The sequence below is a fragment of the Aptenodytes patagonicus genome, chromosome Z, assembly GCF_965638725.1.
Source record: "Aptenodytes patagonicus chromosome Z, bAptPat1.pri.cur, whole genome shotgun sequence".
In the NCBI taxonomy this organism is placed as follows: Eukaryota; Metazoa; Chordata; class Aves; order Sphenisciformes; family Spheniscidae; genus Aptenodytes; species Aptenodytes patagonicus.
Window position 1 is genome coordinate 15,279,198 of NC_134982.1, and position 281,643 is coordinate 15,560,840.

At 42.2% G+C, this 281,643-nt stretch overlaps 2 protein-coding genes across 5 annotated transcripts; one reads left to right on the forward strand and one right to left on the reverse strand.

Moving 5' to 3' along the window:
- Positions 1-53,192: 53,192 nt before the first annotated feature.
- On the forward strand, positions 53,193-132,556 carry EGFLAM (EGF like, fibronectin type III and laminin G domains). The gene is made up of 23 exons (XM_076362830.1): positions 53,193-53,307; positions 74,550-74,659; positions 76,677-76,760; positions 78,432-78,458; positions 82,831-82,948; positions 83,213-83,348; positions 89,662-89,828; positions 98,345-98,460; positions 98,705-99,041; positions 101,585-101,685; positions 103,143-103,243; positions 104,356-104,500; positions 106,991-107,180; positions 111,414-111,539; positions 112,297-112,540; positions 116,907-117,018; positions 117,849-117,965; positions 120,740-120,920; positions 125,444-125,522; positions 126,634-126,777; positions 129,455-129,538; positions 130,624-130,727; positions 131,272-132,556. Exons 1-23 carry the CDS (start codon positions 53,193-53,195, stop codon positions 131,424-131,426), a joined length of 3,093 nt encoding a protein of 1,030 aa, XP_076218945.1. The 3' UTR covers positions 131,427-132,556.
- A 6,982-nt stretch (positions 132,557-139,538) lies between these two features.
- LOC143173025 (leukemia inhibitory factor receptor-like) lies at positions 139,539-227,971 on the reverse strand. 4 transcript variants are annotated; one of them, XM_076362983.1, is made up of 21 exons: positions 227,633-227,971; positions 186,249-186,357; positions 172,958-173,112; positions 172,123-172,243; positions 169,966-170,117; positions 168,025-168,188; positions 167,034-167,208; positions 166,483-166,752; positions 164,257-164,386; positions 162,256-162,419; positions 160,648-160,793; positions 157,732-157,897; positions 157,482-157,552; positions 156,872-157,085; positions 153,808-153,987; positions 152,097-152,198; positions 150,308-150,475; positions 149,511-149,672; positions 148,361-148,454; positions 147,755-147,833; positions 139,539-147,077 (listed from the first exon to the last, which is right to left on the reverse strand). In XM_076362983.1, the coding sequence occupies exons 3-21, from the start codon at positions 173,037-173,039 to the stop codon at positions 146,439-146,441; spliced, it is 3,279 nt and encodes a 1,092-aa protein (XP_076219098.1). In that variant the 5' UTR covers positions 173,040-173,112; positions 186,249-186,357; positions 227,633-227,971; the 3' UTR covers positions 139,539-146,438. The 4 variants fall into 4 exon arrangements, with proteins under 4 accessions (XP_076219098.1, XP_076219097.1, XP_076219099.1 ...); XM_076362982.1 differs by lacking the exon at positions 227,633-227,971 and adding an exon at positions 194,795-194,860; XM_076362984.1 differs by lacking the exon at positions 227,633-227,971 and adding an exon at positions 194,326-194,385.
- Between the last annotated feature and the right edge of the window lie 53,672 nt (positions 227,972-281,643).

A 281,643-nucleotide genomic window follows, 5' to 3' on the forward strand; every position in this document is an offset into this window, starting at 1 on the left:
AATGTTTGGGTAATGGGCTTTTTTAAAGGCTCCAGTAATAACTCTCATGAGCAAAGACTTCTGCGCAGCCTTAGATATGTGTAGGCAAGAGAAGGTCACTGACATGCTGGGAAAATCTGCTGTCTCTTCACAGAGGGCAGTCAAAAAATAGTATCCTAACTGGTCTGTATTATCTCTTTAATGTCCTCATCCCTTGTCTTGTGCATGTGCTTGGACTGCCTATTTCAACTGAGTGGACAGCCTGTTTTCTCTTTGAACATCTCAGAAATGTGTGATCTGTTGCCTCATGGATTTTACCATGTTTAGTCATGCACTGGAGTGCAACACTTGATAAAGAGCCATCACAGATGTTATTGCGGGAAGACAGGCTCTGAAATATTCATGCTTTGAATTCAAACACCCTCAGCACAGTAAGCTGTGGTCAGAGTCCTCCAGTGCCCAGAAACAGGACAAGGTGAGGAGAGTGGAGAGGTGTGTCTCCTTCTCTCTCCCAGAGGACTGGTGGGTAAAGGCTGGGCCTTTGGGCAATCTCTCTTGCCCTCCTAATGTCTTGCACACCCATAGCTAGGAGAGAGGAACAGCAGTACAGCAGCACACCTCGAAGGTCCTGCTGGGAGGTGACAGTACACAGCAAACATCCTGTTGAGGTTGGCACAGTTCCACGCTTTGACTGGGGTTCACCTTAGGCAAATGTGACCCTGGCATCAGGAAAAGGAGCTGCTCCAGGCTGTGCATGGCAGGAGTGTCACACTGCAGGCTTTTCTCAGGTTGATCAGCAGGCACCTGGTTCTGCCCCGTGGTGTCTTGCTGGGCTGCTCTGCAAATGGTAAATGGCTTCTCTGAGGGCTAGTCCTAGGGGGAACTGTCCAAACAAAGTACACTCAGTCTATACCCCAAGGCTGTGCTACGTCTAGCTGATAGTTCATGTTTCTGGCACTGCTGATGGCCCATACCTGTGGCCAGCCTGTCTTTCATTCACAGTATGAAAATATTTTCCCATCAAAGACGCCTTCAGCAGCTGCTGCTTTTCAGCTGATACAGTTTGGAGAAAGCAAAACCTTTTTCCCCTGACTGCTTCGAGGGTACAAGAGAAATGCCCAGCTCTACTATGAGTTATGTCATTTTAGAAATGATGCACGGATTTCTGGCTGCTTCCTCTTGTGAAACTCTTCCTTTTGGCATTAGAAGGGCTGGGAGGGCCAAATTTCCTCTTGGTGGGAGCAGGGACTTTGATTGTAGGTGAAGGGGGTAGTAAACCCAAAGTATTATAAGGTCAAATTAAGATCACAGATTCAACTTTTCTGACATAAGTTGTGGGGAAAGTTTACCAGTCATCCCAGCTGTATCCCCTTCAGCCTCTACAGCACAAAGCAAGAAAAAGGACATGATCCACAAAGAACGGACATGATCACGCATTTCTTAGATTGCTGCTAACAACAGTTTTATTAAACAACAGATATATCTTGCAGCACAAGGCATTACTGTGCATGCTGAACTGAGAGTATGAAGGTCACTTATGTGAAAAATGCATGGTAAATACTTATTGATAAGTTTCAGGCAACTACAGAGAAGAGTGAAAAGCTTTATGTGCTACTAGCATAAAACAGAGTTTTCAATCCAGTGACAGCATTAACTCTTTTGAAACCCCTCAGGGTCAATCCTGTAAGTGTGTCCTCATATGCCCAGGATTCATGTGTCTCTCTCCATCTGGCTCTTCTCTCAAAACAGTTTTATATTGTTCTACCAACTGCAGTGCATATATCTCCCTGCTCAGATCTCCATGAGAGTAGAACTGAGTCAAGGGACTTCAAGATGAGCTTAGTAAAGTTTTGAGTGAGACCAGGTGACAGGAAAGCATTTGAAAATTAGCATTTTAAAGGGAGTTAGGGAAGAAGTTTGGGCAAGAGGAAAACATTAGCAGGGCAGAGAAAAATGAATAGTTGTTTCGAGGATCCAGAATTAAGTCAGTATAGAGAAAGGTAAAATTACATCCTTAAAAATGATGTAGAGCATAAAAGCAAGTGCTTGTGGTTTACAAGTTCTAGGTAGGGAAAGGGGAGAAGGGAAGTGGTTTATCTAGGATTGCTAGTGGGCTACTAGCTGTGATCATTGAAAATGGGCTACTATTGATCATTTTAAAAGCTGGATGGGCTTTTTGGATATGTGTTAACCCAGAGATTGACTCCATATGAATGGTGTGTGAGTGACAATTTGCTGATTCCAATCCTAGCTGTGTGTGTGACATGGTCTCACTGCCTTTTGACCTTTAGTGCACTGGAGCTGTTTGCTCTGGATTAAAATGTGGCTTAAAGCTTATGGAGAGTTTAAGACCTGTCATATAGCAAGAAAGCAGGAAATGGAAAGGGGCCATAAAAGCCAGTGGAATCTGTGTTATATTGGTCTGATATACCTGGGAAGCATTTGGATACAGCTCTGCTGTACTGTGTCCACAGACATAAACAGGGGATGCTGAGCTCTGATGTTTAAAAGAAAAGGCTTTTTGTCCCAATGGAGCCAAAATCTCTTGTTGTCTCCTGGCTGAAACTCAATTTTTGGGTTTTAAGGGATGAGCCCACAGGGCCAGATCAGCAGCCATGACATTGCTATTTTGCCTGTGGATGGGCAGAGTCGGCATCGTCAGGCAGGGTTGATCAAACCCTGAGGAGCAGAGGATGTGGGCTTTGATGTGTTGGAGAAGGGCATCAGAGCTGTCCTTTCTTGAGAATCAAACCACCACAAGTCTGAGAAAAAGTTGCTTTTCAACCAGCTGGGTTATTAATAATGGGTGATAGGTAGTTGAGTGTGTTGTTTGGATTTCTCTTCCCTTTCTTTAGCTATCTGGTTTTAATGAAGGGGTACTTATCCTCTATCAGCCCTTTGGTGCCTTTTTGCCCATTCCTACCTTCCAGATGGTAAGGAGCTGCTCACAACTGTTATATTTCACTCTCTTTGGGGAGTTCTCCTTTTCCTCAAGACAGGGCACATCCCTGTCCTGCAAAGAAATGGTGGTACATAGGAGATGCACACAGGGCCGTCACGGTGCCACAGAAACGGACCCTCATGTTTGTTCATCCTTTTTGTAATAAAGCAAATTCTATTTGACTTTTGTAGCCGTAGTGCTTATGTTCTCTTTGCCTCCCACTTCAGCATAGCAATTCTCGGTCGGGTACGGCATCAGATTGCAGCGGGGTTAGCATGTGGTAGCAAGAATGATGCTGGGGGGCCTGAAGGAGGGAGAGCATTGCTCTAATTTTAAATCACTGAACTGGCAGCTTCATCTTAGATCAGCTTACCCAGACTCAAAGGATATCGCTGTGATCTATTTAACTGAAATTAACCTCTACTGATATGAGGCAATTACATTCCAAAATCAGCAGTGAACTTCTGCTAATCGGTCCCTATTTGACACTGTCCCTAGGTTTAAGAGCATTACTTTCAAGCTGTGAGAACAGGTTTTTAAACCCAGCTTTTGGACTTCCTGAGTCCCAGCCAACTTGTGGGCAGCTGAGTGTGTGTTGCACAGTTTTTAATTTAATATATTCTGCCATGAGATGGTTTTGCAGGGCAGGCTGAGCCTGGCTTGTGACTAAGCTCACCTGGCTCCTGGGCACTCTTGTCCTCAGGAGGGAAGAGTAAGGTAAGAAGCCTTCTTGTGTGTCCTTTTCCTGTGTGCAGTGAGATCACCCACCTCTCACAATCTCTTCCCTGTGTAGTGCCAGCACCAGCATGGCCTCCACAGTCCTGCTCTAAAAGAAGGCAGGAAGAGACTGGGAGAGACCAGCGCTGGGGACACCTATTTCTGGAAAAGGGCTGAATCAGCCATCAAAGCAATTCTTGTTCATGGGTTATGAAGGAGGACAGAAATAGGAAGCCACCTTGTTCACATCCTCATTTAACAACAACTTATGGACACAGGAGAGCAAACAGTTACTGAATGGCAACAGCAGATGCCAAGTCAGGTTACTCTGCTGTCTGAATAGGTAAAACCCAGTGGTTATCTTCAGAGGGTGGTAGAGCGTCCTAGAGAAAGGATATGTGGAGGAAAAGAATAAGCAGCTCTGCTTCTCACCCCACACCCTTTCCCACAAGCCTCTGTAAAGAGACCTTCCTAAAGAGTGACAGTTGGACATGAGGATGTCTGGTCACTGAGAATCTTGTGGGTTTGAGGAATCAGCCAAACTTATTGATATTTAACTATATCTAAATGTCCAGAAGCTCTATATTTAGGCAGTCATCTGGGGACACAGGTGAGTCAGGACCCACATGTTAGTGTCCACATGGCCTCCTGTTTTATTGTAATGGTTTTCCAGACTGGCAGCTCTTCTGAAGATACTTTCGGATTGAAGCTATGTTTACCTTTGCTAATGTTCACATTGCTGTGATCCTTTTCCTTCTTTTAATATCCTGTGACAATCTACAAACTTGTAAGTTTTCTTTATGTGGCCTTAGAGTCTGTGTGGAAGATTTCCTGTTGCATCTTGTTTTCTGATTGTCATCAGTGGTGTTTCTTAAACGGTATTTATTGAGGGCTTAGTGCAACAAACTCTACTGTACATTCAAGTAAAGACCCTGCACGACTATAAGGGAAGGTAAGTGGGAGGAGAAGGTAGGTATTGCCTATTTAAACTTAAGCACAGCTGAGCTGCTAAGCCATCTCCAGTTCACCTCATTCCAACACGTTCACTCTCACCATCAGACCTTACAGGTACTGGTGGTGGTCAGTGCTTCTCAGGGTTCTCTCTGGGCTGCTTCAAAACACTTGCTTTTCCCTTTGAAGTTTCCTCGGAAGTCCCCCTACAAAGTGGGTCTGAGCAAATCTGCTTCTGCTTGTGTCATCTTGAGTCCAGGTTCAGATTGTGTCCAGAAGCAGCTCAGCATTTTGTGTGCCTCAGCCCATATATAGAGGAAAGCAGCTTACTGAAGTCAAGACCAATAACTAGACCTCTGTATTTCTACAGAAATAGAAATGATGTGGGAAAAGATCAGGCTTTGTTTATTCAGGGCAGAGAAAAGATTCTGTTATGGCTGAGACATAAGGCAGCAGGATATATACATCTAAATGTAATGCTACTAAGGTGCTTGTAGAAGCTCAGAGCTGCCAAGCGTCCTGATTGCATTCTAGTGTCTAAACCAAACAGAGTGGAAAAGTGCCTCTGTGCTTTAATGACCTTTCCTGGGGTCAAATTCTAGTCCCATTCATTTGGGGATTGAATCCTTTTTTTTTTTTTCTCCCTTCAGCAAATGTTTAAACGTTAAAGTTCATCGTGAGTCTCGGATGAATTTCTGTACCCTTCCCAAAGCCCTCTGCAGCACTCCCACCTCTCTGCTCCCTGTCTGCTAATGCTGACCTGCTACATACCTTATTTTGTATGAGCTCTCAAATAATGTTTCGGGCTGCATGCCAATGTTCCCCATAAAAAAAGCTTTAAGAATCACAAGACCCTGGGTAGTAAATATAGTAGAACTATTGCTCTTGTAGGACGCAACTCCTGTGTTCTCAGCCCAGTTTGCTCATTGACTCATTGGATGACCTTGGAGAAAGTGTACTGGAACAGGGATTGACTTCATCAGGCTGGTGACTAACTCATCTCAGCCTTGTACTGGTAAAAGAAGGGCTTCTGTGTCAAAGAGATACCCCCACCCAGGCCCTATTCAGCTCTTTTCAGTGCTCGTTGGACTTTACTCAGAGTTTTCTTTGAAGAAAACAATGCCATCTTTTATGGATGAGAGGAGCAGAGTTTGTCAGAACAGAGTGATATAACAGAGAGGCTTCCATCTGCCAAAGATTCAATCCAAAACTGATGGGAAAATCTAAATGAAGCTCCTCCAAATGTTACTGATTCATGTTGTAATATTATTTGAAACCAGAAATATCTGCATGTTCATCTCCGTGCTTGTTCGTAAGGGACTACCCCAAAAGCTCACATCTCTTACCCTCAATTATGAAAGAAATATCTAGTAGCTCTTTTCTATGCCATATTTTGATAGTGAGCTTGGAGAGTGCTTGCATTGGAAAACTGCCCAGAGAGCATTTTATTGGTCACATTCAATTTTAAAATGGTTTACATCTCCCTAAACCGCAGGTTTACAGTATTTAATATTACTAATGGGATGGTAAGATTGCCAAGCATTCATCAGCATAGAGATATCAAAATGGAAATAGTAAAATGACACATTAATCTTTGAGCTCTCAATACGTCGCCACAGAAACACCCGCTGTCCATTATCCAGCTGTTATGAAAATACCAAGTTCTTAATAACAGACACGTTGGAAGAGAGGTAGAAGTGCTGGGGAATTAATATTGCAATTGGCTCAAACCTCCCTTTCCTAGTTCAGCTTCAGTCACAACCAGTTTAGTTTTGCAGGCAGCGCTGCCTGCCTCCCATGGAGATAGGTCATTGCCAAGCTGTATTTAAAAGTGAATATAGGAGACAGCTTGTATTTTTTTTTTCTTTTTTTTAAAATAAAGCCACACTAAGTAGTCTTATGCAGGACACTTGGTCTGTAATGACAGCAGAGCTCCCACTGGCTTCACTGGCACTAGGTGAAACTCTCAGGGACCTGACATTTATTGTGAACACTGGTTACAGTTTTAAGGGTGAGCAGGGGACCAAATCGCGGGCTGCCTGTGATTTGCAAGGCTGTAATTTTGCAGCTAACACCACTTCTAGGCTTGGCCCCCTCCCCATTGCTCCAGGTCCTGACAATACCCATAGCCTATTCTCCAGGGTATGAATTAAAAAATGGAGCAACTGTGCATATGAAATTCCTGGCTGACATCTTTATCTGATGAGGGGAGAGTTAGCATCAGCAGCATTTGCACCTGAGCCTGTATGAGCCTAAATCCTCCTGCCTCTCAAACTGCTTTCCACAGGCTTTACTGGGTAAGCAAAGTTTAGTTAACTGTCACCTCATTAAACAGCCTCTTCTCTCCTTCCTCCAGTAAAGGAACTGGAACGGAATAATACATGTGTGAAGGTGCTTCTGCCTTTTACTACAAGCAAAAATAATTGGTCTCTTTGTAACAAGCAAATTCAAAGGAAATTTTTTCCCTTATGTCTGGGGAGGCGGAAAAATTTGTCTGGCACCAAATCTGCTTGGATCTATTGGGGTGATAATCTTTCCTTAGAAAGAAGGCCCCTCTGGTAGGTTCTCTGGCATACTCAGGAACAGGCAGTCCAACCTGAGTAACTCAGCTGTTTTTGGCTCCGTTTACTCCTTCAAACTAACCCCTAGTAAAGAAGAAACAACTGTTCCCCAGCTGGGGTCATCCCACTGCCCTTGCTTGGATCAGGAACTGTGCTGGATAGAGTAGTGCACCGTGCAGGCTGATGGCTCTGGGCAGAAGCACCATCTTATCCATAGGTTATGGTACCAGTGTTTTCCAGAGGCTTTTAATGAGCAATGAAACTGCTGCTTTATAACTTGTCTTCATGCAAGTGGTGATGATTTTATTTGTGGAATAGGCAATGGGGTAAAACAGAGATTCTTTCTTTTAATCCAAATGTTCTCAGAAATAGAGAGCAAAGGAAGCTATATGTGGGTTTTGTCTGCTTTAATAGGCAGCCCTGCTTTTTTATGAGTGCACACATGCACTTTCCCTCATGAACAAGGGATTTGATATTAACTGGTACATCTTCAGGCTTACAGTTCTTTGGCATGTCTCTCTAATAGCACTGTTGGCCCATCTCTTCCACAATCAGATCCCACACGCAAAAGTGTGTTTTAGTCAAACTTTCTCTGTGAGACACTTATTTTAAGCTCCACAGAGGCTTTGCAGGTGTGTCAGAAAAGAACAGAGCTCACATAGCTGCAGGGAAAATAAAAGCTCTATTTATTCACTTAGTGATCTGGCCGCTTGTGTCATCCACGATCTCAGACAAAAAGTCAACACCCCTGTTTAACTCGTGTTTCCACTTTTCACAGACCTGATATCCTTAAGTACAACTGATATCTCCTGTATATCTTACAAAGAGTCAGGAGACATGTCTGAAAATCACAGCAGCAGTTCTATAAGAGACCAAAGCATTCATTCAGTGCCTGTCCATTAACTTTACCAGTCGGGGGCTATCCCACACAAGCATGTGTACAGATAGTAATGATCCTTTGGGTGCATTTTAGAATGGAAAAAAGCCCCAACTACCAGCCTTGTAGATTCTTTGATTGTACTTGCCCAGAGCATTTTATTCAACCAGAATAAACACTGTGCTGGGATGATGACCTAGAGGAGCACACTGCAGGGGAAATCATTAATGCCCACGCATTTGTTCTGTTGGGCACCATGGCCTAAGAATAAAAAGTCATCCGTGGTGATGCATGTGCACTTTGCAGGGATTAGCCCATCTGTATCTTTCCATTTTTTAATAAAATGCCAGCTACATGAGTGTTTCAGCACTCGTGATGATTACTGTATTGTGCGTCTGCTAAAACTAACAATGCAAGGAATTTTGAAAGTTCAAACACTTTCTTCATTTCCTAAAGCTCAAAGCTAGAACACTTCTGGGAACTGAATGAAAATTTATGATTTGAATTAGGAGGAAAATTAGATTAGGAGGGTTTTTTTTCATGTTCTAAGAAATGAGAGTTACGTGTCCTACCACATTAAGACTACACACAGTAGACCACGCATAGTAATAATTCAGAACTAGATAAACAAAAGGCTTGATTTATATTTATTTTTGGATGCACAGAATGAGTCAGAGCCTCATCCTCTCACTGAAATGAATGGAGTTCTGTTTGTTTTTTTTTTTATACTGGGGATGCGGTACCTGTTTTTCTCTGAAATAATCCAGTCCATTGTTGTATATATGTTGTTTTTTTTTTAATTTAATAAGGATTAAACTTGCATTCTAAGCATACATCTCTGTCTAGACCTGTCTCTAGCTAAGGACTAGGCTGCTCTTGCCAGCTCTGTAGTCAGCCAGCTTGTTTTCCTGTCCTGATCACCTTTTCTAACATAAGCTAACTGCTGAGGCTGACTGCAGCAAGGCATCCATTTCAGCAGAGGGCTTGTCTAGGCAGGGAAGATACTGCATATTGAGGTAGTGTGTGATTTATGTTGCATTCCTGTTCTGCATTAGCTGTCCATGGAAATGCACTCAGTGAGCAGGTGATATGGAGAAAACTCCACTCTGAAAGTGGCAAACATCATCTGGCTTTGAAAGTGAAGGAATTTCCTTGTGTTGGCAACTGCAGGGTCTCACTAGGGCTGATTTTTTTCTTGGGAAGAAAAAAGTAACTGCTCCCTGTCACAGTACCCTAAAGCAAACTCTTACCCATCCATCAGCTGACCATTCCTCTGTGGTGTCCAATAATAGGTGGTATGGCCCAAAGATCCCAGACTCTATAGCTGCTTGGCTGTTTTCAGAATCTAATTCCCAGTCCAGAAAATCTCCTCATTCTAACTCACTCTTGGGAAAGGTTAAATTTTGGGATTGCTCCACCTCTTAAGGGAAGGCAGTGCCCCAGAGAGCTGAGGCTTAGACCAAGTTGGGTTGGATAGGTTAAAAGGAGCACCTTGCACACCCGCACAGAGGAAGTAACGTCAGCCACTGTAATTGCAGTAATGTGATCCTCCCTGGTTAATACCGTCTTACAGAGGTTCAGCCACAGCTGGATAAAAAGAGATTTTGGCTAGGCATAGCATTTGAAACTTTAGGAACAGTTGCTGAATAAAAGACATCCCAAAATACTTTGCTTCCCCTCAGTGAGTACAGTGCAGTTTCAGTAATCATCAGAGGTAACTTCCTGATGTCCCCAACTCCTCCCCTCTGCTTTCTCACTCACCTTCAGCTTTCAGCTTTCCTCTCCGTATCCACATCTCACCTACGGCCAGCACTAGAAAACCTGCATGGCTGTCTCTGGGAATGGTGGAACCGCAGTCTGAAGTATCTGAAGGTAAAACCTGCTCATTTTGGAAGCTCATATAGTTTCATATTCTTTTCCCTTCCAATAGGGTGGTGCAAAGTATGATATAGGGCGAATGAAGCTGGACAAAAAATTGAATCACTATCTTACAGTATTCGCTTTTCTGAAATATAAGTCCTAACTAAAGAGAATCCTGCAAACTTCTGTAGGAATATATTCTTAATAATGTGAATTTTCCACTTAGTTTCAGCAGTGCATCCAATGGTAGCAGGCACAAAGCTGAGTAATAACACATTTCTGGGTCATGCCCTATGTTGAGAAGAAGTTTGCCCTACACTTAGGAACATCTGGAATGATGTGGTGAGATTGTCACAGTACTCCCATGTCTCTAAGGAAATAGCTTGTCCAGTTCTCTTGGCAGAAGGAATATCTGAAGGATCTTAAGGCAGGGAGCTCTGTGCCTGTGGTGCAGCTTCACCTTGCTCAGTGGTGTCTCCCCACCACAGCTTTACTCTGCCCTGGCAGGCAAGAGCATTGCAATTCTATACAATGTTCTATAAAGCAGCCTCTAAAGTCCTGGGACAGCTTGAGAAGAAAATCAGGATTTACAAGACCTAAATAGGACCCTGAATGGAGATTAGCCATGGCTCCTTCAGCCTTGCAGGCATTGCTGCAGAGAATTTGTTCATCTGCATTTCCAAGCTTGTGGTGTACATGTTGACAGCCGGCTGAACATGAGCCGGCAGTGTGCCCAGGTGGCCAAGAAGGCCAATGGCATCCTGGCCTGTATCAGAAATAGTGTGGCCAGCAGGAGTAGGGAAGCGATCGTGCCCCTGTACTCGGCACTGGTAAGGCCGCATCTCGAATACTGTGTTCAGTTTTGGGCCCCTCACTACAAGAAGGATGTTGAGGTGCTGGAGCGTGTCCAGAGAAGGGCAACAAGGCTGGTGAGGGGTCTGGGGTTGTTTAGCCTGGAGAAAAGGAGGCTGAGGGGAGACCTCATCGCTCTCTACAACTCCCTGAAAGAAGGTTGTAGCAAGGTGGGTGTCGATCTCTTCTCCCAAGTGAGAAGCGATAGGACGAGAGGAAATGGCCTCAAGTTGTGCCAGGGGAGGTTTAGATTGGACATGTGGAAAAATTTCTTTACTGAAAGAGTGGTTAAACATTGGAAGAGGCTGCCCAGGGAAGTGGTTGAGTCCCCATCCCTGGAGGTATTTAAAAGACGAGTAGATGAGGCACTTAGGGACATGGTTTAGTGGGCATAGAATCATAGAATCATTGAGGTTGGAAAAGACCTCATGGCATGGTGGTGTTGGGTCGACGGTTGGACTCGATGATCTTAGAGGTCTTTTTCAACGTCAATGATTCTATGATTCTATGTTTTTAATGGTCTGGGTTGCATTATAGACTGGATGTCTGAACTGAGACCCAGATTGGCATGTCTGACTGCATAACAACAGACAGACGTGCCCCTGTTCCAGAGGGCACACTGTCCTGTGTTTGGAGGTGGCTGCCATGTCTCTATGGACCACTTCGGTAGCAGGCTGCCACGTGGGCAGAACAGGTGGTTGTGGGTGGCAGTATCATTTACCCACTGCCATCGGGATGGAGTCACCACACCATACAGTGAACAGTGTCAGTAGCAGTTGTCTGCCCAAGATTATGATCCACACAGGCATGGGATTAGAGCAGATTGCTGGTCACAGCCACCTGAGTCTGTAAGCTGCTCAAACGTGAGTGATACTTTGCTAGGAAATGGGCTGCTGGTTTTGCCTTCTCTCTAAAAATATTTGTATTCAGTATGGTTCATTTAGCACAACACAGCAGAATACAGGCTGGTAGTGAGGAAGAAACCTAAGGAAATGCTTTTAACGTGCTAATAAATACATATACCCTGGAAAGGAAATAAAAGGAATTTCAGGGCCAGCGCAGATTGCTCTGCAAACATCTTTAAGACAACCAAACCTGAAAATATTTTCCATATAAAATTCTTTAAAGATGGAAGGGAATAAATTAAATACATCTTTCCTGCAGGAAGGAGCTCTGTTCCATGTATTTCAGCACACTGCAATCTTCTGTTGACTGCAGATGTAAAAGCAAAGCTGGTGGCTGGGATGTACCCAAGCTCTGGAGCTGTGCTGGGCAGGCATAGAGGTAGCCTAAGAGCAAGAGACATCAGGAAGAGGCAGTGCTGCCTGGTAGCGCTGCAACTCCTCGGTGTGGGCATCACTGCTGTAACTCCAGGACCACATGACCAGGGATTTTTGTGAGGCCAAATCTTCTGTTCACACAACTTCACAGAAGATTCAGTTTAGCTAAATCTGTCAACTTGTAAACTCATCCTTCCATCTCTCAGAGTGCTGCTGACAGTCTTTCAGTTTGAATCCTATAAATGCAACCCATCAAGTGATGGTCACTGGGAAAAGCCGATGTTTTGCAATCGGCTACATGTGTTTACTATGAACATCAACTGAAATGTTACAAGTACAGGATGTTGTAGTACCAACCTGCTTTTTCTCCGCAGGGAACCTCTAACTATGTTTCTCTCCATCTTGGGTCTGACAGTATGTGACTGTTTCATTAGGAACCGTGTGATAAGACACAAACCGGTCCTTTTAAAGTTTTAAATGGAATTTAAAGGTGTCTATACACGACCCTGGTACAACTTTAATTATCCTTGAGTAGTACAACACCGATTTCGGTTCACAGGTTTAACTTAACTCAATAATTTTCCATGATGCTTTATGGAGGAACCACTTTGACAGGTGAATTCAGCTTTGCTTTATTCCATTTTTATAAAGAGATTAGCACTTAAAGTGCTTTTTGTAGGAGCTCAATTTTACAAGGGGCCAAGAATCTCTGGCAGGCTACTGAATACCATCAACTCTGATTTAACTATAGGTTTCCAGTAAATAGACAATACCTTGCAGAATTGAGCTCAAAATGAATCTTATCAGGGAACACAGCATGTTGGCTCTGAACCTGTAATTTATGTGAATTTTTGCTACTTTCAGTGAACAGAATGATGCTCAGCACCTTCCAGTATTGAACATTAAAGAAGAGTCTGGCCAATCCTGTCAAAAGTATTTCATTATAACAGCAGTCTTTCTCTATCAGAGATTAAGGATACCAAGTAAATTGCAGAACTGACCCTGAACATAGATTTATTTCATAGAGCCTTAAAAGATATCAGTGACACTTAACAGCCTTGTTTACTGCATAAACTATTTCAAATGAACACTTACCTAAATGCATTTGTTCTTGAAGGTCAGCACAGGGAAAGGAACAATATGTCCACTAATGATACTTCTCAGATATGTTTTCTGCTGTTGATTTTTGCCTCCTCTGGATACTGTGCCTTGTATTAGTGGTGAACCACAAGAGAAAAGCTTTTCAGAAGCAGTGAGTGATCTAGCAGCCTCCCTCACTGTTCTAGGACTGCACAGCTGGTTGCTGGTGCCGACACAGGCATCTGCAAAGATGGTCACAGGGTTAAATGCTACCCTTGGATAAATAGTCTAAAAACCCAGACAGTGACAGAACCACTTGACATTCAGCAGAGCTTCCATGGTTAAGCTAAAAGATTTTAGCCCATTTATTTGTGGTAGGTAGTAGAGCTTGAGGATAACTACAAAATCAGCGCCAGCTGTCAGCAGAATGAACACTGCCATTTAAATGCTCTGTTTGGACCTGCCTTTAAGTTCTGGCCCAGAAGAAAAGCAGGCATGCTATCTCAGTATTTATGGCTTAACAGCAGCAGAAATGCAGGTAATGCACAGAAACCTGTTGTGATGCCATGTATTGCAAGAGTTGTGTCAGTTTTGAAGGCTTTGGGGATTCCTGAGAACTGCCAGAAGTGAAGTGCTTCAGCCTCCAAACTGCTGCTCTTCCTCTCCATTTATCATATATGCAGAGGGCCAAATTCAGAACTGATGCAGTTCTCCTGATTTTTTGGGATGTGGCTGAGACAAACTTTGCCCTTTTAACTCTTGTTTTTCTTTCCAAGCTGTGTTGAAATATTTTGGTCCTGTGTAGTTTTTTATTACAAGGAAAACATATTTGCTCTGCGCCTCTTCGTGTCACCGTTTTGACATACCAACCCCTTCTTTTCTCTCCGGGCAGTCTCTGGAGAGCCTGGAAGAGCGTAACAGCTCATTGACTTGCAATGTGATTAATCCTTGGATTAGTCAAAATATGATGCAAACAGATCCTGACCCAGTGCTGAATGCTGTTCTTGCCTGTGCATGCAGTGTTAGGTACCTTGCAACTGTCTCAAATTGATCAGGACATCCGGATTTTGTAACCTCATTTTATAACTGTTCCTCTCTCTCTAATTCCATCCTGTGAAGTTCTGAGGATATGTAACAAGAAGCCACCCAGTTACTATTCCTTGCAGCTATCTGCCAGTGTCACCTGCTTCTCTGGCATCATCATGCAAGCATGCACTGTCACACTCCCCGCTGGAATCTCAGCTCGCGGGATGGAGATTCACACCATCACTCAGCCTGACGAGAGTGTTGACTCCTGGAGCCAGAGCTGTGTTTGGGAGCACATAAAAGCACCGGAGTCCCCTACGTCTTGGCAGGACTTCAAGGACTACCCCAACGAAGAGATCTTGACAGCATAGTTGTAAACTCCACAGGCCCCAAGGGCTCAAACACCATGATATTTATGCTGCAGACTGGATTGCCAAGATAGTATCGCTGTTATGCAGACATCGGTCTCTGGGTAAGAAGTACCATTTCTCACACCTGTTAATTGGCATTTGAAAAAATTGAGACTGACTGGAGTGGGCAGTGTAGCTGAGAAAGACAATGCATGCAAAGGCTGTATCCAGTGTTTCTTCTGTTCTCTGTTCAAAGAGTCTTCAGCTGCATGGGTACCACAAATATTTGTGAAAGCCAGTATTAACTGAAGGAATTACATACTGCATTATTGAAATTCCTGATATATTTAGGACCGTGCTTTTACACTCCTGTCATTCTTTATTACAACCTCAATCTCTGCAAAAAGGTAAGAAGTCCAGAGCTCTTAAATTAGAAACAGGTTTAGGAGGCACCTAATTGTATGATAAACTACTGTGAGATTACATGCAGGCTTTCAAATAAAGCATAATCCTTCGTACTTTGCTCAGCTCTATCCCTGATGGAAATACTATATCTAAGGTAGGTTCTCCACAATGTTTCACCAGACTGGTCTGATTGTAGTAGTGAGCCCAGGTATTTTTGTATTAGAAGGCAGTAACTAGAACATTAAAGATGGAGAGGTGAAGCTGGAGACGTTTTGGCAGGTAGTGCTTCTGGCACTTCAGGCAGTGTGAGGTTAAGTGTAGCAGCACTGAAATTAGTTCATGAAGTCAAGTGTTGACAGCAGGTTTCAGACTCAACCTGTTGAAGTAAATAGGGCAATTAACACCTTTGATAACTAATTTTTAAGTTCACTTGTGGGGAAAAATCCTTAAGAACTTCCAAAGACATCATGGCATTACTGAGCTCTGATCTTCAGTATCTTTTTCCTGGGAATTGCAAGGGTTATATATTAACATAACATTTAAAAAACATTGGACCATAAAGGGCATAATTCTATGACCCAGACAGACAGCTCCATAAGCAGAACAGCAGAACAGAATACACAAAATCCTGCTAATAACTTTTAACTCTATTTTTCTGGTCTAAAGACCTGATTTTCTTTCTGAACAAACTCATTTTAATTTGGAACAATTCCATTAATTTCAAATAAGTTATAATGAAAATAAAGCCCATGTCAGTAATATGAGAATCTCGACCATGGGAAGTCAAACCCGAAACCATCTTGAAATTATTCAGCCTCATGTAAAATATCTGGAAAGTGCTCCCGTCTAGTAGTCGGCAGCAATTCATGAGATTCTTACAAAAAATCTCTCCTAATGCATCTAAGGAAAATGAGAACAAAGGGTAAAATTTTTACAAGTAGCTGAAAACAGGCATCCTAAAACTTAACATCTGCAAGAATTCTGTAATAATACTCCTAGTTTTGTCTTTATTTCTAGTGAGAGTGGAGAAAACAGTACTCTAGGCTAAACTGCTGTTGTGCTTGTTCACCCCTCCACCCCCGTTCTGGATGTGCCCTTGGACTTCTTGCTCTTTTTGACCGTTTTATTTCAGGCTCTACCCTTCTACTTTTCTCATATTGCCGTTTTTATATGGCTTCTCCCACCTCACGTAGCCTTCTGTCTTGCGAGGGAACGTCTCTAGAATTTGAAACCAGCACAAACAGATCCTCCCTGTTAAGTAAAAGTGCTCAGGAAAGGGGGGGGGGGGGGGGGGGGGGCGGGAGCAGAAGCGGGAACGCTGAGATGAGAGGGGGCCGGGGAAGGACCGAGCGAGGCCAGGAGGGGACCGCGGGCCAGCGGCACCCTCTGGCGGCCACCGCACCGCCCGACCCCCGCGCCGGCCCCGGCGCCCGGGGCTGGCAGCTCACGCACTGCAGGTCCCTGCGACCGCGGCATGCAAAGGAGAAGCCCAACCTCGAGCTGGTTCTGCTCGCTTTAGTTGAGTGCTGCGGTCCTCAGGATGGTTTTGGTCACGCAGTGTTATAAAGCTGCGTGGGCGCAAAGCTGCTTACGCGTCTCTTTTTGCTTCTTTGGCATAACAATTTTCGGTTGTCAAACTCATTTTCCATTTCTTTGTTAAGTCTGGTACTTATCCTGTGTTATATTAGTGGCTTGAAAAAATGTTAGCTGCATTAACGGCCAAACGCCTGACATCAGAATTTAAAGTGCAAAAACATTTACATAATGCTAGCCTACTATTTCAGCCAGTGCTATTTTAACTTACAAATCCCCATTTATTGACTGAAAATTCTTGCCATAGCACACTTGTGTAGATTTTTACAGAGAAGGGAAGTGCTGAGGGCACCTCTGGTCAAAGCTGTAGCCAGTGCAACCCAAATTCTGAATGCTGATTTGAATTTCCTAGGCAGCTCATATCTTTTTAGAAATTGCTGCAAATTTGTGTTGAGCCAAAACCTGGGATACTGAACACTGGAAATGTTGACCTTGATCTGAATTTTTGCTCCTGGGCAAATCAAATTTGAAATTTTGCAGAAGTGAAGTTGGAGCTGGTTCTAAAAGAATTGTGTTTGAAGAGAGATTTAGGGGCAGGAGAACTGGGAGAGGAGAACTGGGATATACAAGACTGAAAGGAGAATTGTGCAAGGTCAAGAACAGAAACAAGTCTCTCATTTTACCGTGCTCTCATTTACCTGTGTTTCACCTGATGTAAGTTTTATGAGCTCACTGAAATTGGAAAAAGCTCCTGTCCTGAGCTGGGATTGTTCCTAGTGGTCATTGATACTGGTTTGGTAATATGTTATTTGGGGGTTTTCAGCCTTTTCTGATAGGTGGAACCTCTCACTTGCAACTTAAACCCACTGGCAACAGGCCTGCTTTCCTTAGCCGTCTTTCAGTGAACTGCAGGTCTGAACTCCTGCACTTGCTGTGATTGAAGTGGTCATATTGTACAGATGGGTCTTCTCGCTTCTCCAAATCATATACTTTGTGAATTTACAAGTTTTGATACCATAGTAGTGCATAAAACCATTTCAATTTCTTCCAAAGCATTATAAGAGAGCTCTTATTTTCCGTTCTTGCTGAAGCTTTATTAGTGAGAAGTGTCCTCTGCACAGGGCTCTAGGCAAGGACCTCACCATAGTTATTTGAATTCATCTCAAGGTTGAACATAAAATATTAGAGAGATTCCTTTAGCAGTGTTGAAATAGCATAAGTGAGCATATCTGATGCTGACCATGCATATGATATTCCCAGCAACCGACTGACATGCCTTCAAAAGATCAAATTCAGCCTTCCTTGCATGATGTAAGATAAAAATCTGGCCTAGGATTTAACTGTACCTGGTAATTAAGTTTAAAGAACAATAATGCCTCACAAACCTCTCCAGGCCTACAGTAAGCATGCTGGAATCTTGGTTGCCATTTCTGCAAACTGTTTACAATTCACATACCTCTGCAAATCCAATCCTGATCTCAAATTGCTGCTCATAAACAACATAGCAGAGATTTGATGTATGACGGCATGTTCTGAATTCCCCTTCGCTAGCAGTAGCATGGCGAACTTCTAGCGTTAAAAATCCCTCTTATGTGTCTTCTTATTACAAGCAGTGCTCCGTTAACTACTTGAATACATCTCTCAGCCAATTTTTTTTTTGTGACTGGTGGCAAGAAGGTAGATGTAACATGCTTTATTCTCCTCTTCTTCTGCTAGCTCTCTGTAAGTGAGTATTTTTCACAGCTGTAGGCAGGGCAGCCTCTGTTAACCATCCCAGAAGTTCTCTGGCAGCCCATCAAAGCCAGATGTTGTTAACCTTCAAAGCGTGACACAAAGCTGATCTTTCAGGCTGTGCTCTTGCTTAACCTTAACACATCACTGTTTATTAGTGAACCTCGGTAGTGCAGTGATAATTAAAAATGAGGTAAACTCTCCTGTTTCATGAACTGTATTTTTAAGGGGGGGGAGGAAGGTCTTTGCAGGACATATTGTTCAAATAAGAAAGAAATAAATTACTTGCCTACATTTACTTGACTTAACAACATACACAAAATTAAGGGCTCTATCCTAAATTATTAGCTGTTTCATGGAGGCAGGTGAGCATCCCAACATGTATGTTACCCTGGGGAATTCAAGAAATTTTGCAGAAGTGAAGTTGGAGCTGGTTCTAAAAGAATTGTGTTTGAAGAGAGATTTAGGGGCAGGAGAACTGGGAGAGGAGAACTGGGATATACAAGACTGAAAGGAGAATTGTGCAAGGTCAAGAACAGAAACAAGTCTCTCTCATTTTACCGTGCTCTCATTTACCTGTGTTTCACCTGATGTAAGTTTTATGAGCTCACTGAAATTGGAAAAAGCTCCTGTCCTGAGCTGGGATTGTTCCCAGTGGTCATTGATTTAATGGTAAGTTATTTCTAAGAGACAAGGGATGGGCGCCTTAAAAAGGACCAGAGGTATCTATCAAATATGCATTCAGACAGGAATACCCATCTTTAACGTAGCCTAGTCTCAGGGCTGTAGAAACTGGTTGTTGTTGGCCCTCTATTCTTGGATTGTTATGTCCCCCAAGGGTGGGTTTGCTCTTGCCTGGGGCAACCACTGGGGATGAGGGGTGATACGAAAGAGCGTGACAGAACAGAGAGTGCAGGGGACCTCAGCCCGGGCTCTGTGGCACCACTGCAAAATGGCCTTCCTGTTATTTCTTCTTCACAAGAACGATGCTATAAAGGCAGACTTTTTCATCTTCATTATGTTTCTCATGTTCAAGTCAAACTCATTTTAGCATAATGGACACGAAGCTTACACTTGCAGGTGCTTGGGAGGTGGGTCATTACCAATACTTTATGGGATATGTGCATCTGGCATTTGGGAAGCATGTTAGCAGCACAGCACAGGAACTAAGCAACAACAGACTAGTGAGTCTTAATAAGACTTATTGTAAACATTGGTAGAAGCTGGGTTAAAAAATTAGATCTGGTAGAGACATGGATTTATATGCCATAGTGGAGAAGGATGGGTGTGACTTTACAGGAAGAAAATAGCTCCTCAGGAATGTGTTGGAACTCTTTGCAGAAACTGTTGGTTATGTGAGCACGTGCTCATCTCCAGAAGACTTTTAAGAAGATTTCACAAAGTGTCAAAAAAACCCCTAATCTATGACAGAATGAGATTAAAGGTCGTTCATGGATTAATAACTGGTTACAGGTAGAAATAAAGAGTAGGAATAAAAGTCAGTTTTTTCAGTCCTCTGGGGATCCATCCTAGGACCTGTACTATTTGACATATTCATAAATGAGGTAGGAAAAGGGAGTGAGAAGGGGATGACAAATTTTGCATATGATAATAAATTACTCAGGACAGTAAACCCAAGAAGCAGCTATGAAGGATTACTTGCCTTGCAGAAAGATCTCATGCTGTTGGTAGGCTGGAAGATACAATACCTAGTGAACTCCAGTGCTGCCAAACATGAAATGATGCGTTTGGAGAAAAAAACAGGCACCGTGATGGATTCAGCACTAGTTGTTATCACCCAGGAAGGAGATTCATAACAGATTTCTGTGAAAATATCAGCTCACTTTGCAGTGGCAGTTAAGCATAGAATAGTAAGAGTTGCTAGGAAGGAAAAAGTAAGCAAAAAAGGAAATACCATTATGCTACTACAGAAATTCGTGGTGTGAGTGTATCCTGACCACTGTTTCCAGTTCAGAACTCCTGTTGCTGAGAGGACATAGCAGAACTAAAAAAAAAGATATTTCAAAGGGTGGCAAAGATGAGCAAAGATTTGCAACAGGATCTGTTCAAGGATCAACTAAACAGGCAAGGATTCTGCCGCCTGCAAAAAAGATACATTAGAGGGGTGAACAGAAGAGATGGCTATAAAACTGTGAGCGATACAGAGAAGGTATATAGAAAGAGGGTCCACGCTTTTTCATAATAGTACCAAAACTGGAATATGTTAAATGAAACAAGGTAGTGCCAGACTTGGTAGTCAAAAGGAGGTATTTCATCACAGGCACTGAAGTATGGAAGACATTGGCATAGGTTTGTGAATGCCAAAAGTTAGCATGGATTAAAAAGTATGATTAATTACTTGAATGGAAGAAAATGCTGTTTGACACAAAGGTAACATTTCTGGCAGAGGAGTTTCTGAGCCAGAAACTGCTGGAGGCTGGGAAGGTACTCTGGGAAGGCTTGTAACTCTTCAGGGGCTGTTTCTGGAGAGGAATGCTGAACTGGGTAAATCTATAGCGTGACCCACTATAGCTTACTTACAACCTTATGGCCAGGGGAACTAGCAATGGGAACAAAGAGGAAAAGGTGAGCGCAGAGTATGGGCTGTACAAGACCCTGGTAACATGCTGAAGCTGTCAGCCCATGCTGATATTTGGACTGCGCTACCTTCACTACTGTTTTTACTACGTAACAGCGCGCAAGATCACAGCTAGCAGATGGAATGCCTCTTTTACTGCACCTGTGCTGCCAGACTGCAATGGAAGAGCAGAAAGAGCTTATGCTCTGGGAAACACACTCGAAGTAGCAGATGACCTTTCTTCCAGTTGCTCAGGTGCAAGTACCCTTCTGTTTCTCACAAAAATTCTGCTTAATGTTGTTGTGTTCGTAGGATTATCTATCTCCTTGTATTAGTGTGTGTCCGAGTAACTGAATATCCATGACAATAGCCTTTTTTTCCACTAGATGTCTCACAAACCCAGTGATTGCAGTCATTCTGCTCAACTGGCACTTCTTTCAGCTACAGAAGTTTATCGTCTTTAAAATAAAGGGTTTTACTAAATATAAATGTTTTATTCATCTGTGTGCTGATGCTTGAGATAGTACTGCATAATAAGCTTAATATTCCAAAACACATTTATTAATCTAGATTTCAGTAAGAATTTATCGTTACAAGCTGGACTTTCTTCAAGGATCCAAGTCAAGCAAGTTGTAAATGTCTAACTGGACCACAGGGGACAGGAATGAACAAACCAGCTTAGGAGCTGGTGCTTCTCGGGCTGTAATGCGATTCTGCACAGCTCACAACACAGGGTTGTTTTCAAAGCCGGTCACATCTTGTTATTAATGGTGTTTGGGGTTTTTTGTTTCTTTTGTAAGGAAGGCTTTTGCTTTCAAACTTCCAACTCTTCCTTCTCTAAACTTATGTAAGATCAAATACAGAGATCCCCACATGCATACAAGTTACTCTGCTTAGGGTAGAAAAATCTGCTTATTAACTCTTCCACTGAGGATATGGAGATTTAGTTGCCTGAGTATCAGTATCTTTTTGTTATTCTACCCATAGCCAAGAGCTGCTGCTCCTGCTTCAGGAGAGATGACAGTGCTGGACGCATGAGCTAAAAGCTGTTGCAATTACTGACTCTACAGCTAGCACAGTGCCCTGGAATTCCCTTTCTGTGGTATCTAGGCAGCTAAATTTGGGAGCCCCTGCTCTAAATGTTGATAAACTATATCTACCATGAAAAGATGAATTTTGTTATTTTTGCTGTAGGAATACTGCTCAAGAAATGGCTTAATAAGTTGGTTTTTTTTTTTAATAGATGCGAAGAACCATAAGAACATTTTATCTGACATCCTTTACAATAGAGACCAGAGATACAGGCCATACAGTTGCTAATGCACGTATTCAGAAAGATCTCTAGAGCTGTTGAGTGGAGTGTTTGTTTGCCCAGAGTAGCATAGTTTCTAGAAAGATACCCCACATTCAGTGAAAGACTGCAAAATCCACTACGATCCCAGGTGTGTTGTTCTGATAACTAATTACTCTCATTGTTAAAAATGCGTGGGTTTCTCCACATTGAATTTGTCCAGCTTTACTTACACACTGGACCTTATTATGCCTTTCCATGTTAGGCTAAAGACTACCAGAACCATTATCAAGGCCTGGGAACAGGCTTACTGTATTTGCTCTACATGGTCATACACTTTAAGACCCATCATGGTATCTACATGGTACAAGTTTATAAAAAGATGTAGAAAAGAGACTGCGGGAACCAGATTGAGATTATTAGGAAGAAGCTTATGTTCAAGAGTCTTGACTATTACATCCTTTGGAATGGTTCTCCCTCCAAGTATCTGCTCAGTTAGAGCTTGAGAAAATAATAGAAAAATTATTTAGAGTAGCGTGTTTTAGTGGAAGGGGAAAAATCTGTGTTTTCACAGCCCTGCCTGGCAGAGCCTTTGGTAAAGTTCAAATTAAATGTGAGAGTTGTCTTCTCTAGCTGATGTATCTCTGAAATCAAAGTCTCTTTTTGGGGGGTGGGTGGCTGTGTAAACCCAAATAACCAGATAATTCCAGATAATCCAAAATAACTGCCCAAGAACTTTTATGGCTATTGCAGGTTAAAATAAAATAGACTAACAAAGCTTGTCTTCCTTGTTGGTAACAAGATTTTTAGTGCTCCCTTTTTTCTCCAAGCCTATCACAAAGTTGTCCTCCCTCTGGAGAATGAAAATACTTTCATATTTTCAGCACGTTCTCAGCAGCCGCTGCCAAAATCTGGAGTTCTTTGACTTCATACTTCTACTTATGCCATGTCTCAGGGGAGACTTTCTAGCAGGCCTGAGGTGAAAGAGGCACTAGAGACTTTGGCTGCACAATTTGTACTGAGGGGAGATTTGCCGTGTAGTGATAAGAAAGCAGTTGAGGAAGTGCTTGAGATACTGACCTTCGAGTTAGAAAGGAGAAAAATCTGGGACAGCAGAAGGAAATTCGGGAAACTGAAGGAAGTAAAGAGCTTGTGAAAGATGGTTGAGACTGGAATGGAAAGAAGATTTTCTTGAAGCTGGGAAGGTTTTGAATAGACCCAAGTGAGCTGGTTAGTTCAGCAGTATTTTAGGAAAGTGGGACAATGGCAGGAAGGGGCTTTCCTGGGCAGTAGGTCTGGCCTCCTGTGGGACACCATCTCACCTAGACCCAGCCCAGCTGCATCTGGAAACTACTTTATTCTTGCCCCGTGATTAGTCCGGTTGGAGGACTTGCTCAGACATTTAGTCCTTTGCTGATTACTAATGTTCTGATTTTCAGATTAAATTTGCTCTGATGCTGTTTGCAACCATTTTTTTATGTCAGCACTGCCCTTTATTTTAAATAACTTTTTTCTTTCTCTCATTTTTACCATCAGAATATAATAATAGACAGAAATAATTATCTTGGCCATCACTTTCTTAAAGTGTTTAGTCCAATCCTGTAAGATAGTATCTCTTTCTATTTTTATAAAAAATGCCTCTTCCTTACATGTTTTCTATTTAAATCTAGTACATTCATACATGTTTGAAAACCATTATTGATTATCTGTGAAACCAGCATAACACGTTTAAAAAGAAATGAGACTGTATTATTGTAATTTTCTTTTAAGTATCTGTAAACATACCTGTTCTGTCAGATAGAAAACAGAGTCTATCCCAAGCCTTTGTAAAGTAGATTTTGAAGCTGAAATACGTTAGTTTAAGGATAGTATTTTTACCACTTGTTTTTATTCTGCATTCTGCTGTGGTATCTCTCTGTGCAAGTATTTTGTTTGTTGTTTTCCACCATAACAGATTGTTCTTTTCTCATTGTATGTGGAGGACTTGAACTTCTATATCAGAAAAAAAAATGCCTAATGGAAGTAATATATCAATTAGTCACCTACCTCAGTTACTACATTTTGCATCTCAGAAGACCCTAATAGTTTCCTTTTTTCTTCCACTGAGTTTATTTTACAGTTTGAAAACACATTTTCTTCCAAGTATCTCATGAAATGACACCTGAGTAAAAAGTGCTAGAAAAGCATCAAGTTTACAGAGTTAAAAGAGTTTTTCTCTTTCTTTGGTGATTTATTGTCGTTGTTGAAAAAGGTCTTTCAGGGTTTTGTTCTTTTGATGTAGAGATCTAGATGAATAAAATAGATGTATATTATTGGTTTAATAAGTACTCTTAAGCCTGATCCAATACACAGTGAAAGCAAAAGACTTCCATCAGCTTTTATGAGCCTGATTTGATGACCTTTAAACATTAGCATATCCTCCAGTGCAGCAGTTGATGAACTGTTGCTGATTGTGGCCTTTGAAAATGGAGTATGTCAGGGCTTTTACCACTTCCAACAGGATTCCACCAAGTTAATCATTATGCACCAATATCCTTTTACAAAGCTAAGTAAGAGAAACATTTGCTCTATAGTATATTAGTTATGTTTTTCAGCTTGCCAGTACATCTTTAGTTGCACTTTCCCTTTCCTATTTATTATTTATCTCTGTAATTGTATTTTTTCAGTATGCATAACCTGTTGGGATATAGTTGGTATGAAAAACACTATAGGAAATAAAGTTTTATAGCATAAAGAATTGTTTTTAAATGTTGGACATATTGGCCATTGATTTCGTTGTTATTGCGCTCTGAAATAATAAGCCACTTCAACAGCAAACTCTCATATCCTTAACAGCAAATAAGCAAGGAAGAAATTAATAATACATTTTATTTATGTTGCTTCCTGCAAGTTCCATCTAAGCCCATTGGGCGAAGATTTAATTTTCATTGCACTGTGTAGCTAGCAGTTGCACATCTGTAATCTACCACAAAGTAAATAAGATATTTGTATTGCTGCATTAAAAAAAGGAAAGGTGAGGAACTGTGTTCCTGAATAAGGCCCTTCTTTTTGTTTTTGAGTTAAATTTTTACCGAGACATCCCACTACGGACAGGTATGATGAGTTATATATTCTAGTGGAAGTGGGTGAAATTAAATTGTATTTAGGCATCTAAGGAAGTGGTTTTGGATAGCCAGACCATTAATTTAGGTATCCAACTTAACTAGCTTTGACAATGAGGGTTGATGTGACTTCTTTGCAGATGACACACAAGTGTTAGAACAGCCTCTTGCTTACTCCTACCATAGTCATCAGATATATGTATGACGCAAGCCTTAAGAATTCAATTTGAGTGTCTTGCCAGCACTTGGATGGCTATCTGGATGTTAGTAAAATGAGATATCATTCTCCAGCACACTTCCTTTCCAATCCATCCTTCTCTTCCATGGCTCATTTCCTCCATTCTTGCTAGCAAAACTACACAGGGATAATTTGAGCTGGGTTTTTTAACAGATATGGTCTTGTCTAGCCTTTGCTGCCTTTGCTGAAAAGCAGATTTGAGGGGTTATTATCAAAGTAGTTATATGGTCAGTTTTAAAGGAGTAACAAGACAGAAAAAGGAGCAGGTATAGGATCAGGATAATGAACTGAAGCACTGTTGTGGCAGCTTTTCAGGCAGTAGAACCCTTCCACTAAGCTACAGCCAAACTCTTGTATTTACCCAAATGCTTATATTCACACTTTCCACTGCCTGTTTTGCCTTGACTTCATCCATGCTAAGGATGGGAAACCCACTGCAACGTAAGAAAGATTCAGAGGTGGCCTTTGTGATGCCTAGAACCACTCCCCAGACCTAGAAGACCCCAGAGATCTGGACTCTACTGAGTAGTTCTGACCCTGCATGGATGCGTGGCCTTCGGAAAGTCACTTCTCTATAGCTCAGTTTTCTCCTCAGCTATGCAGGTGTAACCCCTTCCTAGTAAAACTTTTTCAGCTCCACTGATGGCGGTCTAAGAGCTGGGGATTGTCAGTACTGTAATGCAGCATGAGGGTGTGTCCACCATATTCTAGTGACATTGCAGGTAGACACTGCATATAAAACAGCTCTGTGAAAATAGTCAAAGACATTCACCAACAGCTTAATGTTGAAACTGATCCGAGGGAGCTTTCTTCTACAGCCAAGTGACAGCGAGTAGAAAGGCTCTTCTAAACACAATATAACGTGTATAACAATTCCCTTTCTTTCAAAGGATTGACTTTGTGTCTATCATCTCTGATGCTGACAAAGGCAGAGCTGGACTCTTCGTAGCCAGTCCCCCCTGGTACCCAAGGAAGGTTGGTGTCATCACACTGAAGTGTTCTTCCATGGTTGCCTGTAATACCCAGGAAGAATGATACAGGAGACCTCTTGCAGTCCTATGAGCCTCTAACCTGGGGGCCCTTCTGAACTCTTTTTGTCCTACAGCACCCCAGGATGATTTTTCCTGCCACACCAGTGGGCTGAAGTAAGGGCTGTCACTGAAATACAAGGGTAGCTCATATGCTTCATTACTACAGTTTCCACCTATTTGTATCAGTTACCTTCAGTCGTGTTTATAAGCTTTCCTTCTTACTGCAAAGGCTAGGAACTTACTTATTTTCAATGGAAGCTGCACTGCTGGGTTAATCTCATGACTCTGGTACATGGGGCTCTCAATGAGGGATTGTAATGTTTATAATACAGGTTGAACCAGATACTCTTGAAGGACAAATGAAGACCAGATGAATTGGTAGTTAATTTGGGGGCAAGAAATTTCAGTGAGTTCTGTTTTTACTGGTACGGATCCTCCACCTGTGATCATTCCTTGCTAAGCTTAACCACTCTTCCAAAGGTTCCTTCTTGTTCACCACAATTAGTAATTTTAAAGGTCTCACCCCCACTTTGAAATAAATTCAAAGCTCAGCTCTTGCCTCATGGCTTCTCTATCTTTGTGCTCTGCTGCTCTTCTGACCTCCCAATGCCTTCCCCAGCCCATTGCTGTGGTCAGCTGCTGTCTTTTCCTCATCTCTCACAGAAGACTGACTTCTACAGCCTTAATCAGATTTGAACTGCAAAGGCGAGTGCCTTCTCAGCACTTGACATGATGTTCACAGAAAAGGAAATTAAAACTCTGAATTCTTCTAAATTTTCCTGTGCATCTTCTCCTTGGAAGGGGGTGAACTTTGCATCTCATACAGGACTCTGCCACTCACCAGCTCTTAAGCCACTGGGGATTTATTGCCAGGTTCCCTCGCTGACATACATGTTTCCCTTGAACGTTGTAGCAGAAGTTAGGATACAGCTTTGCCAATCAAGCAGAGATATTGAACAACAATAGCACTATACATGATCAGAAGTATTTTTCCGACAAGCAGCTCTTGGCAGCACAATGCCCCCTCACATCTGGCAATGCCTATGGATGTGCAGAATACAAAGTCAGACTGTGTGCAGGAGCTGTTTAACAGAACAACACTATGCACTTTACCAATTATAGGCAACAGTGGAAAGGGGGGCCGGGCAGGGAAAGTCAGACTGAGAACAAAACTTAGTTCTTAGACACAGAGTCCAAATCTCATAAAAGCTAAGCTCGTCATGCAAAGACCAGTTCAGTAAGAGCAGTCCCTCTGAAAATGCATTACAGGAAGTGTTCTGACACAGAAAGAATACGTGTCTACCCTATTTACCACGTGGTAAATTGGATACAGCACAGCTTTCAATCCTTCTGCAGTAGGGAGGCCCTGTGCAATAGGAGAAAGGATCATCATGTGACCCGCCTAGTGGATGAGGGAAAGGCTGTGGATGTGGTCTACCTGGACTTCAGCAAGGCCTTTGACACCGTCTCCCACAGCATTCTCCTCGAGAAGCTGGCGGCTCACGGCTTAGACAGGTGTACTCTGCGCTGGGTCAAAAACTGGCTGGACGGCCAGGCCCAGAGAGTTGTGGTGAATGGAGTTACATCCAGTTGGCGGCCGGTCATGAGCGGTGTTCCCCAGGGCTGAGTTTTGGGGCTGGTCTTGTTCAATATCTTGATCAATGATCTGGATGAGGGGATTGAGTGCACCCTCAGTAAGTTTGCAGACGACACCAAGTTGGGCGGGAGTGTTGATCTGCTCGAGGGTAGGAAGGCTCTGCAGAGGGACCTGGACAGGCTGGATCGATGGGCCGAGGCCAACTGTATGAGGTTCAACAAGGCCAAGTGCCGGGTCCTGCACTTCGGCCACAACAACCCCATGCAGCGCTACAGGCTTGGGGAAGAGTGGCTGGAAAGCTGCTTGTCGGAAAAGGACCTGGGGGTGCTGGTTGACAGCCGGCTGAACATGAGCCGGCAGTGTGCCCAGGCGGCCAAGAAGGCCAATGGTACCCTGGCCTGTATCAGAACTAGTGTGGCCAGCAGGAGTAGGGAAGTGATCGTGCCCCTCTACTCGGCACTGGTGAGGCTGCACCTCGACTACTGTGTTCAGTTTTGGGCCCCTCACTACAAGAAGGACGTTGAGGTGCTGGAGCGTGTCCAGAGAAGGGCAACGAGGCTGGTGAGGGGTCTGGAGAACAAGTCTTATGAGGGAACTGGGGTTGTTTAGCCTGGAGAAAAGGAGGCTGAGGGGAGACCTCATCGCTCTCTACAACTCCCTGAAAGGAGGTTGTAGCGAGGTGGGTGTCGGTCTCTTCTCCCAAGTAACTAGCGATAGGACAAGAGGAAATGGCCTCAAGTTGCGCCAGGGGAGGTTTAGATTGGACATGAGGAAAAATTTCATTACTGAAAGAGTGGTTAAACATTGGAAGAGGCTGCCCAGGGAAGTGGTTGAGTCCCCATCCCTGGAAGTATTTAAAAGATGTGTAGGTGAGGCTCTTAGGGACATGGTTTAGTGGGCATGGTGGTGTTGGGTCGACGGTTGGACTCGATGATCTTAGAGGTCTTTTCCAACCTTAATGATTCTATGATTCTATCATTCTATGATTCTATGATCAAGTAATGCCTGTGCAGAGATTTCTGAGAAATCAGCTCTGGAGCGATTGAAGGTTATAGAGCTGCTCAGAAGTGCCTTTCTCAGCAAAGGTGATCAATCCATGGGATATGCAAGGGTGTAATATAATGCCCTTATTTAACAACAGGTTTCTACACATACGCCACAGAAATCTCTTTTGCCTCTACACCAGTGCTACATAAACTGTGTGAGAAATGTATTTGGGGTTCTCCTTGTTTTTTCTCTAAGTCTGGGCTGAAGTCTGAGACTGAAGACCTCAGAGGCACCATCCTTCATAACAAATGCTCCTAAATTGCTGTTATTATTTGATGATTCACTTTCCACATGAGAATCAGTCTGGTAGACCCCATGGTCTTTCTGTTTCTCCCAAAGCTGGACTAGTTATCCAAAGGGCCCAAGGTGGGAGGTGGTGTGCAGAGTGGTTGTGAGATGTCCTCTGCTACTGATGGCAGCACGTCCAGCTGGGTGCCGCAGGGGTTTCTCTGCCCTGTGAGGCTGCATTGCAGTGACGAAGTGATAACCCATCAATGTGTTCTATCTCCTCCACAGGGAGTAAATGAGATGAGCACCCACAGGGGAATTAATGTGAGGTAACCACGATACTGCAATTCCCTCACCAGGCAGCGACCCTCCTGGGCAACCAAGCCTCTTCACAGTGTGATCTTAAACCAGTGCAGTGAAATGTGTGCTTAGGACTGCTTTGCTTTAAACCAGCTGTGTCTGCTGTCCCAGTAAATGAGGACTGCTTTAATTGCTTGTGTGGAACAAGCCTATCCTAGACTGAAATACAGGTGTCCACAGAGAAATTTGCTTGAGCTTGGCTGAAGAGGGTCTGTGTGTAGACAAGTCCAGGCAGCAAGGGACCCCTCTTGGGAGTCCTGGTACAGTGTGGCCGTACAGTGTCTTTGCTCAGCTGTAACAGCCGGGCTCCTCTGGGCAGAAGAGGAAAGAGACACATCTCCTGTGTGTCCAAAACCCCACTGGGACTCCTGGTCTGTGAAAGAAACTTCCATTTCCACATGCTGGGCTTTACATGCAGGTTTTTCTTTGTTGCTCATCATTATAGCGCAGGAACAGCTGCACACAGCAATTAATTCAGCCTCCCAGCATCTGTGTACAGGAGGGCAGGACCCTTCTGCTGCAGTACAGGGATGCAGCCCCAGGTTCATGCCTTGTATCTTTAGGAGAGCAGCAGGGAGAAGAGAGAGCGCAGATGTTTCCCCAAGTACTGAAGCTGCTTTTCATATACATTTTCCAGTAGTAACATTACGTGTTAACTTAGTGTATTTAAATGACTAGAAATTCAGAGAATATAACAATGATACACTGACAAAGACACTGACCAAAGATAGGGTGAGTCAGCTGGAGCTAGTACTGCTAATGCAGGAAGGTACCTTCATCCTTTATTGTTATCATACGCTGTTGTGTGTGTTTGTGTGTGTGTATTTTTAACAGCTTGGGGGTAGAATAAAACTAACTTTGATCCCTTGAAGAAAAATATTAACCATCTGTGACAGAAAGTATATGTTCAGCAATTGCATTCCACATCTATTTTCTTTGCTTTTTAAATTATTTATACAATTACACCACCCACAGCTTTGTGGCCCTTTGCACTCAATGAAAAAGTTTGTCTGTGGATAGGATTCACTCTTTTGTCTCTCTCACCTACTGTATGTGGGAATTGGAGAATCTAGTATATAAAATACAGTGCAATAACAAAAGAAATGGCAATCAATGGTATGAGAAAGATGAGATTTATATGGTATGAATACCTCAGATCAAAGAAGAAGAGAGTTCATTTCTGGGGAGAGGGAGGTAAAACAGAGAAATAGAGAACAATAATATAAATGCTCTAATAAAATGTGGAAATAGATCAAATTCCTAGGCTTTCTTTTCTGATTAATTCCTAATTAGAAAATACACAAGTTTTTCTAGTGTATTCAGTCACAATATCAGTTGCTTTTCACTGATGAATTCACAGTTTGATGGCCTGAATTTAAGAGAATGGTGGAATCTGCATATCCTGCGTCATCAGCTTGTGAATCAGGTGGTGTTCAAACACTCAGCTGAACCACACTGGTAAGGTAAAAATATAAAGGCAATGAACCTCAGGCTGCACCCTGTCCTTATCAATGCTGATAGCAAACTTCCCACTGGCTTTAATCTAAATCTGTGTTTGTCTGTTAGGTTGGAGAAATGATTATTAACGATGCTGTGTAATACAGATGTTAGAAGGGAAAAAAGAAATAACAAGGACTCAAATTTAAATGTGAAATCTAATAATTATATGTTACAGAAACAATAAGTAAGGTTCTTGAACAGTAAAATATCCTTACAGTTCACTCTTTAGCAGATTTCTGTAAAACTGAAGATCAAGAAAAGATTTACATTTTCTCTCTGGGAATTTCCTTGTTGCATTAAAGTAAATTAAGACAAATGAGTAACATGATTTTGAGTCTCGAAAGTTTTCCAAGGTTTGCAACAATACCATCAAATTTTAGACTGTTGCTGATAAATCTGTCCTTTGAAGGGTATGCCTTTCCCTCTAGTTGCTACCAACCCTCCTCCAGAAATGCTACTTTGGACTGAAACATTCTACTTTAAATTGATATTTCCTTGCACAGTGATATTTAAATGACAGTCTGAGTTAAAACAGCAATTCAAAACTAAGCATTGACATTTTGAAATTAAGCACTTCGGTTAGTTTCAAAATGTTTTTTTTTAAAATGGAAATACGTTCTCAAAATCGGTATTTTCCCAGGGGTGGACGGGACTCTTTAAATTAGAGAATGCAGGAAACTTTTCTCCTACACTAATTCATCTACTTGACTTCGGAATTTGACAACGAAGCTGAGGCAGGTCTTTGAAAGAAAACTGAGTGGCTGGAAAGAAGAATGAACTCCAGTGTATCTCTCCATCTGCACAATATTATTTCATATCGCACATTTTCTGCATTTTGCAAAGCTTTTCAGAGCAGGAATGGAAGCAGACTATACATCTGTGCAGTGTTAAGCATAAAGATATCCTGATTTCTGCCACAATGCAAACAAGAATCAAAATAGTTTTGTCCAGTTCACTGTAACATTTAATAAGCCGATGTATAGGGCTTCCACCCATGTCTAGGGAAGGTAGCTTAAAACACTCACTCTAGCCTACCATTTTTTTCTAAACACTTCTCAAGAAAGTACTAGGAGCTTCTGCTGCTCTATAGCATGTTCCAGGCTGCTGCAGTTGTAGCTGCATCCCTTACCTGTCTCAGAGCACGGATGTCTAACACATTTCAGCTCTTTCTTCAAGACCATCACTTCCCTGCACTGAGTCTGATTTTCTGCAAGTTTTCTTGAGGTGAAAAGAACTCATGCTCCAGACAAACTCAGCCCCCTTTTGCTGGATCCAGAGCTGATACTAATCTTGCTAAGCTTAGAAGCTCAGCTCTAATGTCTGATACGGTAAGTCATTCTCTTCCTGCTCCAGTTTCATAGCTAAAGATTTGGAATTTAACCTTACGTGATGGTTTTCATCTGGAGGAGCCACTTGTTTCTGCTGACAGTTAGACACTGGGATTACCTGTGTAGTAGTGACTGCACAAGGGCTGACTGTTTAAAAAAAAAAAAAAAAAAAAAGACAGACTAACTCAGGTCTTCCCAAACTACACTGGCCTGTGTCTCACCTCTTCCTAGTCTTGCCCTAGCAAGGAGATACAGGTAGCCATCAAACTTGGCTTTCCAGCCTGCTCCAGTGTCCTCCCCATCATGCTGCACTGGAATCTGCACCAGGCTTAGCCCACAGCACAAACAGCATGTGCTTTTGCTCATTCCTCTGCTTTTTAGCTCCTTGCCCTCTAAACCTGAACATGTTGATAGAAAAGCACAATCTGTCTCCATATATTATGCTCTGCTGTGCTTCACTGTCTGCTACAGCCAAGAAGCCACTACTGACTCTCTGGTGCACAGGAGAATCCAGATTTCCCCTGGGACCGTATGCCTCTTCCCTTCAGGTGCTAGCTTGCAAGCTTTGCACTGTCACAGCACGAAATCACAAGTCTGGACCTTATTTTGATTTTTTATTAGTAGCTGGTTGATGCTGGTAGCCAAGTAGAAAATAAGACTGTTATCCTGGAATATAGTGAAAAGCAAATTGAATTGACAGTTGCTGCAGATACCCCAAGTTAGCTTCTCATTTTCTCAGGGAATGAGAAAAGGTTCATTTTTCAGGACTTTGCTGTCATCTTGCCCTGTGAGCAAAAGCAGAGTGAGTACAGCCACGTCCAGCTGTACAGGTGCCAGACAGAGCACTCCAGGTCGCAGGGCTCCCTTACACAAGCTTAGTACAGCACTTGGACATCTCCTTTCTTCATTGCTCATTCTCTTTCAGTGATTTTGTGATAGCGCAAACACCTCCTTGTGAAGCCATAAGGCCTCCTGACTTGCTGGTAAGCACTAAGTTGTACTGGATAAGGGAGAACCCAACACTTGGACAACCCCTCACTTCCCCCCAGGCTTCAAAGCTGTGTGTGTGTGGTTTCTATCATGGTGCCCCCCCTCCTCACACTGAAAAAGTGGGGTAACCTCAGGAATACAAGTTCGTACATGGATGTCATGTTCAAAGAGGTTTTTTTTTAGCAGGGCCTGTTGCAATAGGACAGGGGGTAACGGTTTTAAACTAAAAGAGGGAAGATTCAGACTAGATACAAGGAAGAAATTTTTTACAAAGAGGGTGGTAAAACACTGGCACAGGTTGCCCAGAGAGGTGGTGGATGCTGCATCCCTGGAAGCATTCAAGGTCAGGTTGAATGGGGTTTTGAGCAATCTGATCTAGTTGAAGATGTCCTTGCTCATTGCAGGTAGGTGGCCTACATGACCTTCAAAGGTCCCTTCCAACCTAAGCGATTCTATGATTCTATGATTTTTACTAGGCTAATTCCTTTAAAATACTTATTTTCTGGTTCCAATGTAAAACACCATAACATTTATCTTTATAACATCAGGTGAGACTGCCACAGCCATTGCTGGGCTCTGAGGGGGTATAAACAGGACTGGAGAGGTTTCTCCTGACTCCACTGAATGGCTGTCCTCAAAGTGGGACTGGGGAGGCAGAGGGACTATGAATGTTCAGAAATAATATTATTGGCTTGAAAATCATGTAAAAAAATACCCGGAAGAATCAGTTTGCTTCCCACTGATTGCCTTTTGCTGTTGGATTTCTTAGGATTTGTGCAGAACATTTTTTTCTCCAATTTAAACTACAGCAAATGTGTCTTAAAATTAAATCCTTAATTCTTCACATGATCATGTAACTCCAGGAGCTGAAGCTTTACAATGAACATGAACAAGCCAGGTAAGCTGACAAACACACAAAGTGTACTTCATTAAAAAAGGGAAAATCCCTTCCTTCCTCTCTGGGCCAGGCAGCAGCAGAGTTGGGACTCAGCCTTGGGTAACAAGTTGGTCTCCAGTTTGTTCCTGGAGTAGCACAGCTGTTTCGTGCTTCCTACCCAGGAAAGAGGGATGGTAAAAAAGTAGCCCAGACAATGGTGTATTAAGAATGCTGTTATTAGGTCAAGGCATGAGAAATGTTAGAAGAGGCTCCCACAAAGAGTCTGTTGCCTCTCTACCTGAGTGTAGACTGGCACTGAGCCGTTCACTGTACCAAAGTACCCTCTCTTGGGTGGTTAATGCCCACCCTCCTGTCCTGAACATGCCGCTCTCTCTTCCCATCCAGACTGATCTCAGGTCAACCGCTGGATGCTGCTCTCTTCAGCAAGCAGAAAAATGTCACTTCAAACAAAATCTTTCACAGAAGCTGAGGGAAATATTAATTCATTGTACTGCATCTATTCCTTTGCTTTGCTGAAATAAGTATTAAGTCCACACCTTAAATCACTTTGATACTCAGGCTTTATGGTCACCCCAAATGTTTCCTTTAAAAATTGAGGGATCCAGAGCTCCTATAGCTTTTCAAGAGAACTGTAGTTCTGCTCTGAAGAGCTGGTTCTTTTACCTTCATCTTTGACTTCTATCTTTAGCACTCTCCCTAGTCTTGTTCCATGTCCTCTGACCTTACATACCCTGCATGCTTGCAGACTTGGCTCTAGTTTTTCCCCCCTGGAGTTTGCTCTTCACTGGTCCCACTCCATCTGGCACTCACTTCCTCTGTCTATCAAGATGCATCCTCTTTTTGAATGTGCCTCTCAAATCTTCCTGTTTGCAGTTATGCTAAACCCATTTCAGGACTGTATCCATGTACTTTCATCCTTGCCTTGCAAACAAAGTGGATTTTATCTTCTCTGTTAGTTTCTTTTCTCTTTTCTTTAATCCTCTGTATCTGTACAGTTTCTCTGTTTATAGGCAAGCCTGCGCTAAACTCTCTTGTACTTATCTCTGAGCAAGCCGTTTCTGACTCTCTGGGTGATAAAGCCATGATATTATGTTGTGAATGCTAGTACCACTTTTTTGCATGCAACCCTCACTAATATTTTTTTTCTGTTCTTTCTTCCTAGTGATTCATGTTGGGTATGCAATTACCTTGATTATGCATTGACCATGCACATGGTTAATTAAGCATATTTGCATACACCATTTTGGCAACTGCACGATATTAATCTTGTTTTGAAACGAGGGCTTTCACTATTTAATAGATTACCTCGTTACGCAGAGGATCATGTCATTCAGTCACTAGAAGTTATCCATTTCACATCTCCACCAACTGGAAATACGTCCATTTTTACCGAACAGTAGTTACTGAGCTACACAGACTTCCAAAGGAAGAAATGGAGAGCTGGGTCATCTGGGTGAGGTCAAGGACATCTCATAGACCTAACACCCTACAAGCATGGCAAAATTTGCAAGAGTCTGTGCCTAGTCTAAGTCATGGTTCTCCCTTGTTCTGGGGAGAAAGGGGGAACAATACAGCCACTCCTGGTATAGAGGCCTTTCTCCTTAGCACTTCCTTCAGTTCAAAGGTGAAAAGTTTAGCTGTGGTATCCTGTCTCTGCCCATACTTTCTCTGCCCAGTTGCATGGGAGGAGCAGCAACCGTCACAGGGAGTAGTTTTATCTCTCAGTCTGGGCTGCAGTGCTCCAGGGTGGAGGTAGGAAGGACAGCATCAGCTATACCTACCAGATAATGCCAGACTGTGAGGGAGGGGGAGAACTATAACCGCCCCTTTAATGTATTTACACAGATAGGAGTGAGTAGAAGGTTTCAGTCCCTTTGTTTATGAGAACTGCTCTTGAAAAGGCAAATGTCCCAGTTGCCTGCAGCTATCCTTCAATTTTGCTGATTGAATCTATGTGCATTTTCCCTTTCTGTGCTAGTCATTTTCTGGGGGTTATTTCCTCAGAGTTTTCCAGCCTTTTGATCCTCTCCAACATCTTCCAAGGTACAGCCTAACTGACCCATCAAATCTAAGAAAAGAGAGCAGTCCCATAAGGCTGGACTGTGAATCTCCAATCTAAGCTGAGCCGGACAGGAGGAGCAGCGTCACCGAGGGTGGAGATCAAAGTGTAGACTTTAGCCTTACCTCCTGCTCCCTCCCTTGCTCTGGAAAAACTCGCACCTCTAGCCTATGTAATTCTGCTCCCTCCCCACCCCCCATTTGCCATCAGCCCCTGACAGTGGCTGGCTTCCGCAGGAACGGGAGGAACTTGTTTTTCTGCACTCTACTGCTGCCCATTTCCTTATGTAAGGCACCACTTTCCTTCTCATGGTACGGGGAGAATGAAAGTCTTTGTATTTTCTTCATCTGCTAAGTTGGAGCAGTGTCAATTTAGTTCTCAGACAGCATGTCACACCAGCAAATAAATAAATAAACCCCAATGATCCCCTACAGCTTTCACAGGCCTGCACTTCAGCATTTGATTTCTGAGGCTCCCGCTGTAGCTAATTGAAAAGGTCTGTTTACATTTTGTTTCGAAGTGCTCTGCATGACATACAAACTATCTTGTGTACGTACAACATGGACAGGGAATTTAAATGCTTGTGACATGGCTAGGTATTCCTAAGTGTTTAAAGAGAAATAGAGTCCCTGAGGCCAAGCCCCCAGTGCATGGTTGCATTTCTGAGTCCCATTTTTTGTTTGAAAGCCTTCTTGTTCATAAGAAGACAATTAGACAATTTTTTTACCCCCTAAAACAATTTCGCTTTTTGTTTTTCTAGAGTTCATGAACAATGGGTTTGCAAACAGCAAGAGAAGTGGTTACAGCACGTGATTATAACCAGCAGCTGAGCACGTCTGGAAGGATTGTCACAGCCATAAGTGACACCAAGTCTTCTGCACTTGAAGGTGGCAGATCTGCCGATGGGGTTTAGATGTCCGTGCTATCATAACTGCTTCAAAGTTAGCAATTACAATAGCAGAACAGTTTACTATTGTGTGGGTGTGTTTGCGTGCAAGCTGGGGATTTTCTGGTGTGGGTTCTGGTCTCTGGCAGTGAGTGGTGCTGCAATGTGGCTGTGAGACACAGCCTGAAAGCCAGAGCATCCTGGGGAGATCAGAGGAGGAAGGGTACTGCAGACACCCTCTTCCTGCTGTGGCTTTTTGGCTGTGCTGGACAGAGAATATAGTAGTTATTTAAGAATTAAAGTCTGCATCAAGTCAGTATTAGTTTAATAGTGAGAGGAAAAGTTACAGTATTGGTTTTCAGCAGCAAATATTTATGTAATACCTCTCAAAATGAAGATGAAACCATTTTAGGCTCTTAATTATGTGCCACATGGGCATCACACAATAGATTTGGTTAATCAAGATCTTGATGAACTGACAGGCTGTGGAAGGGAAACATACAGTTTATTGGGCAGGGAGGTTAAAAGAGTGAGCCTGAAATAACTGAAGTTTTATTGCATGTAAAGAAGACAGCATTAGACAGATCCAAGTGTCTCTCTTAACAGAAAATAGCATGGCTTACTTCTGGGATTGGTATAGAAATAGAAATAAATCAAAGAAAAATTATTCCCAGAAAGCTACAGAACAGATTTCTTGAGGAAAGAGACCTAAATATGACACCGGCAAAACAGGGTTCAATACATTTTAAATTGGCTTAGTCCAAGCAGCAGCATGATGTCTCACAGATATGATACAACGGATGCAAGCTTCTGTTATTTCTGTTAACAAAGTGCATCTGGAAGCCTGCCTGTAAAAATCTGACAAGTTTTTATGGGCTTAAGTTTGTTCTGTACTTTTTTCTTTTGAAAATATTTTTTTTTTTTCCTGAAAGTAGCCAAAGGGAGGACAAACACACATATATTTTCTCTGTTTAAAATAAAAAGTCAAAATAGTTTGTAACACTAAATATCATGTTAGAATACTTTTAATTAATAGGAAGGCTCGATCATCATTGTCTTTCACCCAGAAGAGGTGAGGAAAAAAAGCATTGAAGATTTTGAGGAAGGGTTTGGAAAACACAGGCAACATCAACACTGGAATCTTATTTCATGAGTAGGCTGTTCATCTCTACTCCCCATGCTGCTGTAGGGTAACATGCTGGGGCCAGACCCTCAGTCACCGTAGGAGGCTGTGTTTTTCTGAAGCTGAGGCAGCCTCCAGGGAGCTTTCCTGACTTAAACCCACAGAGGATCTGACCTAATGTATTACAAAAGATAATATGGTTGATGTAAAGAGGACATACATTTATATCCTTATTGGCCATCTGTCTGTTTGGCAGCAGCGATGTTGACATCAGGAAAGGTGACTGCAAAACAAAGGCATTGGTGGCATTTGTTGCTATGGCAGGTCCAGATGAAGCCATGAGTTTAGAGTTACTTAGCAAAAAACGACTCACTATCTCCTTTTGATAACATCCTTGGATTTCCTGCACCCAGTGGCTATAAGATTTGATTCTTGTATGTGCAGGGTCATTTTGTGAAAAAATAAAAATAAAAAAAATATATAATACTGTCACTTAGTAACTAGAATACTGAAAAATAGCTCAGTTCATTCCACTTAATCTATAGTTATTTATATGCCCTTTATCACTGCTCTGTCTTGAGCCTGATTCTGAACTGAAAAATGGTAGTACAAATCCAGAATAGCTCCACTGATATGGGTAGAGGTGGATAGATTACTCTGAGTATAAAATGTTGTATTTTCATTTTTCCAACTGTGTAAAGGTCAGTATTTACTTCCTTCTCCAAAGAAGGTCATTTATCTAATTTTTTATAGAACTCATCACTTACTAGAACATAAACCTGAAGTAGGCTGTTATTCGCCATAGTTAGAGTAACCATTTGTCTGGGTTTTCTTGTTCCGTCTGGAAATTTTGTCTGGACAGAATTTAAGAACTTTTGCACATTTTCTAGGATTTCTGGGTATCAGCCCTAATGCAGCAGCAGATCTGATGACGCTGATTAAGTATCCACATCCCATCTAGTGCACATGCTCTTTATACAAACAAAGCAGGCACTACACAATGTACACGCAGAAGTGTTTCTGAAAGGAAAACCTGGACAAAACCAAAGCAGTACTAATGAAATTATAATATTACAGAGTACTGTAATCCAAAACAGTTTTAAAAAGATGTGGCATATTGTAAGGAAGTCCCTCAAAAATGTGAGGTTATTAATTCTTATAATATAGAACCTTAAAAAAAGAGAAACTTATTCTTTTTTTTTTCCCTTTAGCTCTTTATTTTCAATATTACAGCTGATTTAGTTCAGCCTTAACTTTACCCTTTGTTGCATCATATCTGTGCAGATACTAAGACTATATAGGAAATCCTATTAATTTGTAACGTGTGCACCTGAAGAACTAAAGAGAGCAGTCTCTAGGGGGCTGGGTCAATAGCTCCCTCTCTCACTTGTCTTGGTAAGCCAAAGCATAATTTGTTGCTTCTTAACTTTTTATTAGAAAGTAAATTTGGTCGGTTCTTCTTCCAGTGTCCACATGAGATTTCTGGACTCAGTAAGACTACGCAGAGTTTTGTTAGTTGTTGTGTTGAGAGCAGCGTAGCTCAGAGACCTTCATACTGTTTGGTAGCTGAATAGAAAGTCCTACATATGGGCATAGATCAGAAAATAGGAAGGGAAGTTTTGCAACTATAGCAGCTGCCCTTTCTGCCTTGAGTTCAACTGCAATAGGAACAGAGTGGTTGCAGCTTCATGTAGCCCCAGGCAGAGAGGTGCTATAAACTATGCCTAAATCCCTCAACATTCACCTGGCAAATGCAAAGTCCACTAAAGTCATTAAAAGTCTTTCTGTTGACTTTAACAGCTTTGGATCAAGCCCAGTAAGTCAATTGCATTAATAAGGTTTGCAGAACTATGTGCTTCAAATTACAAACAATGTGTCTTATTCATATCAGATCAATAATACAAATGCTAAGTCAGGTAAGGGAAGAACTCACATTCAAATTACAAGGTAAATATACCTTTCTTTTCACTTTCTCTGACAGAAAATAAATCAGTAGGTCCATGGCAAGGGGACAGCTGGCTCATCATGTCCTCCTTCATATCCTCACTAGGTGAGGAGGTCTTCAGCTGCGCTCGGTGGTGTCACGCTCTGCTGTGCAGTATGGGGATGGGCAGCAGGTTGATACCGGGTGGAGACTGCATGGTCTTCTCCAGGAATTTCATATGTAACTTCAAGTCCAAAACCACTATCTCACAGTGGCTTCACCCCTGCACTTGGGATGCCATGTTTCTCATCAGTGGGTAGCAGAGAAGCGAAAGGCACGATGGTCAGCATTGAAACTGGGGTGTTAATTTCGGGAAAATGAGCTCAAGATGGATAGCGGGACAGTAGCACACTGTCCTACACCCCATCCACCCTACAGCATGACGGGAACACTGAATGGAAATGCATGCATCAAAACTGATCCTTGGCGTTAGACAGCTGTGCTGGAAAACATCTGGCCTTGAATTTCAAAGTCAAAGGAAATTGAGATGCACGAACAGGCCAGAGGGCAGCACAGCTAACCAATACTTGAGGTAGCTTTAAATACACTAGCATGGATATCACATGTGATGCATGCGTACAGCTGCCCTGCACAGAAACCATCGGCCACCTTCACAGTTATGATTAAATTAACAGAATGGTACCCTCATCTTCTGAAACTGCATTACAGACCAGCACCATTTTCCTTGTAGTGTTTTGCAATCTGCCAAAACTGTTGAGACCTGAAATACGAATCCACTACATAGTCATTATGAATAAAAATGAAGCTGGATGATGACTTTTCCTAGTCCATAAAATCTGCTGCTCTATGACTACTTAAAAGTTCATTTGGTCTTGTGCTCTCTGAGAAACAAAGGGTCTCCCAGCTCCTGTATATTGACAGTCTGGGCAGTTCATGTGCCAGCAGTTGCCTCCAAACGATTGTGCTGGTTTTGCCTGGGATAGAGTTAATTTTCTTCTGGTATGGGGCTATGTTTTGGGTTTGTGCTGAAGACAGTGCTGATAACACAGGGATGTTTTCGTTGCTGCTGAGCAGTGCTGACACAGAGTCAAGGCCTTTTCTGCTTCTCACACCAACCCACCAGTGAGTAGGCTGTGGGTGCACAAGGAGTTGGGAGGGGACAGAGCTGGGACAGCTGACCCCGAACGACCAAAGGGATATTGCACACCATATGACGTCATGCTCAGTGTATAAAGCTGGGGGAAGAAGAAGGAAGCAGGGGACATTCGGAGTGATGGCGTTTGTCTTCCCAAGTAACCGTTACGCATGATGGAGCCCTGCTTTCCTGGACATGGCTGAACACCTGCCTGCCCATGGGAATCAGTACTGAATGAATTCCTTGTTCTGCTTTGCTTGTGCACATGGCTTTTGCTTTACCTGTTGAACTGTCTTTATCTCAACCCATGAGTTTTCTCACTTTTACTCTTCCGATTCTCTCCCCTATCCCACCAGGGGGGAGTGAGCAAGCAACTGCGTGGTGCTTTTTCTCCACCCCTTATTCCATACCATTTATGTCATGCTCAGGTCCCACACTATCCAATACATCCTCATTAACCCCCACCCCCCCTTCCCATCCTTTGATACAATACACAGATATAATTCCCTTAGTCTATGGACCACCCCTGCGAAATGTCTGTAAAATGTCCAGAAATGTCCACAAAATGTCCACTGAGTTCATTTAGTCCATGACTTGGGGCTCCATCTGTTATGGTGGTCACTCAGGACAGGAGAGGTGGTGTGTTGCGTAGAGTTACTGGGCACCAAAACCAGCTCAGGTTGGGTCACTGCTGCACTTGCACTGCTTCTTGTAAGGCTTGTCCTCCATTGGTTCAAGTGGCTCCTGCTATAGTAATTCCTATAACATGCAACTCAGATCATGGGTTACAACAATTTAAAGGTATTTCCATTACAATCTCCACCCCGGTCCCTTTGGGCCAGGTTATAGGGTTTAACATTGCAATGAACTCCTCCCCTTGCTCCTTGCCTGGCTAACAACAAGGGGTTCCTGCTATAGTGATTCCCGTAACGTGCAACTCAAATCCCAGGTTACAACAATTTAAAGGTATTTCCATTACAATCTCCACCCCTGGTCCCTTTGGACGAGACCACAGGGTTTAACATTGCAATGAACCCCTCCCCTTGCCCCTGCTCTGGCTTGGACTTATCCACAGACTGCAGTCCCTTAGGAGTGTACCTGCTCCAAGTGCAGCCTTATCTATGAGCCACAGCCTCTCCAAGGGTATACCTGCTGCGGTGTAGACTTATCCACAGCTGCAGTCGCTCTGAGATGCATCTGTTCGAGTGTGGCCTTCTCCATGGGCCACAATGCCTATATATCTCTATATATCTGCTCCAGTGTGGCCTTGCCCATGGCTGCAGTCCCTCCAGAGGTGTACCTGCTCTGTTGTGGGCTTATCCATGGCCACACACTTTAAGGTGCTCCAGCATGATGGCATGCACAGCCACTGATGCTTCAAGGTGTACCTGCTGCAGCATGGACTTATCCATAGCCACAGATGCTTCAAGGTGTACCTTCTCCAGCATGGACTTATCCTTGGGCCACAATCCCTTCAGAGGTATACCTGCTGTGGCACAGACATAACCACAGCCACAGATGCTTCGAGATGTACCTGCTCTGGCATGGGCTTACCCACAGCCACAGATGGTTCGGGGTGTCCTGCTCCTGCGTGGACTCATCCACAGGTCACAGTCCCTTCGACTCGAGTTCACACTGGAGTTCCAGCCTGTCCAGTACAGCAGCACAGGAACAGCAGCGATGCCCTGGCCATCTGCCAGCCCAGGCGCATCGCCATTGCTGTTATCAAAGTGTTCCCAGGCACAGCAGAGTAAGATGATAAGCAGCGCAGCAGTACAGCAAGCAGCGAAAGGAGAAAGCAGCCACTAACGAGCACTAGACTCTAATATACAGTGAGGCAAGCAAGCCCCATGGCAGGCACAGGAGCCTGCCAATTAATAGCTAAACAGCAGTAACAGCTATAAATTTGATCCAGCACATTCCAATCAAACCTGTTGTTATCTTGATCCCTTCGAGCCCCACGTTGGGTGCCAAAAAGGACTGTTGTGGTTTAACCCCAGCCAGCAACTAAGTGCCACACAGCCGCTCATTCACTCCCCCCCGGTGGGATGGGGGAGAGAATTGGAAGAGTAAAAGTGAGAAAATTTATGGGTTGAGATAAAGACAGTTCAACAGGTAAAGCAAAAGCCATGCGCACAAGCAAAGCAGAACAAGGAATTCATTCACTACTTCCCATGGGCAGGCAGGTGTTCAGCCATGTCCAGGAAAGCAGGGCTCCATCATGCGTAACGGTTACTTGGGAAGACAAACGCCATCACTCCTAACGTCCCCCCCTTCCTTCTTCTTCCCCCAGCTTTATATGCTGAGCATGACGTCATATGGTGTGGAACATCCCTTTGGTCAGTTGGGGTCAGCTGTCCCGGCTGTGTTCCCTCCCAACTCCTTGTGCACCCCCAGCCTGCTCGCTGGTGGGGTGGTGTGAGAAGCAGAAAAGGCCTTGACTCTGTGTCAGCGCTGCTCAGCAGTAACAAAAACGTCCCTGTGTTACCAACACTGTCTCCAGCACAAATCCAAAACATAGCCCCATACCAGTTGCTATGAAGAAAATTAACTCTATCCCAGGCAAAAGCAGCACAACAATCATGTTTAATAACCGCAGATGAAGTTGTCCCTCAAGAATTTGGTAGAACGTCAGTATTACCCTATGCAGGTGAAGCAAAGAGAAATTGCTATGTATTGTGTAAAACATCTTTCAGCCCAAAGAATAAGAATCCTGTTTTTTATGACAAAATGAGTATCTCACTAACGCACTAATTCTGTATTTATTAAATCAAGGGGCTTTTCTGATGATAAGAAAGATGTAAGATTATTTCAAGTTAGGCTTATGAAATAAACAGTGCAACTTTCTTGTGTTTTCTTGGCCAAAAATGAAAAAGTTAAAGGTTTCACAATTTCTTCATCATGTAATCCTATTTTGGTGCTGTCAGTATCTTAATGGTCTATTGATTGGATCTTGCTACCTGCTATTTTTAAAGAAGTATTATTACTCTGTTAGGGCAAACATGAAAAATTGCTTTTAAAGATCTTTAAAAGTTTTATGATTTTTCAACAGCTTCTTAGAGGCTTATCAAGCTCCAGAACAGCTGGAATTAACTCTACAGTATTCCCTCTGTGTTTCTGAGACAGTGGATTAATCTGTGGCAAGTGAAGTTTTCAGTGGAAACTTTGGAAAGAGACAGAGGAGGAACATCTTAGATCAATCAGTGCACAAAATTAGTTGGAGACCTCTTATCTTCTACATTCACATGCCTATAAATGGGACTTTTCATGTCAAGTCCCAGAGGTGAACTGATATGTGATGGAGTGTGTTGCATCCAGGGTGATCTGGTCAAATACTGAGTCTTCAGGAACATGACTGGGCTCCTACAAGGTATCTGGTGCTCATTCTGCAGTTTTCTCCTTGATCCTCCGACTTAGAAAGAAAAACTCAACTTTCTAAAACTTTTGCTATTTCCTCCAGTGCTTACATTTCCCTACAGAAGGAGCAGAAGAGACTGGCTGAGTGAACTAGCAGATCTTTTGGTCTTCTACTTCTCCTTCAATGGCCTTCCCAGAAGTGTCATTCCTTCTGCAAATCCATCCTTTACTGCTCTTGCTTACAAGTAAGGAGGGTGGAGAAATTCATGGAGAATCAGGTAATTCACTGGGGCACAATGAATAAGTATTAGTGAGTAAAGAAAATGAAGCTGCATATGTTCGTCCTTCTCCCTGTCACTTGCCTCACAGGAGTGTCATCAACATAAGGGGGAAGTGATAAAATTGGAGCAGTATTCCCCCTTTCAGATTGCACTTTTCCCTACCAGAGATTAATGAGAATCACATTCCTTCTGCGCACAGAACAGAAGCAGACAATAGTGCACTTGCCTCTAGTGTATGGTACTCTTTCCAACAGAATGGGAATTCACAGCAAATTTGAAAAAGCCATGAATTGCGGTACTTTTCATGTGTTATTTCTGCAGAATTCATCCCCTCTCCCCCTTATTCACTGTAGATAAACTATGCAAGTCCAAAGATGCATGCAGTGCACAGTAAAATCTGGATGGTTCTTTGTGATCCATCTCTTCTTTCCTCATTCTGAAATCCTGATCAGGAAAGTAGAGGAAATACCCCAGGAGATCATATCATAAGCAGGAGCTATGCACTGGTCTGTGAGGTTAACAGATGAAAGGATGGGAAGAGCTTACATATTACATTAAATAGAAAAACAATGAAAGTCAATCTTTGAAGTAATATTTTTTTGAGAGCAGCAGAAAGACTGAAATGGGAAAACGAATACAAAGATGATGCCCTCAAAGGACTGTGGATCATTCATTTTTCTTTATATCATCATCATAAACTGAAAAGAAACAAGAAAAGAAGCCTATATTGGGCAATACATCATTTCCTCAACACCTCCCACACTTGCAAATACTGAATATGTAATATTTGGTGCAAGCAAGTTTTATGAGTGTCTAAAGCAACACTTAGGTTTGTAAAAGAGCTCATTTCTTCCTTCTGCTGCTTTTCATTACATTTACCATAGGTCTGAAGTCTGGCAAGAATTGACTTGTTAACAAGAAGAGAAGAATGTGCTCCATTAAGTCACCAGGAACAAAACTGGCAAATATTGACCTATCTGAGATGAGACGGTGAGAGGTGAGAGAGATGCATAACAATATACTTAGATTCTTAGGTGAGAGGTTTTTGGAATTTGGGTCTCTGTGCTTCTGTTGTTTTTTTGTGAGCTGAATAAGGAACAATATAAAGAACTCTCTGAGCTCAAAATAATACTTTCTCCACCTTACCAAAACCTAGCCAAAGAAGATAAAAGGAGAAGGAAAACAAAGTTATTAAAACTGGAACCTATAAATCCACAAACAACTCTGATAGAAAGAATAACTCAACAAATTTCTCATAAACCACGAGTGTAAGGTTTGGCTTTTACAAGCTACCACTCATGTTGCTAGCCCTATTTCCAGGTGGCTCCTTGTGCTTATGAATCTGCCCATCTTGAGGTTAAATTTATTCAGATTGAGTGATCTTTGGAGCTTACCTTGGGCATTTGTAGCATACTGGCATCCTAATCCATGACCAAAGTGCTGTAAAATTATTTGCTATACAAGTAATAAACAGTACTATTTACAAAAAGAAGCTTGCAGGATAAAACTTTAGGATTAGAACACATAGACTACAACATCCATTTTGGAGTGCTGGCACAAATGAATGATTGTGCTCACTGCTAATCACATTTATTTTAAATTTTAAACAAAGTAATAAAGTTGGCCCACAAGTGGAAGAAAGGAACATTAACTGTTTATCCAGTATAATCCTATTGTTTTAACAGTGTAATGCATACTAATTCTTAATTATAACAATACTGTTGATGCTTGGCCAAGTGTTATCCTGTGACTAATAAAAATGTATAGCGTGCTAGGAAAGAGCACTTTATAACATGGTAAATACTAATCTGGCATAAAAGAGTGAAAATGAGTGAGGGCAAAAGAGTGAGACAACAATGACGAATGTAATGATTTATACTGGCCAGGTGACTGCAGGGCTATGACTATTATTTATCTGGTTGCTTATCATCCTCCCATTCTTCCCTTTTGTTCTCAGCATTTACTTGTTGCATGCTCGAAAGTTTTGGGCACAACAAGGATTTCTATGTTATCTATTTGCTTCTGTGTGTAGAACTACTAGTCTTGACTGGGGTTTGTAAGTCCTGATACAGTACAAGTAACTGGTGAAATGTAATTAATATATCCTGAAATACAGTAGGAAGCAGGGAGATTGGGGGACAGAGAAATAGCCTGGAATACAGTAGGAAGCAGGGAGATTGGGAGACAGAGCTGACAGCATAAAGAAAGAAGACTGTAAAGACTCTCATCTGATGCAGATGTGATCAGTAGAGGCCCTTCTTTGTAGCACAGTTACCACTTGCAGATGTATGGGCTGCTCATGTGTATTAACTTTCGAGCTATGCCACAGCCAATCCATATGAGAGACAATGGAGGAGAGAAAGACTCTGAGTCCTTGGAAAGTGTAATGGGCTTAAACTGTCAGTTTGGTGAATAAATATATGGCAAATATTTATTGATGTGACAAGACAGAAACTGATGCTGCTTTGTTTGGTTTTGTATTTTCAGCATTTAATATGTGTAAATGTGTAGTATGTCTCTGATGTATAGTTGTTTCTATGTTAAAATATGAGTAAATGGCAGGCAGAGTTTGTTTTGGTTTTTTGCCCCAAATGAATTAAATCTAGGCTCCATAGACTGTCTGATGGAAAACAAGGGGAGGACAAGAGCCTTGAAAGCTCAGTTCAGACACAGATCTAAAATAAGTAGATGGTGTCAGAAGTTAAGAACCTAATAGGATAAACTCATCCCTCCATCATTTCAAGGCAGTTTAAATTTACATTAACCTTTATGTGTTTCCTAATAATATCCTAAAGAAGAAACCCTGCCAACTCTGCAGGGAAACTAGAGTTTCCATGACCCTTGCTCCTTGAGTTTGTTGGGCAGCCTGAGATCCCTTCCTGACCTGTTCAGATGTACGCTGGCTGTAGGGCCACTTTTTCATGTGGATAAAGCTGCTCTAAGTATGTGTTGTAGACTTCTCTGGTGCCCTAGGCACCCAAATGCTCTTAAATACTCTCAATTACCATCCTCTGTGCAATCAGAAACAGGTCTATCCAAGACACTCTACTTAGTTAAGCCAGAGTGAAGCAGCGTATGCAGAAGAGTTACGACTATAGATGGCATATTGTAATATGCACTCCATGCACATCTATGACATTTTGTAAGTGATAAATAAAATAATAAATGTAAACAGCCATTATATTGCAAGGTAATTAATTATTTGGGTTTTTACCAGTTAGACAATTATTTATCATAATGATTAGTAGAAGCAACAATTATATGCATTCATGAAACATTACTGTTTTCTAATTAAATTATAACAAGATAGAAATTACTATGATTTGTTTGTTATTGCTATAAAACTAAACGTGACCCACTAAAATAAAGTTTGCTGGTTTTAAGTGACATTTACATTTATGAGGTTTGTATTTGAAAACTGGTAAGTAATGGTCCTTCTATTTTCCATAAATTTATGAAGTTACTAAAGTCAATAAAAAGATCCTCACTCCTATATAATTCTATATATCACATATATAGATTGGTATAACTCATAGTCAGTATCTCATGTTGGAATTAATATCAGGATGGTAAAACAGGTAGAGTGACCTTGGCATACTGAGAAGATCTTAAAAGGTCAAGAGTTTATGCACTTCTTTCAAGAGGAACCTATGAAAAATTCCTGACAAAAATCTATAGTGGATTATGGACGAATTAAAACAATGCCACATATTCAGAAATAGTCTTTTAAAAACTTGCAGATTATTAAGGAAAAGAAGAGGGAGAACAACAAAAATTTTGAGGCTTTAGTTTAAGAGAGAAAAATCCATTCTTCATAATTATGAAAATGTACAGATTCCTAATTTCCCAAACTGAGCCCTACACTGTCATCATAAAAAGAACTACAAATGTGTAAAATATCCCATTTCATCATAGATGCCTCCATTTTTATACTTCTACCTCAAAAGACTTCTTCACTGGTTTTTTTTTAAACTTATTCTGGACTAAGTGTGTCCACATATGGAGCTACTCTGGAAAATGCTATAAATTTACATGCTCCTTTTATCCCAAATATCTTCCAAGTGAAGACAAAGGCAAAGACGTGGCTTCCCCCCCCCCCCCCCCCCCCCATGAATCACAGTGGAAAAGCCTGCTAACCCCACTGGCCAGACTCCTACACTCTCCAGTCTGTCCATCTGCTCACTTAACTGCCCACAGAGAAAGGCTTCCTCTCTTTTACCAAATAGTTTTGGGGTAAACATCCTGCTTTAGCTCCTTCCACAGCAAACTGCTTCCTCGGTGATTTATTGTAAAATCAGGTGTTGAAAATAATTGTAGGGATCTATTTTTTGCTATGGATGAATAACAGTCTAGATATCTGCTAAAACCATGCTGTTTCGTCATGAGACTTGATGTTCCAACTATGAAATTTACCCAAAAAATGAAGTCACATTACACTGGACCTCCAAAACCTGAAAGGGAGGCTATGGCCATGTTTGAATATTTGGTGCTTTACGTTCATATCTATTTTTATCTTTTCAAAGAAAAAGGGTGGCTTTTGATTTCAGCACTTGAGAATCACATATGACATACCAGTGTAACACAGCTGCAAGCTGAATCGAGTCAACCCTTCTGGATGCAGAGCTTTTAGAGGGGTCTGGACATACAGAAGTATGAGACAGTGTTTCTCCTGCCTGCCCAGGACATCATTCCTTGCATTCCTGTTCCCATATGCACAGAGAGAGGCCATGTGTTGCCCCTTAGAGAATAGATATGAGGGAAAAACTCTGTGCTCTGTGTTGCATCCCTTTGCTTCCCAGAGTAAGAAACTATATGGACTAGAGCCCGATTCCCTCCCGTAACTACAGTATGGGAGAAAGGATGGAATATTTGACCTGAACACAGGTCTTGTATATCCAAATTCACGTGCTGGCTTAGTTAGCATCTTCCCCAGTGGAGTACGTTCAGCAGATAATGATGGAAAACCGCCTCCACCACCACTAGACTCCTGGGCTTATGGACTTGCGAAAGATTGTGTCTCAGTCCTTATCAACAACTGTATGCAACCACTGGTGAACCAAGCACATGATGGATAGTTTACAGATCTACGTACTCTCAATGGCAAAAAACTCTCATCGCTGGGATAGAGAAGGCATTGAGGCTGGATCCAATCACAGACCACTGATTAAAGCTGAATCCAGACAAAACAAGTTTCAGGTGAGGACAAGGAGAAGCACTGGATGAATACACAGCCATGGTGTGCCATTAGTAACAACTATGCCCCTCTGGCACAGCAGACTCCTCCACAATGAAGGGTTTTTTTCATCTGTAAGAGGATGATGTATCTCAGAAGCTGGTCTGAGACTGGCAAATGAATCCCTCCCAAAACTCAGCACTGTCAGAAGTACGTGGTACGCTTCACACATCCTGCCTTCTCCCAGAACAACGAGCAGCACATTTTTCTTTTAACCCTAAGTTTTAACTCTAGATACTCCACTAAAATGCTTCTCCCTCTGGAGGGAGGTTGCAATAACAAATGTGTGCCAAGCATTATTCATGTTAATCAGTATGCTACTGGAAGACAACCAGGGACTATGCCAATGAGGACAGTGTGAAAACCTTACCAGTGAGAAAGCCACTGTGATCTGTTCTGTTATTTAGAGGGAATTCAATTGGCTTGTGGTGGATCACCTTTGTTGGTAAGATTTTCAAGAAAAGCACCTGTCTGTACACCCAGAACTGAATATCCCACTCCATCCTAGCAGAAGGCAAGTTTCCAGCTTGCATGACTGCAGAGATAATCTTCCAAAACTGTAATTAAAATTACAAAATCTGTCTGAATCTTACAACTGCCTGAAACTCAGCGGTATGAACTTTTGTGATCCAATGCATTTGGCCTCAATATGTCCAACTACTACTTAATCACAGATTACTTTTGGTAGATAGGCGTATGTGAGAGAGAAGACAAACTACAGTGGCCTATATGAGTGCTTCCAGAAAAGAAAGTCAGAGGAAAGAAGACGTAGAGACAGAGGAGTGAAAGAAGGAAGGAAGGAGATCAAGGAAGAAGAAAAGCAGAGGTAGTAATGTATTTGATGACAGCACACTGTAGAAATAACAATTGCTTGGACCATATATAAAGGACAGACTTAGCTTTTCTCTACCCCTTGCCATGATCTTTCTGCCATCTTTTACTGATGAGTGAGCAGCCCCATGTGAATTGTGGGCAAATGTGGAGTCCAGCATTCATTCTCTGCCTTGTGAACTGCAGTTTCACAATGCACTGCAGTCCCTGACCCCGCCAGGAATTCCTGCCATGGGCCCTGCACTTCTCCCACACGTACTGCAATTCCTCCGGCTCTGCAAAGGCAGGCTGATAAGGGTGTAACAGAGACACCACTGGCATCTCAAATACTCTAACAGAACTTCTCCTCATCTCTAATTTCTGCAGCTTCAAGCGTGCTCTCCTGGCAGGGATCACTCTGAAACTCGCACGCTGCCCTTTCTAAGGAGACCAGGTTTCTGTCTCCTTGTTTTGTCCCTGGGGGATGCAAGGGCTGTCCTCTCCACCATCTCCTGTGAGGACTTTGATTTCCCCCTCCAACTTCTTCCTGAGGTACCTGCAGTGCTTTGACAGGATACGGGCTCCAACTCCCTTTCTCTGATCTTCTGTCCAAAAGGGCTTCATCACCATTTCCTTGTCTCCTCTCGTACCCTGAAAAGGGTACAGCTTTCCTTATTTTCCTGTCTCAGCATTGTTCCCACAGAGAGACAGCTTTTCTTCTGATCTCCTCCTGTTTTTTCCTCACATGTCATAAAATTACAGCCTGGAACTCATTGAACAGAGTATCAGTGTTACGAATTTAATAAAATTCAAAAAGAGACTGTATAAACATACATAATTTATATGGACATCAAACCCACTCGAAGTTATTAAAGTGAACAGCAAAACAAACAAATGAAGCTCATTTCCAAAACAAAGCCCACACAAACCCTCAAGACATAACAACTCTGATGTTTCAGGGTTTAAACTGATCTCTAACTAAGCGAGATTAGGATGAGACCTAAAGCAGAGGGCAGATAATCCCACATCTGCCTAATACAAAGTTTCTTGCACCTTTCTCTGTCTGTTAAATTTCAAACAGATTTGGTCTTTCGTCCCACCAATGCTATATTGCTCTGAAGAGATGCTTTGGGCTCCTTCTTGCTCGTCCCTTCCTGTTTTTTCATGGGATCCTCAAACTCCGCGGCTTCCCCCTGCCTTCTTTCCCCAGCCCTCCCCATCCCCTCTAATCTCCACAGGGGTTTCTATATTAGTCTGAGTGGCTGGATAGGTCTCAGCCTCCATCTGGGGGGATTAAACTTAATTTATCCTCTTAACTCAGCAGCAACTTCCTCACTGAATCTTCTCCCTAGCTTCGCCTTCGCCCCAGTGCTTGGCTACCACTTCAGCCCCGTCCCTCCCAGGGAAACCAGGGAAAAAACCGTGAACCCAAGTGTCAATGCCGATGCCCCCTGGGGAGAGGAGCAGCCGAGTTGGGGTCCCGCAGGGCGGGAGGGAGCCGAGGACATCCCCTTGCGCAGGGGGAGGGAAGGGATGGGCAGGGTGTGCCCGCTGACGAAGGGGTGACACACCGCCCCACGGTGCCCGGGGGGGTTCCCGAGTGTCCACCCTGCGGGCAGGGCCGGCCTGCCGAGAGGGCACCGCCGGCACGGGGGTCACCCGGCAGGGGACGCCCCGACCCCTCCACCAGGGCCGGGCGGGGGCCGGGGCTGCGGCGCGGCGGGCGGCGGCGGCGCCCCGCGGGGGAGGTGCTGAGCCGTGCCCAGCGCCGCCGCGGCCGCCCCACGGGCGGCGGTAATCCCATCAAAGGGCCGGACCCAGCCTCCTCCCCCCATCCCTTCCCTTCCTTTCCTTCCCTCCCCGTCCCTGCCCGGCGCGGGTACAAGCCCCGCCGCTCCGCTCCGCACCGGCCCCAGCCCCGCTGCCCGCCCGGCTGCCGCCCAGAGGGGACGCGCGGCGGCGGCGGCGCCCCTCGCCCGCGGCCACCGCCCCCACCTCCCCCGCTCGGGCGGCGGCGGGGGAACGCGGCGCACATGGAGGTGCCGGGCCGCTGCCACCGCCGCTGCCGCCGCCTCGCCTCGCTGCTGCTCCTGGCTTCGTGCATCGGGTGCGCGGCGGCGCCGCGGAGGAGCATCCCCCGCCGGCAAGGTAGGGCGGGCGGCCGTGCCAGGGTGGAGGGATCAGCGCCGCGCTTGCACCCAGCAAAGTTTCGCGTCCCTTTAAAACTGGCGCTGCCGCGGGCCGGCGGGGCGACGCCAGCGGGGCCGGGCGGGAGCTCCGCCGGCCGGGCAGCGGTGGCGGGGCAGTGCCCGCCGCCGGCCGCTCCTCGGGCGGCTGCCGGCGCTTGGGGTCAGGTCGCGGCGCTGCCGTGTGAAGTGAACTCGTCCCTGAGCTCCGGGCGGACCGAAGCCGCAGCGGGGGCGGCCGGGGTGCCCGGCGGGGCAGGCGCCGCTCCCCGCCCTTCCCTGCAAGCCCCTGCTTTGTCCTCCCACCCGCGGGTGGGAGAGGATGCCCAGGCAATGGCAGGGAATGTGCCATTGGAGCCGTGAGGTTGCAGAATCAGTGTACGATCCATTTTCTCTGGCATTTTACATCCAGTGCCGGTGGGTTCACGCAAGTTACAGAGCAGGACCCGACTGCTGCTGCTGCGGAAGGAATTGGCAAAAACTTTATCCGTTTCTTCCTGGAGCCCGTAACCTGTGGTGCTGCGTGAACAGAGTTAGGAGCCAGGTGAACCTCTGTGCCAGTCAGAGGTTTCCTGTCGGCAAGGCTGGGCTTTGGCTGTGACATTTAAGTGTGTGGTAGCGAGTAACGTAAGACATAGAGTAGCAAGCGTGAAAGAAAAATGGCTAGGGAAGCTATAATTTCATCAAAAAATGTGGTTATTCTGTGCCGAGCATGATGTGGGGTGCTTCAAAGTCCTGCTTCTGGCTGAGCATTACCTGTGACCTGCAGGAGAGTTCCCACGGCTGTCGGGGGGTTTTGCACGTTGATCAGGGTGGCGGTACGTGGTCCTTAGTGGTTGAAAGTTAAAAACCTGGACTCTCAGCAGCTTTTACAGCCCCTGCAGTCTGCAGCGTATGAGACAGTAAGGTAAAATGTAAACAGTGAGATGGGACACAGTGCGTGGTGAACTTTGACATTCTGCATACTTAAAAAATTGTGGTGCTAAGAGAAAATACTGGCACCCAGGATGGTTTCAAACACTGAGACTATCCTGGAGTCTTTGAGGCCAACACCGATTTTTATCACTAACTTCACTGGTGTCAGATCAATGGAAAATATAACAAGTTTAGTAAAATCTGCCTCAGCTCACAAAGTGTTTGCAGGATCAGACCCTTCTTATATGTATTCCCGTGTTAAAAGATTTGTATTGCTGTTTTTTAGAATCAGTATTGTGCATTCTCTTGCTCTTGTGAGAAAAAAAAAATGCCTGTACAGTTGGACACTTAATACTTAAATACAGCCTGAGCTTAAAGCCCTTACTGGACAGATGGCTAATTTTACTGGTCTGACCTTGTCTCTTAGGGATCTAGTCCCATCATCCCTGGTTATCGTAATAGCTACCATTAAGTACTTGAGGAAATTAGATAGACAGTAGTTGTGAATGAGATGATTAGTAGCTTGCGTTAAAATACTTGATATGTGAAGTTGGGGATGGAAATGTGTAAATGTTTTTAAAGATTCCTCTACTGTACTGGCGTACTTGTTTCCCCTAATCACGGCAGAATGACAGATCTAGTGGAAATGTATTCCTATGCATTGAATTAAAACAGTTTAAAACTTGGAAACAAATTATTTGTAGTACTGTGGAGGAGGTGAATTAATTTGATAACATTGTGTGTATGTTAGTTTTGTTAACCACACATTTTATGTCCTTTTTTTTATAACTTATGCTATTTCAGGTTCACTACTGATTCAGTCATTCCTTTTCTACTTTTTTTGCTATGTAAGAAGTAGCTGGTTTTATATGGGAACAATTTTTTCAAAATCTGTGCGAACATTTGAAAATCCACTTGTAGCAAGATTTGAAGAGGGAAATCCCCCAGACAGTTTCTGTGCAGCAGTATGTGATTTAAATCCCATCTGCATTCTGCCAAGAGCTATTGGAATTGCAGGCTTCCAAGAGTCTCGTGGCTGGGTGCCTACTGTGAAATGTTGCTGTCAAAACACTGAGAACAGGTATAGTTCCAGGTCGCTCACATCTCTGCCTTGTTCTGCGGCGTATCACATGCTGGGCGGTCAAGAGTGAAAGGGAACTGTCATTTACTCACATATCCAAAAGTAGTGGGTGAAGAAGACATAAGATAGTAAAAAGTTCTTTAAGATTTTTTTTTTCCTTTTACTTTGCCCTTTTAATAGCAATAGAAGTGAGACTTGTACAGGAATTGTAATTGAGGTGAAAGCAAAAGGTTGTATTGAGAGAGAAGTGATAAAACCAGTTCATCTTCAATAATGGGAGCTGACCGGCAGGTCCTGTGGGTCAAAAGGAAAAAAGATAGTCAAATGCATCTCCATTTTTCCAAGTTTTTCATTCAGGGCTCATCTTACAAAGATCAATTTTGTAATCCCAAGAAAGAAAGAGTGAGAAATCTGTCTGTGAGGTTAGAAATAAAGTATATAGTAAAATGGCCACAAATGCAACTTCTTAAATTAAACTTCAGGGAAGAAAGCTGTTGTGCTCAAATTCGAAACATCCTGATGGCTGCTAAACTCATTTGAACATTTATTTACAGTTACATGATACATTTGCTGGAGCCAAGGAAATGGGATGACAGACACTTTGGGAAGGGCTTAAAACAAATCCTTAGACACCGTGTGGTGAACAGTGTAGTTTGGAACAGATTAGGCTGGGATTCTCTAAATCTTGTACTCCCAGAAGTTGGCACTCATGATGCTGCTTTCACATTGTTTTCTTGCTTTTGCCTTCTGCAAAGACACAGATTTTTGCTACTTCTGTTTCAAGTTTCAGTCAACTGGTTGAAGGCTGGAAAGCCTAAACGTAGCCCCCAATGTGTAATACTGCTACTAATATAAACACAATAATATTGAATTTTAATGGTTCTATGATTTTAGAGGATTATAGGGGAAAGAGCTGATCACTCAGCTGATTTCCCATGGATGTTCATGGCGTGAACTTGTTGCACTATATTGCATTGTTACTGTTTTAGTATCAGAGTGTAAAGTTCCAATGCCCTGTGAAATATTGAAACTGTTGAGTTGGTCTGCATGGAGAAAATAAAATATTCATATCTAATGATTAGGAATCCTTTTTTTTTTTTTTTTTTACATTATGCTTGCCAACTAATATAAACAAAGAATTGGGCTTGTATTGTATCTATTTCCCAGATGTCCATAACGGTAGACATCACTGGCTTTGTGTGTAAAAGCTGGAGGAGTCAGACTGGTTTAAAGTCTGAAGACTTTACAAGAGTGTAGCACTCAATATCAGGGCCAGATTTTCAAAAGAGCCCAGCTCCCTGGTCAGCACTACAGTAAATGACTTTTTTCCCCGAAGAGCTTGGCACTGTGATACTTGAATTCTTTAGAAAATCTGGCTATAATAAGAGCTGCTGGATATGGAACACTTTTGAAAGTCTAGCGCTATTTGGGTGTCAAAATAGGTCAAACTACCTTGAAAATCATGTCTACAGATAGGGAAAATGTAGCCGTCTTTGGGAAGGAAGGTGCTTATTTGAGTTTTTTAAATATTACAATTTTTTTGGAACAACAATAGAATAAGTTGTAATTCACTGCCGTAAAGCGTGCAAGGGTAGGGTTGATCTGCTGCTGAATGTGAAGTGTCTGAGGAAAGGAATGAGTCCAAAGCTGAATGAGTCCTAACACGAGGGCTGCAGACCTGGCAGAGATGGTGTGTATCTGTGAGCTAAAACTAATAAAGAAGATGTGAATAATTTATTTGGGGGAAGATTAGTATCATTCTTTTATTATTTCAGATGTAGGCCAAAATGCGGGCTATCAGACTGCACTGTTCGATGCCTTCAACACCAATAAAATCAACCAAGCGCTAATTATGTATGTATGTTGTTTATCGCATTTGGGTGTCAGTTGTGTCACAATGTTGTGTGACGTTTTCATTTTGATTGGACTTGCTCTCGTACCTTTGGTGCCCATCTCCTGGTAAATCCTGCCAGCGCTGATCAGTCCCATCACCACCTCGTGCAGAGACGAGCATTCCCCGAACACCCTCCAAAGCAGCAATGGGACTGCACTAAATTATTTCACTTGAGCATGTTACTTCGATGCCACTGCTAATCACTCATTTTGAAGTATGTTTTCTCATTTTAGTTAGTATTATTCACAGCAAAATGTGTTCTGTCCTTTCCATCCTGAAATCACTATCTTCCTCTGTAAAAGGAAACTTTTGGTAAATGTTTTTCTTGGGCACCATTTTGCCAATGCCCCCTCTAAAACTACTACGCAGACTTCCACCAGTGTTCAGAAAGGTAAAATTAGCCAAAAAGTTTTTAAAAATCGGTGGAATTATACCTATACCAGATATTAGGGTTCCCAGTGATGCTTTGGAGAAGAGGGGTTGTTTTGGAGTTGAGGCACTAGAGTGAGCCTTGGGAAACCTTTCTGTCCTGAGGCTGTCACAGACTTGCTCTGAGGGTTTTCCAGTTCTTCCCAGGCCAGATTTTCAGTTCTCAAAATGGAGTTAGAGTGGTTTTGTGCTTTTATCATTTTCCAACCATGCCACATTAGACAGTAATAGGACTTCTGTAGGGTGCTCAGCACAGCTGTACCCCAATTTTAGTCAAGGCTGCTAGGCATTACGTTAGTAATAATACGTAGGTGAATGCCTCCATATCTTCCAGTGTGCCCTGCAGAAAAAAACACCCTCTTTTTCTCTGGCAGATACACAGTGACACTGGACTAGACAGGGCACAGCACTGTGTACTGTGTACAGCTTGTTAGGAGAGAGCACATCTGATGATCAGATTCACCTTCTTTAACTTAATGACAGGGATTCTGAGAGTCAGTCTCCCAAAAGACATCCTGAGGAGCGGGAGAGTACCCTGTTGTCTTAAATTGGAAAATGTCAGTGGATGAGTTCTCTTCAGTGCCCCACAAACTCATCAATTAGCTGAGAGTATACTTGGGAGTTTCCCGTTCCTCAGATCATGCTTATATTGGGACCCAACCTTATGCCCGATTCTGATTATATCCCTTTAATGTGATCTTACTGAAAAGAAAAAAAAAAAAAAAAAGGTGACTAACATTCTTGCTTCATGATGGAGACTCAAAACAGGACTGATAGGACCTTTTCCCAGCTTTTCCACCACAATGAAGTGAAACACTAAAATAAATGGTTATAGAAAGTTTTTCTCATATTAAAAAGTTATTAAAATATATCAAAGATGCCTGTAATCTGAGTAAATTACCATGAAGAGGTCTTTGCAGACTTTATTATTTCATATATTAAAGAGTGTACAATTTGGTGCCATATTTATCGGTGAATGTGCAACAGTGGTCTGTGATCATGTAATAAAAGACTTCCTAAACCACAGGCACACAGGAGACTATGTTAGCTATGTGATCTTGAATAAAATTTCCTGATGGTTTTCTGTGCAAACAAATTATCTATCTAAAAAAACCCCACAAACCAAACAAAACCCAAAACCTGTTCTTCATAACTAATTCCAACTGAAAGGAAATACTTTTGGGTAAGAATAGGCAAGATTTGATTTCCTTTTATTTTTTATTTTTAGTGAAGATGCTTACACATGGAAACCAAATTAGTTATTTCATATAATGTGAACATCCAAACCACAGCAAAAGATGAACATTATTTTTTCAGACTTTTCAGAGCCACTGAGCTGAGAATGAGCACAGACGAATTCATCTTTGAAAGTAACTGCTTCAGGATGGCATAAGCCACTGAAAATTGGAGGCTTAGGGGGAAGGCTCCATCACAACCAGGTAACTAACTCAAACCTAGGTAATGATACGGTGTGTGATGATCCATGAAATTCTCCAGGTGAGAGGTGTATAGTGTGAAATACACCAATTTTATACCAGTTCTTCTACCGAGCGCAGTGAAACTACACCCAGGAGTAAGGACTACTCATGAGGAAAGCTCCTCAGGATATTAGCCTCCAATGAAACAGAAATCCACACAATATTGACCCAGGGAGCCTTTTATTCGAAAGGAAGAGGACAGCTATGGGGCCGTGGGAGAAACCCTTTCTTCTGTTAGTGACTTGCTGGCCATGTAATTGGATGGTTAAAATACACCAGCTTTGTTTTCTTAAAAAGATCTTTCATTCGAGCATTGCCAGAACTTATCCTGGATAATTTTTAGACCTGGAAGAGACAAACCATGTGCAGGTGCTAACATATTCTGCACCTGGTTTTCTCGGTGTATCACCAAGTGGTGATGGTGTGTCTTTCCATTTATATATATTAACCTTATAGTTCATAAACACTTTTTAAAGAACAGTGCAGATAGCAGTCATGTTAAGAGTAGTTGTTCTGATAAGGGGACACCGAGCGGTTCTGAGTTTCCCTGTGTCCTCAGAGGATAGTCAGACTGTTGTAACTCACACAGAAAGATCTCTGAGGATGGAAGAATCCCGAGCCAAATTATTCTTCATACCTCTCTCGATTTTTAAAGTCACTTAAAGTTGCTGACACGTGTGAATATGATGGTACAGTTAAATATCGACACCTGTGTACATTTGGAATTTGCAATTTGAATCATGTTTCTAAATTGAGGGGAAGTGAGCATCTTGTGAATGTTGAGCATGCTGCTTTCAAATATAAAAATCATTCCGATTCTTCTCATGTGTTATTGTACATATAAAGTTTTAAACCAAGACTGGCTTTGTGTTGCTGAGCTCAAAAATCTTCTGAAAAAAATCCTAAGGGCAAAGATTATAGAGAATTTCACTCAAGTTAAGTTCTTTCATGCATGAGAAATTTCAACTAGAAGATCATTCTAGGAAAAAAACATGAACAAAACCTGTCAAACTGCAAATGATGGAAAGTAAGTATCTAGGACCAGAACTTTTGTGGTTTAATTAGAGATAGCAGAAGCCAGAATTTGTAACTTGGAACAGAAATGTTTCAGCTCTGTTTCATATTCTGCTTTCTAGATAATCACAGGAGAAACATGTTTCTAAAAATAAGCATGCTTTTCATGAAGATGACTATTTACAGAGATGGTGGCATTGCAGCTGGTACTCCAGCCACGAACACAGAGACCAACGTCCTGCTGGCATTTTTAGTTAACGTTCCCGTTCCTGCATGAACCCGTTGCACATGGGTTGCTACTGTTTTCATCTTAATTGAACAGTCATAATGGCAGTGCTATGGTATGGTGAACTATACAGTCAAGAACTGCAGCTCTCTCCATATGTATGCTAATGGACTTAGTAGGCTTGAGATGGGCGTGTTCGGGCCATTTGCCTCTGTGGAATCGTAAGATGTAGTGATCATGGGGAGGATGGAAGAAGAAACCTGTAGAATATAAGGGGAAGAAAGTCACTGCTGGACAAAAGACTAGACAGCACCTAAAAAGGGCAGAAAGGGGAAAAGAAAGAGCCATTTAACCCGCTGATGCCAAGAGAAGGGCATGGCTTGCATGGTGAGGCAGCCCTGGTATGGGTTTGGGCCAAAAGGTTGGACTCTGCAAGCTGTGGTGGAGCAGGGAACACTTTGAGAGGATTAGGGAGTATTAGATGCTAGCTTTGTGGACACTGTAACTGTGGCTGGGTTATTTGCAGTTTGTTCTCTTACATATCTGGTCTTTGTGCTGAGATATATTTCCATGTCTTGTTGTCTCTTGCAGCAAAGCAGGTTTCGTCCCTCCCAGTCACTCTCCCAGCTTTCACATCTCACTGCTTGTTACTGGCTCTTTGGATACGCAGCCGTGTCCCCCACTACATTAGTGCGGGGATTCAGGTTTAAAAAACACATCTATTTCTGTCACTTAATAGAGACAAAGAATTTCCTCTGTGGTTTTTACTGCTACTGATGATGAATGGAGAGACTTGCTGACTGCAGAAGGTAGTGAAATTATCCTGTTTCTTATGGAGGAACTGAGTCGGAGAAGAATTTCCTGCTCCTTGAGAAGATGCAGATTTCCTCCCTGACCTGGCCTTCAGCAGCCTTTAATAAAAGCAGCTGCAATTGAGCTGGTTTCTCCAGTCAGGTTAGGATCACTGTGCAGTGGCAGCCCTGGTGGATGTGCCCTTGCAGCAAAAAGGCCAGCAGCACCCTGGGCTGCATTAGGAGGAGTGTTGCCAGCAGGTCGAGGCAGGTTGACCTTCCTCTGTACTGAGCACTGGTGAGACACATCTGGAGGATTTGGTCCAGTTCTGGGCTGCCCAGTACAAAAGAGACATGGACATACTGGAGCGAGTACAGCAAAGGGCCACAAAGATAATTAAAGGACTGGAGCATCTTGGGGACAAGGAGAGACTGAGAGGAACAGTTCAGCCTGGAGGGTAAAAGACTCAAGGGGATCTTATCAATGTATATAAATATCTGATGGGGGAGTAATGAAGATGGAGCCAGGCTTTCCTCAGAGCTGCCCTGTGACAGGTCTGAAGGCAATGGGCACAAACTGAAACACAGGAAATTCCATTTAAACATAAGAAAAAACTTTTTTACAGCGAGGGTGGCTGAGCACTTGCCTGGAGAGGTTGTGGAGTCTCCATCCTTAGAGGTACTCAAAACCCAACTGGGCAAAGTTTTGAGCAACCTGCTGTAGTTGAGCCTGCTCTGAGCAGGGGTTTGGACTAGATGATCTCCAGAGGTGCCTTCCAACCTTATCCTCTCTGTGATTTTGCAAAGTGTCATAAGTATCTTCTGAAACTGTATTTCAGCTCTCGCATCTAGCTTCCTTCAAGCTGTCCTCTGTCCTGTCACGGTCTGAAAACACCAACTGGTCCAACTGTTCTACTTTCTACAGAGAAAGAGGGTGTTTGCTTTAGTTGTGATCAATACACATGTCAATGACCAGCTGGAGTGCATGGAGCTCTGCCTGGGAATGGATGAGGAGCCGACCGAGAGCTTGTGGGTCAGGATTAAAGGGAAGGCAGGGACAGGTGACATTACGGGGGGGTCAGCTACAGACCACCTGACCAGGAAGACCGAATGGATGAGGCCATCTATAGACAGACAGGAGCAGCCTCATGCTCACAAGCCCTGGTCCTCATGGGGGACTTCAACCACCCCGACATCTGTTGGAGGGACAACACGGCAGGGCATAAGCAATCCGGGAGGTTCCTGGAATGCGTTGATGATAACTTCCTTCTCCAAGTGGTAGAGGAGCCAACAAGGAGAGGTGCTGTGCTGGACCTTGTTCTCACCAACAAGGAGGGGCTGGTGGGGAATGTGAAGCTCAAGGGCAGCCTGGGCTGCAGTGACCACGAAATGGTGGAGTTCAAGATCCTTAGGGCACCGAGGAGGGCGCACAGCAAGCTCACTACCCTGGACTTCAGGAGAGCAGACTTTGCCCTCTTCAGGGATCTGCCTGGTAGAGTACCATGGGACAAAGCCCTGGAGGGAAGAGGGGCCCAAGAAAGCTGGGTAATATTCAAGGATCACCTCCTCCAAGCTCAGGAGCGATGCATCCCAACAAAGAGGAAGTCAGGCACAAACGCCAGGAGGCCTGCATGGATGAACAAGGAGCTCCTGGACAAACTCAGACACAAAAAGGAAGCCTACAGAGGGTGGAAGGAAGGACAGGTAGCCTGGGAGGAATACAGAGAAATTGTCCGAGCAGCCAGGGATCAGGTTAGGAAAGCTAAAGCCCTGATTGATAGAATTAAATCTGGCCAGGGACATCAAGGGCAACAAGAAAAGATTCTATAGGTATGTCGGAGATAAAAGGGAAACAAGGGAAAATGTGGGCCCTCTCCAGAAGGAAACGTGAGAGCTGGTTACTCGGGACACGGAGAAGGTGGAGGTACTCAATGACTTTTTTGCCTTGGTCTTCACTGACAAGTGCTCGAGCCTCACCACCCAAGCCTCAGAATGCAAAGGCAGGGACTGGGAGAATGAAGAGCCGCCCACTGTGGGAGAAGATCAGGTTCGAGACCAGCTAAGGCACCTGAGGGTGCACAGGTCCATGGGACCCGATGAGATCCAACTGTGGGTCCTGAAGGAACTGGTGGATGAAGTTGCTAAGCCACTATGCATCATATCTGAGAAGTCGTGGCAGTCTGGTGAAGTTCCCAGTGACTGGAAAAGGGGAAACATAACCCCCATTTTTAAAAAGGGAAAAAAGGAAGACCTGGGGAACTACAGGCCAGTCAGTGTCACATCTGTGCCTGGGAAGATCATGAAACAGGTCCTCCTGGAAGCTATGCTAAGGCACATGGAGGACAGGGAGGTGATTCGAGACAGCCAGCATGGCTTCACCAAGGGCAAGTCCTGCCTGACCAACCTAGTGGCCTTCTATGATGGAGTGACTACATCAGTGGACACAGGAAGGGCTACAGATGTCGTCTCTCTGGACCTCTGTAAGGCCTTTGACACAGTCCCCCATGACATCCTTCTCTCTAAACTGGAGAGGTATGGATTTGATGGGTGGACTGTCCGGTGGGTGAGGAATTGGTTAGGTGGTCACATCCAGAGGGTAGTGGTCAACGGCTCAACGTCCAGATGGAGATTGGTGACGAGTGGCGTCCCGCAAGGGTCTGTATTGGTACCGGTACTGTTTAATATCTTCATCAATGACATAGACAGTGGGATCGAGTGCACCCTCAGCAGGTTTGCAGATAACACCAAGCTGAGGGGTGCGGTCGACACACCAGAGGGGCAGGATGCCATCCAGAGGGACCTGGACAAGCTGGAGAAGTGGGCCCATGTGAACCTCATGAGGTTTAACAAGGCCAAGTGCAAGGTCCTGCAGCTTGGTCGGGGCAACCCCTGGTATCAATACAGGCTGGGGGATGAAGGGATTGAGAGCAGCCCTGCCGAGAAGGACTTGGGGGTACTGGTGGATGAAAAGCTGGACATGAGCCAGCAATGTGTGCTCGCAGCCCAGAAGGCCAATTGTATCCTGGGCTGCGTCCAAAGAAGGGTGGCCAGCAGGTCGAGGGAGGGGATTCTGCCCCTCTGCTCTGCTCTGGTGAGACCCCACCTGGAGTACTGTGTCCAGCTCTGGAGTTCTCAGCATAAGAAAGACACGGACCTGCTGGAGCGGGTCCAGAAGAGGGCCACAAAAATGATCAGGGGGATGGAACACCTCTCCTATGAGGAAAGGCTGAGAGAGTTGGGGTTGTTCAGCCTGGAGAAGAGAAGGCTTTGGGGAGACCTTCTTGCAGCCTATCAGCACTTAAAGGGGGCTTAGAAAAAAGATGGGGACAGACTTTTTAGCAGGGCCTGTTGCGACAGGACAAGGGGGAATGGCTTTAAACTAAAGGGGGGTAGATTTAGACTAGATATAAGGAAGAAATTTTTTTATGCTGAGGGTGGTGAAACACTGGCCCAGGTTGCCCAGAGAGGTGGTGGATGCCCCATCCCTGGAAACATTCCAGGTCAGGTTGGACGGGGCTCTGAGCAACCTGATCTAGTTGAAGATGTCCCTGGTCATGGCAGGGGGGTTGGACTAGATGACCTTTAGAGGTCCCTTCCAACCCAAACCATTCTATGATTCTGTGATTCTATGAATACGAAGATGTTTGGTGGGAGGTCTCTACCATTTGAGGTGGTGTAGCCGTATGAGGCCTGTGCCGAAACCTTGGGGAGAACCAACCCACACGTTTATTTGTGTGGTACTCTCTGGGGCATGGCCAGATTGTTTGTGTCCACCAATAATAAGCTTCAAAACAATTACTCAGGACTTGTAGGGATTGTGGGAACCCAAGATGCTGTGTGTCCTGTCCTCACCCTGCACATTTGTTGCTTGTCACATGGTCAGCTTTGTCCTCTTTATACTTTAATCTCTTTGTGTGTGTGTGTCCATAATACATGTATGATTGTCAGGTTTTTCTATCTGACCACTTTTCCAGAAGCTCCCCTTGAATTTTGTTTCTTATACCAAGTAAGCTATTTCTTCAAGAGCTCAGTTTTATATTGTGTACCAGCGAGAGAGAAATTTGTAGTAGGTAAAACAAACAGATTAAGAGACATCAAGGAGAACATTTTTCAAGTAGTATGAACAATTTTGCTGTGGTTCTCATTGAAGATAATAAGCTTTGGGTCGCGAACACCTGGAAAATATACCCTTAAGAGATATTGATTGATGGGAAAAGAAATTTTAAAGCTATTTGTTTGGCATTTTTATAGCTTAACTACCCTTTTTATTTAGTTATATATTTATATATATATAATGAATCTCTATTTTTTGATAATAAATACAAAGTCTTTGATATGTGGTTCTCTTTGTATTTTACCCATGTTATAAATGCTCAGAAAATGTAGCAGGCTGACTTTTATCCTTTTTTTTTCATCATTTCATTTCAGAACAGTAATAGCCTGCTTAGTAGAGTTTATTTTCACCAACAATACCTAAGACTCAGTTAGGAACTTTAAGCACTGTGTGATCAACTTTGTTAGTGTTTTCCTGTTTCTGCTTCCAGTAGTGTTTGGAGTGCCATGTTTTCTGGAGCTCCTCTGATGTTCGTGCTTCCTAACACCTCAGATGCATAGCCCACGAGAGGAAAGAGAACAGCCTTTTTTTTTCTGGTGGAAGTGGGTTGAATTCTCTTACATGACACCTGAATTGGTGCAAAAGGGGAGGGAGAAGCCCTGGGATAGGAAGATGGAGGTAAATGCCTGGAGGGAGAGGGATGGAGGAGTGGGGAGGTGGCAGGGCAGGAGAAGGCATGAGACCTTGCCCTTGCTGTTGGCAGTGAGCTGCTGCTTTTGCTCGGTGGTAGGATGAAACTGCACCTCTGGATGACACTGTTTTCCTCGGGTGCAGAGTTTTCTCTGTGGCTCACTGTGTCTGTCTCACCGGGGCAGCATGTGCAAACCCACTGGGGTGCCTGGCTGGAAAGCTGCTGCTGCTTGCTGCTGCTGCCCGTCAGCTGAGGTGTCTTTTTAATTGATCGCTGTTCCCAGTGTAGTCCCAATATAGAAAACCATGGAGGGAGACGGGGTCAGAGGGTATGCCAGGGGATGCGCTTGGCATGCCTATGCAGCCTGTCCTACGGCTTATTAAAGTCTGTTGCACAGACATGCTAACATGCTTTTGCTTGTTTTCAGCTACTTTCTAATACTTATGTTAAACCTCCCAGAGACTTTTTTTTTAAAGTTATTTGGAAAATGGTGAAGTAGCGGATGAGAAGGCAGGCAGTACGGGGCAGTCAGGGCCGTGGCAGCAGGCAGGGCCAGCCGCAGCCTGCTGGCTGCTGGACACATCCGCAGGGACAAGGTAGGTCCAAGCCCAGCCAGGAAATCCCAAGCCAGGAAAAATGCTGAGCTTTGCATTCAAGCAGCCTGTAGGCTGGAGCAGGGAGAGGTGAACCTCAGTGCTTCCCCTTCTCCGCGAATAGGGACCTGGCTACCATTTTCCTCTGCCAGGCCAAGATGCTGTGGAGACGTCAGGAATTAGGGCAGCCATGCCCCAGCACTGGGGCTTCAACAGCTGAAGTGCAAGCCTGGTTTTAGGGGCACGAGTGCTAGATTTTGACTCAGGCTTGCAGGAATGCACCTGAGGTAATGCAGGTGGACTATCTTGGTGGGGCTTTTTACAGGCATCTATACTATATTTATACTGGAAGTGGAAAGCACTTCCATTAAGAGAAATATTTCACCAAGTTATCTCAAATGTGGGTATAGTGTATGCACTTGTGTTAGTCAGACTGGCCTCTGATCAGTAATTATTAAAAACACAAGCCTGTAGGAGTTATCCAGAGTTGCCCTGTCTGTTTGTCTTGAGAAAGGCAGGACAGGTATAAACTAGACCTTTGCTCAGAGATAATGGTGTCCCCTGCTTTTAATAACCTTCAGCACCAGGAATTCCCCAAAAGTGGTTCCAGTGTGTAACCATCCACAGCTAGAAGTTTTTTTCTGTATCTAGCTCTTAAAAAGTTATTTAAGAAATCAGTTTCTGCTTTTCCTTCTCACCCCTGGAAGTCACTGTGCACTGTGCAAAGCTCCTTCATTCCTCTTCCTTGGGCTATAAATACCCCGATGACCATCACCTCAGATGTACCTGGGGCAGATAACAGATGCTATATACTGCATCAGAAAAACATCACACGGGTCCAAGCCTGCTATTATTATAATGTTGAGGGGTTTGGTTTTTTTTCATTGTGTTTATTACAGTATTTTTAAAGGACTAACCAAGATTGGGTTAGTCTCTCCAAAGATTTGTGCACCGTGGTCTGGGTCAAAAACCGTAATGCCTCTGTACAGCCATACTACCTGCAGCCTCTGCACCGGTGCTCACTGTGGCAGCGTGCAGGTGATCCAGCGGCTTTCCTCTTGTTGGGATCTAGTGCACTAGCAGTGGTAGGTGACTCATTCAGAGCAATGACTACCAAGATTTCTCCCTTTTTTGATGTTTTCCATGTAGATGTTGCTACTCAGAGTGCAGGACCAGGAGAGACCGGCTGAGATTTTCCAGTTTCAAGTCATCATCCTTTGTGGTTGTTGTGGCTGGGAGATTATTCCTCTCTTATGTAGTGCTGCTGGGCATTGGGAGCTGGAAAACACTTCAAAGAGATTAAAAGATGGCACATCTTTTTCATTTAGGATTTCCTGACCTTTGTCATTTTGTCATGCAGTCTTCATTCCATCATGGTGTTTGCATAACCTCGTTCAGTCTGTAAAAAGAAGGGAAACAAGAAAAGACCTTATTGCTGTTTATTATTTTACAAATGAGAATTTCACCAATATTTCAGTGAGAGAATGAATGGGCCCTAATACACTTTGTTTCACCTCTAGGAGTGGACAGACTGTTTTCTTAAAAACAGCTTTTTCAATGACAAAATGCTATTTCAATAAAACTCAGGGTTTTTTTGATGAATTAGTGAACTGTATTCAATAATGTTTGAAACAAAAGAAATCCAAAGGAATTTCTCTTTCTGGAAAATGTTTTGGTCTGAAAACTTTAATTTAGAATTAGTTTGAATTGTCTTTCATGAGGTTTTTTATTCTTGTTTCCTTATATTGTGACACGTTAGTAGTGACAGCCAGCATTTCATCAACAAATTTCTCTTGTTTCATGGGACACAAATAGGAGACACATCAACCTGGAAAATAAGGGGTCCTTCGATTACTACCTCTTAGCTGTTGCCCCCAGAGATTTAAAAGTAAAATAATGAAATGGTTATCTCATTTCATTGTCTTATGCCCTATCATTAATAGTAGTACAGAATATGTAGTATAAAGATTTTAATTTTCCAAACCACAAACTAGTAAAGATGAAATGAACCATCTGTTTTCCCTTAAATGAATTACCATATTATTGCATGTGGATTGTATCAGTGAATTATTTGTATATTATTTCAGGACCTGTAAGTACCTGTGACTACCTGCATGCCTTGAAACAGCATAAACATCTAAAAAGGAAAGAGAAGATGAAATGCAAAATATAATTAAAATTCTAAAAGAAAATTTTCCAACCCCAATCCTTTCAGATATCCCATTCATGGATATTTTTAAAAATACTGTTTTCAGTCAGTATTATTTTCATCTAATTTAAAATTTAAATCAATTTTGAAATTTCCTCTAAAATAGTAGTACCAACTGTGACGAGCTTTATCCAACTCATCCAAAGCGCTTCAGATGTGAAGCTTGTGAACATGAGAAATGTATTTGTTTTGAAGTTGTTTTTTTTTCTCATAACTATTCATCACTGTAGTAAGATTTTGGGGCCAGTTCATGACTGGAAGGAAGGAGGAACTTGCCTGTGTCTGCACGAGCAGTTTTCTTGCAGTAGCTGGAGGAAAATACCGAGCTGAAGTGGTTGCTCCTGAGCTCTGCATGAGGCCAGCATGGTTAGGCTGGGAGCAGTGGGTGGATTAATTTGAAGTGTTCCCATTAGGTACCCAGGCTAACTCTGCTTAAAATCTCAAGGGTAGACATGGAAGTGACATCTCTGCTGGTGGATTCAGTGATGGCAAGGAGCATCCTGAAGCACTAGTGCATCATTGTCTGGCCCAGGCTGGGGACCGTTCCCAGGAGGCACTTTGCCTGTGGTCACCTGGTGGTAGCCTATGGGTGTTTAATTTATGGGCAGAGGCTGTTGTATATGGCAGTGGGAGCCACAATGGAAACGGCACTTGTATTGATGGGATAAGCTTTTTTACCATTTTTAATTTGAGTTGCTTTTGTGAAGCAAAAATTTAAATAATGGTAATTATTTAAAAATGGTGACTTTAGCTCCATCTTAAGGAGAGGACTCATGTATTCTTCAGCTCACTTGGAGAGCTTGTTTGGTGACTTCTTCACTGGTTTAGCAGTTTTTGCATATTTTTAGAAGTACAGAACCAAAGAGATCTATAAACAAGAAACAAAATAGCTGTAAGCAGAAAAGTAAATACAATGTTGTCAGCTCAACATTGTTTATCTACAGCCGAATCCTCATTAACTTCGTGTATTTGATATGCTTTCACAATGTATAGTCATAATATGTGTAAGAGTGCTCCCCCTTGATTAATGGCTTCTTTGCAGGGGACCAAAGTCATTGCTTCCATTACCAGTTTCATCAAAGCATTTTGGACAATATCGAGCTTTCTGTGCCTGGCGGGCCAGAAAGGAGAATGACTGTGTTTGTACAAAATGTGTTTAATTTTATTTTTATATAAATTGGTTCCTTGTTCTTTATGATCAGAGCTAATCTCCATGCCTTCTTATCCGGTATTCACCGGATCCAGCTGCAGAGGACATTTGCAGGTGGGATCATCACTGAGGCACATCTTCAGCGTATGTACGAGGAGTAGATACATTGCACCTCCCTTGTCTGCAGGTTCCCATCCAGCAGGCTGCAGAGGGGAGTAGGCTCCGTTGTGGTTCTGCACTGTGCATGGTGCTACCAGATTCACAGAGATTTCATGCTGAATTTTGAGAAGAGAGGTATTTCAGACCTGAATTGTAGGAGGAACTACAAATATCCGAAGAGTTTTACCTTTGAAAACTATTTTTATTTTTTATAGTCTAAACATGACCTTTGACATAAAGACATAAACATTTAGACCAGTTTTAATATTCATTTTTAGTGTGCCTCATACATGATGTTCTGTAAAATCTTGTAAAATACCTCAAGTGCACATTTATCTCAAAGTAATTTGTTAGTAAAACAGCGATATGTATTGCAACAGTTGTGATTGGCTGACAAACGGCTTTGATATAGTGTTGCAGCATGACTGTTTGAAAGCCGTGACATCTCCTGCATCTCAGTGGCATAAACTTTGCTTGTGTCAGATCATGCAGTCACTTTGTCATGGTTGCGAAGGGAAAGTTCAGTCCAAAAATGGACATTTTTTACTTTCTGCCAGGCTGTGTGAAGTTCGGACACTGGCAACCAGAAGTGACTCTGAATCCCCAGACGCACATCAATAAGCTGCAAGGTCAGGAGCAGTGACAGCAGAGGACTCTGGGGACCGCCACACTGCATGAGATGCTCCTCTCTGCCTTGCCCTCTATTAACCCCAAGAAATAACTCTGTGCATGGGGCAGGGCTGGCCCAGGTTTTCCTTTTCCTCTTGGCTCCCGGTTTAACCAGGAGGCAGCACGTCCCTGGCAGGGTGAGCGCCGCATGCCTACTTGTCACACGGTTTTGTCAGTGGGAGGGCAGGATTCAGCGGTGCGGTGAGTAGATCATGCACACTCCCCAAACCATCGTTTGACTGCTGAGCATCATCTGAGGCTGCTTGCAAAGACAGTGCTAGGTGCCGATGGTGCTTACACCTGGTTCCCAAGCATGCCTCCTGCCACCGTCTTTGTTGTGTTAGGGGAATTCCCTGACTTGTAGGGAGAATGAAACAAGGAGGATGGAAATACAGACCTCTCTGGCTCCTGGCTCTCATTTTCCCTGGCTTAAGTTTGTATTTACTCCTCCAGTGACAATTTATAGGCCAGTGTAACTGAGGTCAGTATTTGGCTCTCTATGTCTCTCTCATCATCTGCAAACTGGAGATAGTAGTGTTTAGTAGGGCTGGGTGAATAATTCATGGCATGGCTCCTTATTAAACAGATGTTGCCTCTCTGTTTGCAGATAGTCTGCAAATGGACTGCATTTTTTTCAAATTTATTTGTTGTTCCAAATTATTCACCAAATACTTTCTGTAAATAATTTTATTGGCCTATAGTGCATTCAGAATATGAATTTGAAGCCTGCCTTATGTGAGTATTTGTCATTGCTGGTTAAAAGTTGTTATTTCAGCAACTGTGTATCCCAGCAAACTTGTCTCATAGAGCCTCCCCAGAAAGTAATACAAGGATGGCACGAATATGTTAAGAGTGAATGTTTAGGGGGGGTATTCTTTTTCCTTTACTACTGATGCAGCTCTAATACTAATCTGCTGCACTGGGTGTTGTGAAGATTGGAAAGGTGTTTTCTGAATGCGAAATGCTGCCTAAGTAGACAGCGATACTCCAGCCCTGGCTGTTCTTCCCTGCCTCTTCTTTCAGTAGCAGGTGGTACATGGTTGTGTATGGTCCAGCTACTGCTGAATGCAGGGCTGGAGGCGAGCACGAGAGGTGGTACTCTGCTGTGCTTAGAGCCCCTGAACCAAGCAGGGATCCATGAGACTAAGTCTGTGCTAATAAAGAAGATGGGTGAGGGCCCAGAGAGCAAGTAGCATGGCATGGTTTGGCTCTCATCCATATGGCTGAACTCCTTTCCTTCTCAGTACTGACCTAAAAGCCTACGGGTTGCTCAACAGCATTGCTCGAAGCACTGGGTGGTTATTTGTTTACTTGAAGATCCATTTAAGATATACTCAGCTCCTCCGTGCCCCTTCCCTAGGAGCTAGGGGAAAGGAGGCTGGCGGTGTCCCTGGAAGGGGCTGGGAGGGGATTGCAGCTCCCTGTTTTACACTCTGGGAAACATGACAGGCTGGGAGGGAAACTGGGAATCTGGCTGGTGGATTGTGTTTACGGAGTAGGAGCCTGTTATGGCAGACTGTAATTTTGTGCATGCTTCCCTTAACTCAGGTTAGATCATTGCAGATAATGAGGACAATTCATGCAAGTAGAGCTCAAAGTATGTTTTCCCTCCTTAATGTCTAAGTGCAGTCCTGTCCTGTTATGGCTACACAAACTTCTCAGGGATATAATAGTGCATTAGTCTTCAGAATTTCTTTCAAGTTGAACTGATAAGCAAGATCCTTGGGGTGTGTAGAAAATGCAAACCTCTAGCATACAATGGGTAGTCCCTTTTTCTGAAGGTATATTTGTTTTTTATCCCCCGTTGTGTTGTTTCAACAATAAAAGGAAAAAAAATTAAAAGTTCTTGGTGAGGAGCGCATCGCATGCAGTCCTTGTGCAGCCTTGCCCAGAAGACAGTCTGCTGGGAATTTTTTTAGGTAAGAATGGCTGAATCTTCAGGCATAGGGACCGAATGGTGAGAGAAGTTAGGATCTCGTAAACCTCATTTATATATTTATCCTTTCATGATTGCACCTAGCACTGTTCAGGATTTCTTTTAGTGCTGAAGAGAAATAAATAAAGGGCCAGGAAAACGCTGGCCCCTTAAAGGGGGCTTATAAAAAAGATGGCGGCAAACTTTTTAGCAGGGCCTGTTGCGACAGGACAAGGGGGAATGGCTTTAAACTAGAGAGGGGGTAGATTTAGATTAGATAGAAGGAAGAAATTTTTTACGCTGAGGGTGGTGAAAGACTGGCCCAGGTTGCCCAGAGAGGTGGTGGATGCCCCATCCCTGGAAACATTCCAGGTCAGGTTGGACGGGGCTCTGAGCAACCTGATCTAGTTGAAGATGTCCCTGCCCACGGCAGGGGGGTTGGACCAGATGACCTTTAGAAGTCCCTTCCAACCCAAACTATTCTATGATTCTGTGATAAAACAAAGAGTGATCGGTGTTAACCTAGAGATGTGGACCCCGACTGGCCACACTTGCTCACTCAAATTAAGAAACATAAGCCAAAAAGTTTCCTAGCAGTGGGAAAATGCAGGGTCAGTTTGAAAAGGACCAGAATATCAATTCTGCTCTTGTTTTAACTACTCAGGTATTGATGCTGATCGATACTGTGCAGAGTTTGCAAGCTGTTAAGTTTTGTATTTAGCTTCAAATCAAGTATGTTGGTGGAAGTGACAAGTGTAAATCTGATGTAGGCTTGCTTCACATCTAAAAATGACCTTTACAGTAACTTGTTTTCACTTGATATTTTGTCAGAGCTAGTGGAAAAAAAGGAAAAAAAAAAAGGGTTTCCTTAGCCTTTACTTAAAATTTTCATAGGTAAGAGCATGCAAAAAACTAAGTACAGTAAAACTGTCACCTTGAAAAAAATGAAGTTGTTGTTAAAGTGTCTGAATCAGTTCTCTATTACAGTTGTTTGTTAGGTGGGTTTGGTTTCAAAAGCATGGACGATGGTGGTTTGGGAAAGTTGTGTTAAAAATCTTGCTCGGGTTACAGAGCAGACACACTCCTCCACCGGCCCTTTCTCAGACAGTAAATGCAGTTGCTAACATGTTACTAGAGGCGTGGAGCTCAGGGTTTCCTTGTGCTCCAGCCTTTTTTTTTGCAGTAGTTGAATTAGCCATTGTGCTGAAATGCCAACCTGTACCATGGGAAGAGAAGGAGACAGATAGGTAGTGTGAGACCAGTATAGCTGTATAAAAATGCCCTCCTCCCACTGCAGATGGTGAGAGACGGGGTTGATTGTGGCAGCACCAAAAGCATGACGGCAAGAGATCCCATCACCGTAACCTGCATGTGGAGAGGGGCAGGCGGTCCTGCCCCTTTGAGCTCTTCTCATCAGGCTAAACTTGCTTCTTACTAAATCATTGCCCTTCCCATCCACAGCTGTCATGAAGAAATTGTGGTTGCAGAGGCTGGTGGTGATCAGGAGACCTCTTGGTGGCCCATGAAGGGGGTCTCTTGGCCTGTGCCAAAGCAGCAAAGGGCTGAAGAGGAGGCATGTTTTGGGTTTTCCTCACACCAGGGTGTTGCTGTTGGACGTGAAGCCTGCAGGGAGGGGGTGAGGGGGAGGCTGAAGGTGTGCATGAGGTGTCCTGAGCTGATCAACAGTTCCTTGGCACTGAGAGAGGGGACGTCCCCCTTCACCCTCTCTCTCCTGGTATCCCACAGCTGCCTTGGAGGGCAGAGGTGGAGATGGAAAAGATGCACCCAAGTCAAATCTAGGTAGTGGACTATGTTTGACAATTTGGAATGAAGGCAGCACACATCTATTCTTATTCAAAGCCATACCTGCCAGGTGGCTAAAGGAGAGGTTTTATGTCCTATGTCTTCTTACACAATGTCATTTTGCTTTGAGCAGATAGACTGGCGCCTCCTCTCGATATACTGCTGGATTCACTGAACTGCACAGCGTTCAGTGTGCAATGGAGGATGCCAAAGCAGCATGTGAGCACTATCACGGGATATACGGTAAGTGATCCTCTGTGCTGCTAGTAGAGGATTGCAGTACCCTACATGGCCTCAGACGACGCACCTGGCACGGCGAAGCAAGCAGGAGAGCCCGCTCTCGTAACAAATCGTGCCATTGCCCAAAATGTGGTCTGGGAACAGTGGGCTTGAACGGATCGAGCTGTAACTTTAAGAAACAAGCGGTTCATGTTTCAGAAGCAGGCTATGATGGGAATTTGGGTTGGATGCCAAGGGCTTGTAGTAGATATAGATTGCTTTTCTGTTGTGGTTTTCATGCAAGGATCTTGGTGCTCTCTGCAGCTGATAAAACAGTAAAGTAGAGCAGAGCAGGTCGATATTACACTGTGCAAGTGAAAGGAGATCCATGGTGATTTCAGGGCTGTTCAGATCCTCTGACTTGTACTTCCAGCCTGAGGATTGCTTTAGCAGGAATAGCTTTGCCAAACTACACTTCTAAACCTTGCCAGAGTGGCAGCAGGTACAGGGGAAGGAGAGTTTCGTGGTATATCTTCCCCTGATAGATACTGAACTGCATAGCATTCCTGGGAGCCCAGCCACAGCGTTAAATATCAAAAGAGACTTTTTTTTTATTCCCTCCTACCTCTGTGGTGAATAACCCTTGAAGAAGTCACGTGATTTTCCTGTTTTACCCAGCAATTTTTGTAGGGGAGGCTCTGACCCCCCCCCAGGCCTCTGCCACATTACCTTCTGCCTGTTGGGCAAAGCAGAGTGGCTAGCCTAAACTGGGTACAGTGTGCAAGCAGAAAAACAATGAGCACTAATCTGATGTTTATTCATGTTTGTTAGGTATTCCTTTAACAGGTATGCCATAGCAATGAAACTCAGTCCCAAAATGGAAGTTAGTCACTGGGGAATAGGGACCAAAGATACTGACTAGAATTGGTTGGTTTCCCCTTAACAAAAGACAAATAGCAGTTGGTTTTGTTAGTATTTTCTGTGGAAGGATTTGAAATTTCCAGAAAAAAAAAAAATTGAGTTTTCTGTAAAAAGGTGGAAAATAGAAAACTTCGGACTACCTTTATTATTAATGTACACTAAAAGAGTGAGAAAATTCCCTGAAATAGGTATTTCTGGTACGCATGCCCCTTCATCCCATGGTCTTGTAAATGACACTAATGCAGCCCAGCTGCAGGGTTGGTTTTATTGTTATGAAAGTGCTTGTCATCTAGGATACCGAGAAGCGCTTGCTGTGGCCAGAACCTGCCTCAGCTGGGCTCTGTGTGTAGTTGGGTCCATTCCTCTGTGTGAAAACAGGGGTGCAGTGAGTAAGTGGCTCTTCTATAGGTCATGATATTTTTCAAACAGTTGCAATACTTTATAGTCACAAATCATAAATAGTTTTCACTGTTCATTCAGTACAAGTTACTGAATGATCCAAGTCCCAGTTAATTTTTAAGCCTTGAGCTCCTGTGTGGCATGATGGTAAAACCAGTGACAAACAGCATTGATAGTGCTATACTCAAACCATCTTCACTTCATGTTAGCTTTTGACCTTCTGTCATCTCAGGGTCTCTGTGCACGGGAAATCAGACTCTTCCTGGCTCACTAGTCTCCAGTACATGGCAACAGGCATGGAGAGACGTTTATGATACAGCAGTTTTTATAATGACATAATCACGTAATGTCAATATCTTCCTTATATGAAGTAAAATGCCTAACTTGTGCAGACCAGTCCCACAGATCTTCAGCTGTGCAAGCTGACCATGGCCAAATGATGCCCAATTAAAGTTGTCAGTTCATGTCTGCCCTGAAAGCTAGGCTGTGTTTCACCTCAGTTTAGCGTATACACTGTAAGATGGTGTCCTTTGGTCATACTGACAACTTCTAGCAAATATGAAGGGAATGTTAAAGGGCGCTAGCTTTTCATGCTTTTGAAAAGGTAGGGGTTCATAGGCTCAAATGCTGTCTACAATGTGATAACAATGCACTTGTTTTTAAGTCATTCTGAAGCATTGCATTATTGCTGTAATGGGCTTGACTGTATCTTCTTCCCAAGGTCTTTTACTCGGAGGTCAAAGATGACAAAGCAGTTAAACAACTCTCACATGATGTTCCCCTGAGTTTGGATATGGTTAGCATGGTGAGTATTTCTTTTCATCAACAGTCAGAGCACTGGAGCGGAGCTCGCAAGTGGGAACTTGCAACTGTCTACTTGCTGCTGGTTTGTGAATTACACTGAGGATGTAAGCCACAGATCTGCTCTGGGTATTGAGCAAAAGGAAATCACAATGTTTTTCTGTAATCCAGTCAGTATGATACAGTTTTGCTCCTTGTTGTCTGACTAGTTTATCATGTAAAACTACTGGGATTTGCTTGCGTCTTCCAAGTACTGACCTTTGGCATCTACTAAAATAGAACTTTTAATTTTGAATATGCATTTTCTGTGCACTTCCACACATGGAAGGGGAATTGCATGACTCTATGCACAGTCAGAGTTGCAATATCAGTGTATGTGTATTGCAGTGTCTGACACAGGTAAGTGTGTGAGTTGAAGGAGACACAGTTTTCAGTGTATTTTTGTCTCTGTGTGAGACTGTGGCCTCCTGAAATACGGAAGTTAAAGTGTAATAGTGCTGCTTTAGTTGCAGTTGTGCAAGTCCATCTCCTGGAGGATTCCCTCAACTTCTGGTTTTTTTTGTTCTTGAAAGCACTACTTTTCCTCCTTAATTCCCATTTTCCCCCTTTCCTTTAGTTATGTTTTTCCTTTTAACTCTCCTTTGCTTTCTTATTTGTGTTATTTCACTCTCCCCTTCTCTTTCCTCCTTTCTTTTTTCTGTCCAATTTCCCCTTCCTTTTCCATTCACGAATGAACACCGCCCATCCTCTTCTGCTACATGGCTGAGCAATTAGTGCCAAGATGAAAGCAATTCCTTCATGCTTCTGTATGGTTTTAATACTGTCTGCTTTTAAAGGGTATTCTCAAAACATGCCAGTGCTTCCTCAGTGCAGAGAAGCTGCTTTTTGAGTTCAGCAAGGCAGAAACAGAGATTTTCCAGCCTCTGCTCAGGCAGAGAGTGAAGGAGTGTTGCAGGTTGGGTGCTGTGAGGGGAGCACTTTCATACCATGCTCTGCAAAGGGCAGTCCGTCCGCGAGACAGCAATGTTACCAGCACAGGAATCAAAGGCTTATGTGTGGTCACAGAGGAGCATTGCAGGCTTTCCAGTCTTTATTTTGTGATCCTTCTTCACAATTCAATTTTTTTCTCCTTTCTCTTCTACTCATCTTCATTCTCCTTTATTTCCTCACCCCTCTTCCTTCAGCCTCCCCACCTGATGTTCAATGATATGCATTCACTGGTATTTCCTGACTCCTGCTGGGCAGTGCTCAGAAACCTTCCCTGTGAGAAGCATGAGCGAGAGGGATGCTCAGATTTCCTGCAGTTTTCTGTCACTCTGATTGTTGGTTCTGACTCCTGCAGGTTTCTAGGATCATGGGAAATTAAAGAATTCCATTGCCGGGATATATTATTTCTTTATTTATGCACTATTTTCTCCCTTCTGATCTTTGTCTCTGTATTCCTCACCTTTTTTTTTTTTTTTTTTTTAATTTTAATCTTGACAGCAGTAATTCTTACTCACTGAGAGAACAGAGTCTGTATTCCAGTACTCACACAGATGAATAAGAGCCACATAGACTACTATATGCTGTGGCATTGGCCTTGTTTTAACTCCCTGACCTGTCATTTATGTGGTTTTGCTATCACTTTTTAGTATGTTACTTCATTAACAAGTCCTATTTTGCTTTTTCCCAGGGTCAACTTGAAGGACAAGCAATTTTTGTAAGTATTGTTTCACATGAAACTTGGTGGCAGCTGTGATTTAAAATGAAATTGAATGTTTCTGACCTGGTCTTTCCACAGATTCACACATAAAAGTTGATCTCAAATGTTGATTCTACTTAGCACTTATACAGCATCTTTTGTGGTCAAAATGTGGCAAATAGTAGCTAAAGCTCAAAATCCAGAGGTGGAGAAGGTGGACACGTGTAGGTATGGTGTAGGTATCCATTTAGCAATGGATAAACCTTCCTATCGGTCATCAAAAGCATTTATGGATGTCTCGTTTTGCTGGAGGAAATTTGTGTGAAAAATGAGCTATATCCGGGCAGTGAGGACTTACAGGGGACAGGGACAGCTGGGTAGTCAGACACAGAGTGATGGGGAAGAACAAAGCAGTCTGGTAGTGGGAGAGGAGACGGAGAGGAAAAACCCTGAGCCAGTCCAGCAAGAGCCGAGGCAGAGGAGGAGTGTGGGAAGAGGCCAGCCACGGAACACCCAGGAGGAAGGAGTGGGAGATTAACAACTAGTGTAAAACAGGTTTGAAAGAAATACCAACCCTCTTAATGGGTTTGCAGCTGGTGAATTATTCAGATTAATTATTTCCAGTCTTGCACTCGGTCCAGCCTGCTTCCTATGAGCAGTAAACAGGTCGGGCTTATTGTGAGGGAGAAAGCAAGCAGGAGGTGCTTGGGTTTGGGTAGGATGAGGGCAGCAATTTCAGTGTTTAACTGGAATCCCTAACATCAACAACCTCTTGCAAACTTTTTTCCTCTGAGATCTGTTCTAGGAATGGAGAAATCTCACAAAGTTGGTGGATCTCACGCAGCTTTCATGGTCTGAATTAAGGGAAGTTTGGTTGGACTGTAGGAGGCTGATGTCTGGATGAGACCTCAGGTTGTGCTTGAACTAGGACTATCTGGTTCGATCCCAGCTGAGCTGAGTTTGGATTATGGCATTTCAGAGTTGAGGTTCCACACGGGGCCCTTTTTTTCTGCTTCATAAAAATAACACTTCTGAGGCGTACTTGTTGAGAAGTATGACTGACTGGGATTAATCGGCTCCCAGCTGTCATTAATCCTCAGGAAGCGGTGTTCTTGCTGAAATGCTTTCTGTTACATTCATACCAAACCCAACAGAAATCTGCAATAGTTTTGTGGTTAAGTCTGCATAGTTCATGTTTCCGTCACTAAGACTCCTCTCCTGGTGCTCAGTACGACCATGCTGCTTTCTCAAGAGGCTTCTCTGGACTGTGCGAGACTGTCGTAGCAAGAGCTGAACTGGGTCGCCTGTTTCTGTGTGCGCGTGTGTGCATATGCCTGTGTGTTAGCAAAGTGGATAATGTATTATAGCTGTATTATGTCATCTTATAATAGAGAACGCATAAGTGAGAGCAGCCAGGAGAAGTGCAGATGCAGCACAATTTAATAAGGCAGTTGTTCTACTGGGCATAATATTCATGAAGTTGAGCACAAATATTAAAAAAAAGAAAAAAACCAAGAAAAATTAGCACGCTTTAAAGGTGGGAGGTTTTAGGTCAGGCACAGAGCCCTGGAGAGCAATAGTGCTCCCTATCAAATCACCAAACACAGCAGCACAAAATAGGGAGTGACCAGCTGAGACCAGTAGTGCAGGGAAGGAATTGTCAGGGGATCAAGTGTCAGCTTGAACCCAGCTCAGTTTCTGCAGCTGCGCTGTAGTCCAGGGTTTGATTTTTTTTTTTATTAAAACAAAACAAAAGAAAACAGAAAACAGGTTTTCTCTGGAAAATAATTTGTAATCCTGGTTTCTGTAAGGCGGCTTACTGCACAGCCTCACAAACAGTTTCAACATCGCTGTGTGGCAAGGCAGGGAGGTATATATGGTTTCTGCATACACCTGCCTCCTGTACCACAGAATAGGCATCACGTTGCTTCACCCCATTCAAGAATGTGAAATTGTAATGAAAATACCAAATGTCATTTTGCAGGGTTTTAGGAAGAGTGTTGTGTAAGACAAGAAAGTGAGGTTGGTGCCTAGTAAAGCCTCATTGGCAATGTAATGTCCAGTTTGGGGTATCATGCTTCAAAATATAGAGGCAATCTGAGTGGAGAGAAAGACTACAAAAATGATGGGGAGCTAACTCTTCCACATACCACCTAAATTCCTTATCTGTGAGGCCACTGTGTCTCTTCTGGGATGGAGAAAACTTCAGTTTAAGACTCTTCTCCTCAATACAAGCAAAAAGAGAGATGAAATATGTACTCCCAGGCTCCTGGACAATGGGGTACAAGGAAATGTGCCTCCAGAATCTCATTTGAAAGTGTTCTGGTGTGAGGTGGGTATTCCCTGAAATTGCCACGGGTCAGGGTAGCTTGATGATGTCCTGAATCTTTACCTATTCACTAATGTCTTGATCCTAGAAGATTAGAACATACTTGATCTCAAAGATACCCACTGTATGTCCAACAGCTGTGTTCATGGAGAGGACATTGCCACAAGAAAGAGGCCGATAGCCATGTGTGTAAGGCAAGAGAGCACCTTGCTAAGGTTTTGAGGGTACACATGTTGAACTTAAATACCTAAGTAGATACTAGGACTTTGATCTTGATTGGCCTTGCAGTCAATGAGAGTTGTTCTGTTTAGTTTATTGTAGACTTGAGCCTGGAGGTAATAATATGAGGCAAGTACATCAATATCCCACTCTCTGCAGAGGCCAAGTTCCGGAATAGTGTGAAAGCAATAAGACTCATGAAGGATTTTTTCCTCATAAGAATGAATGTAATAAAGAGGAATGCCGGCAGGAACAAATGCACACAGCTTAAATACAGATGGACAGTATGTATGGCATGGAGGATGGAATGGCAGGAGCAGGATCATCATTATTGTCATTGGGAGGAGGTGCTGGGTTTTCAGCAACTGGCTTTTCAGATCACGTTTTGAAAGATTTCAGTTACTTCAGCTATGAGACTGAAAGACCCAAATAAATCTTTTGGTTTGAGTGTTCTTGGTGCCTTTCTCTGGGCAGTTACTTTTCCAGCATTGTTATTATCTCTCTCAGATGAATCCGAATCATTCAAGCAGATCAAGGGTGAATGATGGAAAAACAGGATAATGGCCAGGTGGTCCATGTTAATAGGAAATCAGTGATGGAGCTCCAAAACTGTGGCTAAGAGAAATGACAGATGGCAGGGTGTTGCCAAACAATGTAGTAATAACGTAAGTTCCCCAAAGAATAGAGAGGGAGAGTCTGTCCAAAAGACCGTCATGAGGAAATTTAGCAGTTAATAAAATTTTGGGATTGTTTACTATTTTACTGCAACTGGAAATGCAGATTTAAAGTCTGTTCCAGTGTGAAGAGAAAGGAGATCTCTGCATTTTCACATGCACTGTGAATAATGTTTTTAATATCAGAGAATGAAAAACAGAAGAAAAATCTCTGTAAAAGAGTTTTTTTAAAAGTGCTTTTCTTCACAACAAAACAGTCTGTGGTGTAGAACTTGATATTTCTGTTTACTTGTATATGCTGTCAAAATTTGTAAATCTGGGGTTTGCATCTCTCTACACATAGGCTGCAGGTAAAGAACACCAAATTTCTATACATACATACACATGCTCCATTAAAGACCTAAATATCTGGAGCTGATCCATGCTATGTGCACCAGCCAGTGATAAAATGTAATATTTGGTGACGTTTGCTGATTTCTGGGAGATTTGAGCAGGGTCCTCTGAACAGTATTCAGCAGCACAAGCTCTTCACATAGAGGTTAGCATCGCCTCCCTTACAGTGGTTGTCTGTGGGTTAATCTTTCTGTGTTTATGGCAGAAGGACAAATAAGGGAAATGCTCGCTTCAGGTCAAGGCTGATAGCTAGGCTAGGAAAATTGTGAGAGGCGATGGAACTGGTCTATGCTCCATGAGAAATTAAAGACCATCAGTTCACACTGCGGCAACTTGCTTCGTTCCCAGGAGCTTCTACAGTCTCTGGATTTCAAAGAAAAACAAAACCAAAAAATAAAAAACAAACAAAAGAAAATGCACCAGACTGATACCAAATGCCAGCAATTGGCTCAAGAGAGGGAATAGTATGTGACTTTAACTTCACCAGCAAAAAAGCCAGACAGCGAATGCAAACGATCTGCAACCTTGTGAGTTATGCTGAGAAATGGGTCCAGGTCATCCCTGTGGATTCCCCCGGGGTGAAGCTGCAGCTTGAGAGGAAACACGTGGTGCTGTTTGTGTTTGTTGCTTTTGAGCTGGGCTGGGGACAATCCTCCTAGGAGGTTACATGGAAAATGCCGTGTAAGATCCCTGAATCCCAGCTCACAGCGCTGTCCCTAGTTACATGGAAGAGCTTTCACAATGTTCTTGTCTTGTCTTCTCTTGACTCTGGTAGGAGGTTGTTATTGGTGATCTAAAGCCAGGCACTCCACACCGCGTCAGTGTTGGAGCATACGGCTGGGCAGGGAAAGGACGACCCAGCATGCCCAGAGATGTGACAACCTTATCCCAAGGTAATGCTGTGTACGTGACTTTCTGTTGCAAAACTGGCAGGCCACACATCTGTAACACGGCAGGTCGCTCACACGTAAATCACTGTCATGTGCAATATCATAATATTTTACTACTACTTTTCCACAAATATGGGGTTTTAGAGGGGCAACAGGTAAAGGGAGAAGCCTCTAAATTTGATTCTCAAGTCTGTGGGTGTTGGGTTTAAGTGTGTGTAAGCCCATCCGCTTCTCTGATGCTGTTCCTTTGCATTTCTTCTGGCTTAGATAAGTGCATGCCCCCTGCACCGCCCTATCAGCCCCAGATCGTGGTAGTTTCTGATTCAGAAGTTGCGTTATCCTGGAAGCCCGGAGTGAGCGAAGGAAGTTCTCCCATCCAGTACTACATGGTGGAGTTTATCAGGCAAGTTTGCCAGTGCAGTCTGAATTTCAGTGTTTGTGCACTACAGGTTTTTTCTACCTAAACTGCACTATTAAACTGCTTATAGATGCTTCTCATGATTTGTTTACTTACTGTGCATAGTACACTTAGTTTTCCTCTTGATGTGTGTTGAATTACCATGAAAATTTAAAGACAAAACCAGAAATAATCTAATTTGTTATAAAATCACCAATAAGTCGTACCTTCTGATTGAAGAAAGTAAGGTTTCATTTGATCTGTTCCCTCTAATAAAGGCCTGGGTGAATGAAGTTTTAAGTTTCTCCTGTCATCAAATGCTGTCGAACCATGCTGAGAAAAGAGTGAGTGGCAGAGCAGTTCCCCTGAGCGGGATTACTCTGGGCTGCTACAGGAAATAATCCGGGGATTGCAAACTCAGTATGCTGGGTGGTTTTACCTGACAAAAGTCTTTTGGGTCTTGAGCTTGCAGGACTCAGACTTGCTTTGTTATCCTCATGCTAATCAAGTTTACATGAAATGTTGGCCTTTCTGTTTAGATTTTTTTGGGGGAGGTGGGGTGTTGTTTTTTTTTTTCTTCTTTTATGTTGAACTCTCTAAAATTTGCAGTAATAGAACTGAACTGTGAAAAGTTGCCAATCAAGTTGCTTTTATAAGATGCATATGAAGGGTCAAGTGGAGGTGGTTGTATCTGCATGCACAAACAAGTATTCATACCTGACTGTTCATATGCTTGTGTAAGCTAATATCTGCATACAAAGCTGTTTATTTTCATGTGCTTGCCCTATGTTTACCCTTACAGTGAATGCAAAATTCAACCTTTGGAAGTTTAATCCTTTGGGTGAACACTTGATGACAGATTTTAGTTGAGGTTCCTGGATAAGAAGAAAGAATTGCTTCTTTAACTACTCTGAACTGTAAAGGTCAAAAAATCATTCTTCAGAAAAACACATTCATTTTTAAAAAAGAATTGTTGTTGTTAAGACAGACAGAAAGAACTATTGGTTTTCAGTGCTCAAAGTATGGTTACAATCTAGAAGATATTGATATAATGAAAAGAATTCCCAGGCTGAAAGCCTGCTTGTGAACTTACGTTGCATTTTGTGTTTGAATCAGAATGCCCCATATTTAGCAGGAAGCCATCCAATGTTGATTGCACTGGGAGGCAGGACATGAGGGCTGAAGATACATTATGGCCATCATGTAAACTCTGAGGTAGCATTACCATGAAATTTCTCCAATATCTATTTTTTGAACACAATCATTATCTGAGCCTGTTTCTCTTCTCCCTATCTCTTCTCTCTCATTTGCTTGGTGGATGGGGAAAGGATTTTGTTGGGTTCTGATTGACCGCACTTCTGCCGCCTCCGTGCTTTTGTCAGAAAGTGGAGCCTGCAGGTTTATGTACACCTCTACATAGCACCAGGGGCCTGCTAATGGAAGAAGAAGTGGGTACCATCGTCTCCATCTGACACATTGAAAGTGCACCCTGGAATGTTTTGTTCAGCCAGAGAGTGGAAAGCTGCCTTCACTGTTTAAGTTGAACGATGGGAGTAATTGAAATTTCAGTGTTTCGTTCTTTTTAGACTTTGGGAAAGAATTTGCTAACAGCACAGTGTTTTGATTGCACTGTTTAGTTTGAGGTTTAAAGCTAAGCTTGAAGTGTATTTGTTAGTTTTGGGATTATGCTCTCTTAGACTCGGAAGCTTGATTATATATTTGGAGAAGGTTCAATGCACCATAAGCCCTAATGGCAATTAGAGGTAAAGATTTAACTTTGTTTCATTGTCTTTTGCTGCACATAGTTTTAATTGCTATAAAATGTATTAACATGAGTTAAAGCTGTTAAATTAAACCAGTGTGAAACCAAAACAAAACAGTGCAAGTAAATTTAGAATTAAGTCCTCTTATGTCAAAGAAATACAACATTATCTTGTGCTTTTGCAAAATTAATGACTTTCTTATGCAAATCTGTGATTTCTCCTGGGTGCAGCACAAACCTCTAAGAACTATTACATTTTTTAAATAATTTCAGTCCCCTTAGAACCAACTTTATGACTTTAACCCTAGAAAAACCATGTTAGGAGACTGAGTTGAGGGAAAAACACTCTTTTCATTTGCTCAACTGTGATACTGGGGATTAAAACCTCATGAAAATTCAATACATTAATTGTTTGCATATACCAGAATCTAATCAGAACCAGAGCTAACCTGCAGTCTGTTTCTGCTTGGGGTCTGAATTTGGGCCTTTATTTAGGCACTTGCATGGGTTTGCCTTGGGACCTTTTGGTTTGCTGTAGGCAGTGGAGGGCTGCAGGTGATTTCAGATGTAGGACGGACTGGGCTAACTCAGGCTCTGCTGTTGACTGTAAGAGGACGCTAAGGAGACCACAGTCCCAACTTGGCTAAATACTGAAAATCAGGAGGGCAAATGTAGGTCTACTGGTCACTGCACAGTTCATAGGGAATGTGTAAAAGAATGAGTTAAACCCAAAATAGCTAATGGAATCCATGGAAGATTGCAGGCTCAGTGTTAATAGTCTGTTGCTTTATGCTGAGAAATACTTTACGACAAACGGCATTCTTATGAAAGACCCTAAAGCGAGACCCTGGACTTAAACATACTAGTTCGGGTGTTTTGCCTAAAGATACTATAAAAAATTAATTCTCAAAAATGTCTTGGATATTTTCACTCGAATACTCCAAATACTCAAATTTTTAATCTGTTGAATGCCTACCCGATCTTCTAAACTTGGAGACTAACTTACCCAGATTTTTATAGTCAGCTAGGTTCTACAGAACCACACGTGTTTCAGCAGTGTATCCCTTAAAAGGAGGAGGTCACTTTCTTTTCATCTCCTTGGTACATAGATGGACTCAACAGCTTTCAATATTAATCTTGACATACAGGGGAAATTTTTCAGTATATCTGTAGTGACATAAAACTTCTGCTGCAATGAACTAGGTGGGTTCTGCCAATGAAACTGGGGAGATCTATCAGTATACAGATGTTAGGATGGAGCAGATTCAGCATAGTGTTGTGGGCAGATTTCTTGATTAGTTTGAAGCCTTCCCCTAAAAAAAAGGTGTATCCCTGCATCCATTCCGTGTTGAACTAGCTGTCCCTGGTGCTGCGCTGAACTGGGCATTCATATTTGGTTTTGTTTGCAAAAAACCCAAAACAACAGATCTGACCAGGGAGATGCCTCCTAATGCCCAGCAAAAATACCTTTAATACTGCTTTCCTGATTAATGCATGAAACAGATACATCTGCCTCAATATTTACCTCACTATTTGTGAGGTTTAAATAGTTGAAAAGTTAATTAATGAAGAAAGAGGAGTGGAAGATGTAGAAATTAGGGAGGAAATTCTTAACAACATTAGACAGCATCAGACTAATATTTAACAAAAGAACGAGGCTAGAAAATTGTCTACCTTTCCTTTCCTCAGAGTTGAACTGGCATATTGGTTGATATATTTTGTAGAAAGTGTCCCAATAAAGCTAAATAATAATAATTACTAAAAATAATATCCTATAGTGTGTTATTTTCTGCATTGAGTATTTTCCATAGCGAATAAGAATGTATTGTACTTGTCACCATATTTATTATTTGTAGGAATATTTTTTAAAAAATTTGGTAGAGCTGAATTTGCCACTTGAGTACAAACACGGCACAAAAGAACGATCAAAAACCATATAAAAATTGGATTGCTAGCAGGTGTTTCACTCTGTTAAATCATTTCCAGGTGATTTTAAGAGGAAGTTCAAGTGAGTATAAAATTGCTGTTCTCCGCATCAGAAAGATTTCCTTTCCTAAATTCAGTCAGCCCCCAGATTACAATGTAAAGCAATGATCCAAATATTTTGGGTGCGTTTGGGGCAGAATTCTGCCCTCGGTTTCTATCTGTCCAGTCCTATTGACTTTACCCATATGTTTATTATCTTAAAAACACTCTGACTTTGTCACTGGCCAGATTCTTACTGCATGGCCTTTCTGCATGGGAGATGCACAGCTGTAACTTTAAGAGCAGAAAATGACCGTGGAAGTTGTCTGATTTCTCCATGCACAGATACATCATCTGGAGGAGCCAGCCCTGCGAGGTCCTGGTTGGAGACAGAGAGATCTGTTCTGGTCCAGGGAATGTAGGTCTGCAGAAAGACAGGAAAAATGGCATCAAAATGAGTCCTTCTGGTGCAAAAGTTGACACAAACTGAATTTTGATGCAAAAAGCACCATGGAGACAGTTTTCAACAAAGTGTTCCCAGCTTAGAAAACACAGGCGCTGGCTGGCCCTGGATGCTGTCACCAGCTGAGTTTATTGTGTTTCTCTCCCCATCTGTTTGCCATTTTTTCATCTTGTACTGATTTGTTCACACAGGGAACGTTCTGGAGAAATAGCAAAGGTCAAGTGATAAATCTCACTCTTTCTCTCTCCTTCAGCTGTAGATGCTTACATGTTTGCATTTCCTTTATTATTCACTTCTGCAGAAGGAAGTCTTGTGAGAGATAGTCAGTGAAGGGGAAGGCTAGCCTATGGTTTGTGTTATCTCCTAAATCTTTGTCAGGTGCAATACCTCCTTTGGGTCCCTTCCTCAGAGGCATGTGTTTCCATTCGGGCACAGACATCGGCAGGGTCTGTTGCAAAGAGACTGTGAGGCAGCTCTTGAGCTAGCAGGAATTCCTTGGACTAGAATTAGAGCCAAAAAAGATGTGTACAGGAAAACTGAAAACACTACTAAGCAAGCATGTGGAAGGAAGCGATGTTAACAGCTTTCATATGGAAAACACTATGCATTTTCATTTTGGTCCAGGCTCAGAGAAGGGAAACAATGAAAGAGTAGCCAAAATAAATGCCCTCCTGTCTACAGGAAATGGTGGTGGAGGATCACTTAAGATGGTCTGTGTAGCTGTCATTGCCTCTTGTGCATTAATCTGATTTTATTTTTATTTTTAGCAAGACAATGAAATATTCGCGCCCTGTGTGCCATTGGGCACAGGAGCCAGGCAGCTGGGAGCTGCTGCTTTGTCACTGCATTGGCCTTCTGGCACAAAGCAATGAAACCTCAGTGATCAATAAATCTTGTATTGACTGGTAAAAGAAAACATACATTAACTTTGGCATTTCCTTCCAGCTGCAAATAAACAAATACAAAATGCCTGCCTTGTGCTATAATTTTCATTGGAAGACTGTTGGAGACATTTGCAGCTAGTCCTATGTAAACATTGGTAGATTCAGGGAGCACTTGGAGGTTATTTCCTGTAATAAATATCACAAGGACATCTTAGAAAAGGACACTGCAATATTTTCTCTGAAAGTAATTTCTGTCCCTGTTTTACTTTCATAGGCTTCGATTTGAATATTTTGGGTGGCCTAGACTTAATGTTTACAGTTTTATTTTGTTTGTATTTGTTTACCTTCTCATTCCATCCTCTCTTTGATAAGAAGAGACCACTTTTAGAGAGAGCAGAAATTGTGTGAAAGCATCAGAATACTCTCTCAAAGTATTTGAAGTAGCCCTCCCTTTTCTGGTGTCCCTCTGCATATGAACTTAAACATTTGACACCAAAGTGCCGTGTGAATGGTTGTACCGATTTCAGGTAGATTATAATGGCACTTAGAGCAAGTATTTATTGGCAGTTGGCTTCCAGTATGAATCAGGAGTTAACCAGGGATTTTCCAAAGGCAGACATGGGAATTTTGTTGCAAAATCCACATACATAGGCCAGGTTCTCTGCATTATTGTTTTTTTTTTTTTTTTCTTTTTTTTTCTGAAGAGAAGACTTTGGATCCAGATTTTCCAATGTGGATGGATTAACCTGATTGCCTGGGAGATCAAATGTTAGATTCTCATCCCGCTAATGCTTGTATATGTTTGAAGGGACTTAGTGGCATTAGAGCACAAACTGTTAGAAATAAATCAGGATCTTTCCCTCTATTGAGAAGTATTGCTTTATACAGCCAAATAGGAGATTGGGGAACTGCTAGTAATATACCTCCACTTGAAAACTGGGAACCCAAGATATCGTGAAAATGGATAAAGAGAACTTGATTTGTCAAACTGTCCTCTAAACAACCTCCTTGTTTATAAGCAAAATCTGAATATTGGTTTTGTATCACTGAATAGTTTTGATATCACAGGCTTTGCAGCTTAGTAATGGTTGCACAGTCTGGCCCCTTAAGAGTGAAGGATTTCAGTGATGATTTAGCAGGCTTCTATCTTATTTATTTTGTGTATTTCCCAGGAAGGTTTAAAGGCGTTTAATTTATACAGCCAGTTTTAATTCTTTATGATCTTGGCTTTTTTCGATCCTGAAGGCCAGACCTTGACAGCATTTGGACAGTAATAAGAGAGCAGATCCAGATGGAATCCATGGTTCTCAAGGGACTTCTCCCAAATACCAAGTATCAGTTTGCCGTCCGAGCAGCAAACACCTATGGATCCAGCCCCGCCAGTGCACCAAGTGATGTCATCCGAACATTCAGTGAGTAGAACCACCTTTTTGTAATTAAAGCTATATAAAAATAAAGTAGATCTGTAAATAAAGTGTATCTGGGGTAGCCTGTGGAGGGCTGCTGGTGGAAAGAGTTGCTCTGCAAGCACAGGCACCCCCAATCTGACACCTTTTGGTCCTATCCATGGAGCTTGCAGCATCCTGTGAAAGTCAAGCCACAGGCAAAGATTTGAAAAGCTCCAGGCAGAAGCACTCTCATGCCGTTTCTCTGCTCTGTAGGTCATTGCCAGATATTTTTGGATCTCTGCTTACTGACTCTTGTGCTGGCTTTGTGCAGAACTGATAAGTGAATATAATGGGGAGAAATGAGAGAGACAAGTCTATTGTTCATCTTTTTTTTCTGTTCTTTGAAACTGAACTGTACATATTACATTTATAATTTAAACAGCTCGGAAAGGCTAAAGCCAATCTATACTGTTTTCTGAGGAGTAAGGCTCTTAAACTATTAAGCACAATCATGAAAATAATGATATAAACAAGTAAGCATCCCTTTTTGATCAGAAGCTGCATAGCAAAAATATTAGGTGAAAATGCATTCAAACATACTTGAATAATCACGTTGTTTACAATTATATTCGCATTTGTGTAGCAATGTAGGCCATTGCAAGTAGGGGTAGATCCTGCGCACATCTTCTGATGGCCTTCCTTCGGCTATAATCCTCTGTCAGTGCTACTGTCTCCGTGGGCTGACTTTGAGGTGCTGTTTCTCCTCATCACCCCCAAAAGTCATAGCTGTATGTGAGAATCCCAATCAAGCCAACACAGAGCATGTTGGGAATCGTACAGATCACATCTCTTGCAGAGCGAAAAACCCAATGTCACAAAGAGAGTTGGTGCAGGAAGCAGAGCCAAGGCTGGCAGGGTATGGGGACTAACTGAGCTACATCCTTAATGTGCCAAACTTTTTACTGTGTTTAAAAGGTTTCAGTACTTCTAAGTTCCGGTTTTGAAAGCATTTATAGGGGACAGAATACCACGCAAGAAAAGGCGTGGATATAATTTTAGCAGATTAATGAACTATAAAAAAAGAGCAACAAAACTGACTTTTTTTCTTTTCCCACCTGCATGTTCTATTGCAAATCATCTTTAATTAACTGGTAGAAAATGATCAGCTGATATTCATGTAGGACTGTGAGCTCTGCAAAAAGAATTTGCATGCTGCAGAAATGTGGACCACGTTCTTAGTGATCCACCAATTTAACCTGCTAAGGATTTATTTCTAAATTGCCTCCTTTTCTTGGAATCTTTTGTTTTCATTGACTCTTACACACCAGTTTCCATTCTTTTTTCCCCTCTGTCATAAATTCAATCCCTTGAACAGTTTGCATGAAGTTTGTTATGGCTGATGAACTCATAAGTTTAACTTCTGAAGCAAATGTTTGTGAAAACCACAAAGGTGCAGTGTGCTCTGTGGTTCCTTGGCCCCTGGTTCCTCAAGGGTCAGCTCCTGCTGCCTCAGGCACACTTGTGTGCTCTTCGGTATCCTGTTTATCTTTGGATGTGAGTGGCTGCATTCTTTGGTCAGAAAAGATAAAGTGTTTAGCTCTGTTAATAAGGGTAGAGTAGTCTTCATGCTGCACTTATTACTGTGGTAGTCTAGGAAAGGCATTTTGCCTTTGGAAACCACCTGTTCTGCAGAGACCTGTCAAGATGGCTCTAAAACATGGATTTTTGTCAGTAGAGCTTGGAATCAAATTCACGCTCTGTGTATATAAACACTGATTTCTGGAGAGGTTCACAGGGGGCATAAGCTTGACCCTCTCTGCCTGGATCAGATCTGAAAAGTGAATGTATTACGCGTGTTGCACTGCTTTCTGAATAGGCTCAAAAGCTCTGTGCCGGTCCATGATAAGCACATAGGTGCCGCTGTGGCTGAGAGGTTGGTCTCACCGTGCCAAGGGGCTGGCAGTGCTTGGGGGAGACTCTCATGAGCGGGCAGAGCTCCCGCAGCCTGGGGCCACGTCATGTCCGTGATGTGCTCCAGCCCTGCACCAGGTCGCTTGTACGTAGGGCTACTTTAGCAAACTCTGGGTCCTTTGGCAAATGCAAATGTGGTTCCTTTGCCAGCCTGCTCTTAGTTTCCAGGGTGGATTTTGCAAATAGGCTTAAAAACTACATATAGCCACTATCCATGAAAGCCTGTGTTATCTTGTGTTGTCGTAACAACCAGCTTTTTGCAGAGCAAGGAGTGGTGTTCAAAGGCAGCAAAGGATGCGTGTCTTTAGAAATAAGTTCTGTGGCTTTCTGGAAGCAGGAGTGTAACTGAGTATAGCAGCTCTCACTTGGCTTTAGTGGTGATGTCTGTGTAAGAAACTAGTTTGATGTTAACCCGATACACAAGTACATTGTGCATTAGTAGAAAAGCTAAACTTCTGCTGTGAAAAAATTTCATGATTAAAGCCATGCATAGCCTGAGCATTTATTTTTCCCAAAAACACTAAAAACCTTGAGGAGTGATTTAAACCATTAACAAGTTTAATGTAACAAAAAAAATGCATGCTAAGCTTAAGGGCAACCAAGTAAAACTTACTCCTAGTTGACATTATGTATCTGCAGGTACCTCCCCCCTTCTAGTAGCCAGAAAGCCAATGGTTAGCTCCTTTGGCCCAGTTAATCATTCACTTCAGTTGCTCAGGTATAGACATGCGGTGGATTTGAGGTCCTCTAGGTCCTGTGGTTTTCAGCTGTCACTGCAGGAGGACATGTGCCTCCCATGCATCCCCCAAACACCTGACAGTCCTCTGGGGATGTCTCAGGTGCCGTAATGCATCTCAGATGGCACCAGATGCCTGAATCTCTCAAAGTGCCAGCAGACACCTCTTAGTCACCTATGATTGCTGTAAGGGTGTCAGACAGTTGGCAAGTCTGAAAATGATACACCTTTGCTCTTCAGAGTACGCATCATAGGAATTACTACCTTCATTATTAAAATGGTACCTCCTCCCCTGTAAACAGTGAAATATGCCACAAATATTTGATGCTATTTTCTGAGTGCCTGGATATTCCTCAGAAATACCTGAAATATCTTAGGAAGCTGGCAGAAGTCCGTACAATGTCTGGCTCCTTTGCATTACACTTAGTCCACGTAGTGCTGGCACTAAGGTTCTTAGTGTGTTTGGATTTTAAAAATTTGTAACTTTATGCCTGTATATCCTGGATTTTTATGCTTGTTTTGAAATAATTAATGCTTTTCTGATGCTTATTTTAACTGAAGAACAAATTCCCAGCATTACCTCAAATGCAGTGGACCTTCAGGGTCTGTGTTGCTTTGTGCAGAGTCTGTGGCAGCTCTTCTAGGCAGGCTGAGACAGAGATGAGTCCTGCAGACACTGAGTCCGTCCTACTTGGGGATGTTTTTTGCTGGGGTTTATCTCGTTCTCACACGTAATTCTCTCATTTTGGTTTTAAAAGGCGGCTGGCTTTGCAGTACTGTTGGCTGCATTTTTTCAGGTCAGCATAGGAAACGGTTGTCTTTGCTCAAATGTTCCTCTTAGGGGTTGCTGACGGTATCATCTAATGTGACAGACCTCCCAAGGCCTGTGCAAGTAAAACATGTGACCTTGCTTATAAGCAGTTACCCCCTTACCTAGTAAAAAATGCATGCTTGGTTTATGTTACATTGCTCCATTTTCAGGAAGGAAAGAGAGGGCAAGTTTCCCCAAGGGTTGTAATTTATTTGTGATTTCATTTCTTTTTTTTTTCTAGAGGCAAACGATGTAATAAATCAATTTTTGTTGCCTTTCTTAATTACAGATGCAGGTTGCAGGTATTTCACTTATGTGGTTGTTGGTTTTTTGGTATATCAAATCTTTCAATGTGTCATGGGCAATTTACTTGAAAAAAAGATTTCATATATCAAGTTTAGTAACAACAAAATAAACTGTCCTAAAGCATCAAACAAACAAAATGTCATCATCTGCATCGCTTAAATACCCTTCGTCTCCTGGGGAAACAGATGGGGTTTGCACTGTGCCTGGAAGGTCACCAGCCTTGGGCTTTGCCAGACCAACAGAGGAAGTGTATTCTGTTAAAAATACCCTCCTGCTTGTCTCCACAGCAAACGTGACAGAAGTGGCTGCTTAACCTGGGTACATCCCTTTCTCTGGTCCTGGCCATCACCACCAGGCTCATACTGAGCAAGGCATTGGCACAGGTGCTTAAATATTCTGTATGGTGCTTGAATGTGTCTGCTGAGGCTCAGGGACAGGAAAAGGGCAGTCCCTTGGGCCCAAACCTTGATGTAAAATAATGGTGATGTGTCTTGGAGATAGCAAATGGAGAAGGTTTTCCACAGAACTGTTTCCCACAGATCTCCAAAGGGTTTACAAAGGCAGCGTTCATATTTATATAGACAGGGACAAAAAGCAAGAGAAAGGCCAAGTGATATGCAGTGCCTCACGGTGCGTCACTGACAAGAATAAAACTCAGATTAAAATGCCCCTGATGTATTTTGGATTTAGACATGTGAGGGGTTCTGCACGAAGGCGATCAGTCTGTTAACACTTCCATTCAGTCTGCCCATCTTGCAGTGCCCAGTGGTCTACCTCCTACGCTCTCCTGTGTCTCCTGATCAGTATGCTGGTGGCCACCTAATCGGCAAAACAAAAGTTTGTGTGGCTTTCCGTTTGTTTTGAGAAAGATTTCTTTGGTATAACTTAATCCGTGATTATTTGGAAAGAAGCTGTCTAAAGTTCATGACCCCCTGCAGGTTTTCCAATTAATTATAAAACAGGATTATAGGACCTCGTAAAGGGTCTTAAACAGACTTCATCTCCTTGTACACTGAAACACCGATTTAATGAAATATAGCACACATAACCTCTGTAGTCATTATTTTGGTATTTGCAGAGTACCACTTTCCTTAACTGTCCCTGATTTGCCACCCATTATGAGATGAGCTCTCCACCAAAGCTACAAAGTGCTCTTAAGAGATGGGCTCGCATGGGGGTTTCTCTACAAAGTCGTGTTAACTTCTCTGCTTTCTGTTATTTTGCAGTTTTGTTGCATCACGTCACATGTAGGTATCGTGTCACATCCATTGAGCAAACACCAATTGCAAGGGCGAGCAAGGCGACTGAGAAGCCAGTGGGCTGCTAGATGGTCTCATCATTTGTGTGTGTACTCACCTGTATACTTTCAGGCATAGTTAGAAGAGAGTACATCTCCATGTCTTCATTGCTCCCACGTGCATTATGCGTTACCAAAACTGCTCACAGATCAGCAGGTAGAGTAATGTAGCATGTGCTGGCTTAAACTCAGATGAAGCTAGGGGGAGTGAAAGCAGAGATTTGGGGCCATATTAGAGACCAGCGGATATTAGGACCTTCCGAAGTTATACTTTTCCTGGTGATGCCAAACTTACATCCTGAAGGTCTTTGAAGAAGGGCCTCAATGCAGTCTTTTCTACCAGCCACAATAAGCCGTAACTTCTTTGCTCTCTTCAGGCTCTAATTCTTGTACCAGTTCAATAAGGTGAAAGGAATCATTGTCTGGTTTAAAATAGTGCGTACATTTCGTCTCCCAAGGTCTTCTGTTGGAAAAGCATGGAACATTTTGGTCTGCCAGATGAAAGAGGCACACCTTCTGCTTGGGGAACTGCCTGTCTCTCCTAAGTCACCAGGTCTCATTGCATGCTGGTGGTTATTGATGTAGTTTAGTAATAACTCCACTCAAATCAGGAGAGTTACACTTCTGTAAAAATGGCATGGCATTAAAATCATATCTATACATGTAAGCAAGTGTGCATATCTGAATGTGAATTCAAGACCTAACATTTTCCTATGTGTGAATATGAAGATACTTCATTCTCTGTATTGTTTCATTCCTGCCATCCTTATTGAACCTAAATCCCATTAAGCCAATAGAAAGTTTACTTGAGAAGAGAAAAAATGTGGCAGAATTTGGACTACAACAGAAGTTTATTTTGTAGCTTGTGATCTCTAAATTAGAAAATGGAGTTTGTGTATCATGGCTTGTTTGAATACGGATTAGATTGTTTTCCCTGACACATGATTGTGATTTTTCCTTTCCTTTTCCCAGCTTAGCTTTATGGCTTCTGTTACTCTTAGGTAAATTACAGTTTCATGCGTTAGAAGAACTAAATTAGTTCTGAAATAGTTTCAGACACACAGTATAAAGGCAATAAGTAATATTACAGACCTGACTTAAAAGCAACAGTATTCCAGTGAGCTGAAAATTGCTGCATTTGCTGGGAGCTGAGTTAGTGCTGGGCTCTGCTTTGTTCATATAATTTCTGTTAAACTGCAAGTCGCATTTACAATGTTTATGTTTGAGGTTTTGCGCACTGAAATTCTTTTGTAGAAAGGCATGTCGTATAAAATCACTGTTGCCAAAGAAGGAGATTCTGATGCAGTGATGGATGGAAGAGGTCAATCTTGCAGTTGGTCTAGATGATTGTTGTAGGTCCCTTCCAACTGAACTATTCCATTCCATTCCATTCCATTCCATTCCATTCCATTCCATTCCATTCCATTCTTCCTACCTGGAGTAAAATTATCCTATGATGGTGATTAACCTGAGTGACTATACAAATGAATACTAGGAGTAAGAGGTTTTGCCCACATTTTGATAATACCTATTGTTTTCCATAATGAATGCAGGATTGGGACCAGTTCATAAATGTGCAGTCTGTTTCTCCGGTAGTAATCCTTTGCCTGTGCATTCACAGTCACCAGCAGAAATAATCTGGATGTAGTTTGTCCAGTTGGCCTCATCTCATTACGAGTCATAAACCTATGAGTTCTCTGCTTAGCTCAGTTGGTAGAACTCTGTGCTGAATAATTCTGTTTAATATACAGTTAAAATGTATTATTTACAGATGATTAGGTATACATGTTAGAGTGGAAAGGTTTACACACATTATTTCCCGGCCTAGCATGTTGTTTTGGTTGCAAATGTGTATGCCTCATTACCTCTACTCATTTGCCTCTGATTTTTCTGTATGCTGATGTAACATGTAAAGCCCATTGATAAGTAACTCCCACAGAGTGTACGGCGGGCGGCCAATTAGCCAGCCAGGGCACGTGTTCGTATCCGGTGCACATACGCTTGATTTCATAACTGTATGCCAGGATTTCTGGGTTGCAGTCATGGCAAAGGAAGAGGGAGTACAATAAGGTTTAGACAAGCTGTCTCCTGCCTGAATCAGGTCAGCGAGATATTTTTCCTTTATTCTCCACTGAGGTGGGAGATGGTTGACCCCAGTTAGACTGGCTCAAATGGCCCGATAGCACCGTGCCCACACTGCTCCCTCTGAAAGTCTGCTGAACCTTGTTAGCTTTCGCTGGCTCCATCGGGTTGTTCGGTGGTGGTAGTGAAGCTCTCACTAGCATCGAGTGGCATTTTCTGGCTTGTCAGGACTCCTTTCCACAGACAGCCACTGTCCAGCAAGTCTTTGCGTCTCTGCATGTTGCAATGTGAAGGACCTGCTAACTTATGAGAAAATATGGGCGGCTTGTGGCTGCTAAAATAAACAAGCACACATGGTCAGCCTGTACAGAGGCTTTATAAAGCCAGGATTACCTGTGCTTTTTTTAAGTGACCACAAAATATTTTATGGAAAAGGCAAATGTATGAAGTCTGTTGTTTTAATGGTTATCAAATGTTTGTCTATTTTCAACCTTGCTGAAATGACAAGTAACGATAGTGATGCAGTTACCTGTATTAACTCTCTTCATGACTTCTGGTAAATTTTAATAGCTAAAAAGCATAAACCATTGTTTAAGCAGAATTTGCTGTGTAAAGTGCAGAAAAGCATAGATATTTTCTACGAGGACCCTCTTACTGTTTAAACTGGCTGTTCCCAGCCTGGAGTCCTTCACAGTGCAGTTCAGCGCTCCAGGGAGAGGCAGAAGCAGATTACGCACATGAAAAACACATGATGTTTGTGCATGTTTCATTTTCTGAGGTGCTAGATTGTGTTTTAAAAAATAGCCTAAAAGTATACTTAGGATGTTAATTTCAGAAGCATTGGAGCCAGTGGAGGCAGACAAAGTCCTAAGTAGAGTGTGCCAGAAAAGCCCTACCTAGATGCATCTCTTCTGCTGTTCCAGTTATTTGGTTGCCAGTAGGGCAGATATGGGACTGTGTATTTATAAAAGGGAAAAGTTTGATCTAAACCCAATACAGTTATTAAAATGTTGTCCACGCCGAAAAAGTTCAGAGCTTTTCTCCTGGAAGAATGATGGGTAAAAGTCAGTTTGCAGTGGGAGAACTGAGCTTTGCCTGCTTTGTTTGGGAATCACAGTAAGTGACTGAATGAAGGTCTTCACTTTGTTTTAAGTTGCATGTGTATCACTCAGACAGTGTCTCCCATCTTCAGGCTGACACTCGCATTGTCTGTACAGGATGAACATTAACACCACTTCAGATTTCAGTGCGGCGAATCAGGGGGTGGTAAGATCTGAGTTGCTGTGTGTAAAGAGAAAAAAATCTATGAACTGAATATGCCAGTTGTGTCTTTTTAGGCTCTGAGGAGTTAGGAAGTGGAAGCTCTGGGCATCGGTATGTCACAGACACAGTGACTGGTGATGGTGATGGATTTGATATTGATGACTCAGACTACGACATTTACATAGAAGAGGTAAATTTCAAGATTCCACTTTGGCATTTCTGTTTTCTTTATAGTCTCGGTACTTTAAAGTGTCTGATCTCATCAGGAAGTTTAGTATCTGATATTATATGCACAGATATAATAATGTGGTTGTTTCTTTTTCTTTGGTGAGGATGAATTTGCTACTTCAGATCTGTTTCTTGGAAGGTATTCATTTCATTTCCACATAGCATTTTAGGTTTTACTGAATTTGTGTTTCTTTATTTCCTTTCAGCTCAGACCTCTTCCTGCTATCAAAGGAGGCAACAGAAAATTTCTGGTTGAAACTAAGGTCACGCCAGGGTCTAGTTCCAGGCTCCTGTCACGGGTCCTTACAACCACTTCTGAACCTACTACTTCCACTCCCACCACCACACAGTCTTCAACCACAGTGAGGGCAACTACAGCTCGGGCAGCGAGGAGAGGCGGCACGTCTTCTGCAACGCGCCTCTTTGATCTCTCCTGTGATGAGGCCATCTGTTCTACAGACAGCTTTTGTGTCAACGACTACAACCGGGCCGGCTCACGCTGCCACTGCAACTTGGGAAAAGGAGGAGAGATGTGTGCAGAAGGTAGGTTTCTGTGTGCCCACTGCTGCTGGCTTCTCTTTGTCTGGGGCAAGGAGCAGCTTCGCAATGAACCAACCAAAGTGCGCTTTGGGAATAGCCGTCTGGGCTTAATGGATCCCTAAGGACAGTAGCAGCTTCCACATCCCAGTTCAGACATCGGCCCCTTTGCTTCTCTTCCCTCAGCTAGGTGTGAAGAAGTTATTCTTAAGTAAAGCTGAATGCAGACCCTGTGTGAAGGTGCACAGGGGAGGTTAATCCTCCTTCCCCCACCTAGGAGTGGGAGGGTAATGGAGCCAGGTATGTTGGTAGGCACCCAGGCCTGACAAGGTCCAGCCATGGCATCCACAGCTTCCAGCAGGGACGTTCAACCCTGCTTTGACCCTTGCCTTTTGCCTGCAGCTGAAGCCTTGAACCACCCACATTTCCAGCGTGGTCCATTGGATGATGCTGATCCCACAGCAGGGTTGTGAGACAGAGCCCCCATTGTAAAACCATCTCCAGAGGAGGCTTTCCCCGTGGTCTGCAGGGCAGAAAGGCTGGAGTGGTAGCCCCAGCACTTGTGTCAGGCAGCCTGGGACAAGGGAGGAACAAAACCCCCTCCCCAGTTCTGAAAGCATGACCTGAAGTCTGGGTCCATGTGAGGAGGTATGGTTGTCCCAGTCAGGACTTGCCATGCATCCTGTTGCCTCTCTGCAGGGCAGCTGAGCCAGGGCAAGAGCTTGCTGAGTTGAAAGAGGCTGTCCTGCTTCTCCTTCCCTTGCCACCTTCCTGTCCTCTCCCTCTGCAGACTAACCTTGCCCTTTCACTGTGTCTGATGTTGAGCTGATCACCTGGTGAGCCAGTCCAGCTCACTTACCAGGCCATAAGCAGGTCACTTTCCACCCCCCGCCCCCGGAGTTATTTTTCTTCTGGTTTCGTGACCAAGGGGTCAGATGAATGCCAGAGCTCATGCAAAGCACGTGTCCCATTGCTTGTAGTGGTGCTGTCTCACCAGCTAAGAAAGAGCTGATCTGTCCCTCTGCATGCTGACCTGATCTGCCAAGGCCCTGCCACACAGCAGAGCATCAGGGACACATGTTTCTTCTGCAGGCTTGTGTTAGACATTCATGATGCACAGTGTCATGCATCGGGGATACAGACACTGAGGGTGTTTGATCTTCTCCTCCCGGTGCTGGAGTAAAGAGAGCTCATTCTGAAAACAATCTGTTGTGACTCAGCCACATGGAACAGCTGCAGATGTGATTTTTGGCCTTGATCAAGTATGAAGAGCCAAGGATTTATTTGAACTGACATAACTGTATACAACTTGTAGAGTGGGTTTGTTAACGTCAGTCCAAAACCACCATTTTTCACAAGGGAGTGTGTTATTCCTTGGTAAGCAGTAGCATCATGTACCAATATTCCCTTGTACTGAATTTCTCCACAGCAGCCAGTATTGTTAAATAGTGTATTAATCTGAATGAAAACAGACTTTTCTTTACAATCAACAGCTGCATGGCACTCTGGTCCAGTCAGTTCTGCTTGTGATCAGGGCATGAGTTAATTGCTGTCTGCTGTAGTTGCATTCAGGTTTATAGCACCAGTTCTCTTCACCTCAGCCTAAAATGTATGCCTTGCAAACAAAAAAGCTGAGAGCGCTGTATCCAGATCCAAATATGTGAGAAAAACCCACTCAGTATTCAAATAGCAAAGAGGAACAGGACTTCTCATCCTTCCTTCCTCATTACTCTTAGATCCACTGCAAAAATAAGAATTCAGGCCTGAAACTGTCTGTCTGTCCTCAGTGCTTCTTAGGAAAACGAGCTGCAAAGGTAGCAGTAAAACGTCTCTCTGATTTTCTTTTTCTATGCTGAAGCCAGGATGGTCCTCTAACATAAGACAACAAAGGGTGAGGATTGATAACACCAGCTGGCAAGAGCAATATGAAGGGCCACTGTTGCAGCCAGGGGTGGAGAGATGCCTGCAGGGACTCTCTTCTCGCCATCACTCCCTTTACCTTCTGCCCTGAGCTGACTTGAGGGACGCGCTGGAAGCTCCTGGGGTCTTATGAGCCATCCAAGTATTCTGCAGATGCTGGATGCAGCAGCTATGGAGCAGCAGTGACTAATGCGTCGTGGAGTCTGGCCACGTTTCCCACATATGTTTTTATAATCCTGCAAAACGGAAAATTACTTTGTTGTCTCTGTGCTAAAAGAATTCTTAAAAGGAGATAAATATAAAGTAGATAGGTTCTGTGTTCTGTAACAAGGATGAAAATCTGGAGAAAGTTCCACTGAAGCCAGCGATTAAACTGTTGAGCAGTATTTGGCCCTCAGTGTTCTGTTTCTTTCCAAGTTCACCAGGTCCTTGGGAATAAAAGAATTATTTGTGAAAGGTGGTGGGAGGACAAGGCAATAGGTTAACTGATTGTTGACTGCTGCTGACTAATGGTTGCCTCTGGAGGAACTCTGCCTTGCATTTTCATCTGATGTTATCTAGTGCTAAACATGTATATTGATTTTTATATGGGAGAAAACTGCTAAAGACTAACTGTCTTTGCTTTTCAGATATTGTTATCCAGTATCCTCAGTTCTCTGGCTACTCATACATCACCTTTGAACCACTGAAAAACTCCTATCAGACGTTTCAAATTACCCTTGAATTCAGGGTAAGTTCAAGCAATTCCAAGCTCACATAGGAGCTTTAAATTTTATTCCCTTATTCTGATGATCATAGAATCATAGAATCATTAAGGTTGGAAAAGACCTCTAAGATCATCGAGTCCAACCGTCGACCCAGCACCACCATGTCCACTAAACCATGTCCCTGAGCGCCTCATCTACATGTCTTTTAAATACCTCCAGGGATGATGTGGACAATGGAACAATAACTTAGCTTCAGTATAACTTATAATGTAATTGTGGTGAAGCTATACATAATCTTCATCTCTAAAGATCTGGCTTCACCTTCAATGAATGCAAATGAAGTTGGTAAATTGAGCTAAAATGTTTGCATCTGTTATTGGTAGGCAGCGCATGAGAAAATCTGTGGGACTAGTAATACTGGCATTGCAGACTATCAGCAACGTACATTGGCAAGGTTATAGCCATGTGAGTGAGCTACAGGCTGAAGTACACCTGGAATTTTTGTGAATTACAGTTTGGAAGAGGCATGCATTATCTTTGCATGTAAGAAACTGTGATCTTGTTGTACTGAGCAAAATCCTGCCCTATATCCAGAGTTTCTTTCCTATCCTGCAGGATTTAAGTAGGCGTTATTTTCCACCTCTGAAGTTTGGGACACCGGCTACTAATACATGCAAGATACTACTTGATACTACTTAATACTTTAAGATACTACAAGATACTACTTGATACTACAAGATACTACTTAAACTACAGTTATGAAGTGTAGATCCCACAGTGACTTGTGTTAATGCTGTCTGTGTGTTACGGACAGAGCTGGTAGGGCTGCCTGTAGGGAAGGTGGCCAAGCTCTCGGATGCCCCCCTGCTCCCACCTAAGGTGGACTTGCCAGCCTCACAGCCTAGGTATGAGACTGTCACTAGAGCAGCAGCAGTCTGTTGCCTCACGTGGTGATCTGACACTCCCCCGGCAATTTGTCAGCTTAAAATGCAGGATGGCTGCAAAGAGCCACTGTGTCAGCTGCTATGCACACATGGAGAAATCCTGCCTGCGCAGGTTGTTTGGCTTGAAAAGTGTCAGGCTCACTGATCGTGTGAAGCAGGGTGTGTGTATTCATGTGCAGTAAGTCTGATGTGTCTACACTTAACAGGCTTGCTAGGGCATCCTTGCTAGACTTTGTGCTCAGAGGTCTCATATGGGACATGTCTGGAAGTCTTTAATGCTTTTAAGCTTGTTTTTAGGTCTAGTAGTATCATACTGTAAGTAGAAGAGATGCCATTTAAGCATTAAGGCAATGTTTTTCTAGGTTCTTCAAATGCAGGATTCAAAATTGATCAACCAATTTCTGATTCTGCAAGTTAAAAACTCCATCTGAAAAATGCTGTCCCTTTTCTGGAGAAAAGTCCCCCAGCGCTGCTTGCATTTATCTGTCACTGTGAGGCTTAGACTTTGATTTTTCATGTTGATGCTGTGATTGCAGGCTGAATCAGGAGATGGTTTGCTGCTATACTGTGGAGAAAATGAACACGGTCGTGGTGATTTTATGTCACTAGCAATCGTCCGACGCAGCATGCAGTTCAGGTAAAATCTCCACCCTAAATCTGATGTAAAGAGAAGGGACCATTGCTGCCTGCTGGGACTCGCTATATGTGATGAATATCTGTAGTGTCTTTGACTTCTGTCCCATGCAGTGCACAAAATGGACAGTATTACTTCATTTAACAGTTCTTCAATGTTTTTTTCTCTCATCCTTCTTTAGTGTGTGTACATGTGCCCTGTTGATGTCTTTTTACTCAGACCTTGGTGTAAAGGCAAAATAATCAGGTTTCTTCATGGCATTACTCCGGGGCTCATTGCTATGTTATCAGAAATGCTAGTGAGCCACTGCATTTGCTAAGCTTATGCATATAGCATAATCGAGCTATGCATAGTCAACGTTTTTGCTTCACAGCAAAAGGAACTGCAGATGACATAACAAAATAAAGGATTTAATGCCTGCAAGGGGCCTGGAACTTCATCTTATATTATCCCTTGTTTAGATGGGAGTTGCAGGTTTTTTAAATGAAGATGGAGGGGGTTTCTTGCAGTCCCATAGATAGGAAGCATGTGAAAGAGTATCTCAAGGATCTCCTTACTTGGGAGGGTCAGTCCTTTGAAAGTGGGGAATTACAAAGTGGGTGATGTGCCTTAGTTGTGTTTCTGTTCACCCGCACTGAACGGCAGTCAGAGAAAACGGCACATTTTGTGCCCATTCAGCTCCGCAGAGACTCTTCTGGAGGTCTCCGTGTCAATCAGTACTGAATTTCATATAGAATCGCAGAGTTATTAATGTAGCACTGCCTTTCACCAGGGAGCTAGAAAAATTCCCAAGAGAAATTACTGTGATAGCAGGAACTCAGATTGTAATACCCTCCGTCTTGAAACAGTTTCAGATGTTGACAAGCTTTGCAATGCACTTGGTATGGCCAGAGGATGCAAAGTCTTCTCCATGGGAGAAAGACAGATAATGACATTTGAAACTTAGAACAGATCGTATGTAGACCTGCTGTCTAATTTTCCTGTGGTCTGCTAATATGCAATGTGAAACAGAGAGGTTTCCAGGAGCAACGGGAATATTTGGAGACTAAAAATTACTTTCAGTTATTTGGTTAATGTAAGATTATTACCTTGCCCTCTCTGTCTCACGCTCCCAGGTTCAACTGTGGCACTGGAGTTGCAGTCATAACAAGTGAAAACAAAATCAAGCTGGAGAACTGGCACAGCGTCACATTGTTCAGAGATGGGATGAATGGCTGGCTCAGGTTGGACAACAATGCTCCAGTGACAGGAAAATCTCAGGTAGGTAGTCCCGCACCTGCAGCTCAACCTTGGGGTCTCTCAGGATTATGACATTTTTTCTTGCCAGCAGAAGTCTGATCAGATTTAAAAGGTACACTTTTATTTATCAGTGTTCAGGCATTTAGTGAACCAAGATCAGTGTACAGATTACTCTTCCACATACGTAGTCTAGAAATCACATAGATAAATATCCCAGCGCTGAATCCCATCACAGTTTCCCTGTTGTCCTCCATGCTTGCTCCTTCTGCTACACTTCGCTAGTCTCAGATACAGACTGCTGTTAAAAGTTTGCCAGGTTTTACAGCTGCTGTCCCTGATTGCTTTCTTTTTTCAAGCTTCAGAGAATTGCTCTGCTTCCCCAGCCAGAAAAAATAGATGCATATGTGTATATGTGTATGTATTATGTATAATATGCATATAGCCCCACAAAGTTTGTATACAGAAGTGTAATTACATGTATACCATGGACATAGATTTAAGCACAGTAATGGAGACAGACATTCTGTCCTGACTTATGTTAACACCAACAATTTCATATGAGGACGCCAGGATAAAGTATAATGTAGGAAGATGTCTTGACTTGCTTATCTTGCCAGGCCAGAAAACAGAAGTGAAATTAAGGGACTGAAAAAAAGACAGCTGCAAATTGTTTCAGATGTCTTTCCTCTTCCCTTTGATAGCCACTGTTAGCATGCCATCCCTAGCCCTGAAAAAAGGGGCTTCAGACATCTTACTACTTTACACTTTCATGTGCAGGCACTGAAGGGAAAAAAATGATGCACGTTGAGTTCTCATTAGCTGTAAATGAGAGGAAAGGATTTCAATGTCTATGATGTGTCGCTATGTGTTACCAATGCTATGAGGCCATGCAAAGGGCAAATGTGAATCCAGAGAGATATGTCCAGTAAAGACTAATGCCCTTGTGCAGCACTTTTTGGTAAGACTGCATCTGGCTACGCGTGGCTATGATCACCCATAGCCAAGAAAGATGAAGTCAAAGAAATGAAGGTGCAACAAAGGGCTAGTAGGAGGGTTATGGTCCACAGAGTCTATTACAAGAAGAGTTTGACAGTGGACAGACGTTTTTCTAGCTGCAGCTATACCAGAAAAAAAAGTTAATTGCACCAGGTGCTGCTCTCCACCAGAACTTGCTGCTCCTGTAGTATTGTTGCTCCAGTGAGTCCTCCTCAGCCCTTCCTAGTTAGAATGACCTGGATTAGTCTCAGCAGAGCAGTAGTCTTTTCTGACCTGGTTCATTTTGACTTGAACAGTCTTAGAGAGTGCTCACAATAGAAGTGGAGCTTGACAGACCAAGGAGGGCAGGAGCATCAAAGGCGATGGAAGATGGCAAGCGGTTGGAGACCGGCTGGAGAGTTGTAGGTCCACAGCCCTGGCATATGCCCACCATGAAACCCTGTGGACATCTGAACTCTCTTTAGCTTCTTTAGCTCTTCAGGCTCCACCTGAATTATTTTCCCCTCCTGAAATTGAGATCCGTTTGATGTGTTTCTGCAGTGCACTGTGCAGTGAACACCTGTAGACTCAATAACCTTGGCTTATTTAACCTGGCAAAATACAAGCTGTGGAGATACAATTTATTGTTATAAATACCAGGGAGGCAGGGCAGGGGTGAAAAATCCAGAGACCTTTTAGGCTAAAGGTCATCGCTGGCAGAAGGACACATTGGTAAAAACTGGCCCTGAATAAATGTGGGAATTTTGAATGTTTTCTTCCAAAGGGCAGTGAGGTTTTGAAACAGCCTTTGAGTAGGAGGCAAAAGACGTATATTTTGATCAATTTATGGAAGGAATCGTGACTGCGTTGCCCACAATAGCATGGAGTTTGATTCAATGGTCCAGAAAGTTCTGTTTAGTTTTTTTGTTTTGTTTTGTTCCTTCCTGTGCTCTGTAACAGTGGTAGTAAACTTGTGTATGTACGTTTCTATAGGCAGGTTAAGGTAAAAAAAAAAGATGGAGAGTAAATTTAGTGCTGGCAAAGTGAGCAGAACCCCACTGAAGTTATAGTTCTGTCAGTTTATGCCTTGTCTTGGTTTTTACTGTTGATTTTTGTCATTTTATTATTATTCAACACTAAGAACTTGCTGGCTTCTGTCCAAAAGGCAATATCCCATTGGTCTGTGTCCCACAGGGCTTAGAGTTTAGAAGACAAACAATTTTGGCAAAGGTAAAGGAAGAAATTGCAGCAAAAGACAGATCACAATCCCTTCTCAGAACATAGTGATTTTTAAGCTTTTTGTTTTGCATTAAATAGTCCATGTTATCATGATGGATGCGGGTGCAAAAAGTAACATTTAAAGTGATAGACTGAGTAGATGAATGACTAATGGAAAGGAATTACCAATGAGCAACCTGCACATCCCCTGACACAGTTCTTTGTGGAGAAAAAAAATTGATTATACACAGTGTGGCTTAATTAGTTATCCTGTTTTGTATCTGTTCTACATCATGTCATCCTCTGTTTTCCCTTCAGGGCCAATATAGTAAAATTACATTCCGGACTCCCTTCTACGTTGGCGGTGCCCCCAGCGTGTACTGGCTGGTCAGAGCTGCCGGCACCAACCGTGGGTTTCAGGGCTGCGTTCAGGCACTCAGCGTCAACGGAAAGATAATTGATATGAGACCCTGGCCGTTAGGGAAAGCTCTCAGTGGTGCTGATGTCGGTAAGTGTAATGGTATGGGGTCTTTAATCAGTGATAAACCAGGGCTTACTTTTTTTGCCTGTTGAAAAAAATTGAGCAATGGTCCAGGTTTGAGACATGGAAGGTGTGGTCTCTATTTTTGGCATGGAATTTCTCTGTGCCTTTGCACATTGCTTTTGCTGCGTCTGTAGTAGGAGTGTTTTATCACGTTGTACAAGTAAACATCACTGTGGTATACCAAAAACCCTTGTGGACGCAGTTATGCAGCACAATAGTAAAACCAGTTCTCATGAGCAAACAGGAAACTCAGTGTTGCCAATATAATTACATCTGCACCAGTATTTCTGCCAACATCTCTCAGGATGTCTCTTCATGCTCCTGACTGACACAGTCATATCATCAGAAATCAACAGTATGCACGCCGTGTTTGTATTTAAAACACTATGGACACAACAAAATGTGTTTTGCCTAAAGGCATCATTGCACTTATCCAAAGCAATGCAGGGATCTTTCAGACCCACAGCAGTGCTGTGGCCATTACAAAGGGCTTTTCCCCATGAAACACCATTACTGCTGGCAAATAGACTTTCTTGTCGACCATCCATTGTTTTCATTTCCAGTATGTTTTAAAAATACCATGGAATAAATTCCTTCAACAGCTTTATGAAGAGGTGTTATAACATTATCTCCCCTTCACAGATTAAAAGATAGAGAAGTAGGGAAGTTAATTAACTAGTCCTGTCTTATTCATCTCTCTTTCATCCACGTAATGAGCACTTGAAAAAAAGACAGGGCAACAAAATCCTTGCTTTAATGACCTCCCAATCTAAACCATTTAAGAGTAAGAGTAAACCCAAGTCAGAAAGTGAGTGGTAAAGGCAGGAAATAGATCCCGTATCACTGCAGTCTCTGTGCCATGCTTCAGCCACAAAGTCATCTTTCTTCTTTTCTATAGCTGTGCATTTGGCATCCCAAGAAGGAAGTGATTAATGAGAAACTTCCTAACAATCACTCTGTAGTCTCTAGATAACATGACCAAACTTCTGTGCAATACAGAGGGGGAACCGAGTGGCCCAAGAAACAGATGCTGAAAAGAATAAGACTTTGGAAGCAGAGAGTAATTTCATGATAGAATGAGAATCTATGGCATTTAGATAGATAGATGAAAGCCCCGCTGAAGTTCTCCGAGCCCTAATCTCTGTTGCCTTTTGGGTTGCAGCTAGCTTCATCCCATCCACGAATGCTCCACATACTACTGCATTAACAATCAACATCAATGAAAATAAATGCTGGGTTCTGCCATGTGTGACTCGAAACCGAGTGATAGAGACTTACTGTCTTTATGTGGCTGCACACACTTTTATGAAACTGTAGCAGGAGAGACTTGCAAACAATATGCCATATAAGTTAAGCGTAAAATAAATAAATTGCAAGTGAACTCTACTAGGGTTTAGGGGTGGTTTTTGCTAGCCAGTCTTGTTTGTTTCCTGTTGGCACAGTGTAAAAATCAGGGGTGCTGTGGTACATGGACCGCAGAATTGAGGATGGGGAAGAGAGGGGTCCATCCTGCCCCTGCTCCATCTGTGTCAGCTGCAGTAGGAGTCCCACCAGACCATGAGCTCAGGGGCTTAGGGGGGAGGCAGCAGGTGGAGCTGGAGCAGGCGTGGCAGGACCCTGCACTCCTGTTGCAGCTTCCTCCTTCCTCATGTGCCACTGCACTGAAGCAGATGCAGCCATCAGACCTGTGATTTGCCTTTTTGGTGTAGTCAACTGTGCCGGCCCGAAGGCTGTGATAAGTCACTGAGACATTGCGAGAGCAGCCTGTCCTTAAATACCAAGACTGCTCCAGTTCAAGCTGTCCCTCAAGCCACTGAACCTGTGACTTGTCCCATTATTGTTATCTTCCTTGTCCTTTTCTGTTTCTCAAAGACTTTGTTTAACTTTCATCTGTTTGAACATACTGCCAGCATTGACTAACGGTGCAGCAGATGCAGTAAAGATGAGCATTGTCTTAGTTTTCTGTTTGTGTCTCAAGCTCGATACATCTAGATCCTTGTTTACCCACATGGCTCGGCTCTGTCTCCTCATCTGTAAAGTAGAGCTAGTGCTACTCATTTCTGTCACTGTCGCAATAATTAGTGAGTATGTGAGCCATTGCAATGCAGCCAGAAGGGGAAAAGATGGCTCAATGAGCACTGTGAGCACCCCTGCTCCCATGGCTGGGCGTGGGGCAGCTGTTTGAAGGGGTAATTGTCCCCTTCCATGTAGAAGGAGAATTTGTTCCCTTCCGGGTGACTTGTATATTTTGCTTATGCTCCTTGGGTTAGCCCTGGAGCCCTGTGTTATGACTGCTGTACTCAGACCTTCCCTCTCTACAATGAAAAATGGGCCTGGCAGGAGATTTGTAGATGTGCAATACAAGACAAGTCTGGTCTGGCAGAGAGTTGTACGAGATGACCCGAGAGTTATTACTGCCTCTGTCCTGAGTTGGTGAGAAAAGGTTATTTTCCACCATGGACAGCAGAATGATCGGGATGAACCAGCACATCAGCCATTTACATCTGCATACTTCTCTGTGCTTTTCTTTCTGGCTATGGGATGGGAAATCAAACTGTAAAGCTGAGGCTGTACTAATGCCAGTACCTTATTGAAGATTTGTAGAGCCCTGGTCTGGAAACCGTCTTTACAATCGGAGTGCTGTATTTAAACAAAACAAAAAAGGCATATCCCCTTCTCGCAGTAGTTTTGCAAGACTTCTCTCAGTCATCTCAGATAACAAAACTGTTCTCCAGTGTTTACTGTCAGAGCTGCCTCATGACATCTGTGTCATCTCAGAGGTGGTATTTCAATATGCCTCAAAATAAATGTGCAATTCTTAGTTTGTCATAAACACTTTGCCCATCCAAATGACTTGCTTACACTTGTACACCACAAATGGCTTATTTGGGCTTTCTTAATGTATAAGATCAGTATCAACGAGGGGAGAATTATTTAATCAGAAACTAAAATAAATGAGAAAGTAAACAAAATCAGCAAGAACTTCATCAGATGTACATTTGACCATTGCATAATCTAACTTTATAGGTATCAGTTTTAAGAAGTAAATGAGTAAATTATTTGTTCTACAACAATTTCAGCTTAATTGCAGCAAGAAGAAATCATCGCCTTGTCATTTTAGTTGATGTGCCAGCATAGTAGAAATGCTTCTTAAAAAGTCCATATGCTGATGATATGGATCCCTTTTAGTTCAGACAAGAGGTCTGACTACCTCATTTTAGTTAATAAGATTAGTTGGTGATGATTAACACCTTCCATGCTTACCATGGCATGAATTTACAGTGAACAAAGAAGCACTTAAGGTAATTGAAATTAAACAAGTCACAGTGCTTGTAAACAATCTAGAGAGATTTCTGTTTTATGAGAAAATAAAGATAGGAACAAAGGCAGAGGTGTCCTGGTTTCGGCAGGGATAGAGTTAATTTCCTTCCTAGTAGCTGGTACAGTGCTGTGTTTTGGATTTAGGATGAGAACAAAGTTGATAAGGCACCCATGTTTTAGTTGTTGCTAGGTAATGCTTACACTAGCCAAGGACTTTTTAGTTTCCCATGCTCTACCGACTGAGAAGGCTGGAGGTGCACAAGAAGCTGGGAGGGGGCACAGCCAAACTGGCCAAAGGGACATTCCATACCATGTGACGTCATGCTCAGTACATAAACTGGGGAAAGCTGGGGGGGGGGCCACTGCTCGGGGACTGGCTGGGCATCGGTCGGCGGGTGGTGAGCAATTGTACTGTGCATCACTTGCTTTGCGTATTATTATTATTATTATCATTTCAATTATTAAACTGTTTTTATCTCAACCCACGAGTTTTTCTCACTTGTGCTCTTCCAATTCTTTCCCCCATCCCACCGGGTGGGGGGGGGGAGGGGAGTGAGCGAGTGGCTGCATGGTGCTTAGCTGCTGACTGACGTTAAACCACGACGAGGAAAAGTAATTCAGGGAATGATTGAAAGCTACAACTGTCATGGTTTGTTAGTAAAGGCAATTTTTTTGCTGTTTTTAAGTCTATTGCTGGTCTGGTACTATAAAAAAAATGCTAAAAATTGTTACCTTGTCTAAATTGCACACCATTTGACAAATTGGGAAAGAATCTAGGCAGGAGAGCAAATTGTATTGGTTAGTAGCAATGATCAACAGCCAAATAAATCTTTGACAAACTTCTCTGATAAATCAATGTTCTGGCTCTGTGTTCAGGTGAGTGTAGCAGTGGCGTCTGTGATGAGGCATCCTGCATCAACAGTGGTACCTGTACTGCGAGCAAAGCAGATTCGTACATTTGCCTTTGCCCTCTTGGATTTAAAGGTCATCATTGTGAAGAAGGTGAGAGGATGCTGGGCTGCTTATATTTCTTTGTTTGTGTTATTTAGTGCTCAATGTGTTTTCCACATAGTGACATCCAAGGAGGTCTTATGCTATTACACTGACAGAAGAGAGTACTTGTTACTTCATCTTTCTAAAATTACATAGTGAAACCCTCCCCCACCATTCACTTTGGGGCTACATCCAGCTCCTACATAATCAGTGATTCTCAAACCTCTTTGCTTATTTAAACTAGCTATATTTAGGCATCTCAAACTTACTTTTCAGAAGTTAAAATAATGTACCACTCCACAGCTGCACATTAAGTCTAAAAAAAAATCCCACTTTTCTCTTAAAACCAGTGTCAGTTGTATATCCTGAAATGTAAAGGACCCAATATCAATTTCCTGCTGAAATCACAGAGATACAAACAAACAGTCAAATACATACAGCATTATTTTCTGTGCTGCAGAACTTTTCATGCCACCACCCACTGTGTGCATGCTTGCTAGTTTGAAAAACACTATGGTGAATCACTAAAGAAAAGGATCACAAAGCTTTATAGTACAAATACATCCCTGGAAAAAGAAGGGATTAAGAAGGGAAGCAGTGTTGGCTAGGATAAAAAAATATTTTTAATTTGGAAGACAAAATTTTTAGGTTGTTTTTCTTAATGTTATCTTTAAGTACCTAACAAAGGGAACTGACATGGGTTGGTAGGAGTCACTCCCTTACCTTTGAGCATCAAGTGACCTGCTTGTGTATTCTGGATTTCCAGCACTCACCTTGGCCATACCTCAGTTCAACGAGTCCTTAAAGTCATTTGCTAGCACACCCTGGCCCTTGGAACCACAGAATTACCTTTCCTTCATGGAGTTTGAGATGACATTTCGTCCAGATTTAGAGACTGGTGTCCTTTTGTACAGCTACGACACAGACAGCAAGGACTTTCTCTCCATTAACATGGTGGCTGGTTACGTGGAGTTCAGGTTCGACTGTGGCTCAGGAACGGCTGTTATCAGGTAAACAGCGTTGCTTGTGTTTCCTTTCCAACAGTGCCATGGTGCTGATCCAGGAGAAGAGTGGGCTGGAAAGAGTAATAGCCTATAATGAGGTATGCGAGCCCATCCATCTCTAGTGCCTGCTTCTTCTAAGGAAGCACAGAAATACTAGAAATGTATTCAAGGGGACAGGATTTTCTTCTTACATAAGTTTATGTTTCAAAGCTTTTATCAGTGTTACCATGTCATGCCACCATCTTACAGCAGATGTTACTTTTGTTTCTGTACAGTATTGCAGAAATTCCCTTCTTGCCCCCGTGACATTGTACCATAACTAATTAGGGGATCTATAAAAATTTTATGCATATACTTTCTAGCCACAGGATTGCACAATATTGGCACTTTTGTGAGCATCCTCCTCCCTGGTCTCCAGTTCCAGGCATTAAGTACCGGGCTGGAGGTGTCGCAAGAAGATACACCTCCAGGTGCCCTCTTTTCCAATAGTGCTGTTTTCTGAGGGATCTGAGGCTAATATCCAATCAGCATTCTAAAAGATCAATACGTGGTTTAAATGAGTCACCCAGGCTCCCAGACAAAGACAGACCTTCTGAGACTGATTCATCACATCCTGAAATTAAAGTTTAGGATAGGAGCAATAAAATGCCTCAAAAAGGGCTGCTCGCTCTCTCTTTCTGTAACTGAGAGCTCAGTCTCTGGGCAGCTGTTCCCTGGGCTCTTCTGAAAAGGCAATGGGCTGAACAGAGGCACTCAGCACCTTGGATGTGGTCCAAGAAGCTGCCAGTTTGACCAGGCTGGCCTAATATTTAGAACTAATCTATATAAAGCTTATGCAAAATGTGCAAGTCTTGCATACCATATGTTTCCTGTGGATGGACATCAGGAATTTTGGCTATACTGCGATTAGGAGAAATGTACTGATTTTCCACTGAATGAAGACTCAAGCAAACAAACCCATTCAGATAACAAAGTGAGAGATGAAATTTCAAGAGAGCAAATGCAAAATAATGCACAACCCTAACAATGCACAGCTGTGGCAACACAGTTAGTGTTGTCAGACAGAGAAAGATCCTGGAGTCATCATGGATATTTCTGTGAAAGCAACAGCTAACTGTGTAGAGACAAATACAGAAATGTAAGTGCAATGCAGAGAGTTATTAGGAATGGAATAAGGAACAATGCCTCTGCAAAAATCCACAATGCACCCTGTCTTGAAAACTTGCTGCCATTCCGGTCACTTCATTTCAGAAGAAATTAGCAAAATTAAAAAAGAAGAGTAGTGTTGATATCCAGGGGAGGGAAAGAAACAGCTTTTACAAATACAGCAGGACCCTTCAACCTGGAAAAGAAAGAGTTTGGTGGAAGTATGATAAAGGTTTTTAAATTGTGAATGACATGGAGATAAATAAGGAATGATTATTCTGTGTTTTTTCAATATGGAAGAATTAGAAGGAGCCCGGTGAAACTGCAAACCAAAAAACCAGCAAACAAAGACTTTTTTTTTTTTTTTCCAGACAGCACATAAGTAAGTTGTGGAAACTAATTGTCACAGCATGTTACAGATGCCAGAACTATAAATAGGTTAAAAAAACCCAACATGAGACAAATTTGAAGAAAGCTCCATTGAGGGAGATCAAACACAATTGTACGGATGCAGCCTCTGACTCAGGAAATTGCTAAATGACAAGTTGCCAGAAGCCGGGAGGAATCAAGGGAAGAATCACTCCATACTTGCCCTGTTCTTTTCTGTTGCTGAAAAGTGGCAGAAATAGCTAATGTCGGAGACCTTTGCTCCAACCCAAAATGACCCTTCTTACAACAGCCTTCAATCTTTTTCTGATTACAGCCATCTAATTCCCATTACTGGCAACCATAAGACATTAAAGTAGACATCGTTTTTTTCCCCCCAAGAATGTTGTAGCGCTTCAAAACACCTTGGACTAAAGTTTAACCGAGATGTAGGCTTGTAAAATGTGGCAAGAGCCACAAGTGCGTGCCTGGGAGTGGAAACGGCCCCTTTCTATTGGAAAGCAGAAGAGCGAGCAGGACACCAGCTAGCACCGGGTTCATGTGCACTGGGGAAAAAGAGTGTGGTGTGATAGCTGGGTAATGGCAGGGGACCCATGAGATCGGCAGGCTTCATTGAAAGTTGTCAGGATGTCCTTGTTCAGCTCCTTTTTCTAGATAACGTGTGCAACTCGCACCCTGTCATCAGCTCTGTTGGTGATTAAATAGGATAAGTAGATTCCCTATTTTTTGTGCCTGCTTAGACAATATCCACTTAAAAGTCTGCCTTGATATTCATCATACCGCTTTATGCCTACCCTTTGTCCTAAACAGGGATATAACTCTGGTCATCCTGACTCATAGGACCAGGCTGTTAAATATTGTAATATAATCAGAACACAATTATAATGTCTGTATAATTAAGGGTGAGGCAAGCTCATTTATGTATATCAGCAGCAGCAGTAGGAAAGCTGATGTTGGTGAAGCTTGGGTTTTGCCTGAAGTGTCCCGGGATGGAAGCAGCACGGTGTGCGCAGGGGGCTCGGGAGGGAGCAGGGATGCCGAGCAGATGGATGGATGCAGAACCTGAGCTATTTACCAAAATGTCTCAGAGGAAAACTTGTTGTCCCCTGGGATTTCCCTTGGCCAGGCATTTGCAGGATCACTTCATTATTTGGTGTATTTTTTAAGGTTCAGTTTATGCAGGGAAAAGTAATCCTTAACCCCACAGCACATGAAGAGCCAGAAGTGTTCAAATGCCTGCAGAAAGTGTTACCAAACTCATGCTGGTTTCAAAAAGCCTGTGAATCCAAGAAATAGCTTGTAAGTCTGAAGTGATGACTCTGCAAGGCTTAATCATCCCTAATTGTAATTAAATCTAGCAGAGCAGGAGGGTTAGCATGATGATGGCCTGATCAGCAGAGGAGGTAAAATGTATGTATTGCTACTTATTAGGTAGCCAAACCTATCTGGTTCCTTTATATGTATATATTGACTTCTTCAAGGTGATTAAATTCTGTTACGTATTGATTTACCAAAGGTAGTTAAACCCTAAAAGCTACTACATAAGAAAAAGGACAAGTGAATGGCATTGCTCGATGCTATTTTTTATGGAGGTTTTCTGAACGAAGTGTCAATGTAATATTGCCAGCATTGTCCAAAGAGATGAAAATGGGCTTTGAGAAAATTTGGAGGAGCAAAATAGATACAACAAAAAGATTTCAAAGCTCATGTTGATTGTTCAGAAAAAAAGAAAAAAATGAAATTGTTATTTTCACATTTTCAAAATTATATACCTTTTTTATATACCTTCAGCATTTGAATCACTATTGACTCACTATTTCAAATCACAATTTTTTTCAGTTCTTTCATTTTGAAATGTATCTCTTTTTCATTTTCAAATGTAAGTAGCCTGAAAATACAAAAAATTATTTCATCCAAAACAATTTTGTATTTTTTCCTTGAAAGCTTGAATGTCTTCAGGTGTCCTAGATAACACGGTTTCTGATTTTTCCAATTTGATCAGTGAATCAAACACAAGTTTTCATTGCTCCTGGAGGAAAGGCTGCAAGATAGCATTTAGACATAAAATGCTTTAACCAGTGTAGTAAAATGACATTTGAAAACAAGGTACAAAGTTCTGTAGAACTTGAAAAGGGGAATGTGGTTTTGCCCTTTATGCAGGCTGCTATTCATATTACTGCTGAACTAATAAAGATTGTAAGAACAGTTTTAAAATGCTTCCTTTGAGACTGGTGAATACTTTGCACAACTGGGGATTATTGTTCCTAGCCAGGATCTCATCATATCATTAGGATCATATTTTAGTTACTTCCCCTTAATGTACAGCAGCCAGGCTGTGTGTGTGTGTGTAGATGTCACTGTAACAGGCTGCATAAATGGAGCTGATAAGCCAACACAAAGTAGTTCTGTTTTAAAAGAGGACGAAGAATGTGGGACTAGACTGACCATTAAGTGGGAAGCTTTGTCTCCAGGCTTATGTCATTGTGAAATGAGGATGTACAGCTGAGACAAAAATTTGTCTTTATGTATTATAAATGACTGAGCAGAAAAATTAGCTCAGAGGTAGATGAAATGCGTGTTTATTATAGAAATGTTTCATTTATAAATAAAAGTAGAGTGCTTGTTATTTGCTGTAGGAACACGGTCTTATTTTCCTTTGCTGATGGGGCTCAGAAATTATGTCACTTCCTTATAAGGAAAAAACCACAGTGATTTATTTTTATTTTTTATTTAGAAAATCATCCCAGAGGACTTGACTTTTTAACATCACAACAATATTTGAAAATATCAGAAAGGCAAAAGCATAAAATACTTGAAAGTTTTCTTCCCCTTAAAACAGGAGTGAAGAACCTGTCAGTCTGGGTCAATGGCATGAGTTGCGAGTGTCTCGCACAGCGAAGAATGGTATCCTACAAGTGGACAAACAAAAGCCAGTGGAAGGGATGGCAGAGGTGAGCATGTGGCATGGCTTGTCATGAATACAGCTGTTAAACTATAAAGTGATTGCATGGTAAACTACACAGGCTGCTCTCAAAGCTCTTATAAGCTCAAAAAAGTATACACGTTAGGGCAACATGTTCTTAAGCCCAAAATAGGAAATTTGCACATGAAGTCTTCCCTCTGAGCACAGGGATCCTTGTCAAGGCATCTGAAATCACAACCTTACCTGCTCTTGCCATGTAACTGGACTCACATTTTTGACTTTCCAGCTTCTGCAGGACTGGAATTACACAGTTATCCTGTCCTTAGCTGTTAAACATCTTTCAGTTCACTGCAGGACCCTGACTAGTCCCATCAGTTATCTTGAGCAACTGCTTCTGGTAACTAATGCAAACTCAATGTTTCTTTCATTTAGTCCTGTGACTTGCTATGGATTATCTTTGTAGATGGTGGAAACGTTAAATGAGTCTTTGTTGCATGGACTTTGCTCTGATTTTAACTTTATGAACCTCCTTCTGGTTCTAGGTTTACATCAATGTACCTCAAGTCATTGCAAATAGAGCTAGATGTGCTAGTCAGAAATCACGATGAGTCAGTCTCCTTTCTTTCTTCCTTCAGTATTCCCATTTTGAAATACTTGACATTTTTCAGCTAGTTCTGATTAGGATAAAGCACAGTCAGTAGAGTGTCCTACAGTGGCTTTCTTGAGAGAATTGTGCAAAGAAATGCAATTAACAGAAGAGACATTAAGGTAAGCTATAACATCTAATGTAGGCTAATCTGAAGATACAAGCATGGTTCCAGCTACTCTAATAAAATGTTATTCTTATGTTTCTTGCAGGGGGCTTTCACACAGATTAAGTGCAGCTCTGAAATATTTATTGGCGGAGTCCCTAGTTATGATGCTGTGAAGAAGAACTCTGGGATCCTCAGACCCTTCAGTGGGAGCATCCAGAAGGTATGGGCCCAGAGAAACACACTGGAGACATCTATTTCCATCTCATACAGTGCACATTTTAGGTGGAAATCTGCCCTTATACTGGCAATATTCAAAATAATCCAAAATTTCACCTCAGGAGCCCACCACAAAGTGCTTAAACACATATTTCACAGTGAAAAGTTATTCTAACTTTAATAGCCAGTAAGTATTACCACTGCCAGTCTCCCTATTCATTTCCATACTGTACTAATAAATGAGCAGAAGCATATGGGATCGAGTTCAGAATGACGCACAAAGCTATGTCAAGATTAGAGTCCTCAGAGTGCCCTGTAGCATGTATGCACACTGAGGCAGCTAAATGTCTGATGTAACCAATACAGTAATGAGTGAAAAAGAAGGTGCAAATTAATGTGGATCCCAGTCCAGCTAGCGTATTCTTATACCACACAGCAGTTGCACGCCTCACTGCCTTCCCCTCTTACGATTTTACATGGGGCACATGAATGGAAGAGATCTTTTTCATTGTTGGCAGACATTAGGGATGATGTTTCAGTGAGGTCAGCTGTGCATGGGTGCAGTTCTCTTCTGTAAATTCATAGTAAGTTCTAATAAGTAATCAAAAGAAAGTTCAAACTGAAGTAACATTTGCTCTTTCTAGGCATACTTAAAATAATTTGGATAAAGCTGAAAGGTTGGCCCTGAATCCTCAGAGTTTTAAATGAGTGAATTATTGCATCAGATTTACTTAACAAATAAAAACTCTTAATAGTGCATCTCATAACAATTGATCAAGGGCAGAAAGGTAATTGCAATTCAGTATAAATGGTTTCATGACTTGGTCCAACATTTTTCACTGTCTTTGTCATCTGTCTAGCAGAAAACATGAAGTTCAAGAAAACTGGGGGAGTGTGTAATAGTGATGGGAACAGGTCAGTTACACGAACATCATTGGAAAGGTGGGCTTGACTAAATACAGTGCATTTTGGAGTGCAAGGTAGGAAGCCTAGGAGCAATTAACATAGGTCACACTTACAAGGTGAGGGGTTGTACCCTAGAGTACAGAGGCACTGACAAAGGATTGAGAAATGCTGAGCGTGAGCCCTTACTTCTGTGATGTAGTTAGGAAGGTGGATTTGCCTTCTCAGGGGCATGAGTGGGATGTCAAGGAAGAGTATCACCTGCCTTTTACGCACTGGGAGACTGTTAGTTGACTGCTGTGTTTACACATAGTAGGATTTTAGAGAATTGTATAGAAATAAAGCTACAAACATCACCAAGTACTGGAAAACATGCCATGTATAGAAAGACCTAAGATCTCAATCTATTTAGTTTACTCAGATAAGAATCATAGAATCATTGAGGTTGGAAAAGACCTCTAAGATCATCGAGTCCAACCGTTGACCCAACACCACCACCACCCACTAAACCATGTCCCTAGGTGCCTCATCTACACGTCTTTTAAATACCTCCAGAGATGGTGACTCAACCACTTCCCTGGGCAGCCTGTTCCAATGTTTCACCACTCTTTCAGTAAAGAAATTTTTCCTCATGTCCAATCTAAACCTCCCCTGGCGCAACTTGAGGCCATTTCCTCTTGTCCTATCGCTAGTTACTTGGGAGAAGAGACCGACACCCACCTCGCTACAACCTCCTTTCAGGTGGTTAATAAGTTACAAGGTTAATAAGTGAATCTATTGTGGTCTGCTAGTTCCTACATGAGGGTGAGATTTCTTTGAGTACTTGGCTCTGAAATGTTGCAGAAAAAGGCATGATGAGAAACAATGGCTGGAAGCTGAAGATAAGTTTAAGCCCAGAAATAAGAGACACATTTTTAAGAGTGGGGGCATGTTAACCTCTGGAACAACGTAGCCAGAAGTTAGAAAGAAGCTGAAAAGGTAGTGGAGTCTTCACTGGTCCATCTTTACGACAGGACTGGATGTTATTCTGCTGTTGGAGTTGTTTAGTGCTGTTTCAAACAGACTACGTATGCTTGATACAACCCCTTCTTGCAGTAGGACCCCGTAAGGTGCATTGTCTGAGTGATGCAGGAACCAGAGTAACTATTACCATTCTCACTTCTGGCCTTAAAATCTATTTGTTTGTGAAAATGGACTTCTTATTTTGATGTAGCTGAGATCAGAAGCTGCAATCTCTCTGCCAAGATTATACAAATGTCCGTTTATATTGGAGAACATATGTTGCTGACACATTGGAAAAATTCCAACATTTAACAATTCTCTTCAGTTTATATGCGAACAGTTTTGTGAAGTCATTAATTATGTTTTTCATCCATCTTAACTCCAGCTTCTTTCAGGCAACATGAGATACTAGAAAGCAGTAGAAAATGTGAAAAACAAGTTGTTATGCTTAGTATTTCTGTTGTCAACACTCATCTCCTGGAGGTTTTCCTGATCTCAGAAACACTTTTCCTCAGCAGTGCTCATCTAATTTTACTGTCCTAGCTCACGGCTCAGCTACAAAACATTGTGCCAGTGTTCAGACACAAGACTGGTAAATCCCACACAGCTTCACCCCATATGGGGGTTGCCTAAGGCTGTGTCACAAAGCACAAAAGAAATTCATCTCCAGTGGGTTAGGGTGAGCAACGGAATGAGTTGGACCTCTGCGACTGGAAAACACACATTACAAGAAATAGCTTTTTGGCCAAGTTTTGACGGTTACGTTTCTCTGAAGTCTTTTAGAGAAGTCTTCCGACTAGCAGTACAATACTGGGAATTTGGGAGGTTTTAGCATGTGTTTTCCTCCCTTTTTTTTTTTTTTTTAACACACAGATTATCTTGAATGACCGGACAATTGATGTGAAACAAGATTTCACTTTTGGAATCAACCTAGCGAATGCTGCCCACCCCTGCGTGAGCTCACCATGTGCAAATGGAGGCACCTGCGTTCCCAAGAAGGACAGCTATGAATGTGACTGTCCCCTGGGCTTCGATGGGCAACACTGCCAAAAAGGTAACGATGGCTGCATTTAAATCCAGAGATCCGGAGTTGATCACAAAAATAAGAGAGATTTAGCATCTACAACTGCTGTTGTACACTTCCCTTGAAATAGAAACCCAGGAGGCCAGAGCTCCCTTTGCATCCGTGCACATCCCATGCACCCAGGGAAGAATTCGTTTTGTTATTTAGGAGCATGGTAACTCTTATCCCAGCACAGAGCTATGATCCATAGATAGCAGCCTGGAATCTGGTTGCTTGTGGTGGCCAACACTGAACACTTCATACACCTCCCTAATTACAGTGCTATACAAAGGGGGAATTCCTGCCAACATCCTCCAGCCAGTGATTATGTTACATCCTGAAGCATGAGCATTGATAACCCTTGTAATTTTATCCTCCCTAGGGCTCACAACAAACGCTGTTCTCATATACAGAAATGTCTAGTCCTTTTTTAGACACTGACTACTCTGATGGTAATTTCACCATCTGCACAAACCCTACCTTAGTACAGCAATGGAGACCACCAAGGAGGAAAACCTGCCCAGATGCACATTATTCTTCTTTCCTCAGACCCACTGTAATAGTTCAAACCTTAGATTCAGGAAAGTGTTCAGATTGCATGAAAAGTGTTTAAAAAATGTGCTTTGGGTTATTCCGCTAGATGGAGATGTTTCCCTTCTGTCAGGCTTGATCTTGGAAAAATTTCTAAGGGAAGGTTTTGTAATGTAACAGCAAACTCAGTTCAAAAGAGCTGACTGACATTATTGTCTTCACCCACTCCTTCATTTCTCACAGGCACAAACTTCAAAGTTAAAAGTAGTGGTTTTGGTTAAATCATGATGAATAGATTGGCCTTTTCTTCCAAAAAAGACAATATCTTAGAACAAAAACATTTTATTAAAATACAATGCAAGAAACCCCTTTGCTTACGTTGTTGTGGTCTAACTAATAGCTGGAGCAACGTCATTTGTCCTGGCTTCTCTGTGGGGAGGAGGGAGAATTGCGATTTTGGCTTTCTAGGTATGTGCAGGGTGCTAAGCTCCTGACTTCAAGATGGTATCTGCAGCAGTACCGAGGTCTCCAGGGGGAGTCAAGGCAAGTGAATGCTTTGCAGCTTGGGTGTGCGATTGCCTGCCTGTTCAGTGAGCTCCTGTGCATTGCTCGGGCCACGGCTCCTCACTGCTCGCCTGCTTTCGACCTGTGCTAAGCCCCGAGAGCAGTGTGCCGAGCTGCGCACCGCTGCACCAGCCTCGTGGCACCAGCAGTGCTGCTGCTCAGCTGGCTTGCCGCCACTCTCCTCCCTGTCATAACCTGAATGGGTGTCCAGGCTTTCAGAGACAGTCTGAAGCGCCTTGCACCTTTGGCTTAGACTGGATCCTGGGTGTTACTTCCTCTGTGAATCCAACCTTAATTCATTTTTAAGAGTGTCCAAAAGCACGAGTCACTTGTCTTCTGTTCCTGCTGCCTTGGCTGCTGTTCAGGTGCCTCTCAACCCTCCCTGCACTTGTGCAGCCTCAGCTGCCACCAAAAATCCAAGGTTTTGCTGATGGATGTGCAGAGAGCGTGGAGGTCCCTCCTGAACCTCAGTCCACAACAGCCTTGATGAACCCGGGGCAGATTTCTCAAAATAACCCTTACCTGTGTCTCTTCAGTAGGGTGTAGACATGGCTAAGGCAGGATGCACGTGAGTGTCCGCTTCTATTTCAGCACGGGGTTTTGGTTAGTGCACTCAGCTGGTGTGTGAGAGGCTGAAGGTGCAGTCTCCATCCTGCTTGCTGGTGGGCTGCTGTAACCCCAGGCCCTGAAAAAACGAAGTGCTTGTGAGGGACTGCGCCTCATTCTCCAAAATTATACATGCCACTTATAAAACTCAACTTAAATGATGCTGGTATGAGGTATATGAGATATTGATTCATATCATAATGGATCGTTGGCCGAGGATTCAATAGAGTTTCTGCTGGCATTGCTGGGTTATATATCTTCTGTTCAAGCTGTGGGGAGTGTTAAAGGTATTTTTATACTTAATTGTAAGATGGAGTAGAACAGTGCACTGTTGCTTTCCCCTGGTTAGAGCTGATCCCTGGGTAAACCATGGTGAGCCACTGGGATTTGAAAACTAGGACTAGCAGAGGGGTTTGGTGCTGGTCCTACCTGTCTGCACCTTTGTGTGTTTTGAGCAGGCAAATGTAAGTACTTGGGGCAAAACAATAATAAAAGAGTGCTACCTTCATAGGTGATTATAGTTGCTTATGCAAATGGGAAGCATTTGCAGAAAGGTGGGCATGAAACTGGACAAAGGGAGATTTTTATGCTACAGAAAAATAAAGTGAGAATGTTCTTGTTTTGTTTTGTGCTGACTCACTGCAGAGTGTGGAAGTTACTGCCTAAACAGTAAGTACTGCAAATGATGTGAAAACTGCTCTGTCATTGTGCGTCTGTGTCTGCTCTAGCAAGCTGGATGCTGGATTTCCATTAAGCCTTGCAAGCTTCTGTCAATAAGCCAAAATATTTTCTGGGGTTATACAGTACTTCCTTAAACCTCATCCTGTTGATATTTTAAACTGCATCCAGAGCACCTGCCGAGCGCAGAGCGGTGGCTGTAGAGCTGGTCCCCGTATTCGCAAAGCAGTGGGGCCAGGCAGCTGGCTGAGTGCTTTGTAGGGGTAGGTGCTACGTCAGGCTGCTCTGCAGTTCAGAGCTCATTCCTGCTTGTCATGAGAGCTTTGGTGCCTCTCTGCCAAATAGTGATGAGCAGAGAGTGAAGGTGTTTAGTCCTAGATCTCCTTACTGGCCCTGTTCCCTTCCAGTTGCAAAGATCCTGCATGCATCAAGGGCATTGCTAAAATTTACTTGGTTTTCTGCAGTCAAATTCAGCACAACAATTGAAGAGCATACAGAAGAGCAAGCAGAGATAAATGACAATCAAGGTCCATAGAGGAAATCAGAGTGCTAGAGCAAGGGCAAGGGCTGCTGTATGGCATGGGCACCTTCCCCTGCTGAAGGCAAGAGGAGCGGGACTCTAGTGCTGGTGCGGGACGTGACGGGGGAAGGGCAGCTCCTTTCACGCTCTGCTGCCATCCGCCATGGTCAGAGACTGTCCAGTGCAGAAAGCGTCAGACCTGGCGAAAAATGTCTGGCTGAGTGTAACATGTCTTTTGCAATCTTCCAACGATGCTGGCAGGCTGCAGGCTGTGGACCGCCTGTGGTGGTTTCTTTAGACACATTAGGCAGCTTTCCTGATTTCACTAGGGATGAAAACAGGCGTTTGTCACTATCTAAAATTCTCAGTCTTGGCACTTAGAGGTAAATTTCATATTGCTGTTGTTGGCTGCCGGACTACACCAATTGTTGCATATCTGTGTTACAGTGAGCTCTTAAAGCCCAGCCAGCCTCTGCATTGCACAAAGAAAGCAAGCATCCATGCCCTGAAAAGCTTGAAATTTATATAGATGGGATTAGCTGTGGGTTGAAGGGACTGGTTCTCAAGAATAAAATAGGATGAAGGCAGCTATTTTAAGGAGTTTATAAAACTGGCTTATATTAATGCAGCAGTCAGTTATGAGAGATCAGCAGCAAACTGTAGGATGTTCACTCGAAAGAAAATCTGTTCAGGCCAGTGCTCACAGCCTACCGAAGGCTGTGTATCAGGGATGTTCAGTGATTTATACAACACATCTGAGTTATTTTGCCAGTCTTCTCCATGGACAGCAGTACACCAGCTCCAGGTCTGGTTGCAATGAGTGCTGCTGTCCCAGCAGCTGTACGCCGCAGCTGTACCAGGGGCTGGCCCTAGAGAAATGAGAGGTGCTGTGTGTGGGACACAAGTGAGCTCTGAGCAAAACACCCTCCATGGCAGCACTGCAGCGTGTCAAATGCATGCACCAAGAGGCTTTGCAGCCTCTGTCATACAGCCTTTAGCATAGTCTCAGTTGCTTTCAATAGACCTAAAGTGATTAGGGGCACCCTGAAGTCCTCCCCAGAGTTAGCCTCTCCCTGCACTGCTCCCCAGGGGTAAGCCCTGTGTGGCAGCAGCCACTCTGTGCAAAGTCACATACATGAAAGGAGAAGATGGGAAGCTCACAAGTTGCCTGTGCTGTCCCACAGCCTTGCTTTGCAGGGGTGCACACGGTGCTCCATTAGGAGCTGGGAGGAGTTTCTTAGATTAAGAACAAAGGGTGGTTAATGCATAAGCTTTGGCAGGAGGGTGGCTTGAACCGTATGGAGAATCAAGGAACGTGGAAATGGATAAAAATAAAATTTACAATGTTTTCCCAATACTTCATATTTTCCTGCGCTAACATTTATGGTGGAGCAATACATTAGGCCCATGACATGAAGGCCATAAGTAGCGGCACTGTCGGCTGTTTAAACTGCCTCAACTACTGCCCCTACATGAGTTCAGCTCAGTTCTGTGCCACAGGCAGGTACCTGCCAATGCGGGTGTAAATCAATAAAACAGTCTTGTCTGTTTTTTTTTCTTCCATTTCCATGTCAGCTAACTGACATTCATCTTAGTTTTTTTATTTACTTTTCAGCCATTACAGAAGCAATTGAAATCCCACAATTTATTGGTCGCAGTTACCTCACATATGATAATCCAGATATCCTGAAAAGGTAACGTGTCCCCTGCGAACATAAATGTGCTGTTTGTTAACCATTATAATGCTAGGAGCCTCATGTGGGAGGATGTTGTATATTTAAGTGTTTTAAGCTGTATTTGCCATATTTCTAAATTTCAGGAAAAAAAAACATTTTCTATGCATATGCTTATGGCTCAGTTTGTTATAATCATAGAATCACAGAATCATAGAATAGTTTGGGTCAGAAGGGACCTCTAAAGGTCATCTAGTCCAACCCCCCTGCCATGACCAGGGACATCTTCAACTAAATCAGGTTGCTCAGAGCCCCGTCCAACCTGACCTGGAATGTTTCCAGGGATGGGGCATCCACCACCTCTCTGGGCAACCTGTGACAGTCTTTCACCACCCTCAGCCTAAAAAATTTCTTCTGAAAAATAGTATCTGAGCATCTTGCAACCTTTAAAGAAGTAGTATGCACAGGGTACGTCTGACATGGAGAAGGACTGGTGTGCACTTTCTGAGAGCAAAGAACAGACATACAGAGCCAGTACCCATGAAGAGGCTAAGGATTTTAACTCCTGCTTTAGCCTAGAATTTTGGTCTTCAAACTTCTTTTTGACTGCTCTGTACCCTAGAAGATGCCCAAATTCCAGAAAATTTTGGGTTGTTATAACAAAATAACATCTCCTGTATTTCAGCCACTGGCTAGGGGAGGCTTCGCAAATGCCCTCACCTGCAGCTCGGTACCTCTGACCTGTCAGGACTTTCTGATTTGCCCTTTCTTATGCTTCTTCCACTGGCTTCTGAGGGCAGCAAACCTACTGGATGTTCTCAAAATTTGCTTGTTGGACTGGATTTCATGCTAGGCTTGGGGAGAAAAAGTATTTTCTCTTACTTATGTGGAGTAACCCAGTAGCTATTGCATTCGGGATTCTGGAGGACCAAGTTCAATTCCCCCACTTTGAAATGCTGGAAATGGGGATGTGAACTGGAGTCACTCACACATGAGCACGTAGGCAAGTTGCAAGACAGTAACCAGCAAGACCAGTGGAGAAGAAATAGTGCTATCATCTTTTAGGTTTGTTTGAAAGAAGACTGTCCCAGTTCAATATTTTACTACTATTTCCTTCTTCTACATTAAACAGGGTATCAGGATCAAGAACAAACGTGTTCATGAGGTTTAAAACCACAATGAAGGAAGGTCTTTTGATGTGGAGGGGAGACAGTCCCATGCGACCTAACAGTGATTTCATTTCTCTAGGCCTTCAAGAAGGAGCACTAAAATTCAGGTAAACTATCACTCCCGTATTTTTGTTGCATGCAGTACAATCAGTGCTGGAAGGAATCTCCACAACACATTCAGTGCACTTGTCCTTCAGTATAGTGTGAGACAATTACATCCTCAAGGTTTTGTTCAGTGATGGGTCCCGTTGTTGCCTGGAAAAGGATGTGAGTTGAAGAGGTAATGTGCTGCCAGCTTTGCATCATTCCCACTCCCTCCCTCCCAATTCTTAAAACATCAGATTTTTAGCTTGGTTTTCTAAAAGTCACCCTATGAGGATACGAGTACTGTCAGTAACTCCCCCCCATGCCTCTTGAGGCCCGTGGCATCTCAGCTAAGCAGAGCAGGTGTAGGGTGTGAGGAGAGAGCAGGGGTCAAGGAAGGAAGCCCTGCTGGCACCCATGCTGACTGCAGGCTCACTCTTCACCAGAGAGTGCACATGGGAGCAGGACTCCCACCTTCTCAAACCCCCAAATATCCAACCCTGTGACACAAACCCAGGTGGCACCAGGCATTGCTACTGCCAACATCCACAGAACCACTTGTTTAAGAAACAAATAATATTACTGTCAAAAAGCTGAAACTGGGGAGTGTTGGGAAATGGCTGAACTCGTGTTCTCTCTATCCAGAATCGCTTTCTCCCTTGCAGACACTTAGGCAGAATCTGTGCAACTTTTTGCACGGTGCTTTTTGGGACTCCTGCCTTTTGAAAGCCATATCTTTCCTCATTATACCCTTTTAGGTTGTGTAAGACAAATATTGAAACAGCAAACTACAAATGCCATCATTTTTATGGACTGTTGTGAGACGCTGTTGATTAAATGACAAAGATTTCGTTAATCATTTAAGCTAATGTGAAGCCATCTTTTACCTGGTTGTTGTTTGCTACCATGGACGCATAGACAAAGTTGCACATTTCTATTTACATTAATTTCTTTAAAGCTTTTTTTGACGTGGTTTTCTGTGGTTAACTTTGCAAAAACTCTTAGCTTCCTCACTGACTCTGCAGAAATGGTGCATTTTTTAAATGTCTTTGTGAGAGCCTGTCTTTCCAAAATGCTGTAAGTGTGATGTAAGTGGCCAGTCTATCCTGTCTGTTTTGTAGGCACAGTGCATTTTTATTAGGGTTGTTGCTATCCCCAAAAGATGAAGATACACAAAAGTTTTAGACTGAAACAGCTGAATTTTATTGAGATATCTGTACCTTATGCACGCATTTAGGAAGGTGTAAAATTTAAGATGCCAAATGAAAACTCTTATAAACACTCACTGCATACTGAAAGAGAGCACTGAAGAAGATGGTGAAAGAACAAATGCAGAAAAGAAAGTATCATCTTCTTTCACAAAGAGTGAACCTCATGCTACTTTTGCAACTTTTGGCAGGTGAGGTCAGGAGAATATCCAGGGCTGTGAATTGATCAGAGGTATTTTCCTGCAGCCCAAAATTAGATATCTGAGTTCTGGTCCAGTTTGAAATTCAAAACACACCTTTTATTTCCCCATTTCCTATGGCCTAGCAGACTAGGTTCCCTGTACAGTGTAGCTGCTGCTACAAATCCTTTCTGTTGCTCCCTGCTTCTGTAGAAGGTTATATCACTATTGTAGGGGATCCCCATTCATTAGGCATATGATTCTCATTTTTGTAACCAAAGGTCTAATACTTAGATACAATCCTAAACACCCAAATCCTTCTGTAGCTCTCAACCTAGACTAGTATCTGCATCCTGAGTGAAAGGAGATGCTTGTTTGAGACTCACTTAAGCCTCTGGGGGGGAGTCAAATTTAGGACAACCATTTTGCTCTGGGCAGCTGACAACTTAACGTGCTGTTCTCAAGTACCTAACCCTGGCCATGAATTTAATTCCCAGTTCAGTCTTTTCTGAAGAGATAATGATGTTGGCTTTAAACTCTCAAGCTTGGTACAGGCAGAAGGCCAGCAGCGGCAGCTCAGGCTAATTCATCTTGCTTATTTAGGCAGCTGAGCACCCAGTAGCTCACTGTGTTGTAGCATCTATGTCCCCTTCGTGAAGGTTGGCCCAATTTTCTGGGACCCAGAAATTAAGATGCCTAAAGTGTAAACATAATGGGGACATTATATCTGCTGAATAATTTTAGTAGCAGAAAACACAAGGAAATAGTCAGAGCTTCAACTGAAACAGGGAACCTCATGATTATCTCTGCTTTTATTTATTGGGCTTCGTCCTTTCTAACATCACAGGTCTCAAACCTTCCCTATAATTCAGATGATTTGTAGATCTGTTATAGATCATATGCTTATTTGCTTTTGTAATAGTTTATTTATTAACTGTGTTTGCAACCTCCCACTGCTCTCTCCCATTAGGCCAAAGATCTGTAGGTCACTGACCTTCATAACCTCCTGTTTCGGGGAGGAACTGCCATGCAGAAGCCCCCTCCTTGCACCCATGGGATGGTGGTGATGGTACCCACTCTGACCTGGGCAGGAGGGAGTTTTGCCTGTTCCTCCGTGAGCCTGACTTTGCAAAATAAGTGCATCACTGCTGGGCTTCCTAAGGACTCTACTAGTCCCTCCAAAGTCTGAGGCGTAGGGGTTGCTCTCTGGGCTGAGCAGGTGAATGGGGCACAGAGTAAGGACATCTGGCATTTGGCAGGCAGACAGTCTTTGCAAGGGAGGCAATAACATTTTAATTTTTTTTTAATTGTAGCTACAATTTGGGCAGCGGCATTGCTTCCATCATGGTGAATGGCTCTTTCAGCGACGGACGGTGGCACAGAGTCAAGGCTGTTCGGTAAGTGGCCATGCTTCATCTGGGAGGCGTTTTGGAGCCACCCTGCCATTAAAGATGCTGGCTGGTGTGTCTGGATGCTGGTTGGGTGTGAATCACTGCGGCTCCACGCTCTCACATCGCTTAGGAGTTGAACTGTTAGCAACTTGGCTGTTTCAGGACAACGTACACAAAGATTATTGTATTAGAGGTGACAGTGCCAACTCTGAAACTCAGCACAGCTCAAGGCAGGCTGCCAAAGTCACGCAGGGCTATTCTGGGGCTTTAACAGACATTCTCTTAAACCCGTGCCATTTGGGTTAAGAGTATTTTTCTTTAATGTCTGCATTTTGAAATTCCCTAGTGAGCACTTTGTGGGCTGGCACAAGCACTGGAGCACAGTCAGTGTATGCCTACTTTTTCTATTTGGAGGAGGTGCAGACATTTTGCAGTGTACATATAACTCATATTTATAACTCATTACCTCATGGGAGGCAAGTGTGCCCAGCAGGGAAAACATGCATTCCTCTCTTCATGGGATGTCAGTTCCCTGGAAATGGCAGGCTAACATTAGCACAACTTGTCACCAAATTCAGTGAGAATAGGAGCCCAGCAAGTGGCTCTTCTGTCAATGCGGTTATTGACCATATATACAATGGAAGTGGCCTAAAAGCTCTAGTAAGAAACAAAACTGCTTATAAGTATGTTTTACCTTAGCTTGCCTATTTCTTCCCTTCTGTTGAAGCTTCTGCTGCTTACTTTTTATATTACATCTGATTTTTAACAACACATCAGAACCTGTCCATCTTCCCCTCTTCCCCATCTGTGCAATTTACTTCTTTCCCAGTTTTTTCTCCTTGGCAAATGTGCCCCCCACCCTTTGCAGGTCTCTGACACCTTAGTCCCTGGAAAAAATACACCCTGAAGGGTCTGGATTGCCATAGCACACTGCTGTCTGTGGGGCTCCCCAACATAGGTCCCAAAACTTCGCCATAAACCCTGCCAAGCACTAAGTTGTCCTGGTCTCCTGGTGAGGGGGAGATGCTGCTGCTCCTCCTCCCGCCCGGTTGTAGGCTGAATGCATGAGAGCAGTTTGGTTTTCCTTTCAGGGATGGACAGTCTGGCAAAGTAACTGTGGACGATTACGGTGCCAGGACCAGTAAATCCCCTGGAAAGATGAGGCAGTTAAACATCAATGGAGATCTCTATGTAGGTGAGTGCTCACCATTCACGTTCAGGACCCAGGTGCATTTTTGCGTTTGCGAGGTCAGCTGCAAGGCAGGGCGTCCCAGCTCCGTCCGTCTCAAGGTTAAGGCTTCACGCGGCAGCCTCCGGTCCTCTACAGCCTGGTTTTTGTGGGGAGGCCTCTCTGGGTGGGATGGGGGGACTGGTATGAGAAGGGACCAGCACCGTGGGGTACACTATGGTACCCCCAGCAGGTACATAGAGAAACAGTGAATGCCAGCTGCAAACCCCACACCTTAGTGGGAATCTGGGCACAAGCTTATTCAGCTCTTACTGATGCTAGAATTGCTGCCATAAATAATTAGCATCCTAGTTTATTATCTCCTGCTTATCCCCTCTGTGCTTTCAAGTGCTTAAAAGCTGTGTTTAAAAAAACAGAGAGCAAACTGTAAATTAAAGTTCACTTCTGAGGTGCACTAGGAAGGCTAACGGTGTTACTGGGTGTGCAGTCTGCCAAGCAGGAGCAGACACCCGTGTTGGTGAAGAGTTTCTCATCGCTGCCTTTCCCCCAGGTGGCATGAAGGAAATAGCCCTGCACACGAACAGGCAGTACATGCGGGGCCTGGTGGGCTGCATCTCCCACCTCACGCTTTCAACCGATTACCACATCTCGCTGGTGGAGGATGCTGCCGATGGGAAGAACATCAACACGTGTGGGACCAAGTGATAAGAGAGGAATCCCGGTGCCGAGGACCCGTCGTGTGTTTGCGTGTGTGGCTGAGCGCAAGCTGGCTGCCACAGCCCTCTACGGCCGGCCCACGTTCGCCATCTGGGAAGGTGACAGAGCCAAAGGGAAACCCGAGAACAAAAAGAACATTTTTCTCTCTCCTTTCTTCTGCTGACCAAACCAAACCGAGTATTTTGTGTAGGAACTGCCCCCTCTACCCATTAAGTGTTTAGTGAACACTAAAGGTTGTGCAGCGGTGCAAGCAGCAAAGAAATGTGTGATGTTACAAGTAGCTCAGTGACTGTGTTGTGGTCCTTAGGTTATCTTCTGTAATATCAGAGAAAGCAGTCTTGAAACACCTGCATTTATCCCACCCTGCAGTGGTACAATGACTGTGCTGTTCAAAAAATACACCATCAGGCAGTGTATCTATGCATTCAGATGTATGTCCCAGAATAAGTAGTTCTTCTTACCACTGTCTGATTTAGCTAAATTATGTTTCAGCCTGTGTAAATAACAGCTACAGTGACTGGTTTCAAAACATTGTTGTTTGTTGAGAAGGAGAGTTCTTTAAGTCTACTTTTTTATTACAAGCAACAAAATCAATGAACCAATTTTGCAGAAGTAATTTTATACTTGTATATTTTTTTATAGCAGGAGCAGATCTGCTTACATGGCATAACTTTTAACATTTAGGTGTATTATACAATTAGCTCTTTGCACACTTTCCTAAAAATAGCAAAGTGACCTGTAGTTGAAATTTGTTATACGGGAGGCTTAATGTCTGTATTATACAGTTTTGGTGGAGATATTTGTGAGTTATGACCAGTTTTTAATCTGACTCTTTTTGTTTTGTAAATTTTGACAGGTTAAAATTGTACATTATGAAGCTTTCCTGGCTTAAGCAGATTAAAAGATTAGGAAAAAAAAGAGCAGATGCTTGCTACTGTGGTATTATAAATCACTGATTTTTTTTCTGAAAAATGAGAAAAGGGATGTGCAAGAGACCTTGGTGGATCACAGTCCTCTTAAAATAAAATGTTTTCTAGGCACTGGACCAACACTTACGCAACCTTGATTGCCAAACTGTAATTTAAGCAGGCGAACAGAGTGCTGTCGAGACACTAAGGAAATGGTCCAGAATTTCATAGTTTGGAGATTTTTCTTCCTTAACTCTTTGTTCAAAGAGGATCAGGGAGACATCAGGGAGAGAAGAGAGACCCACTGTGCAGCGGGGCGCCCCACGGCTCGCCACATGCTGGCAGCAGGAGAAGCACAAACCTCCTCAGCGGCGCAGGCTCGTCTGAATGCCTATGAGTTGAAAGGACCTGATGTGGCAAAAGCAATGGAGATCAGGAGGTTTCTGCTGCATTTTTACTGTGCCCAGGGTGCTCCCAGCTCCCTGGGAGCTAAAACACGTTCCTGAGGCTCATCCCACCCACAGCTGACCGTGAGCAGCTGCAGGCTCGAGTGGAAAAAATAATAACTGGTAGTAGATAACGGCACATGCAAAATAACTGCCAAGGAGACCCCAGCCCCTCTTCTGCATGCTGAAAGGGATACATTGATCACTTAGGTGAAAGATCTTGTGCTCGTTGTAGACATGGCAGCAGTGGTCAAAAACAAATACCGAGACTTGTTAGAAATAGAAATACATGGTGGTGCCACAGCATGTAACGTGCACCTGTGCTCTGCCCCCTGTTCAAATCACACTTCAGAAAAGCTGTCTGTAGAAGACATGGGCAGCTTGCAGAGGAGCTGGAGACACGCATGGCTTTCCTTCCAGGAGAAGCGCAGTTTTGTTTGGCTTGGGGAGCCCCATGGGGAAAGAGAAACCCGTGCATGGTCGGGAAAAAGCAGGATATAGTATATGATCAAGATGTGGCTTTAAAATGAAAGTCAATGGAATTTGATGCCATGGGGTGTGAAGGGGAAATGTGCAGAGTTTGAAAAAAGGTAAAAACTAAAACCTCTAGAGGCTGAAGGTCTTGCTGGCTGCTCACTGCAGCAGCCCTGTGGCAGTGGCCAGGCACAGCCTGCACTCAGGTTGCATCTCAGCCGCTGGCTGCTGGAGGGGAAAGAGTCACGTTTTATGTGCGTGGGGGGATTTCCCAAATGGTAGTGACCTGTCCTGACCTGGTAGGGTAGGGAGATCTGGCTGGCTATACCCCAAGTCCTGGGGACCTGCCATGCTGTCGGTGACAGGGGACAATGCTGGTCTAGAAATGGCATCAGCCTCTGCTCTGTCACATCTGCCTCGCCTTTCCCATCCTTTCCTTTCTGTCGCAGGGTTTGGAGAGCAGCTCCAAGACAAACATCTGGCGGGAGAGGTCTCTATTTTAAGATAATTTACTGCAGAATAACAGGCGTTTTGGTACAAGTCGATACTTCTCCAGAACAAAAGCTGTTCTTTGAAATGCAGGGTAGGGGGGGAGTGGGTAGGAAATACCTCTGTTTCTGTTGTGGAAAAGGAAGAGCAATAAACAGCAGCTCCCCAAATGCCTGTTTCCAACTGTGTGTATCACCATGCGGGAATTCGGAGCTGGCGGCATCACCCTGCTGCAGTGCAGACTGAACATGAGTGGCACAGCTGCATGGTGCTGGCCAGGCAGGGGGGGAATGGCAAAGATGTTCTGGGGGTTGAGTCCTTTAAAGAAAAAAAAAAAAAAGTCCTTTCTGCATCCTTTTAAAGATAGCCTGAGAAACTTCCGAAGAGGGAAGCATCCTGCATCCACATTTCCAGTCTCCCTGGTGAAGCTCAGGGCTGGGTTAGAGGCAGGAGTTTCCACTCAAGGGCCTGAGCAGGAAAAAGGTGCCAGAAACACAGGAAGATCTGACCAGATGTGGGGCTCAGCCACCCCCCAATGCTGGGCCAGGGAAGGAGAGGGGAAAGGCAGGCTGTGCGTGGCAGAGTGCTTAGTCATTTTCCCAGGAACTGGCCTGGATGTGCTGCTCACTGTCTCTGACGCTGTTTATTAATCACGTTATTTATTGCTCAGGCCATATCAGATGCTCGGCATGACCCTGGTGCTGCAGGATGAACTCATGTCCGTTGACAGAGCCATGTCCTTTTGCCACAGGTACCTGTGCAAACTGGCAATGAAGCCAACAGTCCCAGGTGCTTGTGCCTCTCTTTGCAATTTGGTCCCCTTCCTAAAATTGCAGTCCTTAGCTTTCTTCCGTATTTTCCACATTCATCCTAAGAGACATCCCCCTCCACTTTCTAGGCTGAACAACCCCCTTGGTGCCAGCCTTGGATGGGCCAAGTGAGGCTTTGTGCTGGGTACCGGCAGTCAGGCAGAGCTGCTCCCTGCCTGTCCCTTGCCCTGCCCAGGACACAGCCTACTTTGCTGCTCTCTGCCACTCCTCCATCTCCCTGGGGATCAGCCGCTTGGGAATCAGCAGGTAGGTTTTCTCAGGTCATCCTAAAGCAAAAGGGAGGGGGGTGGGAGAAAAAGAACAGAAAAAAAAAGGCAAAAGAAAAGCGAGCAAAGAGAGATGTCAAGGGGAACTAAAGCCAGACAAGACTTAGCAATGGTCCCCATGATAGGCAAATTCTTGCTGCACTGGTGTGTCCTGGCTGGTCAAAGGTGAGGGGCCAAGAGCTCTTTTCTGTCCCAGTTGTCCCAGCCTGGCCCCAGGGAGCAAAGAGGCGAAGAGGAGGAGGAGGGGGCTGCCAGGTATGGGGAGCTGCCCATTGCACCTGGCACATTAGCCTGCCACAGGTGCCTGTTAAAGTTATTATTTCATCAGCCAGGCTTTGCTTTTGAGAAAACGTTTTCATTCTACTGATAAAGCAAAATAAGCTGGGTGGGAAATGCATCAGCACAGCTCTGCATCTGGAGCTCCCTCTGTGGCAGCATCACCCCTCAAGGGGCAAACCTCCTCACTTTAAAGGACTAGATAAAATACAGCCATGGTCTACTCACGGAGAGCAGCAGCCACATCCTATCAGCCAGATGCGTCTTTTTATCAGCATTTTATTTCTTGGGGGGGTGTGTGTGTGTGCACACAGTGGGGCTTTCCCTTCTCCGAAGCAACACCTTGCTCTGATGTTCAAGTCAGGGCATCGCCTGCTCCGGCAAGCGCATCCCTCCCTCCCACTCTGTTTTTCCATCGGTTTGAGTCACCGCGGGCACCGCTGGTCCCCTTGTCAGGTGATGATGTGTCCCTGCCCCTGCACTCAGGCGTCTCACACACGAGTGACAGTCAGCCCGGCGCCGGCACCTGGTCACCGCAGCTCTGCGAGGGCCTGGCTTTCCGCCCCCAGGGACACGACCTGACTCGTCTGTGAGTGCCCTCTTCCCAAACCCCTGTGACAGAGACTGCCTGGCAGCGCTGTGACCAACTGCCCTTATTTCTCTCGAATATCCATTCACTGTCAGAGCATTTTTCTTTGTGTATTGTGCACAGGACAGAGACAACATTGTTCCTCTCCCTGCCCCACTATTTCTTTTTTAAGCTTCCCTCAGTCTTCCTTTCTAGGAAAACAACAGTGCCGGTTCTTTCAACACCATCCCCACAGGTCGTGTTTTCCAGCACCATACGTTACCGTGATGTATGGGGACAGCGTGGAAGAAATGGGGCTGCTGAGCACGGACACCCCATGTTCAGGCTCACAAACCAGCGGCTTTCCAACCTTTTTTTGTTTGTTTTGCAGACCCTTAAATAGTTTCCAGTGGCAACAGCAGCAGTGTATGTGGTCACTTTTTGTGGACATGGTGGAATTTTCCTCAATTTTCCTGTCTTTTGAAGACACCAGAGAGGCAATATTTAATATTTTCTTTACAATTTCTCTTGCTTCCATTTTTCCCTTGCTACAGCTTTTAATGTTGGTGTCAGCAAAGAAGAATTAAAAAATGAAATCACTAATTTTAGGCAGTTTTCATTTGAACTTCTGATTGCTCTTACCAAGACACAGGGCTTTTTAAGCCCTAACAAATGCCTTGAACACAGGGACTCTGTAACCTTTATTTATGTATTGAGAGTAACTTTTTGTGGTTGCAAATGCAGGGAAACACTGGATGCTAATGCTACAGCCAGTGCCACGTTAGGAGCAGCCAGTGTTGACAGCACAGGGAGTCAAGAAGTAGATAAGGATGTGTGCTGGAACAGGGCCAGGAAACACAGACGGTTCGATTCCCTCTCCCCACGCTTGTCCTGACAGTGAAAAACTGGGCAATCCACGCGCCCCGTCATTACCCAACCTTCGAACTCAGTTGCTGTGATTTTCTAGCACAACTTATTTTCTTTGAACAGCTGTGACGCTACGTGAAACTTGGACTCTGTGATTTTAATTACTTTGTAGAAGTGCCTGTATTTGTAGTTCCCAGGTACCTCATAAATCCACCCAAAATTCAAAGCTCCAGCTCACAACTGGCCCGGGGTATTTCACCTACAGTCACTGTGCTTCGTAAATGTGACATGGCAGGATACCACCAGAAACTGATTTCTGCGCTGGCTTAGTGACTAGAACCCCACCCCCCCGATTTTCCCCCCGGGTAAATCAGCACAGGCGCGGGGCCACACACCCACCTACCCCTGCGTGTGGGCAAGGCACGTGGCTGAGCATCCTGCTTCAGGGCAGGGACGGTGGTGTCCATGGAGGGGTCAGACTACCTCGCCTCTCCCAGTGCCAGAGATCTCAGCTGCTCTCACACATTTGCTCTGCAGTGGCAGAGCACAGCCCAGGCTAACTGGTCTGCACTCACTGTGGATGTGACACAGCTCCATCCCTGTGAAGAATCCTGCTACTTCCATGTTCCTCTGGTGCTGCCGTTGTATGAGTACCTCCGTGCCAACGGACGGGGAGCCCCAGCTGTCCCTGAGTTGTGTTAAATACCAAACCCAACAGGATTAGTCAGGTTTTGCCAAGGTTTGAATGAGATATATCTGAACAACTTGCAATATCTTCTGCGATATCTTCAGAAGATACTGCAAAACCATCATCCTTTTACTTCTTTTAGACCTGAGGCCCAGATGATGGAGTGAGACCTGTCTTGAACTCATCCCTGGTGTTCCTGCACTGGCCAAAGCAGTTGCAGGGCTTGAGAGCACAGCTGTGGGATTTCACCTTTGGAACAATCAAAGCCTTTCCTCATTTCCGTAGCTCTACACGTTCCAGTCTTTTCAGAGCAGTACTCTTCAGTCATAGAATCATAGAATCATGGAATCATAGAATCATAGAATAGTTTGGGTTGGAAGGGACCTCTAAAGGTCATCTAGTCCAACCCCCCTGCCATGACCAGGGACATCTTCAACTAGATCAGGTTGCTCAGAGCCCTGTCCAACCTGACCTGGAATGTTTCCAGGGATGGGGCAACCACCACCTCTCTGGGCAACCTGGGCCAGTGTTTCACCACCCTCAGCGTAAAAAATTTCTTCCTTATATCTAGTCTAAATCTACCCCCCTTTAGTTTAAAGCCATTCCCCCTTGTCCTGTCGCAACAGGCCCTGCTAAAAAGTCTGTCCCCATCTTTTTTCTAAGCCCCCTTTAAGTGCTGATAGGCTGCAAGAAGGTCTCCCCAAAGCCTTCTCTTCTCCAGGCTGAACAACCCCAACTCTCTCAGCCTTTCTTCACAGGAGAGGTGTTCCATCCCCCTGATCATTTTTGTGGCCCTCCTCTGGACCCGCTCCAACAGGTCCGTGTCTTTCTTATGCTGAGAACTCCAGAGCTGGACGCAGTACTCCAGGTGGGGTCTCACCAGAGCAGAGTAGAGGGGCAGAATCACCTCCCTCGACCTGCTGGCCACCCTTCTTTGGATGCAGCCCAGGACGCGATTGGCCTTCTGGGCTGCGAGCGCACATTGCTGGCTCATGTCCAGCTTTTCATCCACCAGTACCCCCAAGTCCTTCTCGGCAGGACTGCTCTCAATCCCTTCATCCCCCTGTATTCATACCTGGGGTTGCCCTGACCCAGGTGCAGGACCTTGCACTTGGCCTTGTTGAACCTCATGAGGTTCACACGGGCCCACTTCTCTAGCTTGTCCAGGTCCCTCTCGATGGCATCCTGCCCCTCTGGTGTGTCAACCGCACCACTCAGCTTGGTGTCATCTGCAAACTTGCTGAGGGTGCACTCGATCCCACTGTCTATGTCATTGATGAAGATATTAAACAGTACCCTGGCCCTGGGAGAGGCGAGGTGGTCTGACTGCTCCATGGACACCACCATCCCTGCCCTGACACAGGATGCTCAGCCACGTGCCATCCTGCTTAAAGGACTTAGTACCCTTGATCCCGCACCTCCCCAGCGCTCAGTGGAGCTCACACATCTTGCCTACTTGCTGTCATACCAATAAGCTGTACCAATCTGCTATTGCAAGAGAAGGAATTGACTCCGACTTTCGAGACTGCCTCCAAAGAGCTGGAGAGAGCACAGTGCCGCCATGCAATGACGGCTTCATGTGATGTGCTGTGATGTGGCACCTGTCTGTCTGCACACTGCTAAGCCCATGTGTCACTCCCTAGTTCAGATGCTATGGTTAGACTGAGCCACAAAATTCCTTGCCTGTCGCTAGGACAAGTGCGTGCTGTGACAAAAATGGCCTCAAACATTAGTTACAGCCACCACAGAAGCTGATCATCGCCATTCCACTAAAAAACACTGACAAAGTGTCCTATGTCACCCAAACCAACCCCATGGTGTGCAGCCTGGGCCCCTTCTTCCTGCTGCTACATCCTTCATCCTGGAACAGGGATGTCCACCACACAGACCTGTTCACCACGGAGAGCCTCCGGCTGCTCACCTCTGCAAGCCCTCAGCCCAAGCCGGCAGGGAAATCACATCTCAAAACCCCAGCTGTGTTAGAGCCGTAAGCCGAGGAGGGCATGTGTAAGTCAGCTGGCCTTCTTCCTATCATCACAGCACATGGCAGGAACAGGAAGGCTTCAGTGAACCATGTATGTACGCACTACAGCATGCTGTGCTTAGGAGAAGCTGCTCAGAGGATACCCGCGTTACTACCTGCTCTGCTGATCAAGAAGCCAAGGCTGTGCTTGCCAGATCCTGTGGTTATTTACTCTGGCACAAAATTAAAATAACTCTGTTTGTACTGGAGCATGAGCAGAATTTAACTTTCACTTAAACATGCAAGCAAGGAATATCAAAACATGTAAGAGTGTAAGAAAATATATTTATTAAATTCCACAGCAATGCTATGGTAAAATTGTTAAATACATGCGTATTTTTAGACACCCAAGCAATACAACAGGAGTTACAACAGCCAAGCAAACTAGTTTTAAAATGGATGCAAAGCTGGTATCTTAAGTGTTAGGTTAGTCTTAAATGTCATCTGCCACACTGGAATATTATTTCCCCAACATGATCCCACGCTTCCTTTTTCAAGCATGCATTTGTTTAACTGCTTAGCTAATAAATTTTCATGTTGATACACTTCGTTGAATCAGTATTTTACTTGGTATGCTACAACTTCATTAAAGTGCCTTGTGATGATTTTGCTTAAATTGTGAAAGAAGTATTTTTTCAATAGCGGATTTGGAAGCTGGAAAACTTCAGTATCATTAAGCAACAGAACTATGTTAAATGACCGATTAGATTTAGTGTGTTAGGAAGACTATTTTGTCAGCTTGGTTTATTGATTTATTCTCAGAATTAATTTCTATAGATGACTATTTCAAATTGGCAAACAGTATTTTCACTGGTATTAAACAAAAGTCCATGAAAATCTTTGTAAAAACAGAACATAAAACCATCTCTAAACAAATTATTTACGCTGTAAAAAATATGGTATAAAAAGAGCTAAAAAAACATTGAACCTGTTCACAGTATATATTTTTAAAGTTACAGCATTATAGTACAATGTTTGTTTTTTTCCAGGTGACCTGTATGGCTCCACCAGCTCCACTGTTTTGTGCGCCACAACAGGATCAAGGTTCAAATTACTGTTACCTTCGGGTAGGATTTCAGACATGAGTCGATTCAGTTATCTTCTTTTTTTTGCTATCCCCTGGTTTACAAACTTTTCAGACATGCTATGAAGCATAAAATGTTGTTCATCCTAAGCCACTCTTGAATCACATTAAGGAAACATTGACAAAGTGATGTTCAAGGCTTCTTTTTTTATTGTATTACTAGTAAAAAGTGTGAGACCTTACCAGTTTTTATTTTACTTTGCCCTGCTTGAGCTATTTCTTTTTTTAATTTTTCTCAGCCCAAATAATGAAAATGAGAACATTTCATTTTTTGCTTTGTCCCCCTGGGTAAGTTTTACTTACTACATTTTGCACAACATGAGACCAAATGAGTTGCAAAGGTATCGAACCCTCTCGTGGAAGTTGTGCATACACTTCCACTGGAGCTTGCTTTCATGTAACAACGGTCGAAATGCAGATTTGGGACCATCCAAAAACCTACCTAGAGATCCTCTTGGGTATCACATTAAAAAATCAGGATGCCAGCTGCTCTGCTGCACCACAAAACCACCCAGGCAGTGCTGGCACAAGGAGAGGGCGAGACTGGAGAGGGATTAACCCCATCCTCTCATGCAGCACCCTGCCAGTAGACCAGCTCACCTGCATGGGGATGCTGAGCCCTTGCCCTCCAAAATACCAAAGTTCTCTGGAGACTTTTTTGTTGTAAAAGCAGAAGGAATTAATAGACATTTTTGTGGGGAAAAAAGTAATGTCATGCACCCTGGGACAACTTGTAAAGTTACAGAAACTCCTGCCAGTATCATCTGAGGTTTGTTTGCATAACATGCAAAAAGGAAACAAACACTGGCTATCTTAGAAACACTAGGGAAAATCCAGAGTTATATAAATGGGGGAGGTGAGGAAAGAAAATTGTTATGGAAGAAACTGTTTTCCAACTTCTAAGGAGATATTTAAAAATTTAAGACAGGCCTAAGCATGAGGAAATTAGTTTTTAAACACTCCAACATTTCTGAATCCATGTCTGGCATTTGGGGTCTGGGACTGTGTTTCCAGGCCTGCTAAGGAAAAGGCCAAGAAAAAGCCAACAACAAATCTTGCAAACTGCTGACAGCATCTCTGAGCATCAGCCACGCATGGCACCGCTTAATGCACAGCAGCACAAACTCCGTGTAGCGTGTCGGGAGGAGCACAGACAGCAGCTGTTTCCTCTAGATGAAACTGTGTCTCAGAAGGCATATATTCAAGTACAGGGCTCTGAAAAAATCGCTTTGGGCATTGCAAGCCAACTTCCTCTGCAATACACACATAGGTACATAATGATGTAAGCACATATGTGCATAAGGGGTTAGGACTTTTCTTAGTGTTAAAAATATTAATGCCATTTGCACTGAAGTCTTCATCAAAGTCTGTGGTGGAACAGAAGATGCTATTTACATGGGAAGCTCTTGATAGATCTATGGTACATAGAGCCTTGTTAGCAATCTGTTTCTTTAAATGTTACATTTTTCCTATGTATTTTAAATTGTTTTACTATATTTCTATCTACTTGTAGGTATACAAATATTCTATTTACAAAACAATATTTGTCTAAAAATAGAGCACACGATTTCTCACTGCCTTTTCAGAGTGATGTCTAAACACCTTCTCCCTCCAATGCATCCAATTGCCTTCATTTTTGCTACTATTCACGTTCAACTGAGTGTCCTGGATGACAAGATCACAGGAAACACCACAGCCCTAAGCTTTACCCAGCTGAACATATCCAAAAAAAAAAAAAAAAAAAGGCGGCTTGAACATGCCTTTTCACAGCAGCTCAAAACTCGAGGTCAGCAGGAGCTTGCTGCTGCCGTGCTCCCAGCAGAGGAAAGCTCTGGTCCCCCACATAAACTGAAGACAAAGAAACATGTCACATTTGCCAATTGTGCCGTGCCAGACAACACGGCTACTGGTTCCCTTTGGAAATGGTTTATCCATGAAAGCAGCAACTACAGATAATAAAGACAGCTACCACAGCAAATGTCAGTCATTGGGTCCTAAGTCTGCCTATGCAGCCACTGCATAGCAGGGGAGGTAATTCACTGCCTGCCTGTAATATTAGCTTACTATTTTGTCGATACATTAACTAGTAGTTCTGTGAGGTATATCACATGCAGATTTATCATCCCAAAATTTAACACACAAAACCAAGATCCCAGATCCCCCCGCATATCAGAACAACAAAAAAAATGAATGTGTCAAATAGGAGAGTGCACGATGTTACATCAAATGTGACTGATATTCCACGCATACAGTGAACAGTACAAAACCCCATTACAACCCCCAAATTGTCACATATGACAGGCATGGCTCAAAAATAAAAAGCAGCAGCACCGATGATTTGCTTCAGAAAGAAATTGCTTTCTGTAGGCATTAACACCCTACATCTCTGAACACTGATCCAACTGGAGGATTGAAGCACTGAGTTAGGAGTAACAGTGTTTCGGACACAATCTCTTCTGGTCATATCCCTTCTGGAAGTTGTTTTTTTGTTTTGTTTTGTTTTTTTAAAAAGCTGAACTTTCTATTCTTCTAGAAAAAAAGCAAAAAGCCAAAAGAACTAAAACAAAATAGACGTTCAATAAAGGAATAAGATCTTTCAGAAAATAATGGTTAGAAAATGCAGTACTTCAAGTTTCCTAATACATTTTTCAGAAACAATTTGACTGAAGAGGCTCACCAGAAAGCCCGAAGGCACTAGAACAAGGAGTATCTTCCCTTCTGAAGCCCAAAGTTTTAGTCTTACAATTGTTATAATGCATTTAGAGGCTAAACAGCACCGTGCTTTGAAAGCGAATTTGGTAAGAAGACATTCCTGAAGATGCTTCACTGGTTTAACATGGCACTTGGGCTCAAAAAGTAAGTCCATTCCCTGACAGTCCTTGCCACTCATTCTTACTGCTCCATGCACCTAGGGTGTCTTCACATGGTCACTAAATTAGCACACACCCTCTCACTACCCATCTGCTATTTGGATTTGCTGCTGAAGATTTAAGGTAGGCATTTGAAAGGAGTCCTCACTGGCAGCACTGAATAGGTTCAAAGAAAACCACAGAGGTGAAGCAGCTGAGCTTTCAAGTGCTGGAATGAAAACTGCTTACTGGTTCATAACCATTAAGCAACAGTAAACGATGCTACATATGCTGCACAAGCCTGTGTCTCTCCCCCATTTGCCCCACTCTTCTGCTACTGATACAAGATGATACATATGGTAAGCCATTGCTATTAACAGGACTCTCCTACCCTACATCCTGGAAGTCAGAACACCAGTCAAATAAAATATATAGTCAAAGTTTAAAAAAAAAAAAAAAAAAAGTGATGGATAATTAGATGAGAGTGCTTTCGTAACATCAAGGCAGACTCTGTATTTGTGGATCTTTTCCCTACCTGATCACTAAGAAATGAAGCAATTTAAAATGCTGTTGCCTTTACTGAATAGGAAGAGCAGCACAAAGGAAAACCTGAGTATGTGATAGTTGTGTTTAAGTCATTCACCGTGGGAGCACTGTGAAGGGCGTTAGGCTGCTCCCTGTGAGCTCTGTGTGTTCTCTGCAGCTGCCCTGGTTTCCAGTCTGCCAAATTAAAAATTGCTAGTCCTCTCAAACTGCAGTTTGGTTTTCTTTCTTGCAATACACAGCCATATTAAAGCACAGTTACTCTTCATGATCAACTATTCTGCTACAGAGGTTTTTTTCGTTTGGATCACCATATAATACTGATTGTTCCTCTGCATTGAGAAACTGCTCCATGAAAAACCCGAACCACTACCCATACACTCTGTCCTTGACATCTTCTGCTTTCAACTAAAAGCATATGGCAGCACAATCTAAAATTCATCTTAGGAGTAAACACATTAAGCCAAATCTGCACTAAATGAAAGTAATCTGCTCTAAAAGAGATATTGTGAGGAAGGGTTGTTACTATTAGGATGTAGCCACCTCCCAGCTATCAAGCACAAAGGGCAGAACTGCTTCCTTTTATGTATTAGTTTAGTGTTCTGAATAATGGGCAGTAATAGATTAGGCATGAAACTTCCTCTTGCGGTGATCTCTGGTGACAGATAGACACACCAGCTCTTCGCACTGCCTCTTCATTCGCAGCTCTGCTAATTCCAAGATTCTACCTCAAAAATCAGAATCCTATCTGCACTTTCTCTTCTTTCAGACACACCTTGCACTCTGTCAGGTCTGCAGACAGATCTATTTTTACTGTCTTCACATTTCACTCTTCCAGGAGGCACACACAGGTAGTTGTTACTGATGATGATTTGGATGCCATTTAGTGTTTTGCCTTTTTGTCAGTTTTGAAATCCCTCTGTATTTTCATTCTACGGAGATGGCAGAAACATACCAACATGTGAAACGGCACCACTGTTGCTGTGATTAGGTTTAACTTGGCGTTTGTTTTTATTTTGATGGCCAGACCACATGGTTTGGAGACCAAATGTCTGCCAAGCTAGCCATCCCCCTGGTCTGCTTTCACACATACAACTAGCAGCTTAGCCCATTCAGCCTCCTTATCTGTTTTGGGATCTTGTTTAGAAAACCACTCCCCCATCTTATTTATTCAAAAAACCACAAAATAGCTAAGGAAATTGAAATCTAAAAAAAAAGATTCAGTTAGGACTTGATGGAGACCCTTTTTGATCAAGCTCTTTAACATCTGACCTCTCACCACTGTGTTTTACAGTAAGGAATAGGTAAGTTAGAAAGCACTTTCTCCTGTAAGCTAGTGAAATTCATGTGTGCCACAGTCTGAAGTTTACACAGTGAAATGTTACAGCTGCCTGAAGATGCATATGTGAAAACAAGCATTTTCAAAGATGATTGTTCTGAACACTCCTTTAAGTACACAAATGTACATCATTTAAGCTTTCTTTGCGTCACTTGTAAAGGAGAGGTAGAATTAGCGGCACTAAAACACCCTTGGATTTTTCCCTGCCACTAGAGAAATCCCACCTTGTACTCCCAGCCAGGATTTGTAGAGAAGGTCCTGTTGGGTAGACAATAGAGAGCAGCCAGGCAGCAGGTGGCAAAGCTAATACAATAAAGACCATCCAAAGAACAATTTGTTCTCAAGGAGCTAATACTACTACCTCTAATTTCATGTGCCAAACTGCTTGGACAGCTAATGTTAGTAGACAGAGGTTTCCCCATGGTTTACATTACTGTATAGTGCAAAGACTGCTGAACACTGGGAGCGAATAGAGTACCACTTCGAAGCAGGAGATCTGGAGCTGAAGCTATGAAATACAAAATGCATTAGTGCAATACATTAGGAAAGATTAACTCCTTAACCAAAGGACAGAAAAAAATACAGAGCACTAAGTTTTTAAAAAAAAAAAAAAAAATATTAAACTTTATGCAGTTCTTGTTGAGGTTTAAATCAGTGTTACACTTTTTTCCCCAAGTTTGTACCCCTGAGTCAAACATTGAATAAACATTGTACAGTAGGTACAGAAACTAGTGTCTAGTTAAAAAGCAACAGATTTGAATGGCCATTGCTTCAGAAGTGTTAAACAGTGACGATACCCTTCTGTATGGGAGAAGAAAAAAAAAATTGCACTCTCATTTGTTCTTAGTTTATAACTAGGTAAAAGATCTCAACAGTTTCCAACCACATTGTTTCCATGTGTTAGGCTGAGGTTTGTGATAAATGAAACCTTCAGTAAGGAAACCTGTTGGGGCTGCATCATTTGAGTATGTACAGTTGAGAACAACTACAACAAAGCAAAGCAATCTTTCCAAGTTATAAGTTGCATGAGACCATATTAATCTTGGAGCACTATGTGAAGGTAGACAGAGTTCTTTGACTATGATTATCAGGAGCTCTAAACTCAATACCCCTTATATCCAAGATATTTTACTAGAGTAATAACTAAATTGCTATAACTTTGGCCTCTCGGCCTCTATTAAAATGGAACATCTTTCGCTAACTTAAACATAACATTTAGCTCACTAGAACCTCTGCTGACTGTCTCCAAGAATAAGTCATGCCTTTTGCACTTTTCCTCCTCCTTTCTTTACAACATCAGGAATAACAGCTTATTTAGAAGGCAGGTTCAGGTGCAACAAGGACTCACTGTTAATCATTTGGTTTGTTCTGAAAAAAGTGTGTGAAGGACCACCCTATGTTACTAGGTTTGGGAGAGTCTTCATCATCTTTTGGGGGAAGCAGAAACTGTCGGGAATTAATGGAGCATGGGCTCCCAAAAGATGCATTTTCATTGTTGCTTTCAGCTGATCCAGGAGAGTCTGGAGTGTCCATGTTCCAGGCATTTATGTTTGCTTGAGGTCTGTAACCTGCAGTTTTATCCAATTCTTCCTCTGCAGGTGAGCGACTCTCTATTTTCAGAGCACTGATAGGCAGCTGCATTTGCGGCTTATAGCCTGCTGTAGTCACTAAGTCTATCTCTGGCTCCTCCTCTGGTTTAATCTGAGGCTGATACATTGACTGGATGTCAATGTAAACCACCTGAGATGACCCCACAGGTTCATCCATAGGGGGATTTGAGATCTCCTCTTCAATGATAGGGGGGCAGTAGGACACAACCACATGGTTCTCTGTTTCTGAGTCAGAGCCATCTTCAGGCACAGTGGTGTCTGCTGCCGGGGACATCATCTCTGTGTCTTCAATCTTGGGAGCTGCAGACCGTGTTTCCACCACTTCAACACTATTAGGGGTGCAGGGGTTCATTTCCAGTGTTTTAAGTGTCTTATTCCCCTGAAGCGAGAAAAAGGAGAAGGGGGAGACTAAGCCAAAGACCTGGAAATCCTGAAAGCAACAACTTGCCCAGATTAAACCAGTATGTTGGCTTGTGGCTTGTACTCATCCCACTGCCACTAGTACAATATAAAAAAAGTGGTTTAGTTCTCATTTTCTGGCTCATCATTTATTCCTGTTAATGTTAAAAGTATTTTAGCCAACTTAAAGGCTTGCAGATCTTGCAGTAAGTGTTTGAGAACTCTTTCCCCAAATCCTGGCTTTGTGTAACCCATTCCACAAGGTTATTTAAGTGTTACGCCCAGTTCCAGCTACTGTGTCTACCAGGAGGTTTGGGATATGGCAAGTAGGCTTCTCCACACTTTCTACTTCTCCTAACTCTGTAACAAAGATGGGTACGTTACTCCCACATCAGTATCGTGTACTGACACTTCCCATTAGTGTGGGAGGAGAGAAATGCCGCAGTCCTTTCCTAGTTCAAACTTTGCAAGTAACTAAATTAACAACAAGAAAGTTCTAGCTAGCATCTGACAAAAGTTACTCAGTAACTTGTCATGCTCCCCCTTGCCACAGAGTTTTTTCTACAACTGGAGCAGAAGACTCAAAGTTTGCAAAGGAATTCTTTACTTGCAATACATTTTAGAAGTTTAAAATACTAGATTTAAAATGCGGGTTACCTCACAGATGTTCTTCTGAAACTGTAGTGCCTTACTGTTCTCAGGATTCGGGATCTCTGGATAAAACGTTTCTTTAATCCTTTAAAGAGGAAAGAACAGACTTTTAAAAGTTACCAAGCCCTGAAGCAGACTGCGAATACACAACAGGGGTCAGGACATTTCCCTTTAATTCAGAATACTGAAGACATCTGGCACAAAGATTTAGTGTGTTACACTTTCACGGAGTATTTAATGGAAAAAACAGCAAACCTCCGGGGAACTTGATATGCCACGTTTACGGAAAGTTGAAGATGGTATGCCTACCTGAGTGTTTGTGGATGGCTCACAAATTAGTATGTCGCCAGCTTATTTCCACTTGGGAACTATTTATAAGCGGTGCTCGCTGGGAGACAGGCTCCTGCAAAACCTTTTTGCATTCCTCACTCTGACATCTCTCCAACTCAATTTCTCCCTCACCTTCTACAGTGTGTTTTTGCCACCCACCTTTAAACAAAGCCCACTGACATCTTTGGGTACTTGGAGAAAACAAAGACTAACTAAAATAATGGAAAATTCTAGCACTGAAGCAAACACATCCAGGAAAAGATCAGAACTGAATGCATTTACCATTCCCTCTTTCGGTAGCAGAAGATGCTGGCCACCACTCCAAGCAGCACAACCACTGCCACAGGGATGAGAATTGCAATGATTAATCCTACAGCTGGGGGACGAAAAAAGAAGACAGTATATATATATCCAAAGTTACCAGCAAGTTTTATGTCTTTTCTAACGTTCCCACAGATTAGAGACCGTTTCATCAAACTCATCTAACAGTGGTCTGCAAACAGTGACAGTGAAGCGTATGTATACCATACACTTCCCTTTTGCTGGAAGGGCAAAAGTCCATCCATAAACACAGCTGATTCAGTGATACCTACAGGAATCAGCAGGTAATTCTCTCTGATTGCTTAATTGCGAAAGGCTTCAGGTGCAACACAAGACTGATTGCCACTGTAATTTCTGTTCTCAGTAAGCACTGGAATTGCACTTTCAGGTTACTTGAACTGGCCAAATCTCTGGTAATGGCTCTTATAGGCCAACAACTCATTGCACAAACTGCACTGCCTTTTATACAGTTTACAATGCTTCTAATCCCCAGGGTTTAGCTCCAATACATTCCCACTGCCTTCCTCCATTGATGTTAAGTGCCTCAAGTTTGATTTTTCGTGTATCTTAGTTGCACCTTAGTGTTTAGTCTTTCATATGAAATACTTCCTCCCTCCCCCCCCCTTCCCCAAAGTCAATCTGTTTTTTTCCTAACTGTCTCTCTGGGTTTGTTTCTGTCAGGGGATCGATAAAACTGAATTCAAAGCAGAGAGGCATCTGTTTATAATTCTGAAATTGGTAAATACTTCCACAATGTCTTTCTTCCCACCATGTATTAGCAGATATTCATCATGGGAAACTTGACAAAAACAACTAGCTGCTTGAGAAGACTAAGTTCAGACTCCACCGTATTTAGTAGTAGTTTAGAAGTTATTTTTCTTGCATACATTACCATGAACTACAAGGTAGCTGTAACAGGAAAGGAACTTTTCCTCACCCTGAAGTGTACCAATTTTTGTATTTAAAAATAACCAACTAAATAAATTAAAAATTAGGCTGTAGGCCCAAACTACCTAACGGGACCAGAAAAAAAACAAAATAAGCTCAGCTTTATATACATTGTACAGACCCTGTGCTGAAGACTATTAATGAACAGGGATATTCAACTTACAGTCCTCCTTTGTCACCACATAGAGGCTGTTTGGAGGGCTCAACCCACCAGCAGTGTAGGCTTGCAGGTCCAGTTGGTAACTTGTTTTGCCTTGAAGATCAAGTATTTTCAAAGACTTCTTTGTTAAGTCAGTGATATTCTTAACTTTAAGCTCTGGATTCCCTGTTCGTTTGGAAGCAGTAAAAAAGCATAACCTTATAAGAAAGGATTCCCACAGAAAGCCTCAGCTTTAGCAAGACTTCCCTGAAGTCAGCGTATGAAACCTGAAGAACAATCTGTATAAAGGAAAACTGAAATAAAGAATCCTAGCAATGCTGCTTGCTTACACAGCACCAAACAGCACAGGAGTGTGTTGTTGCTGCGATTGACTTCAGTTTCTTCCACTCCTGCTTGACCTCTTATGTTAATGTGAATCAGGCTTCAGTTCTGTAACAGAGATGTCCATACAAGATGGGTGCTGGAAGAATATACCCAATTAAATATAGCCACGTAACCTCCCCCATGTCTCATCTAGCCAGGGTATCTGTACACAGGGCAGCATGTCACATTGCCACTTAGTCACTGCATAGCTTTATGCAGGGTTTTCTCCGACTTTTGCCTTATATTAATAAACAACTGTGCTAATCACACAAGGAGCCAATTATTTCAAATGCTTTTGTCACATATCAGGGGCCAATTATGCCAGTGAATAATGCAACTGAATTATGATTAAAGCATCTTTTTTTAAAGTGAAATTAAATTATTAAAAAAAAAAAAAAGCTCGAGCAAGGAAGTTGCAATCTATAGATTTCATTTACCTGATTCTGAAAGCCTAGGCTTTAAAACACCTTTTTCACCTTTTGCAAAGGAAAGCCGATACCCCTCCAAAAACCCCTGACAATCTTCAATAGGAATGTCTTCCCATTTTACCAATATAGAATCTGAAGAGGTTTCTTCTACAGTAAAATTTGGTGCACGTTTTGGAGCTGTAGGGAGAATTACAAAGGAAAAAGATAGTAAGAAACCACATTATCATTAAATGCTGAAGCCATGTAAGTGTTTCATCAGTTTTATTTCAGGGCTAGCATTTTCAACTTTTTCCTGAATACTTTTCCCTCATTCTGAAGAACATGTGAAAAGACTTAGCAGGTGATAACTACAAAAATACAAGTATGTCAGTCTCATTGCTATTAATTACTGCAGTATTATCTACTAACAGAAGCTGAAAGAAAAATCTCTCCTTGGGCAGCCTTCTTACAGACCCAAATACCCTTCTTTCTGCAACAAACCCCAAAAGATTGCATAAACATTCAGAGCATACAAATTACTTAGCTTTTAAAGGCTTTAACTCTGTGACTTCATAGCTTGTCTTCAAATTAAACAAACTCCACATTCCTATCATGGAAATCTATCTCAGCTTAAAAGAACTACTCTTAGCAGGCGTCACAAGTCCTTATTCCAATACCTGTACCCCACTGAAAGTGTTACATCAGATATTGTGTAAAGTCATGCGCATCAGGACTTAGTCCGACATTTGGCATTTATCTATCAGTGCTGAACTCATGTTTAAGAATGCTTCTATTTTTGTCTTGATGGTTATCTGTCCAAAGGCAAATTTGAAGTTTTAGAATGAATCTATGCTCTTGTGCAAAGTGAATACATTTCTCAGTTCCTAATAAGTTTCTTCTGCTTGTTCAATGCATTTTTAGTCCCCCAAAGTCTTTATCCTGTTACCTTGAAAGCTTCCAATCTGTTGAGAATACATATGGAAAAATCTTCTGGGAAACTGTTCAGGATTTTGAGAGATATAAATGACTGGAAGTTGAGTTTCTGGTAAAATTGCCTTAACCTCACCTTCAACCTTAGCAATGAAATAAGTAACGGCATTTCCAAGGGCTCAGATTATGTCAGCAGCTCAGTTTTCCAAGCAAACTATTTTAGCAGAAAACACATTAAACTTCTAAGTGAAATGGGTGCTGTAGTTACAATACAATACAGTTGTGATGTTAAAGGGTAAAGCCATGTTCAGATTCCTGGGAACAGAAAGCATTCAGATGCTAATGCATCTCCAGGCAAGCAAAGCTCAGCCCTAGATCAAACTGCAGTTACCCAGATGGGGTTGGTACAGGAGGGAATACAAGTGCAATTCTCTAAGTGGCTTGTATGCTAGGATCTAGTTCTGGTCTAAGAAGTGCTTTTAAACAGAAATGTTGTGGACGCTTTTTATATTTGCTGAGCTGTACCAAATGTGCTCAGAAGTTTACTTTGACTTGACAAATCAAAAAGAGTTGCCTCCTCTCCTGCAGAAGTGACCCCATCCCTGTGGTTCAAATTATGCCTGTGCCTTCAACTCTGAAGACCACTGTCTTCAGAGCAAACTTCTGTGACACCTTGTGCCACCACACAAGCTGGAGAACACAGGGTTATTGCATGCTGGGAACTGGAAGTGGCTAGAGAAATGTATTACCATTATATACAGAGAACGAGCAGAAGTCAGTAGTATTGTATGGGGATTCTGGTCTCAGTCTTCTTCTGCCAACACTGAGCTAAAAATAGACACAGTTTAAATTCACTTTGTAAAGATCCTGAATGATAAAGTGCACTTACGCAGCTCTTTCATATACCCAGTTATGTTTTTCAATAACTGATATCCACTGGATTTGCAGCCATATAGTGAAAAGTTGTATCTCACACCAGGTCTAAACAGAGCTGCAAGAGAAAAATAGCTGTAAGAATATTTCACTTATGAAGAGTGATGCTTTTAGCTTTCACACGATACAGACATATAAATACATATTAAAAAATTACAAAGTCTTAGACCACAGTGTTAGGTATAAATACTACCTCTACTTGTAACTCCTACAAAAGCTATGCCATCAGATGCAGTTTAGAAGCAGTAAGCAAATCTAGCTCCCGGAGAAATTTTGGTTCTAAACAAATAGTATTCAAAACAGGCTACTCAAATGGCATAAATTGCTCTTTCCATGCAGAAACACAAACTGAAGTAACCAGAGACAATCCTCTTCCTTTCCTCCCACGGCAGCCATGTAGATCCTGCCTCCTCCTCAGAAATACAAATGCATTTGGAAATACCCAGGCTTATTACAGCAACAGTACAAAAGAAATTCAGAGAACTCTCAAAAGTGATAGTGAAGCACTTAAGCAATGAACTCCAGGCCTGAAATGACTCTACAAAACAGATAGTCATGAAATTTCTGCTTCACATATCTTTGGTGGAGGCATAGGTGTTTGATACTACAACATATAAATAATTTACCACTTCCCGGGATTTCCCAAGTCAGGGGTGTACGCTACTTTCAAGATTTTTTCTAAACAAGATGCCACTGTAAAACTCTACAGAAGTCAAGTGGGTTTTGCAAGAGTTCAAGTCCAGCCTGAGATATTCTCCTGGCAGGACTAAGTGCAGAGGTGAATTTGCCAGCTTGATCCCAGCCCTAGCAGCCTGGTAACTCCCACAACCTGCCACAAGAAGCATCCCAGGAAAGTGCTCAGGAGTAGAGCAGTGCATCGTTGGACAGACATATGTTGTCTGCTTAGAAAAAGCAGGCTTTAGCCAGCACAGATGAAAACAACATGGACACAGTGTTGTAATTCCAGGCAGGAAAACATATTGCCTCCTCCCCCCCCCAGGTCTCACTCCCCCCCAACTTTCCTATGCACACAGCTCCAAGTTGTTTTCTCTAATGGAGATTTTATATACTAAACTCTTCTATACACCCTTTTAGACAGCAGAGAAAAATCCTACATCTTTCTTGGATCCTCTCTTTCCTCTTCTGCTCCTACTAGTCCCACCACAGCTGAGTTTCATTTCCCTGATCTGCCCACCAGCATCTAGAGACCTGGAATGTGCCCTGTTCCAGGAAATTTCAATTGCTGACAGCAAGCCAACACATGGAGGTCACACTTGAAAAAATCTGCCTCATGTAAAAACAACGGATTAGTCTTCCCCCATCCTGAGCAGTGCTGTTTATGTTTAGAATCCAAATAAAACCCCAAACCCTAGATTAACTGTTATGCATTAGGCTGAGTTAGGAAGTTTTTGGGTGTAGCTAGAAGAGGTAATTTCAAAACAGTTAATAAACATAAGATGATAACAGTTAAGTCAAGACTAATATTTGGATTTGGCAAGGCTGTGTAAGAAGTTAAAATAAACATAGTACCAAGAAGGGGTTCATTTATATACACAAGCACACAGCAATGCAATAATCTTCAACCTATAGCATTGATGCTTCTCTCATTCCACTTGCTACTCAGGCTCTCAACCAGAAAGACTCACAGAAAATTATTTCTGACTTACCAGACTTTATCACTGCATCTGTTGTATTTGAAGGAAATTTCTGCCAGTCCACACTACAGGGTTCAGATCCAGATGAATGACACCATTTTACTATGTAGCCACAGGTCATGTTGGGGTAAGAATTCCAAGAAATATAAATTCCATTCCCCATTGCCATGGCCCGATCTGTTTTGACATTGTCTGCAACAAAGACGACACAAAAATCCATCAGAGGGCAGACACTTATCTATAGTCCAAGCTGGAAGAAAGCCTTCCAGCCACAGCACAAAGGTTTAATAAACTGCAGTCATTTCTAAGAACGAGAGGCGCACTCCTGGTACTGTGAAATTCGAAGCGGTGCACTCAACTGTGCTTTCTGAAGTGCTGGAAATCAGACGTAGCCTGCAGCAAATCCCTCAGTCAGCCTTAAGTATGATGACGAGAAGTGCTGCAGCTCAGGACTGGCTTAAAAAGCACTTTTTTAAGGTAAGGATTTACAGCAGATGTCAGGTTCAATTCTGACTTGACACCGATTTGGCAGGAGCCTCCAGCTATAAATTCCTGCTGTCATTTCATCAAACAGTTTGCTCTGTGTTTCTTTCAAAGTGTCTTGCTGTCACTTGCCCGACCACGGACAACCATTTTTCACCAAGAATCAGCAGCAAAAGTCAAGTTTCTGGTGAACTTTATGGAGGCTCCAGTCTACCAAGGATAAATTAAAAAAAAAAAAAAAAAAAAAAAAAAAAAGGTTTGCCTTTAGTCTATTTTTCTTGTTTCTGATCATCAAAGGTTTAGCTGCCCTTGAAGTGATCAGATCTGGGAATGACTTCTGATTCCTGCAGCTTCCCTCCATGGCTGTCCATCAGATGGGACCCCGCCGAGCAAAGGGATGTTTTCCAAAGGCCACCGCAACAGCTGTCGCCCTATGACAGATCTGCAAAAACAATCTCAGGGTCTCAGTTTTTCCTTTTTCAGTGTTCTCATTTATGCTCCCTATTGAGTCTATTATTTCATGTTATTAAAGCCATAAACTATGGAAGGCTGAAGGGCAAGGGCAGTTTTTAAGAAGCAGTGCTGTAAAAACTTTACTTTCACAGATGTGCTGTGAATGTCGAAGGACTCTCTAAATAATCTTAACATACAGCTAAGTGTACAATCCTTCTCTATGTTGCTCATCGCAAGAAAGACACACATGACTGAAAAAAGACAAGTCCAGTCTTTCCAGAAGTCTTTCAACACTTTTCCCTAAAAAACTACTATGCATCCAGTGAAACTACACTTCTATGACGCTGGAAGAGAGTCTATTTCTAATTAGACTGCTTTAATTTTCCTATTTACAGGAAAGGCTTTCTACTGACAGTGAGCACATACTCTCTAAAAAATGCTTAAATACACCACACTCAATTTAAGTTCCTGAGCCAGACGACTAGAAATTCACACAGGGCAGTACTGCTCATTTTGGTGTATTTATAGCTGCAACCTAGACTAGTAGAAATAACTACTAGCACTACAGTACTACTGTGGTAGGGGAGCCTGTAACAGCCAGATTATATGCCCCAACTCCCTACAGAGCACTTTTCAGAGACAGCGAGAAATTATTTAAGGCAGAGCACCCTTTGTTTGTGTTTTCAGTTTTCACAAAACCTCAGCAGATCTCAAGCTTCAGAGCCACTGCTCTCTTACGGACGTTAAAAGCACTTACAGACTGTACACAGGAAGCAGCCAGAAAAGATGTTTGGGCAGAAATGTCATCCAGTTCAGTGAATGAGTCATCCTTCATGACTCCAGCCAGTGACTCAGATAATTCCTATACCAACTTGGGAGCAAATCTTCAACGAGTACAAGTTGGGTAACACCAAAGGGAACCTCAGACATCTGAGAGAAAGCTACAAATGAATGCAAAGCTCCAGCTGCCATCAGCTGTCCCACACTACAAACCTATTACGGAGACCTCCCCGACTCCCAAAGTCTCGTTCTTTCACTGCTGAAGGAGAGCTATAAAAGCATTTTCATTCGTTCAGCTGTCCCATACAACTACTTTTCCCACCAAGGAGCAGACTAAGAATATACTTTTAGGTTTGGTGTTTCGGAGAAGCACAAGAAACATTAGGAGCAATGGTTTTCCTTTGCATAGAAACAAACTCGTATTTCATTGTGAATCTCAGCCAAAGCGTGTTTCTTCCTGTGAGAGATGGCACTGTCTTATCAAAACCTGAGTTGCAAGACGGGCAACTGTGATACCTGTTCTCTGGGTGGGGAAGGAGAAGCAGCACCGTACATGCTCCTGGCAAACAAGCAGAGAGGGGCCTCGCTGTGTAAATATGTCCTCCCTGCAGAGCATCAGGCAGATCTGGAGCTAAAGGTTTGGGCTTTGGGAGATACACTCTTCCTGGTGTGCAGGGAAGCATGGACTCTCAACAGCCACATGCAATACTATCTTCTCCCCAAGCTCAGCGTTAGGAGCAGAAAATCATCTGGCTCAGCTATTTCCCTTTACAAAAGCCCGCAGCAAAAGTGGCAGCATTTTATTTGGGAAGCTGAACTCCTACCTCCTTTTCAAACCCCAGCTCCTAGCACAAGGGTGCCAACACTTTACCAACCAGACCAATTAATATTCTCCTCCAGAGCTCACAGGCATTGAACTGACAACTCTCCCCTTAAAAAGCCACACAACACCCCCAAAACTTTATTCTGATTCTCTTTAGCATGTAAAACTTTTCAGCGTCTCAATAAGAACACACAGAAATAAACTCAGGTCCCTAAACATCTGAGATTGACACTAATGCTTTGAAGCCTCATTCTTGTTGTTCCTGGGAGATGTCCAGAAAAGCACAAATAGCTGCAGAGACTGCACACTATCACCCTCCTTTTATGCAGACAGCACACTTAATAGGTGTGACCTGCTACCCTGAAAGCAAAGCAGCCATTTTTTTCTTCCCCTACGCAGTAGATTTGGGTGGGGAAATAAACCAGAAACCAAACACAAACAAACAAAGCATGTTATCATCTTATTTTTCAATAAACAAACTCACCCAGGTATTCCCCAAGCTTTGAAAGTGTTTAGCTCTCTGCTGTGAGCACTCACCGCTTGGAAGTTCCACGCTCGTTATCCTCGAGGGAGGAGACGAGCCTGCATGGTTTTTGGCTACAACACTAATTACACAGTCATTTTTTCCAAGTTTTATCTCAGTACTGTTTGAGGGTTCAGTGACTTCTTTATACTCCAGTGGTGTCTCTAGCAGGTAGCAGGACACTTCATGAGACACTATTTTTCCATTGGCTTCAGAAAGGGATAAAGGCTATGAACGGACAAAGAGGAGCCCATTAAAACCAAAACAGAATAAACAAAAGAAGACATAGGATAATATGAGTTTAATGTCCTGATCTAGTCTGATGAATGTATAGGACTACGAGGCAGAAAAGAGTGACTTTGAGAATTTACTTTTCAGCTGGGATGTATTAAAAATTTAATTCTTCATGTGAAATGCTTCTCAATGCAATGTTTAAATTATAAAACTTTAATAATATTCTCATTTGGGGAAAAATAATTGTCTCAATGGATGGTTCTATAAAAAGTTAAGAAAAGCAGTCCGATTTATTGACTGTAAACTTCACTCATTTATAAATGTGTAAGGAAATAGTTTTTCATAGAGTTACATTACATAATATTTTAAAACTTTAAGTGTCCTATCTACCTTCCAGAAGATTTTTAGACTTTTTCCAGAAGGACTTCTCTCTCTCCAGATATCTGGTCCTCTTACAGGAGCTAAGGAGGGGAAAAAAGAAAAAAAAAAAAAAAAAAAAAAGTTTTGGAATTTTTTTTTTCCAAGTTGCACAGTAGACAATTTACCATCTATCAAAAAGTTAGCTTTTTAGATGGCTAATTTTAAAATATATGGCTTCACAATTTCAACATTTTATCAACAAAGAATTAAATAAACTTACGGGCTTCCAGTGTTGTGTGCTCCTCTATCCTGCTCCAGCCACTCCACCTCCAGAAGTGGTCAGCAGCCGAACAGCGCACCCTCAACTGGTATTTGGTATATGGGTGCAATGCGTTCAGCTGAGCTGTGTAAGTTGAGAATTTTCCACCAGGCATGGAGACATTGTGCTGTTAAAAATTTACAGAAATTGACATGTTACACATATTTTTTTTGCTCCTAGATTATGCTGAAAGTTAACACCTAAAAAGGTGATATTTCTCCCCAAAAATACCGACTGTGAAAAAAAAGCTGCAGTCAAGCCCTACAAAGAAATTAATGAAAAAGAAAAATATTTCCTATGCAGTCACACTAAACAAAGGAAAATTTTTCAGAGATCTGCCAAAATGAAGTAATCTATAGCACAGAAGCTGAAATATGACAGTAGGTAGCATATTTGAGATGTAAAACATGAAAAGGAGATGAGCCTTCAATGGGATGAGCTCTGCATACAGTAGCAGGCTGCTGCTTCCCATCTATCCCGTCCGGTCCCCCTCTCCTATATGCAGCAAAACTTCTGTTCACGTGAGGCAGGCCAGGATTTCACCTCCGGTATTCAGAACCTGCACTTCCACTGTGCATGTGCACATCAAACTGGGTGGACAAAGGCCTTTTTCCTAAGACATATGCACAGAAGCATGCTAAAGACAGCCTGAGCAAGATGCTTATCATGCAGTCTTCTTCCTAGGCAGCCCTTTTTTCTTCAAAAGATAGTATCCAACTCTTACCCAGGTGATCTCTGTTCACAACTCTTATGACAGGACTAATCTCTCCTGTTATTCTTAAAACTGTGCAAGTCTAGGGCATATTTCAGTTTCATGACTACTTAAACAAACCCTAAGCCTGGGAATATTTTTTACTGAATCTAATTATAACACATGTGCATCACAGCTGCCAAAAACTGGACTCCAAGTGACTTTAAGCTGCAACTAATTGTGCATTTCTAAAGCCAAATGACAACTTGAAAAATATAAAAAAAGCTTCTGAAAACATCCTCAAAATGCCATGTAAAATCCCATAACAATTTCACAGCTACTTTTGTTTATTACAGGGAACTCTTGGAGGTTTTTTATTAAGCAACCAGAGACAACATAACACGGCTGTAAAAGCTTCTACCAAGCTGTTTGCTGTGTTTCAAAATATCTGTAGCTGTGGGGTCTGATACAGGTGCAGTGAATCAAACTGCTGTGGCAGCATAAGACCTTACCATCTCCCACTGCCCCAGATTACTAACCTGGTAGCAGAGTTCACAAGCAAGTATGTGCGCCAGGCTTCGAGCAGCATAACTGTGGCTAGACAGAACTGTGCAAACCTACTTTTTTAGCAGTTTAAGCTAATGGAGCTGGGGGTGGGTGACACTTCGGTGTTTGTTCCCCCTGCTGACTGCTCCAGAAGCAGTAACTGTTGGGAGCAGAGAAATGCAGACAACTGTGGGTGATGGTATCTCAGACTATACACCATACAACATAGCTCATCTGTCAGAGCTGTTACGTACATCTAAAAGCCAGTTCCTTCTGCTTTTAATTCCAAATGTATCTACAATTTTCTTTGCAGTACCTAATCTCTGGGTACTACTTAACACATGTCATTACGGAGAAAATATAAAAGCTTAAGGCTTCCACGCTCATTAAATGCTTTGAAAGTATTTTAAAAATACAGAGCATGCATTAACTACTACCCTATTATTTTAGAAGCAATGTATATAATGATTATCTTCAGTCTTAGCTGCATCACTTCTGTGGCTTGAGCTACTTTATTCAAGGCTGTGACCAAAGCTGTGCCCAACAGGCAACTAAATGCAGTGGGTAATAGAATACTCCTGCTAAAAATCAAACAAGTGTTGTAAAAAGCAGCCTCTGAAGTTAATGTGCTCAAATTACAAATTCAGGCTCTGTGCACCAAGACCTGGTAATTCAGCATGTGCCTACCCAAGCTGGTCAGAGATATTCCATCTGAATGCACAAACACAGAATTTGGGGGTAAACCTCAGGCCAACCAGACGTGCAGTTGTGCCATTAGGCTTCCCTAGTAACACAGGTCACCCCACACTACGTTAGGCAATACGGAAGAAGAGGATATATTCCCACCACTGACACTCAGTATCTGATGCTGGTGTCTAAATTAGTATCCTAAGCTCCTCTGATAGTCAGCAGAGTAAATACGCAGCTCCAGTCAGTGACGCAGAACACCAAAGCTGGGCAGCAGCTGGAAGCCTGAATGCTGGAAAATCTGAACCCCACCCAGAAACACCACCTTCTCTCCAGCTGCAGAGGTCTTCACTGGGGATTACCTACTGATACACCCAGTGGGAGAACCCTTCCCTATCCTGCCTCTACACCACTGACATACGAGCAGGTTTAGCAGCTCCGTGTTACAGCCACATGCATGTCAATTGCTGACAGCAAGCAAATGCACTGTTCTCCGAGGGGAAAAAAAAAAAAAGAAGAAATTCAAGTATGGATTGCAAGTGGCAATCTGAAACAACCACTGCGGAAGTCTGCAGGGCAGCAGCGCATCCTGGAACAAGCTTGTGTTAATACAGTTTGCACGAGGAAGGACAAAGCACAAGGACTGTTACCTAACAGGTCAGCATAAAGCACTATGCACCCTCTCGAAGTACCAAATAACACGGTGGGTAATTTGACTTTCCTCTAAATTGTTTAAAACCAATCAAAAAAAAAAGAAAGCAGGCAACAGAGGTGAGCAGAACTTTTTCTGATTTTAGTAGATGAACTTCTAGTCATTACCACATTAATCATTTAACGAGATGACCAGAATGAAGCTCTTAAGAGAGAAAAGAATTTGAAATGTAATTAGTTCAGTGAAAAAGATGAACATCTGAGCCAAAAAAAAAAAAAAATCCATTAAAAGCAACACTTACCAGTTTTCGCTCATAGTGACCACTGCTAATTTCAATTTGACACAGAAGCCTGATCTCAGCAAAGCTGCCATTTATAAACCAACGCAGACGGACGCTTGTAGAGCTGTTCCCAGAAACAGTTAACTTTTCTGGAGTTTTTGGATGAACTTAAAATATAAAGAAAAAACTTTCAGTTCTAAGAAAAAAAACATTCACTTTAGTTCAGAAAAATCTGATTTTAAAAGATCAAAGAGAATCAGAAGGATAAAGAAGCAATCTGATCAGCAACTAGGACAGCTGGTGCTGGGAAGGCACTTGCAAGCAGTCTCATTCCTGATGCTCTTCTCAGCTATCAAACATCGGAACAGATTTACTTAAGGCTGAGCATACTAGCATGTGTGATAAGGAGTTGGAGACACAGAAAAACATTTTGCCTCCTACTGACTTTATCAAAAAAGCGAAACATGAGCTATGTCAGAGGACCACAGTGACGGATGAAACTCATTCAACTTTGATCACCTTCTGGGAACTTTGTAAGTTAGAACTTAAAATCTGCAGACTAGGACAGGGTAGGACTCCTGAATGACCTCTCCCTCCCCAAAACCCCCTTCATGGAATTTTTCAATAATATTCAGTACTACTATTCATAGCTATCAGAGAAAAAAATCTCTACTGTTGGAATTGGTCCAGTTACCCTTAAGGAAATATGTAGTCTATGTTGGGAATTAAGTGGACAGTGAGGAAAAGAAAGGAAAGGAAACAAATAGGAAATAGCAGTCGCATCAACTGGGTGCAAAACAGCCCAGTTTATAATTAACAGAAACAAATTATGCCTTTTTAGGACCCGCCAATTCACTCTGACAATTCTAACCTCAGGCTACTTGAACTGGGACACGGACAAAAAAACCGCACCATCTTCAATTTCAAATTCAGTTTTTCAGAGAGAACAGCGGAATTCTGTAACCATTAGGAACCCCTGAGTCCTCAATTGTGGTTGTGGAGGCAGATGGAAAAGGACAGAGAAGACAGCACTAGAAAGGTGGTCATCTTCTCCCTTTCCTTTTTTAAACTGAAGGTCTAATGAAAGAAGTAATTTCTTTCTACAAACCACTATAGCAGATGATCATGGCTATTACCAATAGCAGGTAATACTCCCGTTATTACCTTTTACCTTTTAGTGCTACTTTTTTTATGCTCCAAATCCTGCTGTTACAAACTTGCATAATATTTTGCCCTATAAGCAGACACTGAAATACAGGGTCACTCACAGTTCATAAAGTTACACCTAAATTTTAATTATTGATGTGTAATAGAATATGAAATAATATGTATTACAACAACAGCAGCTGGCTAATTATTAGATCACAAGTAGCATTTATCCACATAGCAGCGTATCCAATCTGGTAGCATTGCTGTCAAGAACTGGCCCTGTACACCTAATCGTTGCTTCAGGACACGTCCTAAGCTATTTTCTTTTCAAGTTCAAATTATTGAACATGGCAAAATACTGGTGACAATAAAGCAAAGTAATGACAAGTATACCATGTCAGACTGCTTCAAACCTAAAATAAAGAAATGGTTAGCATGCAATAAACATATCTTTTTGCCTTTGTAATTCTTAAGTCTTACCTCTTTGAGTTAAATCAACCAAAAGCGATGACTCTGTTTGTCCGATAGGATTGGAGACGCCTAATATGAAATCGTAAGTTTTTTGGTCAGCCAGTACTGGAAAGCCACAGACACGCTCTCTGTTCATTTCATTGATTTCGCATGAAACATTTTTACCAGATATTCTACAAAGTAAAAGCGGGGGAACAACTTAATTTTTGAATAAGATAATTTCTAGCAACAGTCAGAAGTCTAGACTGAAAACACAGTAAAGAACGATGGGTTCACTGACACATGGCTTACAGAATGATTTGATTGCAGAGGCATATCTAACACCACAACGCAGGTTAAAGTGGCATCAGTCATGACTTGCCCTGTTCTCACGTGAAACTCTCCTCTTCCACTAGCATAACATTTCCATCCTCTCACTTCTCAAAAGCCTGGAAAACAGGTAGGTCCTGTAAAACCACCTCACAAGTCACAACTAAGATTCTGATTTAAAGTATCTTTGTTCAGATCAGCATACATTTGCATTTAAAGAATGTTCTTAATTGCTTTTTGAACTAGGGAGATGCACACACATTACGTCTTTCTATCATCAGCCCTGCCAAATCTAAACTAAGGTTTGTTAACTGGGATACATCCACTAGTCCCAGTCATTTTTAAATCACAAGTAGGGGAGGCAGTCTGGTAACAGCCAAGACCAAAGTTACATCTTTAGGGGTAAAATCTAAAGTGTGTATCTGTTTGTATGTACATACATAGAAGTTGCTTTAATTATGATCTGTGTAAACCTCTCATTCAGTAGCACAAGTTTAATTTCTTCCTTCGGGCATTTTTTCTGTGTTCTAGCTGAGCTCTGAGCTTTCTCCACACCATACTCTCTATTTCAATAGCTCAGTGTGGGCTGAGAACAAGGATGAGAATATTTACCCTGAAACGCATCACATTAATCTCCTCACAGCTTTGGGCTGAGCGAAACAAGTCTGAACTACATCCTCGTTTATGAGCTGAATATGGGCAGCCAGTGACTGGAGCTCCTTTCTTCTGAATACCTGCCCTGTTTTGTCCACCTCTTTGCACCCTATCCAATGACTTTTTTAGCACTAGAATTCTGGATGACATCTGCGACTGTAACTCAATCCTCATTGCCTCTGACTTGCCTCAAAGCCACCATGAGACTCCATTTCCCATCAGATTGTGTGACTCAGGCCTCTCCTGGCTCCTTTCCCTGACTGCTCCTTTGGCATTACCAGGGAGCCTCCTTGCCACGAGAATTTTGTTAACTCCTAACTTCTAATCACAACCACCAAGGAATCCTATTTACAAGTGCTATTCCAAAACAATGATTCTTCATTTTTAAGGCTTTACATGGCCTACGATGTAAGACAAACTAGTGGGACGCCAGTCTTCACTCCTTTCTGTGGATGATGCCAGTGTTATTTTCCATTTCAATGTTTTCCAGGTAACATGCATTCTGCCTGCTCTACACTATCTAGTTCTTAATGCTGGGAGGAGAACAGGTGTAGGCTTATTGCTTTTTCCCTAGTAGTATTTGGGAAATGCCCCATGGCCTGTCTTACAGTAGTTCCTTAGTGAGTTTCAGTCATCCTGCATAGCAGAAGCTCAGTAAATGTCTGGCAGATGATCTGACACAGGTTGCATATAAAAAAATTTTAAAAACTAGTGAATGACTCCTACTATCTCCCTGCATTTTCATATTGGTCTTACCTACATGTTGGCAGCAGCCTGACACACTCAGCCCTTTATTTTCTCATGAGTTCATAATGGCCTAAGTCTTTGGGAAAAGCCATCCTTAATTCCCATTGGAATTCTGCAGAGCTAGATGAGGGTTCTCCAAGTTTAGTTTTGTTTCAGCTTCCACAAACTCTTGAAAAGTATTTTAGGCTCTAAACAATGGAGACTATCTCATTTAAGCAGGCATGGTGCAGTAAGTCACAGGCAGCAATGGATATATTCCAGTTCTACCCTTTTACTCTTTTTAGTGCTGAATTGCTTTACCTTTCAAATAAACTGTAGTTTGTTCTTCGTTTTCCATATAGTCCACTGGGTCTGCCTGGTTTCCAGGTGCATTTTATTACCAGGAAGTTGGATGTTTCACAGCTGAGGTTTTGTGGAATATCAGGGGCATCTGTAGCATGAAAGGAAACCAAAATAGTTAGTCAATGTTTTGCCAGCCTAGTGTGACAGTTGGGACACTACCTTCCTGAAAGCATCACCATTCGTTTTTGCTGGGTCTAGATTGTGTGCCTCACAAATACATGGTAATAGTTATGCTCCAACCATATAAATAATATGCTTAAAAAAAATCCCAGTAAAACAGATGGATAATTATTATCAGCCCCATCTGACTAACACTTGACTCTAGGCTTCTAAGTGGGTGGGTAATCTGGTAAATCAAATGCAAATATGTTCACAAGCTCCAGGCTCTGACCTGGAAGTGTTTCACTGAAACTCTGCCAAGACTTTTCCAAAATTCTAAGCATCAGTTTAGCCGCTGAGCAATGCAGGAATGCTGTTGGCTGTGCGTCATATTATCTTACATGCCAGCCCCACCGCTGCTTTGAATTCTCCAAGCAAGTCATGTCAAGGAGATGTTCCCTTTAGCATGAATTCCACACTGAATTTGAAAGTTAAAGCAAGCCCCGAACGGCTTGTCCTCTTCACCGTTGCTTTGGAAGTGCCCATCTTTTTCTTTTAAAGTTTGTTCTTTGCTCCCATACTAGAGCAGTGTTGAGTGCCTTCCTGGAGAAGGTGGGCAGTGCTCCCAACAGAGAGGGTAATCAGGCTAACGTGAGACTAAGTAGAGCACTTATTTCAAGTCTCATACACTTTTCTCCAAAAGGTAGCAAAATAACGTCCACATAGCTGCCCTAGAGAAGGGGCACTAACGCAAGAGGCAACAGTGGCAGGCTTAGTTCAGATTATGAGCGGCAAGCCAAAAAGAACACTTATTTTGCCAGGCCTAGGCTTAACCAAGGCGGTGTGCATACACATTTACTTCCTCTACCTTTTCTTCCCCAAATGTCTCTCATCAGCATGAGCATCATGACAAGTTCTCTCCCTTCCCACTAAGTAGGTACCACAAGAAGAAACACTGGCAGGAAACAAGACTTCACCACATCCCAGCTCTTCAAAAAACACTGTATGGGAAAAACCTATGGGATTATCACAGCCTTCATTCATGAACCACTGACTTATTTACTTGGAAGATTCCCCCACAAAAGCAAATACTGCACAAATAATGTAAAAATGGCATCTCACTGAGAAGTCATAAAAGGTTGGATTCTGTTTTGCATTTGCTATTGCACACTTAATACACAAAGTCAATGACAGGAGGCACAGGCTGGAGTTGGGAACACACTTTCAAATTAGTTCAGTTTCTCCTCTCCTTTCCCTGAACCCCAAGGACCCTAAATTCAAAGGCAGACATTTGTCATGGGGAACAGGGTTCTAATCAGCAGCTATTGGAAGACGGTAACTCTCAAAACCCCTGTGGGAAAAACACACAAAGCTCTGAAGTGACCAATTATGGGAAAGAAGAACCAGGTACTTTCAGTAGTTTGTTTTAAGAGGTATCTGTATTGGGAAGAGATTTCTGAGGCTGGCATGGTTACACAGAGAAGACACACAGTGATTCAGTATCTTTAAAGAAAACACTGAAAGAATATTTAGAAGGTTTTCCAGGAAAGATGAACTGTCAGCTGGGTTCCTTTGCTGTAATTAGCTCCCAGGGAGCTGCTGCCCTGGATGAGCATCTGTTGTTTTTGCAAGTCTGACTGTTTTCTTGTCTTCATTTGACTGGTTGGTAAATGAATGTTTTCACTTACAATTGTTGCTCTTACTCTCACCTTGTCATGGACCAAACTAGAACAGATGTAAACCTAAAGTGATAGAGACTGAGAATGAATCTTCATATGGCAATAAACTACTAAGTATTCCAGATCATGAAGAAGTGTCTTAGAAAAAGAGATCAAGGAGAGAAGCACTGGGCCAGGTTCTAAGAGAAGAGGGCTTACATGGGTACCTCCCCATCCAGCCTTGGTGTCTTCTCCATGGGCTGGAACTTCTACAGTGAAATCAAACAAGTACAATCCCAATTCATCCTCAGAAACCAAAGGCCAGGGGAAAAAAAAAAGCCTCAATAGTATTTGTTTCCTAGCAGAACCCTAAGAGTCTCAAAATTATTTTGATTTTCCTAAGGTTAGTAAACATAATGATACATACATCCTACAAACAAGACAGTTCCATCCATCCCATCTTCGGACAGTATGCACACTACATTTGTCCCACTGGTATCTGAAGCACTGGCATTTAGCACTCTGATTGCACTGCTCCGACTGCTCAGATGTATCATTGGGTATATTTCTGATCCGTAAGTCATCCGTTGTATCTGCTGTCCTTCTTCATGGACACAACAAATTGTCACATCTGAACCTACTGCCACTACGGTGTCCTGAGGAAATACCCCACTCCCACTGGGCTCGGTATCTTTTCCTAGCAGAGAAGGAAGAACAGAAAAGAAAAACAAACAAAAAACCCTCACATAAATAATTTGCTATAAACATGGTGCTGATCAGCTAAAATGTGACTTAGGAGCACTCCAATGCATACAAATCGATGTTAACTAGGTTTCATTAGCTAATGATTACATTATTTCTCTCATCAAAACACCCCCAAGAGCAGCAGCCCATCACTGCCTAGCGCTTTTCCTCTGACTTTGGCTTGCTTTACATAAAGAAATCAAAGTCCATGTGGTGGCAAGGGAACAAACATACCAGGGACCTCTTCTACTGGGCTCCAGTCACTCCAATCCTTGGGGCCAACAAACTGTGTTACATTAAAATAACAGCGAATCTTCACATAATGCGATGTACACTCCAAAGGCATATCTGATGTCCAGTTCCAAGAAAGAATGATGTCTTCATGAGTCAGTTTTGAATAGTAAGTTACCTGCAAAGTTTTCCCCCAAAAAAACAACCAAGAGAGAGTTTATGAGCACCTGTTACCAATGACCTATAATCTCACAGGTGTCAACAGAATGGCAAATTAAGTGAAGTAAATCACAAAATCCTGATAGATGGTTGGAGTGTCCCACCTAACTTTCAGTTGTGTTGTGAATTTACTTGGACAAAAGCCTAAGATGCTAAACAGCCCACCAGCCAGGTAGACTGCCAGTCAAAAATACCAGAGCGCAGATATTTGAGGGAGAGCAGGAAGCTCGCCAAGCATTTCAAAAGGTATATATTGCATCCCAGTATCCTGGGCCTCTCCCAGGCAGGGAAATGTTCCAACTTTTCCAAAATGAAACTCTTGTAATATTAGTCCCAGGGTACACATTTTATCTTTTCTCCATTCGTAAAAATTATAGAACAGAGCTATAAATTGGCCGGAATAACTGTGGTTGCAAAAAAAAGGCAAACTGAACATTCAAAGACCACCAAGACTTGAGACGCTGTTGGAGAAGCAAAGCAGAGATAATGGTGTAAAATACCTGCCAAATTCATAAGCAAGTTCTAATTAAAAAAAACCTGTACTAGATTAAAAAAAAAAAGCTGTGATGGTGAGTAAGTACTGACAGTATAGTAGCCAGCGTCCTCGTAACTTTGAAACTTAACAAGAAGTTACCTACCAGAGGCATGACTACACTCAGGTTCTGCAAAGATCTACAATCTTCATTATTCTCAGCCTTCTTCAAATGACCTCCCAGAATATTACCAAGGGCAAAAATTGTATATACATTTTTCATAAAGGAGGAAAAGGACTTACTTGTGTGACTTTTTCCATTGCTTCTTTACGGAGTACCTGAATCTGCCAAAAGGCATCCAGTCCGTATGGGAAGATTGATCCATTATCGCTCCACTTCAGATTTAATGTGGAAGTTGAAAAGTCAGGTGTTAAACTAAGAATACGTGGAGTGAGAGGAACAAATGCTTGAAAAAGAGAGAGGGGAAAAAAGCCATATTCAGGTCATTAGTCAGCAACACCAGCCCTACAGGTGTTTAACAGCCACATCTCTCTGCTCTCAGCCGGCTAGTAGCCATACAAACATGTAACTCAACCTCTGTAATTAGAACAAGATGGGCTCTGTCATTACTTGAGCATGAAAGTTCCCAGGAAAGCACAGGTGCTGATGAGTCACCAGGTAGCATTTTCTAACATCTCAACATGCAGATGTGTGAGTAACTGATCATGAATATGACTCTTCATAATGCATAGTAAGGAAGACATCATATCTTTCACAACCTTCATTCAATGCCGCAGAGATGAAGGAAACATGGTGACAGTCCTTGAAGTGTACATGAGAACACATCTAGGGAGGATGATGGAAAATCCCCCAAAGGAAGAATTGGATTTTGGAGACCAGCAGGGAAGAGGGGACTTGCAACAAAAGCTAGAGTAGGGAGAAAGGAGAGCGGAAGCACAGGGTGGAAGCAGCTCACATGAGGCTCTGAAGAGGATCATGGGGAATGTGATTTTAAGCTAAAAGAAATATTGAAGGCATGACATGGTGATAGGGACAGGAAAGGGAGATTAAACAGAAGCATCTCTTCTACAAATGGGTGGTGGTAAAGCAAGAGGCTGAGAAGCAGGCAAGGGTTATGGCAGTTCAAGCATTATGGCAGTTCACTGGGCCTGGTGCAGGATAAATCCTGTTTTTAAAATGTGTGATTTATTCAACTTCAGTCCTGGCCAAGGCTCTGCGAGCCTGCGAAGTGTTCAGCTTCACGTTGAACCCCAGCGTGTTCAGTCAACACGCTACCCCCGATAACCTGTGATGAACCTGAGAAACCTGTCCTGCCTGGAGTCAGCAAGACGCTGGAGAACCCAGTGTGTTGCCCACATATTTTTGAGTTGTGTTTTGCTAAAGTTCTTGAGCTGCTCTCAACTGAAGAGAAAACTGAGCCATGGATAAGAAGTGCTACTGACTTTAGATTTTGACTGCACTAAAGGAATAAGCAGAGAGACCGAAACCAAAGACGAAATTATGAGCAAGTGTGACAGATGGTGTCAATGCCATCTTCAGCTTACAACTTCCTCCTTTGAGAGGAAGGAAGTGGTAAAAAGTCTAATTTATCTATGACTCCAATATGATGCAGCCTACTTCCCAAGCATAAATGTATTTGCTCAGTTTCATATACATTTGAACAGAATGGGTAAGTTGGGCATATATTGAGAAAATATGATCCTGTCAGGAGTGACATATGATATAACTGCCCTTAAAATGTTGTGAAATTGCAGGAATAAAGTACTTAATTCTGTACCAGTTCAGCATTTAAAATGGGAGAACAGGCACTGGGAAGTTTATTGTCCCTTTCCCAAGTCAAGTCTAAGCAAATGCACTTTATGCCTCATGCAGGTACTTCTGTATGTAGATTAGGAACCTGTTTACAAATCTTTTCTAATTTGCAATTAGGAAAAAAAAAAAGGAGAAGAGTGATTAGGGGGATGTGACAGTGTTGTACTTTGTTTTCCTCCTCACATTCTGCCCTTGATTTCTCTGCTATGATCTATGGATAAGAGGGGTTTTCTTTCCCCTGAAGGGGGAGAGAAAACAACCTATTAGATACGGTAAATTCATTTGACTCAGCACATCAATATTTTACATACAGGAACACTGCCAAAGAAAACTGCAAGCATAAACACTTCTGGAGCATTGTTAATCATAGTATAAAGGCCTTATGTGCACACATAAAACCTGATACTTACAGATGTCTTTCTTGTGAATTTCAAATTCTTTGGTGGCAAAAGCAGTTCCAGAAACACTGTTTGTGGTTATTGTCAGTGTGGTGGAGCTCTCTGGGACTGGAATCTCAACCCTTTTCTCCTTAGTTTTAAAACACAGTGGAGGGGAGATGTCACTGAAAAGACAGAGAGGATTAAGCAGGTATTTCAGCTGATAGGAAGCTAAGGCAAGTTAAACCCTATTCCTAGGACACTAGTAAAACACAAATTCTCTGTAATATAACAGAGAGCTCCATATCAAGTCTGTGAAGGAAACATGGGCTTTGGTTAGTAGCAGATTAATGGGCATTCCCTGTGCACTAGTTGTATAATGCAGCTACCCAGTTGTTAAGAGAACACCTCAAAGTGAAAAACTGACTTTTTAACCAAAAGACACATTTCTGAAACCTACAGTCACCATGAATCAATATTTCAAAATAAGCAAAATAAAATCCCCCAAACCCCAACAGTACATCCCCTTCCCTTTATGTTTCCTGTCTCCCTCTCCCTCCGTTTCTTCTCAAAATGATGGCATATGGGTGCAAAGAGCAGGTTCACCCATCTGTGTCCCCAGCTCAGAACAAATCTTTTAGCTCCCTTCTGCTGCTCAGCTCGTAGGGAAAGAGCAGAGAGCAGGGGAGAGAACTGCTAAAATCCCAGATGGAAATACGGTCTGCGCATAATGTTTGTGCAGTGCTCAGCACAATGTGATCTGGCCTTTGTGGTGGTAGATGCATACAGGAAACAATAATGGATGGGTCAAGTCCCTTTGCTCATTATCATTGATACGCAACTAGAAAGGCAAAATGTTTGGAAAAATCCAGACCTTCCTCTTGAGGGAATGACGGGAGGAAGGAAAGCAAAGAGAACAATGCCAGACTTCCTGCTGAGGGACGGTTACTCACTTATGAACTGGAACAGGACTCTGGAGCTCCCATTGGCTGGAGTCAAGAGCTTGGGTTGAACTTTTAAGATTCATGCAAGACTCTGGGCTAGTGAAGGCCAGCTGAGACTTGAGTGCTCAGAAAGGCTATTCCTCTTCTGTACTGAGATATTATTAGAGGATGTTTGGGCAACTGAAAAACAAAACCTCTTTCCCTCAGGGAGGTCTGTACTAAGCTCAGCCCTCTGCCTCTCTGCTTCGGGGACCCAAGCCTGTTCTGCTTTGCTAAGGAGAAACAGCAGCAGCTACATGGCTGTTCTCGTTTAGAGGGCAGTACCTCATGAACTCTGCACTCCTGAACTCTGGCCGCAGTGTCACATGTATGTGGGTTTTTCGTATAGAAATGATAGCTGGCAATGCAGGAGGAATAAGTAGACACAGAAAATCAAACATGTAGGTGGAAGAAGTGCAGCCAAGCCCTGGGACCCCAAGGACAAGTCTGGGCTGCCTGCAGAATTTACAGGAAAAAAGACAGTACAAATATCTGGACTAGGGGCAGGATCAAGATGCAAAAAGGATTTGAACTCATCCCTAGCACATGATAAGTATTTGGCAGACCCACAGCATGGGGAATTGCACATGTAGTTCTCATTAGTGAAAAACACACTGAAGATCTAAGCTTTTTAACATTTCTCAAAATTTTCAACTTGCATTCACTTTGAAAACGCTATTGCACTTGTGGAATAATTTTTACGTTTCCTCTAATACAATGCTCTCCAGTCAGCTTAAAATTTATAAAGGTTATAAGACAGCCACGAAGATATTTTTCATGTTTTTCCACGTGAATCTCAACACTTATGTCATATATTCTACCGCTTTGGCCCACAACATCAGGATTTGCTTCTTCCAACTATCATTTCCTTTTGGATTGAACCTGGTATGAAGATGTCCCTCATGAAAACTCTGAGCAAGGGCTAGGCAGACACACAGAGAAGTCTGAGTAAACGAGAGCATCTTCCAGTCCTTTTAAGAGAGCAAGCAGGAGATTTTGGCAGGAGAATTGTTAGGATGAAACAAGACTTTGCCAGAAACCCTGCCATTGCCTGAGTTAACAGCGCCTGGAGGGAGCACCACCCAAGGAAAACTGATGGGGAGATGCTGGGAAACAACAGCATCACAAATTCCATGGACAGTGACTGAGGAATAACTATACTTTCATCACAATTTGGTAGTTTTCAACCAGGTATACAGGGACTTACTTTGTAGTGTAGCAAAAGTCAGTTTGTCCACGTCTTCCTTTAGAAGAGACATCCCAAGTACAGATCATTTTACGTAAATTGTGTGTTACACATTTCAAATTCTGGGCGTGCCCCAGGGAACCTGAAATCATATAAGAAATATAGTCACAAACTGCAGGTCAAAAATGACTAACTGTAAAACAACCGCTATTGTTCACACCTATAGCCATTCTTTTTACATTTTTATTGCATGCATGTCTGGCCAGCATTTTAGAACTGTTGAATGATTTGTTTGCCTGATTACAGACAGCCACAGACTGCCAGATTTCTACAAGTACCTAAAATCTGGGTTTATACTTGTGTGCTACAACACAGGCAGCTGTCTCTTTCCACAATACCCGTTCCGCCTAGACTAATAAGCAGGCTTTGGGCCAATGGCAAAACCGCAAGCTTTGATGATAAACTTAATGAGTTCTTTGCTCTCCTCCGTTGTCCCACATGGAGGGCAATTAATGACAGAAGGGCAATTAATGATAATGTGTGAAATTGTCGCAGACAGCTGACATATGCAGCAAGAAGATCTCAATGCGGACATTTACACCAACTGCATATGTAGACTATCACAGTTGCATTATGGAGAATTTAACACCCAACTTTGCACTCGTTTATAAGATGCCACTGGTTGCTGGAAAGCAGAGACCAGGCCTGGTAGTACCTCCATCCCTAGGATGGTGTGGGACCACAGAGGTGACGGTTTTTGAACATACTCATGCCAGAAAAGCAACGTAATTAAATGGTGTCAGTACCGAAGCTACAAAGAAAAAGTAATGAGTGAATTACATTGCAATAAACTCACCTATCTCCTGGCTATCTATTAAGCTTCTTAAACATAAAATAGCTAGAGCTAAAAGGCAGCGGAGGCTTGAATTCTTCCACATTCTTCTACTATTTGTTTTCAGAACAGCAGCTTCAAGCAGGAATAAATGCCATCTTCCAACACGCTGGTCAGTTCTAAAATTAAAAAAAACCCAACAAAAAAACCTTTGAAATTCCAGAGCTGATACTCCACAAATACCACTTCTTGTTCCATCTACTTTTCTTCTTCAGTGCTGCTCCCAGGCGTAGCAACTCCTTCCCTTTCTTTGTCTGGCAAGCAAACCTTTTCACTGTCCCAACCACTCCTTGATGAACATGTTTTCAGTGAGAAATTTCAAAGATAACCTCAAGAATCACAGACGTGTAAAACCCAACTGTCCACAGGCCTTTTTCAGGACTACCTGAGGCCAGAACAGAATAGACATGGCAGGGTATTTGTAAGGGACGAGGCCCACGTGTCTGTGCTGTAAGCACAGACAATGCCCCAGGGAAAGCTCCAGAAGCCAGCCACGGGGAGGGGCCCGGTGTCACTCTCCTTGACTGACTAATGTCTCAACCACTCCTGGAGCTGGGGTGAGAGAAGACTCTAGAAACCTTGGGCTGGAGCCAATAAATAGGGGCGCACGTGAGCCCCCGGGGGCACTCTCTCTCCGCACCGACCCCCCCCGTTGGCAGGTCCGACGCTGGATCCAGGACTGGTGATTTCTTTGTCTCTCTCTCTCTACTTCTTTCCTGCTGCTCAGCTCTCTCTCTTTTTCCTTCTCCTTCTTGCTCTCCGTTTTTGATGTTGTTAAGTAATACAAGGCCTACCTCAACTCACCACAAAGCCGCTTAGCTTGTGATATATATTAAGACATAGAGGGTTGATGCTTATAGAAGTGTTTGTGCCATTAAAGTTGGAGTTTGTTTCGTGGACCTTGAGTGCTATTTCACCTTAATCCACACCGAGGGGATTTGCGGATCTTAGTCACTCTCCCCTTCCCGCAGGTGGGGCGTGACAGTATTCCCCTAGAACAGATCTCTTCAACTTAGATGAAATGTCGCATTCACAAAGGGTCCTGTATACTGTGAATGGAAATGTCCCCTGCTTCACATATAGGTTTAAGGAGACAGGAGAGCCCATCTGTTTCCTCTCCCCTCTGCTCACTTTTCATATTGCTGCTACTCAAAGCTATGGGATGCCCGAGACACTGCAGAACCAGATCTGATCACCCAGGATCACTGGTTCAATCCAGTGTTAAGTAGTAATTTCTGGAGGGAAAAAAGGAAAAAAAAAAATGAGAGCCATTTCTCTACTGAAAGATACTTTTTGCTGTAAATATTGATCTTAAGGTAAAAATTATCTAGAATATTACGTTTAATATGTTCTTTGAAGATTAATGGGTTGCATGTTTTCCAAAGAGAAGTTCAACTGTTCAGTGGGATCTGGGGAACACAGTCACTTCCACCCACACATTGGCCACCATCAGTTTTTGTTCTCAAAAAGAAAACTGCAGGAAAGCTTATCCTAAAGCCCAGCCAATCCCTGGTGCGTTGTTTCCCTGCCACCTGAAAGCTCTGAAGACTTCAGCAACATCCCAGAGACCATAACTCCCATGTAGCAAGGGGCCTTCTCTCAGTGACCGACAGCAGGAGGGACATTTTAATTTAAGAACATAGCTGAGCCAGCCTCTCCTGCAGAGCAAGTTTTGTAAAACTCACATTTTGTCCAGGCTACTTCTTTAAAAGTCTCAAGTGGAAAAGCTCCTGGCCTTGTCCTAGAAGTCTCTTCCACAGCTAGATGTACATCGCTGTCAGAACAACAGACTTTGCCTAAAAGCCTCTGTAATTCTTAAAGAAACCTCTCTTCACTGCAGTCCTCTGTGCCACCAGGAGTATGCTCCCTCATCCCTGCAATACAACTGTATATTTTTTATCCCCCTTTTTTTTTTAAGGAATTCTCCCTCAGGGGACAGCTGGGAATGCCCAAAACGCTCTTCTGTCCCTCACCAGTCTGCACTGTACAAGGAGAAACATATCAGCACTACGTCAAATAATCCAGAGCTGTTAACAAGGGGCCACTTCTTTCTCTTGGTCTGCAATAACCAGACTGAGGGAAAGGCCCAGGCAGCACCGGAGCTGAGAGATGCTATGGTAAAGGTCAGTGTTACATCTGGAGGGAAGAAACACCCTTAAAACGTAACAATTATTTTATTTTCACCATGTTCTCAAGCCACCTGAAGACCTCACTAAAAACACACTAATTTAAGCTATGTTACCCACACACACATTCAGTTCTTCTTTTTATATATTCCTAAACTGTAATATCCATGCCGTGTAACTTGTTAAAGGCCAAATCAAGAGTGAAGTTTGACAAATCCATGTTCAGGTAAAGATGAATCAAGAACCCGCCAGCACATGAAATATAATAATCTCTGTGCCAGAAGTCCCCCGCTGCATTTTGGTGTCTCTCAAGGTCTTCATATCGTATTTGTCCATGTTACTAATGAAAATATGGGATGTTACCTCCAGGTTTAAACTTTGCTCACAAACCTCTAACTTCATCAAAAATGTGAAGACCACTCAGACAGACCTGGGAGTTACATGAATAAAATTACTGATTTCTGTTTGCGATATAATTTATATGTACATCTGTTCGTTTGTGAGTACTTCTTCAAAGGCCATTTTTGGTTTGCAGAAAAGCCCAAAATCAAAACTTCCAGTTTTACATCAAAATTAATTGACAGTCCCCTATCAGCTAGCAGAAGCCAAGGAAAGAATAAAAAAAAAAAAAAAAAAAGGGAAAGCACTGATGCCACTTGAAGGAGAGACAACTGCATTGTGAAGTTAATTAAAACCCAAGCCTTTCACTTTCTAAACACATTATCAGTACAGGATTGTGCAAAACCTGTTTGGTCATGCCAGGTTTACGAAGCAGATTCAGCAACTACACATGCCTGTCGTTCAAGAAAATCTTCTGTTTTCCTGCACACTCTTTCAATACATAGCTTACTGAGTAGTCCCCCTATTGCAGAAATTTTAAGAGTAACATCATAGCAGTGAATTACAAGAAATTTGAGTCATACCAAATTCTCCTAATTCAAGCACAGTTTTAATTTTTGTTTCAGAGTCAGGCACGGAAGGGAACCTATGTACTTTCATGCTGAGCATGATGCGTGTCTTGTAAACCACAATCTTTCATAAGAAGCAAGACTCCCTGGCTCTTGTCTTCTCATACACATTTTACAGCTTTCTGAAAAGTTGGTAATTCAAAGCCTCATGTCACATAATTAAATGCCATTAGTCAGGAGGAAAGTTCCCCATTTGTAGGCTTGTTTTAATTATAAAGTTACAAAATAATTTAAGTAATTTAAAAATAGGAAGTTCACTTTCTTTGGATGAAAGCTGCCTTCCATCAGTTCAAGACTAATTCAAACAAGGCATGGAGGTTTTTCCTTATGCTGGAGAGATATGAAAAGCATGTTATCCTCTAGGCAGATGTAGTCTTAAGATGGATAGGACAATGTAAGAGTCAGAGATATTTACTTAGGACACGAGAGCTCAACATTGGTAGAGGAAGAGAAAACCTTGACCAGGGCTGGATGGAGTGCAACAGGAGCAGTTGCTAGTAAGTGTAAATATCTTCACATTGTAAATCTTTATTTTTAAAAAATGAGATGAAGGGGGGTCAGCCCATTCTCTCCACCAGAAAGAGCAACTGCAACTAAACCATTTTTAACAGATATCCATCTTAAAAAACATCAATAGCACATCCCATAACAATCTCATTTCCTTGGGCAATCTATTCGTGTCACTTCACTGGCACTGTCAGTAGCGCTCCCAATGTGCTACACAACTATCTCTTGCCCCATTTTAAGCACATTACTTTGTCCTACCTCCAGCAGACAAAGAACAGTTTATCCTCTGCCTTGCAGCAACCTCTTACATAGAAGGTGACTGATACCAGGTCTCTACTAGCTCCTCCCTTAAAAACTCCAATTTTTTTTCACCATTTCCCAGTCTCAGTTTCTAGATTTCTGATCATTCCTGGAACAAAATATTTCTCTGTGGACCAAATCTGCTGTATCCTCAGCTTTGAAATATTTCTGCCCCCTGAGGCCTGAGCATTATCAAGCACAACGAAGTAACTTTTATAAGGCAAACCTATGCGTAGTATGTTTACATAGCCCACGCCGTATTTGCTTTTCTCCCAACATTCAGACCTTGTTGACTCAATTTCAGCGTGTGATCCAGCCCCGGATACTACTGTATAAAGCTGCCACGTAGCTGTTTATCTAGTACTTCAGACTCCAATCTCATCCTCAAATGGACTGCAAGCCTCCTGACTTAGTGTGAGTATATTTGCACAGCAAATTCATCTTAAAGGCCTTGCCTGAAAAAGTCTTTCACTTTTGAAATTTTAAAATAAGGAAAAAGCCTTCCATAAATCTACGCTAAGGAACATCGTGTGTGTATCCAAAAAGTATTCACATGCAAATTCATGCCATACCAACAGCAAAGGCATGGCAGGCTTCAGTATATAATTGCTGTATTTAAGAGAAGCTGCTAAAAGCAGGATTACACAGTAACTGTTGGAAGCTACAGTACATGGAGATGTCCTGACTTCTGCTCAGGGCTTTATGTTGTGCAGAGGAACTACTCTTGTGCCTGTGGTCAGAGAGAAGACATTTTAAATTGTTTTTCATGCAGATAAGCTAACAAAGGAACACTTAGATTCAGATTCTTAATCACTGAAGCCAACGGATGGTGACCCTTATTTAAAACAGCTCAATACCAACTGTGCATTTTTAAATGACTTTTAAAGATGTTTTGATGCATACAGTGCACCTACTGGTGATCAAATAGATAAGAGAAGGAAAGTACTCCAAGTCAGTAACGTGCGCCTGTGAAAATAACTGTGGACAGCCTTCCTTCAAAACCTTGTCAGCTGTAAAGAAGGTGAAAGGTTCTGTGACAAGCTGACAAAATGGGGGCAGCACCAGCTGTTTGACAGTGACACGCTAAGACTTTACAAGCCTCTTTAGACTTAACCTCTCAAAGGGAAAAACGGAAGATAACCGCTTTCTCTCCTACTGACTTAGTTTCACATTATTTATTTCTTGGCTTAGCTGGTTTTGCGTATCTTTTTTTAAAGAATAGCTGACCAAATGCTCGATTCTCTTTAAAGGGAAAAAAAAAAGTATATTCTTAGTCAATTGTAACGGCTCAGTTCTCTAAGCACAGAAGTTCTCCAAAGGTCTGTTCTACCTTTGAGTTTTCTGGTTTCCGAATGTATTTCATTGTCAAGTGCTTGGAAACCACTTTGAAGACAAACAAACAAAACAGATAAACAAATAAAAAATCTTTCTGGCCTGCTTTCTGCCTGCAGTCTGATCTGCCAGCCACAAACCTCCAGATTTGGTTTAAAAAAAACCTACGAATTGAGAATCAGTGGCCACACTTTTTATGACCATTTTTGTGCTCCACAAGCAGATACCTAAAAAGAAATGGTTAAAAAGTCAGTTTATACATACAGGTTTAGGGAAACTGTAAGTGGAGAATACTGGATGAAACCATGAAACCAGTAAAAACATATGTATTAAATATAATAGAAGAAATCTGTTTGTCAATAAATTTTCTCAAGTTACAATTTATTTGTTTTTCTCCACAGTTAAAGGTATCATCATAACAATTTACCACCAAAAGGAACATTAAAAGCTCTCAAGGAAAATGGTTATACAGCACACCACCAAAAAATTGTAAAGACTGATGGCAGGCTGCATTTTCGGCAATACTGAACAGCCATCATCCCAAATACAGCCAGGCAGAAGAGCAGGTGCTAAGTATGTGCCTAGATCAAAACCTTATTGCTAGAAGAAAAATTTTTCTGCTTAGCAGGTAAAGAATGCTCATTTACTTGTCTCTGCCCAAAGATACTAATTTAACCTTCAAAGTGAAAGAAAACAAGCCTATATCGAGATAAAAATGCATATATCAAATTACACATCCTACTATTGCCAACAGAAAGCTTCCAAAAAAATTCCCCTATCTGAAAGACCATGCCAGAAGTACACATTTCTGGGAAACCAAGCAAATTGCCAATACAGCTGACAGTAAAGACAATGAACACAGAAACAGAAGATGAACTGGCTTTCTTTAGAACAGCTTTGCTGATCCCACAGTCTTCAGTCTTTGACTTTAAAGCTAGCTGAGTAATAAAAAAAAAAATGGAAGTAGAATAATAAGATTTATTTGAGGGAGTTTGGCTGTTTTTCAGTAGAGTACATTCTTCCACCTCCTTAAAAAAATTCCCAAAGTTGAGACAAAAATCTCTCCTTAGTAAGCTAAATGCAGGCTTCCCCTCTCTGTTTTATAACATGGCAGAATTCCACGTTATAAAAGATTCGCAGGACATGAATCACTAAAACTCATTTGTAAATGAAGGCTGAAGCCCATTTGGGAATCTGGCTTTCCCTAGTTCTGAGGAATTAATTTAAGAATCTGCTATTTCTCCTTACGAAAGCTGATAAAATAATTCAAGTTGCCTATCTGCACCAAATGCACTCCTAATCTGCAGTGGAGGAAAAGGAAGCAAAGACAGGGTGTTAAATATTAGACAGTAAATGTGCAGGAGTGCACAAGGCCAGATTTTTAGTCCTTTGAGACAACCTTTGTTGTTTGGGTTTTTTTTTTCTGTCAAGCACAAGGAGAAAAACTCCCTCCTCACTGCTTCCTCTAGCTGCCAAACAGCAGCAGCACCTCTGAGATGCTGGGAAGCCACTGCGGCTACCTTGCAGCCACTCCAGGCTGCTTCTGCTCTGCAAGGTGAAGTGAGATGTCAGGACACAACACACAAGTTCAACACAAGGACCGACACTTTCACAAACTCATTTTCAAACCTCCTGGTCACAAGCACCATCTACAAAGGCAAGCATTTTGGCAAGAAATTTTACCAGCAAGAGTAAAGGTGCACTCCAGCTGGAGTACGTATGTCACTGGCTCAGAGTCTAAGGCTAACGCACAGCTGCACCTGCTTTCCAGTACTTCCAGTTCTTCCTTTCTTCCCATCCCAGGACTGTTAAGCGCTATGGAAATACAAATAAGCAAGCTGCAGACTGGGAGAGCTGGTGGATGCTTCCAGGTAGCAATTAGCATGAGAAGCACCCTCGCCTGGCAAGGAGATGAGAGAAAACTCTTTGCAAGGGATTTTCTGACTTGGGGAGGGTGATGCGTGAAGACTACATACAGGACAGGGGTCAGAAAGGTTTGAAGTCATTTGCTTAAGAAATCCATGAAACAGCACACAATTCAAGGGTGATTTTATGAAAGCATTTAGTACCTGTTGGACAGCACAACACACAGAAATACACGCACAGAAACTGAGACCCTTACGACTTGCCTTTAGAAAGAAAGGAAGATATACAGAAGCAGCAGCTGTCAAATAGTTTAATCATAGCAATGGATACAATTTTGAGAAGGATTTGGAAAGTACAATGGAAGACTCCTTCAGGTTACTCATGTCAACCAAAAAAAAAAACCACCAAAGAAGAACAAGCCAGGTGGCTTATAGGGAGAATTGGGAAGAATATCCCTGCTGGGACAGCCGGGCTGGAGAGAAAAAAGAAGCGCCAGTGATACTGAAGAGGCAGAGCAGTGGACTGAAAGGGCAGAACAAAGTAAAGAGACGCTCTAGAAATCAATGATTTATATTTACCACAATTAAAATTCAACTTACTAGATGACATTTTTTGGGTTTTCAAGCTAAGTATACATTTTGCTGAATTATGCCTGTTTTCAATTAAACCGCATGCTAATTTGGAAACTGTTAGTCCTACTGGAGTCATTTGCCATGCCTTGCCCAGCGTACACCATGCAAGAGTGGTCCCCAAGCCAGATGCTGCATTTGATGTTCCTAGCGTGAGATTTTCAGAAGAACACAGAAACTTTCAAAATGAAAACTGGGTGTCTAACTCCTGAGTTTGGAAGTCCTTGCCCATATCAGTTAGCCACCAGGCACGTGGTTAAATACAAGCACATCCATCACTACTAGGAGCACAGCACTGCTTTCCAGATGGTAACAACAGAAAAAAAACTCTTCTGAGAAGCACAGTGAATCCTAATACTACCAAAAATAGACTAAATATGTTTTGGGATATCCGCAAGCCTACATTATATATTAGGCAAATGTTATTATAGATTACCCCCTAAGCCTTATTAGACATTAGAGAAAGCATGCTAGAGAGGCCTGGATTGCAGTCGAGTAAAGGTTGACTTCACTCTGCAGCTATTTCCTCAGTAGGGTCTGTCCATCCAGCTGCAGTTTCATCAAGCTTGTAAGGACACAGTATGCTGAGACCTCACCTCCTCATTCTGAGTGAACTGAAGCTGGGCAGCCTGTTCAAAGGTTATTGCAGGGGTAAGAGGACAGACAAAGCATTATCAGATAAGCCCGACTTCCTTAGGAAGTCAGCTCAAATTAACAAGCACAGATTCTTCTGCCACAGAGGTGCAGATGGAAAACACCTAATCATCTGAACAAAGAACAAAGCAAAGGGGTGAAGGTTAAGGCCAAAAGAGAAATTTTTATCTTCTAGGCTATTGTGCTGCGAAGGAGAAGGAAACGGCTCAGAGTCATTTACACGCTAGCATTTTAACCCATTCAAAATTTTTTTTGATACTTACTACAACTGGCAAATTAATACTGCAATAAGGTGAAGGATTCAACTTATGTATTTGTGTAAATCAGATACAGCTACGCACACTTCCTGATATGCTTGAATTTGGTGACCTCATGGTCAACACACTTCCTTGAATTCTTGCGCTTCGCAACGCAGCATGGAACAAGTACACTGAGCAAAGGCACACAAGTCTGATTACTTTGCATATATAAAAACACCTCTTATCATGAAAGGCTACCCACTATGCCTTTTCAACACTTAATACAGGTACAAAGCATAGAAACAAATGTACCTTTTTTGCAATGCATAAACCTAGAGTCAAATGAAAATACAGAGAAGGTTTGCCACTTCTCCAGTGCTTGCTGCATTTTACTGATACGTAAGTGAAATTAAACACAAACCAAATATTCCAAAGCACATTTCATTTTTTTGGCGGTACTGTTAGTCTCTGCGTAGTTCTCAAGACAGCGTATCTTCAGAGGAAAACATCATTTGCCCACATTGTCAATTGTGCTTTACTGCATGTGAGGTTCAAGGGCCAGACCACGTCACTCAGACTTTACAAAGAGGGCTGCAGAAAAAAATTGCTGTTCCTCAGAAGAGTCATGTTATCTACATAATTCTGTCCCTGCTGGTTCTCTTCAGCTCATATGTCCTTATGAACTAATAAACATTAAAGAAATTGACCTTATTAATGAAGGAGTTTATTTTCCTTAATCTGGCAATGTCCAAAAACTTATTTTGAACTATATGACCTTTAATCTTCTTTCCATCACAGGAAAAGCCTATTTAGTTTTATAAGAGAACACTGATAATTACTGAAGCAATTCCAAGTGTTTTTTTTTAAAACAACCGGCAATGACCTAAAGGTTGGAATCCTTCATTGTTTACAATGAAACCATGGTATTTGAATTATTTTTAAGGTACAATGAACCAAATCCAAAGAAAGTCTGTCTTCATGTGTACAAACAGCATATAAATAGATCAAATGCTGAAATGCGGCTTTCACATTAAATAATATATTGAGAATAACGAGCAACGGTTATGCAATATCCTTTTAGAGTGAATGTAAGGAATGAGAGTCACTTACGAGAAATAAATTGATTTTTTAGTAATCGAGGGGAATGGGTAATTCCTGAAACCAGAGATCTATATTTTCTGATAAATTCTCATTGTATTAATCTTTCTTGAGACTTTAAAAGCTCTCATGCCCTGCTGTATTTCCACTCTTAGTAAGTACCAGACATGTCACATGAAGACATACTGCAGCATGTTATCATGTGTAGATTACCCTTCCACTGGGGTGAGCAAATACTTTCCTCCCTGGTCCACTCCCAAGTTGGCACTTAAGTGCTGCCATTCCCCTTCCAACCTCTCCAAAGAAGGAAGGTCTACAATATAGTATGACATTATCAGAACAAGTCTGCCCATGCATAATTACATAGCAGTTGGCATTTATTTCTTTCACATACTGTTTTAGTTGTACCTTATTCCCCTCCAGCTTTGCATTTATGCATATACATGCATATCCTCCTTTTAAGGCGGCAAAGTGTAGGAATTAATCTTAAGTACTCAGAAATACAAATATTGACATCCACAGTTGATACGCACCAGAGCTGGTCTCTTTCCTAATTAGCTTTCATAGACCCAAGAGTGACCATTGCCAGGCTATAAAGAATAAATATTAACTCCTGCACTTGTGCATGCCTGTACACAGACACAGCTCCCGGAAACTGAGACTCACTCTCTCTCCCACACGCATGCCTGCTCATGGTACCCTCTCATTCTCTTGCTGTTCACAGCCTTCATTGGAGCCATGGACCCAAAAGACATGCAGGCACACCTAATCCAGCTGTGTAAAGCTAATACTACTCCTCCTTGTCCGCTCTGCTCCTCTCACAAAGGTCTCCAGGTCCCTGCAAGGGACTTACGGTCCACTTGTGGATCAGTTCTCATAGCAGCACAGTTAGCAACCCAGCACCTCAACATAAACTGATTAATTCATGTAATCCTTTCTACCCCTCTAATAGGCTTTGACACCTCCAAAATACAGCCAGCCTCAGCTCAGTTTTACTGTACTCCTCCATGTTATCCCCAGCTCTACAAACATGCGGCACTTCCTTAACTGTATTGCCCTAACTGAAATAAATAACTTACTGCAACGCCAAAGGCACAAGATGTAGTTGTTTTACAATGAAATTAACACCTGGTTTTCCATTTCAAATAATTTAGGCTGAATATTCAGTTTAGGCAGAACATTGTTTAAAAACAAAATATATAAAAATTTTCAAATTTTGTTTTCAATTTCTGCTAAATGACTTCAAATACGATTCAAACATCGACTGAGATCTCTCAGTCCACAAGAGTGAAAAAGATGCTAAAAAATTCCTAAGTTTATTCAGAATACTCCAAATGAGAGGTTTACATCTTGTCTGTTGGTTGGATTTGTCTATCTTAGGAAGTTTCTTGATTTTGCTTGATGTAAATAAACTAGCTCTTCAGCTGTTTCATGGAGGGTCTCAGAATGGAAAATACTGCTATAAAGTACTTTGCAGAGGGATAAAACACTTGAGCAAACTCTGCGCCATTAAAATAATGCTCAGCAAAAGGAACAAAGCAATGAAGAGCTGAACATTTTAAAATAACAGGCAAGATGGCTAGGACCCATATGTATCATTTTTATTGCTGTAAAATAAAGCAATGTTTTTCTGTCATCCCTTTTATAACTTAGCAAAAGCAGTGAATTGAGTGCCTGTATATAACTCAGCAAGTGCTGAGACAGCAGTGTCTGTAAGGCTAATGATGCCGCACCTCATTTAAAAGCAGCTCATAGAAAATTGAGACTGCTACTAATAAAACAGAGAGTGAGTCAGTTCCACAAATCTCTCCTGACCTGATTCACACTTAGAATAAGAATACAAAACAGAAGTTTTCACAGCCACAACTGCACTTTATCTCACATCTTCACATAATTTTTACATGACCATCACTACTTGCATCTGCCTCTTCTCCCTCAATCCTCCCTTGAAAGCAAGATTCTTCTCCTGAAGATCTTTTTTTTTTTTTTTTGCTTTCTCTTCTCAAGGGTGACTATAAAAAAGGGCTGTGAAGAGGGAAAAACAACCTTGGATTTTACAGACACAAGTCATTCCAACTTTGCTATGTTTAACAGGGTTCTTCCTTCCTGCTATTATTAGTAAATCTCACGGTTTACTTCTCTCAGTATTGAGCTGGCAGATGATGTACAAAAGAAGAAGGATTTCTTACTTATTAGCTTCTGTCACCAATAAATCCTGTATACCTACACACTGGCATGGAAAAATCTCTTCCTGTGGAAAGCTATTCATCACACTTTTCATGCATTGTTGCTGATACGTTTAACTTTTTTGTTTCACGACTCAGCAATGAAGCAGCTATTGTTTCCAAAGTGCTGAGCAAGTCCGACTGTGGGAACAAGAGACGTGCGACAATTCTCAATGGTCTCTCTGCTGGCTGCAGATTGAGGTGCCCAGGCACGGGGGGAGAAGGCGGGGGCGAGGGGGAACCTAACTGCAGAGAAGAGACAGTTAATTGGAGAACTAATCTTTTGGTGTAGTTATATGAATATATAGTATATGTTGTGTGTATATATATATAGTATATATAGTTTAATTTTAGTTTCTATTCCAGTATTTTATCCCTTAGGAAAATTTCTGCTCTTTATGCATCTAATCAGGTCCATCCAGATATATAGGGCACGATTCACAAGGCCAAGCACGTTCTTATAAGCTTACCTGTCTAAGTCCAGAGACCAGCAACATCTCTAATGTAAATTTCATGGTATGAAACACCAACATCTCACTTTTTCCTCCTTTTGTGAAATCCTCTTCTAGAAAAGCTTGTGCCAATCCCACCATGAAGCAAGTCATTAGAACCCACATAGCATTTAAAAATAACACCACCTCAAACATCTTTGGAGAGTACTCTGCTTTTCCCATTTCTGCAATTTTCATATTAAAGAGCTATACACTGGATCTGTACAAGGATCATATTTGCAAACATATTCAGAAGACAATGCATATGCCTCAGGGACATAAATATTTTACTTTAGAATAATATATACAGAAAGTCTTTGTGAGCTATGGCAGAAGAGATTAAAAAGATCAGAGGTACATATACACATTAGGAATGCAAGTGACAAGTATCTTTTTTTCCCAAATAAGAAAATTTAAATAAACAAAAAAACAACTGACTATCATTAAAGACGGTTAAAAATTAATGCACATTACTCCAAAAGAAGAGATCAGCTGGAGACAATTATTACCAATACTTGTTAAATTCTCATTAAAGTGATCAGTTTATCAAATATCTGGGTTTAGATTGCAGCACCTTATTCATCTTAATTCTCAAGTCCCATGAAAGCCAAAGCAGCTAAATGCTGTCAGAGATCACCTGTGCCCTCTGATGAGAAGGTATTTCAAAGCCATGGAGTGCTGCTCGTGACTAACTAACTGCTGATTTATGCAAGATAATAAGCCTCAGTAACCACATATATACACATATTGCTCCTGAATTTGCAAACACATAAGTATATGACTAATTCTATCTTATGAATAAAGGTATGCACAAACTTACATTTGCACCGTTGGCAGGAGCCCAGCTCTGCAGGAGCCTGTGACAGACTCAGTCCTTAGTCTTCAGTATGGGAGAGCCGAATGCTGAACTGGGCAGTCACATTAGGTACCTGAAGTTAAAAGATATAATCTGTATCTATATATAAGTTATCAGGAAGAATGCTACACTAGAGGATCACTCAGAAAAGATGTGGAATTTTAAATATACCTTCTGTGTTTAAGTGTGTAGAGAGGAAAATTAACACTATTTTGCTGAAAGCCTGTTAGTGACCTAATTCTACGGGCAGCTATTGTAACGCTGAGTGCTTGCTCCCATTTCTGTCTGCAGTAATCACTGCCCAAACTCCAACCCAGAGTTACCTACTGATTAGCGAGCATGCACGCAGCAGGGCAAAAGGATAATAGACAAGAATCTAATGTTTTCAAGGATACATTGTTCGCATATTAACACCAGCTGCACCACTCATTAGTTGAAATATGGGGAAGCAACCGGAAAACATTCAATTTTCAAAGTATCAGTTATCAAAAACCAAGCAAAAAAGTACATGAGTCACTGAAAATAAAAGTCCTCACAACTTATTCTGTATGGATGAGGCTACCTTCCAAAAGGACTCGATACAACAGCCATTCATTAGCAGTGGAAATGGTTTAATCCATACAAAGTCGATTTATACACAGGATCAAATGATTACTTAGAGAGTTCGGGTCTGAGAGATCGTCTGTTGTTGTAAAGCCTAAAACAATGCAACTATTTAGTTCAACGAGGTTACTTGATCACAGTTCTCAATTACCTACACAGAAAAAGGATAACATAAACCCACAATATATGAGACAGGAGAGTCAATGCCATATAGTAGACCTCCACTGAAAAGTGCGCATTGTGAAAAATAAAGCTAATTAAGTATTGGCAAAGCTTTTCAAGAATGGGGTGAACTGATTGAAATAAAAAATCAGACTGGATGCATTCCTAAAAAAATTCTAAATATGGGCTCAATACAAGTCTTCCCAGATTAAAGTCTTCGGTTCACATTATACCAACATCAGACTAGATTAGCATAAATCTTGCATAGCTCTCACATTAATAAGCGTTTTAATGATGAAGGAAGACAGTATACAGGGGACAAACTACAGATTTTGAGGTAAGATTTAAAATAATGGTCACATGACAGCTTGCTGGATCCAGACTGATCCTGTCATTTGAAACATGAGGCAACATTTGGTCAAAAATATCTTCTTTCAAAAATTTCCTAGCATTTTGAAAAAGAAACAGGCCAATCATTTAATTTGGAGGAGAAGGCTGTTCTATATTGGGAATAGTGACAATGCTGTTCTAGCAGATGAATTATGAGTTACGTGCCTGGAGACCTGTACACTAAAGACTTCTCATAGCCATGACCTTTGGAAGAGTATGGAGCAGGGGGAAGGAGGGGAAAAGGAAGAGGAACAGGTAGACTCTAGGGAACAGATATTATTATCCTCAGAACAGCAGAAACCCTAGCAGAAGTAAAAGAGTTTGGTGTTTATGGCCACCTCACATACACAGTACTTCAGCGCTTGTTGCGCATAACTCAAGACAACACTGAAGTCTACAATATAAATAAATCACATTTTTGTTTTGTTTTTTCTCTCTCTTCTCCTCTCTCTCTTTCCAGGATTAAACATTAAAAGCTTATCTCCTTGGTTTTAGCTCCAGAGTAGCTGTAAAACCTCAGAGGTTAAACGTCACTTTTGCCGCAAGTGCTGAACTTGATCCAAAACATGAAATATTGTGAAAATTAGTTGTAGTTGGAATACTTGTAACTTACATTCACCTTTGGGCTTCAGAGTCTGCAGAAGCCCCACCTATAATACTGACCACTATAATTTTCTTCTGAAGTTCACTGGATTTAAGCAGCATTTTTGCCCTGCAGTAATATTAAGACCAATTATTTGAGAAAGATTTTTGAAGTTCTGTCCTCACTGATTTTATAGTTAAGTAAGTGAGGCCATTAGATCACCCAGTTCAAGCAGGGCAAATCCATAGTCAGCCATACAAACAGGGTTACACCACATGATGAGCAGCATTGCTGTCTTGGTACAAGAGCTTCCGGGTGACCACGTTAAGTCCCGTTTGGAAGGGAGAAGGGCTGCCAGGCTAAGGCAGATACCACCAGACAGCCAACTGCCTGCCCAGGCCAGCCCCACGCTGAGCAGAGCCATGCCTCATCTCCCACCTGTCCAAATCTCCCACTCCTCTGGGCTCTCCAAGATACGTGGGATGTGCTGTGCAACTCTCAAACATGCAAGTAATCTGAAATGCAGCTTGCAAGGTTCCAGAAAGCATGAATATCAGAGATGCTCAAACCACCCTGGTGGACTGCAATGTGGAGGTATCTTCACCCCCAGCCTAAGTGCTGCAGACGGGCTTGCCTTCGCACTGTTTGGGACCAACATGTCCAAGTCTGGACTACACCACTTTGCAGCAAATGGCCCAGGTCACCATCTAGCTCCAAACCAGCTTCTTCCATGCTTCTACGTTCAAAGCACTTGAAATGAAGAGAAAGTAGTTTTTAAAGCTTTGGGCTGAAATGTGTGGCATGCCCAAGGGCACAACATGGGGGACGTTTGAGGGCATAAAGCCAGCTGGGATACAGCTCTGCTCACCATGCTAGCCAAGCTTGCCATAGGCCATGTCCACACCATCCAGAATAAACGTTTAACCATGCTGTCTAGTCAACTGAGCCTGCATTTCCTCTTGGAGGGAAGTAATTGATTTATTCAGTGAGCAAAACTAGTTTAGATGGATGGCTGAGGCCCAGAAGTAAAACATGGACCATTTCTGAGCCAGACTGACAGTGTAAACCACCTCCAACCACCCCCATTACTTGTACTTTTATTATACCTTTAAGCAACTTGTGCAATAATGACAAAATTATGCAAGCATAAGAAGCATTCCAGCATACTTTTCAGACTGTTTATCACCTAAAGAAATTGTACAAATACATTGCTTTATTTAAATTTCATGATTATACACTACAAACTACCAGGCTACCTTGATACGAAGCTATCAAGGTTCAGTCAATATTACAAAGCTATTACCAGTGCAGCTATAGGTACACAGCAAGGACAAATATGTATGTCTATTTTAGGAATATATGTATATTCCAAAAGAAAGTGCTGTTGACTGATGATCAAAATGCAGCATGCTATACTGGCAAAGAACACTGGTATAATGTTGCTCATCAATATAGAAGCATCCCCCCCAAAAAAATCAAAAACGCACAGTAATTCTCTAACCAGTGTTACTGCATCAGTGAAACTATTTGGCTGACAAGGAAAATGCTGCAGCATACAAGCAATCCAAAGAAAGCGCTACTTCATTCACTTAAGACTTCAGGAAATTTCAGGAGGCCAAAGCTGGCTGAAAGGCTGTGCTTTTTGGTTTTGCAGGAAGCTGCCCCTAAATTGCTGGGTTTACAGGTGAGAAAGGAGACTCTGCTCCCTGACAACACATGGCCCAAGAGAGGGGGAAGCCATCCTGCTCCCAAGTGCTCCCCTAACACCAAGCTGGCAACACAGGCTGCCCATCCTCTGCTGTGGGCTGTGGTATGGGTCTGATTTTTGGCAGGGTAGGAAATGAGGCAGAAGGACCACGGAATTGCTACAGTGCTGTCCTTGTTTCCATGACACGTGCTTTCACGACTTGTGCTCCCTGAGGTAAAAGGCATATTTGGACTCAACAGCTGACAACTCAGCAGTTCTCTGCCTGTGGGATAAGGGAAGGCTGCTTCTGTTGTAGCAACAGTCTTTGACCTCACTCCAATGCCAGCTCCAGACCGTGCATGGAAAGGAGGGGAGACATATGCCCTTCAAAACCTTACACCCTGACCAACATTCATACCGATGGGTTAGGAGTTATTTTTAGTTTAAGCACTTTCTGCTTGCAGTGAAACCTGCTCCTAGGAATGATTCCAAGAGTCGGCAGCAGGGAAAGGCAGACAGCAGCAAAGTGGCAAAAGCCCCTGCTGAGAGTTTCTGGTGCTTGCAGGAAGTGCAAGGACCTTATAGACGCACAGCAGGAGGGCTCCCAGTCTGCAAATTTAGGGATTGCAAATTTTCCAGGGGAGGGAGGACAGCAATGATCAGCAAAAAACTGATGGTGCATATGAAAAAGTCCCTGGATATTCTTCTCAGTATCGCATCAGAACCTCCAGATATCGTTCATTCTAATTACCATCTGTTAGTTTATAAATCAGTAAGTAAGGCAGGCAAAGAACACGGGAACCTCTGTGTTTGAGAGGGCTGGGGTCTGCGTTGGCGTCCCCACCCCCCAAAGGCAGGGAAGAAAACAGCTCTGGCCATCTAGGAATTTATATGGCCCCAATCATTGCCATGCTAATGACTCTGGAAGAGATCCATAAGATTCTGGAACATGATCCCTGGAGACATTTAAGCACCTATAAAAAATGAACTTTTGATGCTTAAACCTAAAAGAAACATGTTCCAAAATCCCATTTATCTGCAGCTAAATATTAGTGGGAGGAAAAAAAAGAAAAAAAAGAAGAGAGAGGTGATGATAAATTTTTCAGGCATCAGCATGCACAGATGCACAGTATCATCTTTGGCAGGACCACAACACTTGCCTGATGCTTAGACACTCAAGATTCACAAAGCAATTATTCCCCGCCTGTGTCTGCTGATAAAATGTGCGCAGAACCACAGAACCAGGTTCCCCAGAAAAAGCAGAAGCCATTGCTTTTGTTTAAAGACATAGTCAGAAAAAGAAAGCAGAAGTGGTGCTCCCTTTTCTAAGGCAGCCCAGCCACTGCAGCACTCACTGGGGTATGGGAAACACCTCTGACCACCCCAGAGACCACTCAAAGTAACGGACGAGTCAGGATGGAGACTTCTCCACCCTTTCTGTAGATGGCATTTCTCTCTGCAGCTTAAGTAACCACTGACTCAGAGCAGGACTCCACGTCCTTGTGAGAGGGCGCTCACTGGAAGCAAGGGACCACGGGCTCCAGGTCCTGCTCCCAAGGATTATTTATATCTTTTACATTAAACTGTTTATGGAATGAAATACATCAACCAGCTTTGGGGCATAGAGCACAATCACCTTTCAAGCCTTATCTAGAAGTAATTTATTTTTCTTATTTTTAGACAGAAATTTGATGCCTAACAGTCAAAAAGGAGTCATAACTAAATCTCGGGAAAAGATGCATCGAAACATGAATCATTTCAACTAATTCTAGCTACTTATGGTAACAAGAGTAAAATTTACTTTCATACCTGTTCTCCATGTCTCCCTGCATGCAAATCAATGTCTAACTCAGAGAGCAACAGCGTCCCCTCTCAAAGAACCATCAATATCTCATTTGAGTTCTCAATCCTTCCACCTATGCGAGTATCTTTAAACCTCCCTCATCAGACCTTTTCTACTGCTAATTAACATCCCTTCACTTGAATCATCTCTGTATTTCAACATCAGTCTGAATCTAAGATAACGGTGTCCTACATCAATACGTATTACTGAAAATGGAACAAAACTAAGTCCAAAAAGTTTCCTGATTTCTTTTTTCCTGTTTTACCTTCCATTATCCAAAAGCTGCCTTTCAACAGCTTAAATAAGCTCACTGCAAGATAATATAAACTATCATTTAAAACTGTATCAGATCATTTTTACTTTCATCCAACAAATGTATCAACACAAGAGGAACTGCTGAATTCAGCATCCTCTGCATTCCTATGAGCACTAGCACATAGCGTGAGTGGAAAAGAACCTCATTTACCTGGTCACATCATCTATTGGGTCATTTGCAGAAAAATATAATCCATCTGCATCAGCCTTGTGATGCACTGCACTCTGCAACATAGAGTCAGTATTTATAAACATCTAGATTGTTTAAGACTGCCAGACACTTTCTTCTTGAGGTACCGTTTCATCTTTCAGGCGGAATTCTTACCAACATACTGAGTTTAAACACATCTTCTCCTAAGGCACAAAACTTGCTGTCAGTCACCCACTGGATTAAACAATCTAATATTCATGCTCTAAGAGAGCTGTTTCTAATAGATTTACAGACTCTGTTCTAGCATTACCTACGGATATTAATAAATTCAGATTTTTTCTGAATGTTTACTAAAGCCCTCAGCTGCATGATGTTGAAACAGATGTGACCTTATAGCCATAGATCATAACTCATCAAGCACTTGAAAATTAAAGCCCTGCTAAAGTAGCAGCAGCAGCTTTGCCACCTGTCAACATAAGTTTCTCTCTCTTTCTTGGAGATCATCTCCACCCATATGGCTGTTCCCACGTATTCCTGACTTGCCTTCGGCAAGTCTGCAAGAATGCCCTCACCTAAAGGTTAAGTCTCTCCCTGTCCTCAGCACACCTGTAAAGGGATTTTGCACAATCTAACTCATAGATAGTGCTTGCCACTGGTTGCTCTAAGTGACTAAAGTGGTATGTTTGGAGAGTGCACGATGGAAAGTGTTATCACTTAATAACACTAATAAAAGTTTGAATAGGTAAAACAGTGATAAGATGAAAGGATGCGAAGACTAAGTAAACAGAAAGCAAAATCAAACAAAATCAGGTGATCTACTGACTGCCTAAAAGCTATACTCCAAACCAGCTCCAAGTTAGTGATTTTTAAGCTCTCCATTTGTGGACTTCTGCAACATTTTCCAATTTAGATACATAGCCCTGCAGCCTACTGACACTAGATTGTCTTAGTAGCCTCAGCAGACCGCTCAGAAGTAACCTGCAGACCCTATCCAGCTAATGACAGGCAACCCATGCCTGCAGATACCGCACTACTCGTTCTGTAGATCCACTCCCTGCATTTGCTTCTGTCTCCTCCACATCCAAATCCTCCCCCTCATCAAACATAATTCTTGTTTTGATCTTGATTCATATTGGAGCCAAATCCAGGAGACTTCTATGCGCATGCTTACCTTTATCACCAAAAAGGTACCAAAATCAAAGCTTATCTTTTTCACCAAACCCATACAGCATACAATGGTTGAGAAGTTAGGGACAAGCACAGACTTTTTGCAGATCGAGGCATTCATGCATTCTTCCTTACAGGATGCGCAAAGCTTTATATATGAAGCACACGTACACTGGTGGAGCTCCATTAAACAACATACTGTCTCAGCTGACATTGCCACATGCTGATTTGAGAGGGAACATGGCATGACATGGACTTTAATCTTCCCCACAGCTACTAAACCTGCTAGGTCTGATTAACAGTCTGCAGTCATGCTGTGGAGTTGAACTAAGGGTTTAAGAAGAATTTAAAGAATTCTTTTACAGCGAGGAAAAAAGGCAGAACGGACTTCCAGGTGAGATGTCAAAGGCAGGTCACATTGCCTTACTTAGGTAACAAGCTAGGGTTCAAATACAGCAGAAGCAACTCAATGCCCATGCTTCCCCCAAGGGAATTTGACAGGACGTGGCCAGCTTGATTGTGGAATATGAATATTTGACTACTTTTGCAATGGAGATTTTAAGTGTTAAAGTCTGTGGAAAAGAATCAAAGTGACAGTTCCTACACAACAGCTCACAGCCTAAGTTTCCCTGGCACTACAAGATTATAGTATCCACCCAGAGCTTTACTCCCATTTATAGCAAAGGTCCCCGGCATCCACCACTGATTACAATTAAAAACCAAACAAACCACGTATATCACCAATTCCTACCAAAGCAACACACAGCATGCCAGCAGAATATGCCCAGTTGAAATTTACTTACACAAGTTGAATTTTAACAAGGGAATGACGTTCTTCCCAGAACTACTTCAGAGGCTTAAAGAGATCTTTTTTAAACACAATCTCTAAATACATTAGAAATTCAATCACTCAAAAATAGACGCAGCAAGCTGCCACTGCGCCGGTGTCCCTGTACAGCCAGTGAGCAGCGAGGCGCGCAGCATGTCTGGATGCTCCCCAACCGCAGAAAGGGCTCCAGATTCCACTCCCAAGCTCCCCTTTTTTGGAAAGGCGCTACTTATTTAAAAAAAAATTAAAAGCACAAAAAGAGGCATAAATATTATTTACCCACTGTTCAGTCCTTGAACCAACCAACCAACCTGCCGGCCAGCAGAACGAGCTGTTGACAAAACACAGCCTCTATTTAAGCCGCAGGCTCCGGGCAGCGGCAGAGAGGAGCCGCCGGTCTCTCCCCCGTACCCCCGGCTGAGGCTGCCGCGGTCTGCGCCCGCACCGCCTACGACCCCCGCCGCGTCCCCGGAGCCGCCGCCACCTGTCCCCGACCCCCGAGCGAGCCCCGAGCCGCAGCGCCCGCGCCGGCAGGAAAGCAGGGAGGCAGGCGGGGGGCTTGGAACGCCCCCGCGGCCCCGCCGGGTCCTGGCCGGGCTGTCAACCCCCTCTTCGCCCCTCCTCGCCGGCACCTCCCCGGGGCGGGCAGAGGGAGGGATGGAGGGATGGAGGGGGCATTTACCACCGCGCCCCTCGGGCCGCCCCCTCCCAGGTGCGAGCGGAGCCCCGCCGCGGGGCCGCCGCCGGGAGAAGCCGCCCGGCACGGGGCCCAGCACTCACCCGCCGCCGCCTCGCCGTGCTCTGCGACAGCCTCATGCCGCGGGGGGTGCGCGGCGCTGCCCGCGGCGCGGTCCCGGGCGGCCCAGCTCCGGCGGGCAGCAGTGCGCAGCGCCGACAGGAAGGAGGGATGGAGCCGGGGCGGGAGGGAGGGAGGGAGGGATGGAGGAGAGGGGCTGGCGGGCTGCCTGCGGGAGGAGCCTGCGCCGCGCACCGCCCGGCGCCGCCGCCACCCCCGGCCCTGCCCCCGGGGCACCGCCGCCTCCCGCCGCCCGGCGGGGACCGGCGCGGTCCCGCTGCTGGGGCCGCGCTCGGTTGGAGGCGCGCCGCCGGTAGTCCTGGTTTTATCGGGCCGAAGCTATCCAGGACTTCGGGCTGACATCCGCCTTTAGCTGTGTTAGTCGGGACCAAGTTGTTCCTTCAGCGGCCGGTGGTTGCGTTGAGTCCCCAGTGGGCCGTTAAGAGCGTGCTGCAGGCGTGGATGAAGTCACGGGTCTGAGCTGATCATTTCACGTTCCCTCCGTGACACGGTCACATACCCTCCTTAGAAAAGCATCTTGAATATCTCCAATGCTGCCAGCCCTCCAGGGTTTGAAGCGGTGGGCCTGGCCCTCCAAACCCAGGAGATTCTTCATCTGTGTTATCTTTGTATTTGCCTCTAGTTTTTGAGGTCGGGGAGTTGACCTCCAACATGTCTTTGAAGCCACAACAGCTACATGCCAGCCTCTCTTTTAAATTAAACTTGAAATCCTCACAATCCCACAGTCTCAAGAGTCAGGCAATTAAAAAAATATATACCACGAGGCCCATAAAATCAGAAGAGTTGGCAAGCCTGTGGCTCCTCTCTTGTTCCCCAGTAAACCACAGCAGAACGGGGAGAAAAAGTAACTGCTCGGTTTTCCTTGCATTTTTCTGCCTACATTTTCCTACAGAGGTTTTCCAAGTTGCTGTAGATTGTTTTTCTCAGAACCTGGATGATAAAGAACTGCAAATACTTGTACGGAGGTCCTGGGCCAGACTTGCGTCCCATCTTGGCTAAGTAGGTGATTTCAGGTCCTCAAAGCCAGAGTCTCCTGCCATCTTGCACACTCCCTGCTCAGGCTAAGTAAATACAGGCTATTTTGTAGAGAATAAATCTTCTACCGTTTCCTCCCCTTTCCAGTGTTTTTGCTTGTGCAAAAAGAATTGAAGCTTCAGTAGGCCAGCAAGAGACGTGTGAACCTTGTGGTTAGGTCATGCATCTGAACATGAGTACAGATCTCTTCTGGCTCAAGAGCATGCTTGACTTCAGGCCTTGTATCCTGAGACAGTTGTCTATCTGTTGACCTGTGTCACCTTTTCAAGAGGAAGGATTGAATCTCCTTACACCATTCTTGGGAAAGAAGGGGGTTTTTTAAACAGCATTTGGAGAGAAGCCCTGGGCTGTGAATACCAAGCAGAAGATGATGTCTTCTCCTGGTGCACATTGAAACATTCATAACTCCCAAGGATGGACAGACTTTAAAAGAGTTCTCTTAAGAGTCTTCTATCTAGTATGTTTAAGCAGTTACCTTTCCAGCATATCAGTCATTCTTCACAGTCCCAAATCTCTCCCCACTGGGAAGGTCTGCTCGATGGCTAATTCTGTGGTCTAGACTTCACTCCAGGCACCAAGAGGTTTGGTATGTCAGCTGCCCAAGGCCCTTTTTGCATTTAGTTCCCTGTTCCCATTCTAGCCCAGAAGCCCTCCTGCCCTCTTTCCATGCAACAACAGCCAAATCACAATGAAACTGGGAATACCCATAGCACCAGAAGGCTTGGGGAGAAGGTGGCCATTTCATTCTACGTGACCCATCCAAGGGAGGACTGCCTCTGCCTTTCTCTGTTTCCAGACCTCATTAATTGGAGCCTGGTGCCCTCCCTAGAGTCTGCATCCAAGGCTCAGAAGAATGCAGCTTGCGTCTGTTCTATGGATGACAGACCCACAAATTCAGGTTTCTATTCATGAAAGCGACACAAGAATGAACTTTCAAAGGCATTGAAAATGTTAGAAGAGATTGTACCACCTTTCTTTTCTGCAGCTTATGTTATTTCACCTTTAGTAAAGGCTCTCACTTGTCAGGAAACCCTGTACCATGTACATGGTACTATGTGTACCATAGTACTATGTGTACCATGAGTAATGGCGGAAGATCTGGCTCATTTTCTATATGATGAAATCAAGCAATAGTAATTTTTGCTATTGTCTCTTTTTAATTAGCAAGGCAGCTTCCCTGTAATTCACAGACATTCCGTACAGGAACTGGGGAAAGAGGTGTGGGTGTGGGGGTTTTAAGTGGAAAAATGTGATTGTGAAATTAGAAGAAGCTGCCAGGAGAAATTAGAGGTAGGGGTAGTTCCTGAAGTTATTTTAAGGTTTTGATATTGTATTAATGACTCAGTTTTTAATGACTCAGTTGGAAGTTAAGAAACATTCTAGATCATGATTTTTAAGACAAGTCTGTATAGTACAAGTTTCACGGTGATAAAGCTACAGATGGTTGGTATCAGTTATCTCTTCTTTTATACAGTGAAATATGCTAATTTTAATATAAATGTCCCCTAGAAAAATGACTGGTCTAATTACCCTACTACTTCTGATCTGCAGAAAATATGCTGTCTATGCATCCTGTCTCATCATGAGACCTTCCCTGTAAAACATCATGGCTGCTACATTTTATAATGAAACTTATCTGCACGTAGTACATATATGCAGGCCATTTATTTTGTTTCCTGCCTTATCTCTGGTTTCCAGAAAACTGAAGGACAGATGCTGGAATGCACACTGTGTCTTTTATATCCTCAGTGTAGGATTTTGTCATTGATTTTAACAGCAGCAGGGCTGTGCCTTTCAACATTAATATGTTGGACAGTGAGAGAGGAAGGTTTAAGTCTCTCTGGATAGTAGGCTAGTTTTAGTTTATCTTAGTTTATCTCAGTGCTTAGTATTACTTAGAGAACAACATATCTGCTGTCTAGGTCAGAAAAAGATTCTTGGGGCATGTAAATTCCAAATGAAAGTGAGAAACCCAGCTAGGACATTTTCATTAATGAGAGTTTCCTGGAGCCATTTAGTCTTGTATTTAAGGGTGTGTTGGTTATTTATGGCAGAGAAAAGGAACGGATGTATTGATGTTCTGGAACTTTTCCTTTGTGCATTGTTTCCCATTTCACAGTTGTATTTGGCACCCACTTTCCTCCAGCCAATAAAGAGTATTAAAAAGCTTCCTTTGCTGAGAAGTTGTGCGCACATTTTACAAACCATACAGTTTAACCAGAAGTGTGAGAGGTAGTACTTCTACCAGCATTTACAAACACCAGAGATTGTAAATATGTAATATTGCCAGCAAGTTCTGCCAATGATTCTTTTTATGGACTATCTATTCCTGTTTTCTTAAAAAAAAAGGATTATATAATACAACCAACAAAGCAAATTTGGGTCTGATTGAATGTATTCAGGAAAGCCAATAACAAAACTCAAACTGGCTGTGATAAGAGCAGGAGTAGCCTCTGTTCATGCCAAGAATAACCTCAAGTACTGTGAATAGTGCATGTGTTTTGGTGCACTCACAAAGCAACAGCTCTTTCCTATGAGGTCTCAGTGGAAGCATCCCTGTGTTGTCCAGCTGGCGCAGAGCTATTCTTGGAAATAAGTACACTGACCCCAGAGAAATAAACTCTGTAATTAATATTTTTCAAATACAGAGAATTTTCTTCATCTTTAGGGACCTATGCCTGTAAACCCAGTGACATATTGGCAATATATTGCTAAAGGGCTTCAAAAAATGCCCTGGTCTCCCCTGTCTGCAGGAAAACCATATGGTCTATTGTGGTGTTTGTGTTTGCGGGGAGAAGCAATGAAGGACTTTGATCTGCTGACCTGCACTAACTTAGATAGTGCCATGAATTCAAAAAGAAATGGAAAGAAAAACACTACTTGCCAAAAACAATTAAATTGAAGGCACTTGCATTCCTTTCACTGGAAACAAATCTACCTCAGATGCCTGAAAAAATGCATGGTGTGGGAATACTGGATATACTACCAGTAATAAGACCCTTATGGTCAGCAGTCAATGTGAAGCTTCTCCCATGCAGTACAGAGATGCTACCAGGTGAATCTCATTGCCACACACTGCCAAGTGTCAAGATCTTTGTGTCCAAGTGGTCTGACCAGGGTCATCTGTGTGTAGGACAGAGGACAAGGGGCACCAACTGTTGAGACCTCACTATGTATGTTGGGTCTGTCTTGACTGGCAACAACAAATTTTTTTTTTAACAGGTCTTTTATATTTTCCTGAGTCAAGCAGTTGTTATGCAATGATTTTGCCTCAGACCCTTGCTTGCCTTATCCTCCAGGAACCTTCGGAAAAGTTCCTGCCCATTGGCTTATTCCCTCATTTTGCCATCTTTATGGCTACTGTCTGTCTTCCTCTTGGGAAGATGTTATCTGAGTCCATGTCATCAGAGCATGGTTTTGGGGGTGACGAGTTGCCTATGCTATGGCTTTATCAGAGCAAGATCTTGTCTTGTGGTCTTGATGTAAACAACACACTCCTCACCGTTCCTTGATTTGACTGCTGTCGTTCATGTCCATCATGTCCATTAATGCTCATTCTTTCCACCCTTCCTCTAGTGTGTCTTCTGATGCTTCCACATGCAGGCATTCCATTCACACTTCATTCAGATGAGTTTTAATACTTCAGTTACAAATGTCTACAGTGGCTACAGTGAACTAATGCCTGAGAAGGGACCTACTGCTGAAGTTCCTCTGCTAAAACAACTTACATGCTGTAAACTGATTAACAGTTGCAGGCCTGCTTCCCAATCCAAGCATTTGTGCCATCCTGCAGTTGATTATACTGGCAGTGTAAAGTTCAGCACATGCTTAATCATCATGTTGGATGAGTCCCATTGCTGAGTCCCATACAGTAGCATGAAAGGTCAGTCTTCAGGTCAGTGAAATAAGATACAGCACAGTTCTTGGAAAGAAATGAAGCTAAATATAAATTTCTGAAGAAACACCAACAAATGGTAACAATCTTACTAACTGTGGAAGGGTTGGTGGAACCAGTCCTAGAACTAAGTCTGATTTAGGGATATGAAATTGAAGAGGCTTACTTTGCACAGTAGTGGAAGGGCCTAATTACATCAGGTAAAAGAGGATTTATGAGAGTCAGAAGCTAATTTAGATTTGTAATAGCCAGAGAAGCATGGAAATCTGCAAAGAAAAGATACTGAGAACATCTCAGACATTCATATACTCTCAATATTGCAAGGCCCTCCATTGGCTCCCCGACATCAGTGTATCACATTCAAACATACTGCCTTGCTCTGTGCAACTTTCAACGATGCTCCTTATTTAGCAATTTTTGTCACTGTGGTGTTGGCTCTGTTTCCAATGCAGTGCCATTCCCATCAGTCATACCTTTCTGCTCACCAATTTATCAGCTAGATATTGCCATGCTTTCTCTATTTCTACAAGATCCCACAGAGAAATGTCCCCTATACTACAAAGCTTAGTAAGTTTATGCTTCAGATTTTCTGTGCTTCAGTCCATGGCCTGAACATGTCTGATGAATGTCAGATGACTTTGAAGCACCCTAAGCTGTTACAAATATTTCATGCACTCCAGAACTGATCTCTACATCAACAGGAGCCATTCGACCAGAATTCATGTAACTCATCTGAGCTGCCAGCTTCAGTGAATCCTGAATAAGTGGCTAGAATTTTCAAAATTCTCCCTGCACAAAGTTTCCAGGCAGCAACACCCTCTCCCCCTGCTGAACCATATCCAGGGAAAGAAATATGCCTTCTCCCATACTATCCTTGGACCGAGCTGTAAGCCCACTCACTGCTTGGAAGCAAATTTCTGTGTATCAGCATAAAAGTAGAGAGACAAAGACAACTCAGCCAGAGAGGAGGTTGAGATATGTAACAACTGCTTTTCAGGAGCGTATGAAGTTCTATATTTACATGGTTCATGGCATTCCTCCTGTCAGTCTTTCCATGTCATTTTTCAGATGTGGGTTTCAATACTGCTTAACACAGTGTATCAGAGCTTGGGATATTATAGTATTAAATAATATGCAAATAAGATACCTTAAGGTGTGGCCTCGGAGGACACAATGGCAAAATCCATTTATTAGAAGCAACTTTATCCTTTCTGGGCCTGACATTAGAAATATTATTGTTTGGTGTGTCTCAGTTGCCCTGGTTAATCACAGTTCCCTTGCAGGCTAATAAAAGGTCTGGATTTGTACATAAACAGAAATTCTAACTCTAGTAAAGAAGATAATCCCAGGATATTTGAAAGTCAAGTTGAAAGATGGTTTTATAAATGCAGGTGATTTTTTGCATTAGGTTAAATATTGTGGCAAATTCTGTATCCGTTCCAGGAGTTTCCATCAAGGTGGACCTATTTTTGTCCTCTGTTGTGTTTTTATTTTTATACAAACACATCTCTACCAATGACGTACAATCCTAACATATTATCCACCTAATTACATATCTGCATACATCCTCACATCCTCCATTCTGGTCTAACAAGCACCTTTGCTTTCACTAGATTGCAGGTTGGTGGCAATCTCAATCTACTCTGCACATCTCTCGTAAAGCCAAAGGAGCTGCCCACCCAGGGAATGATTTGTTGTAGCATCAGGGCTGTAAGATTAAGCTTCTTCAGGCAGAAAACTATTTTCTGTAAAACACTTCTTAGAACACGTGTGGATAGCACTGGAGACACCAGAAATGTACATACATACTTAAAATTATGTGACTGAGCATGCTCTGTCTTGTTCCCCATCTTTGCCAAGCTGGATGTCTAGGCAACTTCCTTCCTCACTTGGGTCACCGGAGATGCAGAGAACAACCATCCCTGTGTCGCAGAACCCCATTTGTCAGCAATGAGTTAAAGTGATTCACTTTCACACTTGGCTCTGTTCAGTGCTCCCTGCTCTGAAGCACAGCTCACCAGGGAGGCTGCAAAGCACATTCTTGAGACAGATTCTGTGAGTGCATGAGGCACAGGCTGAGTTAACGCGTGTATTGGCTTAGGTTAGGGTTTGGCGGGTACTTTTTCTGCCAGCAGTATGAACTTGAGCATCCATTGTGTCGCTTTTTCTATGATCATCTACTGCATTGTGTTAGCGTAAATCTTTGCACACATCCACACAGTAGGACAGATCAAGGAAACAATTCCTTTTTTTTAAATTTAATTAACCTCTCCTCAAGGTATTTTTTAACTGAATAGTTCCCCTGCTGTGAATTACACTGAACACAAATATCAAACCACTGGAAGGCTGGTAGGAGGCAGGAATAAACAGGAATAAACAACCAAGGGCAAAGGTTGAAGGGCTACAGGGCTGGCATAAGCAGCCAAGGGCAAAAGTTGAAGGAGCACTCCTGCCGTGTGTCAAACCACAGTCCTGTGCTCTAGGCTGTCCTTAGTCTGGGAGAGGTGGCGAGTTCAGCCTTCAGCTATGTGCCTTAGCCACTAGGCTGGAGTATTTCAGGCATGGCCAGGGACCCAAGCACACTCACAATAGCCAGGATGGACTGACAGTAGGAACCTGAGGAAAACAGGGAACTTGCCTTTTGTGCATTGTCTGAAGCAACACAGTGACAGTTGAGGGAGCAGAGCTGTGTCCCTAATTGCAAAGGTCATTTGGACTCTGCTCTTTGTGAGCCCACATCTCAGCACAAGAGCAATGCTCATCCTCCACAAACTTCTATAACCAACTCATTTGGGTACCCACTGGAACATGGAAACTATCTTGCCTGGGAGGACTACCTGGCTTTCAGGAGAACATACATCCAGGAAGCCTTTATTAGGCTCCTAATTCCAATTTTAGAGGTACTTCAGTGAAGCCCCAGTAAAGGTGTTTGGTTTTGGCATGCTGGCTGTTGCAAGCTCCAAGTGCTGGATGCCTCTTCAGCCTGTACCTCTTTCCTGCTTTATGCATGGTGCTGCTGTGGAATGCAGCCTGGAGCTGAACATGCATAAGTTATGGGCACTGCAGCACTCAGCGTTTTAATGTTCCTCATACTTTGGTTAGGCTGCTAGTTCTCCTTCATTTAAAGGAAAATTGAGAACTCAAAAAATCAAAGCTCAGACACACTCTTTGCTGAACCTAAAATATATAATTACAAATCCATACAGGCATCTAGTGAACAGGGGAAGAGGTTCACAGGAAGCAACCTGCTGAGCACAGGGCACTTGTTCTAGCCAAAAGGAAATTCCTGTTGTCTCATTTCTTTTCTCAGTTTTGCTTTCCTACAGAGCTCTGTAAGCTGAGGTTTTGTTGTCTTCCCTCTTTTGATATGCACCAACAGGCAGCAATTCCACCACGCCTTGTTCCAGACCCCTGGCCTTACACATGTAAGGTAGTCTACCTTCTCATGCCTGTAATTAGCAAGACTGATGCCAAGGAAGACTCTCTGAAAGTCTTGACCTTTAAGATGTAGAATATACACACTGCGTGAAGTCACATTTAGATGGAGTCTCTCCTGGCTTTGGAGATGATGGCACTAACATCAATCTTCTGCGTTACGTCTTGTAATACGCATACCTACTCACAATCCTCAGGCCTCCCCAATTGGCATTTGTGGCCTGAAACCCTCTCTTGGATTTAAACACCAGACAATTTTCTCTCTCTGAAGTCAAATGGGAGAAACAACAGATGCCATCATATGTCGGTGCAAACATCCCTTCCAACTGCAGAGTTGGTTAAAGGCTTGCTTGGGAAGTGGAAGGGCTTGGGTGCAACGGGCAAGGGTGCTCCAGATGATGTTTCCCATGTCCACAGGGTGCTCTGACCACCTCATTAGGCTAGAGGGCACTGTCCACTCTGCTTTTGAAGCATGGACATCCCTTAAAAAACAAAGGTGAAGCTACAGAGGCAGAAAAGGCTGGAACAGAAGTGAAGGTGATTGTGCAAACAGTAGTGCCTGCATAGGGAGGGGGAAGTGCAAACTTCTGGTCCCTGCTCCAGGGCATGCATTTTTTGTGTATTCAGGTGCAGAAGTCGTGTATTTTTCACACAGAACACTTCGGTTTGCTGAGGAATTTGGGAAGAAACTTGTATTTACCCATGACAGTCACGCTATGATTCACCCTGTCCCTTATTACAGGCAGCAACCTTGACTCATCTTGTGCAATCCTACCACTTTCCTGGACTTCAGAGGAACACAACTCTTTGTGTTGAGCTATTCCAGAATGGCCTGATTCCTCCCACAGAGAAACCCACACAAGAGAGCCCCAACAGAAAGACTTGCTGAAGTTTCCACTCCTACAGTTTAACATAAGCTGTGCCAGTAACAGGTTTTTCTTTAGGGTCCAAGTGGTAAAAACTTCCCCCAAACCTTCCACATCTGGAGGAGGCGGGAGCTACAGTAGCCATTGGTATGTGCCAACCAAAGCTCAGCAGCAGTGAGAAAAGGTGACTGAGGAAGTAAGGGCTGATTATGCTGTTTTGAGCTGGGAGTACAGAGCAGCACTGTCCTCCAGTGATACCAAAGCAGGCGTCTCACTGCTTCCATGTCCACAACTCCAGAGAGAGACTTCGGAATTATGATACAAGCTTATATGCTCCACAGACGACAGTGGTTGCATAAATCATTGCTTTTTTTGCAAGAAGTGGTTGCCACAGAGACTGCAGCCTGGCTGTTACTATTGCACATGGATGTGACGTCTGTCCTGGTAGTGCAGCTGTCTCTGGCTCCAGAAAGAGGGAGTGTACCAAAGGCTTCGGGCAGAATTTGTACCAGTTCACCTGTGGGATGGGTTCCCACAACTGGCAAGAGGAAGAACAAGAAGAAGTTCTGCTTCTAACAGGAACTACTCAGCACAGTCTCAGACTGACCTAGAAACAAGCATTTCAGTTTAAGAAAAGAAAGTCTGGGGGACAGTGTTACCTCAAACACCAAAAAATGTCTTGCTACAGCTCTGCAAATTCTCTTGCCTCTCTGTCTCCTTGTTTTGGTTGTTTTTTTTTTCCTTTTTGTTCTCCCTTCCCCCTCCTGTTGCTCTTTCCTTTTATTATTCTGAAGCTGGTTAAAGGGCTACTCCTGCACTTTCTTACAGAGGACTACCCTCTGTGGCCCCGAGTGTCATAGAAATTTCCAGAGAGCTAGCCCTCATTTCATACTGCAGCAGTCACTGACCAAATGTGATGCTACTCCTACCTTTTGAGATAAACCACAAGCTGCAGAACCAACTCACTAAATATCCTCCCAGAGATGCCTTAAATTTTCTCCTCTAATTGCAGCGGTGTACAGAGACATAACTTTCACAGGAAATCTCTGTACTGGAAACAAATGGGAAGCATTGGACTCTCAAGATTAGAGAGGAAAGGTTACCTTTGTGTTTAGCTAGTCATTTGCAGCTTCCAGCAGTTCGGAAAGATGAAGCTACTTAACTGTTACATTTTATTAAGGGACATAAAACAGCTTCATATTTATTAGCATGAATGTTTACTACCAAACCTGGCTAGGCAAAGTGGGTATGAAGCCCTTGCCTTTGATGTATGCAGGAGCAGATCAAGTCTATGCAAACCTTTGCTGTCAGGTTTAGTGAGAGAAGAATTGAACTGTCTACCATATGGCCTATGCCGTCACAAAGCCTTTCCTGAAAAAGATGAATGGAGCAGAGAGGATGACTTTAGTGACATTATCGTTAGTAAGATTGATACTTTACCACTATGACTCATTCTTCCCTCATAATTTTATTCCTAAAAGCCAATTAATGATGTTTAAAAGGTGTGTGTTAATGCTTGCTCTTGCAAACAAATGTAATTAACACATAATTTGTGATTTTGCAATTTTACTTTCGAAATTAATGCAACACAGTAATCTTTACAAGTTTCAAGATCAATGCATTTGGCTTTTTTTGAGGACGGATTTTATACACGAAATCCTCTTTTTTTAACCAAAAGAGAAACAACATTGGGCAGCTCCTGAATAATCTTAATACATTAGTATTAATTGCTGACCAATCTATGTACAATCACTATCTAAATTGCACATGTTCCTTTAATTACAAAGGTTAGCTTTCCTTTAGTTCCAGGCTGGTACATTTTCTGTATTCTTTTGCTTTATTATTATAAAAGTATTCAGTTTGGTTTTACAAAACTCGGAAAGAGAGGCAACAATTAACTCTATCAAGGGAATATATTCCACAAAATTTTACCTTTGTAGTCTATGTTTTTTGTAACCTTAAAAATCTCCTATTTGAGCCTGATCAGTTCAGAAGAATGAATCTATAGCATCTAAAATAATTCAAAATTACTTAGATAATGAAGATTATCTAAGTGATACTCCATGAGCAGAAGAGGCCCTCCATTACAATATTTTTGTATGACTCATTCATCCAGCAAAACTTGAGGTGTTGATGGCTTGTGAAAAGCAAAAGAAGATGTGCAGATCCAGACCTAGAGAAAAGAAAGCGTGTAGAGCTGCCTTAGGCATCAGCAATCTCTGCCTCCCCGGTGCTCTTTGGAGTGTGATCCTGTTGACATGATTTTGATGACGAGAGCCTGGAATCTCTACAAAGCACATCTTTCGGCGCTGATCTCACAGGTTTACAAAAGACATATAAAAGACTGTGTTCTTTGTTCCCAGGTGAAGTAACAGGGCTGTCTTGGGATGTTCCAGCATCCTTAAGACATTTATCCAGTTTCCCACCACCTAAGAATAGCAGAACTGAAACCAAAAATTGTCCAGGGAAAGTGTGAGTCTACTGCTATTGTGTAAAAAAACAGCAGCAAGTGGTTTCAACTAAGATATGTTTTCCCTACCCCAAAGGTTTGTTAGGAGGACTCTTCTGGTGTATATTTGTGAAGGTCTGTATAGCCAACAGACAAAGAAATGAGCAGGAAGAGGAAGCAGCATGGAAATACCAGATGTCACTGCAGAAGCACTTGCCACAAGCACCTGAGAAAGTTCGACGAGAGCTCCTGTGATTGCTGGCTGAAAGAAACAGGGAATTACGATCAGTGGAAGAGATTCCAGCTCTGAGTCCAGTGTACCCAGGGATACAGGCTTACTAGGTCCTTTGCAAGTAATACTAGAATACATCACAAAAGGTCTGAGTCTGTCACTGCCTTCTTCTCTGAATGGGAATCATCGGCAACAGCCTGCATTTTGGTAGTTACTCAAATGAAATGGGGGGCAGGAGAGGCAATATTGCTTGGAAGGCTCATACAAAACTACCCAAAATGATAGGATAAATCTGGCTTAGAAATATCCTAGATACAAAGTATAACTACTGAATACTGAAGAGTTGCTCAATGTCCAAAGTGATGTTTCACTTTTATCCTGAATGGTTACTACTACAGCCTAAAAAGCAGGCAACCAACCTGAAAACTTAAATACACAAACAGTGTCCAGTCTTCATCAAAAAATAAGTCTTGTATAAGTATGCAGATTTGAAGAGGCTTGGGTTTTTTTTTATTCTTCATTCAAACAATTTAGAAGTGTCAGTGTATATGGCATGAGAAATAGTTTTCACAGGTGATTTCTGTATTGGAAACTAATGGAAAGCATGGGGCTCTAGTGGTTAAGGCGGAAAGGTAGAGGATTACTCTGAGGACAATGGACAGGGCTTTGCAAACCCAGTGGTTGCCAAATTTTGGTGTAAAATATTGCTGAGTTTTTGTCACTGAGCATAGCCCAACAGGCATAGTCACTGTAAAGACAAGGAGATGAATTTTAAAGGTGATGGGCACCCACCATTCACATTTGTTTCTGCAAGCACAAACCAACAGTTCTGAGTTGAGGTTCTCCCTCTGAAATAATGGTTCTTGCTTGCACAAGAAAACCAAGTGAGAAGAGACAGACAGAAAACAAAAGGGGGGCAAATACACCCAAATGCCCCTGTCACCAACTTCTGAATACAACCACTTTCATATTAGAATAAGGGAAATGTATTTTTAAATAATTTAAAAAATAATGTCCATATTCTGTTACAGAAACTGTGCAGAACTTGATGTACCCCTGGAAATGTCAGTGCAGAATGAGGGCTAAAAATCATTTATAAGAATGACCTGAGGTGCTTTGGTCAGTTAAAATTTTTTCAGCAATAATCGTACTCTTTATGTCTTCTGTTTGTGAATTTTTAAGAACACTTTACCATTGACTTTTCCTGAGAGACATAATTTGATCATGATAGACTTGAGCTTTCAGCATTCAGTGACACCCATATGCTTTTCATTGGAGTCAAGAAAAGAATTCCACTGGTGGTTTTCATAGATGAAGGCTTAGAATAAGATAGGAAGTTTTGAATCGTTTTAGATTTAATGACACAGACAGATGCCAGCTTGAATGTCTGAAAAGCCACATGTGGAGATATGCAAGAAGATGAACTGTGGCCTTATAAAGATACTCATATTATACATGAAGATAATCAGCAAGATTGTTACGGTCAAAGGTTTATTAAATTATGTTTATGCTATTTCTTTCCTTTAAAAAATAGACAGAAGTGTAGAGCATATTTTGTAAAAGCCTATCAACTCACATAGAAATCACTATGATGACATGGCGCTGAACTTCTAAAGGGGTGAAAAACCTTTTCTGAAGTCCAAAATCTTAAGTTGTTCAAAGTTCATTTGTTTGAGAGATGATGCCTGCAGCAACAGATCTAACGCAGAGGGAACCTCCCGAGGAAGCCTGAGTATATTCAAAAGCTTCCGAATGATTCCAGTAAAAGTCCTTGTACAGAAAGTTCCAGCTCACTTCTTGTTTACTTGGTTAGCTGTTGTAGAAGAGTCACATAGGATTTCCCTAAAAAATCACATGTTCTCATATTGCAGCATCCTTGAGCCAAATGCATAGAAAACCTTTGGTAACCTTTTCTTCCTCAATATACACAGGGAGAAATAATCTGTTTTCAACATTTTTGGCCCCTGCATTACATAGATAATAGCCAAATAATGACCTATTTCAGCATATTTCCTCCTGTACTCTAAACAGCATCTGTATCATTTTCTGTCAGTCTTATCCTTAACACACAGTACTTCATATGCAAGAGGGTCATACATGTAGTAACATTATATGAGTGTAGGTTTAAATTCTGAATATTAGGTTGCAGGAAATTACTCTGTTCCAGATGCTGTGAGCTATTTTCCCATGCCTACTGAGATAAACAGACCTGAGGCTAGAAGAGGTTTGAACGAATTTTTGGAAAGCCTGGCTTCCAATATCTGCTTCTTTCTTAGGCGCTTCAAAGTCACACATTGCCTTGCTCTTGAGCATTTGGCTTTCATAACTGATGCTCTGAGCTCTGAGTGCAAGGAACTGCCTTAGGTCAGTGTTCTCATTGCAAAAGAAGCCTAAAGATAGCCAATACAAAACATGAATGACACAGATTTGTCCAGATTCCTACTAAAACCGGGGGAGATGATGAGAATGACACTTTAAATGTGTTAAGTTGGGTACTTGTCAAGAGAAGGGGAGATCTGAATTCTAACCCCTGCTCCAAGGACTGTGTATGCACTGAATCCAGTTACTGTTTCACATAAATAGCCCTTTAAGCAGGACCAGAACCCAGGTTTCCATTAGTCCATGAAAGTGCCTCAATTACTGCATTAAGGATTCAGGCTCCTGCTGTCTTTTTCCTGCTTGATGAGACTTGCAGTCTTCCTACAGAGTGACCTGGCTTTCACAGAAGGGGTGAAAAAGAAATTTATTGCCCCTGTCACACACACTGCTTAAGGAATTACCTGCCTCATGTATGCAGTTTCCTTGAGCCAAATGAGTAGGACACTTTAGGTAACTATTTCTTTTTCAGTCTACACAAGAGAGAGATGCACTTACAGTTTTAAGTACCTATGGCATTGAAAATGTAATATATACTCCGAATAATCCCAATAAAAAATGCTGAAACATAAGTTCTAGTTCACACTGTCTTGGTGAGTTGTTGAGAAAAAATTATACAGGCTTTCCATTTATGAACTAATATCTGTGAAAGATTTGCATTCCCCTTGTGAGCAGAGGGGATAGTGCACTCACAACTCAGACAAATAGGTGAGAGTATGATGAGAATTTCCACTGATGTTTTAGGGGCACCAGATTTTTTATGACAGTTTATTCATTTTCTTTGCTGTCATCATCACAAACTTCTGTTCATATCACATGTAAAACAAAACCTGCTTAAATGTTTTGGGGTTTTTTTTAGGAGACTATTATGATAGGGTTTTTGTTTTCTTCATTTCATGCAGAGTAACTCAGAAAATATTTTATGTTTATGATGGCTTTCTCTCCAGTCTCCTTCCACAGAAGACAGTAAAAATCTTTGTGTTGACATCACATTGATGCTGATAGAATATATCTTTAAGAATAGCAACAGTTCTCTTCAGGATTTCATGTTAGTACTAAAGGCTTTGTTCAAATCCTCGTCATGGAAAAGGTCCCTTTTGAATTCAGTGAGCTTTGGATAAGCTGCTTGGATCTGAGGCCAGAAATTTTTATTCACTAACATGGATTCATTAATTTTGATAAGTACCAGCAAAGTAGGCATGATGTGTTCTCAGTACATGAGAAAAGTTGCACAAAGAGAAATTTTAGTGATTTATTGAAGATAACAGTCTAGATAACAAATCTGTGGCCACACTAGAGCAATGTCTCAGCATTGTCTGGTGAAAACTAGGCACCTATTTTTTATGAAATTAATAAAATCATATCTCCTCCATCATACTGCATCTTGAAATCCACCCAGAAGAGGAGCTCTGAACTTTAAAAACAACTGTGCTGAAAAATACTCCTTCTCTTCAACTCATACTTTGCAGGCCAGGCCCATAGTTCAGACACCCATTTTCAGGATGACCTGTGTGCAAGCTTTTCAGTAGTACATATCCTTCCCACATTTGTTATGATTACAGCACTAAATAGTTAATGTCTTCAGTAACTTTTTCATTTTTGCAAAGCATAAACTTTGCAAAAACACAGCATTTTGTTTAAAGGTTGTGTTTAGTTCCCCTAAGCCAACAGAAATTAAAGGTTTTGGAAACCATGTCAAGCTCACTGTATAGACTGTGCACAAACTTTGTGGTTACTTTTGCCTTCCCAGTGACTCACCCTGAGTTGTTTTTGTATTCTTAAAATATAGATTTAGCTTCAAATTCAGTTCATCTTGTATGGTCACATTTGCTGTACTCTGTCTTCAAATCTGGAAGGTATTTGTAAAATAATTTCTCTTCTCTCTGTACCACTGACTCTTCCCAGAAGGCATTAGTGTATCTTTTATTCCTGTTTTCAACTGTAGATAGAACTTAGAAGAAAACTGCTAGTTAAAAATAATTTTGTTATAAAATCACTTAGAGGAGGGAAATACCCTCCTCTCGATTTCCAAGGCTCAAGTGATGCTTTCTTTATGGTTCCATGAAATCACACAGAATAAAGAGTTTGGGAATTGCTGGTGGTTAGCTGCATTGGAGTGGATAAGGACAGCTTATGCACACCTGCTTTAGATACATTGGGAAGCATCCTCAAGCATGAGCATCCAAAACTTAGACATGCTCTTCAAGGAAAAAACCCTATTTCTCCTGATTTCAGGAATGTGGCCTTGTTGTATTAGGAAAACTACACTGTAACTGCTTCTGTAATAGTTCAAATTGCTACAGAGGTATCATTTGGTTCCAGGGATAATGTTTTAAATGAAAGAACCAGGAGCATTATTATTCACTACTGTGTATTTCAGGGCAGCAGTAGGTGCATTTTCAAGTACTTAGGCAAAAAGATAGAGTCTCCAGAAAATAAGTGGGAAAGATTTTTCTTTCATAATGGCAATTAAATCTGCCTTGAAATCCACAGCCTGCTTGATTATTCTGGGCAGATTAGCTCCTTGCGCAGCTTCTGCAGCACATTACAAATGAGCAGTAAGCTAGATCTCAACTTTTGGTATTACTTTCAATATTGTGTGTGGCCAGCCCAGCAGTACAGTGTGCATTATAAGCACCTGCATCGCAGCTCACTTTCACCTCAGAGGCACTGGCATCAGCTGGACATTCCCCATGTCTTTTTGGACTCAGGGAATATGTTCAAACTTCTGTTCAAGCTGAAGTAGTACCTCTTAAAATATGAGGTTCATCTTTTGTTTATTTTGAGATCTAGATGAGTAAACTCAGGAACGATGTAAATGGTGATATGGCTTACAATTTGGTTTGCTCACCATTTGGCAGACCATAATCGCAATGTACTTGTCTGTTACATGACTGTCCCTTACTGCATGCGGCTACGCCTGCAAAGTACAAGTCTCTGCTGGTGGTCCATTTCGTTCCCACGTACTTGCTTCCTTCCCCCCTTCATGGTTCTAGAGATCATAATGCCTCATGGCTCTTCAGTTTGCCCCAAACTCCTTCTGTTAGGGCACGGGTTTTGCACAGCTGGTCACGCGTATTAAGAACATCGTTACAACTTACTGTTTCCACTTTGCTTCATTTTGATTGACCAGCCTCAAGCAGCAGTGGAAGGGCTTTCTCCAGATGCTTCTTGTCTGTCTTGTGTCATTCTAACCACACACTTTGCCCACTGAAGCTATGGGGATTAAATCACTATTCATGTTCTTTATTGACCCCCCATCATTCCTAATTAAATCTTACCCACACATCCTTGAGCAGTATTTTATTTCTGAAGTTATTTAGTCTCTTTCTTTGTCTTTTTAGTAAGTGATCAAGTGTCACTTCTACATAAAACAAAACACATTAAAATGGTCTGGTATATCCTAAACTCTGGTCTTCTGATTTTAAAATAAAGGAACACGCATTCCTATTCCATTTACCCCCTCAGATTGGCATTAATATCAGTGTTCTCAGTGATATTCTGATTGTCAATGCTCTGAGGTACTTCAGCTACCAAAGTTTTGGTATCTACAGTTATCAGCTGCTAGAGAAGCTTGTCTAAAATCCTCTTGTCAGATTAAAGCCAATAGTTGGTTTTATCTTTATTAATCTCAAGTCCCATTTTTCTTTCTACTTCCCTCAAGTCTCCAATTATCCTTTGTATCATATTTTCTTTCTTCTGTAGGCACCAAAATTATTAGTAACATCAGAAGGACTGATCATCTAATTTCAGTCCCTCCAGCAAATTTTATAATTGTGCCATGACACCCAGGACACCTTAAGAAGACATGAAGGAGTCAATCTTTCTGTCTATTCCCACTTTTATTTTCCAGAAACCACATTGCTATTCAGCTGTTATCTCTTCTGTGTAAGGGATGGGTACATAAAATGTCACAAATGGGAATTTATAACTGTAATGAGTAGGAAGTTTTGTGATACTTATTACTGTCTATTTCAACACTTTTTAAAAAATGCCGGAGAAACACTATTTTCAGTCCAATAAAGTCAGTTTGCATAGTCTTTAAGCTATCTTATTCCACCATCCCGCAAAGTCCTTTCCATCATCTCTCTGGTTTCAATAATTCAGTTCTAAAATTCCCAACATTTTATTCTTTGTTGTTGCTGAGAGTTCAAACTGCCTCTTAAATCTCTTATAAATTTATCTTCTACAAACAGCTCAGCTATCTGTAACATGTCTGTACTAAGAAAGTCATTAAAGAGCTCCCTCCCTCCCTCCCTCCCTCCCTCTGTCCATAACTGCGTTCTTGCATTCTGTACTTTATCACACTCACAGTTGATCTTCTTGTCTTGTAGCTCTCATGTGTCGTAGCTCTCATAAAATACTCCTACATTATATGCATTTTCCTCTTGCTTCATTTGGTCCACCAAATCCTACAAACCCTGCACGGTGCTACAGTCCTTTAGGGGGTATTTTGGCCTTATCACACTTAGCATGAGACCAGCTTGGAAGTTATATTCTCACTGTTGCATGTCTGTCTCCAGTTACATTCCCATGAGCTGTTCAATGATCCCTTGTTCCTTATACTTGGAATTCTCCTAAATTATCTTCTTTGGTTCAGTCTGTCGTGAAATCTCCTGAAGCCTGTTTTTAATTGCTATCTATTCCAGCCTGTCTTTCAGATATCTCCATGTAACTTGTCTACTGAATTTTCTCATCACTTTCGTGCTATCACTCTATGACCAGCTCTTATGCTTCCAATCTTTGGCTTGCATCTTGAGACAAAATATGCAATCTGATTACTTAGGATCCACCTCTGTAGTTGAATTGATATGCCTGAGAACATTTTTATTAAGAAACTTTCTGTGCTATTCAACTGTATCCTTAACTGTGACAATCTCATGTCATTGTTAATTGTTAGATGGTAAACATTAGATCCCTCTCACTGTCTTCCACATCTTCCTTTTCTACTTTGGTATTGCAGCCATCCAGCACTATTTTGGTGCCACGCTTTGCAAGATTCTTGAAGACTATATCACAATCAGCACAGAATTAATGTGTTATGTTGTTAGGTATTTCTTTGCTGGGAGCACATTTATTTATTCCTGATGTACTGTATGTTCCACTATTTGAGATACAGCCAGTTTGCTTGGTTTTGCCTTCAAAGCTTATAAAAATTGAGAGTATCATTTCAGTGGGTTGATAATATATCAGTGGAGATAGAGAGACATAATCTCCTCCTCCTTGACTTTCTTCCAGCACCCTTGCTGCTACAATAAACAGTGATACTCCTTCCTAAGAAGCAGAAGTAGCCTTGCACATCTTTCCCTCCATTTGGTGTAGCCCTTAAGGACCACCTGGGAATGATACCTCTCTTTCCATGGCCATGGCAACACTCACCATAAAGTTTATTTCTATTAAACTGTTGATTGTCTTGTCTGAGTAAACCAGTATGGATTTCATAAACTGTATTAGCAAGGCTATCACGTGCATGTCATTCTATATTTGCTGCATTATAGTTTGGAGTACTCCTGGCCTGGGTAATAATGTTCCTTGTATGTCTGGTAGGGATTACCATGCAGCAAAGAGTATTTCTTGCAGCAAACAGTAAGTCTAAGCTTTGAAAGCACCTAAAGAACAAAGGCCCCAGCTCACACAGAATTTGAGTACATATGTCCTTGTACTCCTTTGAAGATTACAGCCCAAACACAGCACTGAATGCAGCTGTCAGAGACTTTGAGACGTCTCACAGAAGATATATTTCTATGCTCTTTTCTGTCAGCATTTATTATGTCAGAATAAAAGAGATGTTGTCTTTTACAGCAGATGTTATTCCAAGATTCCTTTTTCTTAATAAAATCAATTGAAATTGTTTAGGCAAGAGACAGCATGCTCTCATCAATGTCGCGTCTAGAAGTCTGTGGGAATTCCTGCAAAGCAAAAAAATCCCTATGTGTCCTTTTAAGTAAAACCAGCATGAATGCCCTTTCTCTGGATATCTGTCTATATATCTATGTCTGACTATGCATATCTGCAGTGTGGTATTGCCACTGCAGGTCTAATTTAACTATTAAAAGGAAACTGTGACTTAGAATTTCTCCTCAGAACGTTTTTATCTCAAATTCCATTGTTTGTAATAGTAGGGCACAGCCATACTTTCCTGCTGTTGAGATGCCAGGATGACAGCTACAATGAAGTAGGAAGTGAAGCAGTGTGAAGAAAAAGCAGGCCGCCTGTAAGGGATTGATTCAGCAAATTATATAAACAAGTTTTAATTTGAGTGGATATTTAGTTTCTTTGTTGAACACAGATGGATTTGAGAATAGAATTAAAACATAGCTCTATTCTGAAATGCTCTGTTGAGTCATTACCTCAAAACTGATAATGGTTCCATGGGATACAGAAGACTTTACAAAGTCCTACAGAGCTCAGTAGCCTGAACCAAGTTTTACCCCAAAGTTGCACATGGAGAGTGTCCCTATGTGCTTGTCTCCCCGGCTTGAATTGGAGAGGACAGTCCAGTGTTTCTTTGGCTCTATCCCTGAACTGCCCAACTGTGCAGAGTTTTGCAAGACTCCTACAGGTAAAAGTAAACAGGATGAGGTAAACAGGCCGGCATTAGCAAGAGGGGTGGCAGAAGGAAGAACAGCTCCCTGAAAAAGCCTTTACCTCACATGCCAACATCTTGAAGTACCCAGGGAATATGCTCTGCTAACATTCTGCACTACAAAAGCTCTCAGCTTTTAAAGGAGAGAAACCAGTGAAACTGAGGAGAATTCTGAAACGGGTAAGTACTTGGGACGCTTCCTATGCCATTTTAATAGGTGCATTTCTAATGTATTCTTATTGTAAATTATTATACAGTAATACAACCACAGGATATACTTGATTGCAAATCTGGCCCCTCTAGTTTAAGAATCATTTCCATAAGGCAACAGATGAGTAGAGAAAAAGAGACCTTGTAAAGAGTAAGACACTAGCATGAAAATTAGGTCTGGGCTCAATTTTACATACTTCCACAGCTGTAAATCTTTGAGAACGTCACTGATGGTGACTACTACAACACTTGTCATTGAGAACGTGTAACTCCTCCTTCACCTAGACAGAAATAACAGGCTTTGGTTGAACACCCAACATCTTTTGCCTGTGACAGACCTAAGAACTGGAGGTCCAGAAGCCAACACACAGAGCCAGGAGTACTGGAGCTGCTTAGAGCTGCCCGAGAGGAAACAATAAAAGGATGTGTATTTACTGGGTTGGTCAGTCTCCCTCTCCCCAACACTGGTACCATGTAGTGGGACGTGTTTCCTATTGCATGATGGGGAAGTCTGTGTATGTGTACCTCCTATTTCTGCTCATCAGCATCTCAGTTGGAACCATTTGTGTCCAGATCAGCTGTTCTCATGAAAAAATGGTCTCCATTAATAACTTAACAGCCTGTTAATTAAAGCACCCAGACTGTGACCTGGGATCTCCTCTGGTTCAAATCTGAGAGCAGATCTTTCCTATGTCAAATGGGGCAATTTTCTTCCATTTCTCCTGTAGAAGTTATCCCTCTCCTTACAAATTATTGAAATAGTCTTTGGGCAAGAAGAAGAGAACTACTTCTGTCTCATGATGCTTCAGACACAATTCTGGAGCACTGGGATTCCTGTCCCTGCTCCAAGCAGGTATTTCAGCATTTCATGAGAAGTAGAAAAACTTGAACAGTCTAAAATATCTACCAGTCTAAAATATCTACTTTAGAGGGCAGTGACTAGAGTGCTCAGCTGAGGGACAGCAGGACTAGATTTAAATTCTTTCTTCTTTAAATAATTTGGAGTAAGGATGTAAAACCAATTATTCCATTTACAGGGACCTCCTCTCGCTGTCTGACTTCTGAGTGAAGCCCGATGCAGAGGCCTAGTACCTAATGGTAGAAACTTCAGAAATGTTAAAGGCAGGAAGTCAAACACAGAGATTTTATGCAGCTAGACAGCTACATGGCAACTGAGACTGCTGTAGAAGTTCTTATCGGTAACATAGTACTGAAACAGGGGCCCTAATATATAGGCATTTAATTGTCGTCATAAATTTAGTTGCTGTGACTTTAGAGGCTGTGCTGAGACCTTTTCCCTTCCTCCCCAGTGAGATTCTGCATTGTCACAATCAGATGATCTTTCCTATTTAGACTGTCTGTCTAAATAGGGGTTTGTCTGTTTAGTGGATCCTGATCAAAGCCTCAAGGTGTTACTGAATGCAAAATAATCATAGGGAATGAACAATGCTTATTGCCTTGTGTGGCAGTTCTGGGCAGGCAGCCTTGAGATACTGGATACTGGAAGATAATGGAACTGCAGCTTGTGTAACTATGCTGAAATTGTTTTCTCATGTGCCATATAACTAAGACATATGTAGTGTTAAGGCTGTAAATAGTCTTATTACATACTTATTGGTCCAAAAGTTTGAAGGTAAGATTTTTGAGTGGAACAATTCTTGTTACGTGCCCAAAAAGCTTATCTGCTTTTTCTGGGCTGAATCAAAATGAGACATTACTTTCTCCTACAATTCTTGCCCCATTTAGTGTAGAAATTCTATGACAACTAATGATGAAGAATTACAGTATAACTAACTATATTATAGCTTTTGGAACTGTATAAAAGGAATCATCAGGAAATTTGTGAGCCTCCTTTACCTCCAAAACCTATTGTGCTAAACAGAGTGTACTGAAGTACTTTTGAAAGTCATCACTTCAGAATAGGATTATCTGATTAAAACAAACTCAGGAAATGGGTTTATTCACTGTCTAGGTCATATAAATAAGCATGAAGTCTTCATTTTCCTTGGCACTTTTCACAAGCACTAAATAAGGAAAACAAAAAACACAAAGCATATCTGTGCAAATCCTCATCAAGTCAGGTACACTATTGTTGAATATAATTAGCACTTAGAAAGGTAAATAGGTAGATGTTATTATGGTTCTCACCTTGCTCTGCAACTGCTGTTTAGAGTTATGTTTACTGTGTGCATGCTCCTAAAACTTGTATTCACCTCAACAACCTTTACATGCTTTTAGTGACCTCATTAAGAGCTGCTAGTCACCAAAAATATACTTGTGATTAGTTATGCTTTAGGAATATCATGGATTAAGTGTATCTACCTTATTAAGCACTTTAGTATGCAAGTACCAAAAATATATGTAGGCAATTGCAGCTTCGAGTCTTCTTTACTTTGTTGTCCATAAAGAAACCTTGTAAGGGAGACCACTTTTAAAAGGCATAAAAGATAATGTAAACCCAAAATGTCATTTGAGAAGCTTTAATTGCTTCAGAATAGTGCAGTTATGTGAACTGAACATAAAAGAGCTACAGCTAATATTTGTATGCTGTTTGGCTCAAAGAAAATATTTATTGAAAGGGATAGGGCAGGGTGCTGAATTTGATGAGGCTGGAATTATGGCCAGTAAACAGGATAAGCATTCACTCTGAAAGTCCATGCTTTCTAGAGAATATCTCTGAAATAACTAAGGGAAAAGAGAAATAGGAAGAGAAGGGAGCTCTGCCAGTCATGACAAGATTGTTTTGTAGAAGGAGCAAACAGGATTACCTATAATGAGATTATCAACTAATTCTGTGAGGCAACACCCACATAAATCAACAGACAAAGGGGAGGGAGCTGGACTCTGCAGTAATTGTTAACAGCAGCAATATATCGATAATAAGAATAAGGCTTTTTCCCCCCATAATGTGGAATACCATGTAGGACTATACTAGTTGTAGGACTATAATTAAAACTGTAATTAAATATGGTGTCTGATAGCAAGAGTTTTTCTGTCCAGCATATGAACCATATAAACCTGAGATCTTCCACCACAATTATTCTGCTTCTGCTCAATAAGAAGACTGTTACACCCTCATACCAGGACCCCAAAAATGATTTGGCCCTAGGTCATTTTCACATGATCTCTTTTCTCCTGTTGAGTCTGAACAAATAGAATGTCAACTTACTTGAAAATTTTATGAAAACTATTTTTTCCTATCAAATAGGCAGAATTATGGCTTATTATTTATCTGATGAATTTGCAAGGGAAAGGCTATGGAAAGGATCTAAGGTCACTCACAAAAGCCAGCGGGACTCCTTAGTTCTATGTGTCCTGGCTCACAGGCTGCCTCTTGAGAAAGAGGAGCAATCATGGGGTGTGTTTCCAAGTAGAATACCTTACCCTTTTGATTGAAACTGGTTATAGGATTTATCAAAAGGGAAGAACATGTTTCTAGGTCAAATGCATTAAGTCATGCCAACATACCATGTTTCACAGCTCAGTCTAGTAGATATGACAGAATCTCTGTTTGTTCTTTGCAACATTAGCCAGGGCAGCATTATCTTTATTTTTTGCACTGCACCATCAAAACGAGAGGCATGAAAGCAGGACCCTGCAGGTTTGATCTACGCATTCCCACTCCTACACCTTCAAATTTTCCCTAGCATCTGCACGAGGTTTGGTCTGGTTAGCTGGATGTCATGGGCTTTTCTCCGAGGACAGAGTACTTGCATGTCATGCTTCTTTTTTTAAAGGGACAAAAACTTTTCCCTTTCAAAAGCTGATTCTCCCTCCTTCCTTTCTGTTTAGGATTAATCCATTCCTGCCTCCTAGCAACCACTTGCCATTACAACTCCAGCCAAGACAGCCAGTAAACATCCGCCGTGTAAGTACCTAATGCAAGTGGAGTTAATGAACTGTTTGTAAGTACTGTTCTCTCTAGCTAGTACAGCCTGAAGATCTATACCACGTACCCCTCTGTCAGCACTCTCAGGAAAGAGATCTTGAGATTATCGACAAACACAGCACCATGCTGCTGACTGATAAACCTGTGCTTGAGTAACTAGGGAAGAATATGCTTTTCCCTTGACATCCCAAATGCAGATCTGAATCTGGACTTGCTGTGGACACTATGAATGCCACACAGTGACTGCTAAGGAGCTGACAGAAATAGCACCTATATTCATGCATTTAACCAGAGCACCTACATTTGGTGCTTAATTATTCTAGGATCCTTCTATAGTCAGTGGAGAGAGGCACCTATGGAGAGCAATTTAAATCCGAATCTGAATCGGTCTCTGGGGGTGCCCCTTTCTCTCTCCCCACTAACTACACAGTGAGTTAAGATAGCTAGACTTCTGACTTGGGCATCTCAGCATCTGAAGCTAGGTAGGGTGAATCTGGGTATATCTGAGGAAACCCCTGTGTTTCACCTATGTCATTATCTCTACGTATGAATAAGCAAAAGATGTATAAGAAGCTGGTGTCATCTGACATTTCCTCCACATAATTTGAACCTGAACTGTCCTAAGCATCTCAGAGATGCACCTTATGTCATGCAAAACTGTGGTCAGTGTAGATGCTACTGAAATGTGAACATTTACATTACACAGTTTATTTAACTCCTCCTGGGGGATGACTTCTAACATTCTAGCCAGGTGTGTATGCAGGAGACAGGTATCTACTCTGTGTATTTTACTGATGAAGTAAACTCATTCAGCTTGTAGCAACTGTGTGCCAAACCAGTCCTTCACACTTTCTCTCCTAACACAAATTTTAGCAGAAATATTGGCTTAAGAGATTCCTGTCCCTTGCCCCATGGCATGGCGCAGAGCTCTCTTTAATGTGCTAAAACTACTGTCTGTGCGATCATGTTATAATCTAGATCAATAAACAAACAATTCAAAAAAGAAGCCTCCAAAAACTGAAGATCTCTTAGACTGAAGACAGCATTTGAGAAAGCACTACCCACTGTAATAAATACTGGGGTGGTTGTGTGCAGAAATCTGTTATAATTCTCAGCTGGATTCAGATCAGGTTTACTCATTGGCTTTTGGCAAGTGAACACTCAGGTCACACAAAAAGCATTGTAAGCAACATATAATGCAGTAAAGTGTATGTGGAATACTCTGGAGAGCTCTGACAGGAAAGGTGGGATTCATCTCACTTCATGTTACACCTCTGCAACATGCATCTCTGCAGCTGAAGATGTTGCCTTATGCTCCTTTACAGATAATGGAGAGAAACAGACTTTTAAAAATGTGATTAATTTCAGATGACGTGATGGATTGTGCTCTGCTAAGTGCCTGTTTCTCACCACTGACTGTAAGGAAGTATGGAGTGACTAGCTCAGCTGTGGGCATCTGTATTGTAGCTAGCTATGAATTCCTCCCTGGTTTTCCTTGCAGATATATTGCCACACTGTTGCTTTTATGTGTGTGCATATGCACACATGTGCATGTGTGTATATATATATATACACACACACAAAAATTTTAATTCCAAGATAACATACATATGTTAGTCCCCATGTATAAACCCATTCCCCTCTGATCTTCCTGCCAAAGAAGATTTCTCTTTATAAAGTTGTCATAGTTTAACCTCAGTTGGCAACAGCACCACACAGCCGCTCGCTCACTCCCCCCCACCCGGTGGGATGGGGGAGAGAACTGGAAGAGCACAAGTGAGAAAAACTCGTGGGTTGAGATAAAAACAGTTTAATAATTGAAATAAAATGATAATAATAATATGATAATAATAATAATAATAATACACAAAGCAAGTGATGCACAGTACAATTGCTCACCACCCGCCGACCGATGCCCAGACAGTCCCCGAGCAGCGGCCCCCCCGGCCAGCTTTCCCCAGTTTATGTACTGAGCATGACGTCACATGGTATGGAATGTCCCTTTGGCCAGTTTGGGTCAGCTGTCCCCCCCTGTGCCCCCTCCCAGCTTCTTGTGCACCTGCAGCCTTCTCAGTCAGGAGAGCATGGGAAGCTGAAAAGTCCTTGGCTAGTGTAAGCACTGCTTAGCAACAACTAAAACATCGGTGTGTTATCAACATTGTTCTCATCCTAAATCCAAAACACAGCACTGTACCAGCTACTAGGAAGGAAATTAACTCTATCCCTGCCAAAACCAGGACAAAAGTGACCATGATATGTGCTACAAATAACGTGGGCTCTTCAAAGCTGAGAAGAAAGGCAACAAATCAGGCTTCCTTCTCTTGCCCAAGCCCTCCATCATCCTGCCAGCTAGCAAATAGCAGAAGATTCAACTGCTAGCAGCAGCTCTCTCCTTGCACTTAATAGTTGGGACTGGCTAAGCACAAAATCAAAGCAGCGCCAAGTGTTTGAATTAGCATAAAAAGCAGCCAGTCCTCGGATGTGCATGCTCCATAGGCAGTTTAAGCACACCTCCTTGTAAGCCCCATTAAATGATGTAAGAATGTACAAACTCCAAATTTCCAATGTTCTCCCTTTAACTAAGAGGAAATTTTAAGTTAAAGAAGTTAGCTAATAACCATACAGTGAGTCAGAGGTTGTTTGCTGTGGACACTGTGTTTGCTGTGTATTCTCCTTGCACAAATGTTCATATCTCCTCTGCTATACACACTACAGTGAACTAAGTATCTTTTTCTATGCCTTGTGAATTAATCCACTCGTTGCAGTCACATATATCTAAAGCGGTGAAGGTGCCAGGACTTGGCCACCCTTGATACCTAGAGGCATGTCTTCAATCTGCATTATTCAGCCTGAACCTCACTGTTGCTCCTCTCTCAGCTTGCACACACTAAATGTGTTCGATCTGCAAAGTCAACAGCATGAGAAAAATTCCAATACGGTTTCAAAAAGGAGCAACTAAGCATATTCACAGGTTGTCCAACATATGGAGACTTCTGGGCCCGTCTAGCTGTATTCTACATGGATTCAGAAATACAGAGGATTAAATTAAATTGCAGCCTCCTTCCTGCTGCTTTTCTGTCTCTTTGGACTAAAACCAAACTCTGCAGCACGCAATATATTGCTTGTCAGAGTGCTTTCCTGCCAGAGCAATTTGCAAACTCAAATTATGCGTCACAACACTCTTGCAAGGTGGAAAGGAAATTAAAAAGCTGGCAACAAACCGTCACTTGTTGGAGCAATCTCATGTAGGTCAAAGCTTACCTTTGGGCCTGGTGATTTCAAGTAACAGGCCATGGGAACACTGAGGCAGAGGACAGGATCTCCATACCCCCACCAGTGTGAATGGGAATGGGGGCTACTCAGTGCTTACACAATCTTGGGCATCCCTCAAGTTTGATTGTTTCATCCCTCAGTGAAGCCAAGTGCTTTTGAGAAACCAGCCTCAAAAAGCCAGACTCTTACAGTATTTAAAGAAGCAGAATGGTGACTAATAAGACCTCAAAAGCACCTACATCCCCAGCTCCCATCTGAAATCCCACAGATACCAAACCGACTCTTTAGATACTTAAATACTTTTTAAAACATGGCCTTAAATAAGGCACATCAAATACAAATCTCAGAGGCTGTGATCCTTCATCCCCTGAACAAACACCCTGCCTCCAGAAATGGGTTTCTACCCCCTTGTATTGCCTCCTATTGTCTCCCTGCAGTGTCTGCAGACACTGTGGCACCATTTGGGCAATCTCTAGCGGTCATCTTCTCTGCCAGTTCAGTGTTTGTAATTTCTATTTCTTCCTGTTTTTGAAGTGGCTTATCTGGCACAATGTTATTACAATGTTATTATTTGCTGGCCCAATGAAAGTATGACTAAAGCAAAGAATATAAACAGGCTTTGGAAAAAGATGTAATTTAAATCCTTGCTGATTAATTCATCCCTCTGTAGATTACCACTGAGTTTAGAATGAGAGGTGGGCCTCAGTCAGCTTTAACATCTGGACCTAGGCCACAGGGTAAATTCACAATAGTTCCTGTCTTTACAACAGAATAAAACACTCACTTCTTTAACCCTAAACTTCCCAGAAATTGATACATTCAGACTCCAGGGAGAACTGTGAAGCAAAACTCCATCTCCATATCAAGCAAGAGTCTGGAGCCCTGCTGCTTTGCAGTCATATGATGCTCAGCAGAAGACTTTACCTCCTGAGTGGACCCTGGGTGATGAAGCTTCCCAAAGTTACAGAGCATATCAGAGAGGCAGTCAGAAATTGCTCGCTGGTGAAGATGAAAGGTAAAGCACTACCACTACCTCACCTGAAACTCATCTCTCTTCCAGTGAGAAGTTGAAGCAGAAAGAAAAACTTTGAGCTCACTCAATACAGTCCTCTGGGAACTATCAAGTTTATTAATCAGGAATTATTCTCAGCTGCCCTTCCTGGGAGGAGCAGGAGGGAAGAACCTATAGGCTTTCTGTAATTGATTTGTGGTGGGTCAGGTTCACAGAGCGTAAAATAAAGAGCCTTCTATTAGGCTGAAGTAACCCAGTCACTAGTGCAAGGAAAAGCAAACAAAGAGCTTCCCTTAGCTCAAACACTGGTATTCTCAGCCTGTGAACATTGACTGACTTGATATTATGCACATATAGCCAAGCGCTGGCCTTCCCCACGTTTGCCCTTTCAGTAGCCACATCCTGGCTAGCCCGCAATACACAAACCCAGCATGGCCACCCAGGCTGGGAGTGTGGGAAGGGCAGATGCAGGAGGGAGAACAGCAGCTGTGGGCAGCATGGAGAAGCACGCACTACAAATGGCATAAAGTGCCGAACAAAAGATGCAGACGTGGAGAGAGCTGGAATCCTCCAGGTCGAGGGAATTCTCTCTGCACCAGCTTGGCTGGGAGCCACATTCCTACATTCCTGGCCCTGCCACAGAACAAGGCAGTGTTGTAGAGGCAAAGGCCAAATGCTTTCTTATGGGTAATATATGTCAGGACAGCTTGAACAGAAAGCCAAGTTTTACAGTTCCTCTGCCGGCCATATCCTGGGACCTGAACTTAAAAACACTTAACAGATGATTACTAGATTAAGTTATTCTGTAGTCTCTTTTGATACAACCCACTGAATTTTAAACAGTTTCTCTTACACTGAACTGAATTTACTTGGATTAAACTACAGCCTTCCTTCTTGAAATGTTTCTGACTTGATTTAGAAATGCCAAGACACTGAAGCATCAAGAATAATTTTCTGCTGAGACTTCTAAAGAGATTTTACCTCGCAAACCAAACTCTGAGAATTACAATTGCTTCACACAAAATATGACAAGAGACTCACACTTTCATCAGCAGTTTACATGCCATTAAAACCTGTTTCTTTCATGTGCTGAAACAGCAGAACAGATAAGAAGTAGGAACAGACATGATGTTCTGGTATTTACTATATTTTAACCAATCATGTCTTAGGTGAATTACTCATCCACCTGTTTTCCAAGGGGTGAGAGATATGGGAGTTTGACGTTTGCAAACAGTGTTTTCATGCATTGATGTGATGGCTCAGACACACAGGAAAGGGAAAAATTTGGAGTCTGGATGCATTGCTTCACTATCTTCTCTGAAAAAGGCCCTTCCCTCTTCCTTTATGAGCTGCATGTTTGCTAGGGAATACAGAGCTTGCCACTACCCCCCCAAGATCCTACTATATAGGTCCTTCCCTGTCTAGGTATGTGTAGGGGAAAGAGGAGATACGTCGGAGTGTCAAGGTGAAACTTTCTGATCACCACACAGAGATCCTGGAACCCAGAATATCTTGTAATTTAAACTTTTATTGCACTTTTTCTTTCGGTATAGTGCCCATAGTGGTTACAGTCCAGGGGACAATTAGGTTATGTTTATCCTAGCAAACTACATAAGTGCCAGGAAACTTATGCGCACATTGACAATGAACTGCCTTCACCGTTCAACTGTTAAAGCAGTTGAATGGTGGGGTATGGCTTTAGCCAAGGCCAAGTAGGGCTCTCCCAAACAATTCCCAGGCACGCTTCCAGGAATCAGTCCCAACTGGTAGTCTGGATACAGCCAACCCGTTTTGGAGGGCAAAAGAGCTTAACAGCATGGACACAGCTATTCTGCGCCAGTTAAACTCAGTGCCAAAGAACGCTTTTTGTTTCCTAGTATAGGAATTCCCTAGTATACATTTAGCCTGAGAAGCCCAGCCTCGCCATGCTGAAGACAACCGATAGAAATGGAATATTAAAAGGTTTGGCTGCTTTTTCCCTTCCCCCAATTCCTTCTGTCCCTCTCTCTTCCTGCAAAATCTGTATATATGCTCGTGCAGTGGTCCCAAATATGCTAAAATCGGTGTGTTATTTGGGTCCTGATGAAAAAAGGAGGTGGATTTAGGTCTGGGGGCAGGTGGGGGGAGAGAGAGACAACTGTTCATCATGGCAATTCTGAAAGAGCATGAGTGACAAACAGCAAGAATCAGAACGGATGTTTCTGGGTGTGTGAGCAGTACAACTGCAGTTTCTCTTTAGAAACACATCCATCAGAGGCTCATTTACCATGAGCCGAGCCAGTCAACTGGAAATCTCTATAATAATTCATTTTTGTTTTTCTCATGAAATGGACAATACACAACAACTCTGAACTTACTATTTTCAACCAGATTCCCTTCAGTTTTTCAGTCTGAGGTGACTGGATCACAACATTTGAAGAAAGTTTGTTTTTTGAAAAAAGATCTGAACCAAAGGCCATTCAGAATCCTTTTCTTCATGGAAACCATTCTATTTCTGTGAAATTTGATAACAGCTTGTTTTTACAAAATGAGACATCGATGCCAAATTGGAGCTGGCAATATCATTTAAAGAAGTGTCACTCTGGATATAAACAGGAAATGTTTAGAGTGCTGATCCAGTGATTAATGAATGTTTCCACATCTATATAGCAGCCAGTTTTCCCTTTCCTTGGAGGTTACTCCATTACATAAGCTACAGAAGGGCCAGAACTTTGGTCCCACATATTGAAGTATATGAAAAATAGCATTTCTGTGCAAATACTGGCATGGTTTTCTCCCTTTGAAATCAATTACAGACATTCGCACTTACTCCAGTGGGAGTGGGAAGCAAGCCAATGTCCGAAAGGTTTTTTTGCTCACACCTCTTTTTTAGGGCCAAAGCAGTTTTCTTCTGTAAGAATTCTCAGCCTTCCGTAAGTTCATTCATAGACACCACTCCTTAATAGTCTGACTACAGCTTAGTGAGAAATCCCTCACTTGCCTCTCTCTTAGACACCCTAATATTCTTCCTGGCTGAGGGAAAAAAAGTGAATTTGGCTGAGTAGCTCTGAACCCTATTGTATGGATCTAGCCAGACACCCACAGTAGTCTTTTTAGGCTGCCCATAATCTAAATACACATTAAAAGGGAGCCTTACAACAGAGCCCTCTAATTGCCTGATCTAATTGTCTGACCAAAGAGTACCAATTTATGATAACAATAGCACAGGGCAGAACTTGTTAGCTAGTACATGCTGTCCCCAGACCAGCAAACCAGTGAAAAGAGAAAAATAAAGGAGTGTGTATTTATGTCATCTCCTCTATTCTTTTTGCAAGGACATAGAAACCTCAGGCACCCAAGGGAGCCGAAGACCTTCAGGACAGCTGCTTAACTTGGCACTTTAAGTTGCAAGGCAAGCATATCAGCATTTGTTTGGTGGAATTTCTGAGAAGCCGAAACTGCTCTGACCTGAGCCTCTCTAGGCAAACTGAAAAGAAAAGCAGGTGGAAAAAGAAAAACATGCTAGTGCTTTTCTAGTGAACTCATAGACAAGTTTAGACTTACCCTTGAGAGCCAGCCAGGTGTTCCTGAGCTTCTGCAAGGTGTCAAGAGATCTCTGCTTTTGCTGGAAGCAGCAGGAGTGAGGAGGACTCCACAGGAGACAGGATTACAATTCAGCATTTGGTTTCCTTTTCTCTATTCTTTTTGGAGAAGTTTTTCTTTGGTTTTATCAAGCACAAGACTGCCTTCTTCCTGCTTTTGCCGTATGCTGGGCATCTGAGCTCTCCAGTAGCCCTTTGTTGTGCGAGGAGGAGAAATCTCTGTATAAACATTCACCTACATCATAAAGACCACCTGAGGTAATAACTTGCTTGGCAGAAAGACCCTCTTATGTAAGAGGAGTTGCCCCAACCTAAAATGTCTCTACCACATCGCTTTCAGGAATGAAGGGTGTTTAAAGTTAATAACTCACTGTGTAATAGTTCACTTGCAAAAATGTGATTGTTCATATCTGAAACAGGTTCCCTTAGGGGGGGAAAAAAAAAAAAGAGACGTGGCATACTTAACTCTCTTTACTAATGTTTAGTAGACAGTAAAAAGCTATATCTAATATACAGCTTTTTTCTGTAGAAATACATGCATCATGTATATATTGTGTATTTATTGTGTATATGTACATAGCAACTAAATACTCTCATTAAGGACATGACCTCAAGTTTGCTGAAGTCCACGAGACTGCTATTGACCTAAATGACTTTGGATAATTGCTAGACCCAAATACTTTAGAAGTATTACTAGACCCAAATAATTTAGAAGACCCAAATAATTTAGAAGTCTCCAGTAATGCCCATAAAATAAGGACTTAATTAAGGATTCAGGCTTAAGTAAGATTTAAGTGAGGCACAAGCACTCTGAAAGTCTGGCTCATTTCCTGAGGCACACTGTCTCAAACCACTACTTCTCTTCTAGTTCTAACCAAAATACTACCTCACCTATTTGAAAAACAATCCAAGGCCCATGTTGTTCTTCGCTGTGCCACTGACTTTCATTCACAACCAAGTAAATAAACTGAACTCAGTGTTTACCCCTTTCTATTTTTCCCTGTTCTGCTTGCATGTGTGGGAATGTGTGTATTTTCATTTCTTTATTTATTTTGTGATCACTTTGTGCTCCCTGAAGCCACAGCTTTCAGAGTCAAACCTGAGTATTCCCAGTATAGTCAGACACTATTCAGGGAACAGAACAGGGAGAGCAAAAGCTTGCCTAAGAGATTAGCTATGTTGTCATGTTTCTGTATCATAATTTCTTTTTCAAGTACAGACAGTAGTTTGCTCAGCCACTTGCCAGTAGACAGCCGTCAGTTTAATCTCCCCCTTGTCACCTGAGCAACTTGTGCCATCCTGCCAGCATAGTTCTTGGTATCACAGAAGCAAGAAAGACTACAGCTGTAGGAGTCTGACTATAAGAATGGGCTGCATTACTGTATATACAGGCACACACAGAGTTATATATTTGGAAAAAAAATAAAGATAAGGCTATTCATCTGTGCAAAATTTACAACCAAGCCCCAACTTCTCAATATATTTAGGTATTTAGGTACCAGTTACTTCCTTAATAATGCCAAATATGGGCAAAGGACGTATATATATTAAAATTGGATGCATTAATTTGGGTCCTTCCATAGTTTAATTGTAGCTTGATGAAACTTGAAGCATAGACTGTAGAGGAATGGCATAGACTGCAATGGAACCAATTTTATTTTTGAAAAACAAAACACTACAAACTGTCTGCAGTCCTGGAGTTTGTCTGAGATCTAATAAAACTTAAGGTGGTCTTCATTCTTTCATTCATTCATTCCTTAAAACAATGCTAAACTGGATTTTGTTTTGTTGAGGCCTCTGGTTCAACTATTTAACTTTCCTTTCTTGCAGGAGGTTTTGGAAATCTTTTACCATTAATAGATCTAACTTTTAACCTGAACAGAGGAAAAATTGTCTCTAAAGTTACATTCTTTGGGAGAAATGAATTAAACTTTCATTCACTCATGAGGAGTGAATGAGGATCATTCATTCATGTTCCACACTTCATGAGGATCTATGCAGGTTACTCTTCACTGCAGGAAGCTCTCATTCATGTACAACTCTCTACATCAGATCCATTAGCAAAGAACATATATCTCAGCAAGCAAGTCCTCCCTGTGACTGCCTTTGGTAAACACATACATTAATATAACTGCGTAGAGAGATCTTCACACTAAAATACTGATCTGACACCTACATCCATTAGTAATATGGAAGACCTGGGATGTCAAGTTTGCACAACACAACATACTGCTAGAGACCTAAGCTAGTTCCATTGAGTTGATACATCAAGTCTATGTAAAACCATTTTGGGAAACAGATCTGCCATTTTCATATCTCCTAGCAGGGTACTCAGCCCAAGAGTTAGGATGCACTGGTTTTAGCTCCATATGAGCTAATAATAATACAGAAGTATTCTGTATTGCAGTACTTTAATGCATTACCAAGCATTAAAATATTGCACAATAAAGTCTGTGCAGTACTTTATGCAGAAAGGAGATTGAAATCACGTCCTCTTAGGGGGTCTTTGGTATGTAGCATAGACATTTTGAGCTTTCCTGTAATCTGAACAGAGTCATTTGGAGAAGCAACAGTGGTAACAGTGCTTTGGATAGATCTTTCAGTGATCTATTCAGCCCCCACAGTGAGGGCTGGCTGCTCCCTAAGTGAAGGGGAGCCAGCAGCTGAGCACAATAAAGGGATGGCAGGGCAGGGGCGTCATCAGCCAGAGCGCAGACCCCACACTGCCCAAGCAAGGTGAGCAGGACAGGCTCAGAGACAGTAGCCAAATTCAACAAAGGGTTCAGATTATCAGGTGAGTTCATGGTGATACCATGGGTCTGAGGTCAAGCCAGGAAGTAAATCCACAGGTCACGACCAGGATCAGATTTGATGAGGGCCACCCAAGGCAAGACAGCTCAGTAATCACGGAGCAGGTCCACAGTGATGAGACAGGTCTGAGAACAAGCAAGGAATTCAATCTGCAGATCAGGAACAATGGGATCCACTGCTAGGCTGAGCTGTGGCTGAGTTGGAGATGAGTGTTTCTGCAGCATACCTCCAGCAGGTATGTCCAGCAGGACTAAATCCCTGACATGAGCTTAAAAGAGGCACCTGGCTCCAAGGGCAGGGTGTGGGTGGAGGCCTCAGATGAGGCTGGTCAAGGCAATTAAGGCCTATGGGTACACCCAGGGGACTGACAAGATCCAGTCTCAGTAGCCAGAGTCTTGAAGATTGAGTAATTCAGTCTGTTACTCCTGAATCTGCATGTATGAGGAGACAGTTCCTCCTAAACCCATTATCTGCTAGTAGGATATTTTATATATAATATTTATAATCTGTGTATTATAAGTACTTATATAATGAAATTATAATGTAATTTTAATATAATAAAGGTGTGATCTAATTTTTCCTTAACTATTCTTGTACTGCAGCTTTACTCACTGCTGCTGTCTCTGCCTTCTCCTCAGCCTTCATTCACTCTCATACTGACATTATTGGAAGACAATTCATTTTCAGTAACAAAAGAAAACTTTTTTTCCTCCATGCCCTTGTAACACTGTTCTTAGACCATACCATTGTTTTCAGTGCATTGAGCTTATCTGATGTATTACTGTTCATGGTCAATCAGCCATGCGTCACACAAGAAGGCTCTTCAACCAGCGAATATTTGGATGGAGGCTCCAGCCAAAAACTGTTTCAGAAATAGAGATGTTGCAACTGGTCACAGCTATTGCATGCTCTGGTTTTGCCACATGCTCTAAAGAAGGCGGTTACAAAGGTATTCAGCCATGACCCTGATAATGAAACAGACTCTCCATGACAGAAGCTTCACAAGTAACAGTGCAGCATGGACAGAGAAGAAAATGAGGGCTCAGAAGGAAAAAAATACAATGAAAGACTATTTTATCTTTCTCTAAAGTTCGAAGAATTTGAGAGCATGTTTTATGTGTGTACAGCTTTGTAACCCTTGGTCCTGTGTTCTTTCTAGCCTGTCTGGTTTGAGTCTCCAAATAATTAAACAACCTGATACTTCACAGTAGTATTTACACTCAGCACTTTCATTTCAGGCTCTCATTCAGATTTAAACTGAGCATCAAGAATGTAGAGTCCTGCTTCGGAGTTGTTACAAAGGTCCCGTATTTATTGACATACAGGTACATTCCAAGATGTTTCCAATTATACCAAGCACCATCTCTCTTTAGGTCATGTGTTTCTATGATACACACATGGGGTGTCTGATATTGGTCTAGAAGATTCTGTGCCATGTCAGTATGCATGTAGGCTGAAGGTTAAAGGAATGGGAGAACTTGCAGATTTATAACTATAAGATTTTTTTCACAAGATAAATGGTGGACTTGAGGAGCTACTATAGTCTTCTGTATGCACTTGCAGCTGCTAAATCACTCAGAAGGGGCACAGTGGAAAGAATACTGACCTAAATCCCTATAAAACCGTGTTGATTTCCATTTACACTACACACAGCTGCAGAAAGATAAGCAAAATAGTGTAAGTGCACCTTAGTCAGCTATAGTCAAGCATCTTCCCTGCTGAATAGGACCACAGTTTTCACTGGATGGTGTCAACTCTGGAAGCTTGTGGCATTTTGTATGACATAGAGATCATTAGTTCAGCAGCCTTCTGTTGTTAATACATCCCTGAAGTAAAATGATATCCCTGATTCCTTGTTAGGAAATGATCCAGAAAGCTTGTTTGTTCTGGCAGTGCTTTGCATGCAAGTTAAAACTTAGCTACCCATCTCTTCACCTTCCTGTCTCAGCAGATTCTGTATCTGGAAAGAACAATAGCCTGTCAGCTGCTACAATCTGACGCTCTTTTCTAATCTGGAGAAATTAGACTTGAACCCACCAGCAGAATGCTTTTCCCACAGCCGTGCCTTTTACTTCTGTACTTAGTTAGTCTGGTGATTACATTTTGAGCATGCCCTTTCTTATTAAGAACCGTTAGTCAAGCTTTGTCTATGCTTAGTATCCCAAAGTTAGGAGAACAGTTTCACCTCAGTTTCTCATCAGTATAAAACTAACAAGGAGTTATGTTAGTGGTGCATAAGACAGACAGATTGTCAGGTAACACATATACTCCACACAGAGGTTAAAAAAAACAACAAAAAAGAGATCAAATACTCATGCTTCTTTGCATTTCTATGAAACAAGGGAAGGGGGGAAAAGTGAAGTTTTTCCTGTATATGCTGTTGAGAAAACCATTACTGTTCCATACCCAGAGAGTGGAAGACTGCAAAGGCAGTAATAATGGACTTTAAATTGCAGCTGCAGTGATGAAGCTTAAATCTCAAGGAAAACTTTCTTCTAAGAAAAACAGTGAAGCTCCAGCATGGCTTGGTTACAGAAGCCAAGGGTGTAATCTCCACCTTTGGAGGCTTTTAAGAACAGGCTGTGCAAATATCTGTTAGGAAAGACAGATGTTCTGTCTTGAGGAAGGAGATGATCTTACCCTGGGAAAAGGAGAGGGACCAAACAACCTCTAAGGGTCTTTTTGCAGGATTATTTTCTGATTCTTTGTATTTCAGCAGAGATGATTCATGGCCTGGAAAATCTGGCTTATTAATGGAGATTAAAAAGAAATTGATCTACTACGTTTGTGAAAGAGATTAGAAATTCCACGGGGTCACTGTCTTTTAGGATATACCACAAGGAGGAGAGTTCTCATTTACCTAACTGGCAATTTAATCTAGCAAGAGTCCAGGCAAGTGTTTGTGGTGGGAAGCTATACTTACAAAAAATCAAAACCAAAATGTGATATGTAAGCATTAGTCATTAGAGAGCTGATAGCATATCTCCACACTAGCTCTTGGGGTGGCGCTTACTTTACTATTATTGCTTATGAAAATCTGTCCTGAACTAATTGTCTAGATCCCCTCTATAGTCGGTGGGGAGAGACAGATGGCTCCTGGAGGTGATAGAGCCCACCATTCTTAGACGTGTCAGCCTGCGATGCCTATTATTTCTGTGTTGACTCGAGAGGGAGCCAACACAAACACCAAAGACTAAAGCTGAAATGATGTAAGACAAATTTCACCCTTGAAGTCTTTACATTGATGTGTTTTCTGAAAAATAGGGTATAGTTCAACTTCAAGGAAGAGTGTTTGTCCTTCTTCTTTAACTGTATGAATCAAAATAAATTCCCCCTGGTCTTGGAGAGCTCCATATATCAGTCAGTCTTCTGCAAAATATCAGATTAAATAATTACCATGGTCTCATCCAGACTTGAATTCTATTAATAAAAAAAAAATTGCAGAGGCCAATTAGATCTCATAGTTTCTCCAAATGGGAACTAATGCACAGAGATATTAAAGATCAGATTTTCAGATGTAAGGGCCTACATTGCCAGTAAATTTTTTTGCATAAGTCTAGATTTTGTGTGTGGTAATAGGCACTAGCATACACAAAAGATTGACTGTATATTCAAATTTCATGGGGTTGATTTAGATAACACATTCTTTGAAAGACCTGTTATTCATATCGCCTTCTTGTACAGATAATACAGCTGAGCAGGGATACAAGATATTACAGTTTACAAGAAGAACTTAAAGTGGCTAAAAATGTCCAAAAGCTAAATTTAAAGAATATAGAGCATTCATATAAAAAAAAAAAAATCTTGAAATAGGCTCATGAGGAGACATCTCAGCTTTTTTCATTAAACAAATGATCCAAAAGGCATATAGGGAAGAGCTGTTGTAATGGTTCCGACCTATAAACACATGAAAATTAGCCTAAACTTTGCATGTTCATTTATTACTTTAGTTTCTTCCATTTTGCTTCTTACTTTGCTTGTGGGTATTGATAGGTATGCTTGGAAACAAATGCTTTTAAAATACACTTTTGTCATTTGTTTTGTGGACCACAATCCATAAATAGCACTGGAATGAGGATAGGAAGAACTAAAATGATACGAATCCCACGCAGAAAGCTGCTGAGAAATGCTCTGTGATAGTGAACTCCAGCACCTTTGGCTCCCTCTGTCTGTATTAACGAGTTACATGAGTTCATAAGTATAGCCAGTGCCTGTAAGCCACCGACAGTAAGATGTCAGTGAATCCTCTCTCATCATTGCTCACAGTCCTGTCTCACAAATGCACCAGCTAATGACCTATCAGATTAAATCAGCTGAGAATGACGAGATAGTTACCCTCAGGAAGAATATAGCAGGTATTCAGCTGAAGTTAGTATCACCAGGTTAATTGGCCAGAATGTGTTTGTTTAAAAGTATATTTGAAAAGACCTCATACACAACTCACCATTTTGTAGAATCTGAATGAAAAAGACTGCATACGCTATGTTTTGTCCTCTCAGAGCCAGATCTCCTGTAGTAATGATTAAAACCCATCTGGAGTTAAATGCTACCTGAGGCAATATGCCAGTGACACAGAAGTGGATGCCTTAGTAAAAACCCTACTGCAACACGGCTCATATGTTCTAAGCAACGCCTCCAAAGTAACAAACACTTTTGGCTCTAGGATGGTATTGTCTACAGATTCCCTGACCCTGAAGATGCAGGTATCTGGATAGGGAGTACAACACAGTGGAGACTGTGGGCATCTGGCCGGAGTGGAGGAAGCTTCTCAACGTTTCCCAGCTAGCTAGCCTCAATTGACATTTCTACTGCCAGGCCACAACACTGCCTTTCATTCATCCTATGGGCAATAGTTTGTTCAGAGAACAGTTTCCTTGTTGCACTGTTTGAGGCCAGCATAGGACAGAATTGGCAGAATGCAGCGTCTGTATGGGTGGACAGGTTGTGAAGGAGGCCTGTCCACCCAGGCACACTGAGAATAACTAGAAACAGCAAAGGACACATGCTGGGGCCTGCCAGGAGGTCAAGAGAGGTTCACATGGTACAATGCAGAAACAGGACAGATTTCATGTGAATCATGCCTTTATTTCCCTTCATGGTGAGGCACATGCCTTACTAGAATGTGGACTGCTTCCCTTCCAGCAACCAATGCTTCTTAAGATTTGCTGATGAGAGCAAGTTTCTGTTGCTTTGGAAGAAATCGGTAAGAAAGATGACAAGGTGGCATGTTAACTTATCTCAGCATTTCATTTGGCTTCATTTTCCATGGGAGACCTGTTTTACTCAAATATTCAGAGATGAAAATAAACTGCCTTGCTGGTACTCCTCTTTTTTTTTTTTTTTTTTTTTTAATTATTGTGGTCTCTCAAGAGAAGCTGTACTGCAGACAGAAACCAGCTAGCAAAGGGCAGAGGCAGCAATCAGGAATGATTACACCATACAAAAATGTCAGTGGCATAACATGACTTAATGTGATTCCACAAATTATAGATGAATGCAGAGGCAGAAAAATCAAAAGCAGAAAACCCACTGTACCCTTTATATTCAAATCCCCAAAATTTTACCAAATTCCTCAGACCAATTCCAGATGTTTACAGAAACTAGCTGCTGCTTTTTGCACTTCATCCCCTGAGAAATGAGCTTAGGGTAGAAAAGCTTACTGGAGAACATGAGTTTAAACATATACTCCTCTTAAAAGTTCAGATAGGTCATATTTACTGAGACTCAGAGAGCAGATTCCTACACGAAATGTGCTGATGGAAACAGGTTGGAAGCTGTGTGTAATGAAGAACAGAACATTTCAAAGATGTACAGAACATTGAGGTTCAAAGGGCTGGAACAACATGACCTCTAAAACTCTGCTCCTTCCGAAAAAAGCCATGTGTGCAAAGGCCTGGAGGAGGAAAAGGGAGACATGGAAGCTTGCTCTCAGTGTTTTATTAACTGCCTCTTCTTAGTGATGGACTATCAGCATGTACTTGAGCTGAGACCCACCTGAGTGCCAAGGACAGTACCAGAAATGCAGGGTGTCCTGCTCCTCCATGCATTTACCAAAGCACAGGGAGAGCTGGAGGATCTCTGCCTCTGCTCTGAAGCAAGCTTATGTAAGACAGGGCAGAATTTTGCCCTTGAATTCATGACAAGGGCCATCCAGAGACAACTTGCCTAGTCTGTTGTACATGCTGGACACAGTTTCTGTTCTGAGAAAAAATCCTGGAGGCTTTAGCATTTGTTTTTGGTCCACCTATGAAGGAGAACTAGACTGTCATATTTTTCTTATAAAAATAATCAAAACCAGCAAACAGCCCACCTGAAACACTAGTGAATCTGTTTCAGCTTCTCACTTTGCTTTAACTCTCCTGATAGAGTTGCTTTACATTAGTTCTGTGAGCAAAGCACGAACATACCTGGCCACCTCACAGCCTGGGGTGGGGTGCCGAGGTGGGAGCCTGCAGTGCACTCCCATAGTCAGAGTCAGGCAAGACAAGCAAATGCTCTCTCAGGCTTTCCCGTTTCAGGTCAGGATTGTGTCTGGCTTCATCCTGGACTATGGCAGAAGTTTTGTCAGTTCAGATAAATGCCTTTAAACCCTGCTATTGCCCATCCAAAACAGTTTACTACTGCTTGAGAGAGACAAGAGTTAATCCTTTTTTAACATTTTCCCAGGACCCTGCACTGGCATGTTGCAAGGCATTTACATAAAAGGAATGGATGATTCTTCACGATACTATTAAAAGGTAGAAAAGCATTGCAGTCATTTGTGTACGGGCAGGGAAAGGTGGGGTGTCTCAGGTAGTAGCAGAAACATCACCTCTAGAGTCTATACATTAAGTACTATGAAAGGCTTAGAAATCTTGCTCTGAGGGCAGTCAGTTACTACTGCTGCAAGTACCTTCTTCCTATACACCCTCTCATGTGAGCGCTGACACACACAGATATGTTGCCTCCTTCAGCTTCTCCATGTCTTACTGAAACCAGCCTAAGAACGACGTCATGTCCTTGCCAGAAAACTCTCCAAGCTCAAGGGCTTGAGGTTCTCAGGTAAAGGACAAATCTCGGACAATTCCGGTCCCTGGAAGATATTTGCAGGTTTCTTTCAACTCTGTTTTTGATGGAAACAATTCTGAAATTGTACTTCTGGAATTCCCCAGAAAATGGAGAAAACAGTTCCCACTCAACTGCAGGGTACACAGACTGTCCAGTAAAATACTTTGGAATCCCTCACAGTCTACATAAAAAGTACGTACGTGATGTGTCCCTCAACAACTGGTTGTTGAGGGACATAACATGAAAAGGTATTATGATTACACAGCTGGACATGACAGGGGCATAGTTTCATAAGCAAGCTATTAAAATTGTAAGGTCAATGCATGCCTCTTCATCCTGTCATGCTGTTCTCACACTCCAGCGTTTTGTCAGCTGAGGCCTTTTTCTCTTGAATAATCTTATTGAAAATAAAACGCATGAAATCTAGGTGTAGCCTTGTCTGCAGCTTAAGAAAACCTTTGAAGAGGTCACAGGATCGTACCTCATTAAGAACTGCATGAAGTATCAAGACCAAAAAACCTTGGCCAGCCCAACAAACCCTGCAAACAAGGGTGATGCCACCAGCCAGGAAACATGTAGTGGCCCATCAGGTTGCTACGGTAACTGTTGGCACGTGGCTCCCACACTTTTTTTCAAAACCACCACTGCAACTGCATGACACTGTGAATCTCTCCAGTGACATATAAACTTGTCTCAGTCAGCAAATCCTGCAGTTTTTCCTCAGAGGTTCAGAGCTGATTGTAACTGGGCCCTTTCGTCAGCAGCAGGGTGTGTGATAGATAAATGGCCTAATTCTCACTTGTACCAAAGTGCTTATGCTGATATAGCCCCTAATACGTGTGATGATAAAGCTACTTACAATGGTACAACATTGTCCTCTTCTGATACGGAAACAAGCCTTAATGATACAGCTGCATTCACACTACAGCCAGTCTAAACTTGGAAGTTTTACTGGCAGAGACACGCTGGTTAAGAGTGTGGGGAAAAAACATCGCAGACCTCTCTGACAACTGTGCTGGCAGACACCCCAGAGGTGTCCCTAGATAGACAAAACAAGTTTCTGCAGGATAACTGTAGCTGTCTGTGTATGCTCTGCCCATACGAGAAGCAAGGTAGTTTGAATTATCTTAGCTCCCTTTCACTGAGGTTGACTCAAGGTCTAAAGCCATAGCCGTATCAGCCTAAAAGTCAGTAGAGCTATTGAATTCCAGGAACTGGTAAAGGCAGTAACAGCAAAACAACTCTTTTGCCGGTGTACATGTCTTTTCCCCAAGGAAGGAACTGCTCCACTATAACTACTATAAATAAGGCCTGAAGAGCCTGGGTTATACCTCTTCAATAATAACAGGGAAGTTAAAATAGTCCAAAAGTTGGGGTAGTCTAACACCACTTTAGTCTCTGAGTAAAGGTGACTGCAGTAAGAGATGCTTTAGGACAATGTATCAAAACAGTTGCTAAGCAGATCACGTAGATTTATTAAGCCATGGGGTGGTAGCAATAACACTATTGTAAGAGAGAGTAAAATTGCAGGCTCAGGCAATGCGAGGGAACCTGTACTCAAACAAGGAAGGGGGTTCTCAAGAATGGCAAATTTGGACATCCCATTTGTGACTCCGAAGCAGGGGAGGCTGCAAAAAGCCTCCCTCCTGCCTCATGTACAATACTCCGTCATGTACATTTTTCCTCCCATTGTTTTACAGGGCTAAAATTAGTGCAGAGAGTGACTGTGGAAAACATGTATGGAAATAAGGAAACTTGGCTGAACATGGCCTTGTTTTTCAACCTGTGTGTTGTGTTCTCAATGAAACAAAATCAGAAACAGTTAACTTTACTTCAGACCTTGATCATCCTACTAGACTGTATTTCTGCAGCATGTCCGGGCACAGAGGAGGGGTAACCTTTTTAGACCAAAGTCAGCCAAATAAGATGTCCAGTGTGGTATAGCCATAAATTGTATGGTGATGTTTCATTTAGTATTTCACTGATGCTGTTTTATAACAAGAAGTTGAGCAACTGAAGATTGCAAGCTCTCAGCATGAGGTTATGTCTTTCATCCAGATCTCCCCTTATCCTCCTCCTGACTGCCTTCCATAGCACTTCCCAAACACATCACTTCCCTTCTTCCGAACTCACTCTTTGCCTTCAGTGCTGCAACAGTCTCACATGGCTCCTTTCTCCTTGGCAGCACTCACCACTACTACCATAATATTCCTAGAGAGCTGTCAGGACCATGAATGCACCAATAGGCCTTAATTAGCCTGATCAAGGCTTTATCCACTTCCTAACAAATGTTGTTCTTCCCTTCCACTCCACCTTTTCAGTGGACAGTTCCTACAGAAGTGTCTTCATCATCAGATCCCTTCTTTTTCCATCTATCCCAGTATCCTCAAATTCAACGTTTCCTTCTTCTTCCCAATCCCAGAGCAGCCAAAAGTTGAAAGCTGTGTTTTCCCCACAAATGCATGCAGCTTAGATTGCCTGGCCATCCTTGGCCTAGTTAAGGCTCTTTTGTGGACCTCAGAAGCACTGCTTGGCAGACACTTGCTGTTGCCTGCCCCCACAGTAAAAGCTGTGCTACCACTTGCTTCTCTTTTTCTCTGTCTTGGCAGATCTCATGAAACTTGCAGGCAGGAGCAGCTTAGATCTTTCTGCTTACTTTTTCTCACATACATCAGGATGATAATAGAGTAGCCCTGCTTCCTTTCAGCTGCCTCTGGCTTTAAACACAGCAGCAATCTATGACAGTGTCCGTCATTGAAGACACCTGTGCAGCTAGAAACAGATGAGAAACAGGTATGAGGGGACAGCAATCACAGTGCATTTATTCAGAGGACAGGAATCTTGCCTTCCTATAGAAGTGCCTAGACTATATACAGTGTGCTGTACCCTGTCTTCCAGCAGAACACAGCAGATCATAATTTTCTGATCAAAACCAACCAAATGCCCTCTGGTGCTAGCAGAAGAGGGGAAAATCCTTACATTGTTGGTTTTCCTATCCTCCTCCTCTGCCAGTTCCTTCTTGCTCTCCACAGTGAAAAACAATGGAATTTATTTCACGCTCTCTGATCAGGACTGGCATAAAAACTACAGCTGAAGAGTCTAAATAATATATTGCAAGCCATTCTTGGACAACCTAGGTATGGCAGTCCAAGAATGGCTTACAATATACTAGTTCTTGGGAACTCCTCTACAGTTCACAAGAAAGTGTCTGGACAATGCTCTTAGTGATATGATTTAGCTTTAGGTAGTCCTGCAAAGAACAAGGAGTTGGGCTTGATCTTTATGCGTCCCTTCCAACTTGAGATCTACGATTCTATGAAATATAGGAGCCTAGGAGTTAAACGCTACATTACAAAAACCACATAGGCTAAAAGGCTTTGTGCAGCCTCTTATCAGTGCTGGTACGTGTGGACTGGGAAAAGAAAAGGAGGAAATTAATGGTTGCACAATCAATCAAAAGGTGCCAGACAAGCTTTCAGGGCAAATACAAGTCTATGTTACAGCTCCGTGCACACAAACCAGTGGAGACAGAATGGTTTGTGCAGTGTTTCACTCCCCACAGCCCACAGCTCCCAAAGGCAAGCTTCACTGGGGAAAAGCTGACAAAGGACACAGGGTTGACCCTGTTTCAGCACAGATTTCTGTAAAACTATCTGCAACAGACAGAGGAAAAACATGCAGGACAGAAGTCCAGGAGGAGAATGCAAAGTCAACATGTGGGTTAATTGACTGGGGGGGTGGAGTGGGTGGTTCATGAAGTCCCGATATACTAAAGTCTGCACTTAACTGCTCCACAAACACAGCAGTGCAGTGCTTCTGCATGCTTATTTGTCAGTAAGTGTGACAACCAGGATGCCATGTCTCAGAAGGGAGGCTGAATATATATTCTTTTCTTTATATCTAGCTGATAGCTCTCCTGCAAATTACGAGAAATGTGGCACTTTCCTTTAAAAGCAGAAATGGAAATGGGCTTCTTGTCAGCAGAGAGACACTAGAACTCCCATTAATCTCACTTTCTTGCCACTAAAAAGCAGAGTTCAAACATCCTGCAACCTCTACTGATAGCTAATAACTTGGCTCTCAGAGAGCTAAGAATAAAAAAAAAAGAATTCTTACCGGAAAAATCAATGTGGCCCTTCCTCTTAACTGTAGCTTCTGTACAGTGTATATATTGAATGTAAAGATTTGCACACTATTTTGACAGCACTCCATAAAGTTAAAAGCCCACTATAGGCATCTGCAGTATCTACTGCTGGGTAAGTAGAAGAGATTCTATTTTTTGCATACTGCATGTTACTAGAGAAGAGCATCTCCACTGCTTTCATGTGCCTGTCCAGTTGTTGAACATTAGTCATTCACACTGAGCATTTGTGAAACTGATCCAGTGACAGATGAAAATCCTTGAGTCCCACTGTTAAAACTGTTCCTGATTACTTTTGTATGCACTTGCTCTAACACAAAATCATGTCGGTTAACCTGAAAAATGCACATCTGCTCTAATTATGTAGGAAGACAAACTATACCAGTAATTATTTACAATTCATATCGTATGTTTAGCTTTACAAGTGTAACACAGCACTCTAAATACACACATAATTATTTAAAAAAGTCAGATCAAAGGATGATGAAAGTGATACATGAGAACAATAATAAATGTAAATGCTGACAACTACTTCCATAAAAAACAAGTGATCAAATGTTCATAGGAAACAAGCATCAAAGTCATGGCAAGGTAGCCTGACCAAAGCAAAATCACTACAACCTGGAAAATCTTGACTTTTTGTTAATCATTCTTTAAGCTTTATTGCCAGTTCAGAAAAGGCAGGTTTTTTGATAGCATGATTTGATATTGATTCTTAATGTGTGCCATGACCCATGGAGTAAGCATTGATTTATACCTCTGCCTTCAATTTTGCTAGCCCTTCACATAGGAAGAGGTCTGACTGCCACCAGTGGGACAATGTCCTTGAATTAGGAACGACCAATAAAACGTCTGTACACCCAGAGCATCAAATCCACTGATCTGTATCTGTGGTAGCTTTTCATTCCTGCCAGATGGGAATAAAGTGCATTTGCTGAATAGGACCAATAATCTTTCAAACACACACTCACACTTGTATGCGCTTACACACATTTACCATGCTCTCTCCTAGGTGTCAAATCTAAGCCTTGAACTGAAGGCAGCTACAAGGAACCAAAATAATCAGAAATAAAATTTGTGGCATTTATATAAAAGCATTAACACCTCTGTCCCAGACCGCATTCAGCCTCTCCATGCCACACAACCCACCCTTTTCATATGATGTCCCACAGTCCCCCTGCTGCCTGGTCCGTTAGCTAGGCATGCTGTTTCCCATCACACAGCCACTGGTCACAGGGTCTTTCTGGAGGAGCAACATTTGCATCTGCTCTACACTTGACCTGGATTTAGGAAGTGCTAATGGGGCAGTGCTAAATCCTTTCAACCTCCTGGCTGTCATCTGTGTAGCTTGAGAGGATGACTTATTTAGAGGCAGACCCTGGAAATCCCACCCTGGCACAAGCTGCCAAAGCAGGTCCCAGCCTCTCAGTGGGAACCATGGGGCTGGACTGGGCCAGCTGGTTCAGGTCTCCAGAAGGTACACTGGGGCCCTTTAGAGGGTCACTGAATAATTCCACATCTGGAACATATTCCATAAATACTAGGAAAACAAAATTGTTTTCCTTTATTTTTAGACTGCTGTAGTACCTTGTGCATCCTCTTGCCAGTGTACACTGAACAGCCCTACCTGACTGCTCTATTGCTTGGATTATGTAAAAAGGATTATGCAGATTCTTAGCCTGTACCATTACCTCACCCTCCCTGTAAAACTGGGTTTTAAAGTTCCCTCCTTTCAGCCAGACTTGCCTAAAAATCAAAGTCATGCTGGTGCAAGTTTGATTTTGAAAACCTGCCTTATTATCAGACATATCTTTCATGCAGAGACCTATAAACTTTAATGTAAATGTCAATGGAAAGCTCATCCCAGTGCATAGTTTACTTGTTTCATGTACTTTTCATTTTATTTATCTATACAAAGTCCATCTTTTCCTTTATATGTTTAAGAAATAGGTGTTTCCTTGTTTCTTTCCCTTCACATGAAATTAGACATACACTTGTATAAATGATTTTTTTGGTAATAGCAATTCTTTTCCCATCAAATTCAATTATTTCCACTTTAAAAATGAGAAAAAACATTGAAAACAAGCTTTAAAATATTTGGAAATAAATGGTTCTTTTATTATGTAAAAGCCTTAGGGTGTCTCCAAGGTACTACAAATAAAATAATTTATAATAAATGAGATTATTATTGCTGGGAAAAGGACCACTTAATGCCAGTTTTCTGTGGGAAAAACCAAATCAGAGTAACCCAACAGGGGAGCTCAGAAACATACAGGAAATACTTCAAAGCTTCAAGGATCCAAAACCAAGTGAAAAATACACGCTGAGGCAGCAATTTGGAACAGGATATGGCTGTTCATCCTTATCTTAGGGAGGTAGTCTTAGTGTCCTGAAAATGACAATAGGAAGCCTGTTTTATCATTGTGTTCTTCCAGTTTTATACCAACTTGTCCAAAGGAATTCTACCAGCATAAATGTGGAGTAATGCAGTGTTGAGCCAAGCCTGGATACACAGACCTGAAATAGAAAGTGTTCAGCATTGGGAGGATTTGAATTGCTGTCTGGAAATCCCATAAACAGACTTGTGTGGCTGCCCTGAGCAAAACAGTCATGTCAGGGTAAATTTGGCTCAACATACTGCTATAGCAATCAGCTAGTAATGGCTCACCTTCCAAAGATAGCACTACTACAAAATTAGTAACTCAGCTATACAGCCACATAGCCGAACCGTTAAAAATCCAAAACGAGCCTTGAAAATGACAAATAGTTGCATAATATTCACTAGATACAGACATCAAGGAATGCATCTGTATTCCCTACCCTGTCTACATTCAAGGTAGGATGGTCTCTTTCTCTTCTCCCACAAATGCCCTCGATGCCCTGCCAAATGTCTCAGCTGCAATTCTCAAGTCAAAGGGGATGATGGCATTTGGAATTTGCAAGGTCAATAGTGCAATAGGTTCTGTCCCCTGGACATTGAGGACCAGTCCGTATCCGTTACAAGGTATATTCAACCTGAACTCAGTCTCATCTCATACTTGTGCTCTCATGGGCTCTGTTCTGGCTCTCTTGGATTGTTCATGAGGGACCATGGGGGTTCAGGCTATTTATTACAAAAAACTACAGATCTGTCAAGCTTCACACATCTAAGGTTCCTGCTTCCTTGCCATTGCTCCTCTGTCTCACCTCCTGAAGCACTATAAGGAAACTTCCCTGGTTTTGACTTTCCGCATGCTTGTTAGTGCAGAACAAACAGATCAAAGCACAAGTACATGGAGGTGGAGAAGTCTGAATGTGTTCTACTGGATCTCTTCTATCATTCAGCTTATATGGTGTGAATATCTGTTCTAATGTTAGGGTTAGCATAACAGTTTGCAGTTTGTAGAAATTTTTGCTCTTCGCATGCAATACAGATGTGAACTAATTAATCCTCATGAGAACACCATCTTAAAGACAACAAAGCTAAGAGACAGAGGGATTAAAACTAAAATGCAATACAAACATTTGCCGACTAAATAAATGGCCTTACTGACCTCAGGGATGTGCTTGAAAGCTTCTTAGGTGTCTAACAGCTAAGTATCATTTGCACTTACAGCCAGGTTTCTAAAGACATTTAGACAGCTCATTTGATTCTAATTTTGAAGTAGATAGGAATTAGATGAAACAGCTGAAAAACCTGGCACTAAGAAATTCGTCCAAGACCACACTGTCAGGACTGTTGAGTGTACCAATAGATCTTAATTGCTCTGACCAGCCTCACCTGGGACCTCCACCCTTTGCCCAAGGCCCAGGAGCTCCATGTAAGCAGACCTGGGCCTTTCACTCCCTGCCTGAGCTATGTTGTTAGTGTGCCTACCTTCAGCCCTACCTCCCAGATGACTCTTGGACCTGTGTTGTAGCCTGGTTTGCAGTCCTGTCTCTGGTCCCATCTCCTGTAGCTCCTGACTAGACTCACTGTATGGACCGTGGACCTCATTCACCACCTCCCCGCATGTGGAGCTGTTGATGGAACCAGTTAGCAGCAGCTTTATTCTGCCCAGCCTGTTCAGCTGTGATGGACCTGTGCTCTAGTGAGAGCATGGTCTGTGTTGTGGTTGCTCTTGGTCTCTCCTACCTTGTAGAGTGGCCTGCTCTTGCTGCTCCTTGACACACAAGACAGAGCCAGATTTTAGGGATCCTTCCCCTACTAGAATGAGTGCGTGTAAGAGCAAAACCAAAACCAGTGGTCTTTTTTATAAATGCTTGCACATTTCTAGTCAATGCATTGGGCCAAACTGCAATCTCAGCATCTGCATTGTAAAAACAGAGAAATTTCCTGTAGTTCTGCTGTACATAATGATAGCTACATGAAGTCAGGATTTGTCCAGAACAGCATATAATCTTATGTAAATGATTAAATGAACAGGGAATATGTTACTGATAAAATAAAAAGTAGCAGTTCTATTTTGAAGACCTGTGATATGGCTTCCCCACATGTTTTTTTCAGGTAAAAAGATCCGATAAAAGCTTTGGAAACATGCAGGCCATTAATATATAATGAGAAAATACTCTCTGTTGATTACACAGTTGAGAAGAAAATCAAGATAGTAGGTAGAAAGGGGGTAAAAGAAAAGCACTTACAGAAAAACAAGATGCAAAACATTATCAGAAAAGTAAAGGCAGTAAGTAAATTAATAGAACCTGCCACAAATGAACAAAGTCAGGATGCAGTCTGGCAGGTGGAGATGGTAGTGGGGATCAATGTAGTACGTCAACGCTTTCTGCCCTATCCATCAGAGCATGCTGTAATTCTGCTGAAATTCAACTGATGAGGAAAAACACATGATTAGAACACGTGGACATAGTGACTGCAAAACATGCAAATTGTGCTGCAATTCTTAACGACATAAAAGGTAAAAAGCTTATAGAGGAAAACTTATAGAGAAAAACGAGTTCAAACACCATTAGAAGTACATTTTCAGCTGAAGGCATGTGGGAATTCAGCTGTAGAACTTTCATTAAGTTTAATTGGTGTCACGGTGTAAAGTCCCTGTGCATCAAGTTGCTAATGTACTCTGTGAAGAGTGGATTTATGCTTCTGAAGGTGCACTGAGGAAGAGAGTGAAAACAGTGAATTCACCATATTATGGGCTCTGAACGTCTAAAATCTTTTTTCTTGGAGCTTATATTATTACTGCCAGTCAACTTCAACCTGCATGTTAGCAAATGCCATTTGCAGCAGAGAAAAGTAATCTGTATGTTGTTAAACATTCTGAACCAGGAAATGAGTCAAGAAGAAAATACTTCTACTTTTGTCCCTTTCATTTTTTACTCAAGGGATTGTTTTTGCCTTTTCTCATCATGCTCATGAATTTTATTAATGTTCTTTCTATGAATATTCCCCATGTGGAATAAGAGCTCAGCTGAACACTTCAAATTAGGCCCCAGTTTGTCTAGCTAAGTTCAATATGTTGACTTCTCCGCTGTGACAACCTAGGGGGCTAGTGATTTACTGGCACCAGAGGATGCCAATGGAAAAAAGGAACCCTCCCAAGTTAGCATTCCATTTCATTCTCCACAACAAATTGATGAAGTGTTGGAAAGCACTCTGACAGGGTTGTGGATTCAGAGAAAGAGGCATCTGAAGTGATTTATAGGGTGAATATATTTAGCACCATCAAGATTTCTTGTTTTTCTCAGGTTACATATCTGTCTTTATCCTGGCTGTCTTCTTTTATCCTTTGCAGGAATGAAGTGGCCACTGAGAAGATGCATGAGAAAGTGTGAATATTTGTTATACACATGCCCAATATGCAGTGCTTTCAATAAATGTTTCTTCTCCTTTTAAATGCTTTTATGTTTCTTGTGTTTTCTTTCTGATCTGAATATTTCTTTTTAAACAGCTGAGAAATCAATTTTTATGAGATCAATTATGAAGCAAAATATGTGAATTCAGTGACAGAAAATTATATTGTTACAGGAATTTATGTCTGCCGAGAGATAACTTTTCCATTTCCAGAAAAAACATACTCAGATTTCTGAAAACAAGAAACTGAAAGAACCAACATTATTTTAACCACATGTAGCTAGTGCTAGCCAGTGGGAACAGTCTGGAAGAGATGTAGTTAAACTCACTGTGTCAGACTGAGTTGTCTGAAAATGGTGCTTGGCACAGCTTGGTTGAATCAGGATTATGATGAGAGATAATTTGGGAAACCAATGCCCTTTTGAGGAGATTTATGTGATCCCCTTTATGGCTGCTATGCCTGTGATTAAAGAAAAGCGTTACTTACATCTCTTGTCCATCAGCCTTTCAAGACTGCATTACCAAGGCTGTGTGGCACAGACCCTGTTCCCGAGTACCATGCTATATAAGTTTAATGATGACTAAAAGAAAGTAGTATAGATGACAACTTACACAGAGGAGTGACTGTAAAATTTTACTGATTTTTTTTCTGTGGAACAAGACAAATATCCTGTTCAGGATAGCTGAAAGGTACAGCTCAAGTCAGTGTTTTATGAGTGTGTAAGAGCATGGGTCTAATGGAGAATTCAGTATGCCTCTGTGAAGGCTTCAGTAGTTTGAGTTTGGCTAAGCTTTAACATTTTTGAGATGAAAGGGCATAAACTAGGGGAATAAACTTGTTTTAAAGTAGAGAAGGTTATATTGAGACAGAATAGATATTAAGAAGGTTTATAAGCCTCCTAATTATCTTGCTGTTGGATTCAGGCTAACTCTTACTCCAGCAGCGTGGTGGATTTCTGACATGCAACCAGTTCCACACAACTCCTCAGGTTCATAAAGAAGCGCTCCCTCTACCACCTCTAAGGTCTGGCTGGGGGTGTGCTTCCTGCTTTTCTCATCAGCTTCCCAGTCTCTCTGCCATTCATTCTGTTAAGTGACACATGGGCAGGGACTGTTCCCATGCCCTGGGCCAAATGGCAGTGTCCACACTGTACAGAGCTGGCTCTGGGTCTCCTTTGTGTTCCATGTGGTGATTATGTGGCTCTAAAACATTTTTTTGCATGCTTTTTCTTTCAATTTAAGATGTCTAAGAATAGAAAAAGGGCTGTGTTCAGGGATAGGGCTTCAGCATATGAATGCCTATTTGGAATAGCCTGGCACATGTTATCGCCTGAACCATACTCAGGCAGTATTTCAGAGGGTGCTAGCTGGCACAGGCCAAAACTATACCAGAGTGTGCTAGCAGCTAAGCAGCAGCTCAGTGTTTGAGCTCCTCTCCTAAGCCTGTCTCATCTACAAACAGAAATACAGCCTTAGTGCCTCTCTTTTGCCTGCCACACCCCATACTGTGGAAAGTGCTGTTTCCCCACCTTTCTGTCCTGCTCCTGGTAAACACGTTCAGGTGCTCTTCAAGGGGGGGCCATCAAAAGCAGACATCCTCTCTCCTAACCAACCTGCTTCTCCCAGGAGAATGCATAGAAAAGACATAGTAAACTGCAACCCTTGCAGGTCAAGAAGGGATTGAAGAATATTACACTGAATCTGTCAGTGGCTGTTAGGCACTGTCCAGATGCAACCACAGGCTCAGGAAGTCATTAAGCTGCCAAAGACCAACAACTAGGACAGTATACCAGGCAGCAGGTCATGTTGTTCTAGCTCTTGCTAGGCATCTGTTACCGCTTCCAGTCAGAGACAGGATGCTGGGCGAGAGGTCTTGTCTGCTTAACAGGCTTGTCAGCATGACAATTCTTATTAAGCGGTCAGTGTAATGATTTGACCTTCAAGGGAGGAGGACGAAGGGGAAAATACATTCTTCATCTTGCCTACCACGTTGTTTTTGGGTAGCAGAATGCCAAAGAGGTGCTCTGTCTTGGGAAACCTTGGCTCCCAATTTCACCTAACGATACCAAAATTAGGTGTAGTCTTACTATCAGGCACATTCTGGGTATTTTCATGTGTTTATAAACACTGGCTTAGGAAGAAAAAAGATTTTAAATACATGAAAGCTGTAATCTTAAATTTATAATCTTAATATTTCTAGCTGTTTTGCATACAAAGGATGACTCAGTTTTAGAAAATCATAACCTTTTTACAGATAATCCCTGCCCAAAGGCAAAATACATCAAAGAAATTACCTGTCATAATTTTTCACTTGCATGCACTCATGCAATGATTCTATAATATTTACTTGGTACTGGGGCACAGCAGAAAAGTGTGCATAAAATCATCTTTCAGCATTTAATAATGCATGCATTTAATAATGCAGAGATAATCCACCATTTTTCACCTGAGATATTTAAAAAAAAAAGTCACTTAAAAAAAAAAGACATGACATCCACCCAAAGTGACATATTACTATCAATTTATAATAATTTTGCCAATACAGGCTTAAGAAAACCTACACCAGAGCAAGCTGAGGTTTATTCTTCACTGGGTAGTTGTACATCTTCAGCTGCGTAACATTAGGCTGCGGGAGTCACAGGTAAAACCTGTGGCTAACGTGGCCCATGAAGGTCATATTTAATATGGGAACCTAGCCCAGCATACAATTGACTTTGCAAAGTCAGAGACTGGTCTTATTGTAAACTGTGTGAGAGAAGAAAGGAAGGACTCAATGTTTAAGAAAATCAGCTGTTCGCCATAGGGCATTTGCAGACCTTGCAGGTGACTTTATCTTTGATATTGACAGACAGAGGCATGCTAGGACACATGATGGGGACTATTTCCTTTAAAAACAGGGGTCAACATGTGGCACAGTGGGGCAGGGACTGGATGCAGTTCTGGAGTGTGCCTCTGTCAGGGATCTTTTATTTCAAAGGCAATGCTATGAGGTACAGACAAATTCTCCCTTCTTATCCTGGCTGCAACACTGTAGAATGATCACTATCCCACTCAGGGCCACATGTGCAGATGCCATTGATTAAGAGAGCACAAATGAGGCCAACCAGCTGCATCTGGTGTGTGGAGCAGGAGAGAAGCCATAGTGCTAAGCTCAGTTCTATGAGAATCTATTGTATAAAACCCATGTGTATTTCTGTAGTTGGTCTGTAGTTGGGAGACAGACAGCTAACTGTGTCCTTGATGGGACAGGATAGCCTTGATCCTGCAGAGTACACCAAAGATGGAAGAAACTGGGGCTAGATTTTTAAAAACATTTTGGTAACTCACTCTCCTGGTCTTCTGTATTTTTCAGAAGGCGGTCATGCACTGAAGGCATCTACCATGCTCCAATTCTTGTGCATTCTAAGAGTCTAGCAGCAAATATCACTGTCCCTTCGGTTTACTTTCTCTCCTTCTCTCCCCTCTCTGACTTACACTGTCATAGGAGTTGCTTTAGGTTTTAGAATTACCAGCTGCAAAAAAGGTAAAAGGAATTGCACTTAACCTTTTCCTTTAACTTTTCATCTAAAATTCTTAACAGGGCTAATGATTAGGGAGGAATAAAAAGCAAAGGTTAGAACCACAAATAGTGTAGGCAGGTATTTGCCAGATATCATGCCTGTCTATCTCCAACACCTCCAGCTCCCCTGCTCTTGTCCCCAGATTATCTTAACCAGAGGTCTCCAAGTGTGCCAGCTATTTACTTCCCTAAGAAGGTATGCAGGAGAGAGCCAACTGATAGCACAGTGCATGCCGCTAGTCAGCCCAGAACTATAACAACATTTCCAAATACTTTGTTATTAATAACTTCAGGTTACCTGGCTGTTATAAGAAATGCAAAGGTCATACCATGTTCAAAGCTTAGTTTTCAACGGAGCAAGATATAAATTTCAAGTTAAAAGCTATCAACTTTTCTAAGAATGAGAAATCAATTGATTTATCATTGCCTTTTCTCTATGAAATAAAGATCTTAAACGATACTGACCATAAAGAAGACAGTTGACAATATTAAGTTGTTGCTTCAATTATACTATTACGTACCTTCATTTTCTTTTGCCTAACGTTAACCATTCAAGGAGTGTCACTACGCTGTTCTGGTTTGTTCCCAGTTTTGGCAAAACACCACCTCTATTCCTGAGAGTAAAATAAGGAGAAAACAAATTGTATTACATTTAATAATTCATTTCAAAAGCTTCAAGATTTGGACTAAATCTTGCAATATGATAATGGGACAATCTGAGAATATGAGACCCTGTATTGCTTGCATGAAAATCTGTCCAGATTTGGCCAAATCACAAACCAATAGAAATACCATTTATAGGAAAGTTTAGGAACACCTGAGCTAGGTCTGAACACAATGCAGTGCCACGCAAACATGGTTATTTGGGTCCCAGTCCAGTGTCTCTGAGTGGCACTGCATTGTATTTGCACCCTTTGATTAATGCTGCCTAAATTTCTGCACAAGCTAAGTAAAGGAAGCAAGCACCATCCTGTTGTACACCTTCAAGCACTTCCCCTCATCAGAGCTGGCACAGAGCCTTATCTTAAGCAAAAAGTCACACCATTGATTTAAAAAGTTTCATAAACATTCATCATAGGGTCAGAAGGGAAATGGAGAGACAGTGCCACTTGAAAGACCAGCTCAGTACTGGAGCAGGAAAAGACTGCAGTGAACAGTTGAGAGAGCTATTTCTCTCCACTAAAACACTAACAAGTAGTGATAAGTAAGCTGTCACTTCTGTACTCTTGGTATGTTACTTTACTACAGAATTAGACAGCTCCTTGGCTCCCTGATCACTCTGCTCCCTGTGAACCTCTACACATTTGGACTAGCTGCTTTTGGTTGGGCTTAGACAAGTCTTGACTATAGTAATGGCATGTTTGTTTACCACGTAGAGTCCTGAGAATCAGAAAAAAACCCTTACAAACTGCAGTCAGTGATATGGTATGATGAACAGTTGTCAATGTTCTGCAAAGTTTCTTCTGACTCTAGCTTCTCTGCTTTGAACCTGGTGACAATGCAAGTTAGCAAAACAAACTCAGGAGACTGCAAACACAAGGAGGGAAACAAAACAATAAACCTCTTTTATCACACGAGTACTAAAATTGCAAAGAGCTGCCCATATTCCCCTCAAATATGGGATGTTGAAAAAAGGTTGAGAGGGGAAAAAAAACTGGTATTCTGCGCTAAATGTTCAGTGCAGCTCTCTAAAATCAAGCAGCTCTAAAGATTAGGACAGGCCCTTCATAAACAGCTTCTAAAATACATAGCCTTCTGTGTATTTTAAGTACACAGAGATACCACAAAAATTACTGAAACTACTGCCAGAAGAAAGCATAAGGTCATCTAGGTCATCTCCCTGCCCATCTACAGTATCTGTGTCACTCAGTGATACTTGCCTAATTCATTAGTAGTTTCATTGATTGGGATTCAACAGTATCCTAAGCAACTTAATCCAGAGACAGACTAACTAAACTTTACCTGACACTTATAGCACATATCTCCGTTGTTACAAGTCATAGCTACTACTTCCTGTCCTCTCTGCAACATTTTACTCCTTTCCTCTTTTCTGCAAATTTGAAGCTGTACTGTGCCTCCCCACAGTCTTTTCTCCTTCAGACTAAACAACCACCTTTCTTTCCATCTTTCTAACAGGTCATGTTTCAGACCTTTTGACCTGTAACTTTATTGCAGTACTAATCACTCAAGGACAATATTCCCTGAAATGATGCAACTCAGATATACCAAGGTTAGGCAGGTTGCTCAGTGGAGGCAACTCGTCATTAGATTAAAACCATGCTCATGTGCCTCTGATTCCTCATCCCCAGGCTGTCAATTTGTTTGTTTTAATCATCCGTTGCATCTCATCATAGGCTTCTTAATCCCCAATACATCTGAGCAGCACGTAGTACAGTGAGGCCACACACCTCCTGCTGGGACTTCCCATGGTCCTTTGTGTAGACATCTAATGGCATTCAGTTAAAGCTGAAGCACTTTGCAGGTTTGACAGGTGCCAAGTATGCCCTGACCTCCAATGGACCTGGATTCATGTACTGTTTGTGTAAAAGTGCTCAGCAGCAGTCAGGTGGAAAACCTGATCAAAGGATCTGGTTTTTGGGTTTTTTTAGAATTTCTCCCTGGCATCTTCCCAGCTCTCCAAGAGAAGAGCTGAACCTCACTGTTGTGGTTTGTCAAGTTCCAACAGCTTTTCCTGCAATCCTTGTCGTTTTCCATATTAGCACACTGATATTTGTCATTATGGATAGAGATCAGAGTTGATCACTGCTACCAGTGTTAGGTAGTTCTAGTCATGCATGCAATGAGTTCAAAGGGACTGAAGAGGGGAAAGAGAAACACACAGAGTTATGAGGATGAAGCATAGGTAATGCTGTGTTATAATGAAAGTAATGGATTTGTGGGGGATGTTGGATTTAGCCCTTTGGCTGCTCCAACAGAACAAATAGTAGAAACTATATGCACAGGGTAGAATCAGGACCAAGACATGTGGGGGCTTTCTGTTGTTTCAAACACCACCTTTGTATTTTAGGCTGTCTGTGCATTCAGAAAATGGGAAAGCTTCTCCTGACTTCAGTGTGGAAGACTTTGAGATAATTGGAAGAGTAGATGGATAGAAGATATTTTCACCTCTGTTGCACAGGTGACATCTTACTTGTGCACTTCTGTGGTCCAGTACATAACTGCAATACAAAGCCAAGTAAAGCTGCTCTGAGACTGTCAGCTTCTTTTTCTTACCACTCAGCTGCACTGTAATGTTTTCTAGAGGGAAGCCAGACCAAAGGAAAGGAAACGTGTTATTATACATTAAAACAGTGTTTGCTTTCAGTGGCTGGAATCAGTCTTTCCCAGGAGACCTTCCCACAAGCTCTCTTCTCTCTTACAACACTCATTTACTCATGACTTTCACTTGCTTTGTCTTGGAATTGCTAAGCAAATTATTACTTTCATGTTTTCAAAAAAGAAAATTTATTTCCAAAGGTGATGCTACGTGAACCCTCAGACTCAGTTCTCTGCTAGTCCAGATGCAGAACAAACTTGGATAAAACTGTAGTTATCCTAAAGGCAAATTAAGATATTCCCATATGGTGGCTACACCATATTAAAGATACTTAATCATATATTGTAAAGCTTCTGTACAGCAGAAAATACCCACTGTTTTATGGGCAGTTCTGAATTTCTCCTAGAACAATCTGTCTGAGCTTTCCAGAGAAAGGAAAGGATATTGAAAAGCTCTAGATATCTTGCAGGCAAAGCTCGTCCTAGCTTTACTGTGTGACAGCTCTGACGATCTTGCTTGAGAACAGTTCTGCATGTTTGGGTAAACACCTGAAGCTTCGTGCTTTTGGAGGGACAAATATACTCATGGAATTGAAGCAATTTTGAAGAACTGTTTCATTCTCTGAAACTTTTGAAGCTTTCTGAAGCGGTTTAAGGGCAAGACAGGCTTTTGCTGGGAGTTACTGGTCTTCTCAGCATGCTCTGACTTTCTCAGTTATGGTCAGAAGTGCTAAATTTAACGTTCAAGTGGGGACAAGGCAGTGATGCTGAAGGACATCCCATTTAGGAAACAAAGCAAAAATCAGAAATAGATTAGGAATCAAGTAGAGCTGAGAATTAGTACTGGAAACTGTTGGAATCCAATGCACATTTTTACTTCTAAAATAAAAATGGAAATATTTCTGGGTTAACTGACATTTTCATTACGTTGCTTCCTATGCACTTACTCCTCAGAGTCTACAGGAAAAGAATTTGTGAGTGTCTGAGAATCAACACCTTTGTCTTTATCTGCTGAGCAGAAAAAAGCAAGAAATACAGCTTACGGAAAACACCAGGACAAGGAAGTGAAACCTGTATTAGTAGCTGATGGAGAGCTCTGATATGCCTTGGAGGAATCGTGAAATACTACCTTTTTGCAGGAGTTTCTCAGAAGCCTTCAACTGCTCCTAGGTGTTTTCTGGCATGGAGAGAAGCCTGTAGGGATAAAAGCTATGCAGGTGCCTACATGCAATGGGAGGACATGGTCCTAAATTATACCTCTTCCCTGAATTTGTATACAGGCTAGCATCACTAGTATTAGCTGGTCTATGGTTTCCCTCCTATCCTGCACTAGGATAGAAAATGGAATCCAATAGAAGACAAAACAGGCTCTGTTCAATGAGTCTCCCTGGAGTGAGGCATCATGAGCTCCAAACTTTTCTAAAAACAAAAAAGTCCTTTAAACAAAGCCATCTCCCACGAACAACAAGGGGCTTCCATTCCTTGTTGTGACCAATTTCCTGGGATGAGTCAGTTAATGTTAGTGGCAGAGCAGTAAGAAAAAGAAAAAGGAGGGGGTACCTGCACTTATCAGCTGTAGTTTAATATGCTGCAACAGTAGTTGGAGATCCTCTGATTATCTACAGCCAAAAAGTGCTCCAAGAGATAAGTATCATTACTTGATGTTTCTGCCAACCTCTTTCACTTTTCAAAGGCAATATGTAGAGGCTTGCATTAGTTGTGCTCTAACATGGGATCAGGGCTGTCATCCTGGAACAGAATGCTCAGAAGTACTTAAGATTTGTCTAATTATACTTCAGATGTTTGAAAGATGGAAGTGGTAGTTATCCCTAAACTTTGCATTATGAAACTATCATTTGGAAAACTAAAAGTCCCCCTTCTTGCATCAAACATTTAGAGAGAGATTAAGGCATTGTTATTTCACTATGTCAACAGTAGCATTACTGTTAGTCATGGCAGTGAAAAACGTATTCTTGAAAGTCTCCTAAGACTCCTAAAAGTGCTTAACAGTCTCAGAAATGGAATATTCTGTGCAATTTTTTCCCTAGATTGTGCTGGTTAGCCATAACTTAGCAGGCCTGGAAAACAGAGACCCAGAATTGGTGTTTAGCCCAGCAACTAAAAAATCATGAGCTGAGCTCTTAGGAGTTTTGGAAGGTAAGCTGCATGGCAAGCTATTAGTGTTCAATCAACTCTGAACACTCAGATGGCAGTCATGACCTTGAATGTGTGGTTTCCTTCCTGGCAGAATATCACAAGTAAGGACTCCATCCCTAGAAATATTATGTGGGAAGACAGAAAGCATTTCTAAGCCACCAGCCCAAAACAAGACTCAGTTCAACTCTAGAACAAAATTAAATATAGACCTCAAGGTTTGTTTCAGCAAAGTCTCTCGATATGGCTTCTCGATACAGCTTCAGTTGTTGATATACCCAGGCTGGTACAGCACTCTGCAGTTCTGTGCAGGAAAAATCAGATTTCAGAAGTAATTCACATGGATTCAATAAGCTCCATAGAACTGTGGAGCTGCTGAAAGCCCACAGAAATTCCATGTGTGTGTCAAGTAGCAGCCCAGTTCCTAAAATGTCCCACTGAAGCCAATGGGACAAAATGGCTTCTATGGTACTGTAGCATCCTCACTGATGGCATTAATTCCCCCTATTTATGTGGGATGGCTTCTGCATTTCAGATGGGCAGCAATGGATATGGATTGTACAAACTTGGAGGTAATAGAAGTGCAAGTATCTTCAAAGCTCCTCAAAGCTCTAAATGAGGCCCAGGGATTTCAAGAAAACATTTGATCCTATGTTAAAAGCCTGAACTCCACCTTCTCTAACCAGCTGGGGAAATAAATTAAATTCCGGCACTGAATCACTCCCTTCAAAGCCAGTCATGATTAGGCCAAAAACAGCTGAGGGATTTCAGCAGGTCCCACAGCCATAACCCTCCCTTCACTTCTCTCTCTGGTCTTCTTGGGAAAATCTAGTTAAGCTCCCCCACATTTACCAGATTGGTTTTTGGTTTTTTTTTTTGCAGGCTAGTGCATAATACTTATCCTCAAATGCTCAATCAATCCTGAAATAGAACAGTAGTGTAATTTTACACTGAAAGCTTAAATTGAAATATTACCCCCTTGTGAAGGCCCAGTCTAAAGCACAAACCACTGGTTCACTGTGCCCAAAAGGCTATATCACATCTTCTCTCATTCACAACTTTGAGGCTGACGACGCTACCTCAATCCCAAAGTAGGGCAGCCACAGCTTCCAACAAAAGACCAAGAAAAGGATAATTTTCTACAACACTAAATAAATTTGACACAATTAAAGAGAAGTCTTGTCTTTATGGACAAGAAATTTTTTGCTTCTGGATGCCAAGGCCAAATGATGATGCATCTTGCTGCCCGCAAAAGTAAAACTCCACTCACTATCACTTGCAGCCTAGCTTTGGTATCAGAACTAAGCTGTTGTATCTTCTAGATCGTGTTCCCTTGTTCCCCTTTGCATATCATGTCCCATTCAATACTCTTCAATTCAAAATATGCCATCTTCAGAGAATATCACTAGGACTGGCTATTTTAAGTAGCATTGCTTCACCGCACACAGGCTGAGCTTCTGAAGATCTGAAGTGTGGTGTGTTTACTGCCATCAGCTAAGGCCCTATGAAAGTGATTTATGTCCTATTTCTGACTGGCTAATAACTCAGAGCCAATGTCAGGGATCCCATCAACCTCAGGCAGAAAAGGCACTTAGAGAACCCCCCGTTCTACCCCAGCTGTTTGCTGTATATGTGCAGTACAAGCAGACTGCTCCCAGGTCCTGGAGAAGATACACACCCCACATACAGCCCTTGCTCAGAGGGGCCTCTTCTCTCCTTTCCCAGGGAATCCACTGGACTTTTTACCATCTTTCCCCAGGTCATCACTTTCTAACTACCCGTAGAGAGATCTGTCCCCAGTATGAGGCAGCGTTTTTACCTGTTTAGATTCAGCCAGGATTCTGACCATCCTATCCCATCCCATCCCATCCCATCCCATCCCATCCCATCCCATCCCATCCCATCCCATGCATTTCTTCCACCAGTTCCCTTCTTTTCTCTTATGTGACAGTAAACTGTTTCTCGTCACTTTAAAGGTGGTTCCCTCTGTTCCCTCCTTATTTATCATCCCTTCTTCAGAATCTAAAGGCTGACTAGTTTGTACCAGTCTCCATACCCCTTGCTCAATTTTCAGATGAGTGTTCTGAGCTTACATATGCAACGATGCAAGTCTATTCCTTTAACCTCCTTGCAAATCCTTTTTTCAAGGTCATCTGATGATGATGTGCTGAGGTTACTGTTCACCAGCATGGGAGAGCTTTTCAAGGGATAAGAAGTCACCCATAACTATCGTGTTAGCTTACTTCACTGCTGAGAATGATATTTAACTGTTGGCAATGCATAACTAACACAGCTATAGAAAACAACACTGAATTCTGTTCTGCCTCATATATAATTGATAAAGCTGTCATCTAAAGCTTCCCTTTTTGACTTTTGTCCCTGGAGATCATGACTGACCTAGAAGGAACTTATCTTGGCTTTTAGAAATACTGGTATGTTTGAAGTCATGAAGAAGGGCAGATGGAATGGAAAGAGAATCCCACAGAGCTCTTTTTAGAAAGATTTTTCTAATGACAGCTGGATTTTAACCAAGCCATTGTCCCTGTTTCTGAATGTTGACAGCAGCAACACTTAGCAAGTAGCTATATCTGCTCAGATGACGATCTGAGGAACAAATGCTATTAAATTCAGTTGCAGCATAAAAAAAAAAAAAATAGACTGTTAGGTAGTTATTACTCCTTTTTGAGACTAGTGTCTGTGCTTCACTTCAGCAGCAAAAGAAAAAACATATTAGAAAAAATAAAGCTGTATTAGAAGGAAAGAATGCAGGGAAAAGAGGATGTGCTTAGGATGTAAATACAAGAGTCTATTCTCTAAAGAAGATTTTGTTGTAAAGGAATGTTATAAAGGAAGATAAGACTTTGTTTAAAATCTCCTTTTTCAACATTTATTTATAGACACTTGTCTACTCCCACGCAGGCACCTTTCCTGCTGCCTTCAGATGCAAAGAACAAGGCTTGGGTTTTGGGTCAGGCAACTTCTAAATTTTTTTTTTTTTTCTTTTGGACTCACAGGCTTTCTTAATCTCTTCAAACTTGAATGGCTCCTTCTTTGGAGCTATTTTCTCTCCTCTTCTCTACCACTGAGTGCCCTCCTGTTTTCAGTCCTTGTAATACCTTTTTCAGGCCTCCTCTCCTCTCTATGCTTTCTTATCAGAATGCAAAGCATAAGTCTCACTTGCTGTCAACTGCAATTTCAATTAAGCCACAATTTGGCTTTTCTTTGAACCATTTCCTCATTTCTTTTCCTTCAATCCAGACTTTTCCCAAAGACTCCCTTACAAAAAAACAGAAGATAGGATTAGGATTAGGCAGTATTAGGATCTATGCTGCTGCCCCTGAGTTTCATTGACTCTTTGTCCTTTGCTTGAGCCTTGTGTGTTACTCTTCAAGAGAGTGCTGGTTCCTTGAAACCAAGCCAAACTGAGAGATAGAAGAACACTATCAGAGTGACTGTGAAAAGCTATTTTGTCAGGATCTCTGTATAAACTTTATTTTCATTAAATTATTTAGATGTTCTGAGTGTTACAAAAGATCTTTCAAAAATCTAAGAAACTCAAGAACCTAATTTATCTCAGTTGGGTTTCTCCTGATTGTCTCTTTGGACAATGAGAATGATTTTGCTGTTCCATAGAAAGTTTATAGCCATTTAAAGGTGTTCCCACTTTTTTTTTTTTTGCAATTACACTGATCAGTAATGCAGGCCACCTCCTTCACCTAACAAGTTGAGAAAAACAGAACTATGACACTGAATGGTGCTCATTGTATCAAGAGTAAATTGGCAAGACTACAGTAAAGTAGTCCCATTAATGAGTTTATCCTTGCAATACAGTTAAGCTGCTGGAATGTGCATTTGTGCTACATTGCCAAAACAAATTACACTCTGGTATAAAAGTCACCATTGTTTTTTCTGATACTGCAAAAGATTTAAACACTTCAGAGCTTAATGATCACAGTTCTTTTCAGATAAACCTGTCTTACTACAAGAGAGAGAGAACTTGATTGGTGGTCAGAGAAAAGGCCCAGAAAAAGGTAAAATGTGAGGACCTCACTCCAGATCAATCAATAACTTTCTTTGTAATTGAATTTGGCTGCAAAAAACGAATGGCTAAAGTTTGACATTTAGAACATTTCTAAATCCTGGCTGCTCCAGTGTAGCAAAGCTTCTTAGGCATAAATAGAAAATTAACTTGTAAATTCCTTAGAATCAGAAGCCGGAGGCTATTTATCAGGACAAAATAAACATTGCTCATGCTGAGAAGAACATGTCTGAGTCTTCTTGTTCATAACACAGATAGCCAGTGAAGGAATGCTGAAAAAAGCAGAGCCTGCAGAGACATTCATCAGCTGGAAGCTCAATGTCAGGTCTTGCCATAAAACCTACACTCAATGCTTGTCAGATCTAATGTCAATGTTATTTTCCAAGAACCTTCAGGTCCCACAGACCTAAGTAATTTATAAAGATTTTGTGGGTAAGGACTAAGTTACAAAAAAACTTCTTATCTACAAAGATTAAAATCAAGAGGGAAAGCAACTTGCTCAGGGTCATGCAAGAAATACAACCCATATCTCCTAGAGTTGAAGCAAATCCAAAACCGGTCAATCCTTAAATATAACCCTGATTTCTCCCTCTGTCTATAAGAAAACACAGGCAGTGGGGAAGAAATCAAAATATTTGCAAAAGGGTAACTGAAATTAGACCATATTTGCTTATTCAAATATCAGAAAGGTATTGTGTATAGTAGTGAGCACTCAAAAAGTGTTAATATATACATTAAAGGAATAGATAGAATTATTTGGTGAATGAAGACCACAGTTCCACTGCAGATAGATTTGTGCTGCATGATCAGGTGTATTATTTTCATGTTGATACAGGCAAGAAAATTAAGACCTAGGAAAACAGAAAGTTTTAGTAAATTGCTTCTACTGTATGGCAAGTGGGGAGCGTGGCTAGCAGAAGGATTTTGTGACTAATTAAAAGCAGATCATGAGCATGTCAACTAAGGTTTATGGTCTTGAGATCTGCTGTTTTAAAGACAGCCCGTGGTTACAATAAGGGGCGCTTCAAAAGACAGGTCGCATTTCTCAAATAGCGGCATTGACTCATGCTGAAAAAAATCTCCTTTCTTAGCTCAGCCTCAGAAGAGACAGCAATGGTGTGATCTCACAATTGTTTATGGCAAGAAATCCTGCATCTTAGTGCACAGCGTGCTTAGAAGGAAAAGCAAGCTCAGTAACTATAATGCTGCCACTAGAACAGGGCTATAAGAAGACTTTGCCCCACTGCTACCTCAGATCTGACACACAAGTCCCAACCATTACATGCACTTCTCCTCCATGTGCTCCTAAAAGAGAGCTCCAGGTACTACAGTGAAGAAAAACAGTCTTTACAAAAATCATAATTTTTGAAGCCATTTTCCAAGCATAAAGACTGGACCAATTAAGCACAAGACAAAACTGGGTCTATGCCACACGCAACTTTGAGAACTTGAGCAGTTCCACCCTAACCATCCCCTGAGCTGGTATGATCTGAGTATGTAGAAGGAGGCTGCAACCAGTTCTTCTTGCACTGAAGATAGATGACAGCAGATATGCCTTTCACATCTGCACGTTGGCCTTCTACCTCTGGCTTTCATAGAATCATAGAATCATAGAATCATTGAGGTTGGAAAAGACCTCTAAGATCATCGAGTCCAACCGTCAACCCAACACCACCACCCACTAAACCATGTCCCTAAGCACCTCATCTACATGTCTTTTAAATACCTCCAGGGATGGGGACTCAACCACTTCCCTGGGCAGCCTCTTCCAATGTTTCACCACTCTTTCAGTAAAGACATTTTTCCTCACATCCAATCTAAACCTCCCCTGGCGCAACTTGAGGCCATTTCCTCTCGTCCTATCGCTAGTTACTTGGGAGAAGAGACCGACACCCACCTTGCTACAACCTTCTTTCAGGTAGTTGCGGAGAGCGATGAGGTCTCCCCTCAGCCTCCTTTTCTCCAGGCTAAACAACCCCAGTTCCCTCAGCCGCTCCTCAGAAGACTTGTTCTCCAGACCCCTCACCAGCCTCGTTGCCCTTCTCTGGACACGCTCCAGCACCTCAACGTCCTTCTTGTAGTGAGGGGCCCAAAACTGAACACAGTAGTCGAGGTGCGGCCTCACCAGTGCCGAGTACAGGGGCACGATCACTTCCCTACTCCTACTGGCCACACTATTTCTGATACAGGCCAGGATGCCATTGGCCTTCTTGGCCGCCTGGGCACACTGCCGGCTCACGTTCAGCCGGCTGTCGACCAGCACCCCCAGGTCCTTCTCCGCCAGGCAGCTTTCCAGCCACTCTTCCCCAAGCCTGTAGTGCTGCATGGGGTTGTTGTGGCTGAAATGCAGGACCCGGCACTTGGCCTTGTTGAACCTCATACAGTTGGCCTGGGCCCATCGATCCAGCCTGTCCAGGTCCCTCTGCAGAGCCTTCCTACCCTCGAGCAGATCAACACTCCCGCCCAACTTGGTGTCGTCTGCAAACTTACTGAGGGTGCACTCGATCCCCTCATCCAGATCATCGATAAAGATATTGAACAAGACCGGCCCCAAAACTGAGCCCTGGGGAACACCGCTCGTGACCGGCCGCCAACTGGATTGAACTCCATTCACCACAACTCTCTGGGCCTGGCCGTCCAGCCAGTTTTTTACCCAGCGCAGAGTCCACCTGTCTAAGCCGTGAGCCGCCAGCTTCTCGAGGAGAATGCTGTGGGAGACGGTGTCAAAGGCCTTGCTGAAGTCCAGGTAGACCACATCCACAGCCTTTCCCTCATCCACTAGGCGGGTCACCTGGTCATAGAAGGAGATCAGGTTGGTCAAGCAGGACCTGCCTCTCATGAACCCGTGCTGGCTGGGCCTGATCCCCTGGTTGTCCCGCTCATGCCTTGTGAGCGCCCTCAAGATGAGCCGCTCCATAATCTTCCCCGGCACCGAGGTCAGGCTGACAGGCCTGTAGTTCCCTGGATCCTCCTTCCGGCCCTTCTTGTAGATGGGCGTCACATTGGCAAGCCTCCAGTCGTCCGGGACCTCCCCCGTTAACCAGGACTGCTGATAAATGATGGAGAGTGGCTTGGCGAGCTCCTCCGCCAGCTCCCTCAGCACTCTCGGGTGGATCCCATCCGGCCCCATAGACTTGTGAGCGTCCAGGTGGCGTAGCAGGTCATTGACTGCTTCCTCTTGGATTATGGGGGGTTTATCCTGCTCGCCGTCCCTGTCCTCCAGCTCAGGGGGCCGAGTACCCTGAGGATAACTGGTCTGACTGTTAAAGACTGAGGCAAAGAAGGCATTGAGTACCTCAGCCTTTTCCTCATCCTCGGTGACAATTTCCTGTCTGCCTGTGACTGAACCTTGTTAAGAAAAATTGTGGAGGCTTCTGCCTATTGCTGGAGAGTTTTGTGCTGCCCTACATATGAAACTGTGATTTCATGTGTACAAATGCATTTTCTTATAAAGCTGAAATTCTAAATTTGGGTGGATGCTGAGCTAGGTAGCCAAAGAGCCACTGTGAAGGTGCAAAGTATGAGAGTTACTGAGGATATCTTACTGCAGAGGGCAAGGGATCCATTCCTGCCTGTTCTTGATTTTTGTGTGACTGCATTGAGTTGCAATTTTCTTACCTAAAAGGAGAGAAAGGCTGCACTGTCCTTACTGAACTGAGATAGAGACCTGGACACAACTGCCAGAAGTTTCCAGAAACTTGGTCAAATGCACAGGAATCCTGCTGAGACTGGACAACTTGTGACAAGGCTGCTGAGTACACAAATGTCATGCAAGATCCATGACTTTTGGCAGCACTGCTCTTCTCTCTTAATGTTTTCAATTTAGGAACAGACAGTCATATCCTGTAGCATCTTTAGGTTCATTTTTATCTCTCCTACTCACACATGCACACACAGATAAAGATGAGACTTTACATTTGTGCAGGGGAGTTTTACTGCAGATGAAAAATTCCATCATTTCTGACAAGCCTTACCATTCCTAACTTCTCATAAGATTTGCAGGTGACCCATTACACTTCCTTCAACCCTACTCTAGCAAATAAACTGATGTAATACTTCCCACTTTAGCCTGGGATTATTAAATGCTTGCAGTGCTGATTTGTGGAGACAGAGCTGTAGTTATTAAAGTTCAAATTAGTATCTTACTTGAGAAGCAAAATCAAGATGCTCTCTGTATAGGTTTGGATTTCCAACTCTTGAAGAAAGCTGATCAGCTCTAATATCACTTTCCTTCACTATTACCAAGCTGCCTATGTGTCAAAGCAAAATATGACCACTGGAAAACTCTGCTTGCCTTGTCACTGTACTAAAAAGAAGAAAATGCAGTGTTTCTTTCAATTTAGCATCTCTAATCTCATACAGTACACTCAGACTATTGTTGATAAGGTTTTGACTGTAGGCATTTTTTGTTTGTGGTTGAGTTTATATTACAGGCAGAACCTGGCTTCCCTGTGCTTTAATGTTCCAAATGCCTTCAGTGAAATCCAAACACGCTGCCTTGTTCCAGTGTGCTTCTTAAAAATCCTTCTGGTCCAAACTGCTGGTAGCACCTGATATATTTGGTCAGCACTGAAAAGGGCAGAGATATGGAGAATGGGGAAAGGGAATCAAGTGCTGTACAAGCTAAAAATCTGTATTTAATAGAGAGACTGAATCTACATGGCAAATGATACAAAGAAAGTTCTTAATTGCTCACATGCTAAAGCACGAACTCCAGGTAACTAATAAACAGGACTGGAAATCCTCCTGGATGAGAGGGGACAGTCCAGTCTCCATTGTTAATTTATACGACTGAAAGTAAAACCACCCTGTAACTGGTAGGGCCAATGGCAAAGGCCTGTGCAGAAGAGATCAACCAGTCTGGAATTACTGAAACCTCACACACCAAGGAATGTACATATGAATCAGTTCACTAATGTAACCCCAGAGAAGGTACTAGTGAAGGTCCATAAGGAGTGCTCATCCTGGAAAATTATAATGAAACACTTTGTAAACATTCAACTTAGTAAGCAACTGTTTTAATGGTTAGGAGATGTATGCTGTATTAGAAGATGTATGCTGGATGCATTCTGCAGATGCAGAGAAAACATTGTTAGAATTTCTAAAGCTTACACCAAACTGCTTTCATCATGAGCTAAGTTTTTTTTTAAACAATAGAGAAGATTAATCACTGAATTAGAAGCTGAGACTAGAAGCCTTAATGTGACCTGCTTATGTTCCAGTATGACAAGCATTTGTCTGTCCAGATGAGTTTTATACCTATAGACATACATAGAGCCATACATCACAAGTACTATTTTACCAAGCTTAAGGAAATTATTATAAGAAGAAAAATTCCTATTCCTAAAGAATAGGAATGCAAGTTATAAAGTTTCCAGGAGGTATTTATTATGTAGCAAAAAAACCCCATGGTCCCATAATCAAGAAATATGAACTATTTTGCTAAAAGTCTGGTTTAGAGTAAGAAATACATGAAGAATGAAAATAAGCATTAAAAGGGGACTAATTAATATACATTAGAAGTTAGCAAATACATACAACTGATAAGGAAAGCAGAAGATTATAGAGAAATCTATAGCTATCAGGATGAAGAACATGGAAAAGATATCATAATTGTATTCAAAACAGAAAAAACCCTCTCAGTGTGATAGTTCTGCTTCTGGATGGGTTTAATCCTGCTAGAAGACTGGTTGAGGAGAAATTCTGCCTGCTGATACTTGTTTCTAATAAAGCTTGGAAGAATAGGGAAATTTCAGAAACTGGAAGAGAGAGAATGTTGAGCCAAAACCACTGATAAAGTACATACCACGGATAAGAACTAGCCACTTCCTAGATTTCTAAAAGCTGCAGTCAATAGGAATTGTAACTGGTTGAGGGCTTTTCAAGGGAAAATTGTCAGTCATTTTCCAGGACTGGATGCTATCCCACATTTTCAGAATTAATTTAAGTTGAAAATAAATATAAAATCACCTTCGTGGATGACACAAAGTTAGGGGTGTGGCAAATAAAAACGAAGGTAAGCAGAGAACATCCACAAATCACTTGGGTGAGCTCGATTCCTTCAAACTAGAAATTTAAGTGGGTTTAGATGAACAAAAGGAGGGAGAGCTAAAAACAACAAGTTTGAAATGAACATGGGGCCAAGTGGACAAGGAACTCCAAAGAAATGTCAGAGTGATATAGTGACAGAATAGTAAAGCTGATGTCACACGGAGGAAGAATTCAAACAGAGGGAAGTAGTAGTATTGCCTCTAGACATAAACTGCTGAGATCGATGTCAAAATAATACAGTTATACAGTCCACATTTTCAAGACATTTTGAGGAACTGACAGGCTATAGAAAGGTACCTCAGAAAGTCTTTGACTGGTAGTGGAAATGTCTCATACTGAGGGAGTTATTACACCATCATAGGGCCATTCAAAGCAGCCCAGAACATGGATCCACTTACCTTTTACTCCCAAAGGATTTGAATGTAACCTGCAATCCATTTACAGATGGCCTGAGTACCCGTGGTAGTAATAACCTAATGGTTTATTCAGACTATGCTAACCTGAAGGGGATTCAAATGACACAGGAAAAGCAACACAGACGAGATCTTTTGATATCTTTGGATTGTGACCACTGATTGTGACAGATAAAGACATATTTTAGCCAAAATACAAATCATGCATCAGTGAAACCTGGATCACAAAAAGGTAAGACATGTAAGAGGTTTTAACCCATTAGGTCATACAGATTTTGAAGTTTAAATATAATCCTGCAGATCAAAAACTTTCCAGATATAATGGATCTCTTTACAATTGTTAGTTCAAATACACCAGATGTCGTTCTCACTGTTTGCTGGTCATCTTAAAACATCTTTATTTTCTCCTGTCTGTCATCCATGGTTTCCTCCCTGCCCAACATTCACACAGCTATACTCCATTTTCACTGCTACATGGCGAGACATCCACCATTAGATAAGCTATTGGGCAAATTTCATAGTAGTTTTCAAGGCATTTTATTACTGCATGTTACCACAAAGGAAAATGTGCAGCTATGGTCAACCACAACAGAGTTATCGTGATCCTCTGATCCCTTCCTGTGAGTCGAAATGAGCCAAACCCAGTGCAACCACAAACTCTTCAAAGTACATCTAAGCATCCACTAGAGGCTCAAAGGATTAAAAACGTCAACTACACAACAAAGAAATAACTTGTCTCTCAGCATTCCTTTTCTCCTCCCACAGAGGATGTTTGGGATAGCTACAAGATAACATTCACTGAGGCCAAAAGAGAACAACTGGTATCATCAAGTTGTCATTCTCAGGTGTATTCTCTGGTGTATTCTCAGGTAGGGTTTATGCATCCTTCAGAAAACTTTATGGGTGAATAGAATTGGTGAGAAAGCAGATGAGGTGACATTATGGTCAGAAACAGTAGATAAAACAGGTTTGCTGAGCAGTATTTTCCTTTTATGTGGACTGATCAAATGAAGAAGTTCTTATTTCTTCTTCTGGGATAATGCCTCACAAGCATGAGTAAGCAAAAGAAATGTATTTTTTATACAAAAGCTATCACTTGCAATGGTGTAAAAAGGAATTTACATGAATTTGAGGGCACTTCTTGATTTCTTCTCTGTCTGCTAGGAGTAAGAACAAACTATTATATATGTAAAGTTATAAGCTGGTAATTGGAAGCTCATTCAGTGTCTGGGACAGGAGACAGAAGTTGATAGTGAAGCAGTGGATCAGTAACGATACACAAAGGATCGCTCTAGCTGATCAGAAAATCACATGGAGTAGCAAAGAAAAGAGAAGAATGATGCCCCATCCCTGGAAACATTCTAGGTCAGGCTGGACGGGGCTCTGAGCAACCTGATCTAGTTGAAGATGTCCCTGCCCACGGCAGGGGGGCTGGACTCAATGACCTTTAAAGGTCCCTTCCAACCCAAACTATTCTATGATTCTATGTTGAGGGGAAGTGAAAGAATCTTCCACACGATTGTGTCATCAGCAAGTCAGACTGGTGTTTCAATGATGTCAATGGGTTTAACAGGTAAGTTTGTACCAGTAACCATGCTAGCAAACCTCCAGTAATCATGAGTTCCCTGGCATAATCTTGATGCTACCATGTACCATAGAAGATGAAGAACAATTCCTAGTGGAGATAGAGAATGGGCCAAGGCCCGCTACCCAGTCAGTACAAACAAGCTGTGTGACCCATTCAGTAGAATAAACCCAGATATACTAATAATTTGTCCAGTTCTTTTAATTGCTATTTAATTCACTGTATTACTCATAGATTTTTCCAACCTTAAACCGTTTGCTGGTAAATTTGACGGCACTCTTAACCTTCTCAGAAATCCACTACACTTCCCACACTCTGCTTTTCTGACATAACACCACCTAGTCCCTCAAGTCAATAACCTAGGAATTATCATTGACTACACTCTCCCATGTCTTTACCTGCAGGTTAGGTCTCAATGTTAAGCATCCTTTCCACATAACATTTCTACAACTTAGCCTCTTCTATCTATATAGCTAGCTAAAACTCGTCTGAAGACGGCGGTCTCCCATGTCAGCCACTAAGAAATTCCCCTCTACAGCCTTGCCCAGCTTGACCTGCTCATCCAGTATACTATTGCCAGCATTTTGTCTGTCTTTCATTTTTACTGGTTACCTTTCTTGCTGTACCACACCACTGACTTCCCTTCTTTGTGATATTAAATATCTTTTCTTTCACGGCCTTTCATGGACTAACCCAAGCATAGACAACCTTGCTGAACCTTAAACTAGAGGGCTAGGAACCACAGGACACTCACCATATCCCTCAGAGACCTGAGTGGAGAAAGAGTATAGTTCTACAAAGATGACAGTGGCTCCCCAGGAGACCCACAATTCTGTCTGTGGTTTGGGGTTAAGCTGGGTCCTAGCATTATCTCACAGTGCCAGCTTCAGAAACCCTTGCTGGCTTACTTTCTCCCACAGAGAGGAGCTGAGAATACTCAGCAGCCTGTTCCAGCCCAGCCCTGGTGACATGACATAGACCTATAATGGAAGCCACTTTTGAACAGCTTGAGAAATGCATGTAATGTGTTTGCTTCCCCACAGCACCTTCACACTCAATATCATAAGGTTGTTGACATTTCAACCATAGCTAGACTGTCATATAATCCTGCTACCGCTACTTATCACATAACAAATATTGTTTCTTTGTGATTGCCTTTCTGCATATAATCATCAGCTGTCTTTTACTTTAAATTTCCACAGCTGTTTGGAGTTCACATTTATTTTGTCCAGTATTTGTGCAGGACCTGGCATAGGGGAGATTGAGCTTCCAGGAGAGAGCTTCCTCAATAATTTAAACACTTACCTATTGCTGGCTTTTTCATCAGGGTGTCTTACCACTCAAACTCCAGAATATTTCCTTATGCAGCTTTCTGCATGTATCTCTTATGACTACACTGCACAAAGTGTGTCAACACTGGCTTAGTAAAACTGGCTCAATAGAAATGCCTAAGCAGGAGGTATTTGCTGTTCTAAATCAGCTTCACCTTGGTTCACTCCAGTTACACATACCCACCCAATTTCTTCCAGTTGCTGTTGCTCTCCTGTGGAATACTACTGTTACCTTCCTTCTGGTCTAAACCTGCCAGAAACAGTTTTGTAGTGGTTGAAAACACCACAAAAAGCTGGCATAGCTCTGGCAATTTTAAGAGTAGGAACCCTAACAGAACACTACCAAAGTGCATCTAAACCAGCTCCTTCCTTAATCCCATGATGGGGCAAGCAGATTGTCCTGGAACAAGTTACAAATATGAGCTGTGAATGCTGATATGAGCTGTGTGCTGTGATTCTTGGGATTTGTGCAGAATTAGCTTGTTAAGCAATTGCACTTCTAGGTCAGGGCAGAGCCTGACAGCAGAGAGCTAACACCAATGTGTCTGCACACAAAGGAGTAGGCCACATCACAGAGATGCCTGAAGCTGCCCTATGCTATAGAAATGGATTGTAGTGAAGGGCTTAAATCTACCACATAAAGGTTTTCATGGCCTCTCACTCTCTTCAATTTCCCTCTGTTGTCTTCAGCTTTTGTGATGCTTACCCTGTGTTTCAGAGCAGACAGGAGATGTTTTGCTTGCAGGCACTCAGCTCTCAGCCTGGTGTTTACAGAGCATTGGTAACTTCTGCAAGCCATTTTAGGAGTAGAAATCTACAAAAAAATAAAAAATTAAATAATTGAAAGAAGGAAATGGATTTTTCCTACTATCCATTACTGCCTGGATGCTAATAGCTTTATCCTGCCAGCGGCTGAGAATCTCCTGGAAGGAAGTGAGTTCCCTCATTATTTTAATGTAATTTGAGTGCACTCAGTGCCTTGCAAAGGCACTTGACACCTCACAGGAGCAGATGCTAAATGCTCAGTACATTAACCATCTGACTGTTACCCTCAACCTTTTTTATAATTGGGGTTATTTAAGATGCCACATACTGCTGCTCAAATATTGATAACTCTTCTCCTGACCTCTCCTAAAGAATATAAATAACTCATTAATCATCACTTAGTTATCTTCTGCAAATAACAATACATAAGATGGACACTTATCTTGAGCTTTTTATGTAAACAATATTCTCTGTCTGAGAAACTAGCCATCTGTTACAACCTAATCTGGCAACAAAAAATTATTCCATTTAATGCTTACTAACTAGCTTCACAAAACTGTCCAGGTAGTTCTTCTGGGTTTTTCCAAGCAAAACAGCAATTTTTCACTACTAGACTCAGCTTTCTTTTTTATGGTAGATGGAAGAAGTATTGAGGGCACACTAATGATGTATTTTCAAAAGTTTTGCCTCTTCCGTGGAGGAAAAAGCTGACATTGAGGATTTCTTTAATGTTTGGTAAGTATTTGGAGACAGTGGTTTATTGGTATACAAAGCATCTATAAACACACCCCTGTGGTATTCAAGAGGGCAGTAAGAATGAAATAAACTCTAATTTTCCCAAATTAGAAGCAGCCAAACTCTGTTTACCCTCAGCTACACTTCTGCTTGGAAGGCAATGTACAAAAAATGAGAAAAGTATCTATGTTGTTTTGTCCAGAAAGTACGTTGGAAGCTTTTCTATGTGGACTTTTACTTGGATGAGTATGAAAAATCATGAATCAGAAAAGCCACAAAAAGCAATGAGGTTCTCCCACATTAATTAATGCATCGATGTGTCAATAAACATGAGGCTGTGGAAATTTACAGGAATTTGCAGACCTTAAGAAGTCTGAAAAAGTTTAATGCGTTAACCTACTGCGCCACCTAGCCTTGCCTGGAGGACATTTTCCCCAGGAATCTGTTGTCATGGAATAGTGTATCAATCAAGAAGTGTATTTAAATATTCAGTACACACTGAAATACTTCCCTGGGTAAAATACTCTAGTATGAGGGTGATATTTTTCTAGCTTCTGTTTCTTGTCTTGGACAGCTTTATAGCTAAATCAGAAAAGCTACCCTTGGAGAAAAAGACTTGATCTGCAAGCCTCTCTACATATGTCAGCAGATAAAAAAACATCATACTGCTAAGTGATACAAGTCCAACCTTGTGTGTGGCCTACATCCCAGTGCAAACACACCCTACATCAGCAGAAAAGCCACCAGCTGGCAGCACTTATTTTTCTCAGGGAAGCAGTGTGGACAGTGAAGACAACAGAACTTTTCTTTAGTATAAGTTGTATCATCAACAGAGGCTTGCTGATACAACACTAGGGCTGCAATAGCTGGTGTAGGAATGCCCATAATCCCCTAAAGCATGGACAATACTTGTGAGTATGCTCACAAACAGCTCTAATGACATATTCTTTGGGCTGTTCCTTTCAAAGTCTGCCTCCTCCCTAGTTAATGGTCATTAACTGGCACTATCAGCCACAGAGACCCCAACTCCTGGCACTCCACAGTGTCTGATTGCTTGGTGCTCTCAGTCGACTACTCCAGGATGTGCTTCTAATGCCTCCTCTTCCACAAGCTAGACTGCCTCAGCCTTGCCTAGATGCACTGCTTAACACATCACTGGCTTTGCCACAGAGATTCTTTTATTCAGCATGGCAGAGAGGAAACACTGCACTAAATGTCAGCCATCAAACCACTGAGCCTAACTATCCAAAGAATCCAAGCTGCCATTTTCTTTAAATAAGATAGCCAATCTTTTATACATTACATCATGCATTCACATTATATCATCTTCTATCGTGAATTTATGATGAATTTCTAATTGATTAATTACCTTATTCATTCACTAAATACACATTCATGGTGTATAACTTAAATATGTGAGAATCTCAGCTTTCTGAAGAAATAGTACGTGTCACTAATGTACCTAAAATTCAAGACCTTCTGCACTCCAATTTGTTCTTTCTTTAAATCTCATGCATCCTAAGCCAGACTCTGAATTTTGGAGGAAGAGGAAAGAGATAACTCATTAGTTCTCAATGGTGGGAATTTGGGTTTCTCCTTCTGGCACATCCACGTAACACCCAGCATTTTTGATTTTTCCATTAAATGCATTAGGTTTGGGATCCAGGATGTCTCAACACCTTATGAAGAAATGACTCTGATTGTTGATGAGGTATTTTGAGTTATACAGCATCTGAGAAAGCTTACCTCCTCTTCTAGAGCTTGATTCTGCTTTCCATGAACTTTCTACTGAACAAAATTTTCCAGGAACAAGACTACTGAATACAGCAATCCAAAGCCAAGACATGGGACAAAACAAACTTCATTTTTTTCATTTATATCACCAAAGGGCTTACAAAGCCCATTTCCAATTCATTTTATTGACTATTGTGAACTGACATATAAGCAGGTATAGAAAGGCAGAATTACCATTTGAAGATGCTACTTTCAGTTGTTTATTCATTTGAAAAACTCGGGCTGGAATTTTCTATGTCAGTTGTCTGTTGTAGGCTGCTGTGTGTTTTTTTAAACTTCAGTCCAAATGACTTACCAGTTTCTGAGAATGATATTTAAAGGAAATCTGGAGACTGTTTAGAGCTGTTCCACTACCCCCAACGCTTGATACAGTGGAAATCCCCACATTCATTTTAAATAACTAGCAGAGAGGCCTGAAAGCATCTGGTTGCAGCAAGCCCGTTTAGCCTGCTAGTCCAGATTTCTCAATGTGGTCTACAGTAGACATACCCTGAAACTGTGTGTAAACCAAATAATTCTCTTATGGGTTAGAATAGCATGGTATTAATTTGGGAAAGTGGAACGCCTATGGAAACAACTATTTTTTTGTAGCAAGCTGACACGCACCCTGTGGTAAACAGTCCTTTGCCTCAGTCTCATTTGTGTAACTATCTGGTGGAGAAGCATGCCTGTACTCCATCATGTCCTGTCAGTGGCTTGTTGTGTCCTAGAACTCAGGAATGGCCTTAGGCTAGTCCCATGCCACCAGAGGGACTTTTGCAGACAAGTAACCTATGTGTCATCTCTTGCTAGCTGCTATCTCCAACTGGAATGCTGGATTTTGCATCTGGAAGCATTACTGTCCATACACTGATATGGCCCCAGAGTTCATTCTTAAATCCTTGATTTTTGCTCTGCAAATGCTGCGCAAAAAGGGGCCTCATCCTACTCCATTACTGTCTTCTTGCTCCAGTGCCTTGTCTGGTTCTCCTCTGGTTACCCCAGTTTTATCTCTGCTGAATAATAATGGGTATCAACTAGAGCTCCTTTACTGTTCTTGGCTTCAGTGGGAAATACCCATGATTTCTCCATCAGGTACTGGGCAGAAGACTTCATATCTGTTCTTACATCAGAGTGAAGGTCCATAGCACAGCACTAATCCACAAGAAACCTTCTTCTCCTCCTTCTGGATATGCCCAACTCCATTAAACAGTCACTCAAAACGGGCTGTTTTGAGTATGTGGACATGAGAGACAGTGCTGTATGTATGACCTGAATAAGTGCAGTCTAATGTAACCACAAAGGTCAGCAACTACCTGTGCTACCACTATAACTAATGTTGTGATCACACAGACAGAAATCTTGGGGCCCTTTTTCATCCTAGCAAACTTTCTCAGAGAAAAAAAGTATTTATCCAGAATATTTGAGCACACGATCTCAATATATGACAGTGGAAAAACTACTTTGTTCCAGCACACTGTGCTGTTTACTTTCCTAACCTGGAATGTTCCATCACACTCTCAATATTTTATTAGTCCAGCACTCCAAATATAGAATTAATTTTAACCCATGACTCCCACGTAAGTAAAAATCATAGAATCATAGAATAGTTTGGGTTGGAAGGGACCTCTAAAGGTCATCTAGTCCAACCCCCTTGCCGTGGGCAGGGACACCTTCAACTAGATCAGGTTGCTCAGAGCCCCGTCCAACCTGACCTGGAATGTTTCCAGGGATGGGGCATCCACCACCTCTCTGGGCAACCTGGGCCAGTGTTTCACCACCCTCAGCATAAAAAATTTCTTCCTTATGTCTAGTCTAAATCTACCCCCCTTTAGTTTAAAGCCATTCCCCCTTGTCCTGTCACAACAGGCCCTGCTAAAAAGTCTGCCGCCATCTTTTTTATAAGACCCTTTTAAGTACTGATAGGCTGCAATAAGGTTTCCCCAAAGCCTCAGAAAGTTTGCTCTTGATGTCTCTTCCTCAGTTTACCACAAGATGGTAGCAGAGAGTTTCCCCTAAGAAAAACTAAGCTGAAAATAATACCCTAAGTGTCTCAAATTTGGGTCCCAGAGAGTGGATGTTTTTGAGCTTAATCTCTTTGGCATGAGCCAGTAAACCACACAGTCACCTAAAGAGGCTCTTAGGCAGAAGCTAATTCCCTCTCTGGAATCCCATCTAGCTATCCATTAACCTGAAAGTCTGAATACATTTGGCATCACTTCATTCAAATTCCCCAAGCACCTAGACTTCATATGCACAGGATTGTTTCAGTATGAGGAGCATACTGCACAAATGCTTCTGAGGTCAAAAATTAGGTGGGGGAATTCCCAGGAAGTTCATTTCTCAGGGTATGACTATTGCATGTTGCACATATTTGTCCCTCACAGGAAGATGTTGAGGACACCCTCTTTTAAAATGTGAAGGCACACAGTCTTTTTATAATAGCCTACTGACTGGAGTGCTCAACCTGAAAGTAAAGAGAAGGATTCAATTCTCTCTTCAGTTGAACGAAGTTCAAATACATGCTTGAAACAACACCAAAGAATTACTAAAGGCACAGATTTAAGGATAGTGTAAATGGAGACAGCCACTACCCTCCAGTTAAGGCTACGTCATTGTACAGAAAGACACAGGAGCTCATGGGAGTTGGAGAGGCAGCCTGCTTGTGCCTTATGCAATCCAACGGGAAAGAATAATTCTGGGAGATGAGCAGGTTGGAATTTATCAACTCAGAGGAGAAACTAGGACTTTTAAAAGTACTTGGAAGATGCTGGTCTCTAGACCCCAAACAACCTCAGGGGTAAATAAGTGCCTAAATGGTGTAAGTACTCGTTAGTTAGTGATTAATTTATTACTGTGCTCAGCTGAACCCAACTGCATTTCTAATACCACTAGAAAATTTTGGTAGCTTTGGCATCTTTAGTTTCCAAGTAAGTTAGGTGGGGAAAAGATGGGAGATCGTTATTACATTAAATTGATGTACATAAATTCAGATTATATGACATCACAGATAAGGACCATAAACAAAAAGTTTATAGAGAATAATTTTTTTTAGCTTCTGAGCTGGGTTTGAATACTGCAGAATAACTAAGTTGCAGTCTTTCCACTTGACAATTGGGAGAAAATAAATATGGAAGATATACAGAATAAGTGAACTTCATGTATCTCAGTCTTCACTGGGGAAGTGGACCTTGTGAATAAAACCAGAATTGAAATAATTAAGCACTATATAAGCATGTATATACATTAAAAAGTGACTTGAAGTTACTTATTAATTCTAATGTTGGTATTTCCTTACATTTCACTGCTTTTTCATCTTAATAACATTTATTTAACATAGGGATTTTCATGCAATTATTAGTTAATGGCAAATAACTGATCATTTTTTCTTCAGTAGTCCGTAAATTATTTATGCTACTGTGCTTTTCATTTTTTAGAACAAACCTACACTTGTTACATATTAGCTGAGATCATATCAGAGTATACATACATAACACCTGCACCATCTCTTGTTAGGAACCACAGTTATTACTTGATCAAAGAGATACGCCTGGAGGAGAGACTGTTGCTGGAACCACACAAGTTTGTGTACAATACACTGCAATTCAATACAAGCTCAGACCTTGCCCTTTACAGCGACCTACCACAGGCACAGTGGAAATGTCTACAGAAAGCTCAAAGCTTATTTGTGTAGAACACTCAGGATGCACCTGCAAAACAAGTGCAGACAATTACGCCATTCCTCCCTCCTACGTTTCATAGTCAGTTCAGGTTGGTAACGAGGAATCCTAGCTTGACTCGAAGCTGAGAAGCCTATTGAGAAGCAAAGAATATTAGCTCAGTCCAACACTAATATGGCTATACAGTTTCAATGATTTTCCTCTGCAGCTGTGGGGTGACCAAAATTACTCCCAGAGGAACTCCATGGATACTGTTGAAAACCTCTTGTCACTCTGGCTGCACTAAAAAGTACACCTGAAATTGTTCAGTCCAGTGCAGTTTGGCTCAACACCACTTCACTGTCCTTTGCTCTGAAAGAGTATTTCTGCAACTACTGACTCTAAATAGAAATTGTTCCTGGCTGGAAATTAAATCTTGCATGAGGAACACTGTTCATGGAAAACAATGGTTTGCTTTACTTTGGTTTTGGAAGTTGCCACTGTGCAGTCAGAAAGCAGTTAGCAGTGGCTCATTGTTAAGAAGGTACAATGTCTTGAGTGGAATTGGAAAGATCTGTCCTGGCTGTTAGCAGTCAACAATCAGAAGATGCCTAGGATTTCCAAATGACATGAAGCTGTGAGGGATCACAAGCACATCAGAAAACAGGGTTAAGATTCAAAAGCATCTTGACAAATTAGAGATGGTGTCTCAATAGGGAAAGTGCAAGGTTGTAGTCTTAAGCAGAAATAATTGAACAAGCAGGAAAGAGAAGTCGGCAAGATAAAATTATCTGTGGCTTACAGAACATCACAGGTGTATCTTAAATAAACAATGTTCTGCTTCTGAGGAAACAGCAAATACACAGACAGGTAGGAGCAAGAAGTGTCATCTGTCAGTAAATACAGTGTTGATAAGGCTCCTGTTGGGAGTGCTGTGTCCTCCATTTCTTCTTTCAGAACTGGACTTCAAGAGACATGTGAATAGCGGTGATCACAATCAGCATTCTTTAAACCACTGAAAGAAATGAGCTTGTTTAGCCTAGAGAGGGCTGAAGGGGTCCTGTTATTAATCTTCAATATTTCAAAGGCTGTTGCAAAACAGAAAAGAGTAACTTGGTCTCTATTAGTTTGTAGGCAGACAGTGGTGGGTATAAAGAGCTAGTAAGTATTTTTGGTTTACATATGAGAGAACTTTCTACTGCTAAGGATAGTTAGGTCCTAGCCAGAGACTGCCTTGGAAGGCAGTGGAGTTTCTGGCAGTGGAAGTTTTTACGAAAAAATTCTAAGAATCAGGATGTGAGTGTGATTCATTCTGCTTTGGGGCTAAAGGATGGCCTCTTTCACATTATGTTAAATATAAATTTACAACTGAAAGGACTTCAGGCTTTTTCATAGAAATTACTGGCTTTTAATAAGAGAGTCAACATGTCTAGTAAACTGTCCAGATACTGATGTGTATGATCATTAACTAACTCTTGAAATACAGACTAATATTTCTGCTTCTACTTTAAATAACATAGTAAAGGAAAGCCTTTCACTGCATTGGTTAATGAGGAACTTTCAACTACCCCATTTCTCTTGTTTAAAGTCTTTGATTCAGTGCCTGACAAAGGGAATTCTCTCTTGTACATTCTGTTTGCAGATTTTTTTTTGTTTTCCTTTGAAATGTCCTGTTAATGTAGATAGCATTGTTCCAATGGCTTACTTTCTTCCTGAAGGACAGAGAAATCAGAAAATTACCTTTTTATTACTCCTAAGGGTCACATTTACTGTATTGTATAAGTCAGTATGGGTAAAAATTATTAGCATACCAACATCAGTGGTAGATTTTGTAAATGCTGGAAGTAGATTATATAGCATTACAAGCACATTGTTGAACACAGATCTCAATAGAGAAAAATTAGTTTTAGGTGCCAAGAGGCTACAAAAACTTGATGTGTGAAAGGGGAAATATTCTATTTTAGGTACAGCTGACACTAAAATATTGAAAATACATAATTTAAATAAAACACTTCTAAAATTAGTATGGATAAAATTGAGAAAATTAAAATGGAAATTCAAGCTTAACACCACCAGCAGCAGCCTCTCTCTTCTCTGCTAGTGAATACACTTATTTTTTTCATTCATTCATCCATCCCTTATTTATTAATGAATTTATTTATGTGTTTATTTTAAAGTTGGGACTAAAATATCCTCCTGGGGTTCATGTCCAGTTATATTATATAGCACAGCAGCAAAAGCTAGAGGCAGTCTTTGGTCTGAAAACTGACAAGAGAAATTAAAAAAAGCAAAAAGGAAATATTATTACTTCCAATTAATGAAGGAAAACTGACTCATGGAGATTAAGTGGCATGACTGTTTTTGTATTTAGAACCCTAACCAAGCTATTCTTCCCTCTTAGGCCAGGTTATTTTCTCTGTCTAGCCAAATATCAGCAAATAGGATTTGCAAAATGCACAAAAAAATCTGAATTCTGCACAGGTAAATTCTTAGCGAGTACAACCCTAGATTGTCTGAATTGTAGGCAGACAGTGTGGAGTATTGGCAGCACAAACATTTATATCAAGAATCCCTGTCTGAAGGAAGACACCAAGATGCACACGTGCACACTGACACCCCACACACACCTCTCTTCATGTTCCCTGCTTATTTATCTGATGCATTTAATCTTCCCAACAGCATTGCTGTGGTTTTGCTAGTGTTTTATGTGATATATGAGCTAGTGCTCCATATTCTGTGGACTTGGTGTTTAAAATCCCAAGTTTTGGTGTGTTACCAGTTAAGGTTTCCTACACAAGACCAATAGGATGCTGTAATTTCCTGAATGGTAATCACTTCAGCACTTGCCTTCCTAAAACAGAAGCACAAAACTCTTCACCCTGGTGTTCTTACTAATGAAACTTGCAAATATTTGTATCTGGAGAACATGAAGAAAAAAAAGACATGACTAGATGATGACAGCTAATGGAGGCAGCCAACAGACACAGCAGCCGGCACAGCAGTCTCCAGGCTCTGCCTGTAGATTTTCTAGATCTTATGGGAACTTCTTCTGGGTCACTGAAGAACTCCTGGGAACTCTTTCAGGAACTTCAGGGTGTCTACTGCTGCCAGGAAAAGGTAGCTTCAGGAGGCCTTGACTTCTAACAAGGTCTAGCAACTCCTAATGACTTCTGTCAGCTGTTCATGATAAAAGGGTTCTTTGCACTCATCTCCAGCTGACTCTGATTAGGGAGGATGCTAGAGAGAGGCCTAGTTTAGTGCAGCTCACCAGAACACCAAGATCCTACAGATACAAAAGCTTGAATCCCCAGCTGTGCTGAAGCAGGGGCAGGCAGCATCCGTCTGCACTGCATTGGGAAATGGAGACTCCCATGATAGTGAAGGCTGGAAGTTTGTGACTTCTGGCACCAGAAGGATGTCTCCTTCTCTGCCTGCATATCTGCAGCTACAGAATAGGCTCTGTGTCCTGGAAGCAGATGAGGGCCTGGGAACTCTTTAACAAAGCATCAGAAGAGCCAGCTGAGCCTAAGCATGCAGAGGGTGAGTCCTAGTGGGAGGGTCCTTGCTATGGGGGATGGAGGCTCTTATCTGGTGACCTAATCTACTGTCTAGGGAGGTCTTCTGCTTGCTGGGGGCTTGGATCCAGGACATTGTGGAGAGACTGCTTAGGCTTGCCTGGCACTGAGACTAATATCCCATGCTGATCTTCCAGGCACCAAGACTAGTATCCTGTGCTGATCTTCCATGTGGGCACCAATGATACTGTGAGGGGAGACCCTGACTGTATCAAGCGTGACTACCTGGCTCTGGAGGTTAGACCCAAGGGCAAGAGAGCTCAGGTGGTATCTCCTCAATCCTGCCAGTGAAGGAGAAAAGTGCCCTCAGTGAGTGGAGAATTCTGTGAGTCAATACGTGTTTGCACAGCTGGTGTCAACAGTAAGGAATCAGCTTTTATGATAAGGGACACTTGCTGAGCATTGAGGACTGCTAGGAAGAGATGAGAGCAACCTGACTAAGTGGGGCAAAAAAATCTTTGCCAACAGGTTGTCCATTTTGCCAAGAGCCTTAAACTAGGAATGATGAGGAGGGGGATGATGACTGACAATGAAGTGAGGGAATGTGGACTGGGTTGGCAATCAAAGGGTGCCCACCCCAAGCTTACGCACACAAATAAGGAAGCTGAAAGGACAGCATTATGGAGGAAGTTCTCATACTTTGGGGGGGAATTATCACACCTGGGTGCCCACCTGAAGTGATACTACTCTAATGAACAAACAGGAGACATTAGAGAGCTCTGTGTGCTGATGCAGGGCTATGATACTGCCTTTAATTAGCAGCAAGGAGACTGTAGTACTGTGTCCAGTTTTGGGCACCCCAGTTCAAGAGAGATGTTGACAAACAGGAGAAGATACAGTAGAGGAGTACCAAGACTGTCAGTGGCTTAGAGAAGATGAACTAGAATCCTGGTTAGTTTCCCAAACAGGAGTTTAAGGGACCACCTAAAGGCAATCGACGACTACCTGAAAGACAGTTACAAAGCAGACAGGCAACTTTTCTTGGTGGTGGCAGATGGCACAAGATAACGTGAGGCCACAGTCACAAACTGTGGTCTGGGATACTCAGTTGGATATTAGGAAAACTTTGCCCCTAGGAAGGAAGTGCAGCACTTCAACCTAGGAAAGTTCTGAAATTGCCTTTCTTAGAGGTTTTCAAGACTTACCAGACAGATGAAGTCCTCCTTTGAATGGGAGGTCTATTATGGCCCCTCTTGGTGTTGCGGATGGGCAATTTAGACCACTTAAAAAAGCACCGCAGAAGTATCAGCAAAAGTGGTTTTATTGAAAGATGA

Excerpts from the sequence above, each read along its gene's own strand:
- EGFLAM (XM_076362830.1), top strand. The coding sequence starts at position 53,193 with ATGGAGGTGCCGGGCCGCTGCCACCGCCGCTGCCGCCGCCTCGCCTCG. Across the intron at positions 89,829-98,344 it reads TGATGTCATCCGAACATTCA|GCTCTGAGGAGTTAGGAAGT; the intron begins GTGAGTAGAACC and ends GTGTCTTTTTAG. Across the intron at positions 120,921-125,443 it reads TGGGCAACACTGCCAAAAAG|CCATTACAGAAGCAATTGAA; the intron begins GTAACGATGGCT and ends TTTACTTTTCAG.
- LOC143173025 (XM_076362983.1), bottom strand. The coding sequence starts at position 173,039 with ATGTGGAAGAATTCAAGCCTCCGCTGCCTTTTAGCTCTAGCTATTTTA. Across the intron at positions 157,553-157,731 it reads GCACACAACACTGGAAGCCC|CTCCTGTAAGAGGACCAGAT; the intron begins GTAAGTTTATTT and ends TCCCCTCCTTAG. Across the intron at positions 147,078-147,754 it reads TTCAGAAGAACATCTGTGAG|GGGAATAAGACACTTAAAAC; the intron begins GTAACCCGCATT and ends TTCTCGCTTCAG.